Genomic DNA, 288,358 nt, shown 5'->3' with positions numbered 1-288,358 from the left:
AGATGGCGGCCAAGATGGCGGACAAGATGGCGGACAAGATGGCGGCCAAGATGGCGGACAAGGTGGCGGCCACGATGGCGGACAAGATGGCGGACAATATGGCGGACAAGATGGCGTACAAGATGGCGGACAAGATGGCGGACAAGATGGCGGACAAGATGGCGGACAAGATGGCGGACAAGATGGCGGCCAAGATGGCGGACACAAGATGGCGGACACAAGATGGCGGACAAGATGGCGGACAAGATGGCGGACAAGATGGAGGACAAGATGGCGGACACAAGATGGCGGCCAAGATGGCGGACAAGATGGCGGGCAAGATGGCGGACACAAGATGGCGGACAAGATGGCGGACAAGATGGCGGACAAGATGGCGGACAAGATGGCGGACAAGATGGCGGACAAGATGGCGGACACAAGATGGCGGACAAGATGGCGGACACAAGATGGCGGACAAGATGGCGGATAAGATGGCGGACAAGATGGCGGACAAGATGGCGGACAAGATGGCGGCCAAGATGGTGGACAAGATGGCGTGCAAAAGATGGCGGACAAGATGGCGGACAAGATGGCGGACACAAGATGGTGGACAAGATGGCGGCCAAGATGGCGGACAAGATGGCGGACACAAGATGGCGGACACAAGATGGCGGACAAGATGGCGGACAAGATGGCGGACAAGATGGCGGACACAAGATGGCGGACAAGATGGCGGACAAGATGGCGGACAAGATGGCGGACACAAGATGGCGGACTAGATGGCGGACAAGATGGCGGACAAGATGGCGGCCAAGATGGCGGACACAAGATGGCGGACACAAGATGGCGGACAAGATGGCGGACAAGATGGCGGACAAGATGGAGGACAAGATGGCGGACACAAGATGGCGGCCAAGATGGCGGACAAGATGGCGGGCAAGATGGCGGACACAAGATGGCGGACAAGATGGCGGACAAGATGGCGGACAAGATGGCGGCCAAGATGGCGGACAAGATGGCGGACACAAGATGGCGGACAAGATGGCGGACACAAGATGGCGGACAAGATGGCGGATAAGATGGCGGACAAGATGGCGGACAAGATGGCGGCCAAGATGGCGGACAAGATGGCGGACAAGATGGCGGCCAAGATGGCGGACACAAGATGGCGGACACAAGATGGCGGACAAGATGGCGGACAAGATGGCGGCCAAGATGGAGGACAAGATGGCGGACACAAGATGGCGGCCAAGATGGCGGACAAGATGGCGGACAAGATGGCGGACACAAGATGGCGGACAAGATGGCGGACAAGATGGCGGACAAGATGGCGGACAAGATGGCGGACAAGATGGCGGCCAAGATGGCGGACAAGATGGCGGACACAAGATGGCGGACAAGATGGCGGACACAAGATGGCGGACAAGATGGCGGACAAGATGGCGGACAAGATGGCGGACAAGATGGCGGACAAGATGGCGGACAAGATGGCGGACAAGATGGCGGCCAAGATGGCGGACACAAGATGGCGGACACAAGATGGCGGACAAGATGGCGGACAAGATGGAGGACAAGATGGCGGACACAAGATGGCGGCCAAGATGGCGGACAAGATGGCGGGCAAGATGGCGGACACAAGATGGCGGACAAGATGGCGGACAAGATGGCGGACAAGATGGCGGACAAGATGGCGGACACAAGATGGCGGACAAGATGGCGGATAAGATGGCGGACAAGATGGCGGACAAGATGGCGGCCAAGATGGCGGCCAAGATGGCGGCCAAGATGGTGGCCAAGATGGCGGACAAGATGGCGGACAAGATGGCGGACAAGATGGCGGACAAGATGGCGGAAAAGATGGCGGACAAGATGGCGGCCAAGATGGCGGACAAGATGGCGGCCAAGATGGCGGACAAGATGGCGGACAAGATGGCGGACAAGATGGCGGACAAGATGGCGGCCAAGATGGCGGACACAAGATGGCGGACAAGATGGCGGACAAGATGGCGGACAAGATGGCGGACAAGATGGCGGCCAAGATGGTGGACAAGATGGCGTGCAAAAGATGGCGGACAAGATGGCGGACAAGATGGCGGACACAAGATGGTGGACAAGATGGCGGGCAAGATGGCGGACAAGATGGCGGACACAAGATGGCGGACACAAGATGGCGGACAAGATGGCGGATAAGATGGCGGACAAGATGGCGGACAAGATGGCGGACAAGATGGCGGCCAAGATGGTGGACAAGATGGCGTGCAAAAGATGGCGGACAAGATGGCGGACAAGATGGCGGACACAAGATGGTGGACAAGATGGCGGCCAAGATGGCGGACAAGATGGCGGACACAAGATGGCGGACACAAGATGGCGGACAAGATGGCGGACAAGATGGCGGACACAAGATGGCTGACAAGATGGCGGACAAGATGGCGGACAAGATGGCGGACAAGATGGCGGACAAGATGGCGGACAAGATGGCGGACAAGATGGCGGCCAAGATGGCGGACACAAGATGGCGGACACAAGATGGCGGACAAGATGGCGGACAAGATGGCGGACAAGATGGAGGACAAGATGGCGGACACAAGATGGCGGCCAAGATGGCGGACAAGATGGCGGGCAAGATGGCGGACACAAGATGGCGGACAAGATGGCGGACAAGATGGCGGACAAGATGGCGGACAAGATGGCAGACACAAGATGGCGGACAAGATGGCGGACACAAGATGGCGGACAAGATGGCGGATAAGATGGCGGACAAGATGGCGGACAAGATGGCGGACAAGATGGCGGACAAGATGGCGGACAAGATGGCGGCCAAGATGGCGGACACAAGATGGCGGACACAAGATGGCGGACAAGATGGCGGACAAGATGGCGGCCAAGATGGAGGACAAGATGGCGGACACAAGATGGCGGCCAAGATGGCGGACAAGATGGCGGGCAAGATGGCGGACACAAGATGGCGGACAAGATGGCGGACAAGATGGCGGACAAGATGGAGGACAAGATGGCGGACAAGATGGCGGACACAAGATGGCGGCCAAGATGGCGGACAAGATGGCGGACAAGATGGCGGGCAAGATGGCGGACACAAGATGGCGGACAAGATGGCGGACAAGATGGCGGACAAGATGGCGGACAAGATGGCGGCCAAGATGGCGGACAAGATGGCGGGCAAGATGGCGGACACAAGATGGCGGACAAGATGGCGGACAAGATGGCGGACAAGATGGCGGACAAGATGGAGGACAAGATGCCGGACACAAGATGGCGGCCAAGATGGCGGACAAGATGGCGGGCAAGATGGCGGACACAAGATGGCGGACAAGATGGCGGCCAAGATGGCGGACAAGATGGCGGACAAGATGGCGGCCAAGATGGCGGACAAGGTGGCGGCCACGATGGCGGACAAGATGGCGGACAAGATGGCGGACAAGATGGCGTACAAGATGGCGGACAAGATGGCGGACAAGATGGCGGACAAGATGGCGGACAAGATGGCGGACAAGATGGCGGCCAAAATGGCGGACACAAGATGGCGGACACAAGATGGCGGACAAGATGGCGGACAAGATGGCGGACAAGATGGAGGACAAGATGGCGGACACAAGATGGCGGCCAAGATGGCGGACAAGATGGCGGGCAAGATGGCGGACACAAGATGGCGGACAAGATGGCGGACAAGATGGCGGACAAGATGGCGGACAAGATGGCGGACACAAGATGGCGGCCAAGATGGCGGACAAGATGGCGGACACAAGATGGCGGACAAGATGGCGGACACAAGATGGCGGACAAGATGGCGGATAAGATGGCGGACAAGATGGCGGACAAGATGGCGGCCAAGATGGCGGCCAAGATGGTGGACAAGATGGCGTGCAAAAGATGGCGGACAAGATGGCGGACAAGATGGCGGACACAAGATGGTGGACAAGATGGCGGCCAAGATGGCGGACAAGATGGCAGACACAAGATGGCGGACACAAGATGACGGACAAGATGGCGGACAAGATGGCGGACAAGATGGCGGACACAAGATGGCGGACAAGATGGCGGACAAGATGGCGGACAAGATGGCGGACACAAGATGGCGGACAAGATGGCGGACAAGATGGCGGACAAGATGGCGGCCAAGATGGCGGACACAAGATGGCGGACACAAGATGGCGGACAAGATGGCGGACAAGATGGAGGACAAGATGGCGGACACAAGATGGCGGCCAAGATGGCGGACAAGATGGCGGGCAAGATGGCGGACACAAGATGGCGGACAAGATGGCGGCCAAGATGGCGGACAAGATGGCGGCCAAGATGGCGGCCATGATGGCGGACAAGATGGCGGACAAGGTGGCGGCCACAAGATGGCGGACAAGATGGCGGACACAAGATGGCGGACAAGATGGCGGATAAGATGGCGGACAAGATGGCGGACACAAGATGGCGGACAAGATGGCGGACAAGATGGCGGACAAGATGGCGGACAAGATGGCGGACAAGATGGCGGCCAAGATGGCGGACACAAGATGGCGGACACAAGATGGCGGACAAGATGGCGGACAAGATGGCGGACAAGATGGAGGACAAGATGGCGGACACAAGATGGCGGCCAAGATGGCGGACAAGATGGCGGGCAAGATGGCGGACACAAGATGGCGGACAAGATGGCGGACAAGATGGCGGACAAGATGGCGGACAAGATGGCGGACAAGATGGCAGACACAAGATGGCGGACAAGATGGCGGACACAAGATGGCGGACAAGATGGCGGATAAGATGGCGGACAAGATGGCGGACAAGATGGCGGACAAGATGGCGGACACAAGATGGTGGACAAGATGGCGGCCAAGATGGCGGACAAGATGGCGGACACAAGATGGCGGACACAAGATGGCGGACAAGATGGCGGACAAGATGGCGGACACAAGATGGCGGACAAGATGGCGGACAAGATGGCGGACAAGATGGCGGACAAGATGGCGGACAAGATGGCGGACAAGATGGCGGCCAAGATGGCGGACACAAGATGGCGGACACAAGATGGCGGACAAGATGGCGGACAAGATGGCGGACAAGATGGAGGACAAGATGGCGGACACAAGATGGCGGCCAAGATGGCGGACAAGATGGCGGGCAAGATGGCGGACACAAGATGGCGGACAAGATGGCGGACAAGATGGCGGACAAGATGGCGGACAAGATGGCGGACAAGATGGCGGCCAAGATGGCGTACAAGATGGCGGACACAAGATGGCGGACAAGATGGCGGATAAGATGGCGGACAAGATGGCGGACAAGATGGCGGACAAGATGGCGGACAAGATGGCGGACAAGATGGCGGACAAGATGGCGGCCAAGATGGCGGACACAAGATGGCGGACACAAGATGGCGGACAAGATGGCGGACAAGATGGCGGCCAAGATGGAGGACAAGATGGCGGACACAAGATGGCGGCCAAGATGGCGGACAAGATGGCGGGCAAGATGGCGGACACAAGATGGCGGACAAGATGGCGGACAAGATGGCGGACAAGATGGCGGACAAGATGGCGGACACAAGATGGCGGCCAAGATGGCGGACAAGATGGCGGACAAGATGGCGGGCAAGATGGCGGACACAAGATGGCGGACAAGATGGCGGACAAGATGGCGGACAAGATGGCGGCCAAGATGGCGGACAAGATGGCGGCCAAGATGGCGGACACAAGATGGCGGACAAGATGGCGGACAAGATGGCGGACAAGATGGCGGACAAGATGGAGGACAAGATGGCGGACACAAGATGGCGGGCAAGATGGCGGAAACAAGATGGCGGACAAGATGGCGGCCAAGATGGCGGACAAGATGGCGGACAAGATGGCGGACAAGATGGCGGCCAAGATGGCGGACAAGGTGGCGGCCACGATGGCGGACAAGATGGCGGACAAGATGGCGGACAAGATGGCGTACAAGATGGCGGACAAGATGGCGGACAAGATGGCGGACAAGATGGCGGACAAGATGGCGGACAAGATGGCGGCCAAGATGGCGGACACAAGATGGCGGACACAAGATGGCGGACAAGATGGCGGACAAGATGGCGGACAAGATGGAGGACAAGATGGCGGACACAAGATGGCGGCCAAGATGGCGGACAAGATGGCGGCCAAGATGGCGGACACAAGATGGCGGACAAGATGGCGGACAAGATGGCGGACAAGATGGCGGACAAGATGGCGGACACAAGATGGCGGCCAAGATGGCGGACAAGATGGCGGACACAAGATGGCGGACAAGATGGCGGACACAAGATGGCGGACAAGATGGCGGATAAGATGGCGGACAAGATGGCGGACAAGATGGCGGCCAAGATGGCGGCCAAGATGGTGGACAAGATGGCGTGCAAAAGATGGCGGACAAGATGGCGGACAAGATGGCGGACACAAGATGGTGGACAAGATGGCGGCCAAGATGGCGGACAAGATGGCGGACACAAGATGGCGGACACAAGATGGCGGACAAGATGGCGAACAAGATGGCGGACAAGATGGCGGACACAAGATGGCGGACAAGATGGCGGACAAGATGGCGGACACAAGATGGCGGACACAAGATGGCGGACAAGATGGCGGACAAGATGGCGGACAAGACGGCGGACAAGATGGCGGACACAAGATGGCGGACACAAGATGGCGGACACAAGATGGCGGACAAGATGGCGGACAAGATGGCGGACAAGATGGAGGACAAGATGGCGGACACAAGATGGCGGCCAAGATGGCGGACAAGATGGCGGGCAAGATGGCGGACACAAGATGGCGGACAAGATGGCGGACAAGATGGCGGACAAGATGGCGGACAAGATGGCGGACAAGATGGCGGCCAAGATGGCGGACAAGATGGCGGACACAAGATGGCGGACAAGATGGCGGACACAAGATGGCGGACAAGATGGCGGATAAGATGGCGGACAAGATGGCGGACAAGATGGCGGACAAGATGGCGGACAAGATGGCGGACAAGATGGCGGCCAAGATGGCGGACACAAGATGGCGGACACAAGATGGCGGACAAGATGGCGGACAAGATGGCGGCCAAGATGGAGGACAAGATGGCGGACACAAGATGGCGGCCAAGATGGCGGACAAGATGGCGGGCAAGATGGCGGACACAAGATGGCGGACAAGATGGCGGACAAGATGGCGGACAAGATGGCGGCCAAGATGGCGGACACAAGATGGCGGACACAAGATGGCGGCCAAGATGGCGGACAAGATGGCGGGCAAGATGGCGGACACAAGATGGCGGACAAGATGGCGGACAAGATGGCGGACAAGATGGCGGACAAGATGGCGGCCAAGATGGCGGACAAGATGGCGGACACAAGATGGCGGACAAGATGGCGGACACAAGATGTCGGACAAGATGGCGGCCAAGATGGCGGACAAGATGGCGGACAAGATGGCGGACAAGATGGCGGACAAGATGGCGGACAAGATGGCGGCCAAGATGGCGGACACAAGATGGCGGACACAAGATGGCGGACAAGATGGCGGACAAGATGGAGGACAAGATGGCGGACACAAGAAGGCGGCCAAGATGGCGGACAAGATGGCGGGCAAGATGGCGGACACAAGATGGCGGACAAGATGGCGGACAAGATGGCGGACAAGATGGCGGACACAAGATGGCGGACAAGATGGCGGATAAGATGGCGGACAAGATGGCGGACAAGATGGCGGCCAAGATGGCGGCCAAGATGGCGGCCAAGATGGCGGCTAAGATGGTGGCCAAGATGGCGGACAAGATGGCGGACAAGATGGCGGACAAGATGGCGGAAAAGATGGCGGACAAGATGGCGGCCAAGATGGCGGACAAGATGGCGGACAAGATGGCGGACAAGATGGCGGACAAGATGGCGGACAAGATGGCGGCCAAGATGGCGGCCAAGATGGCGGACACAAGATGGCGGACAAGATGGCGGACAAGATGGCGGCCAAGATGGCGGACAAGATGGCGGACACAAGTTGGCGGACAAGATGGCGGACAAGATGGAGGACAAGATGGCGGACACAAGATGGCGGACACAAAGTGGCGGACACAAGATGGCGGACAAGATGGTGGCCAAGATGGCGGACAAGATGGCGGACAAGATGGCGGCCAAGATGGCGGACAAGATGGTGGACAAGATGGCGGCCAAGATGGCGGCCAAGATGGCGGACAAGATGGCGGACACACGATGGCGGACAAGATGGCGGCCAAGATGGCGGACAAGATGGCGGACACAAGATGGCGGACAAGATGGCGGACAAGATGGCGGACAAGATGGCGGACAAGATGGCGGACAAGATGGCGGACAAGATGGTGGACACAAGATGGCGGCCAAGATGGCGGTCAAGATGGCGGACAAGATGGTGGCAGGGATGGCGGCCAAGATGGCGGACACAAGATGGCGGACAAGATGGTGGACACAAGATGGCGGACAAGATGGTGGCAGGGATGGCGGCCAAGATGGCGGACACAAGATGGCGGACACAAGATGGCGGACAAGATGGAAGACAAGATGGCGGACAAGATGGAGGACAAGATGGCGGACAAGATGGAGGACAAGTTGGCGGAAGCAAGATGGCGGACACAAAGTGGCGGACACAAGATGGCGGACAAGATGGTGGCCAAGATGGCGGACAAGATGGCGGACAAGATGGCGGCCAAGATGGCGGACAAGATGGTGGACAAGATGGCGGCCAAGATGGCGGCCAAGATGGCGGACAAGATGGCGGACAAGATGGCGGCCAAGATGGCGGACAAGATGGCGGCCAAGATGGCGGCCATGATGGCGGACAAGATGGCGGACAAGGTGGCGGCCACGATGGCGGACAAGATGGCGGCCAAGATGGCGGACAAGATGGCGTACAAGATGGCGGCCAAGATGGCGGACAAGATGGCGGCCAATATGGCGGACAAGATGGCGGACAAAATGGCGGACACAAGATGGCTGCCAAGATGGCGGACAAAATGACGGACACAAGATGGCGGCCAAGATGGCGGCCAAGATGGCGGACAAGATGGAGGACAAGATGGCGGACACAAGATGGCGGCCAAGATGGCGGACAAGATGGCGGGCAAGATGGCGGACACAAGATGGCGGACAAGATGGCGGACAAGATGGCGGACAAGCTGGCGGACAAGATGGCGGCCAAGATGGCGGACAAGATGGCGGACACAAGATGGCGGACACAAGATGGCGGCCAAGATGGCGGCCAAGATGGCGGACAATATGGCGGACAATATGGCGGACAAGATGGCGGACAAGATGGCGGACACAAGATGGCGGACAAGATGGCGGACAAGATGGCGGACAAGATGGCGGCCAAGATGGCGGACAAGATGGCGGACACAAGTTGGCGGACAAGATGGCGGACAAGATGGCGGACAAGATGGCGGACAAGATGGCGGACAAGATGGCGGACAAGATGGTGGCCAAGATGGCGGACAAGATGGAGGACAAGATGGCGGACAAGATGGCGGACAAGATGGCGGACAAGATGGCGGACACACGATGGCGGACAAGATGGCGGCCAAGATGGCGGACAAGATGGCGGACACAAGTTGGCGGACAAGATGGCGGCCAAGCTGGCGGACAAGATGGCGGCCAAGATGGCGGCCAAGATGGCGGACAAGATGGCGGACACAAGATGGCGGACAAGATGGCGGACAAGATGGCGGACAAGATGGCGGACACAAGATGGCGGACAAGATGGCGGATAAGATGGCGGACAAGATGGCGGACAAGATGGCGGCCAAGATGGCGGCCAAGATGGTGGACAAGATGGCGTGCAAAAGATGGCGGACAAGATGGCGGACAAGATGGCGGACACAAGATGGTGGACAAGATGGCGGTCAAGATGGCAACCAAGATGGCGGACAAGATGGTGGACACAAGATGGCAGACAAGATGGTGGCAGGGATGGCGGCCAAGATGGCGGACACAAGATGGCGGACACAAGATGGCGGACAAGATGGAAGACAAGATGGCGGACAAGATGGAGGACAAGATGGCGGACAAGATGGAGGACAAGTTGGCGGAAGCAAGATGGCGGACACAAAGTGGCGGACACAAGATGGCGGACAAGATGGCGGACAAGATGGCGGACATAAGATGGCGGACACAAGATGGCGGACAAGATGGTGGACAAGATGGCGGCCAAGATGGCGGCCAAGATGGCGGACAAGATGGCGGACACACGATGGCGGACAAGATGGCGGCCAAGATGGCGGACAAGATGGCGGACACAAGATGGCGGACAAGATGGCGGACAAGATGGCGGACAAGATGGCGGACAAGATGGCGGACAAGATGGCGGACAAGATGGTGGACACAAGATGGCGGCCAAGATGGCGGTCAAGATGGCGGACAAGATGGTGGCAGGGATGGCGGCCAAGATGGCGGACACAAGATGGCGGACAAGATGGTGGACACAAGATGGCGGACAAGATGGTGGCAGGGATGGCGGCCAAGATGGCGGACACAAGATGGCGGACACAAGATGGCGGACAAGATGGAAGACAAGATGGCGGACAAGATGGAGGACAAGATGGCGGACAAGATGGAGGACAAGTTGGCGGAAGCAAGATGGCGGACACAAAGTGGCGGACACAAGATGGCGGACAAGATGGTGGCCAAGATGGCGGACAAGATGGCGGACAAGATGGCGGCCAAGATGGCGGACAAGATGGTGGACAAGATGGCGGCCAAGATGGCGGCCAAGATGGCGGACAAGATGGCGGACAAGATGGCGGCCAAGATGGCGGACAAGATGGCGGCCAAGATGGCGGCCATGATGGCGGACAAGATGGCGGACAAGGTGGCGGCCACGATGGCGGACAAGATGGCGGCCAAGATGGCGGACAAGATGGCGTACAAGATGGCGGCCAAGATGGCGGACAAGATGGCGGCCAATATGGCGGACAAGATGGCGGACAAAATGGCGGACACAAGATGGCTGCCAAGATGGCGGACAAAATGACGGACACAAGATGGCGGCCAAGATGGCGGCCAAGATGGCGGACAAGATGGAGGACAAGATGGCGGACACAAGATGGCGGCCAAGATGGCGGACAAGATGGCGGGCAAGATGGCGGACACAAGATGGCGGACAAGATGGCGGACAAGATGGCGGACAAGCTGGCGGACACGATGGCGGCCAAGATGGCGGACAAGATGGCGGACACAAGATGGCGGACACAAGATGGCGGCCAAGATGGCGGCCAAGATGGCGGACAAGATGGCGGACAATATGGCGGACAATATGGCGGACAAGATGGCGGACAAGATGGCGGACACAAGATGGCGGACAAGATGGCGGACAAGATGGCGGACAAGATGGCGGCCAAGATGGCGGACAAGATGGCGGACACAAGTTGGCGGACAAGATGGCGGACAAGATGGCGGACAAGATGGCGGACAAGATGGCGGACAAGATGGCGGACAAGATGGTGGCCAAGATGGCGGACAAGATGGAGGACAAGATAGCGGACAAGATGGCGGACAAGATGGCGGACAAGATGGCGGACACACGATGGCGGACAAGATGGCGGCCAAGATGGCGGACAAGATGGCGGACACAAGTTGGCGGACAAGATGGCGGCCAAGCTGGCGGACAAGATGGCGGCCAAGATGGCGGCCAAGATGGCGGACAAGATGGCGGACACAAGATGGCGGACAAGATGGCGGACAAGATGGCGGACAAGATGGCGGACACAAGATGGCGGACAAGATGGCGGATAAGATGGCGGACAAGATGGCGGACAAGATGGCGGCCAAGATGGCGGCCAAGATGGTGGACAAGATGGCGTGCAAAAGATGGCGGACAAGATGGCGGACAAGATGGCGGACACAAGATGGTGGACAAGATGGCGGTCAAGATGGCAACCAAGATGGCGGACAAGATGGTGGACACAAGATGGCGGACAAGATGGTGGCAGGGATGGCGGCCAAGATGGCGGACACAAGATGGCGGACACAAGATGGCGGACAAGATGGAAGACAAGATGGCGGACAAGATGGAGGACAAGATGGCGGACAAGATGGAGGACAAGTTGGCGGAAGCAAGATGGCGGACACAAAGTGGCGGACACAAGATGGCGGACAAGATGGCGGACAAGATGGCGGACATAAGATGGCGGACACAAGATGGCGGACAAGATGGCGGACACAAGATGGCGGACAAGATGGTGGCCAAGATGAAAGACAAGATGGCGGACACAAGATGGCGGCCAGGATGGCGGACAAGATGGCGGCCAAGATGGCGGACACAAGATGGCGGCCAAGATGGCGGACAAGATGGCGGACAAGATGGCGGACAAGATGGCGGCCAAGATGGCGGCCATGATGGCGGACACAAGATGGCGGACACAAAATGGCGGACAAGATGGCGGACAAGATGGCGGACAAGATGGCGGACAAGATGGCGGCCAAGATGGCGGACAAGATGGCGGCCAAGATGGCGGACACAAGATGGCGGACAAGATGGCGGACAAGATGGAGGACAAGATGGCGGACAAGATGGCGGACAAGATGGCGGACAAGATGGAGGACAAGATGGCGGACAAGATGGCGGACAAGATGGCGGACACACGATGGCGGACAAGATGGCGGCCAAGATGGCGGACACAAGATGGCGGACAAGATGGCGGACAAGATGGCGGACAAGATGGCGGACAAGATGGCGGACAAGATGGCGGACACAAGATGGCGGACAAGATGGCGGACAAGATGGCGGCCAAGATGGCGGTCAAGATGGCGGCCAAGATGGCGGACACAAGATGGTGGATAAGATGGCGGACAAGATGGCGGACACAAGATGGCGGACAAGATGGCGGACAAGATGGCGGACACAAGATGGCGGACAAGATGGCGGACAAGATGGCGGACACAAGATGGCGGACAAGATGGCGGACAAGATGGCGGACAAGATGGCGGACAAGATGGAGGACAAGATGGCGGCCAAGATGGCGGACAAGATGGCGGACAAGATGGCGGACACACGATGGCGGACAAGATGGCGGCCAAGATGGCGGACACAAGATGGCGGACAAGATGGCGGACACAAGATGGCGGACAAGATGGCGGCCAAGAAGGCGGACAAGATGGCGGACACAAGATGGCGGACAAGATGGCGGACAAGATGGCGGACAAGATGGCGGCCATGATGGCGGACAAGATGGCGGACACAAGATGGCGGACAAGATGGCGGACACAAGATGGCGGACAAGATGGCGGACACAAGATGGCGGACAAGATGGCGGACAAGATGGCGGACAAGATGGCGGACACAAGATGGCGGCCAAGATGGCGGACACAAGATGGCGGACAAGATGGCGGACACAAGATGGCGGACAAGATGGCGGAAAAGATGGCGGACAAGATGGCGGACAAGATGGCGGACAAGATGGCGGCCAAGATGGCGGACAAGATGGCGGACAAGACGGCGGACACAAGATGGCGGACAAAATGGCGGACAAGATGGCGGACAAGATGGCGGACAAGATGGCGGCCAAGATGGCGGTCAAGATGGCGGACAAGATGGCGGACAAGATGGCGGACAAGATGGAGGACAAGATGGCGGACAAGATGGAGGACAAGATGGCGGACAAGATGGCGGACAAGATGGCGGACACACGATGGCGGACAAGATGGCGGCCAAGATGGCGGACAAGATGGCGGACAAAATGGCGGACAAGATGGCGGACAAGATGGCGGACAAGATGGCGGCCAAGATGGCGGCCAAGATGGCGGACACAAGATGGCGGACAAGATGGCGGACACAAGATGGCGGACAAGATGGCGGACACAAGATGGCGGACACGATGGCGGACAAGATGGCGGACAAGATGGCGGACAAGATGGCGTACAAGATGGCGGACAAGATGGAGGACAAGATGGCGGCCAAGATGGCGGACAAGATGGCGGACAAGATGGCGGACAAGATGGCGGACACACGATGGCGGACAAGATGACGGCCAAGATGGCGGACACAAGATGGCGGACAAGATGGCGGACACAAGATGGCGGACAAGATGGCGGCCAAGATGGCGGCAGGGATGGCGGACAAGATGGCGGACACAAGATGGCGGACAAGATGGCGGACACAAGATGGCGGACAAGATGGCGGACACAAGATGGCGGACAAGATGGCGGACAAGATGGCGGACAAGATGGCGGCCAAGATGGCGGCCAAGATGGCGGACACACGATGGCGGACAAGATGGCGGACACAAGATGGCGGACAAGATGGCGGACACACGATGGCGGACAAGATGGCGGCCAAGATGGCGGACAAGATGGCGGACACAAGATGGCGGACAAGATGGCGGACAAGATGGCGGACAAGATGGCGGACAAGATGGCGGACAAGATGGTGGACACAAGATGGCGGACAAGATGGCGGACACAAGATGGCGGACAAGATGGCGGACACAAGATGGCGGACAAGATGGCGGCCAAGATGGCGGACAAGATGGCGGACACAAGATGGCGGCCAAGATGGCGGACACAAGATGGCGGACAAGATGGCGGACACAAGATGGCGGACAAGATGGCGGACACACGATGGCGGACAAGATGGCGGCCAAGATGGCGGACACAAGATGGCGGCCAAGATGGCGGACAAGATGGCGGGCAAGATGGCGGACACAAGATGGCGGACAAGATGGCGGACAAGATGGCGGACAAGATGGCGGACAAGATGGCGGCCAAGATGGCGGACACAAGATGGCGGACACAAGATGGCGGCCAAGATGGCGGACAAGATGGCGGGCAAGATGGCGGACACAAGATGGCGGACAAGATGGCGGACAAGATGGCGGACAAGATGGCGGACAAGATGGCGGACAAGATGGCGGCCAAGATGGCGGACAAGATGGCGGACACAAGATGGCGGACAAGATGGCGGACACAAGATGGCGGACAAGATGGCGGACAAGATGGCGGACAAGATGGCGGACAAGATGGCGGACAAGATGGCGGACAAGATGGCGGCCAAGATGGCGGACACAAGATGGCGGACACAAGATGGCGGACAAGATGGCGGACAAGATGGAGGACAAGATGGCGGACACAAGAAGGCGGCCAAGATGGCGGACAAGATGGCGGGCAAGATGGCGGACACAAGATGGCGGACAAGATGGCGGACAAGATGGCGGACAAGATGGCGGACACAAGATGGCGGACAAGATGGCGGATAAGATGGCGGACAAGATGGCGGACAAGATGGCGGCCAAGATGGCGGCCAAGATGGCGGCCAAGATGGCGGCCAAGATGGTGGCCAAGATGGCGGACAAGATGGCGGACAAGATGGCGGACAAGATGGCGGAAAAGATGGCGGACAAGATGGCGGCCAAGATGGCGGACAAGATGGCGGACAAGATGGCGGACAAGATGGCGGACAAGATGGCGGACAAGATGGCGGCCAAGATGGCGGCCAAGATGGCGGACACAAGATGGCGGACAAGATGGCGGACAAGATGGCGGCCAAGATGGCGGACAAGATGGCGGACACAAGTTGGCGGACAAGATGGCGGACAAGATGGAGGACAAGATGGCGGACACAAGATGGCGGACACAAAGTGGCGGACACAAGATGGCGGACAAGATGGTGGCCAAGATGGCGGACAAGATGGCGGACAAGATGGCGGCCAAGATGGCGGACAAGATGGTGGACAAGATGGCGGCCAAGATGGCGGCCAAGATGGCGGACAAGATGGCGGACACACGATGGCGGACAAGATGGCGGCCAAGATGGCGGACAAGATGGCGGACACAAGATGGCGGACAAGATGGCGGACAAGATGGCGGACAAGATGGCGGACAAGATGGCGGACAAGATGGCGGACAAGATGGTGGACACAAGATGGCGGCCAAGATGGCGGTCAAGATGGCGGACAAGATGGTGGCAGGGATGGCGGCCAAGATGGCGGACACAAGATGGCGGACAAGATGGTGGACACAAGATGGCGGACAAGATGGTGGCAGGGATGGCGGCCAAGATGGCGGACACAAGATGGCGGACACAAGATGGCGGACAAGATGGAAGACAAGATGGCGGACAAGATGGAGGACAAGATGGCGGACAAGATGGAGGACAAGTTGGCGGAAGCAAGATGGCGGACACAAAGTGGCGGACACAAGATGGCGGACAAGATGGTGGCCAAGATGGCGGACAAGATGGCGGACAAGATGGCGGCCAAGATGGCGGACAAGATGGTGGACAAGATGGCGGCCAAGATGGCGGCCAAGATGGCGGACAAGATGGCGGACAAGATGGCGGCCAAGATGGCGGACAAGATGGCGGCCAAGATGGCGGCCATGATGGCGGACAAGATGGCGGACAAGGTGGCGGCCACGATGGCGGACAAGATGGCGGCCAAGATGGCGGACAAGATGGCGTACAAGATGGCGGCCAAGATGGCGGACAAGATGGCGGCCAATATGGCGGACAAGATGGCGGACAAAATGGCGGACACAAGATGGCTGCCAAGATGGCGGACAAAATGACGGACACAAGATGGCGGCCAAGATGGCGGCCAAGATGGCGGACAAGATGGAGGACAAGATGGCGGACACAAGATGGCGGCCAAGATGGCGGACAAGATGGCGGGCAAGATGGCGGACACAAGATGGCGGACAAGATGGCGGACAAGATGGCGGACAAGCTGGCGGACAAGATGGCGGCCAAGATGGCGGACAAGATGGCGGACACAAGATGGCGGACACAAGATGGCGGCCAAGATGGCGGCCAAGATGGCGGACAAGATGGCGGACAATATGGCGGACAATATGGCGGACAAGATGGCGGACAAGATGGCGGACACAAGATGGCGGACAAGATGGCGGACAAGATGGCGGACAAGATGGCGGCCAAGATGGCGGACAAGATGGCGGACACAAGTTGGCGGACAAGATGGCGGACAAGATGGCGGACAAGATGGCGGACAAGATGGCGGACAAGATGGCGGACAAGATGGTGGCCAAGATGGCGGACAAGATGGAGGACAAGATGGCGGACAAGATGGCGGACAAGATGGCGGACAAGATGGCGGACACACGATGGCGGACAAGATGGCGGCCAAGATGGCGGACAAGATGGCGGACACAAGTTGGCGGACAAGATGGCGGCCAAGCTGGCGGACAAGATGGCGGCCAAGATGGCGGCCAAGATGGCGGACAAGATGGCGGACACAAGATGGCGGACAAGATGGCGGACAAGATGGCGGACAAGATGGCGGACACAAGATGGCGGACAAGATGGCGGATAAGATGGCGGACAAGATGGCGGACAAGATGGCGGCCAAGATGGCGGCCAAGATGGTGGACAAGATGGCGTGCAAAAGATGGCGGACAAGATGGCGGACAAGATGGCGGACACAAGATGGTGGACAAGATGGCGGTCAAGATGGCAACCAAGATGGCGGACAAGATGGTGGACACAAGATGGCGGACAAGATGGTGGCAGGGATGGCGGCCAAGATGGCGGACACAAGATGGCGGACACAAGATGGCGGACAAGATGGAAGACAAGATGGCGGACAAGATGGAGGACAAGATGGCGGACAAGATGGAGGACAAGTTGGCGGAAGCAAGATGGCGGACACAAAGTGGCGGACACAAGATGGCGGACAAGATGGCGGACAAGATGGCGGACATAAGATGGCGGACACAAGATGGCGGACAAGATGGCGGCCAAGATGGCGGACAAGATGGTGGACAAGATGGCGGCCAAGATGGCGGCCAAGATGGCGGACAAGATGGCGGACACACGATGGCGGACAAGATGGCGGCCAAGATGGCGGACAAGATGGCGGACACAAGATGGCGGACAAGATGGCGGACAAGATGGCGGACAAGATGGCGGACAAGATGGCGGACAAGATGGCGGACAAGATGGTGGACACAAGATGGCGGCCAAGATGGCGGTCAAGATGGCGGACAAGATGGTGGCAGGGATGGCGGCCAAGATGGCGGACACAAGATGGCGGACAAGATGGTGGACACAAGATGGCGGACAAGATGGTGGCAGGGATGGCGGCCAAGATGGCGGACACAAGATGGCGGACACAAGATGGCGGACAAGATGGAAGACAAGATGGCGGACAAGATGGAGGACAAGATGGCGGACAAGATGGAGGACAAGTTGGCGGAAGCAAGATGGCGGACACAAAGTGGCGGACACAAGATGGCGGACAAGATGGTGGCCAAGATGGCGGACAAGATGGCGGACAAGATGGCGGCCAAGATGGCGGACAAGATGGTGGACACAAGATGGCGGCCAAGATGGCGGCCAAGATGGCGGACAAGATGGCGGACAAGATGGCGGCCAAGATGGCGGACAAGATGGCGGCCAAGATGGCGGCCATGATGGCGGACAAGATGGCGGACAAGGTGGCGGCCACGATGGCGGACAAGATGGCGGCCAAGATGGCGGACAAGATGGCGTACAAGATGGCGGCCAAGATGGCGGACAAGATGGCGGCCAATATGGCGGACAAGATGGCGGACAAAATGGCGGACACAAGATGGCTGCCAAGATGGCGGACAAAATGACGGACACAAGATGGCGGCCAAGATGGCGGCCAAGATGGCGGACAAGATGGAGGACAAGATGGCGGACACAAGATGGCGGCCAAGATGGCGGACAAGATGGCGGGCAAGATGGCGGACACAAGATGGCGGACAAGATGGCGGACAAGATGGCGGACAAGCTGGCGGACAAGATGGCGGCCAAGATGGCGGACAAGATGGCGGACACAAGATGGCGGACACAAGATGGCGGCCAAGATGGCGGCCAAGATGGCGGACAAGATGGCGGACAATATGGCGGAAAATATGGCGGACAAGATGGCGGACAAGATGGCGGACACAAGATGGCGGACAAGATGGCGGACAAGATGGCGGACAAGATGGCGGCCAAGATGGCGGACAAGATGGCGGACACAAGTTGGCGGACAAGATGGCGGACAAGATGGCGGACAAGATGGCGGACAAGATGGCGGACAAGATGGCGGACAAGATGGTGGCCAAGATGGCGGACAAGATGGAGGACAAGATGGCGGACAAGATGGCGGACAAGATGGCGGACAAGATGGCGGACACACGATGGCGGACAAGATGGCGGCCAAGATGGCGGACAAGATGGCGGACACAAGTTGGCGGACAAGATGGCGGCCAAGCTGGCGGACAAGATGGCGGCCAAGATGGCGGCCAAGATGGCGGACAAGATGGCGGACACAAGATGGCGGACAAGATGGCGGACAAGATGGCGGACAAGATGGCGGACACAAGATGGCGGACAAGATGGCGGATAAGATGGCGGACAAGATGGCGGCCAAGATGGCGGCCAAGATGGTGGACAAGATGGCGTGCAAAAGATGGCGGACAAGATGGCGGACAAGATGGCGGACACAAGATGGTGGACAAGATGGCGGTCAAGATGGAGGACAAGATGGCGGACAAGATGGCGGACAAGATGGCGGACAAGATGGAGGACAAGATGGCGGACAAGATGGCGGACAAGATGGCGGACACACGATGGCGGACAAGATGGAAGACAAGATGGCGGACAAGATGGAGGACAAGATGGCGGACAAGATGGAGGACAAGTTGGCGGAAGCAAGATGGCGGACACAAAGTGGCGGACACAAGATGGCGGACAAGATGGCGGACACACGATGGCGGACAAGATGGCGGCCAAGATGGCGGACAAGATGGCGGACACAAGTTGGCGGACAAGATGGCGGCCAAGCTGGCGGACAAGATGGCGGCCAAGATGGCGGCCAAGATGGCGGACAAGATGGCGGACACAAGATGGCGGACAAGATGGCGGACAAGATGGCGGACAAGATGGCGGACACAAGATGGCGGACAAGATGGCGGATAAGATGGCGGACAAGATGGCGGCCAAGATGGCGGCCAAGATGGTGGACAAGATGGCGTGCAAAAGATGGCGGACAAGATGGCGGACAAGATGGCGGACACAAGATGGTGGACAAGATGGCGGTCAAGATGGCAACCAAGATGGCGGACAAGATGGTGGACACAAGATGGCGGACAAGATGGTGGCAGGGATGGCGGCCAAGATGGCGGACACAAGATGGCGGACACAAGATGGCGGACAAGATGGAAGACAAGATGGCGGACAAGATGGAGGACAAGATGGCGGACAAGATGGAGGACAAGTTGGCGGAAGCAAGATGGCGGACACAAAGTGGCGGACACAAGATGGCGGACAAGATGGCGGACAAGATGGCGGACATAAGATGGCGGACACAAGATGGCGGACAAGATGGCGGACACAAGATGGCGGACAAGATGGTGGCCAAGATGAAAGACAAGATGGCGGACACAAGATGGCGGCCAGGATGGCGGACAAGATGGCGGCCAAGATGGCGGACACAAGATGGCGGCCAAGATGGCGGACAAGATGGCGGACAAGATGGCGGACAAGATGGCGGCCAAGATGGCGGCCATGATGGCGGACACAAGATGGCGGACACAAAATGGCGGACAAGATGGCGGACAAGATGGCGGACAAGATGGCGGACAAGATGGCGGCCAAGATGGCGGACAAGATGGCGGCCAAGATGGCGGACACAAGATGGCGGACAAGATGGCGGACAAGATGGAGGACAAGATGGCGGACAAGATGGCGGACAAGATGGCGGACAAGATGGAGGACAAGATGGCGGACAAGATGGCGGACAAGATGGCGGACACACGATGGCGGACAAGATGGCGGCCAAGATGGCGGACACAAGATGGCGGACAAGATGGCGGACAAGATGGCGGACAAGATGGCGGACAAGATGGCGGACAAGATGGCGGACACAAGATGGCGGACAAGATGGCGGACAAGATGGCGGCCAAGATGGCGGTCAAGATGGCGGCCAAGATGGCGGACACAAGATGGTGGATAAGATGGCGGACAAGATGGCGGACACAAGATGGCGGACAAGATGGCGGACAAGATGGCGGACACAAGATGGCGGACAAGATGGCGGACAAGATGGCGGACACAAGATGGCGGACAAGATGGCGGACAAGATGGCGGACAAGATGGCGGACAAGATGGAGGACAAGATGGCGGCCAAGATGGCGGACAAGATGGCGGACAAGATGGCGGACACACGATGGCGGACAAGATGGCGGCCAAGATGGCGGACACAAGATGGCGGACAAGATGGCGGACACAAGATGGCGGACAAGATGGCGGCCAAGAAGGCGGACAAGATGGCGGACACAAGATGGCGGACAAGATGGCGGACAAGATGGCGGACAAGATGGCGGCCATGATGGCGGACAAGATGGCGGACACAAGATGGCGGACAAGATGGCGGACACAAGATGGCGGACAAGATGGCGGACACAAGATGGCGGACAAGATGGCGGACAAGATGGCGGACAAGATGGCGGACACAAGATGGCGGCCAAGATGGCGGACACAAGATGGCGGACAAGATGGCGGACACAAGATGGCGGACAAGATGGCGGACAAGATGGCGGACAAGATGGCGGACAAGATGGCGGACAAGATGGCGGCCAAGATGGCGGACAAGATGGCGGACAAGACGGCGGACACAAGATGGCGGACAAAATGGCGGACAAGATGGCGGACAAGATGGCGGACAAGATGGCGGCCAAGATGGCGGTCAAGATGGCGGACAAGATGGCGGACAAGATGGCGGACAAGATGGAGGACAAGATGGCGGACAAGATGGAGGACAAGATGGCGGACAAGATGGCGGACAAGATGGCGGACACACGATGGCGGACAAGATGGCGGCCAAGATGGCGGACAAGATGGCGGACAAAATGGCGGACAAGATGGCGGACAAGATGGCGGACAAGATGGCGGCCAAGATGGCGGCCAAGATGGCGGACACAAGATGGCGGACAAGATGGCGGACACAAGATGGCGGACAAGATGGCGGACACAAGATGGCGGACACGATGGCGGACAAGATGGCGGACAAGATGGCGGACAAGATGGCGTACAAGATGGCGGACAAGATGGAGGACAAGATGGCGGCCAAGATGGCGGACAAGATGGCGGACAAGATGGCGGACAAGATGGCGGACACACGATGGCGGACAAGATGACGGCCAAGATGGCGGACACAAGATGGCGGACAAGATGGCGGACACAAGATGGCGGACAAGATGGCGGCCAAGATGGCGGCAGGGATGGCGGACAAGATGGCGGACACAAGATGGCGGACAAGATGGCGGACACAAGATGGCGGACAAGATGGCGGACACAAGATGGCGGACAAGATGGCGGACAAGATGGCGGACAAGATGGCGGCCAAGATGGCGGCCAAGATGGCGGACACACGATGGCGGACAAGATGGCGGACACAAGATGGCGGACAAGATGGCGGACACACGATGGCGGACAAGATGGCGGCCAAGATGGCGGACAAGATGGCGGACACAAGATGGCGGACAAGATGGCGGACAAGATGGCGGACAAGATGGCGGACAAGATGGCGGACAAGATGGTGGACACAAGATGGCGGACAAGATGGCGGACACAAGATGGCGGACAAGATGGCGGACACAAGATGGCGGACAAGATGGCGGCCAAGATGGCGGACAAGATGGCGGACACAAGATGGCGGCCAAGATGGCGGACACAAGATGGCGGACAAGATGGCGGACACAAGATGGCGGACAAGATGGCGGACACACGATGGCGGACAAGATGGCGGCCAAGATGGCGGACACAAGATGGCGGCCAAGATGGCGGACAAGATGGCGGGCAAGATGGCGGACACAAGATGGCGGACAAGATGGCGGACAAGATGGCGGACAAGATGGCGGACAAGATGGCGGCCAAGATGGCGGACACAAGATGGCGGACACAAGATGGCGGCCAAGATGGCGGACAAGATGGCGGGCAAGATGGCGGACACAAGATGGCGGACAAGATGGCGGACAAGATGGCGGACAAGATGGCGGACAAGATGGCGGACAAGATGGCGGCCAAGATGGCGGACAAGATGGCGGACACAAGATGGCGGACAAGATGGCGGACACAAGATGGCGGACAAGATGGCGGACAAGATGGCGGACAAGATGGCGGACAAGATGGCGGACAAGATGGCGGACAAGATGGCGGCCAAGATGGCGGACACAAGATGGCGGACACAAGATGGCGGACAAGATGGCGGACAAGATGGAGGACAAGATGGCGGACACAAGAAGGCGGCCAAGATGGCGGACAAGATGGCGGGCAAGATGGCGGACACAAGATGGCGGACAAGATGGCGGACAAGATGGCGGACAAGATGGCGGACACAAGATGGCGGACAAGATGGCGGATAAGATGGCGGACAAGATGGCGGACAAGATGGCGGCCAAGATGGCGGCCAAGATGGCGGCCAAGATGGCGGCCAAGATGGTGGCCAAGATGGCGGACAAGATGGCGGACAAGATGGCGGACAAGATGGCGGAAAAGATGGCGGACAAGATGGCGGCCAAGATGGCGGACAAGATGGCGGACAAGATGGCGGACAAGATGGCGGACAAGATGGCGGACAAGATGGCGGCCAAGATGGCGGCCAAGATGGCGGACACAAGATGGCGGACAAGATGGCGGACAAGATGGCGGCCAAGATGGCGGACAAGATGGCGGACACAAGTTGGCGGACAAGATGGCGGACAAGATGGAGGACAAGATGGCGGACACAAGATGGCGGACACAAAGTGGCGGACACAAGATGGCGGACAAGATGGTGGCCAAGATGGCGGACAAGATGGCGGACAAGATGGCGGCCAAGATGGCGGACAAGATGGTGGACAAGATGGCGGCCAAGATGGCGGCCAAGATGGCGGACAAGATGGCGGACACACGATGGCGGACAAGATGGCGGCCAAGATGGCGGACAAGATGGCGGACACAAGATGGCGGACAAGATGGCGGACAAGATGGCGGACAAGATGGCGGACAAGATGGCGGACAAGATGGCGGACAAGATGGTGGACACAAGATGGCGGCCAAGATGGCGGTCAAGATGGCGGACAAGATGGTGGCAGGGATGGCGGCCAAGATGGCGGACACAAGATGGCGGACAAGATGGTGGACACAAGATGGCGGACAAGATGGTGGCAGGGATGGCGGCCAAGATGGCGGACACAAGATGGCGGACACAAGATGGCGGACAAGATGGAAGACAAGATGGCGGACAAGATGGAGGACAAGATGGCGGACAAGATGGAGGACAAGTTGGCGGAAGCAAGATGGCGGACACAAAGTGGCGGACACAAGATGGCGGACAAGATGGTGGCCAAGATGGCGGACAAGATGGCGGACAAGATGGCGGCCAAGATGGCGGACAAGATGGTGGACAAGATGGCGGCCAAGATGGCGGCCAAGATGGCGGACAAGATGGCGGACAAGATGGCGGCCAAGATGGCGGACAAGATGGCGGCCAAGATGGCGGCCATGATGGCGGACAAGATGGCGGACAAGGTGGCGGCCACGATGGCGGACAAGATGGCGGCCAAGATGGCGGACAAGATGGCGTACAAGATGGCGGCCAAGATGGCGGACAAGATGGCGGCCAATATGGCGGACAAGATGGCGGACAAAATGGCGGACACAAGATGGCTGCCAAGATGGCGGACAAAATGACGGACACAAGATGGCGGCCAAGATGGCGGCCAAGATGGCGGACAAGATGGAGGACAAGATGGCGGACACAAGATGGCGGCCAAGATGGCGGACAAGATGGCGGGCAAGATGGCGGACACAAGATGGCGGACAAGATGGCGGACAAGATGGCGGACAAGCTGGCGGACAAGATGGCGGCCAAGATGGCGGACAAGATGGCGGACACAAGATGGCGGACACAAGATGGCGGCCAAGATGGCGGCCAAGATGGCGGACAAGATGGCGGACAATATGGCGGACAATATGGCGGACAAGATGGCGGACAAGATGGCGGACACAAGATGGCGGACAAGATGGCGGACAAGATGGCGGACAAGATGGCGGCCAAGATGGCGGACAAGATGGCGGACACAAGTTGGCGGACAAGATGGCGGACAAGATGGCGGACAAGATGGCGGACAAGATGGCGGACAAGATGGCGGACAAGATGGTGGCCAAGATGGCGGACAAGATGGAGGACAAGATGGCGGACAAGATGGCGGACAAGATGGCGGACAAGATGGCGGACACACGATGGCGGACAAGATGGCGGCCAAGATGGCGGACAAGATGGCGGACACAAGTTGGCGGACAAGATGGCGGCCAAGCTGGCGGACAAGATGGCGGCCAAGATGGCGGCCAAGATGGCGGACAAGATGGCGGACACAAGATGGCGGACAAGATGGCGGACAAGATGGCGGACAAGATGGCGGACACAAGATGGCGGACAAGATGGCGGATAAGATGGCGGACAAGATGGCGGACAAGATGGCGGCCAAGATGGCGGCCAAGATGGTGGACAAGATGGCGTGCAAAAGATGGCGGACAAGATGGCGGACAAGATGGCGGACACAAGATGGTGGACAAGATGGCGGTCAAGATGGCAACCAAGATGGCGGACAAGATGGTGGACACAAGATGGCGGACAAGATGGTGGCAGGGATGGCGGCCAAGATGGCGGACACAAGATGGCGGACACAAGATGGCGGACAAGATGGAAGACAAGATGGCGGACAAGATGGAGGACAAGATGGCGGACAAGATGGAGGACAAGTTGGCGGAAGCAAGATGGCGGACACAAAGTGGCGGACACAAGATGGCGGACAAGATGGCGGACAAGATGGCGGACATAAGATGGCGGACACAAGATGGCGGACAAGATGGCGGCCAAGATGGCGGACAAGATGGTGGACAAGATGGCGGCCAAGATGGCGGCCAAGATGGCGGACAAGATGGCGGACACACGATGGCGGACAAGATGGCGGCCAAGATGGCGGACAAGATGGCGGACACAAGATGGCGGACAAGATGGCGGACAAGATGGCGGACAAGATGGCGGACAAGATGGCGGACAAGATGGCGGACAAGATGGTGGACACAAGATGGCGGCCAAGATGGCGGTCAAGATGGCGGACAAGATGGTGGCAGGGATGGCGGCCAAGATGGCGGACACAAGATGGCGGACAAGATGGTGGACACAAGATGGCGGACAAGATGGTGGCAGGGATGGCGGCCAAGATGGCGGACACAAGATGGCGGACACAAGATGGCGGACAAGATGGAAGACAAGATGGCGGACAAGATGGAGGACAAGATGGCGGACAAGATGGAGGACAAGTTGGCGGAAGCAAGATGGCGGACACAAAGTGGCGGACACAAGATGGCGGACAAGATGGTGGCCAAGATGGCGGACAAGATGGCGGACAAGATGGCGGCCAAGATGGCGGACAAGATGGTGGACACAAGATGGCGGCCAAGATGGCGGCCAAGATGGCGGACAAGATGGCGGACAAGATGGCGGCCAAGATGGCGGACAAGATGGCGGCCAAGATGGCGGCCATGATGGCGGACAAGATGGCGGACAAGGTGGCGGCCACGATGGCGGACAAGATGGCGGCCAAGATGGCGGACAAGATGGCGTACAAGATGGCGGCCAAGATGGCGGACAAGATGGCGGCCAATATGGCGGACAAGATGGCGGACAAAATGGCGGACACAAGATGGCTGCCAAGATGGCGGACAAAATGACGGACACAAGATGGCGGCCAAGATGGCGGCCAAGATGGCGGACAAGATGGAGGACAAGATGGCGGACACAAGATGGCGGCCAAGATGGCGGACAAGATGGCGGGCAAGATGGCGGACACAAGATGGCGGACAAGATGGCGGACAAGATGGCGGACAAGCTGGCGGACAAGATGGCGGCCAAGATGGCGGACAAGATGGCGGACACAAGATGGCGGACACAAGATGGCGGCCAAGATGGCGGCCAAGATGGCGGACAAGATGGCGGACAATATGGCGGAAAATATGGCGGACAAGATGGCGGACAAGATGGCGGACACAAGATGGCGGACAAGATGGCGGACAAGATGGCGGACAAGATGGCGGCCAAGATGGCGGACAAGATGGCGGACACAAGTTGGCGGACAAGATGGCGGACAAGATGGCGGACAAGATGGCGGACAAGATGGCGGACAAGATGGCGGACAAGATGGTGGCCAAGATGGCGGACAAGATGGAGGACAAGATGGCGGACAAGATGGCGGACAAGATGGCGGACAAGATGGCGGACACACGATGGCGGACAAGATGGCGGCCAAGATGGCGGACAAGATGGCGGACACAAGTTGGCGGACAAGATGGCGGCCAAGCTGGCGGACAAGATGGCGGCCAAGATGGCGGCCAAGATGGCGGACAAGATGGCGGACACAAGATGGCGGACAAGATGGCGGACAAGATGGCGGACAAGATGGCGGACACAAGATGGCGGACAAGATGGCGGATAAGATGGCGGACAAGATGGCGGCCAAGATGGCGGCCAAGATGGTGGACAAGATGGCGTGCAAAAGATGGCGGACAAGATGGCGGACAAGATGGCGGACACAAGATGGTGGACAAGATGGCGGTCAAGATGGCAACCAAGATGGCGGACAAGATGGTGGACACAAGATGGCGGACAAGATGGTGGCAGGGATGGCGGCCAAGATGGCGGACACAAGATGGCGGACACAAGATGGCGGACAAGATGGAAGACAAGATGGCGGACAAGATGGAGGACAAGATGGCGGACAAGATGAAGGACAAGTTGGCGGAAGCAATATGGCGGACACAAAGTGGCGGACACAAGATGGCGGACAAGATGGCGGACAAGATGGCGGACATAAGATGGCGGACACAAGATGGCGGACAAGATGGCGGACACAAGATGGCGGACAAGATGGTGGCCAAGATGAAAGACAAGATGGCGGACACAAGATGGCGGCCAGGATGGCGGACAAGATGGCGGCCAAGATGGCGGACACAAGATGGCGGCCAAGATGGCGGACAAGATGGCGGACAAGATGGCGGACAAGATGGCGGCCAAGATGGCGGCCATGATGGCGGACACAAGATGGCGGACACAAAATGGCGGACAAGATGGCGGACAAGATGGCGGACAAGATGGCGGACAAGATGGCGGACAAGATGGCGGCCAAGATGGCGGACAAGATGGCGGCCAAGATGGCGGACACAAGATGGCGGACAAGATGGCGGACAAGATGGAGGACAAGATGGCGGACAAGATGGCGGACAAGATGGCGGACAAGATGGAGGACAAGATGGCGGACAAGATGGCGGACAAGATGGCGGACACACGATGGCGGACAAGATGGCGGCCAAGATGGCGGACACAAGATGGCGGACAAGATGGCGGACAAGATGGAGGACAAGATGGCGGACAAGATGGCGGACAAGATGGCGGACACAAGATGGCGGACAAGATGGCGGACAAGATGGCGGCCAAGATGGCGGTCAAGATGGCGGCCAAGATGGCGGACACAAGATGGTGGATAAGATGGCGGACAAGATGGCGGACACAAGATGGCGGACAAGATGGCGGACAAGATGGCGGACAAGATGGCGGACACAAGATGGCGGACAAGATGGCGGACAAGATGGCGGACACAAGATGGCGGACAAGATGGCGGACAAGATGGCGGACAAGATGGCGGACAAGATGGAGGACAAGATGGCGGCCAAGATGGCGGACAAGATGGCGGACAAGATGGCGGACAAGATGGCGGACACACGATGGCGGACAAGATGGCGGCCAAGATGGCGGACACAAGATGGCGGACAAGATGGCGGACACAAGATGGCGGACAAGATGGCGGCCAAGATGGCGGCAGGGATGTTGGACAAGATGGCGGACAAGATGGCGGACAAGATGGCGGACAAGATGGCGGCCATGATGGCGGACAAGATGGCGGACACAAGATGGCGGACAAGATGGCGGACACAAGATGGCGGACAAGATGGCGGACACAAGATGGCGGACAAGATGGCGGACAAGATGGCGGACAAGATGGCGGACACAAGATGGCGGCCAAGATGGCGGACACAAGATGGCGGACAAGATGGCGGACACAAGATGGCGGACAAGATGGCGGACAAGATGGCGGACAAGATGGCGGACAAGATGGCGGACAAGATGGCGGCCAAGATGGCGGACAAGATGGCGGACAAGACGGCGGACACAAGATGGCGGACAAAATGGCGGACAAGATGGCGGACAAGATGGCGGACAAGATGGCGGCCAAGATGGCGGTCAAGATGGCGGACAAGATGGCGGACAAGATGGCGGACAAGATGGAGGACAAGATGGCGGACAAGATGGAGGACAAGATGGCGGACAAGATGGCGGACAAGATGGCGGACACACGATGGCGGACAAGATGGCGGCCAAGATGGCGGACAAGATGGCGGACAAAATGGCGGCCAAGATGGCGGACAAGATGGCGGACAAGATGGCGGCCAAGATGGCGGCCAAGATGGCGGACACAAGATGGCGGACAAGATGGCGGACACAAGATGGCGGACAAGATGGCGGACACAAGATGGCGGACACGATGGCGGACAAGATGGCGGACAAGATGGCGGACAAGATGGCGTACAAGATGGCGGACAAGATGGAGGACAAGATGGCGGCCAAGATGGCGGACAAGATGGCGGACAAGATGGCGGACAAGATGGCGGACACACGATGGCGGACAAGATGACGGCCAAGATGGCGGACACAAGATGGCGGACAAGATGGCGGACACAAGATGGCGGACAAGATGGCGGCCAAGATGGCGGCAGGGATGTTGGACAAGATGGCGGACAAGATGGCGGACAAGATGGTGGCCAAGATGGCGGCCATGATGGCGGACAAGATGGCGGACACAAGATGGCGGACAAGATGGCGGACACAAGATGGCGGACAAGATGGCGGACACAAGATGGCGGACAAGATGGCGGACAAGATGGCGGACAAGATGGCGGCCAAGATGGCGGCCAAGATGGCGGACACACGATGGCGGACAAGATGGCGGACACAAGATGGCGGACAAGATGGCGGACACACGATGGCGGACAAGATGGCGGCCAAGATGGCGGACAAGATGGCGGACACAAGATGGCGGACAAGATGGCGGACAAGATGGCGGACAAGATGGCGGACAAGATGGCGGACAAGATGGTGGACACAAGATGGCGGACAAGATGGCGGACACAAGATGGCGGACAAGATGGCGGACACAAGATGGCGGACAAGATGGCGGCCAAGATGGCGGACAAGATGGCGGACACAAGATGGCGGCCAAGATGGCGGACACAAGATGGCGGACAAGATGGCGGACACAAGATGGCGGACAAGATGGCGGACACACGATGGCGGACAAGATGGCGGCCAAGATGGCGGACAAGATGGCGGACACAAGATGGCGGACAAGATGGCGGACAAGATGGCGGACAAGATGGCGGACACAAGATGGCGGACAAGATGGCGGACAAGATGGCGGACAAGATGGCGGACAAGATGGCGGACAAGATGGCGGACAAGATGGAGGACAAGATGGCGGACAAGATGGTGGCCAAGATGGCGGACAAGATGGAGGACAAGATGGCGGACAAGATGGAGGACAAGATGGCGGACAAGATGGCGGACAAGATGGCGGACACACGATGGCGGACAAGATGGCGGCCAAGATGGCGGACAAGATGGCGGACACAAGATGGCGGACAAGATGGCGGACAAGATGGCGGACAAGATGGCGGACAAGATGGCGGACAAGATGGTGGACACAAGATGGCGGCCAAGATGGCGGTCAAGATGGCGGCCAAGATGGCGGACACAAGATGGTGGACAAGATGGCGGACAAGATGGCGGACAAGATGGCGGACAAGATGGCGGACAAGATGGTGGCAGGGATGGCGGCCAAGATGGCGGACACAAGATGGCGGACAAGATGGTGGACACAAGATGGCGGACAAGATGGTGGCAGGGATGGCGGCCAAGATGGCGGACACAAGATGGCGGACACAAGATGGCGGACAAGATGGAAGACAAGATGGCGGACAAGATGGAGGACAAGTTGGCGGAAGCAAGATGGCGGACACAAAGTGGCGGACACAAGATGGCGGACAAGATGGTGGCCAAGATGGCGGACAAGATGGCGGACAAGATGGCGGCCAAGATGGCGGACAAGATGGTGGACAAGATGGCGGCCAAGATGGCGGCCAAGATGGCGGACAAGATGGCGGACAAGATGGCGGCCAAGATGGCGGACAAGATGGCGGCCAAGATGGCGGCCATGATGGCGGACAAGATGGCGGACAAGGTGGCGGCCACGATGGCGGACAAGATGGCGGACAAGATGGCGGACAAGATGGCGTACAAGATGGCGGCCAAGATGGCGGACAAGATGGCGGCCAATATGGCGGACAAGATGGCGGACAAAATGGCGGACACAAGATGGCTGCCAAGATGGCGGACAAAATGACGGACACAAGATGGCGGCCAAGATGGCGGCCAAGATGGCGGACAAGATGGAGGACAAGATGGCGGACACAAGATGGCGGCCAAGATGGCGGACAAGATGGCGGGCAAGATGGCGGACACAAGATGGCGGACAAGATGGCGGACAAGATGGCGGACAAGCTGGCGGACAAGATGGCGGCCAAGATGGCGGACAAGATGGCGGACACAAGATGGCGGACACAAGATGGCGGCCAAGATGGCGGCCAAGATGGCGGACAAGATGGCGGACAATATGGCGGACAAGATGGCGGACAAGATGACGGACACAAGATGGCGGACAAGATGGCGGACAAGATGGCGGACAAGATGGCGGCCAAGATGGCGGACAAGATGGCGGACACAAGTTGGCGGACAAGATGGCGGACAAGATGGCGGACAAGATGGCGGACAAGATGGCGGACAAGATGGTGGCCAAGATGGCGGACAAGATGGAGGACAAGATGGCGGACAAGATGGCGGACACAAGTTGGCGGACAAGATGGCGGCCAAGATGGCGGACAAGATGGCGGCCAAGATGGCGGCCAAGATGGCGGACAAGATGGCGGACACAAGATGGCGGACAAGATGGCGGACAAGATGGCGGACAAGATGGCGGACACAAGATGGCGGACAAGATGGCGGATAAGATGGCGGACAAGATGGCGGACAAGATGGCGGCCAAGATGGCGGCCAAGATGGTGGACAAGATGGCGTGCAAAAGATGGCGGACAAGATGGCGGACAAGATGGCGGACACAAGATGGTGGACAAGATGGCGGTCAAGATGGCAACCAAGATGGCGGCCAAGATGGCGGCCAAGATGACGGACAAGATGGCGACCAAGATGGCGTACAAAAGATGGCGACCAAGATGGCGGACAAGATAGCGGACAAGATGGCTGACAAGATGGCGTACAAAAGATGGCGGCCAAGATGGCGGCCAAGATGGTGGACAAGATGGCGTGCAAAAGATGGCGGACAAGATGGCGGACAAGATGGCGGACACAAGATGGTGGACAAGATGGCGGTCAAGATGGCAACCAAGATGGCGGCCAAGATGGCGGCCAAGATGACGGACAAGATGGCGACCAAGATGGCGTACAAAAGATGGCGACCAAGATGGCGGACAAGATAGCGGACAAGATGGCTGACAAGATGGCGTACAAAAGATGGCGGACAAGATGGCGGACAAGATGGCGGACAAGATGGCGGCCAAGATGGCGGCCAAGATGGCGGCCAAGATGACGACAAGATGGCGGACAAGATGGCGGACAAGATGGCGGCCAAGATGGCTGCCAAGATGGCAGACAAGGTGGCGGCCAAGATGGCTTCCAAGATGGCGGACAAGATGGCAGCCAAGATGGCGGCCAAGATGGCGGCCATGCTGGCGTGACCCTTGGGAGGTGGGTGGTGACCCTTGAGAGGTGGGTGGTGACCCGTGGGAGGTGGGTGATGACCCGTGGGAGGTGGGTAGGGACCTGTGGGAGGTGGTTGGTGACGCGCAGAAGGTGGGTGGGGACACGTGAGAGGTGAGCGCAGATCCGTGGGAGGTGGGAGGTGACCCGGGGGAAGTGGGTAGTGACCCGTGGGAGGTGGGAGGTGACCCGTGGGAGGTGGGAGGTGAAACGTGGGTGGTGGGTGGTGACCCGTGGGAGAAAGGAGGCAGCCAGTGGGAATGGGGTGGTGATCCGTGGGAGGTGGGTGGTGACCCGTGGGAGGTGGGTGGTAACACCCACCAACATTTTGTCCGCCATCTTGACCGCCATCTTGTCTGCCATCTTGTCCGCCATCTTCGCTACCATCTTGTCTGCCATCTTGTCCGCTATCTTGTTCGCCATCTTGTCTTTTATCTTTTACGCCATCTTGTCCACCATCTTGTGTCCGCCATCTTGTCCGCCATCTTGTGTCCGATATCTTGTCCACCATCTTGTCCGCCATCATGTGTCCGCCATCTTGTCCGCCATCTTGTCCGCCATCTTGTTCGCCATCTTGGCCGCCATCTTGTCCGCCATCTTGTCCGCCATCTTGTGTCCGCCATCTTGGCCGCCATCTTGTCCGCCATGTTGTCCGCCACCTTGTCCGCCATCTTGACCGCCACCTTGTCCGCCATCTTGACCGCAATCTCTGCCGCCATCTTGTCCGCCATCTTGGCCGCCATCTGGTCCGCCATCTTGTCCGCCATCTTGTGTCCGCCATCTTGCCCGCCATCTTGTCCGCCATCTTGTCCGCCATCTTGTCCGCCATCTTGTCCGCCATCTTGTGTCCGCCAACTTGTGTCCGCCATCTTGTCCGCCATCTTGGCCGCCATCTTGTCCGCCATCTTGTCCGCCATCTTGTGTCCGCCATCTTGGCCGCCATCTTGTCCGCCATCTTGTCCGCCATCTTGTCCGCCATCTTGTCCGCCATCTTGTCCGCCATCTTGGCCGCCATCTTGTCCGCCATCTTGGCCGCCATCTTGTCCGCCATCTTGTCCGCCATCTTGTCCGCCATCTTGTCCGCCATCTTGGCCGCCATCTTGTCCGCCATCTTGGCCACCATCTTGGCCGCCATCTTGGCCGCCATCTTGGCCGCCATCTTGGCCGCCATCTTGACCGCCATCTTGTCCGCCATCTGATCCGCCATCTTGTCCGCCATCTTGTGTCCGCCATCTTGTCCGCCATCTTGTCCGCCATCTTGGCCGCCATCTTGTGTCCGCCATCTTGTCCTCCATCTTGTCCGCCATCTTGGCCGCCATCTTGTCCGCCATCTTGGCCGCCATCTTGTGTCCGCCATCTTGTCCTCCATCTTGTCCGCCATCTTGTCCGCCATCTTGGCCGCCATCTTGTGTCCGCCATCTTGTCCGCCATCTTGTCCGCCATCTTGTCCGCCATCTTGTCCGCCATCTTGTGTCCGCCATCTTGTCCGCCATCTTGTCCGCCATCTTGTCCGCCATCTTGTGTCCGCCATCTTGTGTCCGCCATCTTGTCCGCCATCTTGGCCGCCATCTTGTCCGCCATCTTGTCCGCCATCTTGGCCGCCATCTTGTGTCCGCCATCTTGTCCTCCATCTTGTCCGCCATCTTGGCCGCCATCTTGTCCGCCATCTTGGCCGCCATCTTGTGTCCGCCATCTTGTCCTCCATCTTGTCCGCCATCTTGTCCGCCATCTTGGCCGCCATCTTGTGTCCGCCATCTTGTCCGCCATCTTGTCCGCCATCTTGTCCGCCATCTTGTGTCCGCCATCTTGTGTCCGCCATCTTGTCCGCCATCTTGGCCGCCATCTTGTCCGCCATCTTGTCCGCCATCTTGTCCGCCATCTTGTCCGCCATCTTGTGTCCGCCATCTTGCCCGCCATCTTGTCCGCCATCTTGGCCGCCATCTTGTGTCCGCCATCTTGTCCTCCATCTTGTCCGCCATCTTGTCCGCCATCTTGTCCGCCATCTTGTCCGCCATCTTGTGTCCGCCATCTTGTTCGCCATCTTGGCCGCCATCTTGTCCGCCATCTTGTCCGCCATCTTGTGTCCGCCATCTTGGCCGCCATCTTGTCCGCCATGTTGTCCGCCACCTTGTCCGCCATCTTGACCGCCACCTTGTCCGCCATCTTGACCGCAATCTCTGCCGCCATCTTGTCCGCCATCTTGGCCGCCATCTGGTCCGCCATCTTGTCCGCCATCTTGTGTCCGCCATCTTGCCCGCCATCTTGGCCGCCATCTTGTCCGCCATCTTGTCCGCCATCTTGTGTCCGCCATCTTGTGTCCGCCATCTTGTCCGCCATCTTGGCCGCCATCTTGTCCGCCATCGTGTGTCCGCCATCTTGTCCGCCATCTTGTCCGCCATCTTGTCCTCCATCTTGTCCGCCATCTTGTCCTCCATCTTGTCCGCCATCTTGTCCGCCATCTTGGCCGCCATCTTGTCCGCCATCTTGTCCGCCATCTTGTCCGCCATCTTGTCCGCCATCTTGTCCGCCAACTTGTGTCCGCCATCTTGTCCGCCATCTTGGCCGCCATCTTGTCCGCCATCTTGTCCGCCATCTTGTGTCCGCCATCTTGGCCGCCATCTTGTCCGCCATCTTGTCCGCCATCTTGTCCGCCATCTTGTCCGCCATCTTGTCCGCCATCTTGGCCGCCATCTTGTCCGCCATCTTGGCCGCCATCTTGTCCGCCATCTTGTCCGCCATCTTGGCCGCCATCTTGTCCGCCATCTTGGCCACCATCTTGGCCGCCATCTTGGCCGCCATCTTGGCCGCCATCTTGGCCGCCATCTTGACCGCCATCTTGTCCGCCATCTGATCCGCCATCTTGTCCGCCATCTTGTCCGCCATCATGTGTCCGCCATCTTGGCCGCCATCTTGTCCGCCTTCTTGTGTCCGCCATCTTGTCCGCCATCTTGTGTCTGCCATCTTGGCCGCCATCTTGTCCGCCATCTTGTGTCCGCCATCTTGTCCGCCATCTTGTCCGCCATCTTGTCCGCCATCTTGTCCGCCATCTTGTGTCCGCCATCTTGTCCGCCATCTTGTCCGCCATCTTGTCCGCCATCTTGTGTCCGCCATCTTGTGTCCGCCATCTTGTCCGCCATCTTGGCCGCCATCTTGTCCGCCATCTTGGCCGCCATCTTGTCCGCCATCTTGTCCGCCATCTTGTGTCCGCCATCTTGCCCGCCATCTTGGCCGCCATCTTGGCCGCCATCTTGGCCGCCATCTTGTGTCCGCCATCTTGTCCTCCATCTTGTCCGCCATCTTGGCCGCCATCTTGGCCGCCATCTTGTCCGCCATTTTGTGTCCGCCATCTTGTCCGCCATCTTGTCCGCCATCTTGTCCGCCAACTTGTCCGCCATCTTGTCCGCCATCTTGGCCGCCATCTTGTCCGCCATCTTGTCCGCCATCTTGTCCGCCATCATGTGTCCGCCATCTTGGCCGCCATCTTGTCCGCCTTCTTGTGTCCGCCATCTTGTCCGCCATCTTGTGTCCGCTATCTTGTCCGCCATCTTGTGTCCGCCATCTTGGCCGCCATATTGTCTGCCATTTTGTCCGCCATCTTGTCCGCCATCTTGTGTCCGCCATCTTGTCCGCCAACTTGGCCGCCATCTTGTCCGATATCTTGTGTCCGCCATCTTGTCCGCCAACTTGTCCGCCATCTTGGCCGCCATCTTGTCCGCCATCTTGTGTCCGCCATCTTGTCCGCCATCTTGTGTCCGCCATATTGTGTCCGCCATCTTGTCCGCCATCTTGTCCGCCATCTTGTGTCCGCCATCTTGTCCGCCATCTTGTCCGCCATCTTGTCCGCCATCTTGTCCGCCATCTTGTCCGCCATCTTGTTCGCCATCTTGTCCGCCATCTTGTGTCCGCCATCTTGGCCGCCATCTTGTCCGCCATCTTGTCCGGCATCTTGTGTCCGCCATCTTGACCGCCACCTTGTCCGCCATCTTGACCGCAATCTCTGCCGCCATCTTGTCCGCCATCTTGGCCGCCATCTTGGCCGCCATCTGGTCCGCCATCTTGTCCGCCATCTTGTGTCCGCCATCTTGGCCGCCATCTTGTCCGCCATCTTGTCCGCCATCTTGTCCGCCATCTTGTCCGCCATCTTGTCCGCCAACTTGTGTCCGCCATCTTGTCCGCCATCTTGGCCGCCATCTTGTCCGCCATCTTGTGTCCGCCATCTTGGCCGCCATCTTGTCCGCCATCTTGTCCGCCATCTTGTCCGCCATCTTGTCCGCCATCTTGGCCGCCATCTTGGCCGCCATCTTGTCCGCCATCTTGGCCGCCATCTTGTCCGCCATCTTGGCCGCCATCTTGTCCGCCATCTTGTCCGCCATCTTGGCCGCCATCTTGTCCGCCATCTTGGCCGCCATCTTGACCGCCATCTTGGCCGCCATCTTGGCCGCCATCTTGGCCGCCATCTTGACCGCCATCTTGTCCGCCATCTGATCCGCCATCTTGTCCGCCATCTTGTGTCCGCCATCTTGTCCGCCATCTTGTCCGCCATCTTGGCCGCCATCTTGTGTCCGCCATCTTGTCCTCCATCTTGTCCGCCATCTTGGCCGCCATCGTGTCCGCCATCTTGGCCGCCATCTTGTCCGCCATCTTGTGTCCGCCATCTTGCCCGCCATCTTGTCCGCCATCTTGGCCGCCATCTTGGCCGCCATCTTGGCCGCCATCTTGGCCGCCATCTTGTGTCCGTCATTTTGTCCGCCATCTTGGCAGCCATCTTGTGTCCGCCATTTTGTCCGCCATCTTGTCCGCCATATTGGCCGCCATCTTGTCCGCCATCTTGTCCGCCATCTTGGCCGCCATCTTGTCCGCCATCTTGTCCGCCATCTTGGCCGCCATCTTGTCCGCCATCTTGGCCACCATCTTGGCCGCCATCTTGGCCGCCATCTTGGCCGCCATCTTGGCCGCCATCTTGACCGCCATCTTGTCCGCCATCTTGTGTCCGCCATCTTGACCGCCATCTTGTCCGCCATCTTGTCCGCCATCTTGGCCGCCATCTTGTCCGCCATCTTGGCCACCATCTTGGCCGCCATCTTGGCCGCCATCTTGGCCGCCATCTTGGCCGCCATCTTGACCGCCATCTTGTCCGCCATCTTGGCCGCCATCTTGTCCGCCATCTTGGCCACCATCTTGGCCGCCATCTTGTCCGCCATCTTGTGTCCGCCATCTTGTCCGCCATCTTGTCCGCCATCTTGTGTCCGCCATCTTGTCCTCCATCTTGTCCTCCATCTTGTCCGCCATCTTGGCCGCCATCTTGTCCGCCATCTTGGCCACCATCTTGTGTCCGCCATCTTGTCCTCCATCTTGTCCGCCATCTTGTCCGCCATCTTGTCCGCCATCTTGTGTCCGCCATCTTGTCCGCCATCTTGTCCGCCATCTTGTCCGCCATCTTGTGTCCGCCATCTTGTCCGCCATCTTGTCCGCCATCTTGTCCGCCATCTTGTGTCCGCCATCTTGTGTCCGCCATCTTGTCCGCCATCTTGGCCGCCATCTTGTCCGCCATCTTGTCCGCCATCTTGTCCGCCATCTTGTCCGCCATCTTGTGTCCGCCATCTTGCCCGCCATCTTGTCCGCCATCTTGGCCGCCATCTTGTGTCCGCCATCTTGTCCTCCATCTTGTCCGCCATCTTGGCCGCCATCTTGGCCGCCATCTTGTGTCCGTCATTTTGTCCGCCATCTTGGCAGCCATCTTGTGTCCGCCATTTTGTCCGCCATCTTGTCCGCCATATTGGCCGCCATCTTGTCCGCCATCTTGGCCGCCATCTTGTACGCCATGTTGTCCGCCATCTTGTCCGCCATCTTGTCCGCCATCGTGGCCGCCACCTTGTCCGCCATCTTGTCCGCCATCATGGCCGCCATCTTGGCCGCCATCTTGTCCGCCATCTTGGCCGCCATCTTGTCCGCCATCTTGTCCGCCATCTTGGCCGCCATCTTGGCCGCCATCTTGTCCACCATCTTGTCCGCCATCTTGGCCGCCATCTTGTCCGCCATCTTGTCCGCCATCTTGGCCACCATCTTGTCCGCCATCTTGTGTCCGCCACTTTGTGTCCGCCATCTTGCTTCCGCCATCTTGGCCGCCATCTTGTCCGCCATCTTGTCCTCCATCTTGTCCGCCATCTTGTCTTCCATCTTGTCCGCCATCTTGTGTCCGCCATCTTGTGTCCGCCATCTTGGCCGCCATCCCTGCCACCATCTTGTCCGCCATCTTGTGTCCACCATCTTGTCCGCCATCTTGTGTCCGCCATCTTGGCCGCCATCCCTGCCACCATCTTGTCCGCCATCTTGTCCGCCATCTTGTCCGTCATCTTGTCCACCATCTTGTGTCCGCCATCTTGGCCGCCATCTTGACCGCCATCTTGGCCGCCATCTTGTGTCCACCATCTTGTCCGCCATCTTGTCCGCCATCTTGTCCGCCATCTTGTCCGCCATCTTGTCCGCCATCTTGTCCGCCATCTTGTCCGCCATCTTGTCCGCCATCTTGTGTCCGCCATCTTGTCCGCCATCTTGGCCGCCATCTTGTCCGCCATCGTGTGTCCGCCATCTTGTCCGCCATCTTGTCCGCCATCTTGTCCGCCATCTTGTCCGCCATCTTGTCCTCCATCTTGTCCGCCATCATGGCCACCATCTTGTCCGCCATCTTGTCCGCCATCTTGTCCGCCATCTTGTCCGCCAACTTGTGTCCGCCATCTTGTCCGCCATCTTGGCCGCCATCTTGTCCGCCATCTTGTCCGCCATCTTGTCCGCCATCTTGTGTCCGCCATCTTGTCCGCCATCTTGTCCGCCATATTGTCCGCCATCTTGTCCGCCATCTTGGCCGCCATCTTGGCCGCCATCTTGTCCGCCATCTTGGCCGCCATCTTGTCCGCCATCTTGTCCGCCATCTTGGCCGCCATCTTGTCCGCCATCTTGGCTGCCATCTTGGCCGCCATCTTGGCCGCCATCTTGACCGCCATCTTGTCCGCCATCTGATCCGCCATCTTGTCCGCCATCTTGTGTCCGCCATCTTGTCCGCCATCTTGTCCGCCATCTTGGCCGCCATCTTGTGTCCGCCATCTTGTCCTCCATCTTGTCCGCCATCTTGGCCGCCATCTTGTCCGCCATCTTGTGTCCGCCATCTTGTCCGCCAGCTTGTCCGCCATCTTGTCCGCCATCTTGTCCGCCATCTGGTGTCCGCCATCTTGTCCGCCATCTTGTCCGCCATCTTGTCCGCCATCTTGTGTCCGCCATCTTGTGTCCGCCATCTTGTCCGCCATCTTGGCCGCCATCTTGTCCGCCATCTTGTCCGCCATCTTGTGTCCGCCATCTTGCCCGCCATCTTGTCCGCCATCTTGGCCGCCATCTTGTGTCCGCCATCTTGTCCTCCATCTTGTCCACCATCTTGGCCGCCATCTTGGCCGCCATCTTGTGTCCGTCATTTTGTCCGCCATCTTGGCAGCCATCTTGTGTCCGCCATTTTGTCCGCCATCTTGTCCGCCATATTGGCCGCCATCTTGTCCGCCATCTTGGCCGCCATCTTGTACGCCATCTTGTCCGCCATCTTGTCCGCCATCTTGTCCGCCATCGTGGCCGCCACCTTGTCCGCCATCTTGTCCGCCATCATGGCCGCCATCTTGGCCGCCATCTTGTCCGCCATCTTGGCCGCCATCTTGTCCGCCATCTTGTCCGCCATCTTGGCCGCCATCTTGGCCGCCATCTTGTCCACCATCTTGTCCGCCATCTTGGCCGCCATCTTGTCCGCCATCTTGTCCGCCATCTTGGCCACCATCTTGTCCGCCATCTTGTGTCCGCCACTTTGTGTCCGCCATCTTGCTTCCGCCAACTTGTCCTCCATCTTGTTCGCCATCTTGTCCTCCATCTTGTCCGCCATCTTGTCTTCCATCTTGTCCGCCATCTTGTGTCCGCCATCTTGTGTCCGCCATCTTGGCCGCCATCCCTGCCACCATCTTGTCCGCCATCTTGTGTCCACCATCTTGTCCGCCATCTTGTGTCCGCCATCTTGGCCGCCATCCCTGCCACCATCTTGTCCGCCATCTTGTCCGCCATCTTGTCCACCATCTTGTGTCCGCCATCTTGGCCGCCATCTTGACCGCCATCTTGGCCGCCATCTTGTGTCCACCATCTTGTCCGCCATCTTGTCCGCCATCTTGTCCGCCATCTTGTCCGCCATCTTGTGTCCGCCATCTTGTCCGCCATCTTGGCCGCCATCTTGTCCGCCATCGTATGTCCGCCATCTTGTCCGCCATCTTGTCCGCCATCTTGTCCTCCATCTTGTCCGCCATCTTGTCCTCCATCTTGTCCGCCATCTTGGCCACCATCTTGTCCGCCATCTTGTCCGCCATCTTGTCCGCCATCTTGTCCGCCATCTTGTCCGCCATTTTGTCCGCCATCTTGTGTCCGCCATCTTGTCCGCCATCTTGTCCGCCATCTTGGCCGCCATCTTGTCCGCCATCTTGTCCGCCATCTTGTCCGCCATCTTGTCCTCCATCTTGTCCGCCATCTTGTCCTCCATCTTGGCCGCCATCTTGTCCGCCATCTTGTCCGCCATCTTGTCCGCCATCTTGTGTCCGCCATCTTGTCCGCCATCTTGTGTCCGCCATCTTGTCCGCCATCTTGTGTCCGCCATCTTGGCCGCCATCTTGTGTCCGCCATCTTGTCCGCCATCTTGTCCGCCATCTTGTCCGCCATCTTGTGTCCGCCATCTTGTCCGCCATCTTGTGTCCGCCATCTTGTCCGCCATCTTGTGTCCGCCATCTTGTCCGCCATCATGGCCGCCATCTTGTCCGCCATCTTGTCCGCCATCTTGTCCGCCATCTTGTCCGCCATCTTGTCCAACATCCCTGCCGCCATCTTGGCCGCCATCTTGTCCGCCATCTTGTGTCCGCCATCTTGTCCGCCATCTTGTGTCCGCCATCTTGGCCGCCATCTTGTCCGCCATCGTGTGTCCGCCATCTTGTCCGCCATCTTGTCCGCCATCTTGTCCGCCATCTTGTCCGCCATCTTGGCCGCCATCTTGTCCTCCATCTTGTCCGCCATCTTGTCCGCCATCTTGTCCGCCATCTTGTCCGCCATCTTGTGTCCGCCATCTTGTCCGCCATCTTGTGTCCGCCATCTTGTCCGCCATCTTGTCCGCCATCTTGTCCGCCATCTTGTGTCCGCCATCTTGTCCGCCATCTTATCCACCATCTTGTGTCCGCCATCTTGGCCGCCATCTTGACCGCCATCTTGGCCGCCATCTTGTCCGCCATCTTGTCCGCCATCTTGTCCGCCATCTTGTCCGCCATCTTGTTCGCCATCTTGTCCGCCATCTTGTGTCCGCCATCTTGGCCGCCATCTTGTCCGCCATCTTGTCCGCCATCTTGTGTCCGCCATCTTGACCGCCACCTTGTCCGCCATCTTGACCGCAATCTCTGCCGCCATCTTGTCCGCCATCTTGGCCGCCATCTGGTCCGCCATCTTGTCCGCCATCTTGTGTCCGCCATCTTGGCCGCCATCTTGTCCGCCATCTTGTCCGCCATCTTGTCCGCCATCTTGTCCGCCATCTTGTCCGCCAACTTGTGTCCGCCATCTTGTCCGCCATCTTGGCCGCCATCTTGTCCGCCATCTTGTGTCCGCCATCTTGGCCGCCATCTTGTCCGCCATCTTGTCCGCCATCTTGTCCGCCATCTTGTCCGCCATCTTGGCCGCCATCTTGGCCGCCATCTTGTCCGCCATCTTGGCCGCCATCTTGTCCGCCATCTTGGCCGCCATCTTGTCCGCCATCTTGTCCGCCATCTTGGCCGCCATCTTGTCCGCCATCTTGGCCGCCATCTTGACCGCCATCTTGGCCGCCATCTTGGCCGCCATCTTGGCCGCCATCTTGACCGCCATCTTGTCCGCCATCTGATCCGCCATCTTGTCCGCCATCTTGTGTCCGCCATCTTGTCCGCCATCTTGTCCGCCATCTTGGCCGCCATCTTGTGTCCGCCATCTTGTCCTCCATCTTGTCCGCCATCTTGGCCGCCATCTTGTCCGCCATCTTGGCCGCCATCTTGTCCGCCATCTTGTGTCCGCCATCTTGCCCGCCATCTTGTCCGCCATCTTGGCCGCCATCTTGGCCGCCATCTTGGCCGCCATCTTGTGTCCGTCATTTTGTCCGCCATCTTGGCAGCCATCTTGTGTCCGCCATTTTGTCCGCCATCTTGTCCGCCATATTGGCCGCCATCTTGTCCGCCATCTTGTCCGCCATCTTGGCCGCCATCTTGTCCGCCATCTTGTCCGCCATCTTGGCCGCCATCTTGTCCGCCATCTTGGCCACCATCTTGGCCGCCATCTTGGCCGCCATCTTGGCCGCCATCTTGGCCGCCATCTTGACCGCCATCTTGTCCGCCATCTTGTCCGCCATCTTGTGTCCGCCATCTTGACCGCCATCTTGTCCGCCATCTTGTCCGCCATCTTGGCCGCCATCTTGTCCGCCATCTTGGCCACCATCTTGGCCGCCATCTTGGCCGCCATCTTGGCCGCCATCTTGGCCGCCATCTTGACCGCCATCTTGTCCGCCATCTTGGCCGCCATCTTGTCCGCCATCTTGGCCACCATCTTGGCCGCCATCTTGTCCGCCATCTTGTGTCCGCCATCTTGTCCGCCATCTTGTCCGCCATCTTGGCCGCCATCTTGTGTCCGCCATCTTGTCCTCCATCTTGTCCGCCATCTTGGCCGCCATCTTGTCCGCCATCTTGGCCACCATCTTGTGTCCGCCATCTTGTCCTCCATCTTGTCCGCCATCTTGGCCGCCATCTTGTCCGCCATCTTGTGTCCGCCATCTTGTCCGCCATCTTGTCCGCCATCTTGTCCGCCATCTTGTCCGCCATCTTGTGTCCGCCATCTTGTCCGCCATCTTGTCCGCCATCTTGTCCGCCATCTTGTGTCCGCCATCTTGTGTCCGCCATCTTGTCCGCCATCTTGGCCGCCATCTTGTCCGCCATCTTGTCCGCCATCTTGTCCGCCATCTTGTCCGCCATCTTGTGTCCGCCATCTTGCCCGCCATCTTGTCCGCCATCTTGGCCGCCATCTTGTGTCCGCCATCTTGTCCTCCATCTTGTCCGCCATCTTGGCCGCCATCTTGGCCGCCATCTTGTGTCCGTCATTTTGTCCGCCATCTTGGCAGCCATCTTGTGTCCGCCATTTTGTCCGCCATCTTGTCCGCCATATTGGCCGCCATCTTGTCCGCCATCTTGGCCGCCATCTTGTACGCCATCTTGTCCGCCATCTTGTCCGCCATCTTGTCCGCCATCGTGGCCGCCACCTTGTCCGCCATCTTGTCCGCCATCATGGCCGCCATCTTGGCCGCCATCTTGTCCGCCATCTTGGCCACCATCTTGGCCGCCATCTTGTCCGCCATCTTGTGTCCGCCATCTTGTCCGCCATCTTGTCCGCCATCTTGGCCGCCATCTTGTGTCCGCCATCTTGTCCTCCATCTTGTCCGCCATCTTGGCCGCCATCTTGTCCGCCATCTTGGCCACCATCTTGTGTCCGCCATCTTGTCCTCCATCTTGTCCGCCATCTTGGCCGCCATCTTGTCCGCCATCTTGTGTCCGCCATCTTGTCCGCCATCTTGTCCGCCATCTTGTCCGCCATCTTGTCCGCCATCTTGTGTCCGCCATCTTGTCCGCCATCTTGTCCGCCATCTTGTCCGCCATCTTGTGTCCGCCATCTTGTGTCCGCCATCTTGTCCGCCATCTTGGCCGCCATCTTGTCCGCCATCTTGTCCGCCATCTTGTCCGCCATCTTGTCCGCCATCTTGTGTCCGCCATCTTGCCCGCCATCTTGTCCGCCATCTTGGCCGCCATCTTGTGTCCGCCATCTTGTCCTCCATCTTGTCCGCCATCTTGGCCGCCATCTTGGCCGCCATCTTGTGTCCGTCAATTTGTCCGCCATCTTGGCAGCCATCTTGTGTCCGCCATTTTGTCCGCCATCTTGTCCGCCATATTGGCCGCCATCTTGTCCGCCATCTTGGCCGCCATCTTGTACGCCATCTTGTCCGCCATCTTGTCCGCCATCTTGTCCGCCATCGTGGCCGCCACCTTGTCCGCCATCTTGTCCGCCATCATGGCCGCCATCTTGGCCGCCATCTTGTCCGCCATCTTGGCCGCCATCTTGTCCGCCATCTTGTCCGCCATCTTGGCCGCCATCTTGGCCGCCATCTTGTCCACCATCTTGTCCGCCATCTTGGCCGCCATCTTGTCCGCCATCTTGTCCGCCATCTTGGCCACCATCTTGTCCGCCATCTTGTGTCCGCCACTTTGTGTCCGCCATCTTGCTTCCGCCATCTTGGCCGCCATCTTGGCCGCCATCTTGTCCGCCATCTTGTCCTCCATCTTGTCCGTCATCTTGTCTTCCATCTTGTCCGCCATCTTGTGTCCGCCATCTTGTGTCCGCCATCTTGGCCGCCATCCCTGCCACCATCTTGTCCGCCATCTTGTGTCCACCATCTTGTCCGCCATCTTGTGTCCGCCATCTTGGCCGCCATCCCTGCCACCATCTTGTCCGCCATCTTGTCCGCCATCTTGTCCGCCATCTTGTCCACCATCTTGTGTCCGCCATCTTGGCTGCCATCTTGACCGCCATCTTGGCCGCCATCTTGTGTCCACCATCTTGTCCGCCATCTTGTCCGCCATCTTGTCCGCCATCTTGTCCGCCATCTTGTCCGCCATCTTGTCCGCCATCTTGTCCGCCATCTTGTGTCCGCCATCTTGTCCGCCATCTTGGCCGCCATCTTGTCCGCCATCGTGTGTCCGCCATCTTGTCCGCCATCTTGTCCGCCATCTTGTCCGCCATCTTGTCCGCCATCTTGTCCTCCATCTTGTCCGCCATCATGGCCACCATCTTGTCCGCCATCTTGTCCGCCATCTTGTCCGCCATCTTGTCCGCCAACTTGTGTCCGCCATCTTGTCCGCCATCTTGGCCGCCATCTTGTCCGCCATCTTGTCCGCCATCTTGTACGCCATCTTGTGTCCGCCATCTTGTCCGCCATCTTGTCCGCCATATTGTCCGCCATCTTGTCCGCCATCTTGGCCGCCATCTTGGCCGCCATCTTGTCCGCCATCTTGGCCGCCATCTTGTCCGCCATCTTGTCCGCCATCTTGGCCGCCATCTTGTCCGCCATCTTGGCTGCCATCTTGGCCGCCATCTTGGCCGCCATCTTGGCCGCCATCTTGACCGCCATCTTGTCCGCCATCTGATCCGCCATCTTGTCCGCCATCTTGTGTCCGCCATCTTGTCCGCCATCTTGTCCGCCATCTTGGCCGCCATCTTGTGTCCGCCATCTTGTCCTCCATCTTGTCCGCCATCTTGGCCGCCATCTTGTCCGCCATCTTGTGTCCGCCATCTTGTCCGCCAGCTTGTCCGCCATCTTGTCCGCCATCTTGTCCGCCATCTGGTGTCCGCCATCTTGTCCGCCATCTTGTCCGCCATCTTGTCCGCCATCTTGTGTCCGCCATCTTGTGTCCGCCATCTTGTCCGCCATCTTGGCCGCCATCTTGTCCGCCATCTTGTCCGCCATCTTGTGTCCGCCATCTTGCCCGCCATCTTGTCCGCCATCTTGGCCGCCATCTTGTGTCCGCCATCTTGTCCTCCATCTTGTCCACCATCTTGGCCACCATCTTGGCCGCCATCTTGTGTCCGTCATTTTGTCCGCCATCTTGGCAGCCATCTTGTGTCCGCCATTTTGTCCGCCATCTTGTCCGCCATATTGGCCGCCATCTTGTCCGCCATCTTGGCCGCCATCTTGTACGCCATCTTGTCCGCCATCTTGTCCGCCATCTTGTCCGCCATCGTGGCCGCCACCTTGTCCGCCATCTTGTCCGCCATCATGGCCGCCATCTTGTCCGCCATCATGGCCGCCATCTTGGCCGCCATCTTGTCCGCCATCTTGGCCGCCATCTTGTCCGCCATCTTGTCCGCCATCTTGGCCGCCATCTTGGCCGCCATCTTGTCCACCATCTTGTCCGCCATCTTGTCCGCCATCTTGGCCACCATCTTGTCCGCCATCTTGTGTCCGCCACTTTGTGTCCGCCATCTTGCTTCCGCCAACTTGTCCTCCATCTTGTTCGCCATCTTGTCCTCCATCTTGTCCGCCATCTTGTCCGCCATCTTGTGTCCGCCATCTTGTGTCCGCCATCTTGGCCGCCATCCCTGCCACCATCTTGTCCGCCATCTTGTGTCCACCATCTTGTCCGCCATCTTGTGTCCGCCATCTTGGCCGCCATCCCTGCCACCATCTTGTCCGCCATCTTGTCCGCCATCTTGTCCACCATCTTGTGTCCGCCATCTTGGCCGCCATCTTGACCGCCATCTTGGCCGCCATCTTGTGTCCACCATCTTGTCCGCCATCTTGTCCGCCATCTTGTCCGCCATCTTGTCCGCCATCTTGTGTCCGCCATCTTGTCCGCCATCTTGGCCGCCATCTTGTCCGCCATCTTGTCCGCCATCGTGTGTCCGCCATCTTGTCCGCCATCTTGTCCGCCATCTTGTCCTCCATCTTGTCCGCCATCTTGTCCTCCATCTTGTCCGCCATCTTGGCCACCATCTTGTCCGCCATCTTGTCCGCCATCTTGTCCGCCATCTTGTCCGCCATCTTGTCCGCCATTTTGTCCGCCATCTTGTGTCCGCCATCTTGTCCGCCATCTTGTCCGCCATCTTGGCCGCCATATTGTCCGCCATCTTGTCCGCCATCTTGTCCGCCATCTTGTCCTCCATCTTGTCCGCCATCTTGTCCTCCATCTTGGCCGCCATCTTGTCCGCCATCTTGTCCGCCATCTTGTCCGCCATCTTGTGTCCGCCATCTTGTCCGCCATCTTGTGTCCGCCATCTTGTCCGCCATCTTGTGTCCGCCATCTTGTCCGCCATCTTGTGTCCGCCATCTTGTCCGCCATCTTGTGTCCGCCATCTTGTCCGCCATCATGGCCGCCATCTTGTCCGCCATCTTGTCCGCCATCTTGTCCGCCATCTTGTCCGCCATCTTGTCCAACATCCCTGCCGCCATCTTGGCCGCCATCTTGTCCGCCATCTTGTGTCCGCCATCTTGTCCGCCATCTTGTGTCCGCCATCTTGGCCGCCATCTTGTCCGCCATCGTGTGTCCGCCATCTTGTCCGCCATCTTGTCCGCCATCTTGTCCGCCATCTTGGCCGCCATCTTGTCCTCCATCTTGTCCGCCATCTTGTCCGCCATCTTGTCCGCCATCTTGTCCGCCATCTTGTGTCCGCCATCTTGTCCGCCATCTTGTCCGCCATCTTGTGTCCGCCATCTTGTCCGCCATCTTGTCCGCCATCTTGTCCGCCATCTTGTGTCCGCCATCTTGTCCGCCATCTTATCCACCATCTTGTGTCCGCCATCTTGGCCGCCATCTTGACCGCCATCTTGGCCGCCATCTTGTCCGCCATCTTGTCCGCCATCTTGTGTCCGCCATCTTGTCCGCCATCTTGTCCGCCATCTTGTCCGCCATCTTGTCCGCCATCTTGTCCGCCATCTTGTGCCCGCCATCTTGGCCGCCATCTTGTCCGCCATCGTGTGTCCGCCATCTTGTCCGCCATCTTGTCCGCCATCTTGTCCTCCATCTTGTCCGCCATCTTGTCCTCCATCTTGTCCGCCATCTTGTCCGCCATCTTGTGTCCGCCATCTTGTCCGCCATCTTGTCCGCCATCTTGTCCGCCATCTTGTGTCCGCCATCTTGTCCGCCATCTTGTCCGCCATCTTGGCCGCCATCTTGTCCGCCATCTTGTCCGCCATCTTGTCCGCCATCTTGTCCGCCATTTTGTGTCCGCCATCTTGTGTCCGCCATCTTGGCCGCCATCTTAGCCGCCATCTTGTCCGCCATCTTGTCCGCCATCTTGTCCGCCATCTTGTCCGCCATCTTGTCCGCCATCTTGTGTCCGCCATCTTGTGTCCGCCATCTTGTCCGCCATCTTGTGTCCGCCATCTTGTCCGCCATCATGGCCGCCATCTTGGCCGCCATCTTGTCCGCCATCTTGTCCGCCATCTTGTCCGCCATCTTGGCCGCCATCTTGTGTCCGCCATCTTGGCCGCCATCTTGTCCGCCATCTTGTCCGCCATCCTGGCCGCCATCTTGTGTCCGCCATCTTGTCTTTCATCTTGGCCACCATCTTGTCCGCCATCTTGTGTCCGCCATCTTGTCCGCCATCTTGTGTCCGCCATCTCATGTCCGCCATCTTGTCCGCCATCTTGTCCGCCATCTTGTGTCCGCCATGTTGTCCGCCATCTTGTCCGCCATCTTGGCCGCCATCTTGTCCGCCATCTTGTGTCCGCCATCTTGTCCGCCATCTTGTCCGCCATCTTGTCCGCCATCTTGGCCGTCATCTTGTGTCCGCCATCTTGTCCGCCATCTTGTCCGCCATCTTGTGTCCGCCATCTTGTCCGCCATCTTGTCCGCCATCTTGTCCGCCATCTTGTGTCCACCATCTTGTCCGCCATCTTATCCACCATCTTGTGTCCGCCATCTTGGCCGCCATCTTGTGTCCGCCATCTTGGCCGCCATCTTGTCCACCATCTTGGCCGCCATCTTGTCCGCCATCTTGTGTCCGCCATCTTGTCCGCCATCTTGGCCGCCATCTTGTCCGCCATCTTGTCCGCCTTCCTGTGTCCGCCATCTTGTCCGCCATCTTGTCCGCCATCTTGTCCGCCATCTTGTGTCCGCCATCTTGGCCGCCATCTTGTGTCCGCCATCTTGTCCGCCATCTTGTCCGCCATCTTGTCCGCCATCTTGTCCGCCATCTTGTGTCCGCCATCTTGTCCGCCATCTTGTGTCCGCCATCTTGTCCGCCATCTTGTGTCCGCCATCTTGTCCGCCATCTTGGCCGCCATCTTGGCCGCCATCTTGTCCGCCATCTTGTCCGCCATCTTGTGTCCGCCATCTTGTCTGCCATCTTGTCTGCCATCTTGTCCGCCATCTTGGCCGCCATCTTGGCCGCCATCTTGGCCGCCATCTTGGCCGCCATCTTGTCCGCCATCTTGTCCGCCATCTTGTGTCCGCCATTTTGTCCGCCATCTTGTCCGCCATGTTGTCCGCCATGTTGTCCACCATCTTGGCCGCCATCTTGGCCGCCATCTTGGCCGCCATCTTGTCCACCATCTTGTGTCCGCCATCTTGGCCGCCATCTTGACCGCCATCTTGGCCACCATCTTGTCCGCCATCTTGGCCGCCATCTTGGCCGCCATTTTGTGTCCGCCATCTTGTCCGCCATCTTGTCCGCCATCTTGTCCGCCATCTTGTGTCCGCCATCTTGGCCGCCATCTTGTGTCCGCCATCTTGTCCGCCATCTTGTCCGCCATATTGTCCGCCATCATGTCCGCCATCTTGTCCTCCATCTTGTCCGCCATCTTGGCCGCCATCTTGTCCGCCATCTTGTGTCCGCCATCTTGTCCGCCAGCTTGTCCGCCATCTTGTCCGCCATCTTGTCCGCCATCTTGTGTCCGCCATCTTGTCCGCCATCTTGTGTCCGCCATCTTGTCCGCCATCTTGTGTCCGCCATCTTGTCCGCCATCTTGGCCGCCATCTTGGCCGCCATCTTGTCCGCCATCTTGTGTCCGCCATCTTGTCCGCCATCTTGTCCGCCATCTTGTCCGCCATCTTGGCCGTCATCTTGTGTCCGCCATCTTGTCCGCCATCTTGTCCGCCATCTTGTGTCCGCCATCTTGTCCGCCATCTTGTCCGCCATCTTGTGTCCACCATCTTGTCCGCCATCTTATCCACCATCTTGTGTCCGCCATCTTGGCCGCCATCTTGACCGCCATCTTGGCCGCCATCTTGTCCGCCATCTTGGCCGCCATCTTGTCCGCCATCTTGTGTCCGCCATCTTGTCCGCCATCTTGTCCGCCATCTTGTCCGCCATCTTGTCCGCCATCTTGTCCGCTATCTTGGCCGCCATCTTGTCCGCCATCTTGTCCGCCTTCCTGTGTCCGCCATCTTGTCCACCATCTTGTCCGCCATCTTGTCCGCCATCTTGTGTCCGCCATCTTGGCCGCCATCTTGTGTCCGCCATCTTGTCCGCCATCTTGTCCGCCATCTTGTCCGCCATCATGGCCGCCATCTTGTGTCCGCCATCTTGTCCGCCATCTTGTGTCCGCCATCTTGTCCGCCATCTTGTGTCCGCCATCTTGGCCGCCATCTTGGCCGCCATCTTGGCCGCCATCTTGTCCGCCATCTTGTCCGCCATCTTGTCCGCCATATTGTCCGCCATCTTGTCCGCCATCTTGGCCGCCATCTTGGCCGCCATCTTGTCCGCCATCTTGGCCGCCATCTTGTCCGCCATCTTGTCCGCCATCTTGGCCGCCATCTTGTCCGCCATCTTGGCTGCCATCTTGGCCGCCATCTTGGCCGCCATCTTGTGGCCGCCATCTTGACCGCCATCTTGTCCGCCATCTGATCCGCCATCTTGTCCGCCATCTTGTGTCCGCCATCTTGTCCGCCATCTTGTCCGCCATCTTGGCCGCCATCTTGTGTCCGCCATCTTGTCCTCCATCTTGTCCGCCATCTTGGCCGCCATCTTGTCCGCCATCTTGTGTCCGCCATCTTGTCCGCCAGCTTGTCCGCCATCTTGTCCGCCATCTTGTCCGCCATCTGGTGTCCGCCATCTTGTCCGCCATCTTGTCCGCCATCTTGTCCGCCATCTTGTGTCCGCCATCTTGTGTCCGCCATCTTGTCCGCCATCTTGGCCGCCATCTTGTCCGCCATCTTGTCCGCCATCTTGTGTCCGCCATCTTGCCCGCCATCTTGTCCGCCATCTTGGCCGCCATCTTGTGTCCGCCATCTTGTCCTCCATCTTGTCCACCATCTTGGCCGCCATCTTGGCCGCCATCTTGTGTCCGTCATTTTGTCCGCCATCTTGGCAGCCATCTTGTGTCCGCCATTTTGTCCGCCATCTTGTCCGCCATATTGGCCGCCATCTTGTCCGCCATCTTGGCCGCCATCTTGTACGCCATCTTGTCCGCCATCTTGTCCGCCATCTTGTCCGCCATCGTGGCCGCCACCTTGTCCGCCATCTTGTCCGCCATCATGGCCGCCATCTTGGCCGCCATCTTGTCCGCCATCTTGGCCGCCATCTTGTCCGCCATCTTGTCCGCCATCTTGGCCGCCATCTTGGCCGCCATCTTGTCCACCATCTTGTCCGCCATCTTGGCCGCCATCTTGTCCGCCATCTTGTCCGCCATCTTGGCCACCATCTTGTCCGCCATCTTGTGTCCGCCACTTTGTGTCCGCCATCTTGCTTCCGCCAACTTGTCCTCCATCTTGTTCGCCATCTTGTCCTCCATCTTGTCCGCCATCTTGTCTTCCATCTTGTCCGCCATCTTGTGTACGCCATCTTGTGTCCGCCATCTTGGCCGCCATCCCTGCCACCATCTTGTCCGCCATCTTGTGTCCACCATCTTGTCCGCCATCTTGTGTCCGCCATCTTGGCCGCCATCCCTGCCACCATCTTGTCCGCCATCTTGTCCGCCATCTTGTCCACCATCTTGTGTCCGCCATCTTGGCCGCCATCTTGACCGCCATCTTGGCCGCCATCTTGTGTCCACCATCTTGTCCGCCATCTTGTCCGCCATCTTGTCCGCCATCTTGTCCGCCATCTTGTCCGCCATCTTGTGTCCGCCATCTTGTCCGCCATCTTGGCCGCCATCTTGTCCGCCATCGTGTGTCCGCCATCTTGTCCGCCATCTTGTCCGCCATCTTGTCCTCCATCTTGTCCGCCATCTTGTCCTCCATCTTGTCCGCCATCTTGGCCACCATCTTGTCCGCCATCTTGTCCGCCATCTTGTCCGCCATCTTGTCCGCCATCTTGTCCGCCATTTTGTCCGCCATCTTGTGTCCGCCATCTTGTCCGCCATCTTGTCCGCCATCTTGGCCGCCATCTTGTCCGCCATCTTGTCCGCCATCTTGTCCGCCATCTTGTCCTCCATCTTGTCCGCCATCTTGTCCTCCATCTTGGCCGCCATCTTGTCCGCCATCTTGTCCGCCATCTTGTCCGCCATCTTGTGTCCGCCATCTTGTCCGCCATCTTGTGTCCGCCATCTTGTCCGCCATCTTGTGTCCGCCATCTTGGCCGCCATCTTGTGTCCGCCATCTTGTCCGCCATCTTGTCCGCCATCTTGTCCGCCATCTTGTGTCCGCCATCTTGTCCGCCATCTTGTGTCCGCCATCTTGTCCGCCATCTTGTGTCCGCCATCTTGTCCGCCATCATGGCCGCCATCTTGTCCGCCATCTTGTCCGCCATCTTGTCCGCCATTTTGTCCGCCATCTTGTCCAACATCCCTGCCGCCATCTTGGCCGCCATCTTGTCCGCCATCTTGTGTCCGCCATCTTGTCCGCCATCTTGGCCGCCATCTTGTCCGCCATCGTGTGTCCGCCATCTTGTCCGCCATCTTGTCCGCCATCTTGTCCGCCATCTTGGCCGCCATCTTGGCCGCCATCTTGTCCTCCATCTTGTCCGCCATCTTGTCCGCCATCTTGTCCGCCATCTTGTCCGCCATCTTGTGTCCGCCATCTTGTCCGCCATCTTGTCCTCCATCTTGTCCGCCATCTTGTCCGCCATCTTGTCCGCCATCTTGTCCGCCATCTTGTGTCCGCCATCTTGTCCGCCATCTTATCCACCATCTTGTGTCCGCCATCTTGGCCGCCATCTTGACCGCCATCTTGGCCGCCATCTTGTCCGCCATCTTGTCCGCCATCTTGTGTCCGCCATCTTGTCCGCCATCTTGTCCGCCATCTTGTCCGCCATCTTGTCCGCCATCTTGTGTCCGCCATCTTGGCCGCCATCTTGTCCGCCATCGTGTGTCCGCCATCTTGTCCGCCATCTTGTCCGCCATCTTGTCCTCCATCTTGTCCGCCATCTTGTCCTCCATCTTGTCCGCCATCTTGTCCGCCATCTTGTGTCCGCCATCTTGTCCGCCATCTTGTCCGCCATCTTGTCCGCCATCTTGTGTCCGCCATCTTGTCCGCCATCTTGTCCGCCATCTTGGCCGCCATCTTGTCCGCCATCTTGTCCGCCATCTTGTCCGCCATCTTGTCCGCCATTTTGTGTCCGCCATCTTGTGTCCGCCATCTTGTCCGCCATCTTAGCCGCCATCTTGTCCGCCATCTTGTCCGCCATCTGGTCCGCCATCTTGTCCGCCATCTTGTGTCCGCCATCTTGTGTCCGCCATCTTGTCCGCCATCTTGTGTCCGCCATCTTGTCCGCCATCATGGCCGCCATCTTGGCCGCCATCTTGTCCGCCATCTTGTCCGCCATCTTGTCCGCCATCTTGGCCGCCATCTTGTGTCCGCCATCTTGTCCGCCATCTTGTCCGCCATCTTGTCCGCCATCCTGGCCGCCATCTTGTGTCCGCCATCTTGTCTTTCATCTTGGCCACCATCTTGTCCGCCATCTTGTGTCCGCCATCTTGTCCGCCATCTTGTGTCCGCCATCTCATGTCCGCCATCTTGTCCGCCATCTTGTCCGCCATCTTGTGTCCGCCATGTTGTCCGCCATCTTGTCCGCCATCTTGGCCGCCATCTTGTCCTTCATCTTGTGTCCGCCATCTTGTCCGCCATCTTGTCCGCCATCTTGTCCGCCATCTTGTGTCCGCCATCTTGTCCGCCATCTTGTCCGCCATCTTGTCCGCCATCTTGTGTCCGCCATCTTGTCCGCCATCTTGTCCGCCATCTTGTCCGCCATCTTGTGTCCACCATCTTGTCCGCCATCTTATCCACCATCTTGTGTCCGCCATCTTGGCCGCCATCTTGACCGCCATCTTGGCCGCCATCTTGTCCGCCATCTTGGCCGCCATCTTGTCCGCCATCTTGTGTCCGCCATCTTGTCCGCCATCTTGTCCGCCATCTTGTCCGCCATCTTGTCCGCCATCTTGTCCGCTATCTTGGCCGCCATCTTGTCCGCCATCTTGTCCGCCTTCCTGTGTCCGCCATCTTGTCCGCCATCTTGTCCGCCATCTTGTCCGCCATCTTGTGTCCGCCATCTTGGCCGCCATCTTGTGTCCGCCATCTTGTCCGCCATCTTGTCCGCCATCTTGTCCGCCATCATGGCCGCCATCTTGTGTCCGCCATCTTGTCCGCCATCTTGTGTCCGCCATCTTGTCCGCCATCTTGTGTCCGCCATCTTGTCCGCCATCTTGGCCGCCATCTTGGCCGCCATCTTGTCCGCCATCTTGTCCGCCATCTTGTGTCCGCCATCTTGTCTGCCATCTTGTCTGCCATCTTGTCCGCCATCTTGGCCGCCATCTTGGCCGCCATCTTGGCCGCCATCTTGGCCGCCATCTTGGCCGCCATCTTGTCCGCCATCTTGTCCGCCATGCCTGCCGCCATTTTTTCCGCCATCTTGTCCGCCATGTTGTCCGCCATGTTGTCCACCATCTTGGCCGCCATCTTGGCCGCCATCTTGGCCGCCATCTTGTCCACCATCTTGTGTCCGCCATCTTGGCCGCCATCTTGACCGCCATCTTGGCCACCATCTTGTCCGCCATCTTGGCCGCCATCTTGTCCGCCATTTTGTGTCCGCCATCTTGTCCGCCATCTTGTCCGCCATCTTGTCCGCCATCTTGTGTCCGCCATCTTGGCCGCCATCTTGTGTCCGCCATCTTGTCCGCCATCTTGTCCGCCATATTGTCCGCCATCATGGCCGCCATCTTGTGTCCGCCATCTTGGCCGCCATCTTGTCCGCCATCTTGTGTCCGCCATCTTGTCCGCCATCTTGTGTCCGCCATCTTGTCCGCCATCTTGTCCGCCATCTTGTGTCCGCCATCTTGTCCACCATCTTGTGTCCGCCATCTTGTCCGCCATCTTGGCCGCCATCTTGTCCGCCATCTTGGCCGCCATCTTGGCCGCCATCTTGGCCGCCATCTTGGCCGCCATCTTGGCCGCCATCTTGGCCGCCATCTTGTCCGCCATCTTGGCCGCCATTTTGGCCGCCATCTTATCCGCCATCTTGTCCGCCATGTTGTCCGCCATCTTGGCCACCATCTTGGCCACCATCTTGTCCGCCATCTTGTCCGCCATCTTGGCCGCCATCTTGTCCGCCATCTTGTCCGCCATCTTGGCCGCCATCTTGTGTCCGCCATCTTGTCCGCCATCTTGGCCGCCATCTTGTCCGCCATATTGGCCGCCATCTTGTCCGCCATCTTGTCCGCCATCTTGGCCGCCATCTTGTCTGCCATCTTGTCCGCCATCTTGTCCGCCATCTTGTCCGCCATCTTGGCCGCCATCTTTGTGGGGAAGGGGGGAGGGGGATGGAAGATGTTACCTCTTGAGAGGCATGCTCTCCTGGTATCGGAAATCTGAAAACAGCTGGTTTGTATGAAAAGTTAGTGTATAAACATTGCATACCTTACGGCGGAAATTTGGTTGCAAAGTTAGTGTATAAACATTGCATACCTTACGGCGGAAAATTGGTTGCAAAGTTAGTGTATTAACATTGCATACCTTACGGCGCAGTACCAGGAGCTACCTCTTCCGTGGATGCTCTCCTGGTATTATACATTCAAAAACTGGTAGTTTTCGAAGTAATTTTTAACGAACAACGGGAAAGTTAGTTAGTTAGCATACTTTTCGGCGGTTTTTGATTAAAATTGCTGCATTATTTTACTCGACCAACGGGAAAGTTAGTGTTTACATATTGCATACCATTCGGCGGTTTTCGACCAAAATTGCTGTACTAGGTGCTACCTCTTCCGTGGATGCTTTCCTGGTATCGGAAATCGGAAAACAGCTGGTTTAGAATGGAATTTTGTACCAGCCGACGGAAAGTTTGAGCGAGATGAAGGATGCTTTCCGTTTTATTGATCTTCCTTATTAGCGATCGTCCTCACGTGTTTGATAGTATGCACTAGCGATTGTGATGGGCAAATTTGTCCCAAGCTGCAGATGTCCCCTCTGGAAAAACATACTCTCCTGGTCGCGGAAATCTGAAAACAATTGTGTGCGAGGCAACGGTATAGTGGTTTACGCAGTTGACCAGTTTATTTGGTCATTGGACAAATTTGTCAACTCTCGTGGCCCTGCACATATTAATGTGAATTTCGATCGTTCGATTAAATTTCGCGTATTAAATTTGATGCTCCAATTTTATTTCGGAATCCAAGAATTTCTGGGCCGATCTCTTCGCTCCGTCGTCACAAACACACATGACCCATCTCACCTGCAGTCGGTGTGTTGTTCCGGCACTGGTCAATACCTGGTATACGTGAAAGGAGGCAAAGGCGCAGCTCATCGCGAACAGACATGCGTTCATACGTATGACTGAACATCCATGTTAGTGGATTGCGTGTGATAAATACCCAGGATGCAAGATGGACAATAGCGATTAAGTTCACCACCAAATGCTGGTGCTTGAGTGTTTTGTTAAGTTAAGTTAAGATCGAAGAAGTATAACTGAGTGTTGCATGGCGAATATCCCGGAAGCACAGCGAGCGAACCAATTCGATGGCAGAGTGCTCCTTTGATGCTGCAGTTGTAAATTCCACCACGTCCAGCTTCTCGAAGTTGGCGCACGTATGATTGTAGCTCCATTTAGAAGAGTACAGGTACAGTGGTCACTGGTGTTGGTGGTGATATAGCCGGATTGAAGAACATGGTTAGGGACGGCCCCGCGGCGGATCAAACGGTAGGCGGAGTAGGCCCCTTCTTACTGCGCTTTTCGCCTTGTCACATTTCAAGTACCCTCAATGTCCCCCTTCTCTCCTGCATCGTTTTTAAAATTATCGAGCATCGAGGCCCCAACTATAATTCCGCCCTGGGCCTCCAAGGGGATTGATCCTCCACTGGTTCTTACTCTCATCTGTTTTACTACCCTTTCGACTATACGCTTTGTATCCTGTTTCATTTCCAATTGACCTTTTTGGCAAGTGAGACAAATTGGGAACTTCTTTCTATTTTTTTTTATTGATTTGCAACTATTCAACAAGCTACCAGCTAGAGTGTTGTCAGTGTTTTTTTTTTATTTTTCTCCCGGCTTCACACTTGTTCCATTTATTTTCGTTCGTTATCGATGTGCCCTTTATTTTCCTCCCGAAAACGGACATCGGGAACGTTTTTTGTATATATGTGCGTGTTATGAGAAACTCTGCTACATACCACACCCAGTCAATATTGGCCAGTCAATATTTCACCATAAATTATGACAATTTTATTACGTCCATTATGAATTATTGGTTGTGCTTTGTTCTTGTGTACTTTTTTATTGTGCTACTGTACAACTGGGTCACAGAAAAAAATGTTGAAACTTGCTAACAAAAAATAAAATGAAGAGTTTTAAAAACAGTTAAATGTTTGTGTTGGAAATTGTTTACATTTATTGTTTGTAATGGAATTTTCCGATAAAAAAGCTTCGTTCTTCTGGTAATTTAAAACAACTCCACCATACGTTGAAACGATTGCAGCTTTGGCTCCAAATTATGTCGAAACATAAGACTTTAGACATAAGACAACGAACCATAATCCCTATCCACCATTGGGTATCGCTTTCAATCGTTTACATTCAATATGCTTTTGGGACCTATTATTAGTACAAGCCACCACACAGCACGAAAAAGGCATCAAAGCCAACAAGCTTAAACGTGCTTAACTTTTTCGCTTCATAATCACCTCCAAGTCTCCGGTTTGCACAATGTCCGGAAAGACCGCTTAAGGTTTCTGCTTTTTTTTTTCGTAAACATCTTCAGTGTGGTCAAAACGCATCGCTATTGTCCGGAGTGCAGGATGTCCGGCACGTCCGGTTGACCAGATTCATCGCTAGCATCATGCCAGCCGCGGCCCATTATTGCGATATGGTCCGGTATACTCATTAAAACTTTTACAACTATCATCCTCTCATGTGCCCATCCCTTTTCGCTCCTAGTGATCACTATTTAAAGGGATCAGCAGCAGCAGCAGCAGCAAGAAAAAAAATCCGCTTCCTTTATTCAGGTGACTTTTTATTTGCTGCCTCAGAACGAGGGAACTATTTTTAACGGATGCTACAAAAAAAAACAGAGACTAAATAAGCTCAAGGACGCAAGATTCGAAATGCACTCCATAATATCATATACACCCACTCCTACCGAAGCAACTTAGATGTTCTCAATTGTACTGACTCAGCTGCAGGACCACTCCGGATGGACAATGCTCTTAGCGGTGACCATTAGCATGATTCCGGGTTTCCTGTCCCGCTGTGTAAACAGTGTCCGCGTGAACACTCGCCAGTACCTGTGCAGCACCCTCGCAGCCACCGCAGCAGGAATGTCCACTCTCGAAAAAGCAGTACACCGAACAAAGTCACTTCGTTAACTGACCCTTTTCCTTGCCCACGCGCCGGGAGCGTTTTTAAATGGATTGAGTTTTAGTCTCATTTCCGGCCTGAGTTTCCCGTTGCAGGACGGGCGTGCAAACAGCGGCACTCGGAATTCGGTCCGGCATCCATTCTCCACGCCCGGTTGGATCTTGTTTTTGAACCACCATCGTTAAGGATCCTCGCCACTGATCCACTTGCTGTCCGGGGTTGTGCCTACGCCTTTTTTTTACACTGACATCGGTTTTCCTCTTTCTCTCTCCCGGCTTGTGCCCCTCATTCCGCTTTATGACAATGGCCTTTATTCTTCATTTGCATATTAATACAATTTTCATGTCACCACCATAAAAACCTCTCGAACGCACGTACACACGACTGTACGGCTGTAACGTGGGTCGGTGGGTACAGCTGGAGTGTTCATAAATTTTTAAATAAAACATGTTTACCCTCGTGGGAAGTCGCGTTGGTGTGGTTGGTGGAGGATGGTTTTTTTTTTGCGAAGAACTCTGGTTGAAGGTTGGGGAAATTATGAACTTACACACCCGCTCACTCAATCTCTTCCAGCGTAGAAGTGCAGAGGTAATGTGACTATCAGTCATAAGCCTTTCCGTGACACTGGCGTAGTATTTGTTGCGTATTTCCTTTTGTTGCGTTTGGTAACGTATTACCAAGTTCTTAGGTGTACGAGTAAGTAGCAGCGGTAACTGCGATCAAGAAAAAACGGAAGACTTGTTGCTTTATAACAGGAGTAAAACTACAAGTGAAGTTCAAATGTAAATGCCAACATCAACATTGTTGTTGAATTAAACCGATTGTCTTGTAATAGAGAATAAAAAATCATCGAGAAACTGAAAAAATCGGTTGTCTATTGGCGAAATTATAATTTGAAGAACCTGCTTTTTTCGAAGAGTTTTTTTTAGTTAATTTGAAGTGTTCGACCACCAAAAAGCCATCTTTTTCATTCAGCTAATTTTTTTACTAAATTGAATTGCATACTTTTAAGCGTTTAGACGCAACAAAGCCCTTTTTTGCTTCTACTGGTTCTTACTGGTTTGTATTAACCGGATAAGTTTCAATCCGATAAACAGTGAACTGTAAAAATACTACGTTATGAAGTACTTTCCTAAAACTGTTCAAAACCGCTAAAATTTCTCACGATTAGACCAGAGGCGTGCATGTTGAAATTGAAGGACTCGTGATTTGGCGAACATTGTGTTTTGCATACATCGGGGCGTTGAGGTGTAAATTTATATGTATTTTTATAGTTCATTTAACATTTCGTTCGTATGTGACGGAACTTTTCCACGCACCTTATGCCTTCTACACATAAATCACACATCGTCATCCTGTCCAGTGCTATCATTCCATATGATGCACGATCTTGGTGGGAAATCGTTTGCAATGTTGTTTCTCTTCATTTAAATTTTACATTACATCGCGTGTTATTCAAGCCCACTGAAACCGTTGTCGCTGTTAGACAGAGGAACAATTTAATCTATTCTATTTCCCCTTCGCGACATATAATCTTCGGGAAGCTAATTGAAAGCGTTTGAAAAAAAACCCGTCCCAATTGAATGTTTTGTCTTGCTTGAAGGATTTGCACAGAAAGCAATGCCAAATTAGAAGATGATTTTCGTTCGCACAAACGTATAACAAAAGCAATTCTTTAATTTTAATTCTTATTTTAATTAATCCAGAACAATAGCTCTTTCGAAAGCAAAATATTTCATTAACGACTTTTAGAACATGATCCCTTCCAGGCACATCAACGTGCCGGTGATAATTTATCATTAAAAATAAAAGAAAGCACCCAAGATGCGAGCTGCAGGAGAGCAGGAAAAAGTAGAAAATAGAGATGATAATTATCGTCACAAATTTACATCTACGAGCTACGAGTTTTTGTTGTTTCTTTTTTTTCTACATTTTTTTGAGCCTCTGCTTGAATTTTCTTTGCAGGAGTCTCTCCCCCCCCCCACTCCCCCCTTGGACACGTTCGGGAGATATGTTTTCGTTAATTTTACCGCTATCTTAAACCATTTAAGGACGCCGACCGTGGAAGCGAAGAAACCGTGCATAAATTATACACTTGCCACCATTCCCCGTACGCAAGGACAGGCCAAACAGAACACTCAAGCTAGGTGACGGGAAAACCCAAAACAGGGAAAAAATAGCGGCCAAGCGAAGGCCCCTAGCAAAAACCCGCTCTTCTATCCTTCCGCGTAAGAAGTAGGGCAGAGAATGGGCTAATTATACGGACACGCTGTGAGCCGGACCGTAGCGGGTGCGTTAGGCATAAATTACATTTTTCTCGAGGACCCGCGGCTCGTTCTTTTTCACCTCCTTTTCTCTTTGTGTGTGTGTGTGTGTGTGTGTGTGTGTGTGTTTATTATTTGCTGCATCTTTCCGGCCCGGGCAACCGGTGTCACGGACCAATTGTGGGAGACATCTTGCGTCCTCTCCGGTGGAGTGTGCTTGATAATGGGGTTTTCCTCACCCAGACCGCGTCGGTGCCGTGTTGATGTGAAAAACAAAACTGACTGTGACACGGTGAAAACGGGAAGAAAGGTACCCGGGAGGAGGGCAAAGCAGACGGAACCCCGTTTACCGGGAAACTTACACTCCCTTTCCTCCCACGCAGCAGTAAAGCGAAAAGGGGGAAAAGGCGCAAAGATTTTACTCCCGCTTCCGGTAGGCACGCACATCCTGCGTCAACGTTTAAGTCGAAACGGACAGGGCGGCCATATTTACCACGTCATTCCATTGGCTGTGTGAAACCGGAAGGCACCCTTCAGATCCCGTACCCTTCGCCGGGGGAAGATGACATTTTTCATTCCCACCCCCCCTCCGTTTCGAGCCCCCCTCGGACCGGCTGTCCCCTACCGATCCGAGAGAATGATGTCATTTCTCACCGCAGAGTTCGTGGCGCACAAAGTGCTGCGTGTAAGATGGCGCTGTGGCGTCCGCTGCACTCAAACCCAGCTGCCCAAGGCGGCCGGCACTCCATGTTTGGAGGTCGTTTTCTTCGTTCCGTTTCCGTTGTCAGCGGTGCCGTTCGTAACTGGCGGGCCATGCCGTTCGTCCGGGTACGATATCGTCGCCACGGCTCATTTGTTCTAATTACTTATGCACCCGGAGAAGGTTGTTTAATTAAACGACTAAATTATTTATCGCCCACGGAACCGATTCGAAAAGCGTTTTCTTGCGAGGGCCACGGGTACTTCGCGCGGGTAGAAAGTCTACCCTTTGGCGACCGTTTCCCTCCATTTGCTCCGGAGAAACCCAAGACTGCGCCGTAGCGATTCATCGAGTTTGTTTTCATTTTCAAACGCAAATAAACAGTTGACGGGTTTAATGGTGGAGTGGTTACGGAGTACCCTCGGTCGTCCTTGTGTCGATAATGGCGTGGAACAAACAAATGTCACCAGAAAAAGCAAACAAATGTTTAGAGAGAGAGAGAGAGAGAGAGAGTTACGGTAATCATTGACGATGCAAACCTGTTTGCTTACCGAGTGCAAAATCAGCACCGACGGTGTTGAACTAGTGCTTGATTTATAGATAATTGTCCGATGTTTATGGAGAATGCATTAAAAATGTGAAACAAAATTTGGTTTTGGGCGTTAACATGAACGTGAAAGGCAATTAATTTGACTTTAATTAGAGCTTAGGGCTTCAAGGTGTAGGTTAGTGACAGCGTTACGTTTTGTTACATACGTGGGAAATGAAACCTAGATACCTGCTATCTATCTACTTGTAGATGTTTAAAAGTCAAGAAACTTAGTATCTACCCATCGATACCTTAAGATGTCCACTTATGGTGATTTGGAATTCAGTAGTGGTATAGTGGTGGATGCTGTTTACATCCATTGTCACGTAATAAGCATCGCAATGACTCATAAAACTAGTATTGAGTTTGAAGAGCTCTAAATAGTTGATTTTAATGGTGCTGAAGTCCACGATGCTTATGAATTCAATTTAACTGTTTTCTCATAAAAATGCAATTTGTTATTGACACCCTAAATTTCTGATGTTTTTTAGGATGTTAAATTACAAAAATGTAGTCACTAAACCTTCTTTACCAGCAAATGTAGTTAAACAATCGTCATTTTTTCATATTTGTGTTTTGTTAAAAAAAGGTTAATAAAAAATTCATTCATAATGCGAATGAACAGAAGAAAACCACTCCAAAAAAGGCTACATTTGCTGCATAGTGCTGCTAAATAATTTACGCACGAATTGTTCTTCTTAAATGGTTTTTAAGATGATAGAACAACGTAAGCGCCTATCACCACAAGCGCAACACGTGACATTTCAATGTCTTTAGAAAACATCACAATCGCAGCATAGTTCAATGCAAGCACATGATATCACAATGGCAGCGCCGCTTACCACAAAATTAATACGACGGAATCAATCTCAAGTACGGCCCGAGTAGTTTCAACGCTCTCTGGGAAGGATTTTGACAACCAAGCGATGTTTGTTTTAATCCGAAGAAATATTTACTGCATTTATCGAATTATATATGCTTTATTTAATGATTAATACAGTAAATGTAAATAACAATCATTGGCTGGCTGTGAAAATTCATTCCAGGACATGTTTATACTCCTCGGATCGTACTTCACTTGTACCGTTGTACCGGTGTTGTAGTAAGCTGGGCTGCCATTGTGACATCATGTGCTTCCATTGAACTAGGCATGCTGCGGTTTTGGTTTCTAGTAAGGCCGTTGAAATCTCATGAGCAGCGCTTGCTTTGTTTTATCATCTCAAAACCCCTCTAATTGAAAGTGCCCTTACTAGACGGGGCTAAGGAGCATAAAACAATAATATTAAAACCCCTTTGTATTCTTGAAGTCCTTAGACGCTTAAGCTAGTTAATTCCTTGTATCTCTTAAGTTCCTTAACAGCAATTATATTGGAAGTCATCAGCCTTATTTAAGATATTTTTATGTGAATGCAATCGAACTTCAAACTTTAAGGTTATCCAAAATGTCATCACGAGCGTCCAAAGCTCGTTTGTTTACAAAGTCAAAGGTAACATTTTGAACCGAACCGTCCTAACAAGCAATTTCCATGAACGCTGACTCAAGAAGCCGTCCAAAACCGACATCATACCGGTTGGAAAATCTTCCATTAATATTAATCTACTTTTTACACTTCACACCGCCCTTTACCTAACCTCCCGCACCTCCTTGCTCGCCAACCTTCTCATGCATCAAAAATGCCAAAGAGTCAAGAGTCACCAGACTTTGGGCAGAAATTATTCATTTCCCCCAGAAAGCGGGGACGATCATCACCACCGCCGAAGCATCTCAGTAACTTTATCATCTTATATTTGGTTGTCGCATTCGGTAGCCAACGCTGGTCGACATAATGCGGTTTTGCTGGTACGAAGAAGCCCAAAAACCGACCTACCGACCGATCGCACCAGGTTGCCTGTGGCATATCAATTAACTATTCATTGAGGGTACGCACTGTGTGCCACACCGACCGATTCGACCGGTGGACGTGGGGATGGTCCTGATACCATCGGGAAGTGTGGAGGAGGCCATGAGGTCTGCGTAGGTGGGTTGAAAAGTGGAACCCTCGGTGAGCCATCTCGATCGAATTCCATCCGTCCAGTACCCACTCGCTCACTGTCCTCCTTCCACTGCGGGTAGATAATCTATTCCAGACGTTGATGTTGAAAAGAAAGCGGTGAAATATTTATAAAGATAGCAAGTGTTAATTAAACAACTTTGGGATACACGTACACGTTGCTGCTAAATTGTGAAAGGCTCGTGTTTGTGTGTGTGTGTGTGGGCCAAGATCAAGGGAACACGAGTGTTTCCATATTAATTTGTTTTGGCTTAATCTTGCCTCTCTACATCAGGTAGCAACAGCAACATCATGCCAGCAACCGAAACCGTTGTTGAGACACTGCCGTTTGGTTATTTTCCGGTTCCGCTTCAGGACTTCCACCTCACGGCACACCAAAACCTTGCCCCCTTACTATACAAGCACCCAATTTTCCACTGGATTACAAAGTTTCCCTGAGTGCTGCCGGGTCTTAGCGTTTGTCGGGACGCTTAAAAAAAAGTCGCCTCCACAAGCCGGAAGCTGTTCGTACGCTCGTTTCGTGCGCTTGCAGGATGTGAGATGTTATACATTTTAATGGTGCATCATACCGACTAGTGTGCCGGCGTACGGTGCTGACTGCGGATGGTGCATGTGCTCAATCATCTTGCGTGTCTTCTGGGTGGTGTGCCTGCATACGCCCGGCCGTGGGCTGTGGTGGAGCTTTGCAATCGTTAACGAGCGTCAGGAGGACACACGCGCGCGCGTGTGTGTGTTGGTACGAAAATGGAACGTTCCCAGATTCATCGGGGCTTCACACCGATCCTTTCGTATGCATCACCGTACCGAACGGGAGCCACGAAACCTCGGGATGGAAAAGTTTTGCGTGTTTCGTTTAAGTTTGTGTCAAAGATACTTCCGGCTGGTTGATCTGGTGTAAAACTAGTTAAAATTTCATAAATCTTCAAAAAGATTGTGGTAATGAGTTTTGAAACCGATGCCGATCGTGTAAAATTGTTGCTCGGTTTGCAACAGACCGGGTGGTGAGAGGCGGTGGGCGAGAGGTAGCAGGTAGCCTGACCGAGGTAGGTGACCCCGAAGCACTTAAATTTTCACCAAACCCAGACCCCCAAGCGAGTCGGAGGGTTGGGCGTCTTGGTCGGGGTTGTGTATTTTGGGAAAGTTATACTCAAGCGGAACTACTAGTTAGCCGATTGTTCAAGCGAAATATATGCAGGAAAACGGTCTCGCCAGGGAAAGCCAGCGAGTAGGCCTAGGCAGGCATAGGATGGTGTTGGTATCAAGCTGAGGTTTCTTTGTTTGATGGGCTAGTTTATATCGTAAAATTGGGTGTTAAGATAAACAAGAATGGTTTTAAGTAGTAGATTGGTGGTTTGCTCGTGATTAGTGATGAAACTTTCCTTTTTTTACCGGGACTGGAAAAAAATCATCCCTCAATCATTAGCAATTTAACTTTCTGCAGTTCTTAACCTGCTGTTGGGACTCTAGCCAGTGGAACTACGACGTACGACGGCTGGTCTGATCGATAACGAAATTGACGCACCAACGCCCCTTAGTTCTATCTATATTGTTGCGCCATCTAGTAGGCTACGGCAGCGGGAAATAATCCTACGACTACTCGATACAGGACTATTTTAGGTCAAATTGACCCCATAAATGTCCGCAACCCAATTGTACGAATACGGTTTGTCTCCATCTGCTATTCGTGAGCGTTTACGTGTGCTACGTGTCCATCAGTGTCCCACTCGTCTCGTTAGGTCCGATGTAACTCTGTTAGACGATGTTATATATGTGTTCATTACGACACGAGTATGTCCGATGAAACAAACAAATAATAATAATAGTAATTATAATAACAATAATAATAATAATAATACTCATATGTAAAGTAATCCCTTTAGTAACCACAGCTAGTATTTATTTCAATAAATGGTTTGTATAGTGTCATTCGTACAAATTTTCAAGGAAAAGTTATTTGAACATGTCGAATGCTGATTGTTTTATGCATGCAATACTCAATACTTAATTCCTCAGTTTCTTAACTTTACTGTTTTGTGTATTATGCTTTTATATGTTTGCATATTTTTTTCTATTTAAGAAGAAAGGTATTGTTTACAATATACATTTCTTCCTATAAAACTTGACTGTAGCACAAATGACACCCTTGATTAAGGACACTCTACTTAATACAAAGCGTGAGCGTAATGTAATCTAACCGCGAGCTTCTATATCATTCTTCCGTTAATTACTAACAATGGCTGCCAAGGACGAAAGGAGCTTACGTTACACGGAGATAGCACCTTTACGTACTCTTCACTTTGCAAGGGTACTAATTTGCGCCGGCATGTGTAATGAAAATGCACACTTGTTCTAAAAAGCAACAAAAAACATACCCGTCCCATTCCCATGTTGTTCCTGCATCATGTTTGAAATTCTGTCCAGGGAATGTGGTAGTCGCTCATGAAGCCAAGAGCAAACACGCGCCGGCAAAAACCTGCGGAACCTTTGCAAACGCTGCTGGAATGTGTACATAATAAAAATAATGTAAGAAGTAAAAACACGATCCCATGCAGGTGAAGGAAAGCTGATAGGAGAAAAAATCACAATTTTAATTTGCTACGGGTTTGAAATTACACCCAATCTGAACAGTAGCATAAAGCCTTCCGCATCAGCCGGGTGGGTTGGACCAATCGCGCTGGGTCGGTGGCAAAAGGGGACGATCGTAGAGGATGGTTGTTCATTTTCTTCATTTTCTACCTTCCATCCAGCAAATCCAGGACGCGGTACCGAAAACGCAGTACTAATGATGCCAGTGAAAATGAGCTCCGGTTTGTAGTATTTTGCTGACCTCGGTGCCGTACCGGAAACTGGCCCGAATGGGTATGCATACAAGGCAAACCCTTGCAGCCTTTCCGCGCCGTCCAATTTCTCCCATTGAATGTGAAAATACCGACGGCATTACATTCAGAAAAGGATCATGTAACCCGTTAATCTCACCCGGATCCGTTTTGATTGGAGAGAGCGAGCGACATTTGGAATATTTTAGCTTCCACTTTCTTCTCGGTAAATGAACCCGTATTACACTTTTAAAGTGTACGTTAAAGATGAAATTATGTTAATGCAAATAAAAGAAAATTATTAAACCTTGTGAAGTCATAATAAAATTCCGAACAAAAAATCGAACGTAATAATATTTAAAAAATGCTCCAGCGCATTCAGAATTCCACTAACGATAACCACACCGAAAGGGTTCTGCCATACTCAACATATTACCATTTCCGTGAACAAGAACTCATATGAAAATCTCATTTCCTGTTTGGCCACCGTCCATCCGTCCGTGGGTGCAGGGGTTCGTGTGTGTTTTTAGTCCACTTACTCTCCTCGCTTCCCGCAGCTTCCATTTGGATCTTGAGCCGGCGGAACAAAAAACTCCACAACAGTTCGCCCACCGCCAGACGGCTTGCATTGAAATTTCATGCTGAATTTATAAAGCAATTAAATGGAATGTGTGGTGATTAAAGGAATCGCTCTTTCATCAGCCGGTGTTCGCCTTTGAAAAGGCAAACCAACGGTGGTGCGGGATGCTTTTCTTCGCCGAAAACGATCTACGAGTAAGTTGCTCGTGTTTTTCCTACACGTTTAATGTGTGAAGGGGTATGTTTTTTTTTCTCTCGTGTGTGCTTCTTATACCATTTCACCATTGCGCTAATGCCAGCCAAACCGACGGAATGCATTCCCGCTGATACTCTAAAGTCGACGAACTAGTAAACGGATTGGAGTTAGCACTGTGTTTTTTTTTTGCATTGCTTTGCGTCTTCCTAATACAGCACCTGGGTAGTACCGTTCCACTACCAGCTGGATAGGACGGGAAGTCGTTTTAATTAAATTAAACCGATGGGCAAACGATAGGTGCAATTTCAGGCCTTGTTAGCTGTCTAGCGCAGTGGAATGGAGAGAAAAGCTGGGGAATTTACAAAACGTTTTGAAATAGCGAGAAAGGCGAGTTATTTCGGAATTTGCCAGTGGGAGCGAGATTGTTCAAATGTAGCAACATTTGCATTTTGCAAAACAACTCTATAATTTTGTTTGTTTGAACTATCTTTGTTTGAAAAAAATTAAAAAATTAAAAGTGTTTTCTTGTACCAAACAAACAAACGGCGAAATCTGTCAAATTGGTTGAAATAAAGCAAACAAACTGGAATGGTCAAGTGAATTCCATTTGATGATTGCTTATTCCCAAATCGGTTTTACAAAACCAATATACTTCAATCATATCGGTTGTTTTCACTGTTAACTTTGTGTTTCTGATATTTTGCTATTTGCTTCATTAATTGGCTTTATTATTTTTTATTCGTTTTAATTTCTTATTAATCGCAACAGTACATAATTTTATTTCGAAACTACAAATTGATTGCAACAATGCAACAATCTAATAAAAAGCTCCTGTATCCTCTAGCTTGTTTGGCTTTTTGGTGTTATCAGAAATCTTCAATTATGGTTGTTTTAAAATGAAATTTATATATGATATGAGATAAAATAAGTAGTTGTATGTTTTTGGTTGATGTTTTTGCTACTGAAGATTAAGGTAGAAAATTTATCTATCCGACACATCCAATTCTTGTATAATGCAGTATTTGTGAAAAAATACTATTGAAGGCATACGGCTCACCCTTTAAAATATTTCAAATTTTTGATGATCAAAACTATATAATGGGCTTAGATTGGTTGATTTATGTAAGCGCGAGGAAAAAAATGCCTATAATAATTTAATTTGTCCTGTTAACAATATACGGAGTTAAAAATGGTCAGAAGAAACCACCATTTTTTTTCTTTAGTTCATTGCCTTTTGAGCAAATTGTATTGATGTTTTAAAAAAATCCGTTTAAAGTATTTAAATCAAACGCCCTATTGCATGGACCATCCTTTCCAGCTTCCAACATAAAGCGCACTCTAGCGGGAAACGGCCGTACTAGCCAAAGAAACCGAATACCTATTCTCCCATTATGGTCCTCTTCCTCCCACTCCCCATCCCCACACAAACTTCCTTCATCCCGTCCCTTTGCATACATTTCTCAGTTAATTTTCTCTTCGCACAAACGACACCAAACACCCACCGCACACCCACTATGCCCACTCGGGTGTGGTGGAGCAACTCGTGGAAAATCTTGTCACCAGCGTGAGAAAAATCTCCCGAAAACTCCAGAGATCGAACGCGTACACAGGTCGGAACAGGAATATAAACACTCCACCATTGACACCCCCCCCATCGGTGCTGGTGACTTTGTGCTTGCGTGTGAGCAGGAAGAAGGAAGAAATCGGCACAGGGGTTTTCCTTCGCACACCACCGTGCGCATTTTCGACCCCAATGTTGTCAATTTAAATTGTGTTATTTTACCACGATGAACGATGTACGGAGATGAAATGAAGTGAGAGTTTCGTATTACGGCTGATGAGAAGAGCGCGTATGAGAGAGAGAGAGAGAGAGAGAGAGAGAGAGAGAGAGAGTGAGAGTGATGTTGCTGGCGGGATGACAAAACAATGACCATGATAAGAGGTCTGTTGCAATAATCAACATTTACCACCCACACAATCCCCGATGCCGTGTCCTCCCGTGCGTTGCCAGCCCCAGTAAGGTGGGAAACCCGGCAAAAATTCACCACTCGGTGTTTGGTTTTCACCACACGAGAGATACGCACACACGCTCACGGTTCGCTCCGGCCCTCGCTCGGTCGTGTAGTGTGGTGAAACGGTGCAATGCAAAACTCGATGGAAATCCTTCGGGGATCTCGTTTGTCGTTCACGTGTCACACACCAACAGTGGCGCCGGCGCACTATGGGTGAGCGATTTTTCGAACTTCGAAAGCCAACCACTCACTCTCTCGCATTTTTCGATGCCCTCGCAACAGCAGTGAAATGCGATTCTTCACTAGGGGATGACCAGTGGGAAAGAAACCGTATCGGTTCTGATGATCGGGATTAGCGACATGAGCGACCGGTTTGGTGCTGAGCAACCACCACTCACACTCACGGTGTTGAATGTTTCCTTTAAAGCAAACGTTCGGCCACCCGTTCGGCTTTAGTTTTCACCGAATCCTTACGCCGAAAGGATGATGGTTTTTATGCGCGTCGCGTTAACAATAGCGTAGAGCTGATTCATCCAACAAAAAAAAAGAAGGGAAAAAGCAAAACCGTTTTTGCGCTGCACTGTTTCGGGTGAGATATCGAATTGTGCTGCACCCTTCCCAAAAAGTGTTTTGTTATGGGCAGGGTGCAAATGTGTGTGATGAAGCGTTTTCCCCTGCAAGCGTGAAGGAATTGAAGCCTGGTGACTGTAGCTGGTGTCGGTATGGAAGATAAACATTCCAACGTCATTGTGCAGTCGGAGGCATATTAGCAAGTGCGTCACAAAGCTCAAAAGAGGTGAATATGAAAGCAAACGGCAGCTACCAAACTAAAGCGAGTGTAGATACGTGTACGGAATATAACTGTGTTTGAGTTGAGCGAAAAACCATCTTCTAAAACTGCAGCACTTCGATGAAAATGAAGTGTTTTCCATTCTTGTCTGAAACAACAACAAAAAAAAATACTTTTCCACTGCAAAAAGCAAAAAACGGAATGCATTCTTATTCGCCCTCCAGCCGAATCCATCTGTTCACAGCGTTCATCCGATTTCACTTCCACCTAAACCGGACATCCGGTGCAGCACTTCGGCACAAGCCGGAAAGAAGTTGCACATCTACAACAAAAAAAAAAAATCCCTCGCGGGCGCCCTGAGCTGCCGTAGCACAGCTGTTGGGAAAACACATTTTCTTCGCATTTTCCTCGCGAAATTTGCGTTCCTTCGCTCCTTCCTTTTTCGCTGAACCATCCCGATCGGCATCAAAACTTTTTCCCTTGCCGACCTCCCCCCCCCCCCCAGGCTAGCTTCACGGGGTTGAGTCAGCTGGTAAGGAATAATAATAAAAATGTGGGACAAAATTCCCTTATGATTCCCTCCTTCTGCAAGCGCTGGAAACGAAGTGGAAATGACACACTGGTCACAGAGGAGAAGGAAGAAGAAAAAAAAAGCCGTACCAGAAATGTCACCAAAGAGCGTACTTACTTTGGCCCATCGAAGAAGCAACATGCGAAATGAATCCTGCCCATTTATGCGACGCGCACGCGGCAGTCAGCGCGATGGAACGAACATCTTGCTTTTCCATTAAAGTGATTGCAGTTTTTTTCCTTCCCCCCGGAATGGATGGCATACTGCGGCCACCATCTGGGCACGAGAAGGAAGCTTGGAAGGAAGGGGGAGGTTTTTGGGTTGTTCTCCACACTCCACGCTTTCGGATCGCGAGCGAGGGCGACGAGATGACACTTTTCTTCCGTGGCGTTTGGGTGGAACAGCCCGTCACCGTGCTTCCTTTCGCTTTTCTTGAAACTGTAAGATTTATGTGCTGCTTCAACAATTTTCTTTCGCCGTAGCGTTTCTGTGTCATGCCCAGCGGAACCTTCGGTCCCGAAATTATCGGACGGAACTGCAGGACGCTGTACCGCACCGAGTTTTGCTGGGTTGAGGCAAACGAGGCACGAGGGCGGACCTGTTAGGCAGCTGTTTTATCGAAATTGAAAATTAATTAATTTCCCAAGTTGCATCGTTACTCTTCAGCCGAGGTTCGGGGGTTTTGGGGCACGGTACACGTTGCTCGGTGCTCGGAGTCCTGAAGAAGGTGGCCAGGTTTGCGAAAGGTTAGGGAGCATGACCCAATCTGAGCACAGCCGAGTACCGTACAGTTGTTCAGCGAGCAGGATATCCTTTGGTTTTTTTGTGTTTTTCGTACTTTTCCTTCCCGAAACGGATGCTTTCAGGCTGTCCGTATCCGGTTGCAAGGCAGAACAGAACAGAAAAAGGCATCATTTGTAGCTCGAAACAATCGAAATGCACAAATTCTTTACCCGCTTTTTACAGCTGCTCGTGACAGTGGTGCCAGTGCGAGTGGAGGATTTTATTTTATTGTTGCTTTAAATTCCAACGAGGGCCTTGAGGGTCTTCGCCAACTGAAGCCTTTGCCAGGCAGCGGTTGAGAATGTACCGAAGAATCTCTTCCATTCTGGCTGTACACAACCTTTGAACTAATGAGTGCGAGACCGCAAAGCAATGTCCAGTGTCTAGTGCAGCACAGCTAGGGCCATCGTCAATGTGGAGTGTTTAATTGGCGTTAGAACGATTGGTTCGCGTTGACTTCAGGTTTCTTACGATGTCTTTCGTCGGGTCTTCAGGGTTCTCGCTTCTCGCGCAACGATCTCATCTGCCAACGTATTGTCCCCATGGCACCCCCAAGGAAGCCTCGTGTCTTCCTCAACATCAAACGGCACGTTTACGGTCGTGTCACGATAGAAAGCGCTTTTCCCCTGTCATAATGCTCAACTTGCAACGAAGCCACCGCTTCTACACCAGTGCGGGCTATAAGATAGCTTTCTTTAAGGGCACTTGTTTCACCGAATGGACGCAGCATGGCGCGTGAGTGTGTATGTGGGTGGCGGGTGTGCTTACGTACGTAAAGTGAAGGCTTGCGAAAGTGGATGAACGTTTGCAAACAGCTTTGTACCCTGGCAAGTGTCTGTGCGGAAAAGTGCTGTGCAAAGTGTTTATCAGCGAGAAAATTAACGTTTCAGCAAGGGAAAAAGGGGAGAATTGTAGCGAGAAGTGAAAAAAGTGCCGGGCTATTTTCCTCCTAATTGGTTATGCTTGTCTGTTGGTTTTTTTTTTGTTTAACATATTCAAGGGTGTTGGTGAAAACTATGCAGTCAGCATTAACTTGACATGGCAGCGGTGTGGTGTGTTTTATGAAGAGTAGATTTTGTTTTCTTCGTATATTTAGAAAAATCGAAGTGAAATAGAAGTGTACGATGGGATGCCCTTCTCTAATGAATTTCCTATTTAAATTTAAATCATACTAATTTAAAGTTCTTGCAAGTTTCATGTTTTGGACAATCTTTGTCCACTTTTTTTGACGATTTTTAAAGAATCCCAAATTAAAATCAATTTGATTAAATGTATCCTAACATCTAAAAACGAACAAAAAGTACAGAAAACAACAATAAAGTGCGCTTTACAACAAGCAATTTTGCTACATCAAAGAATAGATTCACTTACAAAAAGAGGAACGTTGCAAACAAAACAAGAAATCACTTTAATTTCCCCACAACCGCACGTTGTCGCTGTTTCAATCGGCTCGCATAAAAATAAACTTCAAACCTGGCGTCGTACACAGCCCAACTTGGGCCGGTTGTTTCGCAATAAAGCAAGCTCAGCCCAAAGGGGTGTATGTGTGTGTGTGTGTATGTGTGTGTGTCTGTGTGTGTGTGTGTGTGTGTGGTCTCTATCTGCCGTACCATCCCCGCCTTTCCAGCCCGGTTTTCGTTATTGGAGCAGGTTGGTTCGGTAAAGTTTTCTACCAGGCCGCACCATCGCCAACCAAGCACACCAACCACCACATTTTATATTGGTTTCAAGCAAATAATGGCAAAGGCTTACGCTTCCACACCGAAACAAAGACAATCCTCTTCGTGCAAGCGTGTGGGTGTTGCGGGTAAGGGAAAAAACGGGGTGAAGTGGGGGTGTAGGAAAGGTATCCATCTCTTCTCTGGGCCGCTCCTTTACCCGTATGCAAAAGCGTGAATCGGTGTTTATATGTGTGTTTTATGGTTTGTTTCAAACCGGCGACAGTACGCCCGCCTACTTGATCTGCCAATTTCGAGCGAATTCGGTTCCGTGTCCCACCGCCCGACCCGGTGTTTCACGTGCTAAAGAAAATCAGTTGCAATTTTCAAACTTTCCCAATTGAGAGATAAATTTATAAGGCTCCAACACGCATACACACACATTCATTCCAAGCGCACATAAAAGTGAACTTTTCCTCTACTTTATTCTATTTCTCTTTGATTTGATTTTTTCGTTGTTTTGGAAGACGGCCTGATGGCAGTTTGAATTGTTTCGCTGGCGTAGGAGATGCTTTAGGGAAATTTGAAACTTGTTTTCCCTGCTCCAAAGGCAAGGTTTCATTCCAGTGACGTGAGCATAAAGAGGAAGGCAACACAAAAAAAACCACACAATGACAATTGGCGAATAGGCACAAAACTCTTGGCGAAACGGTATGATTGGATGGGAAAATTATGTTCGCGCACTAGTTCGCGTGGCGTACCGGAGGAAATAAAGCTCAAATAAAGGGACAACCGAAAGAAAAAAAAACGCACAGATTTTCCTTTGATCGTTTGTCGGCCGCTGTTCACTGTTTCATTCCGGCAGACGCACTCTTCAACGCACGCTCGTAATGATTCTTGCTCGCAAATCTTATGCGCAAAACGAAGCAAAAACGGAGGAAAGACAAACGCGAATCACTTTAAGAAATTCGTTCGTTTAGTTTTGCTGATACGACTTTTTGAGCGGCCGTACTCCGGCGTTTGAGTGGGTTTGGTTAGAATCTTAAAATCATTTCACCGTACGAAGAAAACTGTTTCCATCGGGGTGTGTATCGTCACATCCCGGCGCGAAAACACAAATCCACTCACTGGTGAAAGATGTGATTCCGCTAGAGGAAATAAAAGTTCCACCCAAAAAAAAAAGGAAAAGGAAGCCTTGTTCGTGTTTTAGTGCTTCACGGATTTTGGGATGTGATGCTGGGTGGCGCGGGTTTTCCCCATTTTCTCCACCATCTTAGCCAGCCCCGTCAGTCGCACTACTACAATGCCTTCCAGCATCTATTACTATTTACATTCGGCTTAGGATGTACGACCCGGATGTTTCGATGGAGACGCCTGGTCCTTCGTCTGGGCGGAAATGCGTCCGTGGCAACGGGCGGAGGATGCTTGGATTTTATGACGGTATAAATTTTCCCACCCAAACCACCCTACCTTCTACTCCGTTGTGCTGCCTCCGTGGTAGCATCGTACGAAACGGTTGGATTAGGTTCGCGACAGTGTCCCATTAGGGCCGCACCGAGTTTTGATTTCAGCCACTGCCGTTATAATGTGATGGCACTCGGTGCAAGTTCGGGTGTCTGTGTGACTGGCTTTGGATGGTTAAAATCGAGTTTAGAAAAGTTCCAATTTAGCAGTAAGCAGCATTAAAGGAGCAGTTCGCTCCCGAGCTAATGGGGTGATTTAAATTAAAGGACATTACAACAGCAAACTTTTTCGTTCGTTGTATAAAGTTGCTTGCCAAAAATACCATAATAATACGAAGAAAACGGCTAGCGCAATGAAAAGCAATAAAAAGTAAGCAACAAACAATAATACTTCTTATTAGAAGAGTGTGAATCGACTAACTTTAGTTTCAATAACGGCATGAGAAGTCGGAAAACACTTCCAGATCAATATAGCATTGCTTCAATAAAAAAAAACACCATTACGCAAAATTGCATACTCACAGGCGTTTTGCGACGATGAACTGAGTGAAATGCTTATGCCAATGAAATTATGCAAACTCAATTTGCTACAATATGAAGCGAAAACAGTCCCAGACAGTGCATAAACTACCGGCGAAACATATTCACATCTTCCACCGGAAAATTGCTTCATCGACCTCAGCCCCAACCCAACCGGCCATTGCTAAACTTGAAACCCTTCTCTACCCCGAAAACTATCGACACTGTCCGGTACCCGACCAACAGTTGGTGCACGATTGAGCGAATCCAATCTATTTGGAAGCATCCGGTTTTGACATAAAGCGAAAAGGAAAACAAAAACTAACATCACCAACTGGAACCGATGCGTCCCAGTGCGGGACGGAACGGCAGAACAGAGAAGCGGAACGACGGAGCGTATCGTCTTTGTTGCGAAAGAAAAGAAGAAATTTGCCACACTCGTATCAATCCGGTTCGGTGGGGCATACTGTACCGCGTATGTCGAAGGGAAATGCCACCCACAAGCTCATTTTCCCTGCTAAGAAAGAACAAAGCGAGGGACGAAACAAAAAAAAAAACGGACAAGGAAACGGAAAAGCGCAATATCCTTCATTTATTGTACCTTGGCCCTTTTTTCCCTTCTTTCGCTTTCTTCCATCAGCAGCTCAGTTTAGTTTTGTTCCGTTGGATGCTGTTGCTAAAAGGATCAGCTTTGTATCGTGCTTTGTTGGGTGTCGCTCTGGCCTCTTCTTCTTCACGCCGAAGATGATCCGAAGAATAAACCCCGCAGAAGATGGACACGTTTCACACATTTGACGTGGAACACGTGGCGCTTGAAAATGAGACGATGAACTTTTCGGCCACCTTCCTACCCAACCTTTTCCGTGTTTGTGGCGATGACGGGAGGAATGCCACCAAATGACCTGGCACTGACTGTAGTTACAAACCAAACAAAAACCAGTACAACAGCCTGGCAAGACGCTTTTTGTGCGGTGGCAGGGCAAAGAAAGTACAACAAAATGGCGTAAAAGCTGCTACTTTGCCTTGTTTGGTTTGTTTGTCTCATGGGACAGCACAAGTACAAGACTGTGCGTTCCTTCTCCCGATGGGTCTCATTTGAAGATATCGAAAAGGTTTCGCGCTATAAGGGAAAACTTGACATCGACACTGTCCCCGGCAACATTGGAAGACATTGGACGACAGATTGGAGAATGGTTCGTCGAATCGCTGTCATCTCACTTGTTACGATTTCTAATGTTTTTACACTCAACATTAGCCTCGTGGTTCATCACAATTTCATAATGCACTAACCGCGTTCTTTTATTCTCTTGCCGTTTTTTTGCAGTCTCTTTCTCCAACGTGTCATACACCGGACCGCTCATAGAGTCTTATCGAGGTTCTTTTTCTACCTTTTCCTCCAGACGGCACCAGAAAAGGCACAAAGCTTTAAGAGTGTAGAAAGTCGACAGTACACAACAAGAGGAAACCGAAATGCCTTCAAATGTCGAAAAAGAAGATGAAGAAACAATACATAAAACCAAGCTTCCAGCTTCAGGAAGATGGCAAGGGTCGTTTGCAGTGGTTTTGGCAAAGAAAAACAACAATCCTTGGACGAAATCCATACCCACCGTTTTTTTTTTTTGTTGTTGTTTCAATTCAACCTCTTTTTTTTTGCCCTGTGTGCCACACCGACAGCATGAAGTCACTTCTTTTGCGTCGATTGTTTGTTTCTCCGCTGAACGTATCGAATGGTTTTGAAGTTCGGCACTCGGACGGACTGATGCTTTAATACGATGCGGGATCGCGAAGTGACGCAAAAGCAGAGCACTTTGATGATCTGATTTCCTTGGCAACCGAAGCAGAAAGGAACGTGGGAAGTTGCTGCTTTCTTTCCGGACTCCTTCGTCGCTGACAGCAAAGTGTACGGATAGGTCGACAAGAACAAAAACAAAAAAAATCAGAACAAAATGGAACCGAAACTCGATACCCACTAGCAGACACCTCACCCGAAATGCGGTAGTTTAGTTTTCCATGGGGAACTAATCCACGGGGGTTTGTCTCACGGCGTGTGGCAGCAACACGGCACACACACACACACAGGGAAATCTTTATTGCCCGCACTGTGTTTCGCGGTTTTCATCCCGATCCTGACGAAAAACTCACAGACGCACACGGTTTGAGCACCTTCCACCAGCGGGAAGTCCAAAAGTTTTCCCCGGTTGCACAAGACTTACCAAACGGCTGGCAAGTCAAAGCCCAAAGCTGTCTTCGTACGCGTAAGCGTACCTTGGCACTACCAGTTGGAGCCCGGAATATGACAACTTAGACCACCGCTTGAAAGGTTGAGCTGTTGAGGATCTTGTGAGACAAGCGCGCGTGAGCTTGCAGCGACGACCAGCTAAATCAGTTGCCAAGTTGAATTTACATAAATAGTTCCGCGGCGAAAAGAATTTTCCGTGGCCTTGTGACACCCTGCAGAAGGTGTCTCTGGGTCTTGGAGAGAAACTGAAAAATTTCATCACGGCAAAAGGAAAATCGAATGCTGCAGAAAAGTTTACGATTGGTGGTGATTACATTACGGTGGTGTGTTTGTGTTGCAGTGACTAAAAACAGTTGGACAGCTGACGGATGTGTTAGACTAGTTGCATTCATTTTAAACTTTAAAAGACATAAACCTATGGCGTTTATTCTGTAACCTCTTACCAACTATAACGCAAACAGAAGACAGACATTTGCTTCGTTTTTTATCACTTGCATCATCATATTCGCTTTTCCTCAATTGTCTATTTTCTCTTTCTCTCTCTCTCGTTTCTTCATTTTGATTAGGTTAATTCAGTGAAAGCAACATAATAAGGTAAAAAAAGTGCGTAGTGTATTGCAGAAGAAGAAAAAAAGGAGTACGAATACTCAAACACGCCCGAAACGCGCGCCCGAAAGAAAAGTGTTCCACTTTAAGTGTGAATAAAGAATACGAATAAAATGCTGCGCCGAGTGAAAGTTGGTTGAAAGGCAGGAAAAAAGAGGCACCAGAAAAAGGGGGAGGGGGCGAAAAGTTAAAAGAAGTCAAAAGTCAAGTGGAGTTGTTAAAAGTTAAAATATATTCGTTCCTGCCTGTTACTTGCCCGTCGCTTCCGTTCCGTTGCCGCGTGCCACGGTTCGCTGTCTTACCCCGCATCGGTAAGGGTGCGCGTATCGGTTCGAAGGGCCAGTGTGCTATCTGTTGTGTTGCTGGTGTGCGTGTGCGTGCGTGTGTGTGTGTTGCGAGTGTGTCGGGTGTGTACAGCGAAGGGGGCGGCATGTGAACCGAAGCCGTGAACCGTAATATGATTTTTCCAGCAACCGTCAACCCAGAGTGCGGCACGGCAAGTTTAGCAACGGTTTAGCAAAGCGATGGTACAGCGCAACAAGTCAAGGTAGGTTAAGCTCGCAATGGTATGTGAAAATAATGCGCGTTACAAATCGAAACTTTTCAGCATAAACATTTCGGGGCGGGGAGAGAAGATGGAAAAATCAATTTTCCACGCACATTTTACACAATTTAATGTGCATTTGGTGCGAGCATTTTTGCGTCCCGCCGCTGGGGGGGGGGGGAAATTAATTTCGCTAATGTTTGCAGTGTTCGATCGGAGTAGGCTGTGACGGGAGGCTTTAAGTTGCGACGGATACACGGATGAACATTTCGCACGAATAACACGCCTACTGGCACGATGATACACGTCACCTTAAATGGTTTCCTTCAGATGTAATTATTTGCCATGCACAACCGTCAAACGTCATACGTTTGTATCAGTCACTTTGTGTTTCGCGGAATTGATTGTGAACTGTTGCTCGATTCAAGTTCATTATCGTGCAAACGGAACGGTTTCTTGCGCGATGCGCATCAATTCCAATTAGAAACTACATCACTCGCCCAGAAGTGGTAAGTGCGTCGTTTAATGTATGAAATTGATAGCTCTATTTGTAAACGCTTCAATGCAACCTGGAGTTAATGAATTATAGCTTTTGAATGTTATTTGATAGCTTATCTTCGTCGTAAGATTATCAGTTGCTGAGGAAACGTGCCAAAGCAAACTAAGGCCTGCAGCTACCTTTATCCATCTACTAATAATGCACTAGCGAGCAGAAATACGAAGCTAAATCTCATCAACGCAAAGCACCACCTAATCCACTGCTGTTCATAATTACTAAACTACTGTGCCGCTATTGGCGCCTCGCTACCATAGATTACCATGGCCAAAGAAACGACCTCTTACACCGCAACACACCCCCCATGGTCTTGGTTTCGTTTTCATTAAAAAGCATTAGCGTTAATCTTTAATTAAAACTTTTGTCTCCACTTGCGTGCGGACCAGTTGCCCGCTCCTGCACAGGTGCACCAGTTTTTGCTGGATGCAATTTTTAATACACATAATACCCAGTTCCCGTTTGTTTGTTAGCATTAACAGGACGTACAGACGTTTCGTTCCGTGTGCCGGTATGGCAGAAAGATGAGACTAAGCTTATAAAAGCTTACAGCTGCTCCCAAGAATGGATCGATACCGTGCAATAATTATAAAACTAATTTCCTGCCCTTTGGCGCACGTTAGCGCTTCTTCGGTACCGGTTACGGAAAATTTTGCCCAGATTTGTTTCACCTTCCCAACAAGCAAGCAGGCAAAAGCGAAGGAACGACTACTTTCGCTTGCTGGAAGACAAGCGTTTGCATCATAAAGGATGCAACATAATTTCCGCAACGGTGCTGCCCGATCGGTTGAAGCGGTTTTTTAGTGATGCTCTAGAACGAAGCCATGGTGAGGACCGTCGGTAGAAACGGCAAAAACCGGAATGTGGAGAATGTGTATTTTAGAAGATCAGCACAGGCCCGACGGTGAAAGTGCACGCTGACCAGAAGACCGGTAATTTATATTCATAGGCAAGCATTAAAACACCATTAAGATAATAAATTACATTTGATTAAATCTGCATAAAGCTGGCATGTAAAAATTGCTGTAAAACTAACCACCCCGTGCCGGCGCTTCTTGGTAAACGTTGCGAAAGGATTGCATACATTGTGGCGTACATGGAAAGAATGTCCAACGGGCGAGATGATAGAATGATTTTACGTTTTGTATGTTTTTTTTGTAATATTCGTTCGCTAAACAAGAGCAGCGAATGGATGAGCAAGCAACCTGGTTAACGAACGCTATCTAAGGTATTCTGGGGAAACACTTCGTCTTCTGGTACTCGGAGCCCATTAAACGATCTTATGGCTCCGGTCTTCCCCACTACCCCAATGGCAACCGGTTTTTGGCGAGGGAAAAACACCGGAACAACCGGTGAGCGAAAGTGATTATGAGCGGCACGTAAACCCTACCGAGAGTGAAGGATGGGAGACCTCCGGGACCTCACCTAACGCGCGAAAGCGTCCTCCGAACCGTGAGGCAGAATTATTAAAAACGGTAAAGACGATGATGATGTTGACGATGCACACACACAGACCGAACGTTCCAGTGCTGCCAGATCCATTAGCCCAACCCGAAACAATGGAGAAACCTTGCAGTAACCGTGCAGCTTCGTCGTGCTGTTATGTGTGGAACACCCCGTGTACGGAATGTGGGTTTTCACCGTCAGCCGAAAGTTCACCGTCGTAAAAACGTAACTAACGACGATGAAGGGATAAAACGCCCGCCCCGGTTGAGGTTAGGATTTTCAAACGCAAAAACGCACCGTTGTGGGTGAATCAGGTCGGCAACAGTGGGGTGTATGTGTGTGTCTGGGTTTCCCCTTTTGGGGGTTTTGTCAGGTTGATGCGAGGCAAGTTGCTCGTCAATGTCATTGCCTTTTGGCGAGCAGGAAAAAAAAAACCGCTATGATGCAAAGTTTTACGACGACGCAACCTGCTTATGATGCATTCAGTGTGCGGAAGGCTGGCGCCCTTTAGCGTCCCTCAGGGCGGCCCTAGCAGACTAGCCCTTAATGAAGTACGAGCACCAAACCACTGGCCGTTCGCTGCTGGTAGTTTATTGTTGATGGTTTGTGTGGGGCTTTTTTTGTTGTTGTTTTGTATCATGGTTTAAAAGTCCGCTGGGATGGTGAAAAAGCTTGGACAGTAGCGAGACAGAGCGAATGAGAAAGTAAGGGTGGAATTAATTAAAGCTCGGGTGAAAATTATATCATAACAGCTCGTATAAATTGCTTCAAATCAAATTTACATGCCAGCAACAGCAATGAGCAAGGAAAGCAAGTAGGGAAAGGTGATAGAACAGTGGTGAACGCTGTGAGACATTGGTCATTAGGTGTCGCGCTAGTAACGAACTAATGAGCACACCTCGTTACGTTGAATTAGGAATAGGTAGCAGGTAGTTTGCCTTCTTTCAGTTAATGTTCTTTCTAAAATTAAGCAGCTTAAAATTAGAGATTAGGTTAATTAGGAATTAAATATTAGTTGTTGTATCTGACATAAGCGTAGAAACTTTCGTTGTATTGTTACTAGAAATTATTTTCATCAGCTTCTTTTCGACTCCGTCTCCTTTTCCTTTCTCAGTAGCCACATACTATTCAACACGTGTTTCTTCCTCCTACCGGGCTGATGACACATGGTTGACAGTTGTGTCACATGCATCCTGCGGTTACTGGGATTATTTTTTGTTGTTTTTTTGTATTCATATTTATGATTTTGCTTAAAGAATTCAATTAACGAGTTTAATGAAAATAATTCAATGAGTTATTAGTTGGTAAAACACTCTATGCTATGTTATTACGGTTAAGTAAAGTAACGTTACATCCAGCTTGAAATTTTTTAATTTTTAAGTAACAAATTCTAAACTCTACTACAAAATGTTGTAGAATTTTTGAACCCTTTTTTTAAATAACCGCTGCTGAGGTTAATTCATTGCCGTAGATTTCATGTACCAATGTGTTAGCAGATGGCCTATATCTCACCCAAAATCCACCATTTTCGTTTCATCTGTTTCAAGCTCTCGTAGCTCAGGAACAGCATTTCGACCCAGCTTCGGTTTACCATTTCCAGTAAAAACTAGAAGCTAAATGGTCATTATTTCCGCTGGCAGTTTTGCGGTTGACAACGTGACCCAGCCCTTGAATGAGAGCGTTCCCGTGCTCCGGTGGCGAATGAAGGGTGTTCATGCCCACGCCTGTCCGGTTCAACACCCATCAGTTGGGGGCCAGTCCGTGGCCCGGCCAGATGATATTCTTTTTTTAGATTGTTACAGGGAAATTCACCAAACAAGTCGTTCCGCTGGTACGTTCCGGAAATAAAAAACCCACCACCCGAGAACCGAGCGGCCGCAGGAAATTTGAGGTTTAGTTCGTGCCACCGAAAACAAACCGGATTGCATCCGACCGGTAGGAAAGCGAGCCGCGGTGGTTCGTCGGTGTGGTCGGTAACACACAATGCACGGTCGGCCCCGTATCCCACTATTGCGCATCGGTTGTGGACGATTTTCCCCGTGCAATCACGTTGCTATTCGCGTACCGGTGCTATGTCCGGTTAGCAGTTTGATTCTGTACATGCAGCTGGTACCAATACGATCGAAGGGCAGAACTGTTGGTTCAGCACGAGATAGCATATGGTCGGCTGGTTTTGGTTTAGGATTCGCGGTTTTGCAATCGATGCGCCGAATGCCGGTGATGTGCTTGTTAATGGATGTTTTAATTTGCTTCTATTTGTAGGTATTCATTTATACCGAATGTTTGTGACAAATAGATAGTTCTATTTCACTCTAAAGGTGCAGATCAGATATTATAGAATAAGCACAAACTTCTTGATATGATCAAACAACTTGATTGTCTACATACAACTGTAACATTCGATAAACCTTCCCAGGGGAAAAAACGAATAAAGTTTATAAAACAACAACAGAAACTGTAACAAACTGCACCGTTTGTTATCCACGAATTTCTGGCGATGGTTGTTTCGTACATGTTTTGCATGCTGCGAACCAAGCGCCATTTGACGGTTAGATGCCCCAGGTCTGCTAGCTAGTCAAAGTTCTTGTCGAAAAATTTCGCAATGAAAAACTTCATGAATAATTCCTCGCAACGGTTCAGGCGATCGATCAGCTCTTTTGTGACTGTGTTTCTGTTTCTGTGTTTTGCAATGCATGAATGTTCTTCTAAGCTGTTTGTTTGGTAGTCACATGTGCTAAGCTTTAAGCATGACCTTCAATTTATGTTCGATTGGTTGGTTTAAAAGGGCACATAAGCTCATTTTAATGGGGTTTTTTTAATAGAAAATGTTTTAAATTTATATTTTTTTTAACTATGTACAAACACATAAATAAACAGCAAACGAATGAATCAATGAAATCAAACATAACCTAAAAATTCCACACCGGTTACAAAAGAACTCTTCAAACTTAACTTCTCAACCCCTGGGCAATTGCTTAACGCAAGAATATAAAAAAAACAGCACCTTACCCATGACAACGTGTGGTTATCAAAACAACGTCTCCAACAAGAAACAACAAGATGCCACAAGATGTCACATAAAAATCACTCTCCCGTTTCGAAACCTTTCCATTCCACCCAGTAAACGGTGCCAACATGAAACTTCCACATGGGGAAGGTTCGCCTTCACGATGGGTCAGAAGAATTGATGGAGCCTGAGGAAGAAAAAAAAGCGGGCAAAACAATCTGGAAGGTTGCTACGGGGAAGGCCGTTTTTCCGGGCAAGAAAAACTTTCTCACCCACCTTTTCTTCCGTTCAAAGATGACAATCGAACATTTGCATATGTTGCGGATCGGCAGCCGCCGACTGAATCGGCTGTTTCAAAGTAGCCGGTGAGCATGGGTACGGAATGTCCCACACGTCCACACAGAGCCATGCACAAGCACGTGGACCGATCTCCAGTGCACCAGACAATGGCACGCGTGTCGGCCATTTTGAACCGACCGAGCGCCGGGTCATACTGTGCCGGCATGCGGGCATTTGGGATTTGGTTTCTCCCTGGCGGGCGGGTTTTCGGTTGACCGTACGAGCTGGTCTGGCCGTATTGAAACTTTTCTCCCACCCGGTACATGCCACACGGATGGCACTGGGCCGGAAAATCTGTTCCATCTTTTTCCTGCTTTTCGTGTTGGTGGTTTTGGGTTTTGCTCGCAAGCAAAAGTTCGGCCGGTCCGGTCGGAGCTACTCGATTTCAGTTCATGGCTCATGGCCGATATGCGCCTGCTGCCAATGCAAAGTTCATTCCGTGACATCCTGCAGATGCTGCCGGGGAATGCTTTTTGCCTGCAAAACACTCTTCGTAACCTTTCCGCGCTTCCATTGTCCCACCTCCCGCTCGCCTGCGAACAGTGCTAGGAATGCAAAGGACTCGCACTAGGCAACACCGAGAAAGGAAATGAGAAAGTTGCGGAAAGTTTTCCGTTTTATTTATTTTCCAATGTTGATCTCCCTTCACTCCTTCTACCCCTTTTCTATACCACCCTGAAGAAAAGCCTTTCCCATTGCCTTTTCTTCCGTAAAGGAGTATGGTTCAACGAAGCGGGAAATGATCCCGGGCCCGGGAAAGGGGGGGATTTTCGCCGGGAAGGTACAACGGTAAGAAAACTGTCTTCTACTCGAAAATTTCATTATCTGAATCAGCCTGAAGCAGTATTTGTGCGGTTGCATCCTTAGTGGCCCCAAAACTACCGAGCCCGGCCCATTCTTTTGCGGGAAAAGTGTGCCTTCGTGAGAGCAAACCACTACCACAATGAGGAGGGGTGGTAGTTTGGGGTGACACTCTCACCTCTTTTCAAGCCTCGTTTTTCCTACCGGTCGAAGTAGCCACAGTAGTAGGAAACCATCTTAATTTTAATGAGCATTTGGTTCAAGTTTCGAGCAGCCATTAATGCAACCCGGCATTTGCCGGCGCGAAGAAAATGGACGACTACCGGCCATTTTTGGCCATTTCGTCGTTCGTGGGGCCAAAACGGTATGAAAATTGTGAAAAATAACCCCCACACATACACAGTGCAAACAAAGCGGTAAAGAAGGTTGACAATTTCCGTGGCCAAAACTCTCTCACACACTCACACACACAGCAAATCAGGAGCAAATGGGAGTGAAAATTAAAGTTTTGCCTGTCTTTTGTTCCTGGTCCTTCCACTGGCTGGCAGATGGTGGGAAAGTGACGCCGTTCCCGTACTCCATTTTGATTGAAGTCAGTGAAAAAGTTTAAATTGTTTCCATTATTTGTCAGAATGCGCGGTCAACCCGCATCGCTGGTTGAGAGCAGAAAGGGGTTTCGAGCGACTGGGTTGGAGATTCCTTTCCAGTGTGACTGTCCTCGTGTAGTTAAGCTACCCGGTAGTAGCTCTTAAAGCAGCTGCAAACGCTTAGTTCTGTTGTTGAGCTTGAGAACAGACTGTTTAAAAATGTTTTACCAAAAGGGCATTTCAAACAATACTCTTTTTCGTTCAACAAGAAGAATGTCAATCAACGAATCACATGGATAATTAAATTTAAATAAATAAAAGCTAAATCAGTGGAAAGGTTTTTTTTTCGTTATGTGACTAAACAAATTTTGCATTTCGGCGAAATGTATTTAAACGATTTTAATCTGAACTGAGAAAACCGATTTTCAGCGTTTCTACGATATTCATTTGTATTGGTCGGTATGAAATAACCAACAGCTAAATGATTTATGTTCAGTTCCACGTAAAGATTGGAACCTGAAGTTCAATCAAATTGTTTTGACGCAATACATGTCGTTTTGAAACAGCAATTCATGGAATGGCACGAGCTTCCAGCCGACTAGTGGTTAAGTTAGTAATATTTCGTCTTTTTAGAATTTCTATTATGTTTGACACAAAATTCGACAATGTCGCACTGAAAACAGTCATTCAACAATTCAAGAAAAACAGACAGAAACACAGAAAACAGACAGAGTGCAGCAGCATGTGAATATGAAGATCGAGGGCAAAATGATTTGTTCCTGTGACGTCTGTAGGTTACCAAAGATCGCCATTCTACCATATGACACTCAAAGGATAACAATAGAACATTTTAAGACAGATCTCAAACGAGAGATCTAGTTGCCAGAGATAGTTGATTCGCAGGGCCAAAAAAAGAGGAATCTATTGCGATCACTCGAATTTAAAAAATCGTCTACTAAAAAATCGTCTAATATCAATGATTTTTTATAAATAAAACAGTTTCAGATTTAATAACGTTACAGGACAGAGAATAATGTATACATTTTTAAACAACTACACCATTTTACTAAACTTTCTTCAGCTGGAGAAAATCATATCACCACCGGAAGTAACTTCGCAATCACAATGCCTGTCACGTTTTCTGATGTGCAATATTCCCGTGCAAATGTCTTATCAAATCTCACAGAATGCATTTTGGCAAAAATATATTGCCCCTACTACGCTGCTACCATGTCAAACGATCTACCCCATCAGCTACTTCCGAAGTACGGTTGGTACCACCAGAACGTCAGCATTAGGGCAGCTACCGGTGCCACTATTGCCTACTATTTGGCAACCAAATTTTAAGGTTTATTAAATCCCTTTCTCCCAACGGCTTAGAAAACGTAGCCCAACGGCGTTGAAACCCGTGGCAATAGTCGCGAGATGCCTGCTGCAGTTCGTTGATGAAGCCGTTTTTAAGCCACCACCAGTCCCGCCGCTCTCGCTTCGACCCCGCGAGCGTTGGCAGGAATTTGAATTTTTGATTATAATTTGTACGTGGAAATGTTTAATTTTGGCATAAATCACGTTAACGCTAACTTTGACTTTGACTTCGGGGCACGGGTAAAACCCGTCCGTCAGGTTCCTGCCCGTTCGGAAGGTGAAAACGTTGAAACGCACAATTTGCAATCTTGCACACGTACGCTCGAATGGTGCACAGAGGGACGAGGAGTGGTGCCAAAGGGGAGTATGCAAAGAAGGCACACGTACAACGATGAGTGAAATGCATTTATGTGCAGCTACGAAAAGCCACAACCGGCACCAACCGAGGAGTACGTGTGGGTGAGAACCCACAGGTAGGATGACACATATGCAATGAAAAGCCAAACCAATATCTGTACTCCACGCGCCGGCTGAAGCTGTGATGTGTGTAATTTCCATGCACGGAAGGCAACCAGAGACCGTCGACGAGCGCGACTCGATGATGCCGGATGTGGTGCTACTCCCGGGCAACGCATTTGGTTGGAAAAGCGATATTCGAAAGGATTTTCCTAACGTTTGGAAGCGTTCATTTTTTCTTCTTTCGCTGTTGCGCGAACACTACTGCAATAGTGCACCTTATTGTTTGACGGGTTGGTGAATGAACGTTTGTGCGATGAAATCATACGTTGGTCTCATGAATATGTTCACCGCGTGTACCCCGCGTGCTGCTAGAACTGCCGGCGAAATGTTAAGGTGTGAATTTTCATCACATGGATACTACTCCCTTTCTGCTGTCCATTTTCTTCACCCCCTCTGGAACTCTCTATGAGTTTCAAAAAACTTTCGACAGATTTCCCACCTCCCCCAGCAGCAACCCCAGTAGGATTATGCAATTTTTATCCCAATTTTAAAGCACCTGAAAGCTTGGGCAGATAAATGAATGGAGAAAAAGGAAATAAAAAAGGGTGCACTCACCGAAAAGACTCATTCCCGGGGCCACGGCGATGAGCTTTGTGAGCAATGGGTATGTTATCGGCAGTATTGCAGTGGTGCCACGCGTCAGGCAACGGGAACAAATGTGCATATTTTGTGCACACACTAAACTTCCTGCCGGCTAACATTGTAACAGCACTCGCATTGGAATTAATTGTGGCTGGATTCGGGCCGACACATGGGCAAGGCAAGAACGGGATTGGGATTTTACAAATTTTTGAATTCGCTGATGTTTGCCGATGAGGAAAAGCTTCAACATGATGAGATGTGCTTCTAGGTGACAAGTGATAGATAGCTTGGTCCGACAGACCTACTGCGATTTATTCCAGTGAGATGTTTCTCCAATGGTATTCAGATGAAAACTCTATATTAAAACACATAGTGGCGATGTTGCGATGGCAACGACAAGCCGTTTTTTATACATAGACTTTTAACAGAGATAAATCGCAGCAGGTTTAAAGGCAATCATTTCAAGAAATTCCCATTTTTTTATTTTGCACGTTCCAACTAACTAAAGGAAAACGAATCATTTGTGTACCACTTTTTTAATTTTCCATTTTCTTTTCACTTTGAGATCTCACATCACATAACATTCCAGCACGTCAAGAGATGTGCCATTAATTGGTCCATCGAGCCAGAATAAATTCTCGCCTGCATCTCTCGGGTTTTGCTGCCCACCCGGGGATGTTGGAAAATGATTCACAAATGGAATCGCGTTTTTTTCCCCGCGTCCACCACCATATCGATTTACCCACCCACTTGCACAACCCGCACAACACATACACACAAAAAGACGCCATCAATTTATTCAGATTTAATGACCAAAGCCGGGACAGTATTGAGAATTATCGGTTTTTACTGTTTGTGTGTCGTCCACCAGGCCAGCAGGGGATCAGTGTACCGTTTCGATGAGATTTCTTTCCTTTTATTTTGCTGGAGCTTCTCTAGCAATAGCCACGGGGGTTTTCGCCATCCGACGGTCTGACGGTTGGGGCTGGGGGGGCTAGTCCCGTAGCCGTGGGCTGCAAAATTGTGCATAAATTGAATTTCGATACGAATTTAATTACGATAATCTGTGCTAGTGGGCCGGAAGAAGTGTGCAGTGAGCTCACCCAGAAACGGGTGGCCCAAGTGGACACGGGTAAGGGTGGGAGAGTTAAGGGAAGTAACAAAAAACCCATGGCACAGTACCTTGCTTTTGTCTGCTGGCGCTGTACAGCACACTTCCATGATGGGGGCTACTGCTTTCGTTTGCTGATCGATATCCAATCGAACTGACGATTCCGGGTTGTGTTTCGTTTCCAGCATACGGCAACGCATAAATATATGGCACCAAGTTCCACGCCCCTCGGTTTGACGGAAGGTGGGGGGGCAAAACTAGCGAAAGGTCAAATCGGTAAACTCCCTGATCGGTGGTCCGGGTGCCCTGTGCGTGCGAGCATGCGTTTGACCTGTTGCAAAATAATTCGGATACTTTCCGAAACGTTCTTTCAATTGAGCTTTTGCCATTGCGACAGTGGAACGTTTTCACTGGACCGGGTATGGGGGTATAATCTAAAATCGATATTTGCATTCGGTGTACATCGCTTTTATCATCGCTCAATGCTGGTCCGGGGAATTGGGCTATTGGCACTAGCAAAAGGATGGGCAAAACATCATTTCGGCTTCGGAGAACCCAAAACCCGAGTGTAGGATTAAATGGATGCATTTACGCCGCGGTGCAATCGAATCGGAAATAATACACGCTCGGTGTGTATCGCAGTAGGGTTTGGTAATCGAAACTCATTTTCCTTTTTTTTTTTGTTTGTGTTCCCTTCTCGTTCCAGCATGGATTACGTTAGTTTAGGCTGTTGCACGTTGGCCTTCGTGCTGTACATCAACACACTGAGCGCTGGATTCGTCTACGATGACAGGTAAGTGAATCAGTTTTAACGTCATCAAATGACAGATGGTACCCACACACACACTTGCAGGTGACAGTACAAAATAAAGCTCCTCTCTGTACCGTCCCAATAAACTCACCTTCATCTTCTGTAGCAGAAGAGTTTCATTAAGCAAATGCTCAATCATCTTAAATAAAGGACGTTGATGTTGCCAAGAGCTACTCGCTAGCAGCCTGATCCGGTATCTCTTTTTTAAGATGCTTAGCATCGGAAGCTTGTCGGCAAATTTTGGCTCCTAGTGTTTCCCCACTTCCGTTCATCACTGATCAAAGCAACAAGGACGACATTTTCATTAGTTTAATCTACGGTCTTGGCTGCTCTGCAGCTTGCGCAGGTTATCAACTAACCAGTGCTCAACAGTGATGGATTGAGTTTTAATTCATCTAGTTAATTTGCTCCAACACTTCTATTTTGTGCTGCAAGGGCTGTGCTTATCGATGGCGTGTGCTCAAGAGACACCGAATGAACAAAGGGAACCATTGTATTGATTTGTACGTTCGTTGCGTTATTAAGAGGAATGAAAATAATCAAAGCAGCCTTTGTGTCGATTTGTCGTTGCTAAGACGGAAATGGATTGGGGATTAATGTTCGTTATAATTTTGACATATTAATCACCTTTCATTATCGTTAAATAAAGAAAAAAACAGCTTAAGTAAAATAAGGTTTAAGTTAATAAAGGTAAAAGTTACAGCTAAGAACAAGTCGAAGTAACAAATATTTTCAAGGTATTTAAATTGCTTGAAAATGTAATACGCACTGTTCAGGAAGCTCCCGTGCTCACTCCCTTTAAGTTGCTGCTGCCGGTAACAAATCTCCGCCACTGAAAAACATCCTTTTCCATAGAACGACACGTTGCGAAGGTTTCTCGGTCCCGTTCAAGAGGATGCGTAGCGTGTCTGTAAGTAGATAAGTACATTAAGAAGATTTATATTCAAATAAACCATGTTCACTCACACGGTTGCAGGCACCGTGCCGATCACATACACACCGGTAATAGATTATTCAGTGTATTATCGTGCCCACGCACGATGCTGGGTCTGGCAATGGCACGGCGTTTGGCCGGGAAAAGGGATTCCCCAATACAGGACGAAGATGCAAACACCACCACCCCACACTCCACACGGCCATTCGGATCGGTCTGTTGCATGGATTGGGGGCCGGGATGAAAATGGTTATTATTTCATCGCTTCTGGATTATTTCTTGCGGTTCCCGTGTCTGTGGTTTTTCGCTAGCTCTAGCTTTCCATCTCACAGTGTCTGAATTCAATTTATCTTCAGTACCCAAAAAGGGAAACCGGTAGTCCACCCCGCGGGGGGTTAACCTTCAGATCACCCTTAGCGGGAGGGCGGTGGATGGCCCCGGGTAGGTAGTGTCAGACAGTGTCATCGATTTTCCGACCTCCGACACCGACCAAAGGGACCCCACTCGGAAAGGAAGTCAAAACAATCGTCCTTATCCCACCATCTGACAGCAAGCGTTTCCTTGCGTGCCCAACGTTTTACTCACGTTCCGGGCGTTTTGGGAACCACTCCCGGAAACCCTTGCCAGGTGGGTTTTCTTGTTTCCCATGGTTGGAGGCGAAGGAAAAATAAAACCCATCATGCCTTTTGAAAGGTGCAGAAATTTACCACCAACAATACCACCAACTAACGCTAACAACTTCCGGGACCGATTTGTTCCCGCTCAAACATACATTCATACATTTGCCACGCACGCTTCCACTCGAGTTATGGTTATTGTTTTGTTTTAAATTTGCCCTCCCCCCCCCCCCCCACACACACCGAACACCTTTCCATGAAGGCGTTGGTGCAACGGGCTGCGACTTGAAGTAGTTTGTACTCAACAACTGAACACAACTTTCCTCCGACCGGAACCGAACGTGGACGGAGGTAGTATGTTCGGTGTTGGGGAGTTGATTAACGAAGGGACAAATCTGTGTCCTTTCAAATCGGAAACAAGCGCAATGCCACCGGCAATTCGAAACAGTCACGGCGTAAAGCGTATTTTGGAGATTCACCACACGGAGTGCGATGAAGGCGGAACGAGAATTTGTAATTGCTAAAGGCGCTGGGTGTTAGGAAGGGGATGGAGAATGGAGAAAGGTGAAACCGGGAGGTACGAGGATTGTAACTGCTCGATGCCATCCGACAACGTTCGGACAGGTATGACCCTAAGGGGTAATTATGTACACGCTATCTTTCGTCACTTTCGCACCTGCCTGTTCCTGATCGCACACGGGGAAAGGTTGTTGGTAGTGAAAGTGCGCAAGAAATATGTATCGATCAACACACGCCAAATTCTCCGAATTAAAGTAGAACTTTCGTTCAAGAAGTGTTCTACCTGGAGGTATGTTTAATCACAAAATGTATTGCTCTTGTAAGGCATAATGATGACATGTGCTTCAAGAACAAACGCCTGAAGGTATACTATTTGTTCTAACATACTTTGGGAGTTCTTCCAATTATTTTATTTATTGCATTCAAAAAAGTATCATTCTATTCTAAAATCATCTTCTTATAACATCCTGAACACCATTGAAACGATCATTAAACAAATTACAAGTGCATACTTTCAGGCGTTTTAAACTCAAGCTGCCGGTCAAAGTCTCACCTTTTGCACAACACTTTCCTCCTGAAGCTTGCGATATCACACTTGTCAACCTTATCCACTCATACCCAAACAAGCACACACACACACACTCACATCCTTATCATTCTGGACTGCCAATAGGTGTCCAATAATGTAGCCCCGCATTCGATACTGCTTTGAAAAACTTCACCGTTCGTAAGGTGGGAATGTAATGGATACCATATCCGTTTCGTATTTTACGTCCCACAATTCATACACCTACACCTACACACACACACGCATGTAAAACTCGCCTTTGTCATCATGTGTGATCGGACACCAGCACGATAACCGGTACCGGCACCACCTGCAGTGTGGTTTTTTTTTTATGTCCTCGAGCACATACGACCGGCGAACGGAGTCCATCGTGCAAGAAAGGAATTCTCATTTTCATCGGTGCTGATAAGTGGACAACTTTGTTTTTTTGTTGCAAGAACCCGCTCGTAATGATTAGACGCGGAAGGGTGGTTGTGTAGTCTCCGGCACGCATGTAACGAGTTGTTTTCGACGGCTAATTAATGATGCCAGTGAACCATATGAAACCATCGCAGCAGGAGTCCCCCGTTTACCGAGGTACTTCATGATGGCTATGATGATGATGATGATGATGATGACGATGTTGATGAGTAGCATCGGATCGTATGTATGGGCAGCGCAGGTTTCAATACACGATACGCACAGTAATGATGTGCAGGAACAGGATGCAGGAACAGTGTGCCCGGGTAGAGCAACAACTGATTAATCGTTATGGGCAGCCATTTCATGGTACCCCGTGTAACGTGATATCGAACAAAGGGTGAGCAAAGTTTAGTGAAGCTCGCTATTTTTCGATGGTACTGAGCTGGAAGGTAAAATGGTTACGGCGTTATGATGCTGTTGAACAAATTTTCAATCGCCGTGCTGATATACTCATTGAAAACTTTCATGGCGAAGAGGGATAGATTTAGGAGGGTTAGTACACTGCAGACCATAACACTTAATCATGGTTCTATTATGGTTTTGAAATGAGTATTTTTGGTTGGAAATCAACTAGGGTATAGTTTTAATAACATGTGGTTTAAGATTTTAAAAGAGAAAAGGTAAATAAAAATAAGTCATAAAAGACAAAATAAGTAAAAAAAGGCAATGAAGTAATAATCAATCATTAAAATTTGACATCATTCTTGCGAACGGCAAGTTCAAATAGTGTCCACTTTAAATCATGCAATTCAAATAAAGGTTAGAAAATCTAACCGGGTGGGGTGGAACAAGAACCACCCCACCCGAATAGCATTTCCTCGATTGAGGAAAAAAAAAACCTCAATAAACTATTCGCCGTCCAACCGTCCTACGGCATGTCACATTTAGTTCCAGCGCAAACGAGCAAGCTTTCGAAATACACCTGTCAAGCTATTTTTGATCAAAATACCGTACAGCAAGCAAATTCCACAAACGACCAGGCGTCTCCATTTGCGAAACGCGAGCGCCCATTCGAAAATTTCCCATTGCCTAATGGAGCTGCCGAAACCAGTACGCTTTTGTTAACATTTAGTACATCCACCACGCACATTCTTCCCCCCCCGGTTAGTCTCCGTATACCTGCGGAAAGTACACATTCCACATGTCGCCAGTAGAGCGTTTGGCTGGGACGGTACAAAGGAAAAACACAAAAAAAATGTTCTACCGAAATAACTAAACCACATGGGCCACTGGGCGGGCTGCGCTCTTTTGCTTTGTGTCTGCGCTTTCAACATTGATAAACTATTCAATTGAACATGGAAGAAATGTATCAGCGAGCACAAATCACAACGTCCACGGACCATCCCAACCAGAAAAGGGTGAAGAAAAACGGTCAATTGAATCAAAGCAGGCACGAGCGACCAACTAAAGGGGGATGTTGTTGTTTTTTTTTTGTTTGACGTTGCCCTTCCGTTGACGTTTGCTCACCATTTTCGATCGCTTATCGCTTGCGACGCCGGGCGGGGAAAAATGGACGATGAACATGACAAGTCGCATACACACGGTTGCTTCGTTGGCGATGAAACAGGTGAAATAAAGCACGAACGAAATGGAGACTACAATTGAACATGAATGGGATCGTTGGTGTATCTGCGGTGAAACAGACGCGAGCATGGATTCGGATAATGATGATAAAACATTTCACCGTCTGACCGGGCGGTATACAGACAAACGATGATGATGATGATGATGGTTTGGGTTTCGGCGAGCTGCAATCTGACTTCGCGTATCGGGAATCGGCAATAACCGGGCCCTCTCATAAATCATCTACCATCGCTCGATTATTAAGCAACTGACGATAAACACATTTACCTGTGATTGACGGTGAGCTTACCGTTTTACGAGACAGGGCCAATAGAGGAGCTGGTTAACAAAAAAAAAAAAAACAGGGAACAATAACCAATTCCTTCCATCATCCACCCGCCTGGAGTTGGGAAGAGGTAAAGCAGCAGAAGAGAACAAAACGGGAGAAAAAAAGAAAGCTAATGGGTTCGATTGGAAATGGGTGCGTGGTTCGTATAGCTCCTTTTTTATTCTGGAGCGAGCAAAATAATACATAATGGGAAAACAATTTGTCGAATAAATATTGTATATGGTAGCAATAGGGGTACCACCGCGCATACCACCACGTATCGCCCGGTGCTTATCATCATCATCGTGCGGATAGTAACGCGGCGCGGATAGGGTTTTGAGAACGTTTTTGAGCAGTGATTTATTTTCGTGTATGATAATTTAATCATGTTGCTGTCATGTTACTGGCAGGTGATACGAACTGGGTTGGTGAGCTGCCCCACGCTGGTTAGCGGAGTCTAACGATAGGGGTTGCTTTAATGGTTGATTTTATTTCCCATTTCCCAATTGAAGTGTTTAAAAGCGGTAACGAAAACGGTGATTTGCTTCTACTGGGTGGGAGTATGTGTGTGTGTTTTTCATGAGGTATTAATTACAGTGCATGTAATTAAGGAACTAACAATGAAATGTGGCTTAAAAATACACAGTAAGAATTATTATTATTAAGAACAAATCTTCAGGGAGGACCTTTCATTTCATAGAAATGGGCATGGGGTTTTAAGGAACATTTTAACTGTGAACAGAAACTACAGTAATAATTTAACGAAAAGTAATCCCGAACTAGAAAGTTTTAAACTTCAATTTGACTACAATCTAAGTAAATTGTTTACAAAATGATGAAGAAAAAAAATGAAATTCTTGTTAAAATCTTAATTTTTTAAGATATTTTGACACATACAACAATGTATCAAGAATAAAACGCCTTTAAATCTTGATGAGTCGCTAAAACAGTAGCTAATTTAATAATTTAATGTTAATAACTATGCTCCTTATCGCTCACCAGTTACATTAAAGAAGTGCGCATGCAATGACTGTAAATAATTCATGTGGAAAATGCGTATCGTGACACAATTTAATCAATACAAAAAACACATTTATTCAACGTGTTGCTCCAAACCGCGACGATGAGTTTTCACTTTTTCGCATCAATTGTCTAAGCAGACCTAAAAATGTATTGCTCATTGTGGCCCCAACACGGAAGAACGAGGAAGCTCCCGGATGCTTCTTCCATTCTTCTGTCACACATTATCCGAAAGGAAGTTTACTTCGCTTCCCCCTTTCTTGCCAATCGCATTATGGCGCGGTATCGATTTTTCTGCTCTGCTTTGCTGCAAGGAACAGCTCAGTTCGCTCATTTTAGCGCAAATCCTTTGCTGTTCACCGCATAGGAACACATCCGCATATGCGGTCGACCCGCAGTACACGCGCGCAACGCACCGCACCGTACCCTCGCAAAGGGGTACAGAGGATTTCGGGAAAAAGATTCCATTCCGTTGCTCCCAAGACGACAGGAAAATGGCAAAATGTCTGGCAACCCCAAACCCGGCGTTCCGTTACACCGCTCCCCGAACAAATCCACCCCAGCAGCAGGCAAGAATCGGGTGACTTCCCGTTGCTCGTGGCGCTTCTTTGCCGTATTATTTTCCTATAAAAGCAATCTAATGACAATGATTGATGAAAATTATGATCTAATGCTACCGGCAATGGCTTACCCGAAAAAGCGGACGACGGAATGGTAATGGACGCAGCGGCATCGGTGGCAAACGGTATGCGCCCGGAGGTTCACCGAATGAAATATGTTTTGTGGTATTTTCGGTGGTGGAATTTCCATCGTTTTTCGTTTCTTACCTCGAGTAACGAAACCGAGCGGATTCCGCAACGAGCGTTCCGGGGTTTGCACGATGGGAAGGAAAAACAACACGCCCTTGCCACACGAAACCCGAAACGCTTGTCCAAATTAATAACGTACCCGAGATAGGGGTAACCGGAGTATCTCGATATCAACGGGCGATTTATTTTGGTCCGTGGTAGGCGAAACGCAGACGTGCACGGGAGGGGGGGCTGTTGGGCTGTTGACGTGAGGCCGTGTCCTGGTAGTTCGTATTTTGGCAATTTTACCACCCGCTCCCGCTACATTCCGACCAACGGGAACCGGCGCTTTATGTGAAGATATCCAGTTGTAACGACTCTCGTCGATCGTATCTCACATAACGATACAAAGCACGGCACCACCACACCGCACCACCACCACCCACTCTCCACCGGAAGGGAGTAGGTCATTTGTCAGGAAATGGTCGTCTCCGGTCTCCAAAATTCGCCTTATTCCTTTGACGTCTGAGGGTTGCAACAGCCGCAAAGGAACAAAGGAAAGAAGAAAAAAAAACACACACACACACCGTGTAATCGCCGGGCATTGGCTTCGATGGAAAGTGATCGTAAAAGTGATTTTATTGACCGATACGCCGAGTTGGCTATTAATTCCCTTGTACCGTGGCGCATAGTTCTCATCGTTGCGAGATAAGTTTTTTTTCCGCGCTCTTTCGCTGCCTCATTCGTGACGGAAATGGTCATCCGACGGGCCTCCGTGGGGGAGGGGAGTGAGAGGGAGGTGAAACCATTCTACCTACGCCCACCGAGCGCTGGTACGGATGACCCACTTACTCACACTCATCGTGACCTCTTCGGTCCGATGTTGTGCAGCATATTTCAAAGGACTTTGCTTTTCAGCGAAAGCCATCAAATGATCAACAGCGTATTATTTATTTTTGCTTCCCCGGGTAGCTCTTCCACCGATAGCAACAGTTGCTATTTCCGGCCCAATCCGGGGAACTTCAACTGGAGGACGTGAGCGACCAAAGGTGATGGCTTGTGTTGTGGGTAGTTTGCGTGACGTGAGTTTCGGAATTAAAAAATGAAAGATATTATGTAAAAGAAGGACATCTAATACGGTTGAGTCGGTTGAAACATCTTCCGTGTTCTTGCCTTTGTGTTGGGTCATAATGCTAACAAAATTATTCATTATTTTCATTAGCAGTGGTACTGGTATGAAAGATTTCGCATTTTCCAGGAAATTTATAATTATTGATGGATTTTTTTTTTCTTTAAGTAAACAAAGATACACGTGTTTCCACGTACGTTCGAATCTCAAGTCGCTTGCTTCGATTCGCATGCCATCTCGTTCGGATGCGTGTTGCTACGATTGTATAAAGTACCGCTACGTTCGAATCGTGTGCTGCTACGATTGGATTTTTGACAACTCCTCCTTGGAGTATTTGACAGCTAGAAATTTCCATAGTTCCAATCATAGCTTTTATCTTATTCTTCAAATGCCTAACAACTATGGAATGGGCGGTAATTTGCTTTATAATTATCTTTTTTTGGTGCTGAGACAATAGATGTCTATAACCACTAGAGCACTCTTTCGAAAAGAATAAAACTAGGATATATTGACATGTGACGATCAAGCCCAATGAGAACGCTTTCGCTAAAATCGTTCGTTTCTAATAATTCTTTACCACCTATAAATTGACCTCTGTCAATATCCAAATACCATTATTAACATTTAAGTGAGTTCACTTCACGATACTCTATAGCAAAACCAGCTTTGTTACACCGTGAGTGCCACTTTGGCATCTGTTTTGCATTTCTGTTTGATAATTATTTTAATTAGCCACGATTAATGAATGACCAATTCACACTACCCATCCTACCCACTTAGAAGGTTGTTCAGTTTGCTGATGACTTTCCAATGCGCCACGTGTTGATTAGCATTGATGGGGCTTAAATATTTACTTATAAATTTAGATCCTAATTACGCCAGCACTAGAAAACTCTTCATTTCCGATGAAAAACAATGATCGAACACGGCACATTCCAGTGAAAGCGACTTTAATCCGCTTGCCAAATTTACCCGATTCTCAGGGAAACTAAACTCGCTCAAACCAAGCGAGAGGAAGATTATTGTATGGGGAAACAAAATTATCCTCCACATCCAGCTCCACTGCGGAAAGGCTTTCGCGCCGGACTAACAAATTCGTCTGATCTCATTGTCGTCAGATGCCATTTTTTCTTGTTTTATCCGCTTGATATCGGGGTGGTGTAGATTTACGTGGTGTAATGTAGCGCCCATTAGCAGCTGGTGCGTTTTGGCTTGCAGCATCGAAGGAACCAACACTTTTCTTGTTGTTTCCTTTCGCTTCTCTTTGATTTGTTGATATATTTCACGTAAACACTGGCCCCGCAGCACAACCCAGCGGCATGAAGCAAGTGGCGAGAGTGGCACGGTCTTATCTTAATCGATTTAATGTGGTCAATTTATTTGTCCCGGTCGCTGGACGGTTTCCTTCCCAAGCAAAACCGGCCTCACGCTACAACCGTTTTGTCCGAAATGGTCGCATTCGCCCCGGGTTCGGATTGCCGGCAATTGGCAACCATCGCTAAGGAGCGTTAATTCCTGTGTAATCTCGTCGAGATTAAGCACAAACACTTAATTCCGATAGGAACGGTTCACGTGCCCGTTGTTTGTGTTGTGTCGTTTCATGGCCACGATTTACACCCGACGATTGGCAGGTTTCCGCTTCCCAAGGCGTTGAGCCGATTTCGTTTCGTTTCATTTCATTTTTCCACTCGAATGCCGGCAGGCACGGTCCAGGCGGTCCTGGCGAAATGGGGCGGGTTGGAGGGGGAAAGAAAACCTCGAAGCACTGTGGGGGGGGATTGGGAGATTTCTTTACGCGAAGACAAATATTTGTTTCGCAAACCGCTAATCAAAACGAACACCATTCGTGCCGAACGCTTTTTCGGTGGAAACAAAAAGAAAAGTCAACCGGGAAAAGGGCCCCGGAATTTCGCTATTGTGGTCGATTGTGGGAACCGACCCGACCCGGGAGGAAGTTTGTGGGAAATTTAATCCTAATTAAATCAAATTGATGAAAATGATCTGCATCAAACAAAGTGAAAACGAAACGGCAAATAGATTTGGAAGGGTCCTGCGAGATGGTTTTTCCCCGTAAGGAAAATTTGTCCAACTTTTTTGTTCCCGTTGCTTTCGAGTCGTTCCTTTACTTGAGAATGATATTTGCTCTCTGCCGCTCGATAGAGACTTGAGGTTCATTCTAACCAAATGTGCAAAGAATACGTTTATCTTTTCCGAATTTCCATCCTCCCATAACTCAACAAAAGCTTGTGCCGCTCAAGAGACCAAAGCCAAATCAAAAGCATCTCGAGTGTTGTTGACCTTATCCAAGGGGGCCGTTCTTTGCCTTTGCCTTGCTATTCTGTCGCACCAGTCGTCAATCGTGCCATCAAAACCGAAAATCCGATTTGGATAATTCAATTCCAACCACTTCCGCCGCTTGGCCCGGGCCAGTTGTTCAGATTTGTTTTTGATCATCTTTTTCAATTAGGTTAAATGTTCTGCTGTCGAAATTCACGCTTCGGGTTGGTGACTCCACTCCACTTTCAACGCCATGTTTTATTTTTACACGACACAATATTAGGTCGCTCATTAGCTTTGCATTAGGCGTACCCGAAAAAATATTTCTATCACCAATAACGGTGGAGCTAAGCGAATGGGCCATCCCTGAAGCGAGTTTTCCCCAAGCATTGGGGGACGGGATCGAAAACGGTTGTGTTTAATCGAGCGGACTAATCTCCCTTTTGCGATAAACCTATCATCAAATCAACATGACAAAGAGCAATTTCGATGTCATACCGATGGTGTTCCGGTCAGCATGTGAAATGGCACCATTGGCTGTCCATTGTGTCTTATCCGCACGCGTATCTCGCGTCACTGAGCGTCACAAAAGCGTACCTTTAGCTGGTACGGCTTTCAGCCGCCTGGTCACGAAGGTTCCCGAGCCAAATGGCGAACAAAGCGATAATAAGCGCGATAAAGGAAGCGAGAACGAGAAAGAAAAAAATACAGGAAACCACAACTCATTCATGGAAGCGTAGTATATGGATCGTCTTTGATTTTTATGCTTTTTTTTTGTTTTTGCTCGATCCGGACCGTAACCATGGTGCGTTGGTTCAGGTTTCCTGTTTTTACGCAATGTCACGTTATTGTTTTCCACGCAAAAAAAGGGAAAGAAACTTCCATCCGAGTGTTGTGTAAATGAAAATGGGCTAACCGGTGGGTTGAAAATGGGCACCAGAACAAAACAAAAAAAACTCCACACCATGAAACCACAACTTTGTCTGTTACGTACGCGCGTACACCAACTGATAGCAATCGAAAGGGACTGCGAAAAGGTGATCCAAGAACCGACGAGTCTTTAGCTGGAGTTTTTTCCCCTCTCTCTCATGTGCTTTCTGTGCGTACTAGCCACGCGTAACCGCCTTACGTCCAGCTGGATGAAGGCAACCGCAAACACCTCCACGTTCCAAAGCCGACGACGACCATTCGTGACGAAGCCATTTTGCCTTTTGTGCTGGGCTTTAGGAATTGTTAAACGAGCGGGAAAAAATTGCCACCAATGGAAGCGCGGGCAACGGAACGGAAAGCATTGTGGAAAACAAAGCCGGGTGCGGTAGGAGAACGTGGTAGGTGTAAGGGTGGGGGAGGGAGGGGCAAATTTTCTCATTCAGCTTCCGTAACGGTCGTGTGCATTGATCACGTTCTTTCACACGGAACGGAGACTTGTGATCGATTAGCATTGGTTGCTTCGATATGAATATTGGTTGTGGAGACTTTATACACTCACACACGTGCGGCTACGGTTTGTTTAGACTTGCTGATTGAGATGCTTATAACAAATGAAAATTTAATTGCTAATTTAATATTATTCCTCAACTTAAGAAGCTAAAAAACGATACGATTTGAATAATGTTTAAGTTTTCCTCCATTTTCCTATACTGTATCTTCTCTGTTCTTCTGTTCTCTTTGTTTTATTTTTATGAAATATTATTGTTATCCAATGTGTTTGCAATGGATAAAATATATTTGAAACATACTTTTATGAATTATTTTTTAATTTTCATCGTGCTTTTCAACACTTGGCTGTACATGGCATTGTTCTGGTAATGCTCTTTCACTGCAAATACTTTCTTTTGACACTGTCATTTGCATATTTTCGTCGTAAGTCATGTCACCAGCTGATTACAATCGCTCCCTCATCGTACCGACCGTGCCGCAAACCAGCAAGCATCTTTAATAAATCATCCGATGACAGTTATCAGGCGCAGACAGAGCTCTCAATGTAACACAATGTGCACAATTGAAACGTAATCAACGGACTTCACTTCATATTTTAATGAAACTTTGTAACGGATTGGCGCGCTCGAATCAATATCAGCAAGTAAGAAAGCAAGCACCACCCACCCCGGACATTTCTCCCTTGCCCCTCAGGGAAAGTAACAAGAATCAAACACAAATTAATCAAAAGTATCACAAGAAAGAAAAAACAGAAACACATTTAAAAAAAATCGAGAAAAGCATACAATGAAAGCGGTAATGAAAGACAGCAAAATCTCCACGCACTCATTTCATTACCGCGCGACCCGAGTGTCGTCGTGCGCAATAAATTGTCATTGGGCACGGTGTTTCCTTCCGACCGTGTCCATCGATGGGGCTTGCTAATGAAAATGAGTTTTCACTTTTTCACCCGCTTGTTCCCGTGCCCGTCCCCTTCCTTCTTTTCTCCCTTGTTCTGGATAGGCTTTGTGTCCGGTTTGTGATGGTGTTTCGCTTACAATTTTATCACCACCCGGCACACGCGCGGTTGATGGGTAGTCGCAACACACAGACCAGTGCAAAAAACAAAATCCCTGCTAAAAACCATTCACCCTATTGTTCCTACCCCCTCTCTCGGGAAGGGGTGAGTATGGGCGTCGTGTCTTCCCAGCCCATGGTGTGCCTTCAACACGGAAGGTCGGTGGGCAAAAAAAAAGAACCACATTTTTTCGCAGTTGTTGTCGTGTTTCGTGGAGCAAGAGTAACAGTGGCGTACGGTGGTCCCGATGTAAAAAAGGGGGAAGAAACGCCATTGACATTCAAGCTCGTAGCTTTTCATGTCCGTTGGGGCGCATAAAGCCCGCTGCAATGCAAAAGCACAACATTCCACCACGCTCGCCTGGTACCTGGTTGTTTGGTGGCCAGGAAAAGAACGCGACGGACAGAGAGTGGCCGGAAAGAGCGGAGGTGGAACGACAAAAGGGCATAAAATCATTAAGGCACCATGATTCCTTTGTCGAAGAAGGTCGAACCAGGGGCGCAACAACGCAACAAAAAAAAAGGAAGCACGACCGTAACCAACGATAGTAAACGTCAAAACCGGTGCGAAGAAAATGGTGCAAAGTTGGAGTTGAGTCGTTCGGGAACTTTATTTGCTAACGAGTGGCAAGAAGCGGTAGTTTTTTTTTTATTTTGGTGGTTTTGCAGGAGTAGTTTTTATTCTTTCCTTTTTAATTTGTTTCACTTTAATTTTAGCCTCCTGAAAGATGCTTGTTGCGTGCAGTTGCGTTATGATTTTTTTGTATCTGTTGTACGTGGAAGCCAAGTGTGGAAAAAACGGTGAAAAATATTCCAAACAAAGATTAACCATGTTCCGAAACGAGTATATTAGCTTAGAGAAGCAAACTACATCAGACACTCTTCGCTAAATGTGAGTAACCCTTTATTGAAAAAGGGTAAAAAAGCAAGACAAAAGAAAAGCACCAAAACGTGTACTGCACCGCCTTCTTATCCCATTTTAATCATGATTGTTCGTGTACCAAAAATTACAAAACCATGTCACCCGGCTGTTCGCAAACATTAGCAGGCGGTGAAAAACAAAATTAAACATCCCATCGTGTTACCATATGGTGAAGTTGATGTAGCGTGTATTTTTTTTTTCTTCACTTGATCACCCCCAACATCCACAAGGTGAACTGTGTTGTATAGTGAAGCGAACAAAAAAAAAATAATAAAACACGGCACCATGTTAACATGGTACCCAAATGCAGATCCTCCGGAGAGTTCCGTATCCACCGCAACTTAATGACATTGCCAATTTCGGGCTGAAATAACAGAATTTAATTATGTTTTTCCTTTTTTTTTCTTCTTTTGGTCGTGTCTTTTCTATTTCCCACCATGCACAACACACAAGTACGGGGCGTCGGATTCTAGCGTTTCCAATTTAAATTTCAACCTTCGATATCGGGCGTATGTCTGGTGGGGTTTTTCGTATTTGTTACCTAAGCCCATTTGCTGTGCCTTCCCATTTCCTTCTACTCTCGGGGAGGTTTCTTTCTTCCTTTTTTTTGTCGGCGTAACACGGTACCAAAGATCCCAGCACCCAACCAAAGCGGGCCCACAGACGCCCAGAGACTAACGAATTGTTTTGCACTGCTCGGGTTCACCAGTGTCCTGCCGTGCTTTCCAACAAACCAACTATTTGCCTCTGCCCCGAAGGGTGCGAAAATTTGTGTTCCCAGTGTCTGGGTGGTTATGACACCTCCGGAAAAGCGGAAGGATGGATACATGAAACCCAAATTCGGCAGGCGTCAATGATGATCCGCCCCACCCCGTCCCCCCCACTCCCCTTTTTCCACCCGGGTTGGTTTGGTTTCCGCTCGTCGAACCGCTCCGGAACGGCCGGAGGATGAAGCGCAAACACTCAGAAGTGGTTGGAAAATCAGATAATTTCCTAGAAGTAATCATCTCGCCACTCACCCAACTCTCCGGACCACCGCAAGAACCATCCAGAATAGACCGAATTTCCCTGCCGTCTGGTGCCGTACGGCGGTCCGGTGCCTTTGCGAAGGTACATAGCCTCATTGCTGCATCTCGCATTTACAGTACCATGCACCCATTCCTTCCCAAAAAAGCAAATCCTTCCCTTTTACTCCATAATGGAAGGGCATATGGCGCACCGTTTCGTTTGCCGTGGCAGAAGATCTTTCGATCGGGAGGGAGGGTTTGGAAAAATCACCGTTCCACCATGGTTGCCACACTGCACAGGCAATGTTCGCACAAAACACGTTCACCTCGAGGGCGAGGTTGTGTGCTTGTTGTGCAGTTTGGTTCGGCACCGTTCCGGGCGGCGTCGGGAAGCACCGTTTATGCAGTGTAAGCCGAAAATGCTTCATAAAGTTGAGAGATAACAATCATTTGATTATGATTACGTTTCGTGTCTGGGAGCACGGTGTGCACTTTTCTGGGTGAGGGGGGAAAAGTGGTAAAAAGGGGTCGCACAACAACTAAACCAGGAAGAAATGTTCACCTTTTCCGTTCCCACCAACGGATGCACTCTCCGCGATAAGACAGTTCCATCAGTTCGAAAAGCTCGAACGTCCAGGTGAAAATATGACGCTTGCCTTCCGTTTGTGGGCAAGCTGTGTTCGGAAGGCGTTAAAGAAAAACCGGCCAAGAAAACTTGCGCAAGCAAAAGAAAGAAAGGAAAACCACGACAGCAAGGACCGTTGGAAAAATTTTCGCTTCGTAAACACGCTCGGCTCAGGTTACGATTATTGTCGATGCAAGCAACCACTGTCGTGGTTCTGGCTTTCCTGCCTTTCCGGCTGAAATGTTTGTTATTGTTTCTCTTCCTCCTCCACCGCTTTTTCCCGCTCGAACCCTGCGAAAGGTTCGGTTTTCGCCCTTTGCTAGATCGTTGTAGAACTCATTTTCCTACCGTCTAGCATCTTTGTCGGCCTGCTGAGATTGTTGTCCTTTGGAATGGTTTTGTAAAATATCGATACACCACAAGAAAGACACAAATGGTGCATTGTGTTTTCTCTTTCTCTACTCTCCCTCTCTCTCTCTCTCTCTCTCTCTCTCTCTCACTCATTCTCCGTTTCTCAGCTCACTTCCCTTTTCTTCTTCGTCCTTCCTTCATGTAAATACCCCTTTCTGTTGGCAATACGAGACAAGTCGACGGGGTTTTGTAATCAATACCTGTCGTGCGAGGTTTTTCGGTTTTGGTTGTTTGGACAAACAGCAAACGCCATCATTTTGTTCAGGTGGAGGCGCCTTGTTTGATCAACTGTTTGAGGGAAGCAGCAAAAAAAAAAACAGGCATAGGGAAACGAGAGGGCTCATCTTTCACGTCGTGGAATTGTCTTCCACACAGTCTTGCGGTGGGCAACAGTGCGGTTGAATGTGCGGTGTGTAATGGAACCCTTTGGTAAATAGAGCTCTTTTTGTAGCAGAGGATATGAATCATGCTTGAGGAACTGGCTTTAGCGACGTAGGACGTGAAATTTAGGAGTCAAATTATTCTCTTTCAGTCTCACGTTCACATGAACGTTGTGTTTACACATTAGTGGCGACACCAGTAAACCGAAATCTACCCACACAAAATACACCAACAAAGTATTTGTTAAATTATCATAGGTTGTCATTTTAAGAACCAAAATTTCCAATCATTAATCAATCAAATCCCAATCAAACGAACTTGAAAGAGACTGGTAGGTTGGATGTTGCATCGGAAATGTTCGTATCTCTCATAGTTTAACGAGAGATTGCATACTTTGAGGCGTTTAATTTTTGTACCGGCCAACATATACGCCTGAAATATGCAATTTGCAAAACAAATACATTCGTCTCTCACTGTCAAAGAATATAAATTTGTCGGTAGGAATCAGTTTCTGTAAAGAATTTGAAAAGATTAGTTTGACGTGTAGGGAATAAAGTATTAAATATTTTGTTTAAATCGGTAGTTCATCTAAGGCGCCTGTAGTTCATCTAAGTGCAGTACTGCATATATGGGCTTATTTTTAGATAAAAGTGTCCTATTTCGATCAAACTATTTCAATCCCGCATAGAAGTTTCGGTAAAAACCATGATTTGAGGATAGAAATAAGAATGAACCGGAAAGACCGGAACCTACCACATGCAAGCATTTTGAAGAAGAGAATTCTGTTTTTACAGAGTTTTTTAGTATTGTACAGTGTTTAGTGAAGGTGAGTTTAGCGTCGATAGTGATGCTTAAAATGTTTGTGTCTTTAACTGTTGCCTGCATCTGATCGCATCGCTTTTATTAGGAGGCACCTCATACACGCTTGTGCATCGTGTTCGTTTTTTCCATATAAAATTTAAATACAAGTTTAATTATCATCGAAAGCATGTTTTAAGTAGGAAAACTCAAACAACCTCCATAATCGAATTTCGTTCTCGTTTCCTCTCGTTCCAGGTAATGCGCACAGCTCTCTTTGCCAGTTAAGTGAGTACACCATGTCACAAATGTTAAATCCATTATTTCTCACCAAAAAGAAACCAAGATGAAAAGTGCAATGCAACGCAATGAGCGAAGGTGCAAAATGTTTCAATTCGATACATAAATTTTCCGGATTATCCTTAAACCACAGCCGAACCGGGTCGTAGTAGGCGGTGAGCGATAGGGTGGAAATAGAAAAACCGAGTAGAAGAGCAGAAAAAGAGCAAATGAAACAGAGGAATCAACAAAAGCACAACGGAACAACAGCGATAGAGCACATAATCCGGTCACCTGTTTATTGCAAAACGCGAAGGATTATTATCGTCCTGTCGTTCGGTACGGTTGCGGGACACAATTTGCTATCACAAAGCTGGTGGTGGAGGTGGTGGTGGTTTTGGGATAAAACCGACCCACAATATAAGCCAAAGCAAAAAGGGCCACCGGCAACGGCAAAATCAACAACAGCAAAAGGAAGAAAACAGAAACGATGATCATTTTTATGACATCGAGCGGTAATGGCATCGCGAAAAATCACGCCAGTCGTAATTTGCAAGAGCCGTGCACACGGGTTGGGAGCAAAATAAAATAAAAGCGTGTCTCCATTCGCCTGTAAAGTGGTGGTTGTGTACTGGGAGGCGTTTTTTTTTTTGTGTCGTATTTCGCTCTCTACCATTCTTCCCACCACGGTGACAATTCGATTTCCGGTCGAGCGATTTCTGCGACCCCCCCCCGGCGGGGGGAAGGGGTGTTCCATCGGTGCCACGGTGCGGTTTGGGATGGTCGACATTCCAGCGAACATTCACATGCATATATGAATAGTCGGTGCGTCACAGCCGGCGCGCTTATCATTATTATTCCAACGTGCATTCGCGTAGATTGACAGCTTAAATAAACGATCCACGTACGATGATCGCCCTACCAAACTACCCCAATCGGGGGGGGGAGTGATAGTAGGTGGGGGCGAACCGCCATTGATGGCTGTATTTGTGCGCGCGTACGTATTGCGTGCGGCTTGAATTTATGTTGCGCGCCAGCGATGCTGCCACCGTGTCCTGTATGTCCTGGCCGCGATGAGGTTGATGGGCGTAAAAATGACAAAAACTGTCACAATCTCGCATCACGACTCTCGTGCGACGATGCGACACGATGCGACACGGATTCGAACCCCCAAACCATCTCCCGGTTGGAAAATGTGCCAATACCACTGTGTGTGTGTGGAGGGCTTTTTTTTGCGTGTTGTTTTTATGATCGTTTCCCGGCCGCTTTGTGGGCCACCGTGAGCTCATTCCGATTCCGACCAAACAAAGGAAGCGGGTTAGCGACTGGGTGCTGGGTGATAAAAATTCGGGTATGAACTACCGGGCTGGCAGGCAACACACAGTGATGTCCTTTTTCATCCTTCTTTTTTCCCCCTCCTCAACTGATGGGTCGTAGGATCGGGAAGCACTGGCAGAGACGCGCCATTCAGTGACACGATGCAGCCCTCACTCATTCTAACGCGAACGGGGACGTCAGTCAATTGGAACATTTTGCGAAAAGCTCCACTAACGCTAAAATCGATCCGTTTCGCAATCAAACGGTGTGGCGAGGTGAGGGAGGGATTCGATCATTGCCGGCGGGACACTCTCGAGATGCATAAAATTTCAATCACTTTTTGTAAATGATTTTTTGTTGTTGTTGCACATCCCGAAATGGATCGTACCGCACGCCCAGGAATGAGCGGGAAGCGTCAAGGGTGAACATTTTTGTTCGTAATCAAAACGTTCGTTATCGTGATATTGAATTATTTTATGACCGCTTGAAGCTGATCGCTCAACGGTGGCAAACGGCCGGGAAAGGAAGATATTTTTGAGCGATGGGAAAATGCGGCGTAAACTTCACATAAAAAGGTATTTTAGATTAGGTACTGAAGATTCGAAGAGGCATGTTTGATGCGTGTTAGTTGTTGGATGGCCGCCTCATAAACGTGGAAGTTTAAAATTCATTCCCTGAACTGTTTCTAAGAATTTGTACTGTGCTTTAAAGATAATACCAGTAGAATTTATTAACAAATTATTGGAATTAATATATTTAAATTGGAATCGTATTTCTTCTTTTTAAATTACTATTGCATCATAAATTTTAAGCTTATGTTAACAAACCACTGCTGCCAGCGGCGGATTAAACGGTAGGCGGAGTAGGCGGTCGCCTAGGGCCTCGCCGTGTTGGGGGCCCCAAACAACTTGTGCCGATTGTGCGATTTTTCGAAATTTAGCAGCAGAGTTAATTTATAGCACAAAATCTAATTAAAAAGGTAAACAATTGATCGAAAATATCCTTGGTTATATAAAACATTTGTTTCTATTTGATTAGCTACATCGGCCCGGTTACACGGCTACGCAAGAGAAGTATGCAGTGTACTCAAACTCGTTCTTCTTTATCGGCACGACATCTTCAGGATGTTTAAGCCTGCCATTTCTATATTTTTTTACTTTATTTACCCGTAGGATAGTCAGTGCTGCGTACGGAGGTTTGGTGGTCCTGATGAAATTTTTGCGTGGTCCTGTCTTGTGCAGACCGGGTGCGCTACCAATACACCTTCTGGCAGCCCCGTGAACCCTTATATGCCCTTTTACTTCAACCTATTCATGTATTCTATTTCTTGAACGGGATTTTTTCATCTGTTCGTAAATGATCCTACCGTTAGATGCTAGAATAGAAACCATGCTTATTTTCACTTCCGCAATATTCGCCAGCAATTGCCATTGCGATACTCGTGGTGTGGTATTGTTTTCTCTCCCCGATTGAACCGTGAAAATGTCCAGCCTACGTGTTTCGGAACAGTATTGTGGTGAAGTATTGTGTTTAGTATTTCGATTGTCACAATTTGTGCAAGTTTGCAAGCCGGTAATGATGTTATAACCGACACAATGTGTCAGTGTACTACGACATATGCATTGTCATAGAATATGAATAAAATCAAATTGCAATCATTAGAACTCTCTTTTCCGTTTGATATTTGATACCTCATGGTTCTTGGAATACCATTTCTGTTTTTCTTGATTATTACTTAATCGAAGCTGGATTGTAGGTCCAGCTTATGTCCACCTACAATCCAGCTTATGTCCACCCATCCCAAACTGTCCAAATACTTCATCATATCCCCGTGTAGAATACTGTTCAAACTACATTGTTGTAATCTCGGTAATATTTGGCTAAAACATTGTTGGCGATATCGTGCGTGCTGAACGCGGTCTCGTTTTTTGCATTGAAAACTCAGTTTGTTTGAGAAAAATTTGTGAGAGCTTTGTGGTGTTGTAAACCTATAATTTGCTACTGACTATCAAATTGTGCCTGAGGAGCACGTAATATTGATGTAAATGTGCAAGTGTAAATGTAACGAAATGATCGCAAGTATCTTCACAATGACCGAAGAGATCGGCCCAATAATTCTAGGATTTCTTGACGCACGGACAACTGACCTAAACTTGGAGCATCAAACTTAATACGCGAAAATCAATCGAACGATCGAAATTCACATTAATATGTGCAGGGCCACGAGAGTTGATAAAATGCTGACAAATTTGTCCAATGTCCAAATCAGCTGGTCAACTTGTGAAAACCACTATACCGTAGCCGCGCACACAATTGTTTTGCAGATTTTCGATACTAGGAGAGCATGTTTTTCCAGAGGTGACATCTGCAGCTTGGGACAAATTTGCCCATCACAATTGCTATTGCATACTATCAAACACGTGAGAACGATCGCTAATAAGGAAGAACAATAAAACGGAAAGCATCCTTCATCTCGCTCAAACTTCCCGTCGGTTGGTACGAAATTCCATACAAAACCAGCTGTTTTCCGATTTCCGATACCAGGAGAGCATCCACGGAAGAGGTAGCACCTTGTACAGCAATTTTGCTCGAAAACCGCCAAAGGTATGCAATATTTAAACACTAGCTTACCCGTAGATCGAGTAAAATTTTGCAGCAATTTTGCTCAAAAACCGCCGAAAAGTATGCAATTTTTAAACACTAACTTTCCCGTTGATCGTGAAAAATTTCTTCAAAAACTACCAGTTTTCGAATGTATAGTACCAGGAGAGCATGCACGGAAGAGGTAGCACCTGGTAATTTTGCCCGCCTAAAGGTATGCAATGTTTAAACACTAACTTTCCATACAAACCAGCTGTTTTCAGATTTCCGATACCAGGAGAGCATGTTTTTCAAGAGGTAACACCTGGTACCAGCAGAACAAGATGGCGCCCAACAATTCATGAAAAGTTTCATGAAATTATTTCATGAAATATTTCATGAAACATTTCATGAAAATTTCATGAAAAATTCATGAAATATTTCATGAAATATTTCATGAAATATTTCATGAATGAAATTTTCATGAATGAAAATTTCATTCATAAAAATTTCATTCATAAAAATTTCATTCATAAAAATTTCATTCATAAAAATTTCATTCATAAAAATTTCATTCATGAAAATTTCATTCATAAAAATTTCATTCATGAAAATTTCATTCATAAAAATTTCATTCATAAAAATTTCATTCATAAAAATTTCATTCATGAAAATTTCATTCATAAAAATTTCATTCATGAAAATTTCATTCATAAAAATTTCATTCATAAAATTTCATTCATACAAATTTCATTCATAAAAATTTCATTCATGAAAATTTCATTCATAAAAATTTCATTCATAAAAATTTCATTCATGAAAATTTCATTCATAAAAATTTCATTCATAAAAATTTCATTCATAAAAATTTCATTCATAAAAATTTCATTCATAAAAATTTCATTCATGAAAATTTCATTCATGAAAATTTCATTCTTAAAATTCCATTCATGAAAATTTCATTCATAAAAATTTCATTCATGAAAATTTCATTCATAAAAATTTCATTCATGAAAATTTCATTCATAAAAAATTCATTCATGAAAATTTCATTCATAAAAATTTCATTCATAAAATTTCATTCATTAAATTTCATTCATACAAATTTCATTCATAAAAATTTCATTCATGAAAATTTCATTCATAAAAATTTCATTCATAAAAATTTCATTCATAAAAATTTCATTCATAAAAATTTCATTCATAAAAATTTCATTCATGAAAGTTTCATTCATAAAAATTTCATTCATGAAAATTTCATTCATGAAAATTTCATTCATAAAATTTTCATTCCTGAAAATTTCATTCATAAAAATTTCATTCATGAAAATTTCATTCATGAAATATTTCATGAAATATTTCATGAAATATTTCATGAAATATTTCATGAAATTTTCATGAAATGTTTCATGAAATATTTCATGAAATATTTCATGAAATAATTTCATGAAACTTTTCATGAATTCTTGGGCGCCATCTTGCTCTGCTGGTACCAGGTGTTACCTCTTGAAAAACATGCTCTCCTGGTATCGGAAATCTGAAAACAGCTGGTTTGTATGGAAAGTTAGTGTATAAACATTGCATACCTTACGGCGCATTGCATTGCAAGTTGATTGCATACCTTTAGGCGGGCAAAATTACCAGGTGCTACCTCTTCCGTGCATGCTCTCCTGGTACTATACATTCGAAAACTGGTGGTTTTCGAAGAAATTTTTCACGACCAACGGGAAAGTTAGTGTTTAAACATTGCATACCTTTCGGCGGTTTTCGAGCAAAATTACTGTACAAGGTGCTACCTCTTCCGTTGAAGCTTTCCTGGTATCGGGAATCTGAAAACAGCGGGTTTTGTATGGAATTTCGTACCAGCCCATGGAAAGTTTGAGCGAAATGAAGGATGCTCTCGGTTTCATCCATCTTCCTTAAACTAGTGAACGCTCTCACGGGTTTGATAGTATGCAATGCAATATTGATGGGCAAATTTATTCCACGCTGCAGGTTATTTCACCTGCAGCGCAAATTTATTCCACCTCGTGAAAAACATGCTTTCCTGGTGTCGGAAATCTGAAAACAATTGTGTGCGCGGCAACGGTATAGTGGTTTTCACAGTTGACCAGCTGATTTGGTCAATGGACAAATTTGTCAGCATTTTGTCAACTCTCGTGGTCCTGCACCTAATGGATTAAAGAATGCTATAAAACATGATCAATTGTTGAAAAAGTTCAGTAAGTAGAAGCTCACCGCAGAAATCAACCGTTAATTTTTGTTCATTGCCTAAAACATCGACGTTAGCGAATGATCATTGAGGTAGTCTTTCAACACTAAAACTTGACCTAGCATTTTAGTTTTCAAATTTAGCATAACACAAATTATTATTGTTATATAAAATTTGCGTTGTTTGTTTAATGGGATACACGATGTTAAACAATCCACTAAATAATAAATAAACAAAAAAATCGAAATTCAAAACTTAGTAACTCGCTCATTCTGTATTGCAAAATGTATGACGGGTGACTACCCCTCACAATGCATCAGAGAATGAGCGATCTCCCGCCAGCATATGCAATGTATACGCGGCATACTTACGTGGAGTAATTTGATTGGATGAATTTTCCTCTGCATTCGGCTCCATCTGGGCATCATCCTCATTGAAGACGGAACCACTATCTGTGTTTGTGCCCGTGCTCGATGGTCTCGGCTGTCTTCCTCGGCGACGTATCTTAAACATACCATGAGTCCAACCGGCTTCACCCCGTGGAAACAGGATCGGGTACTGTAGTGGACGCATCATCTGGTTGGTTTCATACACTGGCCTTAAGGATGCTGTAGCACATCACAAACACGATGTTGCAGCACAATCTCCCGTGTATATTCCGTGCTACCGATGATATCATCCCAAACACACATGACCCATCTCACCTGCAGTCGGTGTGTTGTTCCGGCACTGGTCAATACCTGGTATACGTGAAAGGAGGCAAAGGCGCAGCTCATCGCGAACAGACATGCGTTCATACGTATGACTGAACATCCATGTTAGTGGATTGCGTATGATAAATACCCAGGATACAGGATAGACAATAGCGATTAAGTTCACCACCAAATGCTGGTGCTTGAGTGTTTTGTTAAGTTAAGTTAAGATCGAAGAAGTAAAACTGAGTGTTGCATGGCAAATATCCCGGAAGCACAGCGAGCGAACCAATTCGATGGCAAAGTGTTCCTTGGATGCTGTAGTTGTAAATTCCACCACGTGCTGCTTCTCGAAGTTGGCGCACCTATGATTGTAGCTACATTTAGAAGAGTACAGGTGCAGTGGTAACTGGTGTTGGTGGTGATTTAGCCGGTTCCGATATTGTATTCGAAGATGGTGATGGCCCTGGCGGTCCATTTGAAGAAGATGATTAGGAACGGCCCAGCGGCGGATCAAACGGTAGGCGGAGTAGGCCTCTTCTCACTGCGCTTTTCGCCTTGTCGCATTTCAAGTCCCCTCAATGTTCCCCTTCCCTCCTGCATCGTTTTTAAAATTAGAGGCCCCAACTATAATTCCGCCCTGGGCCTCCAAGGGGATTGATCCTCCACTGACTGCTGCTCGTTTTCACACTAAACAAATGAATAAATATGATGAATAAATAAATAAATAACTCTTTATAAGTAATACAACATTGTTGTTGGCAAAACGTTTGTATTGTAATTTTTTACATATCTTCTTAACCCTCACTTTAAAAGGCACAGATTTTCTCGAAATAAAGCTATTGTTACCACACAAAGTGAGCAACAAATGTAAGCATTAGAAGTACTCTCAAAAAATTAACTTTAGTTTACAAAAATAGTCATAAATTATCGAATAAAGTAAACAATAATACCTGATCATTCATAGTGAAATGAAAATGTTTTTCAACCAAAACAAAACAAGCAATATTATTGTTATAATTTTGTTCCAAAAATTGTTAAAAATTTCTTTCAATTTCTTGTTGTATTTAATTGTTTTAACAATTTCTACCACAGAAAAAATACTTTAACACAGTTGGCAACCACAAACGTCACACGGAGCACGAAAGTCGACTGTTCACTATTATCCTGACCACCCGTATCGTTATCATCATCGTTCTCGTGTTCGTACCATCGGATGGACTGTTTGCACGATCACAAAATTAGCTTCCAGGCGCTTGTACAACATTAAGAGCAATGTTTTCTCACCACCAGCCCCGTACAGCCGTGCCACGGCTGGCCAATGCCCTTCCGGGCACCTGTTCGTTTTGTTCGTTCGTTCATTAGACCGAATTTTTCCGAACACTGCCGCCCACAGGAAAAGCTAGTAAAAGCTAGTTCATTACCAAACGATTAGCCGTGCAAGGTGGACGCAAACGTTTAGCTGCGGGGCAAACGCAACGGGACGAGTGTCGAAGTGAATGAAATGAAATAAAATGAAATACAACACCATAAGCTGATTGTTATGGGTGCCACCAACCCGGACCCGGCCCGTCGTTCGGGGCAATAAAGCATTTTTGTAATTAACCAGCAACCTGCCAGCCAATTCGGTGGGTAGTGTGCGAGGGTGGTGGATGTGGTGGACCTAGAGGAATGATGAGCCTGTGTCCGTACAGACGTCGGTGACAGTTTCTGATAGGGCAAATATTTGCCCACCCACCTGAGCGGAATGCGAACGTCTGGAGCAGTGTGGAGCAGTGACATCCGGACGCCCATCCAACTGGTCCAACGGCATGGTAGGTGTCAGACTAAACGGGTAGGAAGAATGAATAATTTCTTCATTAGCTAATGTGCCTGTTCCGACGGTTGGCGTGTCGGTACCGTTTGCCGAAAACAGATGAGCCTCTCGGGGGAGCGTTGGCAGCTGGACAACAACACAGTATGCTCCGCAAGAGACACTTTCTTGCGCGAGCAGTAGCCCACTGTCCCATTGCTGATGAATTAAACGCATTCGCATCCGCTTCCAAGGCTCATGTCCAACGGACATTTAACATTTTATTTCGCTAAGGGACTTGCGTTTCTGCCTGTGGGGGATTCGTTTTTTTCCGTGAGGAAGTTGCCACGCCACACAGCATGTTTCGCCGTTGAGCGGTTTTGTGCTGGACAGGCACAGTGACTTCACAGTGTTGACTCCACCGGGGAGTCGTAATTGTGATTGTAATGTAAAATTATTATTCATTACTTTCGGTCACGAACCGGGTCGCGTACCGCCCGTCCATTCGGGGCTTTGGATCGACACGTCGTGCAAGGGTTTTAAGGTAAGCCTTGGTGGTGATACCTTCCATAAAACCACAAAAATAAACGGAGTAGGCAACAAAGAAAATTAGGCAAAAACATTTCCTCAAACGCTTAATTAGCAATAACACTTTTCGACGGCCCTTGTTTATGTGGCGAACAATAATGAAAGTTAATGTAATTTGATTACACAAACACTCGCACGGAATGGAAGGCAAGTTTACGAGGTGCCAACAGTGCGAACGACTCGGGTGGACTTCCATTGTGATGACATAAGAAGAGCTTTGCAAATGCCGCTCGTATCTCTGCATTGTGATACATTATTTAAGCGCTGGGAGCGCTTTAACCTCCAAGTTCCTGTACAAACTTCACGGCTTGTAACATAGACAACAGCTTAGCGTAGTGTTGTGGCCCATTCCATCACTGCAGCCTGGCATACGTATAAAACGCAAAATTGCAAAACATACATTGCCCCCCGGCGTCCATCGGTGTGTCCGGTTTGACCCGATCAACCCGAACCCGATCGGATCGATGGCTTCAAGCTCGTTAATCTGACAGTGGATTACATTTTGTGCGTTGATTTCCCCCGAGACACTTCGCGAACGCGAACCGTCACCGAATCTTTGATGGCGATGAACAGACCCAAAATCGGTCGATCGGCACATACCGATGGCCGATGTGCTAACCCTGGGCACAGCGCAACACAGCGCTTTGTCGGCCATTGAAGGCATGGTTTTTGTTTTGTTCTGGGTCGACCTCACCTCCGCCGGGAATTTCTGAGTAGATGTTGACGGTTTTTATTGCCTATTTTAAGCAAACGCCGCGAACTGCACACTCACCAGTTGGTTCGCCGAATGTTGTTTGTGAAACAAACCATGAAATTGTTCCCGCTAGTGTTAAAAAGTGTCACCACGGTTGACACACGTGGCCTTTGCCGTGTAGATGCGAATGGAAATAGTCGTAAAAGTTTGAACGATAGTCAACCTTCCCGTTACCCTTTTTCTGGCCGATCGTTATCTCTAAGCTGAATGATAGGACATTTTACTGCACGTTGGGTGATTTTCAACGCGGGGACAAGTTGTTCCAAGCTAATGACTCGTGTGTGGTGTCGGTACTGTGTGTGCATGTGGAAATGGAGAACTTAACGATATGGTAGTTTGATGGACAGTTGTTAAATGGGTGGACTCACCAGAATAGTACATATTTATGATTAAAAAAACGATATCAAGTTAGATACAAAAATAGTTTCCAATAACCATTGGGACAATGTAAGGACCTGATAAAATAAATTATTGAATATCACAGAGTCAGATATTCAGTAAACATTGCAGGATCCATATAATGTGGAATGCATTGCTGCTGTTATATTGGATTCCATTAAATCTGTAGTTATTTGTTCTTTCTGATGTATTTTGCTCTTACGTTTTGCCTTCAGGAATTTCAATCAACCGCACTTAGTTATCGGACAGTTTTACCTTATTTGAAATGTGATAAAAAGACATCTGTTCTTCGATAGAGTCTTAATAGTGCTGTAAAAAAAATACAACATTCTTACTCCAGGTGCTACAGGGTCTTGAGAATTGGTCCAATTTTAATGTGATATTTACTAATATGCTGGGATACTACATTGAACAATCGGACGATGGACTTTGAGAATTTTCCGTTCATCTTCATCTCGGACTTGATATCACTCGGATTACTTTAGTGAGCTTTATTGGAATGTCCTTGATGTCCTAGGTTTTCTGTATTCTGTATAGTTTATTTATTTCCCACACAGAGGAGATCAGAATAGAGAACACAAAATATGTTTCGGCAAACAAACTGGTTAATCGAATTGCTGAAGGCTTGTAGTATTAAAGTTTTACAGCACACGATACAATTACAACGGAAATTTTAATTGAATGCATTCCCCTAATAGCAACGAATAATTAAAATTACTTTTTAAATGTGTTTCACCCGTTTCGTATTAATACATCGTAATTAGATAAATAGTAATATTTTTCCGATCCATTACCACCATCACCACACAACAATGTAAAAACAGGTTGGCACACACACACATACACACGCACACAGCCATCCGCCTTTAGAAACATTTAGACCGGGTGGGGCTAATAATCAAACCGCAATTTTCACATTTTTCGAAAAACACGTCTCCACCATTAAAACAAATTAAATATTTTGTTGCGTGCCGGCTGAAAGTCACCATCCCGTACCTGTCACACTGCAAAACCGAACCACCAACGGCTACTATGATGGCGCTGACGACGACAACTGTCGCTGTACTGTGTTGTTCCGGAGCGTTCTATAATTGATTGATAATATCGCGCGATTTGCGTGTTTAATTAATAACGACGGGCGGCGATGGACGTCGTGCCACGTATCCTTCAGTAGTTTTGCTGGTTTTTGTTGCCTTCTCTCCCTGTTGTTTGATGCTACTTTTTGTTGTTGTTTTGTGTGTTTGTGTCCCCCATTCAGCCGGGTTACCTGGCCGGAGTTCAACCGGGTGGACGATTCAATTAAAAGGAAACTAAATGGAATTTTATGATCACTAATTTCAACTCCCCTTTCGGCTTGCTGGGGTGGTTCAATAATGAAACGGGCGTGTTCGGTCTGATGGGGAAGCCAAGTGTTCCGACATCACATTCGTATAATTTCATCAAACGTAATGGACCAGAAATGGGAGCCTACGGCAAAACCTGGAATTCCTGGAGCGAATGCCTTCCGGTGGTTGGTGGTGCACGGGGACAACTAAATTGCACGGAACTCACGTTTATGTCGCTCCCGGTCGCTAGACCCTACACAAAACCCTGCACCCACCTACGTCGGTCAATATCTCCCACCATTCAGCGCTAGAAATGAGTCAAAGTAATTTGATTAAATTTATGTCCGGCCATGTTTTTCCTGATTGTGTTCCTCATCTACCAAACCCCAGCGACACCAGCCAAGAGGGTCGCACCGTTCGTCTCTGGAGGGAATAGAAATGTTTCTAAAATCTACAACTTGCACCGGAACGGCCTGACAAGGCAATGTTCGTGCGGGAATGAAGTTTGTGGATTGCCACTTTTGAAAAGCCTTCTTTCGAAGGATAATTAAAACGATTACGAAGTGGTGCCCATAAAACGCTCAGGATTCTGTGCAAACTACACCACGGCAAGGCCTCTGCGCAGGTTTACTGTTTGTGCAAGTGTTAAAGTATTGGTAGTAAAGCTTACACGCTCTTTCCCGGACGCGGTGAACTTTAGGGAGGTAACGAAAAACTTAACGCCAAAGAAAACATCAGTAAAAGAATGCAATCAAATAGGAAAGAAAAGAACCGCTTGCGATTAAAGTTTTTCCTTTGCAGTTCTTCTTTACTGTTCACTGTTGGATAAGAAACGTGCCCCGGACGGTGCAGAATTAACGTAAATGTATTCCGACGGATTTAATCCACACTTTATTGTGCTGCACCGCTGAGGGTAAAACGGCCAACCCTTTTTTAAAGGCTTTAAGGGGCACTTAAAGGAACGGAAAGAAAAATGGAAGTAATCGGAAACTTTTACCTCATCGAATCGGGGCCAATGTGTCGGGTGTGGCGGGTTTTCCAACCCTCAAGTAATCCCTTCATGGCTGGCGGAATTGTGCACAAGCTTTCGCACGATCATGAATATTTCACGTACAGTTACAGGGCAGGGTACCGATTTGCACTTTTCCGATATAATACAGGTTGCATCAAAATATCCAAAAACTGTTGTGCTTCCAAGCATGCGGATGCCCTTCAAGCGTTAGATTTGAATGTTTTAATCTGCGTGTGATGGAAGACATTCGACGAACGGTCAATGGTTGTTTGACGGGTGACCTAATTTTTGCACCATTCAAACAAACTCCTCGTCCCGTAGGGCAAAACACAGCCCTATCGCAAGGTTTGCCCTTCTTCCTTTAATCCCTACCGGGAAAGCTTCCCAACTAATGAGTCCAGTAAGCCGATATTCAAATTTGTTCCCGTCCGTCCATCCGGCCGGTAAAACTTTTGCACGCTTTTAATGGGTGAATCGAAATGTGTTGTTTGCTAATCCGATGGTGCAGCCGATTGGTGAGGTTGGATGGAAATCGTGGCGCACTACGGATGGACCGAGGGAAAGGAAGCTAAATGTAATGCTTAATCTTTCTCACGATGCACACCACAGGGTGGTGTATTAAAATTATTTTTTTTATGCATTCTATCCTGTGCTTCAATATGGGTATTCGTACTGGTGGGAGGTGGTTTTCTCCGAGTTGAATAAAAACTGGGTTTGCTTTTATGCACGAGAGAAATGAAATGTTTACCGGAAGTGTTTTATTTTTCATTTGAATTTACTGCACTGGATTGTGTTATGGTTCAGCGACGCCTAAAGTTATGCAATGCAAATGCAAGAAATAATATTGGGAGTGTTTCGTGAGCAAATCGTTTTCTGCGACGAAGTTGAATTTTTAGATCAAGAATTCTTTTTAATTGTTATTTGGTTTAAGGAATGAATTACAAGTAAATATGATACGCAATTATTTAAGTTTTTTTCTTTGTTATTCTACTCACGTAAAGCACGTTTACATAAAAAAAACAATGATGCACACAGATGTGATAAAACGTGGAAATTAAATATAAACATGACTTTCAGTGACTCTCCACGGTCCAGGACGTGTATTTCTATTTCTCGTGTCATAATAAAACAACTTGTCCTGTGAAGCAAATTATACAACCGATTGCATACTTTTAGGCGCTTTCAATACTCTTCGGAACGTCCTGTATTCGAAGGAAGCATTTCAAAACCAATTTCTAAATATCTTTAACTAGTAGTCAAATTTAATAAAAGAATGGTGAATTTCCATGCCACTAGCTAACGTTAACGAGCTTTATAATGTCATATTTAGCTGTATTAGCCACACCTCAATTCCCGCACAAAAAAAGGTTCTTTGTTGACGATTGTTTCACATTAAAAATCAATCAATGTTTAGATAAGGGACAATGCAGCAAACACAACACAATGGAACGCGTGGTACATAAAACATGACAATAGCTTGAGCTTTGACTATTCCACCACGTTGCATTCAATTATGACCTGTCCCAGACACTGCACTCCACAAACCCTTTAACCTACCAAATAGGGCAGCGACGTGCATGGCGTAATTAATCTTTCTATTGGGTCTCGTTTGAACCAAAATGGACATCATATCGCGTGCTGGTGTGCGTTCGCTGGATGGATGAAAAAATAAACAGGAAAACATTAAAACATAACTATTAGCTCTTTACTGCCTCGTTGGTAAGCGTCCTTGTGTTACCCACCGTCGGAATTTGTTTCATACGGCGTTACCGAACTATCAATAGCATGTTCCCCGTCCATCACGTTGGCTCGTGCATACCATTTGTCTGTCACCGGTTGATGGACATTATTGACACCTGATATGTTTGCATCCATCATGAACGGTGGACACATTTGTGAGTTCCCTCAACCAACACCGGGGGAAACGTTTCCCCTATCCGTGCCCTATTTGTCCCGGTGACACGAGAAAACACTCACCAAAATAAAGTGACAGTCAGGTGGATGTAAAACAGTGTTTGGAATGGTTGACCCCACTCGGCATGCTTCGAGAGCGCAGACAGTAAATTAAACAATGCACTAAAATAACACCACCCAATCCGACCGCTTGCTGACACAGTTTGACCTCATTTTTGTCGTAAAAACGGCTCAGCTCTCATCGCTGTACCAGACAATGGAGCAGATTCTACCGTAAGGTCACTGCTGGTATTGATCCACCCGAGAGTTCACATTGAAAGCTGCAAGCAAACAGATGCTTTCGACGGCAACGGCACCTGCAGTCAGCTGCAGCATTAACCGAACGGGTTTTTGGGAGTTACGGTGATGGATGTATGCGGCACCACAAGCAACCCGGTTCCTACCGGGTTAATCATGATACCCATTGGGGACATTCCTACGGAGGGATGCCCATTTTTCATTCTGAAATTAATTACAAAATCAATAAATTTATCATTAATCAGGCCGGTTTGCCAGGGAACATAATTTGCTTTCCACCCGATAAGCACTGTGTGACCCACGGAACAGGAAGGACATACACATGGAACCACGCAGAAACGTGAAGGTGTAAAGCCTGGTGTGTGAGTGGGTGTGTGTGTGTGTTTGTCACTTTGTCATCGAAGGACACCAAACGTTTGCACAACCCATGTAACAGTAACGCCACTGCCGCGCGGGAGACACGTGCGATTGCAGATGGTATAAATCATCGAATGGAAAATAACGATCGATCAAGCAACCCGGAAAACCGCCTCTTTCTCATCACCACCACCGAATGGCACCAATTTTTCCACCTAACGCGAAAAAACAGCACAAACACACACACACACCCACACACAAAAACTGACACTTATTTCCATCTGCCACGCATATTGTATCGTTCGCGCTATTTTCCATCCGTTTCGTTTCGGTTACGGTTGTTAAATTTTATTTGACTCATTGAGTAATATTTCGCAGCTTGCGCTGAACACACAAAAAGTGGTCAGCGGCAACCGCAGTCAATGTGCGTATATGGTGGTTGGTGTGTGTGTGAGCGCGATAATAAAGAGCAGTTAAATATTTCTGCTTAATGATAATATTAATTTTTACCCAAGTGCATTCACCGCCAACACACCCGTTCCCTATGGGTGCGATGGATAGATGATTGATTATGTTTACCGCTGTGGGTAATTGTGACACCCGTGCACATACATTTATCCAACCGTAGTTTGGTTGTTACATGAAATCGTTGCTAATCGAGTAAGGTTTTAATTGATTATTTTAATAAAGGTCCTGTAGGGTAATTTAATAGGGTAACCATTGCAGGGCTGTGTACCGTGGCAATTATTATTGTGCTTTTCATTACGTGACCGGTCGGTCGTAGTGAGGTTTCAGTCATTAGCACAAAGTGTTATCGTTGTATAGCTTTGTAAAGCTTCCCAGTTGCAATGCCATTACTATGTTGTTTCAACAGTTACAATCTCTATTACAGTCGGTACCGAAAAAGTGTCATGTAGTCACCAATTTTTAACAGTGAGCCTCAATTTATGATTCGTAGCAACCAATTTTTATCTCTTAGTAACGAATTGATAAATTAAATTAAATATATTGTGCATAAAGTATATAATTTTATGAACCTATGTAAAAAAAATAAAAATGGAGTTTTATCGGTAATTTTACAATACTGAAATAGCCTTGCAACCAAATTTTCTGAAGGTTCCCAAGCAACTTAAATTATTGAGTTTTAAGCCAAAAACGTAGTATCACAGGTGAAGATCTGGGGAAACAATTTTGATAAGGAGCAGACAACCAATGTCGTCGACGGGTCATGATAAGATCATGATTGAGTTGTAGAAAATTTCCAAATTCCAATGTACACGTTTAACAAGACTCAGCTGTTGCATAGTTCGTGCACCAGATTATTGACAGCAAGCTTTATATGATGACCACCTGCGAGTGACTAGTGCTCCTGCTAATAATACACACTTGTTCGATTTGAACTTTCAAAAAAGACTTTTTAGTTTCTTCACCTCTTTAAGGCTAATGTTTTCTCAACTTGATAACGAATTGACGCGTTGTGTTCCTCGAACACTCATTCCTCGCGTTGTGCAAAGCTAAGGAACGCTTTCCTCCCATTGCCTGTGCTATACAATCGCCCACGGCACCCCGGTACGTCACTTACAAAACCCTTTTCATCCGAACTTCATTAGTTTCATTTAAGCTTCTTCGTGTTTATTTATGGACGGGGATGCGCTTTTTCACCCGCTCGCTTCTTCTTGTTCATCAACCCATCAAGGATTCTGCAACGCTCGTCTCGTTTGCTAATGGTATCCGTTCTTACGCCATGGTTCAGTTCTTCTGGCCAGAAGAAATGGAAAGCCACCGCTCCTTCGCAAAAAGATCCGGGATATTTTTTTTGTTTTGCAATCCAATAATGTTTCATGCTTTCGTTCCTTACATTATGCAAAATCTTCACCTCAACGGTTTAGCAACCGGTATTCGTGCCGTCCCCTCTTATCTACGCCCCTGTTTTTCCGCTGAGGTTTTCCCGCCTGTGACTGCTTGTGTTTGTGTGCATGGATTGAAGCTGCTTTTTCGCGTTAATATAATGGTCATGCTGGTGTATCTGGTGCTGTGCCGTTTGCTTCCATTCTATTAGCGGCAACGACCGAGCATGGTTGTAGCTTACTTGCCTGGCCACTACTGCAGCGTCCACCACACAAAACCCCGAACCGAATGCAGTAATGAAAGCGAAAGAATCCTTTCACAAACGACCGGGTCTATGGACGGAACATGGAAAAACTCAAAGACGAACGAAATTGGAGAAGAATGAATGGTCGAGAGTGGAGGAAAAAAAATACCCACTGGTGGAAATGTTGGATGCCGGCAACTGGTTCACAAAACTGGAGTCTCTTACCAGCGCCGGTCAGCGGCCTGCCAACCGTACGATGCTTGTTGCTGTGCAGCTGTGCGATGGCTGGCGTGGATTAAATAACAGTAGAATAATAATTTATTACGTGCTAAAAATTTCTAAACCATACAACCATCGCTGCAGGGATGAACGATGACGATCCGGGATCGTCCCGTACCCATGGCATGGTTTCTGATTATTTGGCTCCGAATCCAGCATCCTGTTTTTGCGCGTCGGATATTCGTCTCGACTTCCCTTGCGCTGCACACCACCGTCCACCGTCCAGAAAGGATGCATTCTCGTGGGGGAAGAATGAAGTGCTTTTTGCAACGACGTTTCTGCTCCCAGCGAGAGCTGCTGGAAGCTTCCCATTAATACCACTGCGGTGGTACGGCGAGCAAAGCGAGTCGAAGATGGACTACTGAATGGTGGTGACGATTTGTTCGAACGATACCCATCATAATCCTGCCCGATAGCCGGGGACCTTCACCACAACCCGGACGAACTGTCACAAACTTGTCACAGCAGTGTTCGGGCTGTTTGACTACGGTGTGTGTGTTCAAGTGGCGCACTAGTGTGGTGGTTGCGGTTTTCCCGGCAACACGGTTGACGAACGAACGGTCGTACCTTTGGTGTGCGAACAGTTGACAACAGTATGATTTTATCTGTTTCCAGCGAACTCCAATCGCATGCTGCATGTTGCGTGGTAACTTGGGGCCATCTGCCACAGTGTGGTGTTGACTGATATTAAATTCTTGACAGCTTTCTCGGAAATTGCAGACTTTTTCCTGGCCATCATTGTAGTTACGTGTTTCCGCTTATTTGCGCAACATATAATGGTTCGCTAGTGCAGTGTTTTTTTGCGCGCTAGTAGTTGATGAAAATGATGATGAATATTACATGAATGGAAGTGTATACTTTTCTGTATTTATTTCGCTGCTTGCTAGTAGAGAAATATAATCTCTCCGTAAGCTTTAGGAAAAGAATCCCAGTGTAAGCGTCCCAGTGTATTGTGCGGTCTAAGGTGTTTAACTAGATCCTAGAATATTTCGAGGAAGTTTTCAAATCGTATGACGGTCTCATCAATATATATTAAATCTGTAAGGATACTTTTATAGCAATATATAATTATGTATTATGTTAAATTATAGTATCGAGAGTAATAAGATAATATAGCGACAGCGTGACAGCACTGCGATCAACGCCACAGGCCTCGAGGTTCATGCGACTGTTAAGCTTCCTTTGTTTTTCTCGACGGTTTTCTTGCGACACGGTTCTCTATCCAGTGTTATTATAATTAATTAGGGTTTTTAGGTTAGGTTAGGTAAAGGTTTACTGAGATATAGTGTTAAGTTTAAAATTAATTAATTTATAATTATATATCTTTATCAGTATTTCGACACACGGGGTTGGTTAGTTCAACATTTTGATCAGGACTCCGAACTGAAAAGCATCAACATTCAGAAGAACTTGTACACCTTTTTAGTAACAGCCTTACCGACTGAATTATCGACTTCCACAAAATTGTTATATTTTTAAAACATCCATTTGTAAAAAAAATTTCTTTGGCCTTGCTTGTTACTTACTGGAAGTCAGGTAGTTATACTATTTTTGGACGTCTAGCTGTCATACAAACGCAATGAAAAAACGAACTAAGTAAGTTGTACAATGGAGAGGATTGAAGATCACTCCTGAATCAAAACATTCATGACAAGACTGAGTGTCTTACTGAAAGCGAATGCAATTTAATACAGAGGTTTTGAGATGATAAAACAACGCAAGTGCCTATCACAAGCACACCTCATGACATTTTAACCACCGTACTAGGCACTACAATCGACTCGACAAGTGAAGTACGATCCGATTTTTCTCAGTGCGAAATTTCGCAATGCTATTCGATGAAATGCGATGATAAGTTCATATATAAAAAACGGCTTGTCGATGTAATTATTTGACAGCCTCAGTAGGCGCTGAATTGTCTCCACATGAGAAATGGGTTTTTTGCAAGATTGAGCTACTTTGCGAAGAAGTACTTCGCACTGCGAAAAATCGCTGCATGTCTATTTGCACGGTTACATCTTACATTTGCTGTATTTTTCATGAAATAGAGCATATTTAATTCAATAATTGCAACATTTTTTCCGGATCTAAATAATCTTCGTTAGGTTGTGAAAATCCTTCGCAGAGTGCGTTTATACTGCTCGAGCCTTACTTGGCTCATACCATCGTACGGGTTTCGTGGTATGTTGCACTGCTATTGAACTATGCCTACTAGGGTTGTGGTGTTGAATTGTCATGTGTTGCGCCTGTGGTGATAGCCGCTTGCTTTGTTCTACCATTTCAAAGACCCCTGTACTACCAATTAATGCTCAAAAGAGAGCTTTCCAATTGATACAGAAAAATTACACAAATTTAATAAAAAAAACCTTCTCACTGTTTACAAAAATGGTTATGTTCCGCATGTACACACGCTCGTTCACCGGAGAAATTGACAAAACCACACATAATATAATGTTAATCAGCGAAATGAGCTGGAAATAGCATCGACCGAGTGAAACCCAAACTCCGGTCGTGACATTAAATTGATTAGCAGCGCGCGTGTGTGTGTGTATGTGTGGGTGTGTTTTAACGAACGAACGTTACCACAGTTCTTGCTGCTGGACAGCCGTGGTCATGGTGTCCACGTAACGGCAGTGGCAACAACAAAAAATCCCACAGCCATTCACAGCATCTCCCTCGTTGGCACGTCGCGATAGCATTTCATGCCGTCCCATTAGGCAACGCATTTTGCCTAATGTTTGAAACACGACACAGCACATTGGTCGAAAGATAGAACCACACACACACACACACACCCGCACTAACGACACGGAGGGATGCGTTGTTGTTTGCGAAAAACCAACAGCAGTGTAATAGCATCAACAAAAAAAAACACACAGCGCTGTTTGGCCGGCAACAGTGTAACACAACCGTCAGAAATAATCTCATTACGCTCATCAATTTCGCCCACAAATTTAGCTTTGCTGTGCGTATAGCAACCGGCTCGTCCAGCTCATTCAAGACGACGACATTCGGCAGTCCCGGCACTACAGCACCGTTGATGGTTCAATTGAAATGAGGCGAAAATTTTCTACAATTTCACCCAACGGGAGATGCCAATCCAAGGTTGTTTCTGTCCACGGCAACAGCAACGGCGCGCGTAGATTGCCCCAAACGCGAGCAAAACAACTTCCGCAAGGGCTGGTTTTGGTGGGCGACTACGCACGATGCGACGCCCGAAATCATCATCATCTTCATTATCATCTTTACTCATCAACACTACAGGCGAAAAGGCGGGAGAAAATATACGCACCAACGGTACGAAACCGAAGAGGCAAAAGGTTTGGAGAAAATTGACGCCTAATATAGCGTATATCGTCTGTGATCTGAGGGTCCGGTTTTGGAGCTGGAGCGGTGTTTTTTTTTTTATGGGATGGAGTGGACGTGCCTTGCCTTTTGCACCTTTCGTAGGGCTGCTAGTTGCCAGGCATGATGCCATCTTCCATAGCGAACCGCAAAGCAGTGGCTGGCCCCAAAATTCGGAGGAGTGTCCCGCAATCAACAACTCACTCGTCATAGGTTTGCACCATTATTGGGATGCCCCGCCGGGAGGTGAAAGTGGACTTGTTTGGAGCTGATGAAAATTGCCTTCATTTTATGGAATCTTATACCGCTGTGCTAGAGTGCTAACTCTATGAGGTTAGGCTCATTCGATGGTAATATCGGCTCTTTTTTTTTTGCTCGGCGTTGGTGAAGCAATTTAATGAGCATTCTGCCTGCTGGGGGCAGCCAGCCAGCGCTGGGTCTGGTAAATTTTTCGTTAAGATGTTTCATCGGGGCAGTTGCTTCTAATTATTTGGCACAAGTTATGCAGGCAATAAAATTCCCCGAAATGGGTATTATCTTGTAGCACTTCGCTGCTTGCGTGTTTTTTTTTCCTCTGCTTCTCTCGACCCACAACTGCTTCCAGATCGTATCTTAGGCGATAAAGAAAGCCCTTGGACATTGCACTATAAACGAGGATTAAGGCACTCGCGTCACTCACCGTTGCTTAAGCTATCGTAAATCGAAAGGCCCTGCTTTCGGGCGAAGCATCTCGGAGAAATCGTGTTTCATCTGCTGCGGCCATTAAACCTCCTCGACCGCACCGCCGTCCACTAGCAGCACAGAAGTGGACGAAATGGGTGCAAATTGGACACAATTTTCGGTGCCGATTTACGCCGTCACCGTCAGCACCGTCCACTGGGTCACATTTGCGGCGGGGTTAACAGAAAGGATTCTCTGCCGAATTAGTTGAGATTAGAGGCTTGTGTGGTTTCTCGGATTGATGAGTAAAATTTATGGACCAACCCGGGATAAAGGCGGCGTCTTCGCGCGGGGCAACCTAACCGTGCCCGGCATATATGAAATGTGTGGCTGCTGACATTCCTTGCCCCACCCAGCTTAAGCGCTGTACCGACCGAAGCCATTTCACTGCCATAATTGACGGACGACGCTGGCAATGGATCGAATAGCTGCCGCTGCTCATGTTTTTACGTGCTGCTACACAAATCCAGTTACAAGGCTTCTGACGCAACCGGAGAACGGTCCACCGTTCGCGTTGGATCGGAAAGGGCCACCGGAGTGGCGTTGAAGGAAGGAAGGGAAAGAACGCTCTCCACCATCGATACCATAATACCCTTGTGGACGATGAATGAACGACGTTAAGAAATCGTAAAAAGGATTTATCGTCCACGGCCACACCGGACAGGCTTCGAACGGGGGCTAATTATTGACAAATGGCGAAAAATGTAACAAAATTCTTAATCGCCAGCATTAGCGAGAAGATGGCGAATTGATGGGAAAAATATTTTATGGTTTGTTGTTGCGTTCGGCCGAACCGAGCGGCCATTCCTTTGCGAGGATTAACATTCCTTCCGCCATTGTTGTGGCAAGGAATTGGCTTTATGGTTTGAAGGATTACAAGGTTTTACGAGTGTAGTATCGCTTTGCATTCTGAAGTTGTAGAAATATTAGATAGAATTGCACCACTAGAGCGGTTACCGTCATCAAACATTCAAGATGTTACCTGAGAAAAGATTACTTTTAGCGCTGTTTGGACAACTGAAAATATTAGACAAAAACGCAACTCTCAAATGTTACTACCCTGTCAATTATTGCGTTGAGTCGCGTTAGCATTCCGCACAAAGCAAAATGTCCTTCTCAAGTCATTCGTTTATTTGATAACGTAATACAAAACAGAACCAAAAAGTACTACCGAAAGGCTCAACAGATGATTTGTTTCATTCACTACGCAAACATCAAGCAGAGCACAGTAAAAGAACCTGGAAACTCCGGGAACTAAGAGCTACGATCCGTTTGCCGGGGAAAACCATTCGAGTGGATCCTGTTATCTTGTGTTGTTTGTCTGGTTTCTGGTTGTTTCCGAAAAAAAAAAACTCAGAATTCCGAAAATGAAGGCACAGATATCCCGGGTCATGCGACCAAACGGTCAAACGTCGGGGAACCAAAAACATCTCACCGTTTCAACAAGTAAGGGCGCACTTGGAAGATGTGTACGTGCAGCAAACAATGGCCACACGGTAAATAGTGTTGCTGGAGCGGAGTAGATCTCCTTTTTTCTCGAAGCTTCTTATCAAACCAGAACCAACCGGGACCGCAATCCACTCCATCCCGCTGAATGTAGCCAGCTTCAACGGGCATTTGGCTATCTGGCTATTCCACACAAAAGAAGCAAAATGTTGACCGGCACAGTGAAATGGACCGAAAATGTAGGAGGTGTATTTCGCCGATGGAGTTCAAAACAACGAAGCCCGCATCTGCCCGGGCCTGAGAAATACGACCTCGCTTTTTGTGCTTCCCGGGACCCGGGACGGACGACTGTGTTTTGTACGGTGCAAGCGTCAAACAAGTTGCCTTGCAGCTTCACTTTACCGATTGCAGAAAATGGCAGTCGAGCGTTCACGGAATGGTGGAAAGTTGGATGTTTGCCTTTTGGTTGTCCTATCGATCCGGCCTTTATGAGGCGGTGCGGCCATTCCGCAATACCTAGAATATGCATTAGAACCATTTTGTGGTGGTAGTGTCACGTAAAACAATAAGAATTATCAGAATAATCACTAAAAACAAATAAATAATTTAAGTCAAACTACAACACAACGCGACAACTAATTCCTCTTTATTGTTCTACTTTCATTGCAGGTAAATAATATCTTCAATGTCTGCACATAATAGAACAGGTATTGTGTCCTGTTTCAAGGTATACCACTAGCCCATTCATTCCCAAAACGGCTTTTCCAGCTTTATAAAAGCCGTACAAAATGTTTAAGCCGTTCGGCATACTTTTCAGCTTGCAGGAAGTATTTTTCCTCTCCATTAGTGTCGGGGTCATTTCCGGCACACACAACACAACAACAAAAAACCGAACCGTGACCCGAAAATCGACCGTGTCGCTGTGCACGTTTCAGTACTAATCCTTTGACATTCGACCATTTTAACGTACATTAGGCTTGCAAACGGTTAAAATAAAAACCCGAAGCAAGAGAGTTGGAGAACACAAACCCCCCCCCCCCCCCCCCCCCCCCAGTACAAGAATGTCCACTCAGCTCAGACACCGCGCCGGCTTACAACTTTCTCGCTTGACTTTCGCCTAAACGTAGGTTGGCTTGACAAAATGTTACAATTCAAAAAAGGGAAGCGGCGGGAAACATTTGGCGCTGCTACATAAGCTTCTGTTTGTCTCATCTTACTCGGTAGGCCACTGGTCGGTTGAAGCCATAGATGGCAACACAACCGGGGTCCACTTGGGGAAAAGAAGAAGAGCGCGCGTGTGTGTGTGTGTGAAGCAACAATTTGATATTCGTCGTTCATTCGCCCGGTTTGCCGGCTAAGCACCTTTGGTGACGCTTGGTTTGCTCTGGTAGGGGTTCGAGTCTTTTTTTGTTTTTGGCACGGAAAGCAAACAACACACCGTCAAGTCAAAGCTGGGACGCCCTGTGACATCCAGACAACAGTGATGGGGGCGCCTGGTGTCTCATCGGAATTCCGGACATTGTCACTAATATCCGTGCACATCCGTGTCGACACACACACACACACACACATCGTGCCCTCACGTCGGTTGGCATTCTAAAATCGTGCAATGTTTGAAGAGTGCCTTTCACCGAAAGCAACCAGTACCTGATTTTCAACAGTGTGTATCCTTCCCGTTCCTTTTCATTTTTGCGTTCCGGGAGGGTTTTTGGTTTTGTTTATTTTTTCCATGCCCAACCATATAACTGCTGCCGGAGAACATTCCAAGCTGGTGGTGAGGGAGGAAGGAAATAAAAAGCTTGCACGTATGCTTGCTTTGTCCTGACACATGAAACATTGGACGGCTTGGGCAAACCCACACACACACACACACACACCATCAGCAAGTCATTCGGAATGGGTGAAATGGGTAAAAAAAATATTTCTCCAACGTTACGGCCATGTACGGCTTCCTTCCCTTGCTTTCCCGGCCAAACCAAGACCGACCGATGCAATCCATCCCTCTCACAGTGTGGTTTTTGTTTTAACTTTAACACTGCACACTCTACGTAAGCGTACGCCCAAACCCAAGCAGGCGCTTTTTATCAGTCATTGCCGGGAGAGCCGGGAGCTTGTTGCTAAGTTCGTAATATTTTTATTCAAAATACACCGCACAGTGTGCACACAATATGCATACATTTTCCCATTTTTCCCCCAATGAATGGTGCATCCCCGGGGGGGAATATTCGTATGCCGATTCGTCTACATGCGGAGCGGCTTTGGCTGCTGGTGGTTGGCCGGTAGAAGGGATGGAATTTTTGCCACTTCATCGAATCTGGTTTCCTTTTTGCTGCTGCAGTTGCCGACCCAGTTTTGCTCTGTTGCATGTGAAGCTGTGCCGTACACGAACGGTGTACGGGTAAGCCTTACCTTTAATTCGCACCGTAAAACCTCATCCTTTGCGCATCTTTACTTTGCACGTTAGTAGCACATCAGTTGTCACAAGGGGGGCTTTTTTTCTGCAAGCTCCACACGAAGCACAGTGAAGTTTTCCAGTAATAGAAAATGTTGTTAATCTCCATTTTAGGAAACTATGCATGAACTATAGTTCATGCAGATCTGTTCATTCACCCAAACACTCAAGCTGGAGGATCAAGCTGCATGTGGTGGAATTTACAACTACAGCATCCAAGGAGCACTTTGCCATCGAATTGGTTCGCTCGCTGCGCTTCCGGGATATTCGCCATGCAACACTCAGTTTTGCTTCTTCGATCTTAACTTATCTTAACAAAACACTCAAGCACCAGTGGACTTAATCGATATTGTCCATCCTGCATCCTGCGTATTTATCACACGCAATCTCCTAACTCGGATGTTCAGTCATACGTATAAACGCATGAACTGTTTGCGATGAGCTGCGCCTTTGCCTCCTTTCACGTATACCAGGTATTGACCACTGGTTTAAAACACTGAAAGAAAGCAATTTTTCTAAGAATTCAATGCAAAAATGTTTATTTTCCGTATTACAATACTTGGAAACCATTTGCGTCTGGCTGTACGGCCATATTTCTTGCTAAGGTTGGGAAAACTCCCGCACATTATCATGTGGCAAATGGCTTTCGGAACTCGAACGCCGCTCCATTCGCTCGACACATGCAAAATGGAGATGCCACAATGGACGCTGCAATTTATTCCGGTGCTGCAAAGAATGTGAAACATTGCATAAACACCACATATTCCGACCTAACTTCCCTTATGTTTTACGTGGCGCCATTGTATATTTTGTCGTTGTTGTAATAATGTTCATTTTTATACTCGCCGTCGCTCATCTGACCACATGGGGTGCAAAAGGGTGAAATTTAACGAGTGAAATAAATATGAAACCTTGCCTTCGGTGAAGGTGGCGCATGAGACAGCCAACAAGGGATCAACGGTAACGGTGGAGCAAAAGAAAAACAGAAACAACAACATGAACCGGGCAGAAGCAACACTGTTTGCGGTAAGCTTGACTCTCGATTCACGTCACGGCAAATGAGTAGTGAAAGGTTTGTGTGGTGTAATGGTAAAGTTCCTTGCTTCGTGCTTCCTTTTGTTTTGTTTCTGTTGCTCGTCGACACGGTGAGATGATGGACAGGAAGGATTAAAATGTATCTCCTCCCATCGGACCATGCATTCTCATCGGACTTGGCATTAGAAACAAAATGAATTAAGACTGTTCTGTATAATGGAGAGGAAGCAAGGACCAACAGGAGACTGTGGTTAACCCTGGTACGGAATTGGGGCTGGCAGGTGGCACCAAGGAACAAGGTGCAAATGATGGCCGCGGGAAGAATGAGCATGCTTATCCCTGTCCCAACCCTCATTTCTTTACACACACACACATCGAATATGGAAGTTTAATAAAAAATGCAATGACATCTTGCATGGAGAATATCGATCAGTCGGTTACAATAAGCATAGTTAAGCTATCGTCAATAATCGTCCTTTTACTCACATTCCTGCTTTCAATACTTCATCACCATGATATAAACAACATAAATGCGAATATACAAAATCACACAGAATCCAATTAATGAAAACTAAATTAAATTCTCTGCTGGTAACAAATTTCGCTACCGGTACACGCTGATGCTGACATTTGCGAACATTCCGCCATATATATTTCCGATGAATTCGCTCAGAAATTGTTCTTCAATTTCTGCTCAGCCAGATGTGTCACGGCCATCTGGAAACGAAACGTCTTTGAATGCTTTTGAGTATTTTTTTTTCCTCTCTCCACAAACCCAACCCCTCCCCATTCGGCCCATTTCCGAACCGTTTCGCTGCTATTCTTCAGAATTTTAATGGTGTCCTTTCGCTCTCCAACGGGCACCAGGCATTCGACGGCAGTAGGATGCGGAAATTAATTTGCGAATAATTAGAAATTCAATTACTTCAACGAAGATGGCGCGGGGACGAAAATGGCACCGGGTAGAAACGCCGTGGTGGGGTGAAAGAATGAAGCATCCCGGGGCGGAAGTGCAATCGAGCGCAAAAACACGTGATCGGAAATCGGATCGAATCGGAACGGAAAAGATGGACTTGATTTGCTCTCGACTCACTCGGCAGTGATGGATGCTTTTAATTTCTGTCACCAGTTTATCGAGTGGTTGAATTATTTCGACAAACGCTCTTACAGCTGTGCTGCGAGAAACGGAATGAACGATGAAGGAAATCGTTAATTTTTCCAACAGAAGTTTGAAGCTGAGCTGTTTTTAAATTATTCGAGCTAAAAGAACAAAATGTTCGAAGGCAGGTCAAAAGCTTTCTGTGGAAAAACTTGTTAAAGATCTTCTGTTTAAAAATTGTTTTTCAAGAATTTCGCAGCAATATAATTTAACTTAAGCAACCGTACCACACTTTCTGCTCCGTCTGCATTTCTCTTTAATATCCCATTGCAGCAGTTTGCGCATTTGTGTTGCATTCTGTTTAATCTACCACAGCTTTCACAAAAAGCTTTCCCCGGGTTAAATGAAACAACGGCTGAATGAACGGCTTTGGGAGCAAATTTGCGCTTCACGGCGAAAATGGCAACAGGACACTTTTCGTTTGTTATACTTTCCAACGAAACCCAAGAGAACCCGCAACATAATTAAAAAACATTTCCCAACCTTAGCGACCGGCAGACTGTTTTTCTTTGAGTGACATTTTTATCTTTCGAACATTCTTTGTTAACGAAAGTTTGTTTCATGCTTTTTTTAACACTTCCTTGAACTTTTATTTCAAACTTCTTTTCTTTTTTGCGTAATGTTCGCTACTAAAAATTGTTTTATATATTATCTACTTAAACAATTGCATATAACAGTGTTCTTATAGCTATTCACTGTGTATACAAGTTTTGTCTCATAATATTCATCTCATCATGTGTCATCGGCCAGATCTGCTCTAACCACAAATCCCCATCCGATCAACACTCTTCAGGGCGATCAGGGCATCCTTCCTCTCACCGACATGACTAGGAACCAATTTCCCACCACAGGCCCCCATTCACAATTCTGCAACCTCTGCCAGCAAATGTCGATGCTGTAATACTGCTGATTTCTGCCGCAAAAACTGCTCAATAAATCATGCTATTGCTGCACACCGGTTCCATTCCGCAAGAGGTCGGTGGGGGTCGGTTTATCGTCTTAATTCCTACGATACATCTTGTCGGTAAGATTATGCATCGCATTTGGCTTACCGCTCGCTCTGGAGAGACCAGCGAGGAGCTTCCCTTACCTGTCCCGACTGCCTATCTGTCTATCAATCTGCAACCGGAGCCCGGTGCATCTTTCAGTCCGCATAACCTGCCCAGTTTAAACCTGCAAAACGTTCAACGTGTAGATGAAAAGCATCTTAATGTATAACCACAGCCCACACACCCCCAAATCGCCGGTTCTTTATGCCAACTCCGGATGGGTTCCTGTGATGTCTGCCAGAGCTTCGTAGGAAAAGATATCATCATTATTCGCAACCAAAGGCACCTAAAGAACTCGTTAGACGAATTCTACGATGGGACGATCCATGGCTTCGAGATGTTGGTGAAGCGTACATGGCTTCAGAGCTTCTCGAACTGCTTGCACACAGGTGTAAAACCCCCCCACCACCTCACTACACACACACACACACAAATGTCGAGGCCGGAGCAAGCAACAGGAAGTGCTCGGATGTAGGACACCGAAGCAAAGCTCGGTTGCCTAGACGCTACCGGGGTGGCAGATTTATGAGCATCATTATCAAACGACAGCTTCAACTCTGGTTCATCTTTTCCTCTCCATATCACCGACCGGGTCGGACCGGCCGACAGCTACGGCTCCGGGCACCATTACCTCATTTTGGTCAATAAACCGTCCATCTTACTCTCGAGAAGAACCCTTCCATCTTGCGAGACGCCGAGCGAGAAAATGGTCCGTCCAGTGTCGTCGTCGGACGTTTGCTTATTCCATAAATCTTGTTTGCTTTCCTCTTTAGCCTATCCAGCGTCTCATTTTCGCTGCGTTTGACAGCCACCCGGTGCCGGTCGTGACCTACCAACCCCCGTTTCTTTTCCCGCACAACGAGCACTAGCGGCAAGGAGGGGGGCCACACTATTAGCTTCATGAAATGGTGTGTCGGGTCTCCGAAAGTCATTGGGGGATTGCTTTTTCGTCCTTCGGTCGCTTACTTGCTCATCTCCATCGTCGAAAGCTCACCATGGCTGCCTCCATTAGACAGCAAAAATGACCATCCCTCGGAAAGGGAGACAGAAGCGTTTAACTAAGCGAGGGCACAACACGGAACATGGACCGGAGAAGTACGGAGAACACACATACAAAAAAAAAAATACGCCACCCATCGAAACAGACTACACCGTAATGCATCATTGACAGCTTCGAGTGGAATCTAATCAGGGCCAGAACGTTTTAGATTACGCCACTAAGAGGGTAAAGTGGACACACGGATGGGCTGATATTTCATGCCCCATTTTGTAAGCAAACACCGGTGACAATGGTTTACGAGACGCCAACGCAACAACAACAACACCCTCGTTCAAGTTTAATGGCCCGAGTACCAAACCCCGGTCCAAACTTAAGTAACTTCAAGACGTGTGTCTGTGTGTAATACGACCTCCCTCACCCCGAAACAAACGCCATTTTGACATCATGGCGTTAGTTACATTAAAACACTCTCGCCATTCGATTCGCTTATCGAAATCATCATTGTCCTTCAAGGTCTTTCAACTATCGATCGATCTGGTAAAATTCTAAGCTCAAAGCATCTGGTCCACATTGTCCTTCCAAGCACAAACTTCCATCTGCTTTTCCACCTGGCCGACAAAATACCTCGGGTGCTAATTTTCCATCCATTTGCGAAGCATTTGTTTTGACCATGGGAGAATCTTGTCAGAGTTCGTGCGTCCGGTGCTTTATTTTTTTTTTTTGAAAACGTTGTTGCATCCGGTTGACTTGTCTTGCCGCTAACCCAAATCCCAAGAGATCGAGAGAAAGAGAGAGAGAGCAAACAAACCTCAAAAAAGACGAAAAACATCCTGGTGTCCATGTTCCAGCTTCGACATCCGTTTCAACTGCGAATGGAGGATTTTCTGTGGCCGGTCCCTTCATCTGTTTGTGAATTTAATGGTGGATCACCCACCTTGCAGTATGTCTACGACACCGGAAATGGCGCAGGTACGAAAATATATCTACCACGTGCTCTCTCTCACTCTTTCTCTCTGCCCAGTTGAGTCGTCCAGCGAGCTAGACAGACGGCACAGGAAGTTGGGGTTTTTCCCCCGAGGCCCCCTCCATTGCCATAAGCTCTACAGAAGAAGGGATTTTTGTTTTGCACTCGTTACATCCTGTGCCAACACCAACCATATCCTGGATTCAACCTAAGCAAACCGAAAAAGGGTCTTCGCCAGGTTGGAGCTTTTGCAACATCGGATTGGATTCTGGGGCTTTCCACCGTCGTTTCGAGCTCAACTTTGCTCGAGTGTTATTTCCTTGTTGCTTGTTACTTCCTTTCACCCAAAAAGAAGCGAAAGAGCATGTGATTGTGTTTATTTATTTGCAATCTCGCAATGCCATAATATATCTTGGCTGGGTTGGAAGTTGGGAGTAGCTTTTTTTACTCTTGCTTTACTCTTGTGTTTGTGTGTCGCTCAGGTCGCTGGTGTGATTGTACAGTGTGGTCTCACTTTCTTGTAACAGAATCTTCCTTTCGACCGGGCCAACTTTCCCACATAAGGTCACCGCCAACAGTGCCACGATGCTTCTTTGTTTCATGTCTATTGAATTTTTATTTCTACCTCTCTTCTACTACCGAAAGCATATTGCCCTCATTGTCCCCGTGGCAAACATAACCACCGTGCAAGGGAAGATTTATGTCGATAATGTAATGCGCACTGCTTTGTAAGGCACACACGCGAGTCGCGAACATCAAACGCACTCGTGTAGTATCCAGCTGGCGGAAGGTAATTCGTTGTCCTTTCGACCAAACAGCACGACAACAGTGCTCTGCATCACTCTGCCAGAACACACAATGATTGACGCGGATGAGAATGGATGCACCGAAACGGGTTCAACCCTTCGGGGTTTTGCCTACGGTACGGTCCGGTTAGCAGTTGGTCAACCCATTCCCAGCCAAGCTGATCCCTGTCGCTCTTTGAAATAGTGCATTTCCGGTTGCGGTTTCCTACAGCGCGCGCATCCCGCCATGTCCGGGAGGATGCCCTGATACGGGGGCGGTGGGGGTGAGATCCCGAGATTGAAAACCACAAACTCCCGCAGAACCCGCAGCGCGACGATGGCTGGGAAACTAATTAGCGATGGTCGGATTCACACCGACGGAATGCACTCGGTCGCGAATCGTTTTGGTGGGTGGTTTTGTGTTTGCCACGCTATCCTTCGCCTCATCCCAACGAAGACGCCCGGTCGTTTTGCATTGTGTTGAAAGGTGGGAATCATTGAGTGGGAACTCGAAGAAAATTCACAATCACTCAACTCAACCGCTTGGATACAAGCGGTTTCGAGTGTGTGTTTGTGAACGCGTACATGCACGCTGATGCGTATACGCGTTCAATTCAACGCAACCGAAACCTACCGTGGCACACTTCTAAGAACGAAGTACGGAACGGTAGTAATGGAATGCCCGGCACTGTTTGCCATGGCACAGGACGTGTAAACATATCTTCGGTGCCGTTGCTGTTGATGCTTGTAGATTAAAGGTTTGGAAGGTCCCCAAAACCCAAAGCATCCTGGCCGTCGTGCCGGGAAAGGTGAGCTATTTCAATCACACATTCCGGTGAAGGAATTTTGACAGAATGGACCAAGCTCCCGGAAGCTTGAATGTCACTTTGAAGTACATTTTTGAACCAAAATTCCTTCACCAACTACCGGAAAGATAAACCGAAAGAGGGGCCCATCACGCGGATACACTGTTGAAAGTCACCTAAGCAGGCGGTGCTTTGCATTTCCGCTTGTTCCCAGCTGAAGAACGAAGCCAATAACGAAGCTTTCCTTCCAACCAACGAAGGTTCCGCTGCCGTCAGGAAGCACACGAAATTGCACAAAATAATAACTCGCCCACTTTTGCATTAACGCGGCGTAAACGGGTCGGGAAAGCAATATGCCAGTTGCAGTACGGTGCCGTTCCAGGGAGCTGGCTCACCATTATTATTACTCCCAGACGCAACGCGTCAATGTAGCGGTGAGCTGGATAAAATATGTTTATCAACTCACCATCGCCACACCGATGGTTGGGGGGGAGGGGATGAAAGTCATGGATAGGGTGATGAATTGATCGTTGGTACAGTCTGCCGGAATGCGTGTATGTGCGCCCTTGGCAAAAACGAAGGGGTTTCACGCAAGTGCGCTCAACCATCCGGGGCGGGCTAACCGGACGCTAGCTGGGCCGCGAAGCGCGGAAGTACATCGTAATGCGAAAGTTGATGGCATTGTGGTTTATCGCTCGAAGGACGACGATAAACCCAGCCTGCTTCGTCGTCGGCCCCATTTCAAAATTGCATAGCCCCGTCGCGCGGGTCGGGCTGCGGTGCAAGAACGCGAGCGCCCATGGGAATGAAATGGAAGCGAACGTTAATAGTCTGCATGATCGATTAGTTTTAGCATGGCCACCATGCGACATGCGAGCGGGAATTTGGCGTGAAAGGGCGGGCAGGCCATTTTGTGCAGCATAATGTCTCAACTTTCACTTCCACTAAATCGCTCGAGCGCGTGCCCGTGGTATGGAGTGGTGTTCGGCTTGTATGTTGCTTGCCCGTGCCCGATAACGTCGATTTCATCATCATGAATATTTCGCGCCAAGCTGCTGCTGCTACGGCTACGGCCCGCGTCGGTCGGGTTGAGTGATGGCCGTGCTGTGCTACCATCGGGATGAATCGCCGGATGATTGGCTTCGTTGTCAGCGATATTAACGGACGGATTATCGGCCGAGTGCAACAATGCGGTCACACTCGGCTGCCGATTTGGGAATCCAGTATAATAGCAACGCGCGATGGCAATCGCTTGCAGAGGGATGTATTAATAATGTACAGCCACAGCAAGCACGACGCAAAAATCGATCGATTTTCGTGACTCTCCCTTACGAATTCGCGATTTTGTGATCGTAACTTCAACACTGGTTTGAAGGTTTTACAGTTAATTGCGAACTGCCAGTGCGAAAACCAGTTAGGAATGAAGGTTTAGTTCTCGATCTTAGTCTAAGGTAAAAGAAAATTAATGCCTCTCCACTCCATCGGGAGAAACAGAGGAAAAGTTCATCGAGAAACCCTGTACTGGGAACGAATCGTAGTAGCCGATTTAATATTTTCGAGATCATAACTGAGGGCCTGAAAACATAATTTTGTTAAGGCTTTAATGGATGATTATTTAGGGGGTTTATTTGTTCCCGAGCATCCCGACCCGCCTTTTGTGTGTTTTCGGCAGTTCAATGTCCTCTCTACTCATTTTGATCATGGCATCTCCTTGTCTTCATTTCGCTCTCGTCTGTTATCCTCTGTTTCTAATTAGTTATCTTTCTGTTTTCTTTTCTCTTTTGTCTTTTGTCTTTTCGCTCTATTTACTCTGTTTTGTTACTTGTCCATTTTCACTTCTTTTTGTTTTCTTTCTACATGTTTTACCGTGTTTGTTGTACTCGCTTGCTACAGCAGTTTTCTTAATTTTCTTTTCGTTTAGGGTTTAGTTTAAGGTTACTTTAGATTTAATTTTGATCATTGTATACCCTGAGAGGCAAACAATATGAATAAATAATAATAATAATAATAATCTCCGTCTGAGGTGAGTCTATTTTACATGCATATAATATTCGCTGTCTTGTCAATTGCACATTAGTCCCACTGCAAATTCTACGCTCAGCGTTCTTCCCTTGTTATCGATTCCCGTGTGCACCGCCTAACCTCTGCGTACGCAAAAACTTATACCAACAGCGGTAACAAAGTTTACCAGCTCTATAAACCGACTGCTCGTGTGCTTAGCCGGCAACGGCATCCGCACAGTACACATTGTGGCAATCTACGAAACGAAGCATAATCAGACGATTGCGCTTCTCCCGTACGGTAAAAAGTGTTGGAGCGTATTATCCAAAGCGCACATCGCACCACGCTTCCCCTCCCGGTTAGAAAACACCAACGGAAGCTGGATCTAAGCTTCTAATGAGAAAATAATTGTATCAAATATGCGCATGGATTATACTTTATGGTTTTAATTTATAAATGTTGTCGTTTCGCTGGTCCACGAACAGCAGACGAACGCTTTCCGCCCTGCTTTGCGTGAGTTTCCTCGAAGGAAACCACTGGCCCCATGTGTGTGTGTGTGTGTTGGTTGGCAATAAACAGGAGCCATCGCAATTCTCCGCAACGCCCAGCAAGGCCGTCGCAGTCGCTCGAAAAGGAGATGCGGAAGGTCGGAAAGGCATTAATATGCATGAGCGTAAAACCGGCCGCCATCGTCTTCGGATCGTTCCAGTTGGTGGCGATACAGTGGTGGTACTGTATCGAATCCACAGGAACGAAGGCGCGTGAATGTGAATAATGCAATTGCAGTCGTCTGGCGCGTCGTCTTCTGCTAATTCGATTCCGTCATTAGTGCACTATTAGTTAGATACCGGTGTGTGCACACTGGTGCACACCGGAAGCACCGAAGGCACTCCCGGCATGGCGCCGCTAACCATCGCCATCATCATCATCATCATCATCATCGTCGTCACGCTTCTTTCGCTGACTTTCTCACCTGTCTCACACACGTTTTCTCTTCCCATTCTCCTTTCAGACGAGCGATCCTTGGCAACCCGGACGTGCTCGGCTCGGGCAGCTGGTCGCAGATGCTGCAGAACGACTTCTGGGGCACACCGCTGGTGGATTCCGGCTCGCACGGTTCCTACCGGCCGCTGTGCGTGGCCAGCTTCAAGCTCAACTACCTGGTGGACGGGTTCAAACCGTTCGGTTACCACCTGGTCAACGTGCTGCTACATTCCCTCGCGACCGGCCTGGTGGTGAAGCTGGCCCGCCACATCCTTCCGGTGGGCCGGTCGGGCGTGGCCATCACCGGGCTACTGTTTGCGGCCCATCCCATCCACACCGAGGCGGTGGCGGGCGTCGTCGGGCGGGCCGATCTGACCGGGTGCATCTTCTACCTGCTGGCCCTGCTCGCCTACATACGGCACGTCCGGTGGCGGCAGTGGGGCGACGGTCGGCAGTGGTTGGCGCTCGCCGGCACCGTTCTGCTCGCCGGTGCGGCCATCCTCTGCAAGGAAACGGCCGTGACAGCTTTAGTGGTTTGCGCGATTTATGACATCATAAAGGGATACGCCGGATCCAGAGATAAGGTACGCCTTCCCAACAGTCGTCCCCCGACCAACCCGGGGAAACCCCCCCCCCCACCCCTCGGGGGAATATACATTTAATTTTAAATATGCTTTATTTATACCGCCCGTGTGCTGTTCATCCTCCCGTCCAACGGCCTATAAAATAACGACTTATACCCGGCGCAGGACGTACGGGAGGTCTGGTTCCGACTTCCCGAGTGGCATTTGCAATCTGCACCCGTGCTGCATCTGTGTTCGGTGAATTGTTTTCCACTGTCGTTACTTCCACCGGTTACCCAGGCGAACCGTTGGAATGACAATGGAATGTCGCCTCTCCGTTTCGGAGCAAAACGCTCGACGCTCTCGCACTGTGGAAAGTTGTGTGTTTATGACATTTTTGTGTAGAAGAAAAATGGCACAGAACAGTAAAAATGAATGCGAGTGGGACGGAGTGAGTGAAGTCAGCGCCATTGTATGGGCATGCAGAGTCGCTGTGTGATATCTGCACTGCACAAAATGCACCAAGTGATAGTGTTCTATCAAATGGATTTCTTTCTCTCGATCTAACACACACGCATTCCGAATGGCTTACACATGTACGTAACATTTTTAATAACCCCTCTCACAGCTTGAATAAATAATTGATGTCGAATAAATAATGTCCCCTGACCCCAAAAAGGGGGGGGGGGGGGGGGGGGGGGGGGTAGGATCGCATCGCTCAGCAGTTGGTACGCAGCGTGCAGTACTGCGTGTCGGCACAGTAGAGAAGATCGGCCGGACAGGCCATCTTGAGCTTGATGAACTTGTTCGGACTCTTCCGGTGGCAGACGTAGTAGTTGCTCTGATCCATCGGATCCGGCATGCGCCCTTCCAGCCGGCACCGGGGCACCTTTCGGGCCGGTTTGGCCGTGACACGCTTCTTCTTTGTGGGCGCCTGCTTTGGTTTGGGCTTTGCCTTCGTGTGGCCACCCACCATCGATGGGAGGAAGATTACTTTCTGCCCTTGCGGGGAAGGCCCACTGTTGTGAAGCCGCAGCTTGTTCGCCTCGAGCCGGATCAACTCGACGTACTTCTGGGCCTTCAGCAGTTCCTGCTTGATCTGGTTGATCTGGCTGACGCGTTGCTTTGCGGGAGGTTCCTTGCGCGTTCTTAGGTGGGGCCGGGGTGTTACCGGTGGTGTCATCAAGTTTTTACACTGCTTGTACGTGGTTACATCGCACATGCGAGAGTTTTTGTTGAATGCCGTAAACGGAGGACAGGTGTACGACTGGAACACGCCATTGTGCGGGTTGCAGATGTAGTACCTGAAGCAATCGGTATTGTTAGGCTGGCGACTACCGACCATGCATACCACAACGGAGATTCGCTCATCGTCCGGATTGGCATCGACCAACGGAAGGATGCTGTCCTTGTACTGCTCGTAATCGAACGTCGTATCGCCGACAGTGAAGAGCTTTCGTTTATACTTCGTCTCCGCACTGTCCGTCTCACCGTGCGGACCATCATCGTTGGAAGCTTCATCGTCCACGTCCACCGAATGCCGATTGACAGGCAGTGGTAGCTCTTTTTCCAAGCTTCCATCGCTTTCACTGTCGTTATCGATAGATTCGAAGGATTCCAGCAACTTCACTTGATCTCTAACGTCACCAGTTTTGTCATAATCTCTCACCAATGGGTTTATTCGCTGAGATGATGGACCCACATTGGGAAAGTACGATAGGGGATCGGAAATCCTTGAAGGTTGCATTTGAAAGGATGGCGAAAGGCTATTGCTAGAATAAAATGACCCCGGCAGGGAATCGATCATCAGCGACGATTGAGGCGATCGATTCAGGTAAGGGTTGTAGCTCGCTGTCATCGACTGATAAGTGGCATCCTTCGGCACATATCTATTCCCGTAGGCATCGTACAGCACTTGCTGAGGAAAGTCGTTAAATGCAGTGCCATTCAGGTCAGGAATTCTTAACCCGTTGGGCATCGTGTTCAAGCCCATGTTAGACGCGCCTCCGAAACCCGCACTGTACGGTGATGAATATCGATCTTGCTGCGGTTGTTCTGTCGTCACAGTCGGCGTTTGTACACTCGGTGCCGGAACCGGATTTACCGAAATGGGTCTAAATATGGGTTTCACCACCGGATCTTTCACTTCCGGACTGGCTGAAGCCGTCGAAGGAACAGGAGGTTTTTGATTTGCAATCGCTTTTTGCGAAATGTCCAGTATGCTTCTGATAATGTCCTGCATTCCAGGTGAGAGATTAAGCTTAGATAAAGGTTCATCCGCTAAGTCTTCTTTCTTTTTCACGAGCTGCTGCACTGGTACAGTTTCGTACGAGAATGGATCGCTGTGGCTTGGAATTCGTGCCATTTCGTTTAGCTCTTTCTGCTGGCTAACGATCTGCTTCAGATGATCGAGAAAGTTCTTCTCATCCATCCTCGGTGGAGGTTGCTTTGTCTGGAGCTTTAGCGCGTTCTGTGTATCGTAGTAGGCCAGAAAAGAGTCCAGCTGTGTGGTATTTATGCTTCCCGGCGATACTGATGGAGTAACCCTACGTACAGGGGTTTTAGTGCCCGTGTTGACGGTGGTGCGTACTGTTGGTGTGTGAGGCTCGTCCGGGCTTCCGTCTCCACTGGATTCTATATCGTTCTGGTCGAGCTGCGTGGAGGAGCTGTGCTGTGATTTCGTTCGATCTTCTTTCGATGTTGAAAGAGATGAAATTTCTTGCGATTGCTCTTCACTGGCCGAGTTAGAGCTGCCGCTTAATGAAGGTACGTGCAGATTGTCAATGCCGTACACATTTTCATCGCTGTGATTCTTTTCATTTTCAGCCGAAACATCACACTCCCAATCGCTATCTGTTGGAATTGGAAGATAGAGCAGATATAGATAGATAACGATTAATCCCACCTTCGTTCAACAAGCACATTGTGTTGATCATTTTTCACGTTTCATTAGCACAACGCCACCAAACTGGCGTGTCTGATGACCTGCATTCGTCCATGCCAGAGCAGCGCCAAGTTTCACTTATCGCACATCGTAACTGGAGCAGTGGCATGTAAACGGTGCCCTAATTTCCAGCCCGGCTACAACGTGCTACTCACCTGGTACGACACATGTGCCGAGTTTGGGCAGATATACGAGTCCCTTCTGGCATTGCGTTGCAACCCAAACGTGTGCCTCTTTGGACAGTACCGTGCAGCGATAATATTGATCGCAACGTGTCATATGAGGCCGGGTAGCTTTTGGACAACCTTCCTCTAGGGATGTTTGCTGTGCGTTAACCGGCAGATGGAGATGTAGCACTGTCGAAACCACAAGAAGCACGTGTAATTGTGCCATTGCTTTTGCAACTAATCACTCACAATGTGAGTCCAATGGGATAAGATAAGATATCACTGTTCCTACACGCGCCTTGCTTTCGTTTCGTTTAACTCACTAAACGATCATGGTTTTTTCCTCTCATTCGTCGATTTTTCCGAACTAACAAATCCGTTTCCGATCGCGTGATAACCTTCTCGTACGCGTTCTGGCACTACAATGGAATCGATCCGCTGCACGACGACGGTGGGGTCTTCCCACCAACAAACTGACGGTGCCAAGTGTAGAAAGCAATTATACGCCTGGTCGGCTGTGTGGCTTCCAACAAGTGAGAACGAAACGCTTGGCATGCCCGAGTGGACACGGCGTCACGAGTTCGGGAAGCTGAGAATTGTTGAGGCATCTTGTTTGCCTACCCCATTAACGCGACCATCGCGCACGAACGGAAACAATGTTTCGTCGCTTTCTCGTGGGTCACACTTTCACTGGTTTTCACGTTGTCTGCACCATTTATCGGTCCACCGTTGCACATTTGCTAGATGTAGGCCGACACTAATGTCTTCTTTAGCGATTGGCTTCGGCCGATATGGTGGTGTTAGTGGGGAGCAAAGTATTTGAAGATCGCAATGCACAAGAAAATAAAAAAGCAATTGAAAAATAAGAGAAAAAACGAAAACAATACAGAGCAAAGGCAACATAAGCCACTTGCATCGCACACTCACACAGCATCCACCATGGGCTCCATAAATCCTTCCGTTGCAGTTGTGCACATAGCTTACAGCACAGTGTGGCAACACCAACATCGTACAGCGGATGCATCCGTACGCGGGACGACAATCCACTGCGAAAAACGATAGCCATTTCGTTCGTCGTGCTAAAAAACACAAAATATGCAAACAAAAATCAGCCATCATGCCGCACACCACCATCCGGCACACATACACACCCAGAAATTGATGCTTTATGCAGCATGAATTCAAAAGACACCGGTACACCGGTACAAAAGCACAGCGCACAAAAAAAGGGCGGTAAAGCGGCCATATCTTCCCTATTGGCACCCCATTGGCAGTGGGACGGTGTGGTCCCTCCTCTTTCTGCCCCCCCAACCCCCCCAGGGAATGAATGCTGTCAGGTATTGTACTGCTTCGGAAGGTACCTCGGGAATGCTGGCATGCAGCAAACATGAGCAGGCCATGGAAAAAATGACTTAAACACACAAAAGCAGCGGGAAGGAGTGAGAGGGTTGTCTACGAATGCTGAATGGCGTGTTGTGGTACATTTGTAAAGCAATGTAAGCATAACGTCCCATGCTTTACGTGCAGTCGACAGCAAAAAGAAAAAAACCACAACTCATCATTACACACGATAACATTATTTGCAAACTTCCGACGGTTTTTTTTTTTTTTTTGCAAATACCCGAACAGGAAGTAGACAAATTATGCCTTATAGGTGGAGATGTAGTGCAACGAAAAATAAAATCCTCTCTTACATTCATCATCGGGCCGGTAATCAAAATCATTCAAAAGCAGTAAGTCTATATTCTGCTCCAACAAACAAGACCTCACCTTGCCGGTCCGCGGGTTGAACCCACCGACCGTCGAACAGCAACAGGATATCAAACGTGAAAAGCTTCAGAATTCATCCTGGCTTGGGTGTGTGGTTGTGTGTGTGTGTGTGAGGATGGGATGTATATTTGCTCATCCGCTCGGAATGGAGAGGATACGGATGAAGATGATAGCGACAGCTGAATGGAACTATTTCCATACACACACGCACACACACAAAAAAGCATCCCTCAGAGCCATTTTCAGCAACCTGGCAAAAAACTACTCGTGGAATAGCCAGATAGAGAACTCCAATCACACCGGATGCAGCAGCAGGCACGTTTCTTTCCATCCGTTTTCTCCGGAAAAAAGGAAAAAAAAACGAATACGGGTGAGGACGAAAACCGAGGTGGAAAGCCAGACAACCAGAGGAATAATCAACGGCACCATTGATCAAGTGCTGTTGCAACCGATGCTTTTGTTGTCCAGAGTCGGGCAATCTGAATGGGAAAAACCCCCACGGATGTTTGGGGAGTGTGTTGTGGAGTAGCTGTTGGATGAAACGAGACACACACACGCAAAAAAAAGACAAGCCCCGAAAGAATGTACCCAAAGGCAGTGTGTGTGTGTGTGTGTGTGTGTGATGTGGAAATCGATCGCAGGGAAGGAAAGCTCGGAAGCCGACGCGGGCAAGATCCGGGCATACTTTACAATCATCTTTCTCGGTGAACAACCGTGAATTTAACTCCATTCAAATATTTGCTTTCGCTCGTGCTTTCCAGTTTTTCCAATTCGTTTCGGTTTTTCTTTCCTTCTTTCTGCTCTGGAAAATCCGGTCGGGTGAGAAGTAACTAGGAAGCGCTAGGTACACCGATAGGAACTTTGCACTCACCGCACCGTTCGCATGTCGATCCTTTGTCGATGTTCTCTGTCGATGTTTTTCTTTAGAGTTTGTGTTGGTTTTTTTCGTCCTTTCTAGCTTTGCTTTCTTTATTACCGTACCAATCGGAGTCGTATGTTTGCTTCGCTTTGCTCTCTCTCTCTCTCTCTCTCTCTCTCTCTCTCTCTCTCCCTCTCTCTTTCTCTTTCTGTCTCCGCTTCCCGTACGGAAGTAGATTGGCACCCGGTGGGGTTTGTGATAAATTTTGGAACCGACGCACCAGGGTTCCCTCACCTTTTGGTCGGGCGTGTGCAAGTCGCTTTCTCGACAATAACTTCCGAAATGTGTTGCCGTACGATGCGCTGCTGCACATCGGGACATTTTCCTCTGTTTTGAGACGTAAACGTGCTGCTCCATAGCGTCTCCAAGCGGGTTCCGGGTTTTCCGTAAGAGAAGATTGTTGCCGTGCCCGTGTACGTGAGTTCACGGAATTGAATGTTCCTGGTAAACAGATTTATTTCATCCGTTTCGGATCAATCGGTCCAGACGATCGGTCGGACGCCGTACGACCCATTTGGCAATTCATTTTTTCGCTCCGGAGTTCACTATTGTTCCAGCCGTTGTGCCGCAACCCGTGTGCGAGTGCCTGAAAGTGGGAAGGATTTATGGTTCGGTTGGATTTGTTAGTACTCTGCATGTCGTTTACCGACACGGGTTCGTCCAAGACGAGTGCAATCTACTTGTGCAAAGTGAGAGTGATTAAAGAGAAAAAAAAAACATAAACTACAATGTAATGGTGGGATTTGTTCTGCGCTTAAATAAAGTTTTGATTTGCTTCTTTTCACACACAAATAGCACTCGAGACAGCGCCGACCGAACCGCTAGATAATTAATGCACTCAAAGTGGCATACACTTGCACACTTTCCTCGTGATGCATTTTGAAAAGTGCACCCGTTTGCACAAATCACGTTCCACGGTGTAGCTCGTTCACGTTCTAGAAGGATGTGTTCTCTCTCTCTCGGCTAAAACTTGTGTCAATGTCATTCCATTTCATTCCACCCAAATCCAATCAAGAATCGGGCAAACATGAAACGTGCATTACAAGCGGTACGCAAATAGACTAGTGACAACTCTTCGATCGTGACAACTCCTCTTCGGGTGACATTTACCATCTAGTATCCTGCACTCATTTTCCACTGCAAAACCAGTCGAAACGAACTAGCGAGTTCACGATCAAAGTCGACATTTGACATTTCGTTTCGAGGGTGTGGCTGTGTTTTTTTTTTTTTGCTACGTGAGTTCATTTCAATTTTTGTTAACTCTTCGATCCGGTTTTTTTTTTTTGGTGTGAAAGTATTCGATAGCGGCAAGGGGTGGAGAAAGGAAAACACGGTGCTGGAACATTGCATGCTTAATTCGGCTCGATTTTCAAACTGAAGCGCACCATGAAGTACGTCAATTTAAGTTCACCCATTTGGAGCTCATGAATTCCATTTAACCGGGATTTCATCGCTGATTATGGGAAAAGTTGGTCCACTTTGGCCTCTCTCTCTCTCTCTCTGGCCCTGTATCGGGTGCGGGTGGAAAGATGAAGGGTGAAAAACATCTCGTATTATCAACACCTCAACACACACCCACCACCAGTTGTTGCATCCCGATCAATTGTGCCCTTTGAGTGTGTGTGTGTGTGCTGGAGACCGAAGATTCCACCAACTGCTTCTACCAGCGCCACTAGTTTGTGCTGCTTTGCAGGAAAATTAATATTCCACGCGCCACGCTGAATGGAAGTTCCGTTCAAGGATGTACCGTAACGGCGCCTGGACCCATCTTGTTTTCTCGCTCGCTGCTTGATTGCACAAGCGAACAGCACCTGTACACGGTCCGCTTTTGCTTCACCGTTCACCGTAATCGACACGATTGTCGAAGACGATGATCACAATAATAGCGATGATGAAGGCCGCCCGCCAGCTCCCTCCTGGCCCATGGCTAACAACGGCTCAACCCCACCCACGGGGAAAACTTTTCCAACTCGCCCCTGTGGACTGTGGTTGATGAGGAAATTTTTACCTCTTCAACACGAGTGCCCTAGGTGAGTGCTGTCCGAGAGGACAGGATGCTTGAGCTGTTATGCTTTTTTCCTTCTGCTCACTTTATCCAGCGAAAGCTCTTGGCGCTCTCGCACTTGTTGTTCTTCCATGCTGTTTTATTTTGCACGGACGTATCACAACCCGTGCGGCCCGACGGTGCGGGTGTCCCTTTCATCATCGGTTTCCCGTTGACTAATGACTACCAGCTTGGACTAAACACTTTCCTTAAGCATGTAACGAGAATAAAATCGATCGCATAAGTACTCGGCACGCTCACAGAGGGAGCTGCTGGCTGCATGGGGACTTAAGGACTTGTTGCCTGCTTGTTGGGTGGAGTAGATAAGAAAGTCTTGGCGAGTTTGAGTGGCATGTTGAGCATGTACATCTTGAAAAACTGTTGAACTAGTGGACATTCTCAAGGGGTCCAACTTAATATTTCTCTATGTGTAGTATTGGTAAACAAAACGATGTCTTTTTCTGCAGTCAATCCTTTCTAATCCTAATTCTTTTTTTTATTTCGTCAAGATAGGCCATTGCTTAATCCTAATCCAAATAAGTTTTCTTGTGTCAATTAAAATAATTTTTATTATGGGTAATAATATTTTAAACACGTTCAGCGCCACGTGTCAAAATCGCAATAGTTACCGTGGGGCCGCTATCAACGCCTACTTGGCTTTTTGTATAGCACATCAGGCGGTAACCATTGGCATCATCCAAATAAGGGTGATGAGACGCTAAACGTGTTTTACTTATTGTGATTGCATACATTTAGGCGCTTAGTTTTCGTTGGATACAGTAACCTATTCGATGATGTCCTTGACATGATGTTTAATTGAAAAAATATCATTGAGATTCTTCATTGGCCGCTCCCGGTGATTTTGACTGAAATTTTTCCCTTAATATTTCTGTTTTTTTGTGTTTTCTCCAAAAAGCTCTGAGCTGAACTTTATCTGAACAACAGTATTAAAAAGATATTTAACTGTAAAATCACACTGAGCTGCAAAGGCACATTCCACACTGAGTCATGCCTTTTTATTGTACATTTTCGAGATTTACATATAAACCGTATGCTCCGCTGCAGTGTCTTTGTATGTTGCTCCACCGGCAGTACATTAATCTTTCCGATGAAAAACAAATCACGCCAAATTCACGGTCGAACCACTTACGGCAAAAAAGGGGCCACGTGTAAAAGCCACGCGAAGGGCCTAATCTCTTTACCTGCGGATAAACGGTTTAAATTCTTGGTTCGCGTCTACTTTCACACCGTTGATCGGGTTACGTGGTTCAATTTGGAAAACCCTTTTTTTGTGTGTGTGCAGCATCAACAACAAGACGCAACAAAATCCCTACTTGCTTAAGTTCCCGCACATCCCCCAAAAACCCCACACCACCCAGCGAAGCCACACGCTTTATCCATTGGGAAGGAAAATTCCGGCGAACTGTCGAAAGTGATGCTGCTGGTTGCCGCCCTAGGACGGGGTTTTCTGATGAATGGGAAGGTTTGAAACTTCTTACGGTCCGGGAAAGCAGATGGAAACCTCAAACTGTCAAACAATTTCACCAAACAGGGCTTCCCATCCGAGGGTTGAGCTATTTGCGGAAAGTTTCGTATGATGGTCGGCTTTCCGGGGATGCTGAAGGTTAGCGGTTTCCTCGTTTCTCACATCAGCAATCATGGAGCTATTTTTGCTCAACTGCAACATTTCAAAGGTTTTCGGTGAACAAAAGGTGTGCAGCTAGCTAGAAAAAGTAGCTAAAAGCAGCATCTTTCACTCAGTTAATTGTTTGTCCAGTTACTTAATAAAAAGGTTGTTTTGTTAAAGCGAGAACAGTTTTGTATATTGCCCTTAAGGCTCCAGTAATATCTCACATTCTACGTCAATTTTAGACACCATAACAACCATACGTGCAATGTGCAACCGTGTGCTGATTGATTTATCATCTTTAAACGGAACGGTTTACTTCCCCTACGGCTTGCCTTTCCTTCACCTGCATCCATTCTGATAGATCTCCCTGGTCTTGGCACCATGTAAAGAGAAAAATGCTTCAAACCACAAAACACTTCACCCTTTTCCCCGGCTGCAACACCCAACACCCTCGTTCGGCATTGAATCAATTGAATTCGCTACAGAAATTATCTTCCTGAATCAATCGTTTCATCGGCGATTACCGGTGAAACCGAGGCAAGAATAGGATGAGGGATCGAGGACCAACCACACGGAACGTGAAATGAGTTTTGCGAAGGGAAGCAGGAAATTGTGTGATGATTCTGACGATGAAGGACGATGAAAGGAGTTTGATCGAAAATCAACCGCAAAGCCGCACAGGGAAGAAATTCACTTTCCGTGCTCGTTAGTGCAATCGATTCCGTCGGTTCTAACGGTGTCTGTCCATTTTTTCCCGCCCCCTTTTTCCACACGGCAAAAATGAAATGGAAAAGAGAAACCGCGATTTCCCAGCAAACTGATTTGCGATGCCCATTCCCTTATGAACCACCCATCAGTTTCCCAACGGTACTAGCATAACTACTACTACTACTACTACTACTACTGCACCATCATGCTGATATCCCTTAGGAGGGCGATCGAAGGATGGGAAGGATGAAAAATCGTTACAAATGGAAATTCTGTTTGCTTAATCATCATCAGACATTATCGGCCATTGACGATCATTGTTGCTGGGTGAGAAGCAAGTCAGGCGAAAGCTTTCTTTCCCTGCTTCCTTTAGTGCACCGTAGTGCTAATCATCATAATAACATAAACGATACGAACACAATTGCACAGCCGGTTTTGCATAAAAAGATGATTGAGCGAGTGAATGGTTAAAAATTAAACACTTCCAAACTGGAAGATAAATCGTTTTGTAACGGCAACGAAGACGAGCTACGAGTTCAAGTATTACAAGTTTTAATTAGTCTGTCCTGCGCTCGTTTTTTTTTTTTTGCACTATGAAGAGCAAAATGTGTGTTTTAATTAGAGGCGAACCCCTTTTGCGCAAATTAAATGCATCACCATTAAAATAGTTTGCAACCTTTGTTACCCGGCTTGAGGTTGCTCTGTTCGCTCGGGCATACAATTTCCCTACCCATTTCCCATTATTTCAGACCCACCAGCCAGGAGCTTACCAATTTGGAATCACTCAACAATGCCAATATCCTGCTGCAGGCTCCCGGCATAGGCTGGCCTTGTGGATGGAATTCAATTTGCCCGATAGGGATAAACTTTCAGCTACTGATAAAGCAGGATAGTTTACAAGTTTTGTAATCATTTTTTTTTTCTTTTCGGTTGCCCCAAGTGAAACGGTGGATCCATCCATCGCCGGCGTAAGGTAGAGTTTGCCCGCTATCGAACACAAAACTTTTCCTACCTCCACTAACTAATCAGCAATCTCTCTTCGTCAGCTTTTGCAACGAGGCCCGCCGGTCGCCGGTGAGCCGAGCCTTTACAACTAATTGGCAATTTGATGCAGACTGTGAAACCGAAATGAATTGAAACTTCATCCGGGCTGCTGGTAGCGCAACTGAAAAGCAGATCACCACCCACATTCCGTTCGCTGGCAAGGGGTGAACCATGGTTGGAACTTGTGGAGCCATTGAGCTTCCCTTTTGTTCGTGTTTGGGCTGGGCACACTACTGTGACACTGTATGCAACGGTTGGCAAACGTGGGCAAAACGTAAAAGAACGCCACCTATTTAACCCGGCTGGAAAATTCATCCGCACTTCCGGGTGTCTCTGGACGGGAAGTGATCCATTCGGAAAGTTTATTGGAGAAAGTTTTCGATAGACTGGGGGATAAAGATCAACCCAATGGAGTGTTTTGTCTCGTGAACCATTTCATTTGTCGATACTTTACAATGATCGTGTTGGTGGTTTCAATTAAATTAAGATCATTAAATTTCTAGTGGAATTGTTACGACGGTAATAATACTTTATTTTTTAGAAGATAAACAGAACCATGCCAATCATCACGAGAAAATCACATCTCAGAACCATGCCAATCATCACGAGAAAATCACATCTCACAGCTTGCATGCCATCTCTTTATCTGCTTCATCTCAATTCCATTTGCCCCCCAAAACACTTTACGCACATTTGAACAACAATTCCAATAAAACAAAAACTCTTTGAATGCTTCTCCTCGACGCTCGACTCTTCCTCGGCAAGGCAATAACCAACGTCAATACACTAAATTCAAATGCAAAACAAGTTCCATTTCAACCCCACAGTACTGCAAACTTAGCACCGGTTCCATCACAAAGCGTACCGACTGGTTTTTCCTTAACCGATCCGGTGTTCTTCAGCTTCAGCTTCAGCCTGTCCTGCTAACGAATGCTAAGAGGTACGAAGCCGAAACGGTTTGCCGGTATGGGTGAGTTCTCGAAGAAAATAAGCGTAAATACCACATTTCCTGAAGATGGGAAAGGACTCAAAATTGAAGCCTTACCACCCCATACCAAGGCGAGATAGTTAAGGGAACTTTTCTCATCTCATCAACTTGATCCGTGAGTACGAGCAAAAGTTAGAATAGAATAGTTATTATTTAGTTTTTATTGTTCGTTTCAATCTAACGGTTCAAGGGCCGGCAGGTGTTGGGGTGGGGTGGGGTAGTGTTTGGGATTCGATTTCATCCTCGATCGAAGTAGGCGACGGGCATGTGGCAACAAAGGGATGAAAATCAAATTATTCAACGATTCTCCACTGCTTCGGTTGCTGCGATGCTGCTACTGTTCGGGCTATACAAAAGGATCAACAGCTATCGCTTGGTGAACACTGTCGCTCGGTGTGTGCGTGTGTGTGTTCGATTTCTTAAACAACGTCAAAACTTCCCATTTTCTTGAAGATGGATGTAAGATTCCGACTTAATGAATCTCCCCGATTCAAGAGTGTCGTAGGGAAGAGAGAAAGAGAGAGATGTGGATGAAGTTTGGTATTTTACAGCTACAGTAGAATTGGTTCGGAAAAACTTTTGTTCTCCACCATTCCTCCACTACTTTCCTTCCTCCGTCGTCCATCGATGGCTGTGGCCAGCTTAGAACAAGCTCCACAAAATGGAGGAGTCTTTTATAACTGAAATGATCCAGTTTTTTCCCCGTGTGGATCCAGTCCAGCTTGATATCCTTTGACGCATTTTCTCCGAAAGGCACTAAAAGTGTAGTCTGTTTTTGAGTGGTTTCTTTGAAAAACTATCCAAGAGTTGGAACAAACTACCCTGCTCCCCCACCCCGAACAGCGCCTGTCCAGGATTCGGGTTCTGCGTTTCGGACAGTTTGGAAAATAAATTAGCCTCCATAAACTATAGTCCAGCGTGGGAAGCAAACTTTGCGGCAACTTCTACCCTTCCTAAGAAATAATAGAGAAAAAAAATCCGGTAAAGGGTTCAACTTTTGATCTGCTACAAACACAAAACTCCCTTTCTCTATTCGTTTGATATTGAAACCCGGCCATCAATCGGGTCGACCCTCGGTGGAACGGTGGGTAGTGGGGACGATGGAAATTAAAACCATTCAAACCAGCGCCAGAAGAACCAATAAAACCGATCGAAGTTGAAAGTGATTTTTTGATCCTCGTTTCATTTTCTTTTCCCACTCTCGTTCACTCGCACACAAAAGCACTCGCTGCGGTTCCATCGAACTGAGGTCAAAAAGTTCGTCCTGCAGACGCACACGCTCACGCGGAGTCCATTTGTTGGTTGGCAGTACCTTTCAGCCATATTCATCATTCGTGCAGGTTGCAGAACACACAACCCAATCCGAAAAGGATGCTTCGGGTTTAGTTTTCTTTCTTGGAGTCGCCCATGCTGCTGCTGGAAGGATCCGTCCGTGACGTAAATTCACCTCACGTTCGCACAACGGCACCTGGTTCTGTGACAATATTTGAACGTAACCTTCCGTTTTGCCACATTTCAACTCGCCAAGAACAGCTATTTTTCTTCCCGCTGCCAGCCAATCATATTCCATTAGTGATCGTCGAAGACGTGGCCACTTTTGCCGACAAGCAATACCTCAATTCTTGTCCCTGCTGGGGTTGAGAGAAAGTGGGTAGTTGCAGCAAATGGGCAAAAAAGCAAAAAGGTTAAGAATTCAAGTCGCTCTCCATCATCAATCGATTGCCGGCGGCTGCTTCAATTCCCCGATGGTCCTTTTTTTTTGGCTCGAAAGCACTTCGAGAATGGGCCAAGAACAAGAATGGCAGGAGAAAAAAAAATGGAGGGGAAAAACTTACCCAGTATCCAGCTGGCCACTTCCAGCACCGGGGCACGGCGGTGGGGATGGGTAGCGATGAAGAAATATGTCGCAAATAAAAATCTACTTGAGCACAAACATTGACTCTGTAATAGAATAATCCAAAACGCTATCCGCAAGACGGTCCGGACGGTTCTCGGTGTTCTCGGGTTCGGTTGGATGGCTGTGGCTATCTCTGCCCCCCACCGTACCTTACGAAGCATCGAATTATTGGCTATATAAATGCGTTGCCAGACGGCTTCCATTCCCACGGCCAATCGTCCACGGTTGGAGATGAAGAATCTTTTTATTCCTCCATTATGAACCCATCAAAAGTCAATGATCCTCGTCGACGTTGTCGTCGTCGTCGTCGTCGGTGGCATCTTAGCCGCCCGTCCGATATCGTACAAACTAATTCTTTCTGCAACAGACGAACCACCGGTGCCGGTGGTTGTATGATTTATTTACGCTTTAATTAAGACTGAATAAATAATTCAAGAGGGAGTGGCTGGGCAAATTCGTGGGTTCGATTTCTTTCCTTGCTTCCATCCCGAAGACGCTACTCTAATATGTATGCGCGGTCACGAAAAGCTTAATTAGAGGAGACTTCTGCGGGCGTGTAGTGTGTCTGCCACCAGTCGGGTACATCCAAAAAGACCCAAAGAGAGGTTCGAAGAAATATGTTGTCAGTTTCTACGATGGATATCTCGAGTTCCTTTGCAAGAAGGTAGATAGTGTTGTTGCTCTGAAGCGTCTATTGTTGCTCTTGCAATGTACAGGCAGTCCCCGAAATACTCTGTGTCTCTTTTACGTGGATTCGGAGATTCGTGGTTTATTGGAAATTTGACAGATAAGCAGGTTTATAGCACAAAATCTAAGCAAAAAGATGAAAATTGGTCGAAAATAACGTTTTTTTTATCACATAAAACATTTCTTTCTAACTTATTCTAATGTATTCTTTCTTAAAATCGCCTGATTCGGTGAAACAATTAAGTCCAGAGCAGGAAGTCGACTCTGTGACTTTAAAGTATAAACAAAATTGCACCACGATTCGACTTACGCGGAAATACGAGTTACGTGGATTTTTCCCGGATTATAGCGGTCCGCAATAATAGCGCATCTCGGGGACTGCCTGTACAAGCTAAAAGGTCGTCCTTCAGTTCATCCAAAGCTCACCTTTCAGTTTATCTGCCTGTGCAAAATTTCCTTGAATATTGTGTGTAATAACGAATTCTTTCCGTTTTTCTTTCATCCTAAAACTACAGCACCGAGTTCGGAGCCTTAGCATTATTGGCCTCTCGCTGGCCTTCTTCCTACACTGCCGGCTGACACTTCCACGGCCAGCCACGTTGTTTTCAAGCGCCGACAATCCAACCGCCAAAAGTGGTTCCCTGTGGACGAGATTCCTCACCTTCACCTACCTGCCGGTGGTCAACTTCAAGCTGCTGCTGCTGCCGGACGTGCTCAGCTTCGACTGGGGCATGGATGCGATACCGCGCATCGGCACCGTGTACGATCGCAAGGTGGCGCTCGCCTGCCTGTTCTATCTGGCGCTCGGTTGGGCGGTGTGGAGTAGCAGCCGCGTGCTGGCCCGGCACGCCCGCCAAGCGTCCACCGCATCGCCCAAGAGTGCCAACGGTGCGGCCAGCTTCAATCGGAAGCTGACCAACAAACTGAACCTGCACCGATTGCGGACGGAGGAGGGAACGCTCGTGCCCGTCGTGCCGCTGAACGTGGACGACCCGGCCTGTGCGCTGTGCAAGCACGATGCCGGACTGCACCATTCCAGCTCCTGCCGGACGCTGCACAACAACAACGGCATGTCGTCCATCATCTGCGGGTGTGCCTACGCGCCGGAATACAAATATTTATCACTAGCGCCTTCGACGCTGGCCAACTACTTCTGCCGGACGGCTTCCAGCGGGGGCAAGGGCAAGGGCACTAGTAGCAGCACTAGCACCAGCAGCAACAACAACAACAACGACAGTGCCAGCATCAACTACAACCAGAGCTTCCAGGGAACGGTCGGGAAGAAGTTCGCCTGTCACTGGCCGCTGGGTTCGGCCGGTGAGACGTCGAACCTGAGCAAGGCGAAGTCATCCGAGGAGCACACCCCATTCCCGTTCGCCACACTTCTCTCCACATCCCCAGAGATAGCGTCCACATCCCGCACGCCCTCCCTGTCCTCTTCCTCCTATACCTCTTCCTCCTCCTCCTCCTCCTCATCAGCTTCAAGTTCCTGTGCGTCGTCCGTACGGGGTGACAGTGCCGATGCTTCGCCGGACGAGTCGAACCATCGGGACGGGTGCACGTTGCACAACTCGCCCGCTGCCGCATTGCTAATGGCCGTCGCGTTACTGACGCTACCCTTCCTGCCGGCCAGCAACCTGCTGTTCTACGTCGGGTTTGTCGTCGCGGAGCGCATCCTCTATCTGCCGAGCGTTGGCTACTGTCTGCTGGTCGGGCTCGGTGTGAGTGGTCTGATTGATGGCACCGGTGTTGCCCGTGGCCACGGTTCGTCCAGCCCAACCGGCGCGACCGGTGGCAAGCCACCGAACTACGGCCGGTGCAGTGGCCGTCGGACTGGCCCGTGCTGGGTGGGTTCGGTCGTGCGCAAGTGTGTGGCCCTAGTGAGCAGCCGTACATCCGCGGGGGGTGTTTATGGTGAGGGTGGTGCGGGTACGGGAGTGTGTGGGGGTGATGATGCCACCGGCATCAACCGTATGTCGGTCAGCAGTGATAATGGCCGGTACGGCAAGTTCCGCACCAATGGAAGCGTTCCGACCAGTGCAAGTGTTGTCAGTGGTAGCGGCCCCAGCAAACCGTCCCGACCGGCCACGGTCGGTAGGAGTGGCCGCTCGAGTGGCCGCAGCACGAAAGCATACGGCCTACGGCGACGACAGTTCGTGCTGGCATGTGTCGGCTTGCTGCTGATCGCGTACAGTGCAAAAACGGTGCGCCGGAATCGCGACTGGGTGGACGAGGAAAGCCTGTTCCGGAGTGCGATCGCAGTCAATCCCCCGAAAGGTATGTTCATCAGCATTTTTTCCATCACCCCGATTCTTCTTTTCGATTTGATTTGATTCTTTTTTTTCTGAATAAAAAAGGATATTTTTGCGGGCAAAAATTTCCGGTTGTTCCACTCAAGTGTCACACATAAAGACGAACGCGCCGATACGATAAAAGATAAATTTTAACATCCATTTCTACTCGCCCGTATTGGCGCCTGAAGGATTCGCTAGGAAAAAGGCCTTTTTTTGCGCTCGGGAACCAAAAGGAAACGGTCTCGAAACAGAACAGCCTCGGCAGTTCATCCATCCCGAACCGGGCTTTGCTTGTTCACTGCTTAAGCGCTTTAAGCAGCTCCGCTTCGCGTGTGCACCCATTGACATAAGCATTTTATGAGAGTTTAAAGTGATTCAAGCGTGTACACGGAGCGTATTTATGGCCGGCACTGTAGCCCTCACCCTCCAGCGATGTTGCTCGCCTGCTGGTAGTGGTGGAGCTTTATTTAGAAAAAAATAAAGAGCTGTACATTCATCCCACGCCTACTGCGAAGATGCTGCTGCCATAATATTCTGCTGGTCATGGCAGTTTTCCACCGTGCAGGCAAAGACACGATTTAATGGTGGAGTGTAAAAGCGCCCATTGCACACACACACCCGAGAACCCGAGTGGCAATAGATCGCCCGAGAGAGCGGAAGAGTCTCCATTACGGTGCGAGTGGTTTTTTTGCTGTTGTTCTTTGTACGGCACAGATAACATTACGTTATGGATGTTTGCGGAAAGGCGAACGCGCGAGAGAACGGATAAAAACAAACCCCACGACAAACGATCATTTCAAGGGATAAATAAGCCTAAGCAGAAGACCCCACGGTACAGCGAGTACACGCTTGGCATAATGGGATGGTAAACTTTAGTTGAAATTTGTGGAACTCCCCTTACTTGGCCGGGGATCTAAATTCAATCTCCGCCGTCCATCGTGAAAATAAACCAGGCAGGGGGGGGCGAGCGTTGGAAAATTAAATTGAATTGTCAGACCACGTGACATCTGGAGTTGCCTTAAAATATGGGTAGAGCTTTGGATGAGATAATTTTATGTAGCAAGCAAACAAAAACACATTTTAAGGTCAAATTAAATCGGGAAACGCAATGGAACGGCATTCGATGTCGATCCGTTACAGAAGCTACCCGCACATGTCAAGCCGGGAAGCCTTTATTGCAAACAAAGCAGGCGCGTGTTTGACGACCACCCTTCAACGAAAGCTCCTCCCAAAAGTGTCAAAAACCTGCTCAAGAATATTCTATACCTTCGGCGTGCCTTACAACACGCACGTGGCCAAAAGGAAGAGCCAAATCGTTGCATTCATGCGAACCCATGTTCGCTGCCACAACAACAGCCCAAGACACAGTTTCGATGGTGTAGAAAATCTGCTACGAAATTCGCACGCTTAAAAGATGCGAAGCCACAGAAATCATTCACTCGGAAGAATGGAAATCCCTGCCAAACGAGATTTCGAGAGCCACTTTGTCTCACCCGCACCTCGGCGTGTGTGGCTGTTTGGTTGGGGGCCGGGAACGGGCTGAACAGTGTCAGTGCACTAAGCCTGGTGCTATTTTTCTCGCCCCTTTTTGGCAGAAACCTGACGTACTTCACAAGTGTGTCTTTTGCCAGGTGAGTCGAAAATTGATTGACTTTCGCGCGTAGTGGCAAGGGGCGGTGGCAAGCCAGTCGGTGGCTTAACCGGGTAATGGAATGGCATAAATCAGGATGGTTAAGCGTGTGCTTTGCTGTATTTGTCAGAAGAGAATATAAAGCTTGAGCTTTCGGGTTTCATGGGTACCGTTTTAATGGAAGGTTTTAGGAAAAGCTTCTTTTTTTTGCTTGGGATTTTCGAGACAATGGAATGATGCGTTACTGTTTTAATGTAGTAACGGTTTTAATACGAATTAAATTACATAATTTTGTATTTAAAATTTTAACAATAGAGCATTTGCCGCTTATTACCAAGCACATTAGAAGGACTTTAACATCATAAAACCTTTCTACCTTGGTGCAATTATTTAAATTAACTTCCAACTCGTTCTCCACGCCCAAGCTAATCCCTCCGGAGCACATTAACTACAGCAGCACCATAACGAACAGATACAGCCGCACACCGAAAGCTTAATGTGGTTGCATACTTTATGAAACAATAAATCTAAACTCGGCATCCTAATTGATTAATCACACACACACACCCATCCAGTTCCACAAAACAGGGTGACTGGATGGAAATGGTGCGTCGGATAATCAGCATGAAAACGAAAGGTCATTCAACATCCGCCATGTCCAACCCCCTTTGGTCCTTAGCAGTGTGGTGTAACAAGTAGCGATTCGTGCGGAAGACGACGAACAAACGAACATCAACGAACGAAGAATGTGGGGAAAAAATGATAAATTACCAACTGACCGCCAACAGACTGACCCGCCCCACCTCCATCGCCATGCAGTGGAGGGCGTTTTCGGAACGTTCCCACTACCATTCCTTCAGCCAGCGCTGATAAATGACAGTCCGAACTTTAATGTTTCCTTTTTTTTATATTGCTCTTTCCATCGGTTCACTTATGTTACCGAATGGCATCGAAATGATTTCATTTTTGTAGTCAAAAATAAAAACACAAAATAAAGCTTAAGGATAGGGGGCTTTCGTCTGGAAGTGTGTGTGTGTGTGTGGGGGGGGGGTTATTTTTTGTTTTTCTTCACCCGGCAAGTACTTGGATTAGAGTGTACATGATTTGTCATTTTGGTTGACCAAAACGACAGCCTGACGTGGGCGAGGAGAATGGGAGGAGGTTCTGCTGCAGAATCACGTGCCAGCGCCATTCGCTCCACGCTAATGTTTGCACCATTATGAGAGCTGGTGTCAAATACATGAGACCACAAAACACTTCGACACGCGCCATAAAGGCCAGCTGGACGATACGATGATGATCGTTGGCTGTAATGCTGTCCGGAGATTTAAGGGCCGGCATGAAGTCAACGTCAGTCGTTGGCATGGCGAGCGATGATGAGGAAGGTGACAGTGTGGCGAGGGGATTAACGAATTCCAAATCGGACGATGATGGTGAGATGGAGGTAGACAGGACAAAAGGTGGACATAGTCGGTGACATGAAAGTCATTTTTCACATTCACTATTATACCGAGTGATTTGGAGTTAGTCAATGTGACAGGGAGTGTTACATAGAGACATTCGTGTTTTTAAGGTAATAATAAACTTGTTTTAGGTTCAAATTAAATTAAAAAAAAGAATTGTTTTAATTTCCTATATTTGCATCAAAAAACTCATAAAAAATCAGTTTAATACACCATTTAACACTAGCAACCCAACGGTGATGTTCATAACGTCAGTCGAACGTTACCGTAACGCACAATAACGTAGCCATAACGACCCTGTTGTAACGCAAATCCGTTGATGACGTGACGAATATCCATTTCCCGCATATCCTCTATGTCTGTGTGGTGGTGGTGGTGCATTTTGTTCCTCAATCCTGTACGAGAATAAGTCAAAGGGACGAGCCAGAAGGGACAGAAAGGTTCTGCTAACCAATCCTGATGGCCAAAAAGACCACCAACCGATCCCAGCAAACCAATCGAACGGTTTCGCAATCATTATTATGTCACAATCGCACATTCTGTGATTTAATGCACTGCACCGGCTCGCCCCAATACCGGCGAGATATTGGTCCGGAACGGACAGAGATCCGTCGCTTCCCGTTTCAAAAAAGGTGCTATATGTGACCGATGATCCAGACATCAGACGACGTCAATATGCTTGACCACCCGACGAGTGGGGACAATACAATCCCCTTCGCCGGAGGATTACCAGTCCGCTGTTACTTTTCAAGCGTGTAGCCGACCCGCTGATGGGCTTTCTGACGTCCTTTCTGACACGATCCACGCCTGTGCTTGTATTGATTGGATGGGTTTCAATGCCGTTACCGGTTGCGGTATTGCGCGGTACCGCTTTCGAAAAGCCACTCAAACCGATCCCGATCCAGGAGTCCCGGTTGGCTCGGATGAAGCAACAGACTGTACACCTTCCAACCTGCCTGAGGTGCCTGCGGGAGAGAAAATCAATTAACAGCAAGGGCGCAAAATGCACCCTTGGCTCGTTCATGGACGCGCTGGACCGAACTGACGGATTCATGTGGCATTCATGGCCTCCATGGAGCATCCAATCGGTGTCCCGTCGATTCGCTCGCTCGGAACAAGCTTTCCCAACTCGGCACGGGTCACGACCGTCACCATCGTTGTGACATCGGTAGTTGGGAGGTTGGGTGGAGGGTGCGAGAACGGTGCGTGATTTCTAGCTCCAGCGAAAAACAAAAAAAAAACTATCCATCAACTGGCACAAAATGCAATGTCCTAAGGCTCCGCGTGCGCGGCGTGAAACCCAGTCCCCCGGGGTAGCACAATGCCTGAGCTGGCTTGGCTGATGTATTTGACAGTTTATGTCTTCGTCAGCGGGCGGCTGTCAGACAGCCGAGACAGCCTGATGTGCGTCAGCTGTACCGTACGGCCGTTGCCGTTGGTAACGGTTAATGATGGCGCGATCCCTGTGATGGAAAGGGATTCTTGCTGGGTTCAAATTTATGACTGCAGATTGATATGGCGTTCGGGAACATTGGGCGCAGATGAAAAAGTCGCAGCAAAGATAAAAAAAAATGGAGAGGCTAATATTGTGGATAGTGGAATTTATAGGAAAAATGTAGTACACGAAGGCTTCCATATAAAATCGTTAGTGCAGCACTAATAGAGCTTTTTACCAAATCGCCTCAAATAGGAAAGATCTTCATCATCTTCAGCTGACACTGATCTCGACCGTACAAGCGTCGCGATTACCTTAAGCCTTTCGGTTATAGAATTCCGCCTTGCCGCGTCATTATATTAACCTTCCAGCCAACCTCCATCCAACCAAAAGAGCACTTCGTGACGCTTCATTTCACCTTCTTACTGCACAGCGCACCACCATACGGCCATTCACTCTGCAGTGCAATGAAATCTTTATCAGAGCAAAGCTGATGGTAACATCTTACTGCCGCTCGAGCTTATTTATATCCTTGCTCGGGTTTTATACACCTCATACACGTACACAGACTCACCTGGCCTCGGCCAGGATGCAGGAATGTCGCAGCCATTTTTGTACGCTCGATCCACTAGAGCTTTACAGAAGCAGTGTTGCCAGTGTCGCTTCTACGAAATGGAAGAAAAAAAATGTCAAAAGCTTCCCGGTATCGCAACGGCTGCCAAAGGGCTGGCTGAAAGTCACTTTGCTGGCAATTCCCGGTGCGAAGAACTTGTTGGCCCCCCTCCCTCCGATTTTCTGTCCCGCTCGAGAAGTGTTCCTCGATTTTGCAATCATATTTTTCCAGTCAATGTACTTTCAATATTATAATCCACTCGAAGCTGAAAATGCGACGCAGTAAGAGCTCAGGACATTCAATAACGAGTACACCAACGGTAGGAGCACTGGCGGCGGCCACATTTCCTTTCCCTTAGCGCAAACTTTACGCTCGAGGAAATCAGAAACGGAAGGTGCAAAAGGACAGTGGAGTGGAGATTTAATCCGACCGGGCAAATCATTCGTCTGTTCGACGATGTGGTCGTGGCGTTGTTGTGTATGGCGGGGTCACGTTCGATGCATCTTCAACAAAGTTGGCGAACGTTGCATTTGCCACAATTCCCACGACGACTAACCATCGTCCGGGGTCGTCGGGTCTGATCTTTGCTGCTGGTTCCGGTGACATGTAACTTCCGTGTCAAGCACCTGTCAAGAGATTGAATAGTGATTCCTGAATGAAATGTTTTTTTCCCCAGGAAAATGAATGATTTTCATGGAACAGGGAAATGGAACTATTACAATTGGTTGAATGGGGAAAATTGTTACCGAAGGTGATGATCGATGTGAAGTATTACCTTCGTTACATCCGAGCAGGCTGTGACTTTAACATGCTGTGATTAAAAAAATAGCGCCGATTCAAATGTCTTCTCCAACTAAAATTAAAGCACAATTTTCCCACCAGTCCATGGTCAATGACCTACCTCTAGAAAAAAAACAGAAGAAAACATTGCCCATATCCGACACGTCCGAAACCGAAGGATCGAAAGCAAGGGATATAGCTGCAGGGCATTTTCGGTCTTCACTTCCCATCCGGCACAACCTTCCCAAACAATCCACCAAACCCTCATCGAATCGCAATCGATTCTACCTCCAGCACGGTACGTCCCCATCGGGGCAAGGTTAGGAGGAATAATTTCCCATTAAAGTACCGGGAGGCGCACTCACACACACACACAAAGGAAGAAAAAAAAAACAACACACTTCCCATTTCCACCAAGAGCCACAAAAACCGGCCATGTGTAACTAACTGCGAACTGCCGCAGTGCCGCATAGCTACCGCTACGGGTTGGTGTTCGGGTGCCTCCGGTGGCAACCCCCCTCCCCCCCCCAAAAACCCATCGATGCGACAACCGATCGAACCGTACAACCCGAAGGTCGAACTTTTGCGCTGAGTTGCACTTTGCACGGCCGGTCCCACTCTTCGGGTGTCGGTTTTCCGGTGCGGTTCGTTTCCTTTGAACCGGCACTCAAACCGCCGGATGTCGCCCCTGAAGGTTGCTGTGGTAGTTTCCATGGTTTCGCTAGCGGTAACGCCAGAGTGAGAGAGCAATAAAGAGGGAAACACACACACACACACGAGTATACAAACACACATGGTTGTGGTTTTGGCACGGCCTTGGTCAGACGCCCTTTTATTAGTTTATCGACGGTGCGATGAGCTCATTTGAATTTTATCGAAATCGTTTCTGGCTGGTTGTGGTCGTTTCGGGGTGGAGGTTTTTCTTTTTTCGATCAGAAGGAAATCAAAACACATTTCCGTCCGTTTGGCGTAAGTATGTGTAGGATGAAGGGAAGACATTATGCCGAACGTACGACGTACCGGGAAATTGAAATTCCTTTCTTTTGGTGGGAAAAAGGGATGATGTTTGTGGGGCCAGGGGGGGTAAAAACGTTCCAATTTCCTCCCCGTATGGATTAGCGTGGCAAACAAGTTGAAGAGACCAAAGTTTAGGTGCCGTGCGATTAGGAACTACTACTACCACCAAGCACAAACGTGTACAGGCGAAAGCATTCCGTTTTCGAAAGCCTACGCGTGGTTAGTGGAGTTAGTTTTCGTGAGGGATTATCAGTGTAAGTGGACAGATTATCATTCTATTAGTTAAGTATGCTGGTGCTGGAGCGAGTGAGCACCGTCCATTATGGGCAGAGTATACGCAAGGGGATAAGGTTGTTTAGAGAAGTTTGATTTTTTTGCCTTGAAAAACAAGATAAACATGAGTGGATGGAATGGTTTATGCTTCAGTGAAAGATATACTACCGTTTCGCACAATGTTTCGTGGTAAGAAAATCATTTATTAGGGTTAAATAAAGCTATACTAATTGTAGTAATCAGAATTAATTAATTATTAACCTACATTTGTAAGGATAGTGCTAGGTTTATTCATGTGCGTTTTATATTGAAGTGGTCCTAGAAGCAACTTTTAATTACCATGTGCTTAATTTTCATTGTGTGGAGTAAAAATTCTAGAAATTATAAAATCTCTTCATTCTTCTTCGTGTTAAAAGTAATGCTTATTGGGATGCCAAGGCCTACTACCAGAAGATTCTTTTCGAGGAGCTTTTGTTGCTTTTAAGCTCTTTGTGTTTTGTTGAAGTTTAGACTATTCACACTGGGACGTTTACTGTCAGATCTTCTTGTCCACATACATTGCATCATGTTGTAGTGCATCAATTTTCCCTTTAATCCAAAAATACATACGGATTATCTCTTTTCGGAAAGAACTCACCAGGCATCGATTATTACAACGTTCGTCCCATCCCCAGCAACTACACCAATATCCGCCTAGATTACAGTCGAATTCAATTAAGCATCATAAATTCGCAACGATTACATGCGAGCGATTTCCAGCACACCACACGCTTCATTCTAATCGACCTGCAAACAAGCTTAGTGTGTGTATTCAGAGCAGCGCGGTAAAAACACATGTTATCCCTGTCCATGGAATTCATAATCTCACTCCTAATGAGCCTAATCCGCAAAGGTACTGGCCCGCAGGAATTTCACCCATAGCGCACACGTACATCATAATGCCCCACCAGCACCTCATGATCAGCAGCGAAGTAGTAATACACACCATCACAAAGCACTCCGACTCGGGGTGAGTTCTCCCGCACCGATACGACCTCCATTCCCATTAGAACATAATCACCTACTTTCTCGGCGTAATCCTTCCCTCCCGTCCCACCGAACCCGATGGCCGACGCCATTTCGCGATCGATTATTAATAAACACCAGCTGACCAAGCGTTGTTTGAGCGCACTGTCTGGTCCGGGTCTTGCCCACTCATTAGTGGTTAGCGAGACCAAATTGATTAAAGGTACAAATTATCTAAATCAAAACCATTTACCACCAGGATCGGTTGGACCGGTGCTGTGCATCGGATCATTGGGCACCTCGTGCCGGGAATGAATTAGTGCCCGTTACCCGTGGCGTACGTAATCTAGCGAAGCACATGTGGATTTACTGCAACGGTGGGTTGTTGGCAGAAGTAAGGAAGCGAAAAAACAGAAGAGAAAACCACCTCTATCCTTCTCGTCTGAAAGCAAAACCCTTAATCGAGTCGTTTATTAGCTCTGAAACTGTGTTCCGCAAGAGTAGTGGACTTTCCGGCTATTTTTTTTCTCGTTTGGGGGAAATTGAACTCAGTTGTAGCATTGCAGTGGAGAAAGGGAATTTTCCCTACAAAACTACTACCTTGCAACTTACAAACACATCCGTACACTTTTTCTCCCTTCGAAAGCATCCCAATTTGTACCATCGCTTTCGGGGGGAAAAAAGGAAGCAAATGGACGAAAATTCATCCTACACTGATATTTCCGTTTAAAGGTAGTTCCAGGGTTTGCAACCATTACTCTCTTCCTTTCTCACTTACACACACACACACACACACACACACACACACACGGTGTCATCATTTCAGTTTTCCTCAGTTTGAAAATACGGACATGTCCCATATTTTTTCCTCCTAGACGGAAATTGTGAAGTCGCTTTACAAAACCAAAATCCTTCCTTGTGGTGTTACTTTCTTTTTGGGGAGAGAACTGTTACTGCTCTTGGTAAAAATATGATCACCAGCATGGTTCTGTGCGTGTGATGTGCAGCGAACACAGAGAGAAAGAAAAAAAACGAAGCGATTCAAACGACCTGTGACACGCGGCATTCCGGAAATGAAGATATTTATCCTTCCCGTCTGCCGGAATCGTCCCGCTTTTCTGCTTGTTGGTTAGCTTGGTTTGTAGAGTTTTTTGTATTATATTTTTATACATTATACAACTTTACTTTATTTTTTTTTATATTAGTGGATACAAGGAAGTGATTGAACATAAGATGGATTTGAGAATTGCGGTACTTTAAGGGATATTTTTTAACACTTTAAGTATGGATTATTCGGAATTATTGTGATCATGTAAATTAACTATAGCACTAACAACAACTTTAAGGCATTTGCAATTTATTTTTATTTCAATTTTTTAAACCATCGATTGGGTTTAGTTTTAAAATGTTTTCATTTGAAGTATCTTGTTGCAATGTTGACTAATCTAACTGATGCTCAAAGCAAAGCAATTTTTAACCTCTCACTCTCTCGATTCAATTTTTGCGCAAAGCATTTCCATGTGTAACACCGGGAAAACGATTTTCCAAATGGTACCAATGGCAAGTAAACGGTGTGCAAAACGGTAACGAAAACCAAAGTAAAAAACACCCACCAACCAACCCTTATTACGAACCCAGAGGTATGGAGAAATGTAAGAGCGGAAGCGTTTTCGTTCCAATTTTCGACTGTTCCACAATTGGCCACAAATTTCAACGCCCTCACCCGCCCCCCTCAACTCTTTCCCCTTTCGAATGCAGTGCGATGTGTATAGCCACAGTTCGTTAGTTAGTGGATCGGGAGCTCGCTTCATGCAAGCATCGGTTTCATTCGGTTGGACGTTTCCTGCTTTTTCCCTTTCCGTGTGGATCGGTGGTTGGTACCAAACGGCGTGAGGTGTGAAAATAATGTCTGATCAAAGTTGCTTCATTTTCCCTCCCAACCGGGGCGTCAGGGGCGTCAGGGTTTCGGAAGCGTATAAAGGTTTCCCCGATTAAGCCGGTCCGGAAAAGAAACGAATACATCCTGCTCTACTGCTACTGCCCTACTCGTACTGCCCACATGGAAAGGCACGCAAGAAAGAAGGAAAGTGAGTAGGTAATCAGAAAACGGAAAATCCTTCCCTTCCCTGCCTGTTCCCTCTCCTTTCCCCTTTCGCGTTGCTTTTTGCCCGGTTTACAACCTCAACGGGCGTAATAGTGCTGGCCGCATCCAAACCACTTTTGCTCGATTAGGCCCATCACCGAACCACCTCGAGCGATGGTAAAAGTTGCTCCACTGCTCGGGTTGGTCGGTCGGTCTGTTGGTAGGCTGTTGGCCGGTCCTGTAAACATATCGCAGAATTTATGTCGTCGTTTTTTTTATTTTCTGCTGGCCTGGTAAAAACACCTTTCGCCCGGGTGGTGGTGTATCTGGGTGTAATTTTTCATCGATGTGGTTTTCACCGTAATTCGTGTCTCGCTTTCCCCCTCGTGTTATGTTACGCCTGTAGCTACCGGGCCGCTTGACCATTCATTTTTGAGGTTGAAAAGCAGAAGCGGCGGTGAGCGAGTGTGAACAAAATTTGTAACAAAAAAGAAAGGAAACCAAAGCATTATCATCGACATTCTCCGAAGGTTTCGGGGGTGGGTTTGGTTGAAAAGGAAACTTAGCACTGTGCTTTGGGTGCTTTTTGCCTACTTTTGCTGTCTGATGTGTATCGAACGGCATGGAAACTCCAACCGGTTAGTACCGCAAGCATTCTGATGATGAGTCGCTTTTATTCGACAACCCTGTGGAGTGTGGCCTAAAAAGGACTTGTTTTTTGGTACAGCGAAGCATGATGTGTGAGATAGATTTAATGCTTCCTTCCATGCTGTCACCATGTCCTCCCTATGTGACATTGTGGTTTGGATGTATTTCGATTTTTTTTCTGCAAGCTTTTCATAAGAGAGATGGCTTGAGACTGAGCGAGATTACATGTTCATTGGGGTTTGTACCTTTATCGGAACTGTCCATGGTTCAATTTTATACAATTTCGGTAGAATTTAACACTCTGGTATTGTGTAATAGCTAAACGGGATGACTACTTTTTATGCTGTTCCTGGCTTAACTTCGAGTTACATGAGGTCTGCGTTACGTGTCCATCTATGCATGATCATCTAACTGATCGTTAGCAAACGACTTTTTGTAGGAAAATTGATCCCACTCGAATCGATTGTATGAAAAGGAATCATTATTCGCTCTCACCCTCTTCGAATTCGTCTGTAGCCGTCAATGACCGTCGTCGTTCGGACACATGATACACAGAAGGAAGCCAAAACCAACTCCAAAATTTCAGACAGTAAAGATGGCAATCGAGAACCAAGCTGAGGAGTGCGATATCAATAATTTATGCGAGCTTTCCCTGTAGTTACTTAAGCAAACGGACTACAAAAACATTCTTTAACTATAAAAAAAAAACATACAAAACCAGTCGAAAGGATTTAAACTTTGCTTCGAACGCGCGCATAGAGAAAAACGCATTGCGAAAAGGGATAAACTAGGCAGCAGTGGAAAGAAAAGCCTCCACAAAAACTACGGCTCGGTCACGAGGGCACGGACAGGGGACAGGACGATCACGGACAGCCGTGGCGAGTTGGCGCCGCGTAGAGAGAAAAGGTAGTTAATAATTTATGGTTATAAACTTGTCGGAATTATTATGAGCGAATGTCGTGGAATGATTTATGAGGGTAGTTATCGGGGCGAGCTGTGTTTTCGTACTTTGCTTTTTCTGTGCTTTTCTTATCCTCTCCAACCCTTTTTTGTGTGTGTGCGTCCACTTTCTTTCTCTCTTTGTGTGTGTGTGTGCTTCGGATGGAGTTTTACTTTTTCCGGTACTTGTGAGGTGAGATTGAGTTTTTTTTTGCTGTTGTTGTTCACCCGCCCGCTTATTGGAGGTAACGATTTCTTATCTACTGTCTCTATTGGGGTGCTGTGGCGTGTTTTTTTTCTGTTTTGTTTTTTTTCTTTGTTGATAATTTTCCACGTTAGTTTCTTCGGGGGGAAAGGGGTTGTTTGCTGGTTTGCGGATGATAATGGGAATTGCTGCGTGCTGCGAAGCGATAGTGGTTAAACTTTTATGGAGCTAATTTTAGGAATGGTTCTTCTTTTTTTCGTTCTCCCTTCCGTGCTCCAACCTGTTTGAAGTCGACCAACAGTTGGGGACCAACGGTAGGGAAAGTTTTGTGACCGGTGGCTTACGGTGGCGAAATTGGATAGCGATGGACCGAAACTTTTCTCGTTTCCCACGTTCTAAATGGGGGCGGGCGATGATTAGGTCGTGATAGAATGGGAATAATTGAAGCTTTCGGAGATCATCGTACGGGTGGGTTATAGAGATGTGATGTGATCGCTACTAACACGCTCTTCAGCGTGCTTAAAAGTTCGCTTATTGTTACCACAAACTTTCCTTAAAAAAAAAGCAACTGACAGCTTGTGGCATTTCACCTATTACAGGTACAATCTTTTCGTATTAAAATTTATTCCCACGCGCCATATATCCCAGAGTGAACAGCTCGGTAAATTATTCAAACAAAACCTACACATCCTACTACCTGTTTGGCGTAAACTCCGGTTTGTACCAAATTTACTTGCAAAAATATTCCAATCCCAACGATACAAATCTTCGATGACAGCAGCTGCACCGACAACGCGGTAGTAAGGCACGGTTTCCCGGTACTAGGGCGAACAACGGTCCTCATTAGCATTGAGAAAAATTAGGACCCGTCCGCTGGGGGTGCGATGGTGGCTGGTGCCGTAACTCCTTCGCGAACGAAATTATCGTTAAATTGAGCGAACATTCGTCACCAAAACCGTACCGTGGCCCGGGCCGGGTGAGTGTGTCGGGACAAAAATCAAAATTCCATCCCACGCGCCTGCCATCACTTCACCGATAAACATTCCACCCGGAACGATGGGAAAAGATGCCATTGCTGTTCGGGAAAATGGATATCCAGCGGGCCGGGGTTGGAACCAGAACCCGAAATTGAATCATCGGGAAATGCTAAATCGGGGAATTTTACGCTCGCTTCAGCTGCAAATTTCCGTTTTCGCTTTCCGCTCCGTACCGTACCGCAGGGTGTGCTTTGGGGGCTTTATTGAAATTCCAGCGCGCGTTTACGGCGCGGTACGGCACTCTGGGAGCGTCGACCAATTAGAGTCGATAAATTTTGATTAAAGTCAATTCCACCAATAATGGTGTCCCCCGTGTTCAGCTGGTACGATCTTGGTGGAATTGCTGATCATCAGCAATTCTAATGAAGTTGGTTCGGTGAGTTTTCAATCAAGCAATAAATGGATCGAACAACAACTTGAACGTATCCGCAATGTACTTGGGACGGCCAACAGCTGGGCTGGCTGAAGTAATGGCAGCAAATAATTCTGATGGCACCCAAAAAAACTTCATTTCATATTTAAAACAATGTATAAACATGATAATCTGAGCTTTTTTTGTGGGGTGCCCATCAAATGGGGAACCGAAGAATTATGTCGAAAGTAAAAAGCAAAATATCGCAACAAGAAATGATGCATAACTGGCATCGGAAATGGTGGGAAACAGAAGTGCTTGCGATTCTAAAACAATAAATTGAACACAATCGAAAATTGCCGCGACACTCGAAGCTCTCGGCGTAGTCTTTTTGTGGTATGGAAAAAATTGCTTTTGCCGAAAAAAAAACCCCGAAAGCATCAAGCATATTGATCAATATGAACGGTAGGAAAAAAACAAATAAAATCTAAAAGCAGCACTCTATTCTACGGAAACCCAAGGGATAGAAATCCTGCACGAATCGTTCAAAAAATGATCGTTGCTAGCTGGAAATTTCTGCTACCTTTCGCCAGGCTTTGTTGAATAATAGGCACGATTTTAATAGGAAATTGCGGCGTTGCTTTCCCCGCACGACTGACATCTCCATGATGGACGTGCCAGTGGCGCCCTCTGGTGAAGAATTCCGCGCTCCTGTCGTAGATCCTCTCCTTAGTTGTTTAGAAAAATATCCGTCCATCTCCGGGTGCTTGGTAAGGGTGCATAAATTTAACGCGGCGCAAAATAATAAGAATCCCGTCCGTCGTACCGATCGACCCCTCGCAGTTCATAAATAAAACGGCTCCCAATCCCTGATCACTGACCACGCATACACAACGCGCGTACACAAGGGGGAAAAAAGGAAAAATTATTTCGCACCAACTGGAGCTGCTTTCGTTTCGGGTGTCGGAAAATTCGTGATTCGCATAAAATTTACTCTGCCGACCAGTCCACAGTCCTTTTTTTGCCGCAAACTCAAAATCCCGAACGCAAAACTTCCTTCGCCTTTCCTTTTTTTTCTTTCCTCAGAGAAGAGATGGGCTGGATGTCGCTCTTCGTCATGGCGAACGCTTGCAAACTAATGTGCGCTGACCTATTTACGGACAATTAAGAATCAATTTGTGACGGAAATTACGACACTGCTGGGATAGGTGGAAGCGCATGGAAGACAAATGGAAATAAATTATGCTTCCGATGCTGTCAAACGAATACTAAACCGCACTGTTTGTACGTGAACGAATTTTGATGGTTGTGCTGTGAAGCACTTCTTGCCGTGAATGGCAGAAGTCTTCGCGCATACAAAATTGACCTGGCGTGATTGAAGACGATTCGCGTGGTATCCAAAATGTTGTTTCTCCATGTTTTTTTTTTTGCTTTGACTCGTTTCAAAAGTTCGCAAGAAATTTTGAACACAGACAGAATTAACCAACGGCAACCTGTCAATATTCATTCCCGAGCGCTACGTGTCACTATCGATCGCTGTGTAATAAACTGTTACACGTTCCGCTACGTATTCAAATTAGGCTCCAAGCTGTCATCTTCCACTACCAAACGTCATGTTTCTTGCGACATGATGGAGCGCCACGAGCAGGTTTTCGAACGTTCGGAACGACCTTACCGTGCAGTTCTTTCCGATAGTGACGGTGGTCTCCGTTTTCGGCTGTCTCCAGTTGTGTGAGCCTCGAAGCCTTGAAAACGGATAACATCTTCTACCGAGGACCGCGTCCAACAGGAGATACGGCAACAGACGTCGAACGGTAGCCAATAAAGAGCGCAAAGAAGAAGTGCCTCCTTCGATTGTGTTGGTGGTGGTAGGGTTGCCGTCATGGAGCAGCAACAACCACACCATCCATTGGCTGTGTCGGGTTGTCATTTGTTATCGTTATGCGCATACCCCGGTCGCCGGTTAATATAAATTTAATTCAATTCTCCCGTAAACGTCATTATAGATTCAATTTCAGGCCTCGAGGATGATGATGATAGTTTGGTGGTGTGCTGCTGGCAACCATAGTAGAAGTAATGGACCTTTTGCTGCTATCAGGATATCGATAGCCATTTAGATACATATTTTAAGTCACTCCAATGCCGTGGTTGGCTCACTCCGCCTGGTGGTAAAGGATTGACAGGCAGCCGGGCTTGAAATGCGGAGGGGGGGGGGGGGGGGGGGGGGGAATGAAGGTAATTTCATACTGTTGCTCTTGGAGCAAATAATTTTATCTTTCAGCTAGCGTTTGGCTGCGCCATACAACGTTCACGGTTGGCAGCAGTGGAAAACGTCAAGCGTAATGTTGTGTTATTCATCCTACGCTTTGCATCGAATGGTTTTTGTTGTGCTTTGCCAAACCACTCAACCCGGTCCGGAAAGCGATACTGCTTGTCCCTTGAGCGGCCACACCATTAAATTTCGTCCGCAGCACGTTGAGGCATCGACCGCACTGGAGGAAAACTGTGCAAAACCAACTGCCAGTTTCCCTCGGTAGGCACACGGCTATGGTCAATATTTATTTTCCACGCACTCGGAAAAACCTAACCTCGCCCCCCTCACCCAGTGTCTCCCTTGCTTCTGCTGCCACTGGCCCACCACAGAACGATGGCTAGAACCAGGGCGTGGGGGTTGGGTAAAGTTTTCTCAAGATTTTCCGTTACTTCCATCTGGCAACGTGTGCGCTCGACTGGAAAAAGAGACACCGGCACAAACATTTCTACCCAGCGCGGGCAAAATGGATCGCAGCAACCACAGCGTCGTACCACCAGTAGAAACGAAAGTCCATTTTCGGTTTCGGTTCGGCTTCACGGTAGACGAAGAGCAAAGTGCCCGCAGCCATGAAGCTTTTATTTTTACAGCATTGTTGAGTTTGGTTTGTTTTTTCGCTTCTTTTTTTTGGTCCCAGGTTTCATTTCTCCAAAGCCAAAGAAATTAATTTCGATGGAAGCACCCGTACTCGAGGGAAGGACATCTTGGGAACATTTTGATATTTATTTTTGTCTCCATATCACAGCAAAGCGACCCCTTTCTGGGGGGGGGAACGCAAAAATTGGGTAATGCCCGCTTTTCCACATCGATGACTAACCGATGATGGTCCGTACGAGGTTCGGGTTTTGTTTTCCATTTTCATCAACCGAGAAGCTTTTGCTGCAGCTGAAAGTTGTGCCATTTCCCATTTTACCTTCCACATCAACGCATCGCAACCAACCCACGCAAATTAATGATCGAGTAGAATTTTCGGGCAACTGGCAGTTAGTGCTGTGGTTAAATTTTTCACCGATCGTGAGTGGAAAATATTAGCGCAACTAGGAAATGTGTTGGCAAGGTCAGTCGGCCCCCCATTTGGTCAAGGGAGAACAGCGCAGGAAAGAAATTAAAACTCTCTCTCTCTCTGTCTCGAAAAGCCATTAGAAACCCGGGGCGCAACTTACTGATAGCGACTGTTTGCAAAACTTTCCACTTCCATTGCCACTTTAATGTGCCCCTTTTGTCGGATGGTAAGGTGAAAGCGTTCGTGAACTTTTGTAACTTTTCCGAACGAACGAAACCCACATGGGAGGTTTAGGTAGCGGGCAGTTTCTTCCAATCGCATGCGCTCCTTTTTTTCTCGGTGGGCTGTCCGAGGGTTGCGGTGTAAGCGTTGGAAGTGACGTGTGATCCTCAACAAGTGGTCCTTCTGGGAAGAGGACCATCGAGCCTGTCATGCATGGGGGAATTTTGTCAGCCACAGAACGCAGCCACGCACCATTTGTTGCAAGAATGTTGGTTTCTAAATGAATTACGTCTTTTTACCTACCACGAACGTCATCTGTATTCCTTCTCAGGAATATAAAATGTGTGTGTGTGTGTGAGCAAAGTCAAGTTATGCGTTCCTTTGTTGATTTTTACTTTATATCTTGAAAGCATGCTCTTGTCTGTTTTAAAGACACATCGTCTGTTCAAAGTCCTTTTCGGATTTGCAGGACATTGAAGGAGCTCAGAGCGACTGAACGGTTGGATTAGATGCTTTGAATTCACGAAAAACTAGACATAGAGCAACAGATGGACCAGTGGAAAGCGTGTTAGAATTTTTCCGAATGCATTATTAGTGTTGGGAGACTTTGATTTTCTGAGAAAATAATGTTATTATCCGTAAGAAGATCGTTTCTATTCCTAAACGTATTTCATTATTGTATCACCAAGTACAATTTTTCAAAATTGGAAATCCTACCGACTGTACTTGATGGCATTTAATTTTCATGTACAGTTACGCTATAAACAGAAATCCGACAAACACGCAAGATTGATTTAACGATAGACAATCGAAACAATCCTCTATTAAATATCGAATAACAGATTTTCTTTGTGTGCTTCATAGTTTTAATTTTTCTTTTCACAGTTTAAACTAGTAGTTGTACATTTTTTAAACATAGCTTACATTTTAAACATCATTTAGTTTAACTTCCATGCCAATATCCGATCGCTTAACAAATTACGCTACACAATTTTCACATCTCACCAAAGTAGTAACCGAAAGGACCCAAAGCCATTAATGGGTTTAATTAACTTTCAACCGATTCTACCCATCCCAATCCCAACGTACGGTCTCATGCTAAAAAGGGAATTAAAAAAATACACACCCTCAACACTCGCCGCTTTCCAGCCGGTCGGTTCGATCCCGACGAGCGCCCGATGAAGTCGTAGTAAATTTGTTGATTTAATGAAGTGCGCGCTTACTGCTGCCGTGTGCGGCACAAAAGTAAACGGTCCCTTATTCCCCACAGCACTACACACCGTCGTCGTCGTCGTCCAACATCGCCGAGAAAATGGTTCACCTTTTCCCCTCCCACTCGGATCCCCCACGAGAGAACAGGCGAACCAGCGACCGGGTCCGGGTCCGGGTTTGCCAATGGTAAAAAGGGTTTCTAGTGAATGTAAAGTTTTCCACATTATCAAATGCAAAAGTACCACACCTCCCAGTCGGGGTTGGGTGTGTGTGTGTGTTTTGAAAAATCACTAAAAAAGTCTCGAGCTTTTTGCTTTTTCCACGGGGAATGGGAAGAGCTGGCTCTTGAGCAAAAATGTTCCCACCCCACAGGTGGAGCGCTCCACGAACCATGAGGGAAAACCCCCGGTGCACAAAAAGGCTCGATTAATATTTCAACATTTGTTTCGTACATTTTAATTGATTTTGATCGTATCGTCCAATCGGTACGACGATGGCTCCACCCAGCCGTCTCCCTCCGGGGGGGGGAGACCCTTATCAAAATCCCGGCTATACCCGGTGCTTCGCTAGAACCTTTCGCCAGGGTTAGCTTTATTTATGGACCGCCACAAACGACGAACCCACCTCTTAACAAACAGCCTCGGGAAAGGAGTTCATCTCTTTTCAATCAGCATAAATTTTCGCACCAATCGCTCCGACCACAGGGAAAACCCCCGTGTTAAAGCACGGCCGTACCGAGGGGACGAGCATCTTCCCGTCGCTTCACTCCACCGCCAGACCAAATCAAGCCAATCTTTAAACGAAAATCGTGAAAATAAAAGTTACATACGCCCGGTATTCCGTTCCGTGCATTCGCGCGAACCATCCTTCCGTCACACGCTGAATTCTGATGACAGGTGCTGATTTTTTTTTGCTTGTTTTGTTTCGCTTTTCCTCGCTGAATGGCTCTGTTTCAACCGTATGAAGCAAAAGAAAACGTTCGAAGAGTTGAGGGGGATAGGGGGGTTTATTTTTGGTGCTTCGTCAACTGTTTCTTTCGTTAAATCCGTACCCTTATCGTTACCACACGACGCTCGTGTGGATGGGCGTTTTGCTTACAGGACGCGATTTTTCTTCTCCGCCCGGCATTGCCTTCGCTACGGTAGAGCTTTTGAAAAATCGCACCACCATGATAAGGGATGTATACATATAGAAGAAAAAAAAACCCTCACCCTCCCAGCACGAGGGATGGATTCGAGTCAACCAAATCACCATGTGTGCGTTTATTTACTGGAGCACAAGCCAGAAGGTAATTTATGGCTACCCCTTCTCGGTCGTTTTCCACGCCAATCTCGTAACTCGGCACGGTTTCGTTCGTGACCGGCGACGAGGCGATTCGCATCCGCAATTCTGCTGACTAAAAAATACCCCGCGCACTCTAAACCGGTGCAAAGGTGGAAAGCAAAGAAAAAGGTTAATGGTAAACTCAACAGCGCACCTTGAACGCAGCCTCACCTTCACGAGCGTTCGAGTACGGAGCATAAACGAAGCTTTTCCTACCAGCGCTTGGCTAAAATGTCCTTCGTTAGCAGTTTACATGTGTGGGAGCGTTTTGTTTTTGGTGTTGTTTGTTTTTTTTTTGTTGGTGCGAGAGTCCTCTCAGCTCCTTACATACAGCATGCACATGTTAACCTTTGCCACTTGCCCGGTTCCGCTCGGCACAGCGTCAAAAGGGCGGTGCACAGGGTGTGAATTAATTAAATCTTGGGACCCTGTATGTTCGCTTGCAGTATGCTGTGCTGGCTTGTTTAGCAATTTGCCCATCGTAGTAACCTTTCCCAACCAATACACACACTCTCGGGTGCTCGGGTGTGATGGGAAACTCGTATGCGACTCGTTCACCTCGTCCTTGTACTTCGAGCTGTAATAGGCGTTACATGCAGCTGTGTGCCCACCGTGCACACCGTCGGGGGGGATCTAACTGCAAACAATCTTAATTTCTTCTCGCTGGTAACATTAGATTTCTTTCCGAATTCCGTACGTAACGTGGCGAAGGGTGGTGAAAATTTATGACCTTGGTTTTAGTGGAGTTTGGTTTTCTGGAGTGGAGTGGGGATATTCTAAAGAGCGTCTTCTTCGTTGCATTTTAGGTTGAGTGTGTCTGTGCAAAAACAAAAACCATGTAGAAAAATTGCTTCCATTCTGAAAGGTAAAACCAAACATACACATCCAGACCGAGAAAAGGCGAGAAAGATGAAATCTCCAAACTGTACCAACGGCAAGACGTGTGAAATAAACGAGGATAACTTCCCAAAAGACTTCTGTCCACAGCTTTTGCACCGAATGTGTGTGGTGCACTACTATCACTGGTGGTTGTGAAAAATGGCGCACAGTGAAATGTAGATTTCTGGTGCTTAATTTCACCCTCAAATCATTACCAGCAGCACGAGAATGTTCTCGTTTGCATTCAACCGCACTGCAAGTCGGGCAAGAAGAATGTCTAATGGAACTAATTACGTTCCACTGCTCTGCTGGCTCCTGTCTTTGCCGCGTGTTGATTCTCTATGGTGAAGCTAATGATTGGTGGGAACATGGGGCACAGAAGGGTTTGAGAATGTTGGCAATGGATTGAATGATGTGGACCAACGATTTTTTTTGTGCACATTTTTCACATTCTGTGGGAGTTGTGTGCAGTGATGTAATGGAAACCTCCATTGGGGTGTGCTTGCTGTTTAAAAATGATGGAATAAATACTTATTTGATTCACGAAAGCCATTTACTAAGAACAAAAAGTCTAAAACTACTATTAAAATGCAAAAATGCACAATATTTCGGAATATGATAGTTCAAAAACACATGCGATAACAAATTCTATGTACAGTAGTTAAAGCATCAAGCTTTAGTAAAACATACCTGTCACTGAAATACACAATGTTATATTATAATTAGATGAAAAGAACCGAAAATACTGCTGGAGAATCCTTAGGAGAACATGACAGCAACTGTCAGACATTTTTTGACAAATAACATTTATGTTTACATCACGCAATTAGATGTCAAACTTGGAAAATAATTTAGTAACAAAATGATTACTCACCATAAATTAATTTCAAATACCATACAGTTTGAGAAATGTTAAGAAATTTCCTTCCAATAGCATCATTTCAATCGGATCTCCATTTAGTATTTATTTCTTCCCAACAACAAAAAAAAAGGAGACAAACAAACAAACAATTGTCACTCGGACAAACATTTCAGGCGTGTTGCGCATAGTTGGAAATACCAAACACTTGTACCCTTATCATGGCGTTGACATGTTGTTAACCTTTTTGCACAACTTCTTTCCACCAGCGTGGGTTGGAACAGTTCCTTGGGGAAAAGTTTCTTAAGCGAATGCCCTTGAACGGGTCGATTAGAAGACGAAAGGATCAGCGTACATGTGTGGTACCGCGCTGTCAGTCGCACTAAGTGAAGGCCAAGGTTGCCTTCGTTTAGCAGCAGTTTGACAGGTATTTGCGACAACGGAGCGTATCGAAGCGTACATTTGTTGCGCTTGGTGAGCAGTAAAATTCGAATCATAGTGGTAAAATTCCTTGTGGTTAACCGTATCTGTCGTCTTGTTTCTATAATGTTTTCAATCGTTTTTCCTATTTTTTTAGCTCATATTATGACACACATTGCAGTCTCGGGCTAAAAAAACACTAAATGAATGCTAAATCTACATCATGTTGGTCATCAATTTTACTCTTTCCTAAACAAACCATGCCGAAAAGTGAAACGCAGCATCCTTAAACAAAAAAACCAACCCATTACAGGTGGTGCAAAATGGGACGAAAAGGTAATTTTCCATCGTCGCCATTACCCGCTTGATGGAAGTAATGGTAATTTCTGTTAATGTCGCTGTGGAAAAGGGCATCTCCAGGGCTGTTTCCATTCATTTTTTTTTGTTACGTTGACTGATAATTTTCCTAATTGCATTGTTATCAACACCATTCGCTGCCTTCGTTTCGCTGCACTGCACGCCCGTCCGCCGTCCGGCCCGCGTTCGGTAAGATATTCGTTCGAGAAAGAAGCAGCCATCCGCAATAACCGTGAAAAAAGCTCACCTCAAACAGGGTTAAATAAATGTTCCACCCTCTTTTTTTTTGTGTGCTCCCTGTGTGCAAAGGGTTCTTTGGTGGTGGGTTTTTAAATGTTGACTTTTTTCCAATTTATTTTTTCGCTCTTTTTAGCACACCCAAAATTTCGCCTTCCACTGCGCTTGCCGCTTGGTCGTTAATGAGTGAAGTTAAATCAGTTTTTTCTTTACCTTTCGTTTCGTTACAGCGCTCGGAAATTTAGGAAGTGTCCTTAGTGCGCAGGGTCGCTATCAGGAAGCCAAGGAGGCCCTGAAGGCAGCACTCAGCCATCGCCCCAACATGGCGGATGTACATTATAATCTGTAAGTATGCGCTAACCTTTCCATTGAGAAAACGTGCAGGAGAAAATCATTTAACCGACTTTGCATTCATGTGCGAAAAGATGAAACAGACCCCTTAACAGAACGGATGATCTGACCGCATCCAGCGCTGCGAATGTGCTACGCCATTCACCCTTATCGTGTGCGGCATCCTTAAGCCGTCCCCGTGCCGTTGCTTTTGCATCTGATGGCAATACATTTTCATTTAAATGTGCCAGCCAGCCTTTTCCGGCTTGACGGAACCCACAAACCAACAACAACAACAACAAGCAATCTCAATGTCGCTTTGAGCCATGATATGGCTACGCAAAATGGCGCAAAAACAGCAACAAACCCGCCCGAACCCCAAAAGAGCGTAATCTATCAATTGAAATGCTAAACTCAATAAGATAACCTCTCCATAATGTCACTTTATTTCCGTACGTCCAAGGGATCGCGTGCGACCGTGCTGTGTGGCAAGGCGACTGTGCAAAATCATGACTTTTCCCTCACCCCATCAACCTGCTGTCCCACAGTGGGTTCCTACCTCCTGTTTTTTTTTTTTTTGTTGGTTGCGTTGGAGGCTGATACCGGAAACCACCAAAGAGAACCGGTTTGGCACAGCGAGCCGTAAGGAAAGACGACAAAACCCACACAGTATGGCTAGGACGGTCGATCAATATAAATAAAGAAAATCGAAAGGAAACGAATGCTATCTGACATTGGCCCCGACCTACCCGTCTGTCTATTTCCAAGTTTGCTCTCCTCTTCTGGCCACCTCCCATAAAACCTTCCACTGTCGGTGCCACATGAAACCGCCTCTTGCCGTTCGCGGGGGGAAAAGATAAAAGACCCGATCAATATTCCGTACGATCAACATCCGGGAGGGCTCGAGTGACGCTGTCTCAAGCCTATAAATTTTCCTTTATTTATTAGTTTAGCATAGAAAGGAAACATCCCGCCACGCCCGCCCAGCCCAACCCGCCCAGCCAGCACACATTCCAATCCGGAATCCGGGAAGGCGGATATACTCTTGAAGATTTCATCTGTGCAGTCTGTGGATCCTTCCATTCATTTCCTACGTCCATTCCACCTCCATCCCACCGCTTCCACGCCTTGCGGTGTGCTGTATTCGTCTCCACTGACTTGTGATTTGTGCAGAAGTTTTCGCTTGTTTATTAAGCTTCGAACCGAACCGAAGCAAAAGCCCGAACCATTCAACCGTTTCCAATCGGTCCAACTCCCGACTCCTCGTGCACCGAAGCGTCGGGAAATAGGGCAAAAGGGGGGATATATTCCATCGCTCTCAGGCAAGCAAACACAAAATCCTGAAAAGAAACACTCCACGAATCGGAACGATAATCCAACACTCACCATCCACCAGTGAGCAACTTTTAGGGCAAGGAGCGTCTTCTCTTTGAGCCTCCGGAAGGTGGGGCAGCATATGGTGATGGATTGGGGAACAGCAGAAGGGCAGAAAGGTTCAATTGATTGAAAATCCTACATCAAAGCCTTTCATAAGGTTCAGATTAGCGGGCTAAAACTCATTTCATCTCCGTGCCGATCCTCGCGCCACCAAACGAAAACCACAAAACAGCGACCAAAATTTGGTGGCGTTTTCCGTTTGCTAGATAAGACGGGTCTCTGCATCGCGCTGCCTGCCAGCGATCACTAGCCAACCCCAGCAAGCGGACCAGTTGAACTTGAATTATTAAATCCAAAACCCTGCCGCATCAAAGCGCGCGCTCCCCCAAGGCCCAGGGGGAAGCTATTCTTGCTGTCTAATCCGCAATCTCACAAGACTCGCCTAAAGACAGTTTAGTAGCACACGGAAGTGGAGGTTCCTTTCCGTTTTTTTGAAAGACAAAAAAGAATGCCTTGGAAGCAAGGAAAAACATTAGCGTTCGGCAGTTCACACCGCCCCCAAAAGCACCTCCCCCTTCCAAAGCTCAGAGATCATTTCGACGGAAGCGCTGTCAGGCAGTGGTGAATAGGACAAAACGCGTTGACAGCTTTATCGTGTCCAACGCGGTGTGTTGGCAGGAATGCTTGCTACTGTTTCGCCCATTCTCGCATCTGCTAGCAGAAGACAGCAAGCGACAGCAAGAAACAATAGATAAATAACCACAGCAAAAATATATAAATATATTTGTTTGCCTGAAAGGCACCGGAAGATAAATAGGCCTCTGACGTGTTGGTAGAGTTTTGGTACGAATGGTGGGGCGAATGGTGGTCTTTTATTCCTTTTAATAGACCGTTTTGCTTAGAAGGAGAAAAAAGTCGATACGAGAAGTGAAAAGGTTGACTTTTCCTAGAACGCGCCTACTTCGATTTGGAAGTAAGATCCGGAAGGAATTTGCTCTTCAATCTTTAAGGACACGATATTTTGCTTGGGTTTTTACATTTCCATTCCCTTTCTTAGTGACGTTCGGATCAATTGAGATATTTTAAGAAGAAATAATATGTCACTCAACAATCTTGTGGAAAAGTTCACATTTTGTGAGCATTTTCATTAACAAATATGCATCCTTTTCATCGGAAAAATGTCAGCACTGTTCTTCAACCCAAAAGCATGGTGCACTGAGAATTTTCCCCGCTGTCGTTTGCTGCTGTCACTGCACATTGAAGCGACATCTTAAGTGATGTGGTGTGCATCAGACATGAGAAGATCCGGCCAAGAACTTCACCAAACGGACAGCATGGTCAACTCTATTCGTCTGGACAGGCGTTTAACTGGCTTAATTGATTTCCTTCCTCATTCGCTTCAACTTTTCTCACCGGACCAAACAAGGAAAAAGAAAACGTGAAGCTGAGTCAAATATAATAAGCAATCAAGTGGCAACCAGGACCATTCCGACATCTAGAGCGAATGTACGTACGTGAGTGTATACATATTACCCGTCATTGGCAGAGACGTTCGGACACTCAGTGGTCAATACGAATCGCAATTCTTCGGTAACCGTTCGAAGTAATGGAGTAGGACAGTTTTTGACAGAATGCCAAACCAGCCTACTAGATGTGTTGCTTGGGAGCGGTTGCGAATGCAATGGGTAATTAACTGTGAATTGAGATGGTTAAATATCACATGTGTCTAGTTGCCAGAGTTGGGCAATTGAATTAAAAGGAGTCACTCGATATATCACTCATATCTCTTCTTACACACCATGATATTAAAATGCTCACAAAAGAGGTACCACTTTTTCCAGCGTCACTCGGGCAGGAGTATGCTCATAAAATATAGACTTCCAGCATGTAGGTTGCTCCGCAACGTGGATGGTAATCCATCCTTTTGTGTGGCACGGTACGGAGAAACGTCCGGAGACGGCCTGCGTTGAGGCAAAAGACCTTTGGCAAACTACTTTGGTTGTGATGCTCTCGCTAGCGTCGTTGTTTCGCAATGGTTTTTCGTTACAGTTGGCACAACCGGAAAGAGGAGGAAAAAAAAGGACATTCGTTGTCTGCATTCTCCAGCGTGTACCTCCTGGCTTCGAGCCGATGGAGTGACAATAAACCAGTGGGGAAGAATCGCACCCGGTAAAGGTGAAAGTGGAGCTCGTTTTTGGTCTATTTATGAAACACGCTACCTTCCGCTGCTTGCATTTGCCGCATGTGCCGCGAGCGAAATGTATGGAAATGTCCACTCCATCTTCCAGAGCTCCCCGTAAGCTCTTGAAAGCTTTTCCCATTTTCTGCACTTGAACAGCTAGAATGGAAAAAAAAGTCTGATATAACTTGCCCGCGTGAAAAAGGCAATGATGTTTACTTCCTTCGTGGGACAATGGCTGACTTCTCGGGACGGGGAGGCTTACGCCAGACGCCCAGACGGGTAACGAACGGAACGAGCACCACGTGTCTGGCGGTGTCTATTGTGTGTATCGTGCGGCATGACGTCAAAACGGTGCTCATTATGAGAATTATCTTTCCCCGGACGACTTTACGGCCTTGCGCCTGAAGAAGCGCATCGCATCGCAAACTAATAATGTACGCAGCACCTAGGCGAGCAGCTTTGAAAACGAGACAAATTTGCAGGAAAAAAGGCGAAAAAATACAACCATATGAAAAGGAATCCGTTCTGCTGTGACGAGGGAATGCGAATCCATTGTTCAAACAGCAACAAGGCGTCCCCCACCCCCGGGGTATGAGATGGAAGCATAATAAAGCTTCGTCTGAGTGCTTTTTCTTCACTTCTATCATGCCGCAACACGATGACATCTTCTCGTGTTACGGTCCCTGGGTGAAAGCGCAGTACAGAATACATTGTCCTCCGAAAAGGAATGGAGCTTCCTTTGCAAAGGTTACGATTTAATGTTTGAAGTGCTGTGAGCTTTCGGTTTGCAAAGTGTAAATAGTTTAGCAGAGCTTTAATTAGTTGCCTTCCATTTTTCGTCCATTATAAACGAGATTCGCCGGAACAGCCGGAACATGAACGGTGGAGATGGAGTTTTTCCGCAACGTAAGCTGACTTCTCATATGCGCTGCATACAAACGGACCTTAAAAATAAAAACCTGTTCCCAAAACCGACAATCGTACTACCGGGTCGAGTCCATTGAGTGGCGTCAGGCAATAAAAGAATGCACGTGGAAAAAAAAAAAACACTGCGAAGTGCAATTCCGGCAGTGCCGATGCAGTGAGCAGACTTCAACGTCGCGTTGAAGGAAGGAGCGTGTTTTTTGCTTTTTGCCCAGCCTCAACATGTTTATTCAGCCATTCGTTTCATCTGGACGGCCCTTTTCGGTGGCCCACTTTTTTATTTGGGTTTTTTTTTTCGTTTTGTTTCGGAAAACAGGGTACATGGTAGACGTAGAAACCCATCAACGGCAGCCACCGGAACCGGGCTCCGAATGTCGAGAAATACTTGCGGAAACGATTCCGCAAAATGAAAATTAAAAATTAATGCGAACAAATTAAATAAACACATTCTAAAACTATAAATTACTTTGCTCCGGTTTGCTGTTCGTGGTGTGGTGTGGATCGGTTTGTTTTGCGAGCCAAGCAAGCGGTCGACAGTGAGATTGTTTTTGTTTTGTTTTGCTTTTTTTTTGTTTTTGGCATAATGTAAGAGTTCTCTCGTATCCATGGTGTCCATGCACACCGCACTTGGTTTAATGGCCAGTTGCATGTTTCATTTCCTTTGCAATGGTGTGGGAAAAACGGACAGGAGAAATATTTTTATTTCTATATGGAACACTTACGATGGAGCATTTGCGTATTTTAGTGAAAGTGGTGCAATTTTAGAAGGCAAAAACACTTAATTATTTTAATTTAACTACCATTTAAATACTCTTTGTTATTTAATCCCAACCCACCGTGCTTGATATTTAATTTATTTTTGTTTATTATAAGTTCGGTTTATTTAAAATGATATTAGATATGTTTAGGTATGATTTTAATGTTTCTCTTGCTTCTATTCGCCCTGTTCTCCTCCTTTTTTTCTGCTCCTAGCTATCCATTTTTCCTTTTCGTGCTTTTCGTGCTCTGTCTTTCCTTCTGTTGTTGCTTTTTTTATTATTTTTTTTTATGTTCCTTTCATCTACTTTCCCTTCTTTCTTCTCTCCTTGTTTCTTTTTTTTCCTTTTCTTCGTACCCTGTTTTATTTTTCTCTCTTACGGGATTTCTTACTTCATTGTTGTCAGTTTACCTTAAGTTCGTTTAGTTATAAGTTATTTAATAAATGGTTAAACCATTGAGGCACACAATAAATTACATATGAAATGAAATGAAATATGTGGGGGCGGCCTGATGGCATAATGGTAGCGGTGCCGGTTTTCGCACGAACGGACAAGACTAAAATCCCGTCCCGAAGCAAGGACTGACTATCCGGCTACTTGGTAAAATAAAACTAGTAGGCCAGAAATAACAGACAATGACCTAGTAGTAGGTTGTTACGCCAGAAAGAGGAAGATATGTAAATAACAAATCAAATGTTCTAAATTTTTATGTTTTCTGATGTTTACGCTAAAAGAATTCAGTAAACGTAAACGAATAAGTCAAACATAAATCCGTCCGTAAAGAAAAAGATTTACAAACCTTCTCAAAATGCTTTGAAGTAACCTTGTCACTGTACTTCCAATTGTCTACCGACCGGTCTCTTTCATAAAATCCAACCAGCTGCACGTAAGCTCATCCCAAATATGGCAACCGGACACAACGCTCCAGTGTCCCAGTTTGGTGGATTATTTTCATCTGTTTTTGTTCAAAATTGTGCGACTTCGTGGTTGGCTGTGTGTGTGCGTGTGTGTGTGTGTGTGTGTGTTTTGGTAAAATATCCCTTGCACGGGTGCCCTAGTATCACAAAAGTACCACATTTCACCCTCCGGCCTTTCCTCTATGGTACGTGCGGGAAGTGCCGCTGTATTTGTGCACAGTGAAAAAGTGGAACCAACGCAACGACAACCGGCGGAACCATTTCCCTCAACCGGGCTCTTCGCGCACACGGATTACACTGATAGTAATGGCACTTTTAAATGGCCCACCGTGTGGGTGCAACATACTTTTTTTATGTTACACCCTCTTGCTCGGCTGTGTGTGTTTTCATTTGTTGTTTCCACTGTGCACCGTTTGCTGTAAATTGTATAAGGGTGGTTCTGGAGCGGAGTATGGTGCCAAGTGTGCGCCCCTGCGCCCGTGTTGTGTGTGGAACATTTAGAACGGAACAAGAAAATAGCAAAAGATCCTCCTTTCACGAGATTCAATAGCGCGTAGAATGTTGTGGCAGTTTAACGTACTGTTTTTTTTTTCTATTTAAATTGCGAACATCTGCTTGGCAACACTTCAGAAAACGGGTGACTGGCAAACGGTGCTCCGGAGGTGGAAGTGACACCATCAACAGCGAGAGAGAGAGGTCGGTGTGTTTGTGCACACGTCGAATATTTGTTCGACAATGATGTAAAATTTAATATCTCCGAACCGATATCTTCCTGCCCATTATGTCTTACATCACCGATACAGTCCATCACAGAAAGGTAGCAACAGTTGAGTCTGCTGTGCACTCCACCTACTAACGTCTTCCAGCACACTGTTTGGTGCTTGTCAGAAAATTAACCCAGCAAACAAGACTTCCGGCAAAAGGGGGGTTGATTACACTCGGGCCACGCTCAATTGCGCACCCCATCGTAACACTCACCACCCAGGGGCACCGTAATCGAATCCATTCGGAAAAGATAAATCCCAATCGGCCTCTTTCGTTCCAGTCGAATTTTCATTAAATCTGTGCGTCTGCATCCACTAGAAAGGGGTTTAGACGTCATTTTATTTGGACAGGCCATCCGACCCCGTACTACCTCCACCGAAAGTTCAATAAATTACATCCGGTCACTTGCAGCAAATGCAATCCTTAGCTGGAACTTCCATTTCGGTCGTCAGCATTTACTACGCACCGTACCAATAGTCTGCTCCAGTGCGGCCCATCCCCTACTACTGCCTTGTCCCTAAGAATTTGGCCCGAAATTACCGCATCTCGGACTAGCTGTTCGATTTTGCCCACCGCAAAGACCTCGAACCGATCCTATCAGCACGATTTGCAGCTGTTTGTCTAATGGTATTACTTCTGGTTTTCGGTTCCCTAATATCACTCTTCACCGTATCAAGCTTCAATTATCCTTCGGGCTAATGGGACGCATTCGCATTCGTGGCGTTGCCGCCGGCGTCCCTTTGTTTGTACAAATGCATCCAGTGTAGTGGTTTTGAGGCGTTCGAGGAACGGTAAGTTGCAGTTGGTTCGAACAGTTATGGCACATCACGTGTGTGGTGTGGCCCAATGCTGGACACTGCAACGCCATCGGCTAATCACCAACTGGGTTTTGATTGGTTCCGAATCGAAACCTGAGCCCCATGGGTCCGAGGGGGTTTTGGATGCGGAAAAAGTTTCACCGTAAAGGGAGCCGGAATAGTTAGGATTTTGTTTGTTTGGAAGTCTCACAACGAATGGGGATGGGGTTTTCAGCACAGGATGCGTGCTAATCGATATGTTTGCTGCTGGCAGCAATGTTTGTAGGATATCGTTAAATAATTGCAGATGCCTTGGTAGCACACAAACCGACTGCACAGAGCCTGGGACTTAGCCTGGGTCGAAGAGCTAAGGAAGCCACACCAAAAATTTAGTCGTTAGTTCTGGGCACCAGCTTGTAAGTTAATGTGAAAGTAACAAACCATAACCAAATACAGTTTTCCCAAATATTGGAATAGGAATATTGGGAATATTCTTCTTGGGAAGAAATTCCTGACAAATGAGTAGGTCATATCAGTACCAATTGCATGTAAATCTGTAAAGCTTTGCAGTGAATGTTAAGTTATGCACAAAATTACTCAAAAGCACTCACAAAATGTTGCGCAAAATGAATCCTTCTACGAATCTTCTGTCAAAATACCCCAGTTTAAATACTAAACATGAGCTGTCCTGCGCTCGTCATGAGCGGCGTAACTAAGAAAGCACGCTTTCCTAACTTTCCATGCTGGAAACGTTTCGTTTTCATTATTAAAACTCATTAAAGTTTCCTTCTGGTGTACGAAAATGAAGCATCATCGGAACGGTACAGTGCTGCCAAAACCAAAGTTGGAGATCTCACCGAATCAGACAGCCCGTCCAAAGTAGATCGCAATACAGGGTACATTCAAATACACCCATCCTAGTTGGCGAAGAGAGAAGGAAACCCCGAATGGAGTGGGGGATGTGGGACTACTGTGGGACGCCTGCCCCTATGAATATGTCCATCAAACGTCATTCGTTCGGTGTGGATGAGGCTTTGGCGTTGTTTTTTCGGAAGCTGGTAGCTGCAATTTCCAGCAGCCGAGCTAATCGAGCTGGACTGACGAGAAAATGATGGCAGATTTATCCACCCATACCACGATACACCAACCCTCCCCCTCCTCGACCTGACTGCCATGAATGTTCCGTTTTGTCGGGTTTTTCGGCACTCGTTTGTCGGGCTTTTCTCCGAGGAAGACACCGCTGTCGCAGGGTGAGCGGATAGGCGGTAAAACATCGTGACGGATTCGTTTCGTACTGAGTAAATATTCATGTGTGGCATAATAAATTACTCATCCCGCACGCCCGTGTCTTTCCCGCACTTCCCAACCGCATTCCGCCCCCACCACCACCATAAAAACCATAAATGGTACGAACGGGAAATGTGTTGTCGTACACGACGTTGTGTGGCATTTTGTTGGCTTGTTGGATGTCGGTGTCCCTGACCGAGGCACAAAATCTCGGCAATCATGCTACAGCGTTCCTACCAGCACCGAGCTTTTTTTTTGTTTATTTCGTTCGAGCAAACGATAAAATTATGAATTTATAAGAATGTTTCCGCCTCTGTTCCGCCTCTGTTTCACATGCACCGCACTCTCAGGCCCCGACGGCCGTCGTACCAAATGGGCATCAGAGTTTCCTTGGGCATGAAATTGAACACCCGTAAAAATTCACCACAGTGTGTGTCCTTCGTGTGCTGAAGTGTGTATTGAAGGACACACGTGTACTGCAACATGGATGGCAACAGACACTAGTTTGACAGATAAATCTGCTTAGCTTGGAAATAAATCTGCACCTCGCCAAACGAAAGGATCACCCCCCAAAAAGGGCATAAAACCAAGGCACAGTTGGAGCTAAATGAGAGCTTGCCGCATGGATGTTTTGACTTTCGTTCGCTCCTCACCTTCTGCAACGGCCAGTACTGCTTTTAAAGTGTTTAAAGCAGTGACGATACGGGAAAATTAATGAAAGCTTTAAGTCTGTAGTGTAAATAACTCCCATCTCCATTTTGCGGTAGCTAATGCATTCGGAATTGTTAGCTATTTTTAGTTCAATATTTTTTTGTATAATTACCACTTTGAACATGTTGATGTTGTTTTTTTTTAAAGTAAATGCTATATTGAATTGAAGATTGCAAACTTTAAGGAATACATTAGTCGCATCTATATTCGTTATGATTGCTAAATCGAACTGGTATTGAAAAAAAGCACACTAGATACATTTGATTTGGACTCATATTTTTACTCATCTTACGAACTCAATTCGTTTGTTTGCTTGTTTGACTTCTTTTAATTTTAGAAAAGCTGTGAATGTTGCTTATACATCAATTAGTTTTTATTTCTTTTTAATTTACATAACTTTGCTTCCACTGCACGAAGATTTTCGCTTTAAATTCACGTAGAAAATCCTTCCACAATTTTTACTCTTCGGTCACTATCGTTTAATGGTGGCTAGCAAGCAAATTTCCTCCTCATGTTCAACATCCTCTTGCCGTGCACTGGACCAGCTTGATGTTTTGAAGCATCAGCACTCGGTAAGATGTCAGCTGCAGTCGTTAGCAGTCGCGAACCCTCGTACCGGAATGCTGCATTCGCGCACTTCGATCAGTTTGTTTGATTAATAATGCATATTCATCGAATTTCGATGCCGCGTATGTGTCGGTTGCGCGCGGTGTCGGATGGCACCATTCAACCGGATAAGCCCGGATGGGCGTGAAAATGAACGATGTGCCCAGGTGAAGTGCAACGGAATGGAGACCAGCGGTGAAGGGGGTGTCGATGACGACGATGATGATGGGGCCGCCTTCAGTGACACCTTCTTGAGATCAAGCATTTAAGTCACACATGCAAATGACACGCCAACGAGCGCTGAGTGTCTCGAACCCGCCCCTAACCCGGCCATCATATGTGATCGATGTGTGAGCGGCAATATAAAGCACTCGAACGGTCGGGACTAGAGCCATTCGATGGAATTTGAAGCACTCCGCACGGCGAACATCGATGCAAAGTGATGATGTGCCACCCTTCCCTCGAGTAGCTCTCCTGCCTGTGTACGGGGTGGATATGTCGAAATGGTGCTTAATCGGAATGGGATAGGCGATGACAAAAAAGCACACAACGATGCAAAAAGGATGCTTGAGTGCATTATAGAATACAAAAAAAATAACACCCATGTACACACGCCCCACCACGCATTTGCTCCTTCCTTGTTTGGTGTGTTTGTTTTGGTGTAATTTTAAAATTAATGACGTACAGTCCTTCACGCTCGAACCAGAGTTAAGCACTTAGCACTCGGGAATACTTCAAAAAGGTCGGGTTCGAGGTGTCCAAGTGTAAATATACTTTAGCTAGCGAGTGCAGTTGAAAGGGATGTCAGCTTTATCGTGCTAGATGAGTTGAGTGACACTCTCGAGTGGATTAGGCAGCGAACAGCACTTTTTGTGATTTTCGGAGTATGTTTTATGATGCTAAATACCTCTAATAGGTTCAACACTAGTAATAAATAATTAATTTATAATTTTTTTAAACGTAGTAGAGGTGTTACCAAATATTCGATGCGATAGAATCTTTTTGCTTTGCGTCTTTGGGAAAATAGAATTAATAACTCATTTCAATTTTCCGACAATATCATTAACATAATTAAAGCTTTTCTTTAACGCTGGTACAGTGCGAAAGCGATTTAACGTTCAAACGCACTTCAAATTCCTTCCCTTAAATCTTAGTCTTCTATCTCGATTAAGCAAAGACGAGCAGGCAAGGCATGCTTTGACAAGGATATTTTTTTCCTTCACGTTATAAACTGCCTACAACTGCAGCGTGGGAGTGGCGGATAGCCACTAAATTATCACTAGCCTACTTTGCTTGGTGTGGAAATATTATCGCCGATTACATCTCGTCCGCCACCCCACCAGGGCAGCGGAACTCAGTCCCCTTTCAGCACCGCCAACGTTCCTTGGGAAGGCATTGCAACGCTTTCCATCGAGCAGGCAATGTACATTTAAACTTTTAATTGCATACATCGCGGGGTTTTGTGTGTGCAAGTGTGATAAGCTCATGGCGGAGTGGAAAATGAAACAAAAAAACAACGCAAGCAAAACAGGAAGCTAAAGCACTGGCCCAACCTGTTCAACCTGCAATTCTTATCCTACAATCGTGTTCCTGGTAGCGTCGGGTTGTTTTTCTTTTCTTTTTAAGAGTTGTTTTTACCCCACCATCTTTCCCTTAACCATCCCGTCGACCGAAGAAACCTAAAAAAACACGCAGGATAAAGTGAATTTATATTTTCCCAACCTCAATGCCATACTTTTATTTCTGCCTCGTTCTGCAGAATGTGCTGTGGTGTTGTGGTGTGGCGGGTCTTGATTAAAATAAACTTTTTTCTCAACTTGAACACACAAACACAAACGAGCTTTCCTTTTTACTGCAACTGCATTCCGATGGAAATGCAGTGGAAAGTTGGTGTATGAAATATTTTCTAGAATGTTTGCTCCGTTTTGTCTTGTGTTATTTCTCTCTGTTAATAATTTCTCCTGCTTTAATCCTGCAGATTTCTAGAAGCTGATTTTTTTTTTGCTTAGTTCCATCTACAATGACCAAAGATATTTGCCGTGTACTTGTTTTTCCGCGAAATTCGCTCACTAACCCTGTCAGAAATTGAAAAATAATGGTATAATAATGAAAAAATAACCTTTTAACATTTAAACTTAAATTTAAAAGTAAGTGCAACTCAGAAGCATTTTTGCAATAAGTTTTTCCACATTTGTCCAACGAACTGCATTAATTTGGACATTTAGGCGCCTACGTTTCGTCGAGCTAAAAAGTTAAAATATATTAAATAAAATCATTTCCCTGTGTTTGGGAGAAATTTTTTTATTTTACTTGTTTCTGTTTGAAAGTACGCTTACCTGTTTTAATAGAGCAGACAATTCATTAAGTTAATCCTGAATTCTTCATTCGGAATTCGGTCTACAAAATTGCTAGCTACAACAAAAAAGCGCTTACCTTTCCATCGGGCCACTTTATCCGACAGTTAACGCAGTGTACTATTGTGAACCTGCCATCAGCGCAAAAAGGACCCACCATCCTTTGCATTGCATGCACCGTTTGGGGACATTAACTATTCAACAGTCTCGCTGGAAAAAAAAAACAAATAGAACAGTTTACGGGAAAATTAGACGCTATCAACACGCTTCCGTCTGCTGCATCTGCAGCCAGCCGGAGAAGCAGCCCCATTGCTGGCGACCAGTATGGGGTTGGCAACAATGGGAAAGGACGGTAAAACAAACTCACCATCCGATTCGCCAGTGCATAGTTTGCAAGAGGAATGGTATGATTACGACAATTCAGATTCTTGCTGACGCTGCTGCTGTGGAAAATTCTGTAAGTCTTGTCGTTGCCGCCACTGGTCCCCTCCAAGAAAAGCCAGAGAAAAAAAAACCCTTGGCTAGGAACAGGGCTGAAGATAATTCCCAGCAGGTTTTGTGCGCGCTGTCGTCGTTTGGTAAATGGTAATTCAAACCGACACCATCGTAGCAGGCGCGATATCGCCGAATACAGTCGGTGCTGGACGCGGCACGACCCGGAAGCACTATCACTTGCAATCTCAAATTAGGAATAAAATGGTTTAACAAATAGCTAATTTTCATCTTAAGGAGACGCTCATTCTCACGATTAAATAGATAAAAACGTGGTCGACCTTGTTTTGTCGGCTTTTACATCCAGTAAACGGGACGCTATATAGGCCGGAGGTCAATAAAATACGGGTATTTACAGTGTGTCTACAAATTAGCCACGTTCAAAGGCGTGGAACGCAGGACTTTAAAGATACTTTGCAGCACAAACAGAACACTACAAATGTTTAAATTGAATTTTTGGTGAACAAAAGGTTTAAAGACGAACGAACGGTATTAGTTATTTGCTTTCGGTTTTCGAGGTAGAAAAAGTTGCCTTCTTAAGGTAGAACTTTAAATTAATTTCAAACGTTTTAAACACCCTTTTAAGATGGTTGCCGCTACTCAGCACGAAACTAATCGATTTCTTTCCCATTTGTTCTATTTTCTTCCTTCCCCCCTGCACAGAGGCATCTTGCTACAAAACCAGCAGGATTACAACGAGGCTGTGGAGAGCTTTCGAAAAGCGATACGCTTTCGACCATCGCTGGCACGTAAGTATTTGCTAGATAATATGTGTGCACATAATTTTCCCTGCCCATTTACCCGACCCGACGGGATTCGCCACTTCCGACCTGATGGTGGTGGTGGTCGTGGTGTTAGCATTCACCTTATCTTCATCCTCGAACACTGTAAAGGTGAGCCAGATTTACTTCTCACCTTCCACCACCACCCTACTGCAAGATCAGACCCAAATGGTGGACAAAATATCGAGACACACACACACACACACACACACACACACACACACACACACACACACACACACACACACACACACACACACACACACACACACACACACACACACACACACACACACACACACACACACACACACACACACACACACACACACACACACACACACACACACACACACACACACACACACACACACACACACACACACACACACACACACACACACACACACACACACACACACACACACACACACACACACACACACACACACACACACACACACACACACACACACACACACACACACACACACACACACACACACACACACACACACACACACACACACACACACACACACACACACACACACACACACACACACACACACACACACACACACACACACACACACACACACACACACACACACACACACACACACACACACACACACACACACACACTCGCACACCTCCCCATCCCGCGGTGGGCAAAGGCTCAAGGGGCACTCGAGCGAAGAAAGGCAACCTTCTTCGTACCGGCCGGAACCATTCCAACCCACCGAAGAAGTATGAGCGAGAAAGTAAAAGGGCGTATATTCTGACACTTGCGTCATCTGTCAGTTAGTGGAAGTCTTAAAGAATTCTGTCCACCCCTATTTTATCCCGCCTCCATTCCACAAGCACACCGTCTGCGCCACAGTGGATCCTTAAATCCTATTGGCATTCCATTCGGGGTGCCATCCTGTGCCAACGCTGTGACGCCGGGCTACGCTGAGTGGTTTCTTATTTTGGGAGAAAATCCAATTTCGTCCCAACGCACACACATACATGTGTACACGAAACCGGAGGGTAGGTTTGTTGATAAGACTTCCTCAAACCTTCCTCAAGCTTTCCGTGCGGGAGGAAGGGCAAAAAAAAGGAATATGTGAAGAAGCAATCCGAGCACGGCACCATCTGGTGAGTTCGTTCCTTTTTTTTATGTTCCTCTTCTTCTTGTTCCCTCTTCATATCGAAACCTCTTCATATCTCCACACAGGATGGGCAGAGATGGTTGTGCCGGAGATGGCTCCATCATCCCGCACACGCCGGAAAGAACCGGAACGAAGCGAATGGGTTTTTCGGGGGAACTGTTGAAACAGCTCGCGCAGCCCGGGCTCGGTCGGTCGGAAAGTGTCTTCATTCCAGCGGTGCGGTACTTGCCACCACCCACCGATGGTGGGCAAAAGCTAAACCGGATCCGAGTGAGCGAGAAAACCCACGTCAATTAGTGTGACTTATAGGATAAGTGTATGTGCCTTTCCGGAGGTCGAACCTCATCTTCCCGGACATCACTTCAGGCTCGTGCCCGAGCGGCACGGGTCACGCTGAAGGGTCTTTCGAAAGAAGTTTCATAAAGTAAAGGAAATTTGTGATCTCTCCCCCTTCCCCCGGCCTTCTATTACATCGCCAAGATTGTGCCACTACCCAGTTGGTGGTTGCGTGAAACGATGAAAGTAAATGGAGCTGTTGGTCAGTAAATCGATGCGTATCGGTGTCGCCAACGTTACAGGCGAGAAGAAGGCGCGATGATGAAGCTACCGAAAAGCTCCCCCCAAAAATGTACGCACCAAGAAAGTGACACTAAGCCTACGATACGCCGGGTAAAATTATCTCCACACAGGATGGACCAACAAGAGAGGCAAAAAAAAAGGCACAGGTTGGCTGGGTTTGGTCCCTGTACGGAAAAGGTGTGACATACGACCGTTACCCGAAAGGCCACCTTTCCCCACAGTGAGAAACCCGATCGAAAGCTAATGACGCTCCGAGGTGCGATGGGATAAAAGGTTGTACACCGACGAGGGCGCAATCTGTCTTCCGTGTGTCCGGTATTGCTGTTCGGTATTTGTTGGGGCCATACTCTCGCTCCGGTGACGCGGTTCACTGATTGTGCCACCGGGCACTTTTGTGTCGAACGTCGAAATGTCGTAATCCAACCTCGCCGAATGTGTGTGCAAGCATTCGTTCCATGTTTTTGGGGAACTACCGGTAGCCTTCCTTCTCGAGTTTTGTTTCGTTTTTTTTTTTGCATTTCGCTCGTTTGAACCGAAACATGCTTTACACTTGTCAAACGCGACACGTCAAAGCAGGCACTGTTCGCTTTCCATTTCGCCGGCCCCTTTTGCATGGCGCTTCGATCGCAGTGTGCGGTGGTCTGCAAAAAAAAGCAACCTGTCGAACCATTCCATCAGAGAGGCAGAAAACACAAGCCAACACATCTGGAGATGTACGCTTTTCTTTTTCTGTTACGAATTTCCACCTAGCTGCCGGGGGGGGAGGAACGGGCTGAAAATGGAACATTAGTAACAAATGTTTCTACTCCGGGCATGCACGCTGCGTGTGTCCGTAGGGATTTCTGATGGGATTTCGATGTCGAACGAGTGAAGTGTTGCGATTACTTACAGCAGCAGCAGTAGTAGTAGTAGTTACGGCCAAAAGGAACTTCGGGCGGTCTCTGGCGGTTCCATATTGATGTGGTTGGTGTTTACGTAAACCGTACGCTGAATTGGGGCCATTTTTTCTGTCGAACCTGACTGTACTGTTTGCTTTACTGCGAAGTAAGTTACAACTGGACCACTTAAAGTCTTTAAGAGGAACTGTGAATGGGAATACTTTTTCAGTTTAAAATTTAAGACATCTAAGGAAAAAAGGATCTTTAAGGAAATCTAATATTTCTAGATGGAGGTGGTTTCGGTCTTCACACGACAGGACCGATCCAAAATCTCATCCGGACCAAAATCCTCCGTACGCGGACCTGACTATATCCGGCTACGGAAAAAAGTCATAGAAAGCCAGAACTGGTAGGCATAGACCTCTTGAGATTATTTACCACTGAAGAAGAAGTAATATTTCTAGTTAAGCATTAAGGATTATGATGATTTAAGCTTTCCTTTCAATTTTGAGTAGTAACAGCTAGCGGATTTGTGCAAACTAAAATCTCCATTTGTTCCACAAAAGCTTTGAGGTTAGATTTCCATTTCTCATCCAATATGTCCACTAAGTTTGTAGGCATAAAAGTCGAGCATAAATGATGGAAACATTAAACCTTAAATGTCGAAATCTGCTCATGTTCCAGCACCCTGGCACATAATCTATTCCGCATCTACGCAAAACATTCACGCAAATCATCAACGCTAAGAACGCTCCGGATGCATTCCCGTGCGATCAATGGCGGAACAGGAAACCGCTAACCGTTTCCGACTGTTTCAATATTCCGTACTCCAAAAGCATCCGTTGCTCAGGCGCACAAAATTGGCACACTCGCTGCTGCCGCTAATCATACACACACACACACAAGCGAGCGTACGCGAAAATAGTGTCCTATAATGGCCGGCGCTATGAGAACCGGTGCCAAAAAAGTGTTTCACTGTCTATTCAACACCTCGCCGCTCGTAGAAGATGATTGGCTTGCAATATGGTTAGTGGACGGTAGAATGCGGTTCGCCTGTCTGTCTGCCGAATCCACCCAACCCATCGCCCCTCGCCCCAAATGGAAGCGGGAAGCAAACACATCCACACATGCATAATTAATTTAATTAGACCGAAAATTATTTCACCCGAAGCGTTGCGGAGGATACTGTTCGCCTATCGGTGGCCAACTATGATCCGTTTTCAGCGGATTCAACTGACCGGAAAATATCCCATCGGCATCTTTCTACGGTGCCTCATTGTGTTCGTCGATTTTCGTACCACGAACCAGCCCAAGCTTTTCCCGGCCAGCAAAGAAGCGGGTTTCTCCTTCGGCTGGGAAAAGCTATAAAATGTTGCTTTATGATAACGTACTAAGCACATTATGATCGTTTATGGGGTGCTGGTGAGATCCATAACGGAAAACCCCATCACTATCAAAAGGTCACAAAGTACGTTCAGCATCACAGGTGAAACCGCCCGCCCGTTAATAAAAACTAGATCGTTATAATTTTACATAAACACCTGCAAACAAAAAAAAAGGGATTAGAAAATGCATCCTTCAGAACGATTCAGCTCGAGCGGTAAGCGAGCACAGTGTGTTGAGGTTTTCCCTTTGACCATGATTGCCCCCACTCGAGTGGGAGGGAAATGTTTCCGGTTCAGAGCACACCCACACACACACACACACTTGCATGGGAAGAACAAAACTGAGAACGTGAGGGAGAGCTGTTTTTAATGAGCTTCTAGCCTCGGGCAGGTCCTGCAACGGTTGTTGTTCGGTTGCTGGACGGTGAGCCCCAAGTCTCCCTGCACACATGAGCGAGGTTTTAGTGGTTAGCCAGGGCTAAATGTTTGCATAATCCGTTTTCCCGCCTCCAACTCCCACAACACGGGCCACAAAACTATCGAGCGTATGAACTTGAAAGTGGCGGTATACGAATAGGGACACTTGCATGCGTCCCCCTCATCGACCGATGATCGGATTGAATTTATCGCCTGCAGCAATCGCTAGATGAACATTAAAATCGTACCAATAAACCTTCGGCAACACGAAACAGGGCGCGCGGAATGGTACGATGCAAAATCCATCGAACGTTGGACGGAACGTGAAAAACATGCTTTTCAATTTTCCAACCCGATGGCTTTAATTATCCCGGTGGTGGTGGACTTGCTCACCCAACTCCCCCGTTTCGCACAGCCGCATCAGCGGGCGGCGTTGCCGTAATTTGCAAATTTCACCTTCCATTAATCACAATTTATTTCACCCCGGTCTCTGCTGCTTTCTGTCGGGAAGGGTGAACGCAAGGGAAAACTGCACCGAGTGGTACCGTTAATTTTAAACACCTCACGGTTTGGACACAGTGGGTAGACGCGACCGGGGTCGAATCAATCAGTACGCAACGGGATGAACGAACAGATTAGAATTAAAATCCGGTTTTCCACGGGGTGGGCGGGTCAAGCGGTCTCAATTGCGCGATTTATTTACATTTCTGTACTGCTTTGTGCATTTGATCAGTAAGCAATTCCATTGGACTGAATTCGGCGAATTGAGATTGTCTTTTCTTGGAATTATTTAACACCAATGCGTAAAGCTGAAACGTGTTGATTTTAAACATTATGTCGCCTTTTTGTGTTGTTGTGGCAAACGGATTTAGCTGTACAGTAAAACCAAGAATCGTTTTTCAGTATAGTTCTTTGTCATCAATTTAAATACAGTCATTTCCCGTTTTACGCGAATTAGAGATTACCGAAGCTGACAATTCTTGTAATTTTGTATGTGGTTTTTTTTTCGAATTTCAAATTTTCTCTAAAAAAACGTTACATTTTAATATTTATTTTATTTTTTGTTAAAAAGTATTAGTCAAGTTCTAGTCCAAAAGTCAGAAGAACCCATTGAATTATATCTAATCTTAAATCCTTGTACAATTGTTAACAAACCTTAACTTACAATCACACTATTAATTATCCATTATTTAACATGGCATAAGAATATAAGAATACCAAACAAAGACTAGATACTCCACTGTAACATTAGTTTTCCGGAACCAATTCTAGAAAAGGATCGATCTTCATGTTGATATATATTTCAGGATGAAATTTGCTTCCCGCGCTCAATGGTTATTTATTCATCCAGCATACCACGTAACATTGGATGCCAACAAGTCATAGGAAAACCCGAACTACAGCCACTACAGCAATTTCTCACGATACGATTACTGACGTTGGGGAATGCAGCATGCATTATTATCGTAGATCATGCAAGCAGGGTTTACCGTTTGTGGACAAAGAAGATAAAATATTCTAAGAACAGTTATGTGTCTGATGACAAGTGTAAACCCTGAATCCCTCAATCTTGACCTTGAAGCAAGGATATCACTAGTGAACCTAAGATTATACCCACTGTAGCAACCGTTAGCCGTCGTTTTAAGAAATCGAAATTACATTCCCATGGTGACGATAGTAACCAAGCTCGTAACCAAGGACACAGCAAAGGTGTGATGCCGCATATCTCGCCTCCTTTGCCAACAATCGTCCATTTCCCTGGAGAAAAATGTGTCCCCCAAACCATCGTCCACTGAAATGGGTTGACCAATTGAAATGTCTCGTTCTCGGTCCCCCCGAAGCCTGAAATGAGAATGCTGCCCTTTCAAAAAAGGGTCCGTTCCGAGAAGAGAAAAACCGCACCCCGAAAAACAGATTCATCTCGTACCGAAGAAGATACGATAGTAACGACCGCAACAAAAAGCCTGCAAAGAAACGGCCAGAAATGAGAACGAACCTTTACCTCAACGCCGGTGCACACGTGGCGTGTTTTTTTTTTTTGTTGCTGCGGATCCGCAAAAGGTATGCGTGAAATTGATGATTTCATTAATGTAAAACGGTTGACAGTTGGAAGTGGTTGGTGGTGTGGGCTGCTAGACGAAACCGAACCACCACTGTGGCCGTGGTGGGCGAGAAAGCGGAAATTGAATTGAAATTATACCACCCTGGGATACACTTCCGGGGTGCCGTACAACAGCGACAACAAAAAAAAGAGGTAAAACTTTCTCGAGTGGTCACCAAGCAATTCGGGTGGGGGAGAAGGCGAACCGGAAGGAAGGACCATGGCGGGGAGGGTTACTTTTGATCGCTTTTTTCGCTTTTCCGTTTTCCTTGTCCCATTCATTTCCATTTCACTTCGAATTGTGTAAAGTTGCCTGTGGGGGATTTCCGGGTTTTCTTGTTTTTTGGGGACGGGAAAAGGTTGAGCGGTTTGTATGGAAGAAGCAGAAATGAAAAGAAATACACCCTTTTTTTTGTTGTGCCGCCAGTGCCCCAAAGTGATTAATCGCTTACGGGGTGGAAATTTGTTGGAAGTAAATTATGTACCAAGAGCTGACTGATGTTTGAAGGTCTTGGAAGATTGAGTGGCAAAGCATTGACAGATGGGATCCGAGTTGGGGATGTGAAGTGTGTCCCTTCATTGACGAAAGAAGACGCAATTTAATTGCCTTTATTGGTGAAGGTCAGTAAACACCTTAAAGCATCGCATTAAACTAATCATTTGGAAAGTGCCGACCCTTTGTACTGCGTGGAGATTGCTTTTCGAACTTAAAGCAGCGCGAGGCCAGCGTACAGCACTTATCAGCAAACCACTCATCGCGATGCATGCGATATGCATCATCCTTTACATCTCGGTTCGGTGCCGGGTCACCTTGTAAGACCGCCGTCGATAATTTATGCGCGCGTAGGCAAACATCTTCCGTGCACTTCGGGGAAGCGCTAAACATATCAATCAAATCCGACAGATCCTTCCACCTACCCAATCGTCTACGTGCCCATCGATCGCACACGGTGTTGCCGGTGTCCATCTTACCAACATCATTCATCAGTGGTCTTCCATCAAGTTGCCACAGCTCGCCCAAAACCAGAGACAACTTGCAACGCAATCAATTCAAATCCCGAACCCCAAAGTGATAATGTTTGCCTTCTGTCGCCGGTCGCCTAGTCCGCGCGCGGGTCGGCCGAGTGCCGGTGTCCGTCGAAAGCTAAATGAGAGCCTAATCAAACAGTTCAACAGTGCCGGGGATGAGCGTGTGCAGGATGTATGTAAGCGCGACCATTGTTGGGCGTACACCGGGGCACTTTGTTGATTCGGGGTGGCCTCGCACGCACGAGCGCTGATTGCACGGTAGGCCACCATCGTTCCGACCCATCAGCAACACTCGAACAGTACAGCGGAAGCGCAACGCCCTTGACGGATATGCACGGCTATAAATTAGTTTATATTTTATTAAGGCACCACCTTTACACCATGCCCATGCGTTCCTGCGTTCCTGCGTTCCCTTGCCCGATAGTTTCCAGTGTGCCACCGTCTGAATGGACATAAAATTGCGTCCAAACGCTCGAGGGTGTTTGTTTGTGCAGACCACCGTACAACAGTGCAAATTAGTTCCATAGCATTACGAAACCCGGTCACAATTGCATGCCCCACGCCCCGCAGGATCGGGCCCTAAAGAGTAAAACAGTTTCTGATTTATTATCACACACTCTCGCACTTGCAGTTTGTACATGTTTGGGGGACAATAATTGGATATAATTTGACAGGTTTTAGCAATGCACAGCGTTTAGCGGCGAAAAGTGGAAAGGGAAAAAAGATTAAATAGACCTGATCTGCCATACAAATTGCATACTTTTAGGCGCAAACGCGTGCATTCAAACAAATGGGCACGCGGAAAGGAGGTTTGTTTACTTTTTGGCCATGCTCTTTGCTAGTGAGTCCGGAATGACCCAGCTGGGCTGGAAGGGATGGAATTCTATTAGACAGTCAAGCGCCACGTTATTGAATTATGCATTCGTTTGCAATTTATATAATTTAGATTTTACGACTGGTTAATCCTTTGCGAGAGGCAGCGCCAGTGTTTGGAGTGCTAAAGTGTTGATTGAAAACATAATTGATGGTATTTTAATCGATCGGCAACAATCGGTGTGTCCAGCGTTTGACATTCCCTGTGATTTCTTTCGCAAAGATTCACACCCGCGGACGTCCGCAGTGCCTTAAATCAAAGTCTATTAGTGCTTTAATTGAAACCAAGCTTAAACAACCATCGTTTGATCCCGTTCCGGTTCGGGTATCAGCTTGCAAAGAGTTCCCGTACTGCACAAGGTGCACGGTGCACGAATTGAGGAAACTAGGTAAAATCAATTTCCATTACGTGTGCGATTGAGCTTACAGGATCGTCTCCACTATGACAGCATGGCATCGCAACGCATCAAACGCAAACGACCGGGGACAGTCTCGGTCGTCGGGTGATTTGTTCCGTGAAGCGACGGCTTTCGGTAGTGTCCCGCAGCCACACGGCCGTCCATTTCGGCTGCAACGTGCTAACGAGTTTAGCTCAAGCAGTGCCACACGACGCGTTGACGGTGTGGCAAGTGTTTTATCGTTCGATCGATCTGTTTCGATGGGATACGCTCACACACGAACTTCCCGGGTGAAGGATGTTTCCTTTTGCTCATGAAAGTTATAGAGGGGAAAGAAAAGAAACAAAAAGATCAATGATGGCGTACCGGGAAAATCACGCAAACGTTCCATTTATCGTGAAAATAGTTGCTTACCGTGCTGGTGTTAGGAAGTGCGAGTGTTTAAGGCGTTCCATCGCTCCATACGCTCACCAGGGTAATAATATTGTTCATTCATAATTTATTCACTTGCAACAGCGTTACGTACCTCACTCACACATACGCTTTAAGCGACACAGTGAATGCACTTTTACACGAACGACGGGGACGAACGGGGACGTGATGGGTACTCACCGAACCACACAACCTTTTTCCGAAAGGGTGAAACAAAAGCAGCAAACTTTTTTTCTTTTTTACATGATAAGCTCCCATTAAGAGGATTCACCATGCCCTGAAGTGTGCAAAACCATGCATGCATGTACTGTACGGATCGATTCGTGTGTTGTTTCGTTCGCATTCTACCGAATGAATAGAAAAACTTTCTCCTTGCACTAGTTGTTATCGGAAGCCGTTATAGGAAAGTTGAAAGCTGCTTAATTTACTGTGTGCACTATGAATTATTTCCCGAAACCGAAACACCAACACTAACAGCTCGTGGTACCCGAACCGAAATTGTTCCTCGCCCGCACAATGTAGGAGAATGTGCTAACCATTGTGCACTTGGATGTGTTTTCGTTCGGTACAAAACAGCATTACCATCCGGATAGGTGGTTACAGTGCGGAACAAAACAAAAAGCACAAAATGTGCTATGTGGTGAGAAAATAATACACCGTTGTAACACAGAAACACACACAAATTTACTAGTTTTTTATAACAAAAAAAAAGGCGAAACGAAATTTCCCATCCAATGCACTTTTCTACAACGGGGTGCCGAGAACTTTGCCGTTTATGAAGAATTTCCGCTGGAAAACGCACCACATTGGCTGAAGGGTTGAAAATTTGCCCCAAACATGTTTGTTGCTAAATGTTTCGCGATGTTCGGGATACATTCACTGGCGGTGGCGGTGCATTAAGCGCTACACACAGCGCTGTCACGTCCGGTGAGGCTAATTGTTTGCATTGCACTTCTCTAATTCGGTCTCTCTGCCCAGCTGGGGATGTTTGGCGGCATGATTCCATAAACCGATCGTATCCGTTCTTTTTCCCGGCGATCGTGACCCGTCCAAATTCGATACATCCGGCAATTTGTGCTGGACTCCCGCCGACGGGCAGCCCGATGATTGCCCGGGCAATAATTCCAATTTCAGCTGATCCACAAAATTTAATTTCTCCATCGTTTCCTCCCGACTGATCACAAGCTTGTGCCAGCTGCTGGGGCTGCTGTACGATGCTGTACGTGTGCTGCAGTGCTCGTTCACAAGTCAACAAACCACACCATATGTGATATGATTTTTAGAACTTCATCCTCCACACGAACCGGCGCTAGCACCCTACTTCCCGATCCCGTGTACACAAACAAAGAAAACACATGACACACCGGCGGACACATACACACGTACAAATACCGAGGAGGTGGAAAATATAAATGATTTTTCCGCACCATTACTTCCAATTTTGTGAAATAGATGATAATTCAACTTTGCTTTTCCGATGTACACTCTCGCGTCGTCTGTGCTTGAGTTTTCACGTCGGACTTCAACCGGACAGGACGTTTCTGACCACCTTCGTCCCCCTCCCCCTCCCTCCCACACACACTCCGCTTTCCCTTTCACGGTGTGAGTTTGTTTCGAAGCTGCTTAGAAGCCGGGAAGGTTGAGTTTTATTTTTTTGTTTTGCTCTCGACCCCCGCAACCGGGCAAAGTTTTCCCCGGTGGCAGTGTCACAGCGCTGCGAAAACTGATACGGAGCAAAACTCGAATGTGACAGTGTCCACTTTCCGTGTCCGTGTGACGGGCATTTTTTTTTTTTTTTGCCACCCACTGACGGGCATTTTTCTTCTGAAGCCCACCGTCCGGCACACCCCGCGGGCCAATAGTGGGCCACCAGCAGTAGTAGAAAAGGTCGGTTCGTACGAACAGAATGACGACACGGTTGCAGACGGTTTCACCGATGGGAATTTAATCATTCCGGTGCAAAAACTCCGAAGGGCCACTGCCACTCCGGACCGTTGCAAAATGAGCCTGACGCCGGCAAAGGAACGTGTACCGATGTGCGCTACAATGGCACGGCCCCACCACGGGAGCACGTCTAACACTGGGAGGAAATGCATTGCATAAACGGCGAATAAACGAGCCCGTACGATGCACTTCTTTTTGCGTCGTTTTTTTTTTTGTTTTGGTGCTGAAAGACCGGGAATGTCATCCAGTGCGGACCGACCCGGCAGAGATGCTAACCGAAGGATAGACTTTAATATTTATGATAGCACGACTGCTGATGTGTGTTCTCCACTGCAGTGTGTTTGAATGATGACTGTGACTTGATGGTTTGTTGGTGTGGGAAGATGGAGTTCTTGTCACGGAATGGGGGAAGGGGGGATGCCAGGCCGTACCGAGGCCGAGCAGTCACAGCATCCCCTTTTGACAGGACGTGTGCACAGGAAGAGAGCAAATATGAACAAGTGATCAGCGAGTAACAGGGCCAGGGCGCTGTCCTTACGTCCCACCATGTCCCGGAGAAGAAAAGCTGCGTCAAGCCCGATCCAACACAATGTCTGCAAGACATCGTTAAGGAAGTTCAGACTTTGGGCGTCTTTCGCTTCCTTCCGACGCTTCGTGACCTCCCTCCCACCCCTCCTCTGGTGGGACGTGATCAGATTTACTGATAAGCTCGGGTGCGGCAGCACGCGTTACCACCATCGCCCCAGGACTGCCGTTTGCCACCGTGGTCATACAGGTGGCACACGCACACTACCATCACGGAATCCTTGCACCTTCCTGCGCAGTGAGCGAAGGAATTTTGTTTTCCCCGTGGGAAGGAGATGGATCGCCTTCCATTTTTTTTTTCTGGTTGAAAAGAAATTGAAAGCGTTGAACTTTGTCATCGTTCTAGGGCTTGGTTGGAAAAGGGGAGTTCCAACAAACGGGAGTAGAAAAGGAAAAATTCCCCTACACACACACACACACACACACACACACACACACACACACACACACACACAGAGTTATGGTGCTTCTCTGTGTTCTTCGGGTGTGTTTTTGTGGTTATCCATGCGAGCTAACTGGCCTCGCCGTGTATCGCACCGGTTTCGGTATTTGCCGTATATGGCCGTCCATCCCGAGAATGGTGGTGCCCGCATGGATGCAATTGGCTGGAAAAGCTAGTAGAACGTATCATCAGTCTTGTGGCAGGCCGTGGCAACGCAAAAACTCCGGGAGGAAATATATATCCTGTAACTCGATTCCCTTTCTTCATTTTTTTTGTGTTCATTTTGCACAGATCATTTAGCAATCATTGTGCGGTTGGTTGGCGAACATAAAGGAGATCCGTTGTAAGGTATGCCGTTTTATCGGAACACGGTTGTTTATTTTCTTCTATTTTTTACCCGTCCTCCACATCATCGTTTCTAAAGAATGTTCTAATCTTCTCCTGTGGAAGGAAAAATACTACACAAATCATGCTGTACGCAGTTTGTCAATTCCATTGTTGAGTGGTACAATGGGTGCATAAAGTTGTGCGATTTTTGATGCTGTGTGTGTCTGAGCAGGCACACTGAGTTCTAGAAAGTCACAATCAATGTCAGGTTTTCTTTCGACAAATTTAACCGTAGCGAATGCTTTAAATTTTGTATAAATTATTTGAAAACTTGAATGATCATATAAAAAGAGGGAAATAAATTTGATTTGTGTTAAGTAATTCATCGTGTAACATGGGAAAAAAGGACAAGTTTTTTTAGTTAGAGCGTCAAATTTAAGCAGCTTAATGTAATTATTAAAATTAATTTTAAATTCAAGATACGTTTACCATTCCAACATGGAACGTGGGACATCCAGGACTGGAGTTTGGATCTTCATTCGTCTTCATTATTCATTGGATTGAATATAATTTTTTTAATAAACACTGTACTTAGAAATCATCTCCGTTAGATTATTTACGTGTCCGGATTGATAATCTGACCTTCAAGGACATTTTAAAGCTTATATTAACTGTTATATTTCGGAACAAGAGAGAAAAGACGTGCGTACTCGTGCAGTTCCAATCCCCGACTGACTTTTATTCTCTACTGTCACTCTGACAGATATGACATTAACATTTTTTATTAATAAACTCTGAAACAGAGAAGACGCTTAAGATGTTTTTCATGTTTAATGTACTTAAACTAATATTAGTTCGAAAAGATTGTGTCAGCCCTGTATATAATGTGTTTACTAGGTACAGAATTATAAATTCTTGTTGGAGACACCAACCGTAACTTCTACAGTTTTGTATGCAATAGAAAAATGCATCTGAAAGCCGTCATCATGGAATAAATAAATAAGAAAGATGCATCCCACATTTAGGACTTTCGCTACTCTTATGCTAAACTTCCAAGAGTAATCACTATTATATTACTACATCTAGGCGTACATTCCCTGCTCTTTAGAATGTATGAAAACCTCATCCATTTCACACTAGCAATAATAGCACAAAAACCAAAACTTCATCTTAATGCACCATGTCATCGGTGTGTAGCGAAATGTCTAAATTTCCGCGCATAGTGTATCTGTAAATTTAATGACCTCTCCGCTCCTTCGAATGCTCGCATCCACCACACTATAAGAACACACTCTGTCCTTTAGACAGATAAAAATCCACTAACAGACGTACGTCAAAAGCGGCCAGCAACGCAGACAAACTGTTCCGCTAAAAGCAATCACACAAAAGCTACGCTCATGTCAAGCATGCTGCTCTCGAGTCGCTCAAGCAAGGCCTACTAGGAGCTTGCCGTTGATCAAAAACGCGCTCTAATATTCATAAGATACTTGACACTTTGTGTGCTCTTTTATCATGAAGCCGTGTGTATGGCTTGATTTCAACGATTTTACTTACTTTGCTCACCTCATTTTTCCTTCCTTGCTTCTTTTCCTCACGCTCGTTGGTTTTTCTTCTTCCATTCTTGCTCATTTCGCTTTGCCCGCCCAAGCTCTAGCTTTCCCTGCTGAAACATCAACCGGTAGCGATATCTAGTGCTGCCCCGGAAGGAGGACATCATTCCTTCTTGATTATCCACACGTTCTCACCGCTACTGGGTGCCCGTCCGTAAGCCTTAAAAAACGCACCGAGACACGAGTGGTAGAACGCGCTAAAGCCATGGCTTTTGCCTGTGCCGGCAAGGGCAAAAACATGAAAGGAAAATCTTGCTCCGGTCCCGTACCACATTCCTCATTTAATATTTCATAGTAATTATGATTACACCACTTGCAACACTATAGCCGTTCCTCGGCGGTACCATCAACGCATGGGTTAGTTTCTAAACCGGGCAAAAAAAAGCGAACGAAATCAGCCGAGCTCCACACAACCGCGTACACTCGTTCCTCGTTTACTTTCGGGGAAAACCTTGAGCAAGAACATTGAAACGACGACACTTGGCTTGGCGTTATCTGCGGGGACGGCAATCTGTCCCGTCCTTTGCGAAGCTTTTCCGTTTCCCACGCTGCACCGGCCTAATGGATGCGACAACACGGGGATGTGCTTGCCGTATTTCGTCGGTGGCCGGATTTGAGATCCTAGGTATTCTTGATCCCGGCCCGTCCCATGACGAACGATGAAGATTGTGGCGTCGTCAATGGGGCTATGGTTAAGTGTTCCTTCGTCACGGTGAAGCACGCCGCTGCTCGTTTTTTTACGATTTCACTCGTCATAAAATCACGCTAAAAGGCTTGCGGGATGAGGCTTTCGGTATTCTGCGAACGGTGTCGACGAGTTCGTACGTATAAACAGCATCCGTACGCCTACGGGACACGGCCGGAATGAAAATGGAGTGTGGGGTGTGTGTTGTGTAGCATTCATTACCCAAATGCAGCATTAAACCAAAACCATCGTCAAAGATTTCACCATCATGCTAGTTGATAGTGTACAGGAATACCGCCACCTTCAGGGCGGAATGGAACTGAAGGACATGCACAGGAAAGAGTCTTCCTCTTTATGTGTTATCTCGCATCTCTCAAGAGGGTGCCCATTTTTCATTCATTACGACGTTGACGTGGCGCCAGGAAGTGTTGTCCAATTATCCCGAGTATTATTGCCCCTCTGTACGTTTTTACCACAATAGCCTCCCTGTTTGGGACTTTTTGCTGGTAAAGCTCAGTATTCTCGCACCCTAATTCTTGTCCTAAAGGAAGAGATGCCATGCTGGAATTCCAATTCATTTAGTATTCATCGAATTTCCAACTCTTTCCCAAACGAAAGGAAAATCCTTGAAGAAATGAAGCTTTGGGGATGAAAAACTTTCCCCGGCCACCCAAACCAAAACCGTGCTGCGAAAGCTAATTTAGCTCATAAATCGTACATTTCATGCTGTGAATAAGAGGAACCGGCGGCGACCCCTTCCGAATCCGATCCTATTGCTCGCTCTTCACTTCAAAACGTCACAAAAGTCTCATCTAATATTCGCTTCACTCTCTTTCTCTTTCTCTATCCACAGTGGCCTATCTGAACCTTGGGACCTCACTGATAGCACTGGGCCGCTGCCAGGAAGCGGCCAGCGTACTGCGGGAAGGCACCAAGCTGGACGGTTCCGGCCTGAGGGACCGGGTCGCACACGAGAACGCCCGCATCAGTGCACTGCTGCAGCTCGGCAATCTGTACGCCGATCAGGGAAAACTGCAGCGTGCCCTGGCCGTCTACCGGGAGGCGCTGCACACACTGCCGGAACGATACCCACCCCAGGTACGGCCAGTGATTTCCACTCATTTACATTCATTTCTGGACGCTTGCGCGACTTCCCAACCGGCTGCGAAGTGATCGTAGCAACACTGAAACCGAAACCCTCGGACAAACTTTATGGCTTCATAAAGTCACGTGCCAAACATCGTTATCATGTATCTTCATTCGCGCACACCCCATTTCGGCCATCGGCTCCCTTCATCTACCCAATGGGGCAGCGGAAGTGTTGAAAAGCTTTTAATGATTTCCTTCCTTTTCGGATTTCATCGCATTTCATTTTTTTTTGTTTTGTTTCACCGTCATTTCCTTTCCTTTTCGCTTTTTTTTTGGTCCGGGCGCGAAAAGCGCTTGCCGGAAGTCGAAAAACACCGATTCGACCGCCTCTGTCCGGTTCACCCGGGCGCTAACGTGAGCAACCGTGAACCGTCCCAGCACTGCCTGGACCACGACCACGAAGTGGTAGCCCGTGCCGCACGGAAAAATTATCACCGGAAATAGCAAATCCGGATATCAGAGATTTTTATAAACACTTTTACGTGGGAAAACCCCAGTCGCTCCAGTCTGGGGCGCGGAAGGCAAGGCAGGCACCTTTCCCTGCTGTGCCGAGACTGGCTAGTCTGCCTAGGTTGGCTGGATTGGATTGGAGTTCGACCGTTCGTCCATTCGTTCGTGTGCCGGTGACGTTTCATATTTATAGTTATGGGCTCCATCTGGCAGTGCAAACCAACGGTAGCTGCGAGTGGCCCCGACGGAATCGAAACACAGCGAGAGAGTCGAGACGGCACGAACGGATGAACGTATTTCCGCTATTTCTTTCGCTGAGCTTTCACCAACACCCTTCCAACGGGCCAACGCTCGCCCAACATTCCCAGCACCTTCCGGCTGCTCACGAACGCTCGCATTTGGGGTTGGGAAAAGTGTTTACACTTTCCTCGACCGCCGCACGCCCGGATGTGCCCCCTTTTCCCCCACGGTAGCTTTTCATCATCAACGTATTTCCTTCCAGTTTTTCTTCACTCACAACTCGCCTCGTTAACTCGTCGTAGCGGCGAGCGGCACACTCACATGGTGCAAGATTCACCATCACCCCGGCAACCATCCATCCATACCAGGTTGGTTTTCCGGTTGCCTGAAATGGATCGCTGTGCTGTGTTTCCTGTTCGTGCCGTGTAAGTCACAGGCGGTGATTCCGACCCCCGGATCCGTAACGGTGAAGACGTGGTCGATTGGGCCTACGAGTGTATGAGCGTATCTGCACCGCGTTTGCTCTCCATCCGTTCCCGTCGTTCACCGTACAAAACACACAGCCGCAAGTCACTGGTCGCCCAAAATTCTAACTGGCCAACATGGAAAACTTCATCTCTGCACGCCCAAAACCTCCCGGCGCAGTTTGCAACCGACGACGTAATGCTTTCTCGTTCCACGTTAAATAAAAACACGTCAAACTTTACTGAAAACCCAAGCCCAAAGGCAAAAAAAAAAAATAGAATCAATGTCCAACTAGACTTTGCTCCTTTAACTTTTCTTTTTCTTTGCTGGGGAGAGCAGGCAAAGTACGACGCTTCACATTCTTATTTTACTACCAACGCTGTATAAATTGGAAATTTTATTAGTCTTATAACATCCACGTCTAAACACGCCTGCACACCGGGGCCCAAGACGCCCCGCAAGAAATAGTGGAAATACGAAACGGATGAAAGTCCTCACCCACCAACCAGCTCACCAAGCCAGCGCCTGCTGAGAAACGAAAAGCCTACCGAGCGCGGTCACAACTCACGCCTCGTGATCCGCCTCGGTGCAGTTTAGTTTTATTAGATCGACAGTATTTTCGGACGTTTTACGAGCTTTCCGGCCATCGTTGCTGTGTGTGTGGGCCGGTTTTTTTTTTTTTTGGCACATGGACACAGAGCGGTTAGTTTTTGGGGTTGGTAGATGAAAAGGATTTGGGTCTATTGGCACATCATTCTTGATGATTTCCTTTTTCTTTTGCTCTTCGCTTCGCTTTGCTGTGGGCTAGTTGGCGTTAAATTATTATGGCCAATGGATGGGGAAGGTGGTATGGAGACTGTATCAGGCTGCATAAATAACTGTTAATTATGTCGTATTGTGTGGCGTTAGTCTGTATTTGATTTTTGCGAATTATCCATCTATGAGGACGAAGAAAGTTTTTCTTTTTGAGATACATACAGTGCATTTGAAGCTAAAGTGTATTTGGTGTGATTGGAACACAACTTTGTGCAGTAATCCGCATAAGAATATTAATTTATTAAACTTAAAAAATACACACTTCATAGCCAGTTTTTTTCGTTATGTTCCGTCATCCAATAGAGTGCTCCTTTTTCTTGCGAGGAACTGTATCGTGATTTGGGTTGGGTCGTCGTTTCTTCTTCCATGTTTTCGTCCTTAGCCAGGTAGTGGCTGATCGTTCTGGTGGTTCTGGAGCAGTCGTCTTGCTTTATCGTACCCACAACTTACGCGCATTCAGGGAATCTTCCTGAATTCAACAAGGAGGATCTTGTAGCCTAATAATCCACGCAGGATCATAAAAGATGACCCACATCGTGGAATCCGACATCGCAGCCACCTTTTAGTCGACCTGTCCTATACGCTAGAATTATGCTCCCAATGCGAAATGGTTAGAGCTAAGTCTAAACCTCATTCGAATTCGAACACTCGATCACCAGAGATGCCAGAGAACTTCAAGGCTTCAAGGACCCTACTGAGCTCATCCGTGTCCCACATACTCTGCCTACGTGCCATGCCTAGCAACTGTGGAGCACAAAGGTGATCGTGAGGTAGGAAGAGCCTATCAAAAAGAGCACCTTCGGAACCACCCCTTTTGGCCTGCTTGGTCTGCCTTTTCATTCCCTAGCAGTAAGGCAGTCAAACAATTGAAATACGAAATGATTTTACAAACCAGGAGCTTAAGACTTTCAGTACTAATTTCACAAAAAACACTTTATATCCATTAGTGAGTATAGACAAATCCTAGCACACCTACTGTAAGCCACATCCCGCATGAACACGATTGGAAATTAACTGCTCCGTCAGGGAAACAATTTATCCACACCAGTTGGTGTGGCAAATATGTCACCAATCTGTACTTGCAAGAACCACTCACAGACAAAACTTTTACGAAATAGTTCCAATGATGGCACTACAAGGTACTGGCAAAAAATAAAAATCCACTTTGTTTCACCATCAGGACTTTCATTATTCTTTCTCCACACATTCCCACTGCACAATAATAAACTCACCCAACATAAGGTGTCACCAGCCGACGATGGTGGAAAATGAAAACACCTTCAACGTGGGAAACTGGTTTTTGCGGGAAACAAAGTGAACTGAACGAATTTAATCTCACCGTGCGTTTTTGCGTTTTTTCACTCTCTCACTCTTCCTCTCTCCCTCTCTCGCCTAAGCTTTCCATTCCCCAGCCACCCGAAAGGCATTCGGAAAGTATTAAAATATTTACAAACCCCGTACTCGATTTGTTTACGCAAATCCAACAAGTGAAAGTTTTCCATGCCAGTGTGCATGTGTGGGAATACGGTTGCCGCCCATGTGTCCTCCCAGCAACCGTTTGTCGACCTCTGCGTGGTGGTGTTGGTGGTGCTAAAGGACGACTTTTCCGGTTGCGCAAGCGGAACAAAATGCAAAATGTTTCCGGCCAACTTTGATCGTTTTTTTTTTCTTTTCGTTGTTGTCGTTGTTGTTGAGCTGCTACTACTACAGCCCAGGCTCACATCTACGACACCTTCTCATGTTTCCAATGTGCACACGTACCGTGTGTCGGTAAGGGTGAAAAACAAAATGAGGCAAGACGCGCAACTTTTTCCTCACGCCAACAATGTACGCCCAGCAGCAACAACAGCCGAATGAAAAGCTCGCATCGCCCTGGGCAGGGGCGCGTATAGGAAGGAGGACGGAACGCGGTGGATGCAAAAAAGTTGTACACAATCTGTGACAACGAAGTTGCAAATGATTACACTTTGTGATAAACTGGAAAAGCTCATGTTTCCCCTCCGTGTGCGTTGGTTGGAAAATATTGTTTGGTTTTTCGCACCCTTTCCGAACGGTGGTGGTTGAAGCTGGGTTAAGCTGGGTGTGCTGTACACATGTGTGCTGTATTCCAAGTCGAACTCGACCAACGCTTGACGGCAATGTGTGGTATTGCCTATTAGCGAAACAGTGAAGAAAATGTTTGGAACACACAAACTGTCACTTTGATAGTGTTTTGGTGTTTTTTGTTTGTTTGTTGCTCATCATAAACAAAAGTCCTACACGGCGCGTTGTAGCACCAGTGTTCCTTACCAAATGGGAGGAAGGCTAGACGAACGAACCTTTGGACCAACGAACAACCGAAACACTTTCATCGGGAGAATGTTCACTCCACCGTAGCACGATGGCACCGTCTTCGGACTGTTCTTAATCATCCAACTTCATCTTGGTTTCGCTCGGTGCAACGCTCGTGCCACAACTTCAAAGCAAAGCCTCGCCAACACACAGATGCATCCGCGCTCCAGTGGTACTATCGCGACAATGACACACAACGCACTGCACCCGCACCAGCAGGGATGTGATTTATGAAAACAAGTTTATTCTTAATTAGTTTCCTCACATTTTCCCGGGAAAAAGGCTGGAAAGAGATCTTTCGCTCGGTGAAGCATAATGCATCATCGTGCCCCATAATGCATCATCGTGTGTTAGGCACGGGTTGGGTTGTGCGCATTTGCTTTCTCTTCAATTTAGCAGTTTTATTGTACGTGAAAAAGCTTACCATTACAGTTAGGGAAAAAGAAAATGGTTTAAATTTTTGTTAAACCCGCTACAAACAGCTGCAAAACAGCATTTTCACTACCGTAACATGCAGTCCATAAGAGTTTAAAGCTTGCCGATGTTTTTCGTTGCTGCGCATGTCATCTGTGAAGCTGTCGGTGGAAGGTCGATAAGTGGATGAAGTGAAGGAGGACGAATGGGACAGCATATGAAAGCGGTCAGTGAGGAAGTTCACGTGACGCTTGTTGCTTCCCAGTTGAGAAAAACAAAAGCCCTCAAATGCCGGCCTTAGTCATGTTTGTCTAACACGAAATAAAGCCAAGAGTTTGTTTGGATGATTGAAGATGAAAAAACATTTTAGTAAAAAAGCATTTAAGAAAATATATTTTAATGAATATTTCGTAACTTTGCATAGAAAAACAATCTTAACAAGTATAATAAACAAAAATTACCACAAGAAAGATTCGTCGCTGTTCCATCGACTAAACCTCAGCCATAAAGCTTTCAACAAAATGAGTTATCTTATCAATAATCATTTAACGCATCATAAAATGTTACCGTTTTAATCACACCTTATCGTTTTATGTTGCACTCACAGTTTATCTTTATGCTTAGAATGACATCGAAAAGAACGAATGTTACTTTCCGTGTGTTTGTTAATAGCTTATTGCTTCTCTGCTTCCTCTATTATTTTATGTGTACGAATAAGTTGCACCTTACCTTCGAGGAACAGCAAGGAACAGCGAGCTCCAAATCGAGCAAGTGATTGCTGCGGATGGCCAGCGGTTTAAATCTTTTCCACCAATTCAATTCACACCGTAATAAACGTTTATCTATTTGGCCATTTTCGATACCTTCCCTTCATCGTCGGGTTAATAGCCACGCTCTCTACCTGATACCGAGCGAGATCGGTCGGTCGGTCATCACCAAATGTCCTCAGCGCTCTGCCGAACTCCAGAAGGTAGCCCGGCCCCGATAAAGATATGTTTATGGCAGGAAATTGACTCACGCTTTTTTTTTTCTTGCTGGTTGCCGTCATCTTTTCGGTGTCGTTCTTCCAATTCCATCTTGCCGTTTGCGTTTGCTATCAACCCTGCACGACGTTCAGCCATCGAAAGATGGGTGAGGTGAGGTGAAGCTGAAGTAATTTTCACTCCATGTGCACCATCATCTCGGATGATACCGAATTGCCCTATTAAAGTTTATATGATTTCAAATAAAATAAAATAATCAATTAAATTGTCCCATTTTAAGTGGAAGCATTCGGTTGGAAAATACGGAAATTGAATGGGAGGAAAACGAAGAAATCTTCCGTTTTCCGGGTTTTCTGGCTTTTTGAATGCTATGTACCAAATAGAAATATCTCTCCAAGATACTTGAAATGGGTTTCAACCAAAAAAAAAAAAACAAAATTGTGTATGTGTGATAAGAAAATGCATCCGCCAAACTGTTAGCAGAATATTGCACCCGAAAAACTTTTCTCCAACGTGCAAATTTGTCTGCCTTTAATGGGACACGGGAATGAAATCTTTTTAAAAGCGAGAAGAAGTTTCTGCTACATTTTCGAAGCAGGAAACGTACCGACGGGAATCTCTTAAAAAGGCATTGAAATTAAATTTTACGGTCTCTGCCAGTGCCGAACATTTCACCATGCTAATATCTTCCGGCTGCAGCTCGATGCATTTTTGCAGAGTGCGATCTCGCAAATGGCAGATCATATGCCACACCGGTTGTGGTGGTGGTACTTTACTCGTTAACTAAAACTAACCAAGCAGGGACACAAAAACCGGGCCACCAAATTACATTGCCGAATGGCCGTTTCGAAGAAATGGAGCTTCATTTGTTTTGCACGAATTTGTCACTTTGCATACCCTGCAGGCGCTTAACCTTCGCACAGCCAACTAGATTCGTGGTAGAACTGGTAGAAACAGAGGCTGGGAATAATTGGATAATCATTTTTAATTAAAACAAAATTCCACTGCTTCCACTCATTTCGATCAGTTTCACTCGTTTCCTTTTGCTGCATCTTTATATTTTCTTAGTTGACAATGGCAGTCTTTTTCGCGAAGATCGTTCTTTCCATTTCAAATGCCGATAAAGAATGGATTCCTTCAAAGTTTCCCAACAATCAACTCCCGTTGGTCACGATGTGGTGCTGAACACTGTCTTCAATATTATGCAATTCTATTGCCCGTGGTTTTCATCTTCAGGTCACCCCTCAGGTCGAAATAGACACGACCACAAGCAAACGAAGCAATTGTGCACTTTTACGATTATGGTTGGCATATTTTCTACTCCCGTTCGAAGCGCGTCAACGTTTCGTTGCTTGCGGCTCAGCCTCCTAATATGAATGGCTGCAGTTGTTTTGTCCCTTGAGTCGGAATTATTACGTACATAAATGCTATATTGCCAACCCATTGTACGGTTGAGTGGGTATTGTGTAGCTAAATGTTCGGTACGTGTGCCGTGCTGTACGGTACGGTGTCTAAATTGCTTTTCATTTCATTCCGCTTTCGGGGACCTCGGAACGGTTCTATCGCGGCGCGTTTGTTGAATGCAGAACCAGGCAGAATGCAGTGGATGAAACGCTGGAAGATGGACATTATCTGCACAATGAGTGTTCGTTTCGTTTTCAACCATTACGAAACGTTACTAACGCGTTATTAAAATTCTTTCCCGACGGAAGAGAATGATTTCTTCCATTTCACAATAACAGGGAAACAATATAGTAGAGTGATAACCATAGTTCGAATATTATTAAACAGTATATCAATATAACATCCAATTTCTTTTCTATATGCAAAACTTTATGTTCCTTCAAAGCGCTATAGAGTCCCACTAAACTTTTAGGATATTCGAAATTTTAACAACAAAAAGTTTCAAGAACACTATGAGTTATATTTCACCACTCAATTAAAGAACTGAATTTAATCCTTAAAATGTGTAAAGTCAATTGTTGAACATTTGGTATTGTTATTAGGCATTCTAGGTTACTAATCTAACTCTTAAGCTCCAAAAGCTTTAAACAGGTGAAAATCCTTCTAGTACTTAATTACTTACTCCGAGGATACAAAATCTTCGCGAGCTTGGTTTTGCATCCTTCTAGAACTTAGTGGTAATTTATATACCAAATGTAAGAATAATTTCTGTTTAGTTAAATAGACCAACCTCCCAAGAGCTTGATCCGGATAAAAACATTAAATGCTATTGAAATCTCGTGATCTCTTAGACATAACGGTCATTTGGACTTTTAAAAAGATCGTTATCACATACGTGGAGAAAGAGCTTGCACGAAGAAGAGCTTGAAGTTATTCTATAAACTTGTTTAATTCAAATTATTAGCATCGTTTGCTGAACGAATTCTAACGAGCAGGTCCCATTGTTATTCTTTTGCTCACACGCAGGGTATCTACCATCGTTTGGGTGACATCTTCGCTCGTCTTAACCAATGGAGCGAAGCGGAACGGTTTCAGCGGGCGGCCCTCGAAGCCCAACCGGACCACATCGCTGCCCATCTATCGTATGGGACGATGCTGGCACGAAACGTAAGTACCTTTCCTCCATTGCATCTCCCCCCATGGACGTTGAACATACCAAACTCCACTTATACTTAACTCACAAACACACACTCATCCATCGCTTTCCGTCTACCCCCATCTCCCATACAGAGCAGCCGAACATCTGAGGCGGAACAGTGGTTCCGGAGGGCACTCCGGTTAGCACCGAACGATGCCAGCGTACACCATCATTACGGTAAGAGCCGGCATCTTCCGATAAGACGTACAAATTGTACCACCCGGTATCGATAAGCAAACGCACCACCGCCGGGACAGTCGGGGTCGTAAAGCAAAAAAGTGGTTATTGAAAACGTACCGGCACTGGGTGGATAACGATCCGCAGCTGGCGCGCGTGCAAGAAAGCGACCATCCGAATGGTTCCCGTTCGGCAACAAACGAAGCAGCTTTGATCCGCATCTTGACCCGCAAAACCGGGAAGACATCTTTTCGGTGGAGGGTGGAGAGACAAAATCACCCCTCCCCCGGTTTTATATTCCCAGCAGGATTCCTTGGAAGTCGTTGTCATGCACCCTTTGCACCCGCCACGCTTTCCAGTCTTCCTATTTTTAAGCTTTTCTCAAAAGCGATGCACAAACGTCAATGCCATCATTAGTCACTGTCACCGGGCAAGGGTAGCAAGGAAAGCGTACGGTTTTGTACTTTTCTTTATTGTTAGACACATCTCCCCCTCTCGACTTGCTCTCCAATTGGAGCGCTAAAGCTTTGTTCGGCAACTGCAAAACTTGACTTTGCCGGTGAATGTGAGTTTGCATTCTTGTTATGCTGCTTCCGCTTGTTTTTTTTTCGTTACCCCGTCTTGACTCTCGGTTGGGTAAGAATTCAAAAGAAAATCATAACAATCAGCGTGAAAGAAGCAGTTGCTCGACAGTTGGAATTGCTCGAGGATGCTCCCGCAACCATATGTAACAAGCACGGCCTGGAAAATCTTGTTCCATGCTGTAACAAGGTCGCAGTGTGAGAGATAAGGACACAATAATTGAACAGATTGCTCGGCTTCAGGGGGGGAAATGTCTCCTAGTCTGAACCAAACTATCAAGTATCCAATTAAGGCCATCACAGTGGCTTTGCTTGCAAACTCTTGGCCTACTATTCGGAAACATATCGCTGTTTTCATCTCAACGCGCTTTCAAGTGAACTGAGCTCGTTTTAATTCTCCCGCTTTTCCAATGTTTTCCAATTTTAGCTGAATTTCTATCCTCCCAGCGGCGTACGGAGGAAGCGTTCCAGTATCGGGTAAAGGCGGCTGAACTGGCACCGGAAGATTACGCACTGGTAATGGCGGCCGCATCAAATCTCCGGTTGCATGACCGCAAACTCGAAGCCGAACGATGGTACCGTCAGGTAAGGGGAACCCCACAACGCCTTCTCAACACCTTCAACACGCGAAAAAATGGATGAATAATTACCACTGTTGCTTTTCGTTTCTCCCTCTACTGACGATTGCTATCCGGTCCTTGCCCCGGTTCAGGCTGTGAAATTACGCCCACAGGAAGCGCGGGCCCATACCAACCTGGGAGCGATTCTACACCTGCTCGGACGCACACAGGAAGCGGCCAACAGCTATCGGGAAGCGCTTCGGCTGCAACCGGACGACCTGACCACGCTTTCGAATCTGGCCAAGCTGGGCGTACCGGCCATATCCTGAGACGGTACGGCGCATCGGCCGGCCAGTGTCCGGAAGCCCGGAAGTTGATTGCAGCCCACTGGACCGTGGGTTGGTGGCGCGTGCCGAGCCGACACCGAACGACCGGCGACCGGATGGAAGTGAAATATGCTCGCTCGCTGGGAATTGATTGAAAACGCTGTACAGAGACTGCCGTGTAGTTGGTGTGGCAACAACAGAACCATTAGAAAAGGGTGAAAAACTTAATGTACATAAAAAGGGGCGGACAGGGAACGTACAACGTGGACGACGTTGATGATTGGAAGGAATTGTTAAAACGAGGGATTGACTCCTTTCAGAAAACCCAAACAATGTGTGTAGGCTAGCTAGTGAACAAAATCGGGGCCCGCCTAGTGGAAAGGAAATTAGGAACAATTGTGTTGGTAACTTTGTTGAAGGTATAAATATTTATATATTTAAAGGAGTAAAAAAACAAAACAAACCACAGTAGGAAATGAAAAGATTATGTTATGCGCGGTAAAGGTTGACGGTAGGAAATGTTCGGTTGGACAACGATTTTTAATTGCAAAAAACGAAAACAGTCATGAGTGGAGGAAGATATGTTATTATGGCAAGTTAGTTTAGTCCCTTCCGTGTCACCATCCTCGAATATCGAACCGTTGGTCAAGCATTGCAGCACGCGCTCGATGCCTAGTAATCATGTACTGTACATATAAAAAGTTTATAAACCAAAACCAAACATTCAACAGCAAGCAAAGCGCAAAACAAAAACCTACAAAACCCAAACAAAGCATAGAGCTGTATATAACGATAATCAGACATTGGAAACATCACAAGCGTACACACTAGCCAACATCATCAACAACAACAAAACGAACGGAAGATGAATATTGAACCAAATAATGAAATACAAAACGCACGGGGAAACGCGAAAAGGAAGGGGCAACAATACAAATATTTAACATAAAATCACATTTAGTACCGAAAGTGAACCAACAAAAACCCTTCATTAAACCACATGTCATCTTGCAATCCTCATACGTGCTATAAATATACGCGGTAGCCTCATCCGCGCATTGCAATGTAAAACTGTAATTACAGGGTTTTGTTTATTATGATCATTATTTGCCCAAAGCGTGCAGCACGCTTTCGTATCAGTCAGACGAAATAAACATTGCAATCCATCCGATTCCGTTTGTGCAGCCGAATGCGCCCCTCTTTCGATCGATCATTGTTGCGTTCAATCATCATACACACACACACCAACACACCGGTGGCCACAAGAGATGCTCATTACAATGCATAAATACAATTGGCAGCTATCGGGGTGGAAAAGGGAATGCTGCGCCAGATGTATGTATTTACTGATAATGGAATCGAAATATCAATACACACACACACAAGCGGCGAAGTACAAACAGACATTCGCCATTTGCCGGAAATGAACTTCCATTTAATGACCACCCCGGACCCCCGGACGGAGTGCGAGTGTGTGCAATTAATTCATTCCGATGAAGGGCCAGCGAAGAGAACCAATTGAACCTACAACAGCAAACAACAAATCGCAATAAAATCAATACATTCAAAGGATAAGATGAGGCTGCTATAATCGAGGGAAAATGTTCAAACCGGATCTCTCTCTCCCTTTGTCAACAATAAAAGACCTCCAAAAAACAGACAGACCGATGAATACATCATACATGAATAGACAACAAAGGAAGTAAAATGTTAAAAAACCACACACACACACACACCCAACTGCAGGATCATAAGTAAGAAAAGAACAGTTTATAGTCGAAAAACACCCCGAAAGCAGATGACCGAATGCGTGTGCTCTGTTGCTCTGGCACACCACCACCACCACCACCACCACCTGGAGACATACATTTATGAATAAAAATGCAAATTTATTAATGAAAACATGCACCGTTTGCTTTTCTCTTTCACTGTGTTTTATTCGGATGGTATAGAAAGGTGATATATGAAATGTTCGCATAACTGTCAAACCACATGTGCTTTATTGCCTTTGCAAGATGATCGTTCACTTTCTCACGTGAAGCCAGCGTGAGGTTGCTTGAGATGCTCTTGCTTCCTGTTGCCCTGAACGAATCGATGAGCTCCGTCCGCCGAAAGGTACATCACACACGCTTAAACGCCCCTATCCCCAAAACCGCACAGGTGTTGGTGCGTAACGCTAGTGCCGGAAGTACGCGGCACCAGGCGTCTCCATCGCACACGTGTGCGCTAATGATTCTTCCAATTTTGCTCGACTCCCGTTCGCCCGTTCGATGGTTCGAAGCGTAAAAAGCCCTGCAGCCGATGGAATGTAACATCTGCGAGGTTCCTCGCGCTATAGCCAATCTCAACGCTGCACGGGATGATGTTAAACTGAATTATTCATACGGTTGCTACCCAACTGCCACAACTACTACTTGCGCGTCGCCTGCTAATTACATTATTGAACCAAACCCCCCGTCCCCCCAAACCTTCACACTTTCAAATTGTGAAAGATTGTGTACGTGTTCACTGCCCCGAGGTGGATGAAATTTAATTCCGAAAGTCTACACCCGTTCGTCACCCGATCATAAACTGTCACTCTTAACGGTGTTGTGCCGGAATTGCTTTCACACCCAAAAACCCTCCTGATACTCCTTCCTCCCACCACGGGTTTGGCCCTGAAACAGCCTTTACCCCGTTCCCTTGCTCCAAGGCAGACAACTCACACTTTCCAATTAAGGTTTCACGAGGTACCCTTCGAGAACCCAATCAGTTTAACAATTTTACGATACACCGGATGGTTCGCTGCAGGCAACAGGTGCGGCGGGAGGTGGCAGGGTGTCTTCCTCAAGACCGTTGAGATTAGAATATTTTTCATGCCTTTATTGCCACCCGGGGAAATCATCCGTCCAACGTCCGGAAGAAACCGTTACGGTACCGTACATCCCAGGACACCTCGGTGGTATAATCATCATAAACGCGATGAAACCTTTGCCCCAAAAACCTCCCGATCTCCGGAAACGGCACCGGGAACGGGGCATACTAACGTTAAGCGGGGTGGAAGATCGAAAGGTCAATAAAACGTTGGGATATGCCGACAAGGATGACCGACCTAACGGAAGCACACCGGATCGTGCTGAAGAGTGTGAAACGAGGTACCGGTGGCTTGATGAAGCAGTGGCCATAATGCTACGAGACATTATTTTGATTTTGAAGTTTGGCTTAGTTAAGATGTGTACCAGAGTGGAAAATTTTGAAAGAATTGAGGTTTGTCGTAAAAACTATAAAATACAATTATTATAAGTACCTATAGAACGCCTAAATGTAGGCAATTCGCACATCATTTCCCTTCTTTTTGACAATTTAATTAGAGAAATTTGATTTTTTATTAAATTCATTTAAGAAAAGGCTATCTATATTCTTCTTTTAGCTTTTAATTACAATACTGCACTCATAAACACTTCAAAATATTGTCTTATGTAAAATTTATCCTCTTTCGATCCCACTATGCCAACGACCGTGTCTGATCAATAATTTACAGAGCGGTAGCCTTCCTTTGACACTAGCAAAAATGATCCAAAATATTACACACCAAAAACGACCACCCTGAGCTGGGTTTCAAACTCAGAGCAGAGATAAATTGTTCTCTTTATTGCTGCCGGGCACTGGCACCGGATCCAATAATATTTTGATTCGAAAACAGTGGCGAAACTATCCCCTCCCTGGACGCTCATCTGCAGCGACTTCATTCGTTGTAATCCTTCGATGGCAATAAAATCATCATCCTATTATTCGGTTTTATGGTGTTGTATGAACACATTTTGTTAGAATGGTCGTTGAATTATCTACGAGCCACATTTAATGCTACGAAAACGGACAGACTTTCCCGAGATTGTTTGAAGTTTTCTCACTGTTTTTCCGCGAGAAAACCGAGTGATTTAAAGCACATTTCATGTGGGAATAAATCAAACACATCCAAGCTGACGCCAATGTTTCACTTTCGCTGGTTTTGCTGTTATCGGCAAGGGTGCCCGAACCCGGAACCCTCATCGGCGGAATCACGGCGGCAAGTGCTTTAAAATTATGCAAAACACAAGCACCACTAAGGCCGCTCTCTTTTTAAGCAACAACAGCAAAAAAATCTGAACCATTATTCTACAGTCGCCACAACACCGCAACAAACGCACACAGTGCCGTTTGCCGAACCGCAATAAATTTGTATTTGTTTCACTTGCCTCTGACAGGTGGAAATTATCGTCCGGATATAAATCGCGCTTCACGCGTTTCACCAACAACCCAGAAGTTCGGAATATGTTTGTGAAGCATTTATTTTTCTCTTTCCTCTTGCAAAACCGGATTCCCGCGCACCGTTTGCTGTTATTAAAGCTCAATTTTTGCGGGCAAGCATTTGCTGGACGTGCTTGGCGGTGGTGAAGGAGGGAAAGAATGTTACGTTGGACATTTTTCCTCCTATCCACTTTTCCAACAACAATCCCAATCTTTGGCCCTCTCGAACAACGGGAGTATCATCTTGCTGCTCTCATTCTCACGACGCACAGTGGGATGGGAAAGAATAAATATAGGATATAATTTATGGTCTACACCACCATCACCACCGCCGCAAATTCTCCCCAATTTCCCTGCCACAAATTCCACCGAGACGTGCGTGCCTGATGAAACATTGAAGAAATTGTGGTAATTGTTTGGCTGAGCACGCCGACCGTACTTCGATCAGGTAGGCTGCGGTGTACAGCAAACTTAACCTCACTAGAACCACGCTCGACACTTGGCCCAGGCAACCATGGCAACGCCATCAAAGCAGCAGCGTGCAGTTTGAATTTTATTTAAACTCCATAAATAATCGACCACCGTGAAAAGCGACCGTACTGACGACGATGACGACAACCTGCGCTTGTTTCCTCTAACAAAGGCGTATCGGTGGTGTGTGGAACCTGTGCAAACTTGGGATAAAAATACACCGCGGCGAGCAACATTATGTAAAGGATTTATGAACTTTTATACGGGGGCTCAACCTCTTCCCGTGCTGTTGACATTCGCCGGCCCCGCAACCCAGAGTCAGGCATGCAGGGCTGCCAAACCAACCCCAAAAAAGCATGAAGCTCCCAACGGGCATTCGCCTTTTGTTTCGGCGTAAAGTATGTTAAAACGCCTCCAGGCTTTGGCAATATAATTTGAAACTCGCGAGAAACTTTCTATTTTTCTTGGCCCAGCGTCTCAACGGGGAGTGCAAGAATAGGTTGTTGAACAGGGCAAATCTGTTGAAGAAAGAAGTCAACGAACGTCCTGAAGGCCCGTTGACCTTCAAGCAATTATCCGGCGTAGAAGATTTTTTGCTCAAACATGAAGATGAATTCTTGTGTTGCGTGTTGCGTCAGCGTGGTAATCCGCATGCTTCATTTGATACGCTGTGACAGGCTTTGGTCAAACAGACGTAACGCATATGGCCTTTGCTCATGGTGAAAATCTCATCTCAAATGGGATGGTATTTATTTTTCCATTTACCAACAGCTTTCGGGATGATTTTTTGTATTTATCTTTCGAATTTCTCGTTTAGGTACACAAGAATATAACTTTCTTGTATAAACAAAAGGTAAGAAGAAATGGCTATTAAGAATAAACATAAAAATGTTACTTGAGCTTCCATTTTATAAAGAAAGCAGAATATTCTTCAAAAAAATCTGGACGCCGAAAGGTAGGTTTCTCAATTCCACAGTATTTTTAATCCGAAAATACATGAAAATCTTTCAGCAAACAAGCTTGACTGTGCAACCTGCAAGACATAAGAATACATGTTGCTTATAGTCAATACGTTGCATTTAAGCTTATAAAAATAGTTGCCGAGAAGTCGAAGAACTTTTCATAATTGTACTCAGCCCTATGGGATCGTGACTGTCAACGAGAATAGTTTATTGCTCATAAATATTGAATCCATCAAAAGCTCAGCTTAAATTCACAATACTGTCGTCTATCAACATAAATAAGTATGTTATTTGAAGCATTTTTAAATAAATTGTAACCGTTTTATCAATACTTAACAATTTAAACAAAATAAAGCTGTTTCACAACCTGCTTTAGGTACATTTCATATCCAACATTCCTGAGATTCAATGTACGTTGATGTTTTGAGATGAACATTAATTCCCTTTACCAAACACACTGTAGTGCCAAAGAAGCGGACTACACATAACTAACGGCATCAACTCATATCCGTTACCGGTAAGCTCGTGTCCCTTTTTAAGGTACGTGGAACAAAATTTATTGACAATATTTTTCATAATCTTCACAACCACCCGGCAAAGGCACGGAGAACTTCCTGCTCCATCTCCCCGCGGAGTACGTATTGTGTATGTTGTCGACAACTTCGACACCACGGCCAACTGGGAACGGATTGTGGCAACGGATCAAGATAAATCCCGTACACTTTTCCTTCCTTTATTTAACAGGCCACCCGGTAGGAACTCGTACCCAAGGGCTGTAAATTGCGGTCAGGACATTAATCGTCATGAGTCGTCTTACAAACGAAGGGAACCCTCCTCCAAGCCAACCTCCATATTTCCCGACGCGCACAACTACAAAAGGTGAAAACTTAGGATGAAAACTGCAGCGAAAAACCGCAGGATATTCGTGCTTCGTTGCGAGTGAAATGGCGGAAAGGTGTTGGGCTTGAAACCACCATCCGGCACACTCAAAAACCCACCGCCAACAAAACGTGCAAATCTATCCGGTGGCGTTCGGACGCGACGCGCTTCATAATGCCACCGGATGTGGTAAATGTCTTTTCATTTTATCGTGCGACCGAGCTGCTTTTATTAAAAAACATAACCCGGTGAAATTTTTCCCGCACCGGTGGGAAGGCGGGTGTTTAACGGTAAGAAATGTGGCATTTGTAAACCGCACCATCCCCATCGATGCTTCGCTCTTGTTGACCATCTGGGAGCGCAAAGGTTTTTGTTGTTGAGAAATGGGTGAAACTGGGAGAAAGGAAGGGTTCTAGTTCTGCTAAAGGATGAGGTGGATTACAGTGGAAGGAAGATATAGGCACCACCAACACAGGTGCCATGGTGAGCTCGTAAACCTTCCAAGCTAACGGTTTTCAATATATTTTAATTTAAAATTGCACCACTTGTAAAATGTAACGATCGCGATCAGGTGATCAGCCCAAAGAGTGGTGTGCAATATTGCGTTGCGAATAAGAAGGTTTTGTTTTTGAAGAGAGATTAAGTGGCAACAGAAAACAAATGAAAACCACTGCATTACCGCTTAATTATATTGCAAGCATTCACATGTTTCTCGCTTATAACCACTAGACTCTTTGTTTTCCGATCTCCGACCGTTCTTGGCTTTCAGTGGAAAATGAGCAGCTCACTCATGCAGGCACATGCAGTGCCCTTTAGTATCCTTTCCATGCTTCGCGTTGTTTTTCTTTCGCTAAAAGCATTATTTGCCTTTTTTTCCGTCCGCCCACCTAAACAAACAGAATGAATGAACCACCGCCATACAAAACGGAACAGAAATTCATCACGTAATGGAACGCAAAGCTTTCCACATTCAGCCTAGCACGGTACACAGTTTGCGGAACATTTTCAGAATTAATCTTCAAGCAGGTTCAGAACCCCTCCCAGTGAAGCAGGGCGCGAGCAGGTCTGGTGCGTCACAATGCATCAGAACAAAATACCGATCCAGCCTCGCGGGCTAGTAAGCAGGCCAGTTTTATACCAAGACCATGCTTCTTCAACAAACTTCCAGCAACGGAAAAAGACAGAGAGCAATTGTCCCGTGTTTTTCGCTGCACTGATACTGCTTGCTGGAAAGCTCGAGTAAACAACGTGCAAAACAATATTTTTCACTCAAAGCATCAGCTGAGAAGGGACGGCCAGAACACATGCCGGTGCAGGGCCAACATAAATCGGTGGTAAATGAAATTTACTTCCCGCCTGCCTGCCGTAGCAGCACAACGACGGTAAGACAATGGAAGGAACCAAGCGTGAGGGTGGTTGGACGTTTAGTGCCGGTATCACTGCATACCTTTGTCAAGCGAGAGGGCAAGTTACTTCGCTGGTGAGCTCCATTTTACAATCTGAGCTGTGCTTGTTTGCAGTATTTAAGCATCTACAATGAGCTGCTCTAGGTATGGTTGGGAAGAAGCTTTTATTCTCAAGCTACAGTGCGCTACGTGTAGCTAAAGCTGGCAAGAATCTTTAACAACAACAATTACAAACAAAGTTTTGTTAAAACTAATCGAACACAATTAAGGTAAAAACCTTTAGTAGTACTCCAAATCAGCTGGAGTTTATAATTCATGGACTGGCTTAAACATTACCGTTTAACTCTTGTTGCAAACTGAGAAAACCTAATAGAAAGAATTAAATTAAATTAATTGAAATTGAAGAAAAATCGGGAGCAATTTTGTGAAAGCTATAAGTAATATACTTAATGCTATAATCTCTATTTCAACACACACTTGTATATCTTATATAAAACTTTGTGTCTGTCTCACATTTAAAGCACACACTGTAACCCATTATCATTCCAGTAAGCGCCGCAGGTACGCTTGATACCACGGCAATCACTCGTTTTCCAGCAAATGGGTCGTAAAATGGTTCTGCTAATAAATTGAAAACTTTAGTAATATTATTATTCAACTGTCACAACGACTACCGGTTGTCGATCGGTTGCCGCGTCCGCTTCGCTGGACAACTGGATGGTGGACAACCTTAAGCACCGCAGCACACCCAGCACACAAATGGAAAAGGCATGTTTTCTTCGAAGTGCGTTCTTATTTCCCAAAACCGATGCTGTTGAGTCATGAAAAGGGATCTTTCCATCCGATAAGCAACAGCGAAAAAGTATCGATAGATTAGTAATCAATAGTGACTTAATGATGCTGATTCATTCGGAGGTTGCAAACAAAGCACGGTACGATCGATACGTACTATCACAGCAGCTCCATTTATGATGCGGAAGCTTTTGCCTTTTGCTGCCAAAAAGCACCAATGGGGGTGGCAAGTGGGGGGGGGGGAACAATTCAACATTTAGCACTTGAATAGAATTCGGTTGCGAAAGATGATCAAGTAGTCAGCGTTTGAGGTGTTGGTTCGTTGCAAGAAACAAGAGGGAAAGGAAAAAACACCTCCACTTTTAGCTTTCCACTGCTCAGCTGCAAGTTGGAGGGTGCGCTTTCGATAACGAAGCAAGTGGATCATTGGGACCATGGTTTCCTGTCATGGCGCACGTCGTTCATCTTCTCATTGGCAGCTATTTCCGGCGGTGTGGCACAACACCACCATGCCTGCGAGCTTACTCCATTGCACATCACAACATCAACAGACGCTCGTTGTCTTTTGTGAATCAATATTTTCTTTCTCTCGGTACGTGGTGCTGGGAAACGGAAACTGGAAAGGAGGAAAATGTTGTGCTTTTGGAGGGAAAAAAAGTTTATTGGGAGTTTGGAATTTCGAACCATTTATTGGACAAAATTGTGCCTACTCGACGAATAATTTTCTATCTCTAATCTTAAATCAGTTATTCATTTTTATTACCTAAGTAATTACCTAATCGTCATTAAATAATTCAATAATTCCTTGAATTAATCTTTAATAGCAGGTAATCTTGAGAATTCATGTTCACGTAAGACGAAATTTCATTTCAAATTTAAACTTTTAGCGAATGTCTTCGAACTTCTACTAACAAATATTGTCCACCTCCTTCCTATTACTCGATTTCACTGTGTATTGCTGCATGGGAACAATTATTCCTCCTCTCAAAATCGTTTCCAACGATACTACCCACCATCAAGAAGCCATTTCCACCGGCCATCCAGCGTGATTCGCGCCGGAAATCATTCGAACACAGTCGGGAAAAGAAAAACCAAACACAACCCCGCAACACCCACCATCACCTCACCACACCTCAACGACGTGCAGACGTGTAGTGCGGCAAAAAGAAAAACATTTTTCGACAGCAATTAGAGAAATCTCTTCAATTGAAGCACACCTTCCCGGGGTTTGCAGCCAGACGGCATCGCCTGAAGGGGGATCTGTGATGGAAAAGGAAAAAGTACGTGAGCAGAAAAACTAAATAGACACACTCACCCACCCAACCCGGGTTTTCACCAGCTGCACTTCTCGGTTGTGATTGCCGCCACGGTACGTGTGAATGCACACGGAATTGCGAACCAGCAGCGTACAGCACGAGCTTGTATGTTTGTACATGTGCGACTCGGACGAAACCTGACAGCAGCAGTCTGTCGAAATTAAGAACTAATCAGAGAGCGAGCGTTCCGGTGGTGCCTGGCGTGGTGGGTTTGTGCGAAGCACTTGGCCCAGACCATATCATCCCCATTCGGCAATTCTCAAGACGATTATTCCACGCGAAGGAACAGCATTAGTTTGGGGGAGAACTTTCCCTGAGCGCTCGGACGACCGACGCGGAAAACGGGTGGTATCGACGAACGATCGAACATCAGCGTAGGTACCACACCGGAACTGGGTTTTGAAATTGCAGCACACAGGAAAAGAACTTATTGGGTAGAGATTGATTTACGAGCTACAAGCTTTTTGTGTCTCGCATTCCTTTTTTCTGCCCCAACAACACCACTTCAGCACAACACACACACACACGATCGAGAAGGATAATTTGTTGTTTCGACGGAAGGGGTTTTTTGTTGTGCTGCCTTCGCTTTCCTTTGCGTCGAGAATTTAAGCTTAATTCTTTTCAAACTCTTTTTCTACTTCGCCACCCACCCCTTTCATCAACGCGCCGGACGAAACTTGTCGGTAGCACTTCAATCCTATTTGGCCCTAATGAGAACTCAATTGCAATTGTGCTGATGTTCGCTTGATAGGTGCTGCATCTTTTGCTCTAACCCCACGGGGGAAAATTGAATCGAGTCGAAAAGGCACCAGTTCTACGGTTGGTGGTTGTTTGCCTTTTTACGTTTTAAGCGGCCGGATGTTGGTGAATTCACCCGGCAGTGCAGCTGTCGATATTAACGGCACTGCAATGTACGTTTTTGTAGTGATTGCTTGATTTGGAATACTATAATTAATCTTATTTTGCTGTTCGAGTTAGGTGGGTAGCATTTTGATGCATTATCAGAATACTTGTAGTCAAATAAAGAATTTTGAAGAAAAATTGAGGTACATACAGTTCGAAAAACTATCTCAACATCAGATCATCTACGAGTTGAAATCAAATTTTCACGTTCCGAATAGCACAACAGGTGTATTAAGCAATTTTAATAGAAAACTGACATAGTTTGAGCACATATTTTGAACAATCCATAGTGTTACTATACTAATGACGTCCTGAGTGATCCATAACACCCTAAACCCGAATGACTGTATTGGATCGAACTCATCTGTCATGATCACAATTTCACGCATAAGAAAGTTATTTGAATTCTAGTGAAAACACTTTAATCGCAAAAAAACATATTTTAAACTTTGTCTAATTTACATTCTCGTTTGCTTCTTGAAAGCCAATTTTGAAAAAGAGGTAAGTTAAAGAACCTTTAATTTTCATCTCAATTAAATTTACATTCACTTACGTTAACATCACCGATGAGTAACCGATAGAACAAAAGCTCAAGTACACTGTGTGTCAAAATATTGTTCAGCAAGCAAGAATATACAGTAAACAAATCCAGTGATAAAATTATTATGAGTTTATGACTATTTTTATGAAAAGGTTAATCGAAACACACTATCAGTATCAAATTGTTTAAAATTTAGCTTGGTTGCTACATAAACTACGTTAGTTTGAAAGCTGAGCCTTGCTGGTTGTTCAATGAGCGCGTAGATTAGGTCCAGTATTGCCCATTAAACATTTGTTCAATGTTCATTGCCTGTCGACTACAGAGTTAGAGTTTGGAGAACTGATGGAATCGCTCTAAAAAAAAAGAATATACATGGAACTGTTAATCATGGCGGCGTACTAGTTATGGTATGGGGTTATGATATGTTCTATGTTAGAGTGACCACCATAGAGTATATTGAACGGATTACGTTTTAAGCAGATTACAGTGATATTCTGGATATCGTGATACGTGATATCTCAAAATCTACCAGACTGTGCACGGCCCAAATCTATGATGCAATCTATGCCCAAACGCTTGACTGAAGTTTTGTAGTACAAAGGATAGCATACACATTACTAAAACAGTTGAATGAAAGAACTGTTAAATAGAAAAATGTAATCTTGTCCGTTTATTTTCGCACATTGAATTTCAACTATTTATTGTCTTTTTTTTTGCAGTGTTACAAGGTATTTTAAATTAACTCCATTTGGATACATTTGAAACATCAAAATTCTAATCGAAAAACCTATTGGATATATGTTTTAATGCCTTTCATGGCCTACTTGATGAACATTCTGTTCTTGTCCGAACAATTTTGCAGCACCGTGTGATCAATTTTGTGCAAACATAACGTCAATTTCAATTTGACATATTGTCAAATTTAAAGACCAATTATTTATGCACTACTTAATACACCTTTGCTTGAAATATCAAAATTATGGATTTTATTCTTTGGATATGAATGTTTACCAAAACAATTATAACTAACACAGGTACTTTCATCGTTAGAATCAGTTTTATACGAAACGTTTCATGTACCTGTTAAACGCATTACGTGCGCAAACGTAAATAACGCCCAACAGGTTTTTATTTCGAGCCCGATAGCAAACAAGCGTGTAATCGCGACTTCACTCCAAACTGACCTCCAGAAGCCATGTCACCATTGGGGCTGACCGTAACCCCAAACCGGAAGACGCAAAGCAACCGGGCGTCAGCAACAGGACTTGCGTGTGGTTATGTCGCGCCCGGAAGATCAAGAAGTACACGTGTAAGTTTACGTTTACTGCTGCCATCCAGGCCAAGCTACGTAGGATTATAGCCCACTCACGGTACACCGTGTGCCTGCGCTCGGCTGGGCGATAAGAACGGAATAACTCCTGGGTTTTGTGGTACAGTTTGCTCCCAGGTGGTCGTTCCGTGGGTTGGTCGGTTTGGTTGGATAAAGGATGATGTCCCTAACAATTGCTTTGCGTGATCAAACTAATTTCTAGGATGTGGGAAAAACTTTTCGCTTCCACCACGCTAAAGGCACTTGCGCAAAACAGACGTAGCTTAAGAATAGGAGCAAGAACCACAGGTCGAAAGGGTAATGATGCCTGACAAAGCACGTCAGTCGAGTTGACGGGCTGATGGAATATCGGGACCGGAACGCCGCCTCGGAACAGTGTACGCGTTTGGTTGCCCTTGATGAGCAAAAAGTTACCAGTTTTCCCCCTAATGCCCGACTAATTCCAAACCGAACGCACCCACGCATGCAGAGTTAGCAAGCGGCCAAGGTGAACGTTTTCCTTCGGCCATTTTTACACCTCCCCGACCGGTTGGTTCGCGCACACGGTGACTTTGCAATTAGCGATTTAATATTTATTGTGTTTACATTACTGTGCGGAAAATGTGATTAATGTCGGGATGAGCTAACGAACCGACCCTTCCCATGAGATCATTAGGCAGGGGTGCTCATCTGCAAGGTGTCCGCCGGATGGTCGTAGACCGTGTGGAAGCTAAATTTCGATAGAATTAGCTTTATTGGGGGAAATTGAATAATGCGAATAAACAGGCAAGGCGGAACGGAAGAATGGTTTTGCGTACCAGGTGAAAGGAGGATTAGTTCCTTCGACACGCCAACACGGCACCTTAACATCAACAACGAGCGGGGTCGGGAGAGGAGCGCGTCAAACTTCTTCCGAACGCGGGGCGCGCAAAAGGTGTTACCGTGGCGGTGAAGCGTGACTATGCGTGGACTTACTCGTTTATTATGCAAATTAGGTGTGGCATTTCAAGCGCACCGCCGTGTAGGGCCACGACCAGCTGCCAGGGAAGCGTCGGTCTAATTAGAAGGCAGAAACAATACGCCAAATTCCCGATGGTGTCGGATATTGAGAGTGTTAGCGAATCTCTTCGCACGTGTACTCTGGCACCCGTCAGTTAAGCTTAAGCTGCAGTAATGTTAATGAAGATAAAATGAAACTTCGGTGTGAGGTAGGTGTTTCCAATTAGGAAAAAGCTTTGGAATGCCTATCTTTTCTACCTATCTTTTCATATTACACAATTCACAATTTTAATACATGGAATTTATTCACAAATTTAGTTTAAAACCTGCTTCTGGTAGTATATGTACAGTTAGTAGTTTCTCAAGATGACGAAGAAGATCCCTTGAACCATTCAATCCTCCCATCAAAAAGGTTTTCCTTTTTCCTCTCTTCAGTTGTTCCTTTATTTATTTCTTCTTTACTCTTTCTTTCTTTTACTTTCTCTTCTTTCTAACTTTCTTTTCTTCTTCATTTTTTTCTTTCCTTCCTATTATTTTTTCTTTTTGCTTTCACGGGATTCCCTACTTCATTGTTGTTAATTAACCTTAAGTTCGTTTAGACATAAGTTATTAGAACGATTACTGCAATGAATAGTTCATAGTCGAGCTTTTGAACTAGCGCCCTGCAATTAATTGTGTAGTTTCCTAACTCCTGCACATAGTTATGTTGCTCCCAGCGGTGGCCCACTTCTTGTCATCCCCTAAAAAAGTAATTTAATATATTATACATTATTGCTTCTAAAGAAATCGGCAACATCTAGAGTGATTTTGTTGGCACATTGTCTTTAAGTTGCAGAACGTTATGGAGCAAAATTTACCTCTTCCGTTCACTCTGTTCACACGCAAACAAGCATTATCATTTCACGTACGTACCATTTGTAACTTCAATAAAGATAATGGTCATACATGGGACGTGTGAAAATGGGTTGCAAAACAGTTCAGTCTACTCTGATCCCCGATCCTGGGAAGTGGGTTTTGCAAGGTGGCATAGCGCGAGTAATGGAAGCAGAAATGTAATGTAACGCATAAAAGCTCACCAACTGGTATTGGAATGCAAAGCTAGGCCGGATTTGTGACCTGTCTTTTCATTCCCGTTGACTACTGAGCCTACCGAGTACTACCGAGAAGAAGAAAAAATCTTTAGACCAAACTACTAACCCAAGTTGCCAGAAGAGAACAATACAACCTGAGTGCAAATCCACACACACACCGATCCTTAAGCTTCGGACATCGAGAATAAGATGCAAGAACCATCTCGGCTGTTCCAAACCGATTGTACAAAAAGGAAACTAACAATATCTATGATAATTTCAAATCCGGTATTTGGATTTGTTGAGTTCCGTGCGGCCCACCGTGCGCGGGTAGGCCGGTGGGTGGAATAATGCTGGCCTGCTTTGTGTGCCTATTCTGTGGGACTATTTCGCATATTAAATCGCTCCACCATAAGAGCCAGCCTTTGGGCACAAAAATAAAACCCGACTCTACCGCGCGCAATCTTGCTCCGATTGCAACGGATCTATAGCCCGTTGTTTTTTCGCTTTCACAGGCTTCCCTAAACCAGATCGTCCAGTTTATTTTTCACAAGCTGGACGTACCAGAGGGACAGGGATGAGCTTTAAATTGTGTTTGTTGTCGACGCATTTACGAAAGCGTAGCCGTATCGCAGCGGTCTTTATTCTGGCTGAAGAAACATTTTTACAATACTCCAGGCTATTCCCCGGAGCATCCGCGTATGGTGCTGCATCTCCTACATTATGAACCTCCCGGGTTCGGGATGGACACATGGAAGAAAAATGCCTTTCTTTACTGTCGCACATCCTGCCCGGAAGGGCACGTGCAGACACAGAACGTACGTGTTCGGATGTATTCCAAATCCAAGACCCGAATGCCCGACTGCCGGTGTGTTGTCAAGGGTCGAGTGCCTCGCAGACTGGAACATCTTCAGAACTGTGTTCGTTGTCTTGTTTGGGGAAGCTCCAACACAAACCCGGATCTAGGGAACGGTTCGTCCGAGGCAGAGAATGAAAATCCCTTTGCAATGTATGTATATTTGATGCCGGTAGACATTAAATTTACATGTTTGCCTTCGTCGCACCAGGATAAGAGGGGATTGACTTCTGAAGATTCCCTTCCCTACACCATTGCAAACCCACCTTCCGAGTTCCGGGCAGGACCGTAATCGTCCCGGCATTCATCATCGTTTGCTTGTGGAGCTTTCTTCTCACGTACCGACATCCTTGTCGGCATTTTTCTTCGAACGGCTAAAGGTTCGGTAAGAAAGGTTGGATTTATTAGAAGGCGGAACAATTTATGGATATTGAAGGATAAATCAATTTCGGACAAATTTTCATCAGCAGTTGTCCCAACTTTCGGACCGAGTTTTACCGGTGAGGTTTGCGCCGGCCTCCGCATTCGCATTCGCCACACGTTCTACACACCACGCAGTGTCCACTGATCAGAAAAGTTCTCGGATATTGTTTCTTCGTTTGGAGTCAACCAACACGAATCGGCCACTTCCATTTCACCCATTGGACGGCCACCCCGGTACCGTGGAAAAAAGAACACACATACGCACGCGGACCAAAGCGGTTCCGATCGTCAACTTGGTCACGTACAAACGTTACATCGTTTCCGGCTTGCTGGTTGGTGCTGGTATGCCATGCTGACCGGTTGATTCATTGGCTCAATGTTCACGCAGCAGCGCACTACCAATCATCATCTTTATCAACATCATCTTCGATTGTGGTTTCGTTCCAGTGCCTTCATGGTGGTACTAAGCTTTTTGTGCTTTTTGTTTCAACGCCCAACCGACTTACTGCAGCGTCCGAGCTCAATTTGTGTGTGATTATTTTTGATTCGCCGTTTGCAACGAATTGGTCTGCTAGCGTTTCGGTGAATCGTGACGAATTGTGGTCGAGCTAGAATGGAAGTCTAATTTATTTACGTATCCCCATGTGGATAGATACGTCAATCAGTACAATACCACACAATCCTTGGTATGACGAAAGGGAAAGTCTTATTTAGTTATTACGTTTGCAGAAGGTGGTCGCACGTATAGGATGGAATATTTTTATATTTTATGATTGCAACGAAATACCAAATGCCAAATGTTTGATTTATTAGAATTCTATAACATTATATCGATTTTTTTGAATCGTACGCAACGAATTGTATTAATACGCCTAAAGGTATGCAAATTACGATACATTTTATCATTCATGCAAATATACTGAAACATTCAAGGTCTGACATTCTACAACATCTTCGTCCAGTACTCACTCTTCTTGGCGTAACGAGTAGGTCGTAGGTCATGCCTGCCATTTCTGGCCTACTAGATTTATTTTACGCGAATATTTGATTTCCAATGAAACAGGGTTTCACAATAGCTAGGATATGGCGTGACTAACTTACAGGGTTTGACAATAGATAGCAGGCTATGCCATTTTAACAATAAGCTCAATATAGCTTTATATACTTAAGTGCACAATGGAAACTGTTTCACAAAACGGAAATGCAAGCTCCTACTTGGATTAGGTTTCCCCGGAAGCCTTTACCGAGATTTATCATGCCTTCCGAAGCACTCCACATTCCAGATTGCAGCACAGAAAATATTTCCTTAGAATCATTATTATCAATGCACTACACTATCTCTTTCCTTCTGTGCCGCATCGACTTTACATCCCTTCAAAACATCATTAGGCCGAACATTGCTGCGAACCACTGTACTGAAGGTTTACTGCAGCGCCGTGAGCACGTCAGCACCTCGGACGAATGTAATAAATAATTGCGCACGGCTCTCCATAAATAGCCATTTTCTCGTGAAGCAACAATGCCATTGCAAATTCAAGCGACAATCGCCTTTTCAACGCAAAGTACACACACACAGGGCAGACACACACGACAGGCAGACAGACACACACATACAGGTGCATGCTCGATTTGCACATTAATCCTAAGCCACACAAAACCGGATTGTTACCTTGTGCAGTCGTATATCTTTTCCGTTCCCGGTGTCGGAAATGACAAAAGGGTTTTACCACACCCTTCGAACCTGCTGCAGCCCTACTTTTGGGGTAGAGTGGTCCCATACTTCTACGCTTTAATGTTGCAACAAACTAGTGACCGAACACGGTTCCGATGTATGATAAGGCGTTAGAATCGAACTAATTGCAAAGTGCTTCATCACGTCGAGGGTCTTATGTTTTGCACTCGTTCAGCTTCCGGTTTCAGCTAGTGGAGTTCTTCATGTTGCACCGTTCTCCCTTGCTGGCACGTTACGTTTGCCCGAAAACACACCATCGATGGATTGGAAATGTAGTGCCTGCCTATTGTATGTGGTACGTGTAGATACGTACATTCAAAATACAGCCTCATACATTTTGCAAAGCCATTTCAAAACATCAACCCCGCCCGTTCGCTTACCTCGCTTACCGGCTCATTCCTTCCCCCGCCCAGCAGTGCTGCTAATGACCTGCGACGGTGGTCCATTTCGCAAATATTGCAATCGAACATCCATTATGCTCGGGTTGCTGTTCCATTGCAATCGGCTCTCCCAATCCATTCATTGACACCAGTTCCGGCATCAAATTGCTGCGAACAAACGAGTGCCAACATCGTCCCCAGCCACCTGCCTCAGTCCGGTGTCCATTCGATTCTAAACAATTCCACGTGTCCCATTCGAGGTTTCGAGGGGTACACACTATTGACTGCTAATGATTGATAACCTTATGTTCGTGCTCAACAGAACCCGTACCAAAAGGGCTCCCGAATGGCCCCGATGTTACCCGGGCCCCAGCTCAAATATCAACAGTGCACAAGTGTGTGCCAGCAGCGTACGCTTATTGCCATTCCGTGAGTTCGTCATACCGTGTCACACCAGTCAACTTCACGAGGATTTCGCACTTTCGTGACAATAACGAGATCCACCGAAAGGCTTTCCCATCTGGATTGGGCAGTGTGGAAACGCAGGAAGTTTTTGCGTTCACAAATCGCGCCACAACACATATTTACACACACACACATACACACGAACGCGTGGCCAAAAGTGTTATTGTGCTGGATGAGGTGAGGTAGCGCATAAATCCACCAAAATGAAAACGAGCCGCACGTCCGATAAATTGTGAATGAGTGGATTGAATGATAAATTTGCACCACTTGCGAAATAACCGCTCACTCATTTCATTCGACCGTGGTTCGATGTGCCATTCTGGATAGGAATTGGAATGGCGTGCAATAGCGAACCCAAAAAGGGATTAGAAAAGGAATGTAACGAATCAAAACGTCTGTCGACGCCTTTGCATGATGTGATGAAACTTATGAAAATAGTTTTCCCTGTACACCCAGGCTGTTTCCAATTCTGAGAAAAGTGTTACAACTTTAGTACGCGTTTCTGTCATTCCCGGGCTATTTCAGCTCCTCCTTCTCTCTCTCTCTCTCTGTCTTTCCCGCACTCTCGTTTTCCTTTGGCTTCCATGTTGAGATATTTTTAATTAAAGCAAGAATATAAAACTTTATAGAACGATGTTGTTAGTGTAATTCTGTTTTCATTTTCATTTGCAAATGGAATTTTGAAAGCCTGTTAGCAATAGAACAAAATATAAAACAATGACCCTCATTTTTAAATGAACATTCATAGATCATAACGATAGAGGCGCCTAGTACTTTTGAAAATGTACTGAATATGTTTTATTTTAAATTTCTTCATTGGGAATTCATTAGGTACGTTTACACGATATAATTCCTGCTCGATTTTTCACCCTCTGCAAATATTTCTTTGCTTGTGTTGGTGTATTCGAGCAGAGATGGCAAATCGAGCAAAAAAGATTGGACAACTTTGGTGGACAACACAAATTTTTTGCTTGCAATCTTTTGACAGCCGCTTAGAAATTCAACTGTACTGATGAAACGATGTCTGACCGCAATGATTAAAATTTTGAAATTTTAAAAACCTGTTAGCAATAGAACAAAAGATATATTAATGAAGCTTTTCTTAAATGAACATTAATAGATCATAGCGATGGAGGCGCCTAGTACTTTTCAAAATGTACTAAATATGTTTATTTAAATTTAATTTCAATTTTGGAATTTTGAAAAGTTGTTAGCAATAGACCAAAAGATATAACAATGAAGCTTATTTTTAAATGAACATTTATAAAGCAGAACGATGAATGCGCCTAGTACTTTTGAAAATGTACTGAATATGTTTTTTTTTTTATTTCTTCATTGGGAATTATTTCATTTATTTAATTCATTAGATACGTTCACACGATACAATTCCTGCTCGATTTTCACCCTCTGCAAATATTTATTTGCATGTGTTGATGTATTCGAGCAAAGATGGCAAATCGAGCAAAAAAGATTGGCCAACTTTGATGGACAACACAAATTTTTTACTTGCAATCTTTTGACAGCCGCGTAGAAATTCGACTGTACTGAAGGAACGATATCTGATCTCAATGATTTCAATTTTGGAATTTTGAAAACCTGTTAGCAATAGAACAAAAGATATAACAATGAAGCTCATTTTTAAATGAACATTCATAGAGCATAACGATGGAGGCGCCTAGTACTTTTCAAAATGTACTGAAAATGTTTTTTTTTATTTCTTCACTGGGAATTATTTCATTTATTTGCTCGAATTTTGTTCGATTTTTCACACGCTGCAAGTCATTTTGCATGTGTTGGTGTATTCGATCAGAGATGGCAAATATTTTCGAGCAAAAAAGATTGACCAACTTTGGTGGACAACACAAATCTTTTGCTTCGCAGTAGCCAGAAAAAGGTGTTTCATACTCTTATTCAATCATTTATTTCAAACTCATTTGTTTCAAATCTTCTGTAAAAGGAAACATACCGAAATTTACATACCTAAACCTTTTGAACAAATTTCAATGAATAACGTAAGCTTGTTAATAAAACACACTCTGTTCGATTGTTTAAATAGAACAAAACAATAATCCTACTGTTCGGGCCAACTCGTAAAACATACAAAACTTAGCATTTTCTTCCCACAAAACATGTTTTGTTGAATTTATTTTAATAACAATGCACCCGAAAGCACCGTATCAACCATAGATTGTGGATTTATCAAACAAGTTAATCGACAAAACATAACACAGCGTCTTTGGTACAAGCTGATCGTAAATTTCCTGCCAGAAAAACCCGGACGTCTCCCATTTCCTATTAAAACAAACACAAACTTACCTTTACGGTTGGAGTGCTTTCTTGCTCCAGCTCGAAAGAAATACACACCGCACAAGCACAAGGTCCCGAAAAGCCTACACCGAAGCCCAATAAGGGAAATATTTTTACAACTCTGTTGATGTTCAGGTTGAAACCAATATCCGGCCTAGTGCTGCTGGGCCCGAAAGTACCCCCGTGCACGTAAGGGGAAATTAAAAAATAATATTTTCCGTCACTTCACGTACCTTCGACATCGGTGAACCTGTCCTGTTTGGGTTTTGTGGCGTCACTTCCCATCCCTTCCTTCCTGTTCGGTACATTTCGGTGTGTTTGGATTATCAAACACCGGAATGCATTTTTTTCTCTCCCATTAGATCACTTGTACCGATACGATACAGGTTGATATAGGTTGTGGGATTTTTTTTTTCTCGTTTGGCTGCTTGTTATCAGAACCTTTTGTTATTGTTATGCTTAGGGAGGGTACAAGCTCAAGCACAAACCCGATGCGGAATTCTGATCTTCTCTGTTCGTTCCTCACCCAACGGTTCGTCCGGTGTAGAACATCATTTGGAAGGCACCACAAACACATGTCCTTGTGTGTAGTGTGGAAGCTGAGCTGTTGTTCCCGAACCACCCTGCGGAGTGGATCGTTCTCCTTTCTGGCACATTACGCCGTGATGATACCGACACTTGATGCTACCGTACGTACATTTCAACAATGAACCGTAATATTTTGAAAGCAACATCATTAAATGTAGCATAAACAACGCACAGCTCCCCGTAAAAACCAACATGTAACCGCAATACCCCAGCTTTTCGTCGAATCGTTCCTTTCTTCCTTTCACTCGGACGGTTCGGTGCACCGACCCAGCAAGCGGACAACTTTCGTCTACCAAAACTGTCCCGACCAAAAAACCCGTTCTTCAGCGCGTTATCCAACGGTCAACGGCACATGCCGGACAGCGAACATCAGCATTCAACAGCCCCGTCAGTACCATACCACGGTGAAACATTTCACTCATGTTGGCGTGAAAATGGGTTGAAGATGGCATTAAGTTTTCGAAAAACCCCAGCGAGAACGAGACACAAAAAGATCGTTTGCATACGGCTGCCCACCGCAAAGGGTGGGATTCCCTTTGCCGAAGTTGGTAGCGTGATGATTTGTTATATGCGGAGCCCGCCATCATGGGAACGTCACGAGCAACGAGAGCGGTTCGTGTTGGTGGTCAACAAAACGTCATCGCCCCTGGGTGGAAGACAAATATCGAACAGAGAATGGGTATATCTGTAGCGGGGTGTGTGTAAGAATAGGATTGACTTTTCATAATATTATATATAATATTATGAATAAACACATTTTTTTATATTTTTTCCATGCAATATAATTTAGTAATAAAATTACTATTATTTAAACAACACAGATACAAGAGGTCTAGTTAAATCAATGATAGACTTAGTTATGTATTTTTCTGTCAATTTCTAGAATTCATTTCTTAACAACTCGTAGATATATGCATTTAGTCGTCAAATAGTGTTAAAAATGTTATTCTATACTTCTTGCAAATTCAAACCTAAAAAGTCCACATAAGCATCTTCCGATCGATATGTGTACTTTTCTTCTAATTTATCTATATATTCCTGTTTCCGACATATTAATAATAGATTCGCTTTAAATTTGTGCTTCTTACCACTTTGAACAACAAATGTACTGCCCACAACAAAGCGTCAAATTACTAATATTACATGTAATTGATTGATAACGGTTGCTTGAAGACTATGTTTAATATTTAACCAAGTGTCCCTGCACGAACAACGCTCCAAAACCGCCTTTTCACGATGAATTTATTCGTTTAACGGTCTCGTTGTCCATTGTCATATCACTTCCCCGTTTTTCCCGGCCACATGCAACCAAGAGCGTACGGCGCCGATCGTTTCACATCGGCTTCCCGAATGTGGTCACCTGCACACGCGGAAAAGGAAAAGTTCACTTTGTCGTCAAGCTTCTCGCATTAATCCGTTACTTTATATGTACATATAAATTACCACCATTCCCAGTTCCCTGTCCCACAATCCCCATCCCCGGCTTCACCAGTACACCGTGGACGAGTGTGCACACAGCTTGACGAAATTAGAATTCAAAGTAATTTGTAGCCCGAGTACGTACAGTTGCACCGGCTGGACGAGAACCTGCCCGTCGAGATGTGCATCCGAATGACGTCCGTTGCCAGCTGCTGGGTAGCATGATTGTTATTATGCGAAACAAACCACAAAACTCGCAAATCGGATTCGAATGGTAAAACGATGCCAGACACGGGTAACCTAATGTTGGCAGCAGCAACAACACATCGCCAGTTTGTGGCAGGAGACGAACAACAACCAAGGACCGATCTCTACATTCGACTGATGAACAACCGGAACAGCCCATTCCGAGGTTGACCATTACCGGTTCCGTGCATTAACGGTCGGATGGTTTGTGGGTAACGTGTTGAATCCGATTCCCGTTTCGGCAGACACATTCGAGCACTCGGAAAACTGTTGCCAATTTTGGGTTGATTATTTTCATTTCACAAAAAAAAGCTCTCTCACACATACACACACATTGCGGAGAGTGTCATGAAGGTATACATCTCAAGCTAACCGCACGAATGGCTTAACATTCCCCGACGCAACTGGTGGTGCGCCACGCAGTTCGATGGCGTCAGCCAAAGTCTTTTGGTTCACTTTTCGCTTCGGTTGGTGAATTTGCACAGCGAAAATTAATGCATTTCACCACGGTGCTGGGCACATATCGAGTATGTCTTTGAAGCGCTGGCTAGTGTTGCTGCCTTTTGTGGTGCGGCATCCAGACGGAGCAGCAAATTGAGGAAAGTCTCATTGACTCGGAGCATCTTTATTTGCCAAAACGGTTGCATGCACCATACTGGTAAAGAAAATTAACGTTTGAGGTTTTTGAGGCGCAATCGGTTGGAAAATTGAATCGCTAATGGATGGGCCCGTTTTGACTTGAATCGATGTGACGTTGGTGTACCGAGTGTGCCATACCACGATTTTAAACTTGTATGCTATCCTGATGTTAAAGCTAACTTAAGCTCACGCGCTTAAGTATTCAAGAATTCGCTAGATAACATTTCACTCGCTCTACTCGCTGCTTTCAGGAAAACATTAATTTTTATTTGCCATTTGCGTTTTATAATCCTGAAACTCCGGCAACACAAAGCGGTACGAGGTCAAACTTAACGAACTCTGAGCGATGGCAGTGTGAAGCCTTGACACACTCTCGGTCTGCGACGCCCCAAACAACCAACGCTCGCAGTGAACAATAAACAGATGCACGCAAAGTGCAGTGCGCCTTTTAGCAACCCGTACCGAACCGTGCTTAAAACGGGTTGCACTGCTTTAAATCATTGCGAAAAGGAAAGAAATCCCGCGGCGAGAGTCTCGTGCAGGGGGTTTGCAAATCGCGGCTCTCTATCCGCTGTAAGTATCGAACGATGTCGTCGTGATTTTTTACGACCCAAGCTCATCCTGTGCGTTGAGTGTGTGCACCCGATTTCGGAACTTTATAGCACCCGGGATTCCTTTTCAGCTCATTCCTTAACTATGATGATGCTTCTGCTTAGAGGCAACCCTCCTACCAATGCTTTATGACAGGCCATCAGGGCACCACTCCTGCATGGATAGCTGCATCACGCTCGTTCGCCAACATTCGTCAAACGAGCCAAGAAAAGCATGGCAACCGACGACGGGATCTCGGTACATCTTGAACGAAATTCCTCATGAACCATTAAGCCCTCCTCCTTTTTTGGGGTGGGATTTTAATTTCTCTCATTACTCAAACCCCTTACCGACATTAGAACCTTGCCCGTCAACAAAATTTAATGAAAACCCCGGTTATACGCCCTTCGGCGAAGGCGAACGTTATGGATAATTTATGCAATCATTGTAGACCGAAAGCCCGAACCGAAATCCAGCGCAGCATTCTTACCATTCTCGAAGCACCGATCCGTTCGCTTCTTTGATGGGATCATTCCCGTAATCGTTTCCTTTCTTGCCTAAAACAGAGCGCGGCTCGGAAGTATATGCGGCACGAGAGTCAGCTTTACCAAAATGCTGGATAAAAAAAGCGATCTTTTATACAAGCGAGACAGAAAAAAAGTGGGCTCATAATTCGCTTCATGCCTTTCTTGGCATCTCATGCATTAACGCTCTCATCAGGCAGTTTTTCCATGCCGTACACCAGGGGCTAAACGCACAGCCACAAAACCTGGGGTTAAATTATTCATTGCAATTAAAAGCTCGTTGAATCTTTACCGCCTAGGTTGGGCTGGATTTAACAAAGGCTAGTGGTGTTAGTGCGGGCATGAATGTACGCTATAGTTCAGGCAATAAATAATGTTGACACAGTATATCAAACGAACTACTTCACGATGATCTCCCAAGCTTCCAATGGCGACGACTGAGAAATTGAATTTTTTAAATGATGTTATTGTTTTATGCAGTGAAATAAAACTTAGTTGCCCTACGTTGTGTTTTTGTTTCAGAATTTTTATTGAACAAATCTACCGATCTCAACACGAAACGATCTAGCTAGAACCAATAATGTCAAATACCTAGGAATCACACTACAAATAACTTTAAGCAATGAAAAGCAATAAAATCGTTATACAGCTTCGTGAATAGGAAATCTTAATTAAACTGTAAGAACAAGCTTTCACTATATAAAACAATTCTTAAGACAACAATAAACAATAAGACCTATTAGTTTGTATGCCTCGCCAATCAGGGCGAACTGCGCGGCAAGTCATGTTAATAAAGTACAGGTATTTCAAAACAAATACTTGAAACGAATTTTGAATTTGCCTGCTTGACACAGCACAAATAATATACACAAAATGTCAAAACAGCCACAAATTTATCACATTCTATCAAACACTCTACAAAAATACAGAGACAAATGCCCGGTAAATGCAGGTTAAAGGACTCATTTAATATATACAAAATATAAGGTATAATAGGAATTAGGTAACAATATTAGGAGTATTTTAATAGTATAAAAAAGTTATGGTAGTAATTAGATAGAATTAAGATTAAACAACTGGTCCTGGTTCTTTTGTCAATTTTTCCCTACGGTATTCAGTATTAATTCGCTACAAAACGAAATCGAAAAACGTTCCTGATAAGTAAAGTTTATTAATATTGTGTTAAGGTTAAACTAAGAAACCAGTATCAATCAAATTTATAACATGTATTCACAAACGTAAGTAATAAAGAAACATTAAACTAACTATTTAACTAAGCTAGAACCAATGTTCACTGAGTTGTCTCTTTCTTTTTCATCTTCTGTCAGAAAAACTGACATCTCCCTCTCGCCAGGTGGCATCATTGTGTTTGATACCTCGGCTCATTAAGCTCAATATTTGAATACAACGCCAATGAGCTTTAATCCGACTGCAAGAATAGTTTCATATCTCAGCTCGATGAGAACGGCAATCGTGATCACTTTTGCGATCCCGTATTTGATTTTTTTCTTTTGAGCATTGAGACATTTGGGTTTATTATTACTGGAAATTTAAGTTCCTTCAGGATCTTTCTTCCATAGGCTGTACCAAGCAGCACTAGCCGTAGTGTTCTTTAGTATTATTTTGGAAACAATATCAACTCAAGCCACAGATGACTCATTTTTCAAGATGTTCCGTTCTCACGAGTTGATCGATTGTGTAGTTTTACGTCAAACTCGTTGTATGCACAATCCAATTACTATAAAGTCTATGATTACTGCAGTACCCCTGAATCGGTTATGAACGACGCACCTTCTTTCAGGCTGCAGTCCTCCCAAGAATCTGTTGCAGCAATTGCAAACGTACTCCAACAACACTATTGCTGTGTGATGAGATATTTATTCAACCTTCGTAATTCGCTAGCCCAGAGCCCCTACTTCAGCTACGCTTCTGAGTAGAAGCAGAAGTATATATTTGATTGTTTGCAAAACCGTACAAGTGTACTGTTTGTTTAATAACTATCATTATCATGATATGTACTCGCTTCATCGTACTGCATGTTCATAACGAACTCTTATAAAACAGCATATCGACCATCCATACGCAGTGTAACAAGTTCGCTTTCAGGTGATTGTACGCATCATGAAGCTGTTCCAAATTGATGATCCTCGTGAAGTGATTCCGATCGGTTGCCGGTTGCTGACGATGTTCGGTTTGGGACGTGACGAAAAGCTGAAGCTACTGTACTGGTGTCAGGTTGTGTTTTATCTCGTATTTAGCATCATACCACGCTTACTGGTAAAGATTGACGATACTGTAATGCTTTTGCGGTTGGGTTCCGAGATGACCTTTCTCACTTACCTCTACTCGCAAATATTGGCGCTTTACTTTCGACGCAAAAATCTGTACCGGTTGGTCGACATGCTGCAGCGGTGTGCCCGCAAGCAGTATGCTGACCACATTGAAACGTTCCTGATCACATACAATGGTAAAACTAACAAGTTTTCAGTGCTTTGCTGCAAATGTTTTTGCATCACGTACATCCTGTACTGTGCGATGCCTCCGCTGGCATCAACCGGTATTTACTTGCGGAACACACGCAACCGCACAGCCGAACCGGAAGAGTTCATCATATCCAGTGAAATGAAGTATGACGATACGGCTGAAGGCTCGCCAAAAGAGTGCTAAAGTAAATGAACTTTTCGCCTGCACAGCCTTTACTACCTGGACATTCGCTTCAACGTACTGCACTATTTCTTCTACACCGTCAATATATGCTTGTTAACCGTCACATCGGCTTCATCACTGTGCATCAAGGACGTGATGGATGTGTCCGTCATCAAGACCACATGCTTAATGTTTGAGGTAACTGTAATGCAGATTCGTGAACTAAGGGACCACATCTCACAGGCGCAACTCACCACCGTCATCGAATATCATCGGGACACTTTGCTGTGCGCACGGTGCTTACAGGACACTCTCAACCTATCGCTGCTGGTTCAGCTTACATTCTGCAGTGCCATATGGTGCCTCATACTGTTCTACGTCTTGCTAATGGTACGTTTTTTGATTTTCTTAGCCGAGCGCTAGCTACTGACACACTCCTCCACCCATTTCTGCAGGGATTTGACTCCAGCATTTTTAACGTTCTCATACTGCTACTGATTGTGACAGTCGAAACGTATATGTACTGCACGCTCGGAACACAGTTAACCGATAAGGTAAGAGAATTGTCTGGAGAATGCGACCTGGTCGTAATTGTTCCTTTCATTTGCAAGGGTAACGAAGTGTTGATGGCGCTGCAGCAGCTGGCCTGGTATAATCAATCGATCACCGTACAAAAGCAAATACTCTTCATGATTAATCGCTCCCAGAAACCCATCATCTTGACCGCCGGGAAGCTTTTCTACGCGAACGTACTTCAGTTCGGTGAGATGGTACAAAAGTCCTACTCGTTCTATCTCGTGCTGAAAAATATATTTTAAACTTATAAATTTACGGGATGGGAAAACAGTCAGTAAAATACTAGCCCGGTAGTTTTCCCATGTAAAACCACTAACCTTGGGTGATTTTCTTTAAAAAAAAATAAACGCCTTGTAGCTGCAAAATTCCTTCCGGAAGTTAGCCTTTACCATCTCAAGTATTTCAACCAGAGGTTCAATCAAGTGTAGGGAATTTGGATATTGTGGTCAGTTGGTTAGATGTGTGATCAACTGCAAACTTTCCCCCACAGCCTGTTGTGGTTTGGCCCTTCCAGGCATATTGTGTCCCTTTTGCTTTATCTTTGAGATCGAAATAAAATTTGGTTTAATTAGAATGACTGAAAGAAATCACATTTATTCACGAGTAATGTGCTTCTTTGGGTTGATTTAGAGGTAATTAATTTTTACTTCTAATCGAGTTTCTCCAACGCGCTCTCGCTCCGTTATACTACCAAACAAAGCATCCTAAAACTGACGGTTTTAAAGCAATATACTTCAACATAACCTCGGAAACTGATCACGGGGAAGCATAAAATCCGAAAACAATCAACTCAAATCATAATTCTTCCCCCACTCGGCAAAATTACAGCACACCGAAGCGTATCCTGTTCATGCGTTATTATTTTGTCAGGGAGAGATAGGCCCCGAATGCGTCCCCAAGCGCCACGTACGAGCATCCCTAGGTGGCGCTACACTGTCCCAGTTTTCCATGTACGCACACATAACATTCCCGTTTCCCGCGTTGCTGCTCAAGATTTGATGTTCCGCTTCCGCCTTGCTGTTTGTTTTATTGTTTCAAATCATTCCCTATGGGGTGTAAAGTTACTGCAATGGACGACAAACGAGAAAATTGGGACAGTATTTATTAGCGAATAAACGAACGATGCGTTTGCTTTTTTTTTCATTTTCTTTTTCCCACCTCCAACAGAAAGTTCGCATCTCAGTCCTAGAGCCGAGCTTCTACCGCTACCGAATGTTCTATCGGTAAAATGGGGTCACATATTTTTAGGGGTGCTTCAAATTCGCAAAGGAAAAAAGGAAAGCAAATTTAACGACCCGTAAAAATTCATTCCCGTTTTGGCGCGATGCAAATGAGCTTGCTCGGGGGTGATTTGCACTGCCGGCCGTTTATATTAGGGACACCGCGGAGAGACGTAAAACATTGGCAATTCGTGCCTTCCGGATGGGACTTAATGAAAGAAGAAAAAAAGACAATCGTAAACCTCTACGAAATTGATTGCTAAAGCAAAACACATAAGACAGCCGTTAAAAATGACATTCGATAAAATTGTGAATTTTAGAAGCTCTCGGCATGCACCTCAGATAAATGTGTTAATAAAAATCATTAAAATTTGTAATGCTAAAGTTCATTGATTAATAATCTACGTATCTGACTGACTGTCAATTTAAATTATTTTACTTACAATAAGCTGATTATTTTCTTCGACCATTAAATAAGAACTAAAGACACTTAATGATTGAGGAATCCGTATTGATCGTTAATTCAGCTTTAAGTCATGAAAACGAGCTACAATTCACCAAGCTTCCCCCACGATGTAAAGTGAAGACAATTCATTCCAGAACCGTCGTTCATCAACGATTCGACCTCCTGCCAAACAGATCATTACAACCCGAAATCTTCTCTGAAGTTGGCAATGAATAATTGATATTATAAATATCCCTTCAGTGTTTCCTTCAACAACAAATCTCTCCTCGGCGTATCGAAGCAGCAGCAGCAACAGGAAACCGGAGACAGAAAATCATTCACCACACAAACATCCGCTTGCTATGGTGCCAAAGTTTTTGATTTATGCATTGATGAAATATTCTCTTTGAAGCAAGCCGGGAATCACTTTGACGCGCGTCTAATCGGGTGCCATGCCCGGATGGTTGCGTTTATCGATTTCGGTAGGTTTTCAAGATGGTACAATGCGTGAATAGAATGCTTTTGCTTTTGATGGACGGAGCTCGTCCGTGTACAGCCACACGCTAGGGGCAATAACGATGTTGAAAGATAAATTCAATACCATTCTAAGAATTTTGAGACTCTTAATAGGTTTCGGATTTGAAGCACTAATGATAAGTGTCACATTCTATCGTATCCTCAGCCCTTTTGCTATGGTATTTGGCCTTCTATGTAAACGCTTCCTTACGATCTCTCCCACTCGCTCTTTCTCTCTTTCACTCGTCAATAATCAAAGTGTCTTTCGATCGAACTTAACAGATGATTAGTTTTTGGCCCTATAGCATCAACTCATACCAACTGTCGGATTGCCTCATGGATTACATATTCCGATCACACTCAACGCGACCTAACGAAAGTGACCGAAATACTAATCAATGCACTTTGCCACACGCACACATGCATCCTCTCTACAAGTGCCACTCCTTCAGTGGTCGCCTTTTCCGGACCATCTTTGTCCATCCGTTTCTACGCGGCTACGGCCTAGCTGATACGCAAGGAGAAACCTTATCGTTGAATGGACGAGAAGTAACGGTGGTTCGAAAATAGGAAATAATGTAGTGATGTCCTTTTTTCCACACGAAAAACTCCCGGGGGACAATCTTTGGCTAGCTTCCACAGCTTCAGCAACAAAAAAACCCTGAATCTAAGAATCCCACCCATTAGCAAACGGTACGTGATGAGTGGAACATAAAAAGCCCACGTTCTACGTATCATTCGTAACCTTTTTGGGGGAGTTTTACGGGGAAGCGAACAGATTCTTCCTCAAGTGGAACAATTTTCTCGGCACCGAGCGGCTGTAATTTCCTTTTCAGTGTTGACGTCTTCTACGAAGCAGTGCGTTGGCCCAAAAATTCTATTGATGATCCAACCGAAACGATGTGAAAGATATTTCTGGGATTGATCGTGTATCAAAACCCGAAAGACCGATAACAACCCGCCTCCGTCTTGTTGGCTGTTGCTGCCACCAGCGGAAGGTACCATCAATTGTAGCCCCTTCCAGCGAGCGGACAATAGATCTCGTGCCGGAATGTCCGGGCTAATCGTGAAGGAAAGCGTACCGCACCGCTTTTCCCCACCCGGGTTCGCGTCATCCGTCATCCGCACCGTCATCGGTCTCCGTCAAAGTGCTGATAAATTGGTGGAAAATATTACAAATTACGCTACCATTCCATCATCGTTTACACTCACCACCACTGCGTCACCGTTCGCTCGTCACATTCACCGGAAGCACAACCCCTTTCTTGCCCAATGCCGGAAAATTCTGCCAATGCCGCTTTTTCTCGTTCGGTTAACTTTGGACCATCCCGTCACAGTTAGCGTCTCAACAAGAATGCTCCATTTTCGGCACCCTCTGCTTATCGTGGCCAATCTGTTCCTTCTGCTTTCGTCAAGCGTTTGGTACAGAGGAAATGGAATGTGGTACGTGCGGGGGTCTGAAACGTGAGTGAATTCCTCAAACATTGGCATTTTCTCGCTAAAAAGGCTCGACCGCTTGCGCTATATCAAGCCCAATAGGGGCCCCGTTTGATGAGTGGTAGCTTTCGAGAGTTCTAAGAAAAGCTGTCATGTTGGGGGATTTTTTTTTCCTCTCCGTTGGACACACGTGTACAAAACGGCTTAACATGGCTGCCATGTAGCCTGTAGGTATGGTTTTTTGGGGAGTCGTTTCTTGCCAGCGGTTGACCATTTAAATTTGTGTTGCAGGGATGGAAAAGCATGTACATTGTTTGATTCTCTACAAACAGAGCTTAATTGGAATTCCTCGAAGCGATCGAGACGATCAGACATTTTAAGTATCTAAAGCTGGGTTTCGATCACCTGACTGTTTGAAGATTTATTAAAAAAAATCATTATTACCGATTTACCGGCATTTAAAATCTTACTTCCACAAAACCATGACTCAAGCTCGAGTTTAATCGCCCTTCATCCATCCACTAATTGCCCGTTTATCATCATTCATAACTCATCCATCTCATCCCACTTGAGTGTCAGATGCGCGTTCACCAGATGCTTAAGGATCCGCCGCTACCGAAACACAACACCCATCCATTCCGCACACTCAAACCACCACAGCTGACGATTACTCGAATCACACTCCAAAGGATTCTTCCACGAGCACCTATATTCGCTTTTCCCCATTTGCTGTACCACTTCAATGCGCCTCCTGCGATGATGCACATTAAAATGTGCTCCCCTACCCTTGGACACACAAACGTCAACAGTATGCTTTCGCTTTCCCTCATTGATGTTGGTTGCTATGTTGGAATTTCAAATGTAGCTTTTGCTGCTTGAGAAAAGTAGTTCTCCCCTTTTTCCTATCGGCGACTGGTGGTGCCGGTGTGGAAAATCTGAGGATGAAAAGAGTTTTTTTCTGAAAAAGTCGTCAAAAAGCCGTCACCATTCGTTTCCCGCTCGTACCGATGAAGTATCACAGCGGGAAACCTAGGAACTCATGTTAAAACGCCACCATTTTCCACGGCACTCCACTGCATACACTCGCACACGCACACGCGAAAGGATTGCGATCCATTTATCATGCGTTTAATATTTTTATAGCATTTTTACGACACATTAACTCAACAATCGCAAGTATAAATGTCTTTCGGCAATAATTTTCTCGCACACTTCCGGGTGCGCTTGCGAAACCCATTTTGTCGGCTGGTCGGTGGGGGTAATGCGGCACCACGGTACCGTTTGGCCGGGACTTTTACACACCACTCTTCACTCGCTTATTTCCGTTCTTTCCGGTTGATAGCGGGCCAAATCATAGCAAGCGAGGAGGGGAAAGCCCCTTTTAGCTACCGTACGATTGCCATGGTGGTTCTTAGAGCTTTATCCTTCGGTAAGGATTTGGTGTGGCTTTAAAAGCAGCGTTGGTTCGTAGTTGGCAGTAGTAGATCTTACCTTCGCATAAATGATATATGAGGCGCTAGATGCTTTATGATGTAAGACACTTTCTCCTTTTCGCAGGTTTTGAACAGGTGAACCATATTTGTACAGCACGGTGGAACGACGTAATGGGTCTGGAACGGATTGATTGTGTGAGGAAAAAAAGTTTTTTTGCGTAATTGACACCATGAACCGATGAAGAGTAAAAACATATTGTGATATACATTTTTAATCGAAGGCGCGAAGGCGAAGCGAAGGAAAAAAAAACATAAATTTTTAATAAAATAAATGATAATCCAATCGATGGTGTTTCCTTATGGACAGCAAATAAATATATTTTATACTAGCATCCAAAAAATAGTGTTCTACACAATTTATTAATTTTAATAATAAAAGTTATATGCTTTAATTTGCATTTAAATTGCTTAAAAACAACAACTTAAAATATAACATATTTATAATTACACCTTCCTTTAAAATGAACGCTTTTTTTTCAACACGATTGTGGAAAATTACATGTTTTACAACAAAGTGAAAGTCGTTTTCTGCAAATCAAAATAAATATATTCAGTAAAACACTATTCCTAGTAACAGGTTGCTTCAAAATAATGAACATAAAAATCACAAGACAACAAGCACAAAAACATTTTTACCAACAGAACAAGTACTAACTGAAGTGGGGAAAAAAACTGTTCTTCGGGGGAAATATTTCACATCGACAACACAAGTGCGCAAAGCGTTTGCACACTGCTGGGACGATTTTGGGGAAGTGTCTAGGTTTGCCCATTTTTTGTTGCCTTCCGAATAAAAACCGCCTCGTTACCATGTGTCGCTTAGTTCCCGGGGAAAAAAAAGCATTCCTTCTAACGTCTTATTTCACTTTAGCTAGTAACGGGCTCGTGTGTGTGTGTGAGTTGAGTGAATGTCCCCAGGGGAAACATAAATTCTTTCGCCTTTGTACTACTTTACACATCTCGCGGGAAATCCTTACGCAGAAAATGGCGGTGAAAAACAAAAACAAAAAAACGCGCATACACGCATTACACATAGTTCATCACCGAGCACACAATAAAACGGAAGTAAATCTTGCAAACATGTAACTTCCCTTTCCGCTTTACCCTAGATCTCTCGTGGTTTTGCCACCCTGTCGTGGTGTTTGGGGATGTTTTTTATTCCTTTCCTTCAACGTTTCAGTTTTCTTTCCTTTTTTATAGGAAAGCAATAGTAGCTTCCATCATCATCGTCAATCTTTTACACGCGCGGAAGGAAAGTCATACTTACACCTTCAGCCATGCGAAACCTGCGATGGCTCACGTACCGGAAAAGTAACCGAAAAACGGAGTAGCAAATTTCCGGAACAAACTTTTTAATGGAAAACACACACATGCATGTAGGTATATGTGTGTCCCTATCAGGCTCGTGTTGGTGGGCTCTATTAGAGAGGAAGTAAATATACTTATCCAAACCTAAACGGTGCGAAACGGTTAGGCTTTGCGTTGTGATGTGAATGTGAGATGAATGTTTTCCGGAAACATTTGTTTCCACCGAGGGATTGTTTCTGAAGTAGAATAAAATTTAAAGATTTCTGGATGAAAATTTATCTTTATCAAAAACTCTACAATTATTATAAATTAAATGGTATTAAATGAACACCAGAAGTCATATGCTCAAAAAGTAATCTCACGAAATAAATGTTTAACTTTTCTTGACATGAAACTATCAAATTTTAATTTAATATCCACCCAAAAACCATTTTTAAATTGTCACAAACAGAAAAACGCAGATCATTGTTTGAAATATTAAAGTTAATCGTTAACCATTATTCTCGCCTACTTTAATGTGATTCTTTGCTATTTAATACCTCCCTCCAGTAAACAAAAAAAAATCGCTCCATAGCAACAACCCCTTAGCACAAGCGGCCCATACGATAAGCCGCCCATTAATTAACCGTTCACATTTGCGGTGCCAGCTTTGCGCGCTTTGCGTATGGTAATTAATAAACAAACAAAACACAGATCATTGCACGCATTATCAACGCGACGCGAATCGCAAAGCCAACAACCAGGGCGAGAGGATAATGTTCGCATCGTTCCAGAAAATTTGCGCTTCTTTGCTTGGGCAAAGGGGAAAATTCTTTCTCCATCGCAGATTGAAACATGCTTTTAGCTCCCGCTCCAGCTAATCATTTGTGCCACAGAAATAAATCTGTTTATTTCGTGAAATAAAACCGAAAAGAATATTTAACGCCCGGCAAACGCTTTTTCCCCTTTTGCTTTTCAAACCCTCATACCGTATCAAACATTCCCGCATCCTCACATTTCACATTCGCAAACCATTGTTCCACAGTCTCATCCATCCGAAATCATGCAGAACAGCATTAAAGAATTTAAATAAATTACGTTTATGAAGTTTCGCACAAACCGCAACCACATTTATTTCGACGTTTTTCGGGTGCTCGATTTGCCGAAAATGTGTGCGCATGTTTGGCTTTTGGCCCCGGACCACCGTATGCCACCCGCACGCACCCGTTTAGCTTTATTTTTCCCGGGCGGTAAACCGCGTCTTCTATCGCACCGACACCTTTCACGGTGGTGGTTGTTGCGGGTGTTGCACACCGGGGAGCGAGTGTAGCATAAAAGGGTTTTCACCTTCGTCGTGCACCATCCATCAGCTCGCATGGGGATGGGCTTCGAATCCCACATTTGTTCCAGGGGCTTATCGCGCCTGGTCCCGCGTGGCGCAAAGAGGTGAAATGTTCGTGGGCAACAAGATTCATCCACACTGATAGCGTTTGCTTTAATGTAAAACGGCAAAAAAAACACATTCACCCGTATACCCAACCGCGCAAGAAACCGTTCCCCCAATCACTACCGCCGGTTTCGGTAACAATTTCCACCTTTTTCCCATTGCCAATGACGGTGGAACGGTACCCCAGCATGCAGACGGTACACATACTATATGCTGTAAAAAGCTGTAAACCGACTTACCACCGACCGGGTTGAGATTAGCATTCTTTATCCCACTTTTCAACCGAAAAGCGTGTGCGTACGGGTACGTGAGTGTCTTTTCGCCCTTCATCCGGTTTTTTGCCGTTGAGCCGTCTGCCTTTTTTGACATATGTTTTCCGTCCCACCAGGCGTAGTACATGCGCACCGCTTGCCGCACGGGGGAATTTCGTTTGGGAGCTCGAAAAACAAGGCGCTGTCGTGTCGTGCCACGGAAGCGAAGGGGAAACGCTTTTCCTTACATCCATTTTTCCCGTGTGCTAAGCGAGAACGGAGCCGATGTGACCCTCCCTCGGTGTGGGGGAAATTTTTCTGACTACTCTAATTCCTTCGTCAACGAAACAGTCACCGTCACGAGTCACATCGGTGCCACCCTTTCCTCTAGCAGCTTATTTGACTCTATGCGCCAGTGACGCACGAAAAGAAAAAAAGGGCACCATTTTCCGCTAGCAGCAACATTATACAGCCATAAACAGTGCTGACGCTCCGCCATTGCTATCTCTATCCGCAGCAGGGAACACACACCGAATGGGACGGTAATGAAACCATCGGTACATCCTGTAACGCCTTAGCTTTATGTGATACAAAACGTGTATTACGACAGTCCTGCACACATTCCATACGCGCAGATAGGCAAAAGCTCCCAAAGGGAAAGCTCCAAATTTCACACATCATTAGCTTCCGTTCGGAGCGGGGCAAACTTTACCACACACACACACACTCTGTAGCGGACTGTAGCGAACCAGGTCACGATCAAACTTTTCCCCCACTGCACCGTTCCGTACGATGATTTGAATCAGATAAAGACAAGCTGGAATTTCAATGATGTGCACGCGACAGATGTCTCGACTCCGTATGATAATCAATTCAATGTCACCGAGGAAGAAAAAGGATTTCGGCACCGCCCGAAACGATGGTGAAGCATTTGACGAGAGGCTGATTTAAATTCAAGATACACGCTGTACCATATTTACTTCGTGCCTAATGTTTCTATTACTAGCTTTTCTCGTTCTTAAGTCCCGTGCAGCCTAACCGGTCTAGACGGGACACATGTTGTTTCTTGGTGTAAAATAAAAGACCATCTACAGCATTTTAACAAAAAACCGGAAAAACTTATGCCTCTCATCTGCATAATAAGATTTTTCGAAACGAAAAAATCATACAACCGTTGCAAACAGGGAAACTGTAATACATCATCCTCACGAAACTGCTGATGGAAAATTCATACACAAAAGGAATAAAATTACCTTTGGGGATGCAGCGGTACCGGTTGAAGGAGAGTGAGCGAGTTGGATTATTTTCACAGGTAAAATGGCTTTCTTCCCTTCGAGAATACCCCGATCGCAACGATTCACAGCCAACATTCAATATTCATCATCATCTTCACGGCTTCCCGTGGGCCACCGCCACGTGATGGAGCGGGCAAATCGTGGGCACGGTGTTTGAAAGTTATTTGGCAGCAGCGTGATTTATTACCTCACGGCATTATTGGGTACGGTGTATGGGGGCATTGTGCTGGGGTTTTTTTTTTGCTTTCTTTTCATAACATTGTGTACACTTTGCAGGTGCATTTTGTTGTGTGTGTGTGTGTGTGGAAAACGAAATTAGACTCAGGTGTTGAATGTATCAGTAATTGATTTTGTGATAATGATTGCGTTCCCGTTGAAAGATTGATTAAGGCAGTGAAGCTAAAACATAGGCCGCTAATGTAACCTGAATGCCTGAAACGTCTTAACACTCAAAATCATGCACCTTTGTGTCTAATGTCCCCAGGACTTTCCATAAGTGTCTTTATTCTGCGGGCCTCAAATACCGAGAGCGGAATCCACAATTATCTTCTCACGCTAATCCACTGTCCACGGTGCATTTCCATAAACTTCACAGCACAACAATGTGCACAGCACCATGTTTTATCTCAATTCTGTTTAACAAATCACTAACAATGCCGGTAAAAAGACGTACGGCACTAACTTCGCAACTTCCACCAGTGTCCACCCGATATGCCGATCTTAACCTTTATCTTTCGAAAACACATTGTGCCGGTGCGGTGCGCCATTTCTCTTCTGCCCGGTGCCATTTTATTCATTTTTAATGCAGCACACTCACGGAACTCATTTGTCAAAGTCATCATCGACAACGAGCACACCAAAGCCAGCCAGCCGATAGCCAAGTTAGCAGTCGCATCCGACGGTAGGTCGAAGGTTATCTCATTAGGACGAAACAACAACAAGCTTGTCTACGCATCATCCAACGCTCGTCCAATTTCCAATGATAAACGACCGATATCCTACAGGTGAATGGTACGGAATTTGTCATGCACCCAACATTGTGCGGGCCACCGGTACGAGGTTCGTAGGCTTCGCCCTGTGGGGTATACCGGGGGTGGCGAATTCCCTTCCCACCTTCCGCAGCCGTGGTCATCCCGGTTCTAATGGTTTATTATGTCCCATCAAACATGATCCGGATGAAACATTTTTCGCCGAGCCTTGCGATAACCCCTGCAAATCCCCTCGTCCGTCCGCAGACCTCGGCAGACTTGTTTGGAATGCATAATTTTTGGCTGTTTCGTTTCGGTCGTTCGCGGAAAAGCACACCCGTTGAGATGAATGGTAATGTTTTTCCGTTTTTTTTTTTTTTTGTTTGCTCTTGCCTCTGCTACAACGGTCTCCATTATTCGCTCATGTTCCGACCAGGGGAATGTGGAAACATTTTAATGATGTCACGATGATCAAAATGTATCGGTAAAGCTTCCCTTCCGTGGGGCATTACGGCACGGAAATAGAAGTCAGCATTCAGCTGGGCCAAACGATGCGAACGGTACGAGGAATTATTCCCACCGGGGCGGCAGCTGACGGATGAAACAGAAAGATTATTAATGTTCAATAATCAATTTGCTGTCCAAATTATCATTGTTTCGTTTCGACAGTTCGACATCGTTATGTTTTGGGACGAGTTCATCATTCTGTTACGTCGTTGTTCTATTATTCCATCGTAATTGAATAATGCCTAATGGAGTACAAAATCAAGCAAAATGTCGTACGCCTGTTTGGAATATTCCGAAACGTGAAGAACATCAAACATAACACACACACACACAAACAGAGAGTTGACTATTTCTTAGATTTTTGAGCTAAAACCTTTGACTTGCGTTTTTAATACGTCAAGTGCAATCAACGCGAAACCGTTGGAACATAAAGCGCCACGACCCGTACTGAACATTCTACGCGTGTGCACGCGGGTGGAGGATTGGGAAAAGTAACACTCCGCCGGATTATTATAATTGACTAGGTACAAACATACACTTGTATCCCATTTCGGTCCCTTCCGTCCTGAAGTAATCTCATCTTGTTTGCATGTGCGAACGTGTTCGTGTGTCCCGAACATTCACTCACCCAACACCCCGTAAGCCTATGACATTCGACCATGAAACACAATCCGCACGATGCGACTCCTCCTCCAGCCGACCGCTACTTCATCGTCGCCCGTCCCATTCGAGAAGCTCCCGTTTCTCGTCTATCCCTTCCGACCCGAGATCAAGGCAGAAACTCTTGACACCCCTTTTGCGACGGTTCGCAAAACGTAGGAAAAGCCAATTATGCCGACAAGCGGCGCGACTTGTCGGGTTAGATTTATGTACGTTTTCGATGTGCGCTTTCGCATAAATTCGTCCGACGAGATGTCACCGTGTCGGAAGCGAGGAACCTGTACAGCCGCAACAAGGGTTAGGAATGGATGAGAGGGAGGGGGGGGGGATTTATTTCCGGATAATGATATCCCGCTGTAGCAAATGATATGTGTCAATTTACAGCGAGCCTGATCCGAAAAACCGGTACCCTTCAAAGCTACGTTCGAGTTATTCTAGTTGACAGGGTTTTTCGAGAAAAGGTTAACGCGTGGCGGTTGTCGTATTGCAGACACTAACGAAAACTGCTACTATTTCCCAACGCTTAAGATTTAATTTTAAAGAAATTGTTTCGAAAATTCCATTACGTTTTATTTAAAATTATCGTTATCGTGCTTGTCGAAAAAGATAAAATATTTGTTGCAAATATTGTAACATACTACAAAAATATGAATGGTTATTTCAGTGACATAAATTGCCAACTATAGTAAATATATATCGGTTGAAGCTGTTGCCAAATACAATACAATATAAGACACAAGTGGTTAGTCAAAAGCCATAACAAACATGGAACGATTTAATCGAGAATCATATTAATTTCGCCCAATTACGCACAAACGTTTGTGACGATTTTCCCCACAGTCTATATTCACCTTTCAAACTCAGCTTTATTTATTCAACATCTTCCTCCTATGCGTCGTTGTTATTCCATAAAGTGAAAAACAAACTAAAAGTCTATATAGTACAGTCATTTCCCGAGTTAAGCGACACTCGAGTTACGTGAATTCGAGATATTCAGAATCACAGAATTTTTTTTTCTTGTAATTGTATATGTAGAATTGAATTTTTTATTTGTCAAATTTAAAAGTTTCCCAAAAATACGTTACATGTTTATATTTTAAACAAAAATTTTGGTAATAACTTAAAATAATTGTCCAAATAAACGTAACATATCAATTATTAATGCGCTTTGCACCGTGACAAGAAGAGTATAAGGGGAACTGGAGTTACGCGAAAATTTGATTTACACGAGTTGGTCTTGCAAGCATTATTCACGTAACTCTGGAAAAGACTGTATATGGGTCGATGCACTTAGAGTAAATTGACAAGTAGGCGTGGCAGCTTTTTTGACAGTTCGAAGAAAAATTGTTTACGTTTTTCGTCCTTACAAAAGGTTTGCTACGCGAATCTTCCAAAGAGCGGACTAGTAGGTCATTTAGGAGTCCGAACTTCAAGTGACGACGTCACCAACAACCATTGGCGAATTCTACCACGTTCGATATTGGGTCGCTTAAGCCCCATGTGTGTAAAAAGTGTTTGTATTTGCGTCTATTCGTGTGAGGTAAGAGAGAAAAGGGGTCCCATAAAGGTCGATATCCCTATAATGGTAGTTGCCAACTGCCATGCCGTTCATGGCCTTCAAGTAGATGAATTCGCCACAGTAGCTATGTGCTGTGCGTATTTTGTTAGTTAGTTTTCGTAAACTTTTTATCATGTAAATGTCAAAATCAAGCTCAAAATGGCGAACTAGATCTGAACTATCGCGCATCGACCTGTATACTATACAGACTTTGCACAAACTGTTCAAAACGAAAGCTTTTCACAACAAAATGAATATTCACTCCACCTAAATCCACGCTTCACCTATTCCCACTCTACCTTCATTTCAATGATGGCCTGTCAAAAAAGGTCGGTTTATGACATATTTAGACGTGAAATTGTGTATCTCTGGAAATTGTTTTCCGATGCTGATAATGCTCACGTGCGAAAATGAACTTTGCACTCCATGCCCCCATGTTGAATTTCCCAGCAATAGGTCAAATTTTCCATTGACGCTTATAATTAAAACATTTGTGCACCGTGTCAACAGCAAAACGGTGGATAAGATTAAACATGCTTTGACATTATAGTTCACACAACATCATTTTCCTACCGCGGTGCGAACGAAATGAGTCCTTTGTTTGAGCTCATCCTTCGGACACCGCGGGTGTACCTGCACAGTTCGTAACAATAAAATCCAATCAACCGAGCCGTGCGAGCAAAGTCGCGCGCGGCAACTTGCAAACCTTTTCTGGCTCACACCGTCACCGCTTTTGTCACAACACCACCTCCAAAAAGGTGCAAGGAAAATGGGAAGCTGTTGGGGTTTTTTTTTTGTACTTATTTGCTCTGCTTGCGTTTTCCCCAAATGCCTTTTTGTTGTGCGCTGCTGATGTTTAACAAAAGCGCCGTGGGTTGCAAAGCCATAACGAAAATCAATATCAAATTTATGAAGTGTATGAAAATTGCTATCGCCATTAAGTATTTCCTCTGGTGTGTGTGTGGAAGAACAGGAGCAGGTATTGGGGGGCCAGATAACCTCCCCCAATACTTCAGCCCATCCTGCTCACCCACCGGTGCCATCCCTTTCACACCAATCAGTGCAAGTTGATGACAGTTTTTATCATTCGATACGCCCCACACCATGGAAAAGACGACCGAAACTTTACGCATTACCCGCTTGGGAAATGCGTGTTTTTCCCATTTTTTCCACCAAGTGTAAAAAAAAAGCACGAACATATCCCAAGGGCAACTGTTTTTCGGTTTGTCCTTTAGTCGTAGCTTGTATCCGCTCTTCGGTGTCGAGTGGTACGTCCGCTGGTTTTCATTCTGCAGTAGCAAGGGATCGCGCACGGATGCGTACGGTCACGCATAAGTCAAATCAAACACCCAACCACACCGAACAGACCCTCGGTGGCGGTGGTTCCCTCCGTTTTTTTTTTTTTTCAAGGAAGGTACGACACAGTGGACAAATTAAAAAAGCAATTTGGTTCTCAATAAACGGTGGAGCGAAATAATGAAGAAGCTTTTTTGGGGTTGGAACCGCCGCCGGGGTATTAGTTTTACGCTTCCACGACCCAAGCCGGCAAAATATTTGACCCGAAACGGAACGAAACGAAATGTAGATATTGGAAAATTGAAAATTATTCCACTAATGGATATATCATTACTGATTTTGGTAGCAAACCATACGCCGAACCATCGGTACGTTTAGTCCTAACATTCGAATCTATGAAAAGGTAAAGTCATAATTTCAGTCCATTTTGTACAAGCATTTTTAATAAAAATTTTGTGTTATGAAGCGAAGTTCTACTTGTGTCTAAATCTTAGAAAAACTGTCCCCAAAGAGATGATATATTAATATTATGATAATATAGTGTATGGTATAGTAAATGTGTTAATAAATGATAAAGATCATGCACTACTTGTCTATGACTGTAACACTTCCCAAAAAGCATGTGAAAATCAACTAAAGTTCATAATATAAAGATCAAAATAAAAATTAAAAAAATATATAAATTTTTATCCACATCAAAATTATGAGGTCTTGATAATAATAGACAAAACTAACAAACTAATACAAATAGACAAAACTTACTACAAAAAAAATCTTGAAGTATTCACGGTACCCTTTTCCGTTGTAATATTATAACAAACATGAACACAAACTTACGCAAAGTGCAATCATATTATCCTCAGTCCATAAAGCGATAAACTGACTGTATGCTGTGCGATTCTCTTGAGTCAAGCATTTTTGGCCGGTCCCGTTATCGACAGGTCATTTGCTCGTTACGATTCCATACATAAGCTGCATACATTAACGACACGCAAGAAAATGTAGCCAGCAAAGAAAACAAAATGTAAAATAAAACATTCCACCGGCACTCCAGCTCCAGACCCCTTTCCATGGTAAGCCATTTATGGAGAGGAAATATTGAAAATTTCAAAATAAAAAAACCTTCCTCATGTCCGTCTTGTTCGCCCCCCCGCTCCGGTACGTCACCATTATGACGTGCACAGTGGCGACATACACAGCGACGGGTAATCGAACTACAATTTTCCCGCGACATTAAAGCGCATTCCACACGCTTCGAAACATTATGCTTGGCCCGTTGCTTTTCCGCCGCATGCCACACATTCGAATGCGTGTAAAGCAACGTGACTACCGGGTGCGGTTCAGTGAAACAGTTTGTGACCGAATGCAGCAAAAAGTATCCATCCCCTCCCCCAAAAACCAACCGGGACCAAATTTCCATATCATCATCATCGGCAAGAGCAGCAGCTCTGCAGCAGCATGGTTGGAACCAGCACGAACGTGCTTGACACAGGGGTCATGTCGAGTGGTGCCTGCCGACAATGATGTCCCGCGGGATTCAATTGCTTCCCCATTCTGCTGCTTCGTTACATCCTGTGTCTGGTGGCTCGTTTTCCTGTTCGCACGGCTCCATCCCGTCCATGTCCATCCCGGCCACTCGGGGATTACACCGTCAGTACGAAACGTACCTTATGCCATGTTAATGATCCGTGCGCACTTACTACGGTCTAATGGATGGTAAAAATATGTCACTCGAAATATCATTCCCCGTGTCCGGGTCTACAAACTGCGTGATCAGGGGAAAATGAAATAATAAAAACACTCTTCCCATCAGGTGGGAAATGGTAAAAATGAAAACAACAAAAAAAGAAACAGACCGGCGCAACGCAACGTAACACCAGACAAAGTTGCCCTATTTATCGGAACAGGTGTAGGAATTAATTTTCACACCCACCAGCCAACCATTTTCCTACCGCATCACGCCACCGATAGGTAAATGACCTTTCTGCCCGCAGGCGAAAAAGTTTTGCGCTAAATTTGGTCGATTTCTTCGAGCCTTCCTTCAAGATATTGCGCAAGCACAACGGTGCGTACAAGCAGGAAACTTTTGCGTCCCATCCACCAAATCCACCGTTCGTTTTGTGTGCGTTTTTTTTGTTTTGTTGTTCAGATTAGAGCAGGAATTAATTTTATGGAAGTCTCAAAACGGTTCGTACAAGTTCAACTCGATTGATCTCCAACCGGCTGAGGTTGGATGGGTAGAGTAGGGTGGCTCAGTATATTACGAGGGCAGAAAATGATTCATGGACGGTAGCTAACGTCGTTACACAGCTTTTCAGGTATGAAATGAGATAAATAATATTTTCACCACCCCACCCCCCGCAAGTTCCCTTGCCGTCCAGTAGGGGACCGTCAGTTTGCAACCGAATATACCGACGAACGCGCACTTACTTATCAATTCAAATTGCTAACAAATAGCTTCACTAATCGAACGTCATGAATGGGGGGCCCATTCACCCCCGGTAAGGGTGCGGGAGTCTTTGCCGGTCATCATAAATCATCGCTTACATTGGATGGTTTTCGGTTAGAATATGCTTTTCGGCATGAAGTGGTGGCGCATAGTCGATGATTCATCCCGTTTGTCCGCTGCCGCACGTGCAGGTCACACACACACACACACACACTAGCGGCCGATCCAACAGGTAGCCAACGACGAGGCAATTTCGCTTCGCCATCGATGTGTGCCTCGGTCAATATAATAAAACATTCTATTGAAAAGTCGTTCAGCAGGATAGCTGACAGGTTATGTTTATTTTAAGCGTGGGACGCCGACAAGAAGAAGCGAAAGAGGGAAAGAGAGAGAGAGAGAGTGAGTGAATGAGTTTTCTCCTTCGCTCGTTGCCAAGGTCCTTGCATGGACGACAGCTCAGTCCGTGCTTACCGAACAGCACTAATACAGCACTGTGAATTGCTTTGGTGGATAAACTCCATTATCAGGACACGTCGATACAACCCTTCCAACACAACCCATCCCGAATGGCGAGCTGACCGGGCTGGCTCGAATGGTACCGTACCGAAACCCGTTCCTGAGCGCGGCCAGTGGTATTAAGTGCAAATTTTCTTATCACTTAAGCAATTTTCCACATCAATTCTTCGTCCAACCGTCTTGAGGCGACGCTGGATTGACTTTCGTGGCCATCGTAAGCCAACGGTCCAGCAGAATGTCGTGAAGCGGCACCGCATGGGAAGTGAAGGGAAAGCCCTTACACCGCTGCCTTCCCTGTGCGCTTTCCCTGTTGCATCCCCCTTTATACCCAACTTCCAGATTCAACCAGTTGGAATAATCCTCTCGCCTTCGGTTCCGTCGTGAAGCAGGAGACCGACCGCACCGACTTGCGTAAATAATAAACACGAGCACAAAATTGTTGCTAACCTTTCAGACGAGCGGATGTCCCTGCCGGTGTAGCCACTGTGCACATACGCCTGGAGACGACACGCCTAGCGCAGTGTTGTACGGGGTGTTACAGGGTGTCTTGTAGCGTCTGTGTTTGGTATTATCGCATAGACAAACCTGGTGCTGGTCTGCACTGTAGCAAACGTTTCCTTGAAACAATTTTTGCGTTGCGAAACGAATGATGAGTATTATTGAATTTTTTATTCAATTTCACTTTGCAGTGAGTTTCACGCGTTTTCCGGATTATTTTTCATATTTTTAACGAATTTTTCTCAATTGTTTATTAATAATGATTATCAATGAACAACTGCTATTATTGCACAACTAAAATTCCTTAATATATGATTTTAAATTCAAAAATACAATAAGCTTGCTTGAGTGCATCCGCTGCATGAGCCACAAATCGACTTTCAATGTGACGTGTCCCTGAAAATATGCAACTAAGCGCTTTTTAATTACTCTCATTACCATCCCAGTAAACAATGATTGCATACTTTCAGCAAACAGACAGCTCTTTGAATAGAGCACAACCATCGCGGTCAGCTGACCTTTTCAATCTAGTACACAATAAAAAGTTCTCCCAGTACTGCCTATTTGGAAGCTCGTCAAAGTTGACTTTAATCACGCTCACGCCGGTCTAAGTCGATTCTCATTCTCACTCACATCCATTAAATACCGCGACGAAGTTTATCATCACCTTGCGCACAACACTATTCCGTGTAGACCGTTCCAGTATCCACCCCCTGTTCCCAAGGTGTAAGCGACATCCAAACCTTCCCCACAAACAAATCTCATCAATCTAACCCCTCGTACGAGCCAATAAGAAAAAGTGGGTGTAAAGAAACGATGGTCATAACGGTGCCTACGTTCCCGTGCCAGAGGAGACAACGAAACTTTCGACCGACCGCAAGCAACAAAACTGTAAGAAAGTTACAGTGGTTTAGTGTTTTGTGTAGTTATGTCTTCCTACAGCTCAAAGACAATCTTCCAGCGTCAACCGTCACCTTTTTCCCCCGTGGCGGAGGAAAAACCCCAGCCATAAAAGCCAGCCGCCACCAGTGAAGAAACCCGGAGGAGTTCCTCCAACACCGCACACAACAGAAATGGAGCAGATTTTTTTTTTTGACTCTACTCTTTCCTTTGCCACGCGGGTGTTGGCAGAAAGATTAAGCAAAAGGAAGCGAACCGCAACCGCTGGACCGGGGTGAGCTGGTAAAGCAACAAATTTCATAACTTTTCTCATAACTCATCCTGACGAAAGATGGCGTCTGTTGGTGACTGCTTTGTAATCACATAACATTACTGAAACGGTGCTCCGATTCCGGCAAACAAAACGTACTCAGGCAGTAGTAGTATCAGCAGCAGTTGTAGCAAGAAGAAACAGTATGCCTGGCCGGAATGGACATTAGTTTGGATGGCTGGAAGTATAAGGGGGTGTACTGTTGTGTGGTCAATTCGTTCGTTCGCTTTGTTTCGGATTGATGACGATGATGATAATGGTGGAAAGGACACAGGACACGGGAGAAATGATCCTGTGACTGGTGAATGAATGATCTTTGTCCTTCGGATGCAAGAGAGTGATAATAAACAGATCCTCTTCAGGGCATGCAATTAACCCTGGTAGAAGGTATGGCGTAGTAAAGGATTCGCTTGTATGGGTAAAACGAAAAAGGAGTCCAACAAAAGGAGTCAACAATAATTCTGATATCTTCTTTTATACATGCATTGTTGGGAAAAATGAAAGTCTTGCAAAATGATAAATTCCATCTGCTACATATCTGAAAGAACGATGAAGTTTAACACCAAATTTTGAAACCAGCTGCAATTTCTGTTCCAAGGTCCTATATTTTTCCAGCTGCAACGTCCAACGTCTTAAAACTTAATTCTCGTCTTTTCTCGCCATAGATGTCTGAAACTGCAAGACCTGTTAAACCGACACGAGCCGAAAAATATTACATTTCTTTTTCAATAAAATAAATCTCAAATGGATTCAACACACAAAAAAAAACATAAAAAAGCAATTAATTTGCATAAGCCTCACAGCAGCAGGCTCTGAGTTTTTCAGCTTGTCATCCTTTTTTCGTTATACTACCTTTGTCGAAACTATATTAAAACATCTTCCCAGCACAACAACCGAAACAAAGCTGCTCCGAAAGTAGGCTACCTGGAGACAAATTCACGCTACACTATCCCGGGAGGCAGGAACCGCACAAGGACGCACACGCTCGTGCTGTTTACAAGAGTTTCCACTTTGCCGAACATACCCAAAGCAAGCGGAAACTTTCACTCTGCGAGTGCGAATGCAGATCTCAATGGTTTCGGCTAAAACTCCATCTGCCTGGAAGTGTATATACCCCCCCGGAAGGAGAAGTACCTCTGGAATATGTTCCGTGTAAAAATAGTCCACATCACAATACACCACAAACCCTGTAACATGGGTCGCAACATTCGTTCATCGCAACGAAGGAAGGCAGTCTTACATTGCAAGCTTCATTACTCACGCTATATTAATTCATCCGGAACCATCAGGCTAAAACATGATCATCATCACAAGGTTCTCCTCTACCAGGGTTCCCTGCTTGCCAGTGGTTTTTTTTATTGTTGTGTTAGTCGCCCTCCTCAGTACCCCGGAATGAACGAGTAGCTGGAACAAATAGAACATGGTAATCTATAATTTTAACAACCAAAAAGCTCCCACCGAAATCAGAACCTTTCGGGCGCCAGCAACAACATGCTGCTGTCGTTACTCGTCAGTAAAAGCTGATCATCATCATCCATCAGGCTGGCGGTGTCCTAACTTTTTGGAAACCTCTTCCCTCCGGAAGGAGCGGAACCATGGGTAATGGGTGCGGAACAATTAACGAAAACAATTTCTACAAACCGGTTGTCGTTAGTAAGCATTTGAGTTTTGGGGAACGCTCCTACAAAATCGGGAACGATCAAGCGATGTAGCACCGAGACACGCCGCGTGGGTGTGACGTGAAGGGCGAAAAGAACGAATTATTCCCTAATCGCTCAAAGTACGCTAATCGGGCTCGGCAAAGTTTTAATGGAAAAAGTGCTTTCGGTTTTCGGAGTGTCCCTACCCCGTGGGTAGAAGGGTTTATTCTTTTCCATGCGCAACATTGGGACCAAGTTTTTGCAGTAGGTAATTAAACGATTTAATAACGATAACTTGACGGTGGTACAATTTGCTTTTGACTTTGCTTTTTTTTCTCCTCCCCCACGCCAGAAGCGCACGAAAGGCGCAACATGACCAGTGGCAAGTTTTAGCAGAACATTTACCTCCTCACGAAACTCCTTTCGCTTCATATCTTCACTAAAATTTAAGCGGAACAAAAAAGGCTTCTTGAAACCACCGCGATTAACTTGTTTTCCGTTTCCTAGAAAGTGACTCAGCGTCAAATCGTCCAAAAATGCGTCTCCCTTCTTCCCTTCTTTTGTACTTCCGTTATTTTGAACCCATTGCCACAAGGAGCGTTAACATGCCGAACTTCGAAACAATCACTAGCACCACTTAACACTCAGTGCAGCGACTAGAAAACTTGCGCCATTTAAATGTGCAGCAAAATAAAACAATCAATAAGTTTATCATAGTTTGTGCTTTCCGGTAAAACTTTAGCTTTGCTGAGAGGTGTATAAAAAGGTAGAAGTTTAAACGCCTAAATATAGGCAATTTTAGCAACAAAAGCTCTATATTAAGATTGTATTGTTACTTTACTACATGTAGATACACAAATAATTACTTATGTTCCATGTTAAACGACCATTGATTTTTTAAGTAACGATTAGTAAATAATTGAATTACAATCATTAAAAAATATGCCCAATACCGCACCCCAATAACTCCCTTGCAAAACGAACAGTGTTGTTCGTCATGACAAAAAAAATTAGTGACACAAGCTTATCTTCATAAGAGTCCGGATTACATGAACGAAACAAAAAGATTTTGTCAACCTTTTATCAATTGCCAGGGCTGCTTTCGTTCACATTGCAGTCATGAAATTAATTGTGAAACATTTTTATCCACATTCTACTCCAACATCATTCGTGTAGATCTGGTCGATTTTTTTGTTTTCTCTTTAACATTTTGTAATCTTTCGCTGCTTTTTTGGACATTTCCAATCCCCTTACTCAAGCCAGTAAAATTGTTGTAATCTGCATCGGAATCGTATTGCATTCTCAATGCTTTAACGTAAAAGAACTGTTCGCCCACCTCGCTCTTCTTAGGAAATGTGGTCCGCTTCAGGCACCACAAGCAATAAAAGTGACAATTTCGCTAAAGTCATCCTACTTTATGAGGGCGTGCTGTGCGCCTCGCGAAACCGGGGTTGTCGATCGATTTAATTTCCTGCTACCGGGTCCGTTACTGGCCACTCGTTTAAGCAGCAGCATCCGCGCGGACGTTGGGAAACATACTTTGATTACTTTACCCTCGTCAGCTGAAATGTCCGAAACTGCCTCGAAAGGGCTGAATTTCAAACCAGTTCCCAACACTCCATCACCCAGCGGAATGGGTTCAATACAGCCGTACCGTACCGTTGCACGGTTGTCCCCCGGGTGCCTTTTTGTTCCGCCTGAATTGTAGCTTCCAATAGCATGGGGATGTAGGTTCGATTAAAATCGGTGACGAGATTGTTTGGGTCACCACGGAGCCCTTTTTGCACGCTGCGATGTGCGCCCCAATATCGGCATCATCTCGGTAATAAATAAGTTTAGCCTCTTTATCGGTCCGACCCGGAAAGGAAGGAAACCCCCGGTAAGCGTCCCCCTAAACGTGGCATTCCGAGAGTGTAGCAGCCCCATTTTAAACTGGGATAACATTTTATAGCAACATCCGGCGACACTAGCTTTTAGTGGCACATCATCGATCGGCTCACGGTCGGGTCGGCCGGAAACCTCGAGGCTTGCTGGAAAGCAAATTGAATCACGCGATACCATTAACTGCTCGCCTGTTAGACAGCGCAATGTTATTACTTAATTGCAAACCTACTAAAAGCGAACCCGATTTAGCGTTGCCGATGGACAGGGGGAAGTAGAAACTTAAGCATTTTATAGCAAAGTTTATCAGATTTAGCTGATAAATACTTTCAGCAGCATATTTTAAACAACAAGCTCACAGCAAAGAACCACTCCAAACACGATTAATGTTTGTGCTTTGGGCCAACAGAAGCGTTTGATGGGTCGTAAACTTTTGCTGGTTAGAGGCGCGCAGGACAACGAACAAGAACCTGCTGACACCAGAACACTAAACCAACGCCGATCATCGCCGATGCTTTGCTGGGCTGGGTGCTTAACTACCCCGGCACGTCACATCTTGAACGATTTTTCCAAACACAAGCAGTTATTTATCATTGTCAGCCAAGTGTCTCCGGCTGGTGAATGAAAACTGTCGTCAAACATTTCGCTCCGATTGGAGATTGGTCAGTGAGAGGATCGCAGGAGGAACCATTCTCCAAGGAGCACAAACTTACCAAAACTAAACATTTCCATCAACGCCTCGTATCCAGAACTCATCCCATTGTGTGTGTTTTTTTTCGTGTCTTCCCTCTCTTCAAAACTCCGATAACAAACAGCTCAGATCTTCATTTAAACCACATTTCTTTCTGCGAAATGGAACATACTGTGAAGCGAAAAGTAAACCACATCACAGCATAAAATTCCTCTCCCTCTCCGCCACGGGGTCAAGAGGTCACCCACAGGGTTAGGGTATGGGAAGATGACTTTCGGAACATAAAGATGTCCTCGGGCAGATTATACCAGCTGCCACCAGCTGAACGAAGCAGAATGTTTTACACCTTCGACTCTGCATCGAAAGATAAAAAAAGAAAGAAAGAAAGAAAGAAAGAAAGCATGGGAGAGATCCTTTTTCCCTTATCCTTTTCAAAAACCCTCCCAAAGCCAGCTCCATCTGTCCAGCGTTTGAAGTGGACGGACTCGAGCGTAAATTTTTGGCTCGTACAATCTTCAAAAACTTTGCCCTCCACCAAAAACTGACCACTCCGGGAAATCGCCTTCCACAACCGAGAACCCCGTCAGGAAAGTGGTAAAGTTGTAACGGGCAAAAACATTTTGCCAGCAACTACTACAAACACAAAAAGGCAGGTTGCTTCAAATTTTCGAAACGGATGATGAAACCCCGTAACATAAGGCGCACATACACACCGCAAGACACACGGTCACACCGAACAAATCGCTGTTCTGGCGGTGGCTTTGTGCGGGTATAAGTGAGAATTTTCTTTTCCCCGTTTGCAGCAAACTCACCACTCAATGCGCGGGCTAAAAGTTTGATTTATTCCCTGTGATAAGCTTCCCGGTTCTGGGCTTTTCCGGGGGAGCTTTCCGGAGGAGCAACAAGGAAGTCGGGTTCTCGCGCAAGATTTTCTCACTTCAGGATGTAAGCAAAGAAAATATCACAATTGTGACCACACATACCCTAACCCCACATTCGCGTTGACTTATGCTTTGATCGCCATCGTCCATTTTTTTTTTAGCCGCGTGGGAAAAAGTCACCCGGAGTTTGCCTTTTGTATCAGTTTTGAAGCATAAGTTTTTTTGTGCTTTCGTCTTAAAAACAAAAAAGAAAGAATGCTAACAAATAAATTGTAAACGAACGAAGAAAGATTAAGCACAGATAAGAGGCCGCACACTGCACCAAACTTGTTGAACAGCTTGATGGCCCCGCAAAGGTTCCGTGGTGTGTGCCATTCTGTCCACACTTGCGTTTGCTTTGTTTTAAAATTTATACTATCGTTCATGTTTTATTCCGACTTTATTCTTCGACTTCGCTACCGGAATCGGAGAACAAACAATAAAAACCCCACGACACGGCACGCCACTGTCCGGAATGTCCTGCAAAGTCTCTGCTTATGTCATTTGCCTTTACCGTTCGCTTATTTGTGTTCGCTTTGTTGATTTACATTGTTAGTAGAAGTCGGTCGGAGTGTCTCTCATACCACCTGGTGTCGTATGCCTTCCTTTCATTCCATTGCGTTGTGTTCCGTTGCGCCTGAATTTATGCTCGCCCGGGTCGGATGTCTGTGGCTGTGTTTGATTTCATCATTATATTTACATTCGAGGAGCGACTCGTAAAAATCACTTCGTTGCTTTCCCGTTTCACCTACCAACCGGTAGGATAAGATATCCGGCAACGCGGACAAGCACCAACTTGCGCAACATCGTCAAACGAGCGCGAGACACTGTTGCGTTCCCGTTCGCAACATCAAAGTTCAGCAATAATGCGATACTACGCGCTGTCATCGCGCCGTGGTGGAAGTGAAATCTTTGCATAACGTCAACATTCATCTCCAGCAGGAGTTTGTTTCGTTTGCCGATTCAGTCGCACAGACGCGGTCGATACGATTGTTTTCTTAATTCGATTTTATGATCGTTATCAACTTACAAATTCACTAGCGCCCGACGCCATCCGCCAAATGTTCCTCCCGCTAACAAAGTTAGCGAAGAATTCGATTGTTTGCTGAAGTGGGACGGTCTGAAAAAGGTGGATGGTTTGAGTTGGATATACTTTCTTTTTTATAAATACTCCGCACATCGGGATACTCCGAACTACTCGCGGAGATGTAAATAAGCGAAACGGCTTGCGGTTATCTGTGTGCTTTGCGAAAACACTATTGCTGGGGGTTTGGAATGGAAGGAGCTGTAAAATTGTAAACATCGTAATATTGTTCATTTTTAGCAGCCAACCGAACGATGGAAGCTTTATTAAACTTGTGTCAAATCCTTCGTAATCCGATCAAATCCACTATTCATCCGAATTGCATAACTCCAGGCGTATTATTGCTTTCAACATGATAGGAAAGTTTTCCTATCCAGCTGCTACAAACAACTTAATCATGTGTAAATAGTGATTAATTAATTAATAGTTACACTCATCAGGATGTTGTAGTACAGCCGAAACACAGTTTTAACATACGACAGAATGTAACATCTTGTAGGTACCTATTATTTCGAAGATACTTCAAAGGTACTTGAAGGTACTCGAAGGACGTTCTACTCAAAACAAAACTGCTGAAACCGTTATGTGGCCTTCTCTTACATCGTGCACTTTCTGCATCATTAATACAGCTTATCGCTTGCTTCGCGTTTTTCCTATTCTCCCTATCATGTTGTCAACTCTATCTCCATCATGATTAGAACGCAAACGACATTCAATGCCGCTAACGATACAAAGTCTTCCAAAGCTTTTTGGAAGGCATTACATCCGACATCCGTGGCATTACATCCGACTGCAAAACGTACACATATTAACCGTGGTGGATTTGCAACGTGTCACATTTGACTCAAAGTTAGCCAAAATCCCTTCCATGCTTCTGAAATGTCTGTCGAAAATTCCATCATTACCCAACAAAAAAAAAGCAACAATCACACGCGCTCGGTAACTTTCCTTTGCAGACCGCGCCTTGAAATCTTGACAGTTCTCTTATACAATAGCAAAAATCCCCACAAAGATGATCCTTCAACGAAGCCGTCAAGTGTTTCCTTTCCTATTTTGGATCAAGTTGCAGAAGCGAATGCACGCAGCATCCATACAGTGGTGGAACATTTCCTATCGTCGTCCTTAAGCTCCAGCTCGATTTTCCTACTGATCCTACAACAACACAAATGCCATAGTTCTACGAAAACATAAATTGACAAAATGGTTTACATTTTCTTAAAATTTAATTTCAATATGACAAAACCGACCGACCGACTTTTATTTATTTTTTTTCGGCCCTGCTCTCGACCAACCTCGACACACAAGTGCTTGCTCTCGTTACCGTAAAGAAAATACCGGAAAGCCTACCCCAACCACCGGGGGGGGAGATAGAATCGGGAAAAACCAAATGGATCATCTCATGGCATGGAAGAAAATACACATTTTTTAAGAGGTTTCCATTTTCTTCCACTGCTTTCGGGCGGCTGTGTGGTGTGGTGCAGCGTCCTGCCTGGAAACAAAAACATCCCTCACCCCGGTACGATTCCACGCCGGTGGTTTCATGCTTATTCCAGCCATGCCATCCACCGCACCCGGATGTACACGCTCCGCACGGGCGTTACACTTTGGAATGTTTTTATTGTTAAGGTTCGAGTGTAATTTAAAACATATCCTCCATCGTGACTGACCTTTTCTTCTCTTCCTCCCTGCCTCTACTTCCCTGTCTGGCCTCTATCCGCTTTACGCTTCAACGGTCATTCCAGACCAAAATAAGAACCACTTCAACCCGTGTTGGATAACGCCGGACCCGACATTCCTTTCACCGGCACGTACACCGTCGGAGCGGATCTCTTTTGAGTGATGTGCCTTATCCGTCACGAGATCATCTTATCCGTCCATTCGCACATCATCGGGAAAAATAAAACCTCATAGCAAAACGAAACCGTACCCTCGAGAAGGGCCCATCCACCAAACAAAACATGTATTTTAAACTTGACCCAATATCCTTCGTGAAGGGTGGGCTTCTCATAGCCAAATAAACAACGAAAAAAACACACACATAGTGGCAAAGATAAAACGCCCCCACCAAGAAATCGATCAATCTTGGTTGATGGAAACGATCTAGCGAAGAAACGTGCCCTATCGATTGAACAAAGTGACCTTTTTTTTCCTAGTGCTTTTGACAACCATCGAGAAAGTCCTGGGACAAGCTTATTAGTTTGTCCAGCACATAAACATACTGTTCTGGAAGGGACACATGCACACGCTTTATTAGGTGCGAGTAATGGCAAACAGTTTAGTCATCACATGCGACAGCGGCGGATCAAACGGTAGGCGGAGTAGGCGGTCGCCTAGGGCCTCGCCGTGTTGGGGGCCCCAAAAAATTTGTGCCGATTGAGCGATTTTTGAAAATTTTACAACAAAGTTAATTTATAGTAAAAAAATAATTTACAAGGTAAAAAATTTATCAAAAATATCTTCCTTGGTTATATAAAACATTTGTTTCTATGTGATAAATTAAATACAGAGAAGAATATCGACTTAGTGACTTCAAAGTATAAACGAAATTGTGCCAGGACCAGGACACTAATTTTCCCGTTGGTCGAGAAAAATTTCTTCGAAAACTACCTTTCCGAATGTGTAATATCAGGAGAGCATCCACGGACGAGGTAGCACCTAGTACAGCAATTTTGGTCGAAAACCGCCGAAAGGTATGCAATGTTTAAACACTAACTTTCCCGTTGGTCGTGAAAAATTTCTTCGAAAACTACCAGTTTCCGAATTTAAAGTACCAGGAGAGCATGCACGGAAGAGGTAGCTCCTGGTACTGCGCCGTAAGGTATGCAATGTTTATACACTAACTTTGCAACCACCTTGCAATGCAATGCGCCGTAAGGTATGCAATGTTTATACACTAACCTTGCAACCAACTTGCAATGCAAGTTTGGTGCATGCAAGAAACTTGCAGCAAGATGGCGCGCAAGATGGCGCCCAACTTCGTACTTGCATGCAACAAACTTGCATGCAAGCTTGCATGCAAGTTCTTGCAAGCAAATTCTTGCATGCAAACTTGCATGCAAGTTTGCATGCAAGTTTGTATGCAAGTTTGTATGCAAGTTTGCATGCAAGTTTGCATGCAAGATTGTATGCAAGTTTGCATGCAAGTTTGTATGCAAGTTTGCATGCAAGTTAGCATGCAAGAAGTTGCATACAAGAAATTGCATGCAAACTTGCATGCAAGTTCTTGCATGCAAACTTGCATACAAACTTGCATGTAAACTTGCATGCAAGTTTGCATGCAAGAATTTGCTTGCAAGAACTTGCATGCAAGTTTGTATGCAAGCTTGCATGCAAGTTTGTTGCATGCAAGTACGAAGTTGGGCGCCATCTTGCGCGCCATCTTGCTGCAAGTTTCTTGCATGCACCAAACTTGCATTGCAAGTTGGTTGCAAGGTTAGTGTATAAACATTGCATACCTTACGGCGCATTGCATTGCAAGTTGGTTGCAAAGTTAGTGTATAAACATTACATACCTTACGGCGCAGTACCAGGAGCTACCTCTTCCGTGGATGCTCTCCTGGTACTTTAAATTCGGAAACTGGTAGTTTTCGAAGAAATTTTTCACGAAAAACGGGAAAGTTAGTGTTTAAACATTGCATACCTTTCGGCGGTTTTCGAGCAAAATTGCTGTACTAGGTGCTACCTCTTCCGTGGATGCTCTCCTGGTATCGGCAATCTGAAAACAGCTGGTTTTGTATGGAATTTCGTACCAGCCGACGGGAAGTTTGAGCGAGATGAAGGATGCTTTCCGTTTCATCCATCTTCTTCACACTAGCGATCGCTCTCACGGATTTGATAGTATGCAATGCAATAGTGATGGGCAAATTTATTCCACACTGCAGGTGTCACCTCTTGAAATACATGCTTTCCTGGTTTCGCAAATCTGAAAACAATTGTGTTGTTCATCGCCTAAAACATCAACATGAGCGAAACAGGTTTCTAAGAAATTTCTCTGATTGTTTTCGTAAAGTAAACCGATTGAAAACTGTACCTTAGGCGAAAAATCGTAGCAGGCGCTGGACTAATCAGGAATCGTAAATGTACGTAAATCGTAGAAAATGTGATCCAAGTAGTGGCGTTATGGTTCTCCTTAGCGCATACAAACGTTTATATATATACTAGCTTACTAGGCCCATTTAAAGGGCTACGCAACAGAACTCTGAGATGTACGCAAGGGAGCTTTCTTTCCGAGACTTTGCTGGTGTTGTTAAATCATGTTTGAAGTACATCTCCCTAACACCGATAATGCCGTAGCAAAATTATGGGCCCCTCTTCAAAAATTCCGCCCTGGGCCTCCAAAAGGATTGATCCTCCACTGACATGCGACCAATGGTTCGAAATACTTCTTCGGGTAAGCTCAAATTTCGCTGTACATTTCGGACAACTATCGTCCATGTGTAATGTTTTCAGATACGAAGCACAACACACCATTCCCGCAGAAATAACTTTCGCTCTCGTTCCGTAAATCAAACAATGCGATACCTCGCCATCGCTGGCAGTGGAACTCCGGACTCAATTGTTTTACAATACCAAAGCCCATCACACGCCTTGCGGAGCCTAAGTTTAACCCTCCGAGAACCGGACTCCCGCAATATAGCTCGCTTCGGAACAGTTAATTTATCGTGTTTGTTTGACTTTGTTTCAAATTTTCATTTCCATTGCCATTGCTCCCGCTTTTCCCCCTTTTTGCCCGCGCCCTCACTGCAGCGCGCATCCAGCGTGGTGGGGTTTTTGGTCCCTCGTCAAAAACTTTCACTCTCACAGTCGGTGATGTGAGACGTGCCATGTTTGAAACAGTCCTGCAACGCTTGCCGCCAATCCTCGTGGCCCTCGCACAACGCCGCTTCTCTTCTGTCAAACAAACAGCACCAAACAACGAACCGCTCCACCGCTGTGTGGATAGAGTGAAAATGGCTGATAAACTGAGGGAAAAGTTTTGATAGGTTTTATCTCTACCGGAGAAATCGTGCATTCCGGGGGCAAAAACACAAAAAAAAAAACAAAACAAAACAACCACTCCCTCCCAGCACTGCAGTGTGTCTGTGATTCCTTAGGCTGGCATTCTGACAGCACATCACAATTCGCCAAATCAACGGCACGGCACGTACGGTTCGGTTACCCGACTTCCGGACACCCGGAAAATCGACCAGCTTAGCATCCCTTTTGCGTTTTCCCGAATTTTCCACCACTGCTCACCGAAGGCCCCCACGTTTCCCCAATCAATCGTAACATCCCATCAATTCCAAAACCGGCCTCAAAGTTAGGCCTCTAATCTGATTAGATCATTTCAATTTTCACCAAAACCCACCGCCCCCGCTTCTCAGTCGAAATTGCCAGAATTGCAATTGAATTCCCGAGCTTCCATCCGCAGCAAGCAGCTCGCAACGCGGAGAAAATTGCTTGCTTTAAAATAATATACTCTACGATCACTTCAAAGGCGATCATTAGCTATTGTGCCGGAAAGCCACCATTACCAGCGGCGGAAGCGAGGCAACAACAATGGTTGCGCCCCACCTAGTGCGGACGTTCGGGATGCAACAAAATGGGTGTCGTCACCGGTGGTGGGTGTTGGAAAAACTCGTTCCACTAAACGGAACGGAAGCAGAAGCCGCAGCAACGCAGAAGCCAGTAACCGCGGAAGACTCCTTTTAAAATTAGCGAGCTATTTTGCCATTTCCTCGCGCTGCTCAATTTTAATCCTTTATTTCAGCAATATAAATGCAAATTACAGCTCCCGAGGCAGACAAGAAGCTGACGCTGACTTCTTCTTCGGTACGTGCAAGCCCCATTCGCAGTCCAAGGGGAAGAGACCCTGCCGGGAAGGTAAATTACGACGCTTCTGGACAGGCAACAATGAACGAAATGCTTGTCTTCGTCGTCAGTGTTTCCGGTCCTGGCGGAAGATCCTTCCACCGTGTGTATGTGTGCCAACGAAAATGGCTTCAATCGACGAGCCAGCATGACAACGATGACGTTGACGAGGATAATCGTGGTTCGGCACTATGCATACAATTAGATGCTTATGCAGCAGCAGCAGCACGGTACACGGGAAGATCGTATTTTGATGAAGATGTTGCATACATTTACCTTCCGCTTAAGCATGACGTACGGCGGCGGTACGGACGACCCCGAGCGTACAATCGGTTCGACGTGCTAAACAACACAATCATCTTTGCCTGCACTTTCGACGACAAAGCGTAAATGCAGCTTATACTGTAACGTTTTTGCACACGAAGAAATATACTCAGCGCTCGTCGTCAGTTCTCGTCCGGTCGCCGTCAAGAGGCGTGATGTTTTTCCTTTTCCACCACCTGCACAAACCGCATGGGGAGTTGGGGTTAGGAGATTCGGACGGATACGGATGCGCTCCGTTCCATCGCCTCACAGCGCGGTCTTTAACACTGCGCCACCGACAATCCTTTACCCCCCCATTGTTGTTCACGTATATGAACGTAATTTAGTCACCCGGGCAACGCTCCCAAACTCCCAACGCCACCCGAAACAAAAAGTACAGTAGGCTATGAGAATAGACAACGGGCGACTGTAAGCGAGGTGTGATGGAGAGATTAGCTTTCCGCAGACGTTGCTGATAGCACGCACCAGCACCAGGCGAAGCGGAGAGCCGCCTGTTTGTTCTGTTCAGTTCACTGTAAATAAACACAACCCAGCTAACCCGAGGTAGTGCTCTCGGCATCCGGAATCGAAATGCAAACCAACAAACTCCAACCGGTAGACCGGTTTGCCCAACGCTTCCATTCCCCGGGCCCGGTGACTTTGTACTCGCGCACGGATAGGGAACGCGTGAGAACTAGCGATAGTCACGGAAGGATGCACCCGTTTGGATCTTGATAATATACTCCGTTCCGTTCGCTCCTACGTAACTGGTCGGCGTAATCCGACCATGATGGATGTTGACCGGAGTAGAAAGGTTACACCATTTTTGGTGAAATGAAATGAAAGGTTTTGTTTTCTAAAGAAGTTTGATTTATAACAGCAAAACTTGGATGAAAAATCTTTAGTTACTTATTTAAATAAAATAATGTTTTTAAAAAGTGACAAGAGAAGAAAAGCTCGTTATTAATAGTAATTAATAGTAGTAATAGTAAGAGTAATTCATATATTTTTTTATAAAAAAATATAATCATTTTTCCACAAGGTTTTTACCTTACAATCGCTAAAATGGAATAAAATAGAACTTTAATTGCAATGCAATACAGTGCAGAGTGCAGCGCTACAAGGAAACTCGTAGAACAATTGAAATGCCAATTTTGTTGCGAAATCAATTTTGCAGCAAAAAGACCAAAACAGAAATAAGGGGAAGTTATTTTCTCAATTCAAACATATAACCACCATTCTTCAACCGAGCAATCAACCTCGCATGATAAAACACTCACTATCACACCCCTTTCCCTTGGTGGGCGATCCCGTATGTCCAACAGAATAGAAAACGTAGCTCGCCATCGCAACAAAGACGAATGTTTCACGGTAGCGCATATCAACTTTCCACCAAAAATATGATCCACCCGTGAACTTTATCATCCGTTCCACGGTGGCTGCTGGGTTTTGCCGGTTCTGGGTTTCTGGCTTGGCTGAACGCTGTCCACCAACGTGGTGCGAGATGGAAGATTTTTCATTACGAAACCATGTTCGTTTTTCATTTCCTACCACGCAATGGAGACGCATGGTGGTTTTCAGACCGTGTGCAATTTTCCGTCTAACGCAACCGTTGCAAAACTAAACTCTTCCTTCCGATACATGCATGCGTAAATTTTTTTTGTTTTTTGTTTTTCACACAACAAAATGATTTTTCCTTCCGTAAATGCACCCACGAACGAACATACCGGTATGATGCATATGAAGCAAACGTGCAACTCGGCTCGGTGGTAAAAATCGACACGAAAAACACAACGATCGCTAAACTTACGCCGTGCGAGTTTTTCGTATTCATGATCGTGTTATCGTGTTGTGCAGTGAAAATGTATTACTTTATTTTGCCAACTTTGAACGGGGAAAAATGACCGTGCGAGGATAGCTTCTCCATGCTCCGTCCCCCTTTTTTAAAGATGTACTTCCGAAAGCAGAAATAGCTTCCTTTGCTTAAAGAGATCATAGCTACCATTGCTTCCCATGACAGTGCGGCCCATTTTCCTATCCCTAGCATTTGCGCACCACTTCAGGCCTCCGGGGGGAAATTGTCACATAGTAAAGTATTCATCATAATGCCAACGGAAGCCGGCACGCCGGTACGATAATAACTCCTCTGTGGGAAATCTGTTTTTATATCTTTACTTTCATATTTCAGCGTTGTGTGCGTATGTGTGTGTGTTTTTGCTCACTCCCACCAGCAAAACTGTCAGACAATGAACGGCAGAAGGGATAGAAAAAGGGTAAAACTTCACCACCTTCACTGCGCCACCCGCTTTGCCACAGTGTTAGGTGGCTGTGGCCCTGAAGGAGTTTTCCGATTGGATCTCGTCAAGGCAACTCATTCGTGCGAGGTGTCGGCAATCATGCACAACATTGCACACGTACACACACACACACATGTGAGTGGTAGATTTTCGATTGCTGGAAGAACGACGTCTTGGCAGACAAAATATGCTCGCATTCGGGTGATGCCCATCGAAAGTCGGGGGAGGAATTCATAATGACCCTCCTTAAGGCACAACTGCACACCGACAAACCCTGCACCCCCCTACTGACGCATTCGGCTTGAGTGACAATTGAAGAGTTGTTCCTTGTTCCAACACACGCCAAGAAAAAATGGGGTTAGAACGCATTTGCATTTTGGCCACACCATGCTGCTCAAGAAAAACAGAACGCTGGGACGAAGATGTACGATACGATTTAGAAGTTCTTTGTATGTGCTTTTCCCACTGTCCACGTACCAAGGATTTGATGATGGTATTTATTATGCCGAGATGATGCTCCACTCCCTTTCCTGGTGGGTTTCCTACGTTATGTACGAGTGTATGCGTTTGGGTCCATTTCCTCTGTTCCGAAAGCTTAACCGTTCGGATCAGTATGCGTCAATTCGTCTATTCGTATGCGTCTATTCACCGAAACACACATACATACCCGGGCCGGTGTACGTAATATCCGGTCCAGGGCTCGGGTAAGCCCATTCTGATCCCGTTCCATTATTGTCGCCCTTATCCTGGCTTCCTCCATTCAAACCTGGCCACCCTGCACTAGATCGCTTTCAAACAAGTTTGTTGAAAGACCTTGCAGGCGTTTCTGTCCCTTTGTGTGCGGTTGTGTCCGAGGACGGTTCTGTGTCGGAAGGAACGGTACGTACAATCTGCGCCCCGAATATTTCCCTTCCAGCTGGAACGAATGTGTACCATTCGGCCCATCCACTGCCCCGCTGCCAAAAACGCCCCGAAGGCATTCGGTTGACGAGATTCCGGCTAAGCACCGGCGGTATACTAAGTTGCCCGTTTTGCCTTACCGGAGAACCGGCTTTGAACCTTTTGTCCGAGAAGCCGCCCGCCCCGTAAGCAGTGGTGCCAGTGTGGTGGCAGGGACGGCAAAGAAGGGCACTTTTGTAAGAACTGTTCGCCCAAGAAGGTTCGTCCTCCAATTTTCAATCTTCGTCGGGACCACGTGCGGGAACACACGCTGGATATGGTAACATTTTCGGATGCGATGAATGAGCAACAAATATTCATGATTCATAATAAATCTCAAGGATTAGTCCTTATCCAACGTAGTCTTTGCATATACATACGTACCAGCACTCGAAAGGCAGGCAGTCCCCGCCGACTTCACAATCTCGCCCAACGTTCCCAACGGTCCACAAATACCCACCATTTCCTCCCGGCGGAACGAAGGCATACGATAATGGGAACACAGATAACTCCACGGTGCTGTTCGGAAAGTAACTTTAGCCACCGGTACAATACCTGCACTACGCCAATACAATACACGAAAACCCGCACGCAAAGAAAACGTTCCTCGCACTCGTCTTAACGAAGCTGTGCTGGTGCTTCATGAATTCGTTATAACTATTCCTTGCCAGTTAGGTGATACGGTTGGTTTCGCCCTTTGATGTCGGTCACTCGCAAAGTTAGCCGGTTTTTGCAATGGAAAGAAAGGGGGAAAGACAGATAATTATTAAAAACGAGAACTCTGGCGCTGTTGATGATCATGATGATGCACTTGTCGATTTTTGAATTATGCTTCTAAATGCAACCAGCGCCCTGCAGGTAATTGGCCAATTAAACTCCAGCCCCGTGCAACGGAACGTGGAGAAAACCCTTGCATTATGTTTGTTGCTCATTTTGATAACTCCGAAAGTGGAGATAGAAGTCGTTAGAAGTTTACATTTTTTTAATGAAATGTTTTTCAAGTGGCTATTGACCTTTCAGATGGTGTTTTCTTGAGCTAACCGCCATAAACACAAGTGTTTGTACAAAGATTATTAAGCTCGTTGTGCGAATGTAGTTGTTAGCGCTGCTGGCATCCCTGAAAGTTGGAATCTCGAATTGACAGCTGTCAAGCACTGGAACATCATAGTTAAACGAATTTTTAGCTAGAGCCACGGTGGAAGACAAATAGATCGGGTAGTAGCAGAGGAAGGGTTGAACAGTAAAGACGAGTTCGGTCACTATTTTGAGTACTTCTGTTCTATTTGTTTTTCATACACGATTGTTAAAAATATTGTGTGAACTGTGTGAATAATTAAATATAACGGAGACTTCAAAAAAGACCACTTCTTTGTTGCGTTAGCAACAGTAGTGTTCCAGTATACTTTTGTTCTTCTAGCATAAGAGTTTTTCCACTATTAATAAGTAGTAATTTATTAAGTATTTAAGTAATTAATAAGTAATAGTTAGTCTTCACATAACCATTCGCCCGAAACAGTCATCTTTCAATAGTATTTAATCTGACAACAAAAACATCGACCATTTTTATATAACTTGACACTAGTTTTTGAATCGTTTTGTATCACTGTTAAGTTATAGAACTTATTACTTTAGTACCTTTTTACTATTTTATTAAATTTAATTTTTTCATAAGACGGATGCTCATTTTCTAAATTCATCATCATTAATCTTGCTTCATCATCGCATTTCGAAGGTATCATTCCAGGCCGAAGCTAAATTAAAACTTCTACACACATTCACCGCCAGACCGCCGTTTTTGGTGGTTTCGGCCATGATCTGCATCAAATGTCACTTCATTATTTTACCTCCCCTCCCACCGGTCCTGCTCCAGCCGCTGTAAATCCTCTGTAACAACAAACCGACCGAGCTGCGTTTCGACTGATTACTATTAATCATCGCCTGAGCCTAAAATGAGCCTACCCGTACCGGGAGGTGGGTGGGTTACCATTACGATGGGCCT

General features: G+C 47.1%; 3 protein-coding genes across 4 annotated transcripts; 2 read left to right on the top strand and 1 right to left on the bottom strand.

Moving 5' to 3' along the window:
* The first annotated feature begins 70,910 nt into the window (after window positions 1–70,910).
* On the top strand, window positions 70,911–225,288 carry LOC128303157 (protein O-mannosyl-transferase TMTC2). Of its 2 annotated transcripts, XM_053040019.1 has the most exons (10): window positions 90,633–90,724; window positions 143,251–143,806; window positions 159,099–160,860; window positions 183,411–183,525; window positions 197,344–197,429; window positions 213,158–213,402; window positions 221,583–221,723; window positions 221,847–221,931; window positions 222,940–223,097; window positions 223,225–225,288. In XM_053040019.1, exons 1-10 carry the CDS (start codon window positions 90,639–90,641, stop codon window positions 223,399–223,401), a joined length of 3,411 nt encoding a protein of 1,136 aa, XP_052895979.1. In that variant the 5' UTR covers window positions 90,633–90,638; the 3' UTR covers window positions 223,402–225,288. The 2 variants fall into 2 exon arrangements, 1 of the variants encoding a protein (XP_052895979.1); XR_008287386.1 differs by lacking the exons at window positions 143,251–143,806; window positions 159,099–160,860; window positions 183,411–183,525; ... (4 more) ...; window positions 222,940–223,097; window positions 223,225–225,288 and adding exons at window positions 70,911–71,037; window positions 79,038–79,624; window positions 107,846–107,918 and having other exon boundaries at window positions 90,638–90,724.
* On the bottom strand, window positions 144,504–147,122 carry LOC128303158 (uncharacterized). Its single transcript, XM_053040020.1, has 2 exons — window positions 146,885–147,122; window positions 144,504–146,638 (listed from the first exon to the last, which is right to left on the bottom strand). The coding sequence occupies exons 1-2, from the start codon at window positions 147,120–147,122 to the stop codon at window positions 144,504–144,506; spliced, it is 2,373 nt and encodes a 790-aa protein (XP_052895980.1).
* A 25,315-nt stretch (window positions 225,289–250,603) lies between the features above and the next one.
* Window positions 250,604–251,946, top strand: LOC128302644 (uncharacterized). The gene is made up of 4 exons (XM_053039508.1): window positions 250,604–251,109; window positions 251,176–251,518; window positions 251,584–251,682; window positions 251,740–251,946. The coding sequence occupies exons 1-4, from the start codon at window positions 250,604–250,606 to the stop codon at window positions 251,944–251,946; spliced, it is 1,155 nt and encodes a 384-aa protein (XP_052895468.1).
* Window positions 251,947–288,358: the final 36,412 nt, after the last annotated feature.

Source organism: Anopheles moucheti, chromosome 3 (assembly GCF_943734755.1).
Source record: "Anopheles moucheti chromosome 3, idAnoMoucSN_F20_07, whole genome shotgun sequence".
Lineage (NCBI taxonomy): Eukaryota > Metazoa > Arthropoda > Insecta > Diptera > Culicidae > Anopheles > Anopheles moucheti.
The sequence above is the reverse complement of the archived record's forward strand: the minus strand, read 5'-3'. Positions and strand labels throughout refer to the sequence as shown.

What these genes read in the sequence shown, in the direction of transcription:
- LOC128303157 (XM_053040019.1), top strand. Translation starts at nt 90,639, where the DNA reads ATGGATTACGTTAGTTTAGGCTGTTGCACGTTGGCCTTCGTGCTGTAC. An exon ending in CTTTCGACCATCGCTGGCAC is followed by an intron (nt 197,430 to 213,157) that starts GTAAGTATTTGC and finishes CTCTATCCACAG; the next exon opens with TGGCCTATCTGAACCTTGGG. An exon ending in CAGCGTACACCATCATTACG is followed by an intron (nt 221,932 to 222,939) that starts GTAAGAGCCGGC and finishes TTCCAATTTTAG; the next exon opens with CTGAATTTCTATCCTCCCAG.
- LOC128303158 (XM_053040020.1), bottom strand. Translation starts at nt 147,122, where the DNA reads ATGGCACAATTACACGTGCTTCTTGTGGTTTCGACAGTGCTACATCTC. An exon ending in CGGCACATGTGTCGTACCAG is followed by an intron (nt 146,639 to 146,884) that starts GTGAGTAGCACG and finishes CAATTCCAACAG; the next exon opens with ATAGCGATTGGGAGTGTGAT.
- LOC128302644 (XM_053039508.1), top strand. Translation starts at nt 250,604, where the DNA reads ATGAAGCTGTTCCAAATTGATGATCCTCGTGAAGTGATTCCGATCGGT. An exon ending in ATCATATCCAGTGAAATGAA is followed by an intron (nt 251,110 to 251,175) that starts GTATGACGATAC and finishes TCGCCTGCACAG; the next exon opens with CCTTTACTACCTGGACATTC. An exon ending in GAACACAGTTAACCGATAAG is followed by an intron (nt 251,683 to 251,739) that starts GTAAGAGAATTG and finishes TTCATTTGCAAG; the next exon opens with GGTAACGAAGTGTTGATGGC.